At 44.0% G+C, this 288,358-nt stretch overlaps 5 protein-coding genes, 1 long non-coding RNA gene and 1 other non-coding gene across 15 annotated transcripts; 4 read left to right on the top strand and 3 right to left on the bottom strand.

Annotated features, from left to right (window-relative positions):
- Positions 1–18,415: 18,415 nt before the first annotated feature.
- Positions 18,416–19,880, top strand: LOC139986647 (uncharacterized). Of its 2 annotated transcripts, none has more exons than XM_074111695.1 (3): positions 18,416–18,687; positions 18,753–19,005; positions 19,394–19,880. In XM_074111695.1, exons 1-3 carry the CDS (start codon positions 18,602–18,604, stop codon positions 19,493–19,495), a joined length of 441 nt encoding a protein of 146 aa, XP_073967796.1. In that variant the 5' UTR covers positions 18,416–18,601; the 3' UTR covers positions 19,496–19,880. The 2 variants fall into 2 exon arrangements, with proteins under 2 accessions (XP_073967796.1, XP_073967797.1); XM_074111696.1 differs by having other exon boundaries at positions 18,428–18,687; positions 18,771–19,005.
- A 52,099-nt stretch (positions 19,881–71,979) lies between these two features.
- Trnap-cgg (transfer RNA proline (anticodon CGG)) lies at positions 71,980–72,051 on the bottom strand. The gene has a single exon. It is a non-coding gene; the product is annotated as a tRNA-Pro (tRNA).
- Positions 72,052–75,096: 3,045 nt separating this feature from the next.
- LOC139986079 (knirps-related protein) lies at positions 75,097–86,791 on the top strand. 2 transcript variants are annotated; one of them, XM_072001086.1, is made up of 3 exons: positions 75,097–75,614; positions 80,602–80,679; positions 84,363–86,791. In XM_072001086.1, the coding sequence occupies exons 2-3, from the start codon at positions 80,602–80,604 to the stop codon at positions 85,560–85,562; spliced, it is 1,278 nt and encodes a 425-aa protein (XP_071857187.1). In that variant the 5' UTR covers positions 75,097–75,614; the 3' UTR covers positions 85,563–86,791. The 2 variants fall into 2 exon arrangements, with proteins under 2 accessions (XP_071857187.1, XP_071857186.1); XM_072001085.1 differs by having other exon boundaries at positions 75,098–75,884.
- Positions 86,792–89,849: 3,058 nt separating this feature from the next.
- Positions 89,850–101,248, bottom strand: LOC139986078 (BTB/POZ domain-containing protein 9). 5 transcript variants are annotated; one of them, XM_072001082.1, is made up of 10 exons: positions 100,696–101,248; positions 98,390–98,610; positions 93,642–93,762; positions 93,353–93,518; positions 91,418–91,611; positions 90,984–91,201; positions 90,739–90,921; positions 90,586–90,664; positions 90,340–90,518; positions 89,850–90,250 (listed from the first exon to the last, which is right to left on the bottom strand). In XM_072001082.1, exons 2-10 carry the CDS (start codon positions 98,584–98,586, stop codon positions 90,049–90,051), a joined length of 1,539 nt encoding a protein of 512 aa, XP_071857183.1. In that variant the 5' UTR covers positions 98,587–98,610; positions 100,696–101,248; the 3' UTR covers positions 89,850–90,048. The 5 variants fall into 5 exon arrangements, with proteins under 5 accessions (XP_071857183.1, XP_071857181.1, XP_071857182.1 ...); XM_072001080.1 differs by having other exon boundaries at positions 98,390–98,627; positions 100,696–101,244; XM_072001081.1 differs by lacking the exon at positions 100,696–101,248 and adding an exon at positions 100,370–100,611.
- LOC139986080 (probable small nuclear ribonucleoprotein E) lies at positions 91,786–92,650 on the bottom strand. The gene has a single exon (XM_072001087.1). It carries the CDS (start codon positions 92,543–92,545, stop codon positions 92,261–92,263), a length of 285 nt encoding a protein of 94 aa, XP_071857188.1. The 5' UTR covers positions 92,546–92,650; the 3' UTR covers positions 91,786–92,260.
- Positions 101,249–127,586: 26,338 nt separating the features above from the next.
- On the top strand, positions 127,587–260,793 carry Fz2 (frizzled 2). 3 transcript variants are annotated; one of them, XM_072002801.1, is made up of 2 exons: positions 127,587–127,887; positions 254,912–260,793. In XM_072002801.1, exon 2 carries the CDS (start codon positions 254,953–254,955, stop codon positions 257,173–257,175), a length of 2,223 nt encoding a protein of 740 aa, XP_071858902.1. In that variant the 5' UTR covers positions 127,587–127,887; positions 254,912–254,952; the 3' UTR covers positions 257,176–260,793. The 3 variants fall into 3 exon arrangements, with proteins under 3 accessions (XP_071858902.1, XP_071858901.1, XP_071858900.1); XM_072002800.1 differs by lacking the exon at positions 127,587–127,887 and adding an exon at positions 162,788–163,417 and having other exon boundaries at positions 254,905–260,793; XM_072002799.1 differs by lacking the exon at positions 127,587–127,887 and adding an exon at positions 202,940–203,597 and having other exon boundaries at positions 254,905–260,793.
- An 11,949-nt stretch (positions 260,794–272,742) lies between these two features.
- On the top strand, positions 272,743–277,522 carry LOC139986889 (uncharacterized). The gene is made up of 6 exons (XR_011799749.1): positions 272,743–272,881; positions 273,213–273,345; positions 274,048–274,328; positions 274,568–274,635; positions 274,837–274,940; positions 277,465–277,522. It is a non-coding gene; the product is annotated as an uncharacterized lncRNA (long non-coding RNA).
- Positions 277,523–288,358: the final 10,836 nt, after the last annotated feature.

Below are 288,358 nucleotides of genomic sequence, written 5' to 3'. Positions count from 1 at the left end.
CCGAAGATTTTAGTATATCGATTTTAGTATCTCAATTTGTAAAGAGTTATCGGGTTTCATCGATCAACGAATTTGAAGTAGCAAATTTTTAAAATTGCCTACTTACGAAACATTTATGAAAAAATTCCACGCGTATCTATTAGAACAACCACGATGTGTCGCCTAAAAAATACAGGAAGTGGATAAATCATTGTCAAGCGACAAACGTATTCATTGAACCTACAAAATCGATTCCATTTCACCGTGCGTTTATAGGATCGAACGTCTGCCAAATTTTTAATTCCACCTAAGCTAAAGTAAACGGTACTCAGGTACCGAAGCACGCGCTACCGAAAAATCAGATCTCGGTTGGACCACCACCGAACCACGTAAATGTAATAACCCTTTAGCACCGGTGCTTGCTAGGAATGCATATTTCGTCGGTGGTTCGCCCACGCCAGTCAGTCGGTAGGTCCGATTGTTCTCAGGATATATCCTGGGCTGGTTTACTCGGCTGGTTAGTCTAGCTGGTTAGTTCTCTGCCCAACCTTCAGCCTGGATACCCGGCATAGTTCGCCTACAGGTCCTCTCAGCTCTTGGTACTCTCTTCCTCTTTCTCTCTCTCTCTCTCTCTCTTTCTCCGCATTTTCTTCCAATAACGAAGGAAACAGCAACGAAAGTAGAAAGAAGAAGCAAGGAGAAGAAGAGAGAGATATCATCTTCTTTCTTTGTCTGTTCGTTCGTTCCGCTTTATCCTTACTCTCGTCCCGTTTTAACGCTTCATCTTTCGCTCGTTTTCCTCGTCCGATCTGTTGGTCGTCGTGCAGGTCGCACGAGTGCCTGTTTTCTGGCGTGCGATTCGCGTGTGACGCATCGCAGCCACCCTGAGAAACGCGCCCACGCAACGCTCGAGCCCGCTTCGCGATTCCTCGCCTGCAGGCTACACCTGCCGTGCGCTCGTCTACCTGTCCAACGGGTGATTCCGAAATCCGGCTCGACCTCTATCTTAAGCGAGCCGCACCTGGTCGCATCTGCCTCCTCCGCTTTCACCGTGTATTACCCGTCGTAGATCTCTGTCACCCCGGCCCCGGTAAGGTGGATTCGGTGCCGGGTTTTCTTTCCCGAGTGAAAGCGACCGCACCACGCGAGAGACAGCGCTCTACCACTTCACAATTGTAACACCGTGTATAAATCTTCGCGCCGGAGAACTATCGCGATGACTTGCTATTTAAATGACCGCCGCGATCGTAACCGATTTTCGATTTGCTCGCTTCGTCCACGACCACGACCGCGATTACGATCACGATTAGCGAGAATGTAGACAGTCGGAGGTTCCGCAACATTGGGATACCCCAGATAGGGATTCCCCTTAGCTTTCGATTCGCTAAATGTATACTTATATATCTTCGTTCGAGCGTATCGTTGGTAGAAAGGAAGATCAACGACATCAATAGCCTCCGTATGTGTAATGGGATCTTCTTTCTCCCGGAGGAGGTGGAAGAGGTAGCAGGTCGAAAATACGACGATCGTATAGGAACGAGTTCAACGAGCGTTTCGGCGAATGTTCCAGCGACCCGATACCGGATGTAAAGTAAAGCAGACGGCGAGGTAGAGAAAGGGAGAGACAGAACGATCCGCAATACGCGTAATTACAGGTTGCTTCGATGGTTCTTCGCTGACTCCGCAGGCCCTATCGCTGCGTGCGTGCATGCAGAGCAGAATTTCTTCGTAACGGTAGGGAGAGAAGAACGACCCACTTGCCTCGCGAGGGGGCTGAACCCGGTGGTGGACTGATTTATTGAAACGTCTGCACGGTGACCGGCTACTAATTATCGTTTCTATGGAAAAATTCGTACGGTACGAGGTACCGATGCAATATGGCCGCATGTTCGCGCGTCGAAAGCGTGTCACGGATTACCAAATAGGATCGAAGATATCGACACAATGGCTGGAAGAAATATCCCTGACTACTCGTATCGTAAATCTACTCGGCTGAGACATATTTTATTGCGCGCCGCTAACGTATGGATGCTCCACGAGCGCAGCGCGAGCGCGCCAGTGCTCGCACGAGTACACACCATGAGTAAAGGCCGCTGTTACGGAAATATTAATGCAACTTCATCAATCACCCTGCATAAACAGTGGGGCAAGAAAACGATTTACTACTTACGATCTGACCGGCCTACCGACGAATGTATAGCACGCTCCAACGCTACGAGGAGAAACTTCAGGCGAACGCGAGGCTCCAGCGGACGAGCATTCGTCAAAATCTTTCATCGCCCGCTAGTCGCACGAAGCATTTCCACAAACGTTAGACGCGATTGAAATTTCGCGCGATCTTTGCACCGAACCAGGGAAACATTTCCCAAAGGGTTTGTACTTTGGCAGTGACGCGTCTTCGAGCACGTAGCTGAGGATGAACGAAAGATTTTTCAAGCTTGAGTCTTCTTGTTGCGAAATTCTACTTGTACGACGTTATGTAACGCTACGATAACAACGGATTCGCTCTGTTACTAAACGTAATATACTAAACGTAATCGGGCGAAAATATCGCACGAAGAGGAATGTTATACGGAACGGCAACGAGTAACAAGATCCCTGTGTTGGTCGGTAACGAAATCAAGGAAAACGAGCTTCCATCACGTAGGATTACCAATACGATCGAGTAGTAGAACAGCAGAATAACGTAAAAATTCGTTTCTCCGACACGAAACGATGAGTCAGAGCCGCGATTTCGTTCGTTCTCGAGCGTAACGGGGCGGTTAGGTGCGTGAGTTTCACCGAGCCAGTATTCCCATGGGGTCGCACGACGAGATTTCTGGATTACGATCCGTCCTTTTGATAGAAACTTATATGGCAAGAAAACGGATGGCGTATTCGGCATTAAGGAAGTACGTGAGTCTAGAGCGCTCGGTGCTTATGGGTGCGTTTCAGCCGCGGGTCGACGTGCGTCTCCCTCGGGTCCTCGTCTTTCAACGTTTCCTTTTTCTTTCGCGAATTGCCTAACCGACGGTCGTCCTCCTAAAACGGACGACTGAACTTCCTTGAATCTGATGGCCACGCGAAATGTACGCACAAACGATCTTCAACTCGGTTAAACGCTACTTTCATTCACCTGACGGAACCTATGGCAATCCGTTATCATCGTTCCGGGAAGAAAGGAGGATAGGAGAAGAATTTAATAATTCGCGTTTTTCGTGTTTTACAAAGGGACGATGTCAAAATACGATTCGTCTCGCGAATCAATTTTACGTTATCAATCTCTATTTTTATGCTATTCGGCTACTAAGCGGATGATCGGGTAATAGAAATTTAATTAGTACACGGACATTACGCGTCAAGCGAAACAGAGCTATTTCAGCTGTTACAAAGTTTGAGAAACGAAAGATTCGGGCGGATCTAGATTCATAAAGAACGATAGACCGTGTTTCATCAACGATGGTAATAATCTGGCTATAATTTGACTATTCTATCCAGCGTAAAGAAGCGATATTATTTGTCCACCTTAAACGAAATTCCGCTTAGAAAGAACGCTGTACAACAGGACAGTCTGCACAGAATAACCTTGCATTTCTTATTCACGCACGATTGAAATTCGCGATTCCGCGGTAGCCAGTTCGATTCCATCGTATATCATATGATACTGGCGAATAGCAGCCGTTTATTTTGCCCGGTGCCCAATGAAATTCACCGGGTGTTCGTTAGGGAACAAGCCGAGCATCGTTCATCGGACGATTCGTCGAACGTTAACATAAACCGTGTGGCTTATTCGATGGCGATCGTGTACTCGCTCGCGATATTCAACCGAGGTGTAAATCATACGAGTCACTCGCACCACCAACACGGAGGGAAGGTTGCTTCTCTCGGAGCGTGGTCGCTTGTCTTCGCGTTCCCTTTTGCGATCCACGATCGTTCTCTTCTCTTCTTCGTTCCGCGACGCGTCTCAACGCGCGAGATGGAAGCAACTCTCGCGTGCGGGGCCATCTCTGGCCCGCTAGAACGGGCATCAGCTGCCTGACAAGGCGTATAATTAATCCCTAATGACGCTGGCATAAATCCATCTCGGTAGGCCGTTTGGCCGGTCGCCGCTCGCGCGCCGTTGCCTTTACTAGCGAAATCAGCGCTAGCTTTGTCGCTGTCGTCCATTTCCCGCGTTATTTATGCGCCCATCATTGGATCGCGCCGCTTCGAACTCGCCGAGAAATATCGCGGGAACAGGGGTCCTTCGAGGAATTCAACTCGAGGATCGTTCTGAATCGTTATACGCTTCGATGAGACGCGTTTCGTCTTTTGGATTAGAAACTACGCCGACGATAGTCGCGATATTAAGCGTTTCTAATACGATTTCTAGCGAGATTTCTATATAATCCCACGTTACGAGAGTTAATAACGAAATTCTTTTTCGAGACAGATGGAAAAGGAGCATTATCTGTGTTACGCATGGCACGCTGGCAAATGAAAAACCTAGACGAACGGTTGTAAACACGCTAATATTCTTTTTATTCGCCAGCTGATCCGTAGTCCAGCGAGCGTACGTAGAATCCTAACGGTATGATTTAGAATAATCTCGTACGGTTAGTCTTTTCTTCCTTTCATTTTTCCTTTTCACGTTTTACGATGATGTGAATTTCAATCGGCAACGGAGAGCGACGCTGACCGCGAGCGGTGACCTCGTGTCCAACCGCTTAAATTACTCGACCGACAAAACGCGACGGGACAATGGAGCGATAAAGCCGTTGGTTAAAAAGCAACGCCGGCTATAAATCCCGCGGTGATCTAGTTTACAGCGTTCCTATTTCTCCGCTACACGTTCGGCTGACGTCATCTTATTGTAATCTCGACCCACGTCGGTCACGTTATCCGTCGACGGACACGGAAAAATCGAGGGCGGCTTGCGAACCGAATGATTCTCGCGCGCCTTCATTGGTCACGGAAAATGGTCTTGTCGGGTCAGCACTGAATTTCATTCGGAACTAAGGATTCAGGCGCGTAGATTCTTAAGTCAGGGGAGCGTCGAAGGATGCGCAGCATAAGAAAATATCTTTCGTAAAATGCGTAATAATACTTTTCAAACGTTCCTATTCCTAAATCGAACCGTCTTTACCGACTTTCCACTCCAATTCCAATCCAATAAGAAGTTTCTGATTGAGTAATAATCCAGTTAACGGGTTAAAGTATTAGGTCGGTAGACGTACAAGATGGAATTTTTGTAATTCGAAAAGTAAAGCTAACGACGAAGGATAAACGAAAACGAGAAGATATCTATGGAAATTGATTTAATTTATAAGACATAGCATATATCATTCGGTTCAAACAGAATGATTGCAAGCAATGGTTGAAATCAGCTGCGGTAACCTCTGGCAACTCTAGTAACCCTTTCACCAATTAAACCTTCCTATGACTAAACACGTTCTTGCTTAATAGCACGCTGACATAACCTCTCTCCCTTTCTGTACCTTTCCTTTCCTCTAAAAAGTTGCTCGTATATTTTTCTTCATCAAAATCCTATCAATTTCCTTTCTCCTATATTTTCCTCGTCATCAACCAAAAACTCATTTTCCTCGTATCTTTACTCCAGTTGCTCGTTTCTTCTCTTTCTGAGATTTATAATCACATCAATTTTACCTTGCATACTTAAACAAATCCGCAATCTAGTTATTATCTCGTCATCAATCAAAAACACAAGACCTGGCCAATTACGTACTCTTCGAACGAGAATTTATAATCGCATCAAACATACGTATCTTCCAAATCCAAATCTGAACTAAACTACTCATATTTAAATACATCTCATCTTTTTTACAACCTGGTAATTACACGAGCAAAATTCCCTACACCGATACGATACTCGCCGAGAGTTCGTAACGAGAACGAACTAAACTGTTCTTCGAGAAACAAACGAACATCTTGATTATTCGTTTATTTCTCGAAGCAAGAATTCTTAATCGCGTCGAATATAACAGCTCGCAAGTGGAAACAAGACGCAAATTTTTCATATCTAAAGAGCCTATACTCCGTTCGCGATGTTTACACGGTGAAAAATACAGTTATCTCGGTTCCTGTGCCGACAAGCCGCTCTTCGAACGAGAATTCTCTTTCGCGAACGATTCCCTCTCACAACCTTCGCTCGGGTGGTTCACGAAGAAACGGAAGCTGACCCGAAGGAGCGCGTGCATACGTGGGATAAAGTAGCCGCGAGAAGAGTAACGAACGGCCGGCGAAAAGAGAGCGGGGAAAATGAAGCGTTTACCGATTCCCGGATAGCTGATCCTTCCTGGAAAGGATCGCCCTGCTTCTCCTTCTCCAACGAGCCCAGGCACGCCGTTCTTTCGAGCTTCGTACGTCGAGCGAAACCGTCGACGAGGGACGAAGCGGGAGGGAAGCAAAGACAAGAGGGAGTCGAAGAGGAGATCCTCTCGCGGCTGTGAACTCCGCAAAGAGGGAACTGGCGTACCGAATTGATGCACACGAAACGGCATGCCCGGAATGTTATAATCGCGAACCTTTGAACCCAAACAGCCTGGACTCCCACACCACCACCATCCGTCGACGGACCGTGCCGGGCCCCGTTTCCATCGCTGAAATTACTCGTGTTACTCTCCCGCGCCGCTTCGTGCCGGTTCGTCGTTGATACGCTTCCATGAAACCGCTGGTCGGCTTATAACAGCTCGGTCACACGGCTGTCAATTCGATGGACGTTGTGTCATTTATGCAAGTGCAACGAAGAAGCATGCTGCTATTTTCCTGTAAACGATGTTCGAACGTTGCATCCGTGTCAGGAGTACCGTATCTAGACGTAAATGCGTTCCCATCCACATTTCCATCATATTTGAACTTTGTATTTGTACATGACAAATTCTCGCTGAAATTTGACGATATAGAAGCACGGGTTTTGCTTTGAAATATTTGTGTGAAGCATATATATTACGACGAATGCTGAGAAACGACTGGACGTAGCAAATGGAAAAAATTTGTGTGACCAGGTTGTAAATATAGCTGCGCCGTGTTTCACCGATATACGATGGAACGAACGATAGGGAAAATTCAGAGAAGTACGAACGCGAAACGTTGTTCGCAGGATCTAGAAATGGATCTTCGATTAACTGGGCAAGAGAAGAGGATACATGTACGCCGTTAAAGGACACCGATGGAATTTAATCGGCTATTCATATACGTGCCGCTTTTACAAACTTTCCGCGCGATCTTCGATAGCTGCGTCGCTGTGGGCATTGGAAAGCACGTCGCGTCGCCGTAATTAGAAGAAGATATCACGGAACTCGGTGCCGGGAGGTTCGAAAGGTTTGGGTTAATGGGATAGAATGAAGTTCGTTTGAGATTCCTGATAATCGGAGTTAAATATGTTGGCTGAAGCAACTTTCGAAATCGTTCTTTAAATTGAGATCTGGTTCGTATAAATCGTTCTTGTATATACCAGCGCTTAAGTGTTATTTATGAGAGATAACGTAGAATATGTAAATGTAAGTTGTAAGACGAAATGAAAATTGTGAAATTGTATTATATAAATACTAGATATTTAATATTTGTAAGATCAATTTCCCTTCACTTATCAATATAATCCATCAAGCTAAAAACATTTCGTTAATATTTGTACGATTAACTTGCGACTCTTGCTGATTTCCTACAGGTACTAAATTTTTATTAGATCCACGAAAATGCCTATCGCTCTCGATACGCTCGATTTATCGACGAAGAAAGGATAAATTTGAAATAAAAGCTAAGAACTTGAACGATTGGAAAGAGTTGGAAATTTGTTGGCGCCTCACGATTTAGAAACGCAGGCAAGCTCCGTGTGCTCTACTCCCACGAATGCCCTACGGGAGTCCCCGCCGCCTTCGTTCCATTGCACGGACGCGGTGGGCGTTACGGTAATTAATTTTTGCCCGATAATTAAGATATCCTGTGCAGACGCTGAGATATAGCCCGCGGTATCGTCATTTTTCAGGCCGGGATATCGCGTGTTTCTTCGCGCAACCTTGCAATTCCTGGTGTCCCGAACGAGCTGCTATTACGTCCTCGCGAGAACGATCCTGACGCTTGATTCTCAAAACGGCCCGATCCTTCTGGATGCAACCATTTCCAGCCATAAATCCGCTCGCGTGCTTTGGAATAATATCAACGAGCACACGCGTGTTCGTAATAGTAAACGGATAGTTAGGTTAAATAAATTGCACTCTTAGATCCGAAAAGATCGTGGAATTTTTATTTATATCTACGTATATACGTATATATTTGAATAGGTAATTCCTTCGTTATTGAAACGACGAGATTTGAATTAGAATTGAAAGTAGTTTGTAGAAGGAAATTAAAATAGTTTCGATGAAACGTTTGACGAAATCGTCGAAATTTTAGTACACAGAAGAAGGTCAACAATTTTTCCGACGATATCTACATTGGATTATCAGAATCTACTTTTATCGTTGATTCGAGGTTCATTCTGCAGATTCAATAGTAATTTCCTTTTATAAATTTTTAACGAAGAAATCTTTAAAAGGATCTCAAAATTTCAACGAATAATATACCGGAAGATTAATTTCGATAGAAATAGAGATATATGAAGAGATATGGAACATCGAATGCTTAAATACCAGCGAGATATTTTTGTAATAATTGTCTCGAATCGAACGAAGAGAAGAGCGTCATTCGCGCTATCCAGTACAAATGAATTTCACGATTTCCAACTTCGATACCGCTCGAAGTGCTCCGATCTCGCGGTCCGACAAAGTATCTTATTAGCGTCCGACAGTGTGTCTACGTCCTAAAATTTCCAACAATCCGTGGACGTGTAACGCGTAGAATTATACGGTACAGTGAAAGTCCGGATCAGAATGCAGCGCAAAATTTCTCTCATCCACCGTCGTCACGATCGTTCGCGTAGTCGCGATCGCGCTTTCGAATCCGCGTTTTCATATTCGACCGTGTGGTTACACCTTTGTTTAACAAAAGTCGCGGGTTGCAGTGATGGAAACCGGGACAAGCGCGCCGGAAGAGCGAGAGATTACGAACGTGTGTTTACATAGAAGAAAGAGAAGAAAGAAGACTAAGCAGAAGAAGAAGAAGAAGAAGAAGAGAAAGAAAACGAAGAAGCTGGCGAAGGAAACATCTGGCCCACGGTGCTGGCGTTTCGTTGGGATTATTAATTGTTTCATCTCCGCGCTTATCCGCGCCTGGCCGATCGCACGACTAAGCAAATACGAGAGGCGTAACCCACACGGTGATGTACGAGCTTAAAAACCCTCACGATTCACCACGGACCACGTTTCTCTCTTTTCATCTTGCGTTTGTCTCGATGTAACGCGCGTACAGAGAAACGGAGACGGAAGAAGATACAGCCGAGGGGTTATCGTCTGATTTATAATTTGAGGCCCCGGCTGCTCCACCGTGGAATACGACCCGACGTTTTCCGGTTCAACAAACGTAATTGGTTGCCGGTACGATCGTAGATAGCCGCCGGTTCGGATCGCGGATCCTCTCGCTCTGTCCCGAGTTTCGCTTCCTCTCTTTTCTCGCGAGGCTGTTTCGCCTCTCTGACGAGTCCTTATCTCGCGAAATACTTTTTTCCAAATGCTCTCCGAACGTAACTTAAATCAAGAATATCGAACGCGATGGATCGAATTGAATCCGAAGGGCTCGAGCAGCCTCGTGCTTGTGAGAGTACCAGTAGGATTCTCGAACTTGCTAATTCCTATGTTTCAATTTTACCCTCGTTTTAATAAACAAAAGGAACAAAGGAATAACCAGGTTCAAGAGAGAAGAACCTTGCGTATTTCTGAAGGTTCGAAACGTGTAATAGGTTTGTAAACGAAGAGAAGAAGATAACACGGTTGAACCCCTTCGGTGACAGCTTTTCAATCCTTATCTTTTGTAATACAAGTGACGCGACAATAGGGAGTCCAATAAATATAAGCCAATTATCCTCTTCCCAGACAGTCCTCGAACAATATAAAAAAAAATTTACGACAAACCTCAAATTCACGAAAATAAACGGTCGAAACGGTAAAATAGAGCACCAGCACGTGCCGCTATAAACCGTATCGACTCGAGTATCGTTAAACGACGGGTGGAATAAGTGGCACTAAATCATCGAAAGTCCGCAACGTGATCGTCTCCTATTTAAGACGAACCCTCCTGTGTACGGTCCTTTAAAGGCGCGTGCTCAGCGACGATTTGTTAGAAACGCGGCCGCATTTGTACCTTTCTACTTGGTGTTGCGCCCCTTGGAAACGTTCACGGCAACGTCTTCATCCGCGCCACGTCCGGATACACGTCCGCCTCGATGATCGTGGACCAAGCGGGATCGGTCGAGCGCGCGAGCTCCAGCTAGCACGGAGGCAGGCCACGAGCACACACCCGGTGAATTATGGAGTGCAGCAACACCCACTTCCTGGTCCTCGAAACGCCAACTCCCACGCATACTGATGGACCTGCCAGGGGCGGCGTGATGAATCCACGGCGGCGATGCGTCCACCCCTTCGCCCCTCGCACGAAATCTCGACGATATCCAGGCCGCCTGCGAGCCACTTCGCGCTTGCTCTATCATTATTCGCCGAGCGATTCGTTAATCAATCATTCCGCCTAATTGCGCGACTGGCGGCGCGTCACGCGGCTCCGACGTCTCCTTTCGCGCCAGTGAAACCTTGTATTTTGCTGCCGAGGGACGATTTAATTCCAAGGGGGAGATCGGTGGAGCAGAATCTTCGCTGAAGATAGACAAAGAAAGATGCGAGTGATGATATTTTGATACGCGTGCGTAGGCTCGCGGAAGTATCGCAGCACTTGTAGACTCTTCCCGCGAGTATGTATTACACGAAATATTTGGAAATTTCATTAGCGTTGTTACGCCATTCGTTTACCATAATTACGTTAAAGGTAAAGTTTCCAACGAATCTGGAGATGTACGTTGAAGTGACAGAATATTTTTTGCAGTTAAAAATTAGTTACGGTATCAATGGCCGCGTTAAGCGTACAACGAAGCATTAAAAACGGTCTACACGTACCTCCAGATGCGTTTCCAACGTTACTCGTACGATCTTGACGAGTTTAGTTGGCACCGCGTAACATATTTATCGCACAGTGACCGATGTCGAGGGATTAAGTGCCACTTTTCAGAGAGCGATAGACACGTTGAAACAACCTCCGTCTATTTGTATCGCGCAACTGTAATGAAAAATGGAACCACGGCTTGCAGCAGTACGTTGCAAAATGCAAAAAATCCTCGATCTGATTGCGACTTTAATCAATCGATTATGATCGACGCCACCGTGAATTCCTTAAACATGTTGCGACCCTTCCTTCCAACGTCACGTAAGCTCTCATCGCCACCGATCCAGCAATATTTCCATTCGAGGAATCCGCAGAACCGATTTACTTGCGACGCGAGGCCGGTACACCGGGAATCGTAAGAACATACGTGATATCGAAAGGAAATGCCTCGCCGGACGTCGGCCAGGCGCCGGGAGTACGAAAAGAGAGGAGAGAAAGGAAGAGAGAAAGGAAGAGAGAAAGAGGCTCCCCGACGCGGAGAGTTGAATTCTGAGATGGGGCATAAATTGATATGCATCCAGCATTCGACATGTCGGTCGGATGAAAGAGGGAGACCCGAGACAATGCCTGTCGGCCGAGCAACACCCCATCGTGCATCCGGTGCGTTTTCAAGGAAGCTTTCGGAGCACCGTGACACATATCAATTGATTTTCACGGGCGCAGGTCCGACAGCGTTCGACATATCGTGAGTACACTCGTCGTGCGCATTAGTCGATGCCTCCCGTACGTTCGCTCGATGCACGAACAAAAGACGAAAGTTCGATTCGACGATTTCACGTATCCCAGCGAGTAATATAAGATACCTTCTCGACGATGCTAGGTGCATGAAGAGGCAGCGTGCGTACGCCAGAGCGCGCTACGGCGCGGTAGTTACTAATTTAATTACAACGAGACACCGATTGCGCAATTAACATATCGTTAAAATACCGCGGCGCGGTAATTATACGCTTTCTAGGTGCGCAGGTCGCGGCCGATTTGCATATCGTTCGTACGGCCAGAGACAACCACCGGCACGACAACGTTTGACAACAGTCGCTCGTTAGAGCTCGTCGCTTCTGTCGACGTTGTGCAACGCAGATTCTGGGTATAACCAGTGTAACTTCTAATTTACAAGTGATACTCGTAGACTTCGGCCACGGTTGATACTTACGCGTATTCGTCGGAACGATCGAACGTAGTCGGCCGTGTTAGCGTTCGTCTGCATGGCGTACTCTTTCCATGCATCGTAATATTTCGTTTAATGTTTTCTTTCCTAATAACTGCCAATTTTCAACGATGTTATCTTGTTTTATATTCGTGAAATTTTACTCTTGTAAAATTTCTTGCTATTACCGTTAGTCAATTCTCTCGTTTAAATAGCATCAAATTTGACAATAGAATAAGCGAGATGTACAAGACCGACCGTTTCGACGTAAAATTCAAAAATTGTGCTATTACGCTCTACAACCTGCAACTTGTCACTCGCTTAATTCGTTGAAGATATTAATTGATCGATTATAGCGCGAGACCGTGCGAGAATTCGCTCGATCGATCGGTAACCAATACATCGTTGCTATAAACGAAGTTTTCCCTTACTTTCTCCAAGATTCTCCAACGAAATGGTACAAAACAATACTATCGGTTAACGTCGCGTCTGATTTATCTCCTTTTGTTAATTTCCTTCTCCCAGAAACGAGACCCACCACCACGAAACTTTTATCGCCAATGAATCAGAGGAACAATACGCAACGCAGACGCGCGACCACGGAATACAATATTTCATCGAGTCCGAACTCGATCAAGTATGATTCACCTGACTATCAAACGCGTCGATAAACACTCCCCGAAGCGAATCGGACAGCGGCGCCGAAAGGTTGCGTTCACGGATCGTCCTCGACGTGTGTCTTCTATAAATTCCAACGAGAGCTGGAACGTCCGCGTCCCCTGGAAACTACTTTGTTTTACAACTCGACACTCGTGTCTCGTCTCTATGCGTACGCACGAGCGTTTGTGCGATCGCTCGCTTACGCGCGCGCGCGCTCGCGCGCACACGATAGTGCTCTTTGCACACAGAAATCGGCGTGTATCGGCTCGTAACCGCGTCGACGTTCTACACAGAGCACGCGCTGCGTTCAATGTAAAGCGTTAAAACGCTACGTGATCAAATTCGACAAGTGACCGGACACTCGCCACTCCGAGCCACCATTTCGCGCTCGTCGCAGGAATATCAAGCAGAGAGATCGTTAGAAACGTTTTAGAATTAAGCGTGCCTTTTGCCCGGGGCCCCTCGCGCCGGGTATCGATTAGAATGGAACGCGATTCCCGCTCGGTGAAACTTGGTTAATGGAAATTAGCCGGACGACTCGCGCGACCGTCCTTTGCCCGCGATCTTGAATGACAATGTTCAACCTAGAGGAATTTCGGTGAGCCTGTTGTAGTGTCGTAATTGTGTCGCGAAAACACGTTTTCGTTGTTTTCACGGATAGAAGAATCTTTTTTCACGCGAAATTCATATTTTTACAGATGCAATTCGAGAAACGGAACCCAAGTGAAAAGGCGTTTTGCGAATTTCCTGTATCTTTGCATATTACAAGCATATGTGTATGGGAATACGATATTACCAATAACAGTAACCTTCGTCGGATAGGAAAATTTGTTGCGTAAAGAAAACTACCACACGCTCGTGTTCTCTCATGCTTCTAAAGCTAATGTAAAGTTCAATATTCGAATGTCCGATAATAAACAAGACTAAAACGTTAATTTCACAGACTGGATATTATTTGTCTCGCATACAGAACGTTCCTTTAAACATATTCCAAAGATTATTCCCGTAGAACGAAACGAGAACATCGAATCGAGCCGCACTTCGTATCCTTGCTATACCCACGGCAGTTGCAACTTGTTCCTTATTAGCGACAGTCGCGAGTAGTGCCGGAAGCAAGAGAACAAATCGTTCTGCGAGACGGAACGCCTCTCGCATGACCGCGGTTGAGAAATCCCATTCGTTCGGTCCCATCGTCCTCTCTCTCTCTCCTTTACGAAAGTCATCTTCGGAGAATTTACGGAGGTGTGCGATCTTACAAAATCGCGACCTCCCACCCCTGTGCAACAACAATGAACACACGAATACGAACGCGAACGCGAGATGCTCTCGATCGAGCGTCGGCTATTTTGAATAGTTTCCCACAGACGCTCGGCGAAAAATCCGCACCAACGACGGAGATCGAACGTCCACGCGTTTCGCCGTGGCATCTATGATTCACCAGTCGCGCGCAAGGAAGAAGAAGCGCGTGGAAACAGGGGGAAGCGAGACGAAAAGACTCATTATCGTGGAACGAGCATCGAGAGTTAACGTGACTTCGGGAAATAATCTCGACCGCGAGCACGTTAACGCGAAATCAGGCGTTCGGATCGTGAGACGAGGCGAAATCGGAGGCAATCGTCGTCGGTGTGACGCCATTTCGAAGCAAAAGCCCGGTAGGGATCACCTTGATCCCTGAAACGTTAGGTTCAACGTCGTCCTGCGTAAAACTATTCGTCTCGGTTAAAACGAGAAGGCTCGTGGGTCGGCTCGAGCCTCTCGCTACCCGTATCGCGGAATTAGATTACGTATCTCGCGTTTGCCCCGTGATTTATTTATCGCGCCGGCCTCCCCGAGGCGTGCTGCGGTTTCAACACCTTTTGACGCGTGTATTTACGATTATGAGAATTACACAAGGCAATTAGAGCCGGCTGGCCGGTATAAATACGAGTAATTGTGCGCCGCTTCGCATGACCGGTACGCGCGACCGGCTTAAATTACGCGCTCCGCTGCGGAAAATCGAGCGATGCGCACGGTGCGCGCCGCGGGAATCGCTACGATTTCGAATAATTGCGCCATCGTTTTTCACGATCTCGTAGATTCACGACATGCTCTGCCTTTCTTCTAACTTGTTCGCCGGTGTTTGATCGTAGATATCGGAAATACGAATCGACGCTTTTATCGAAATTGCACGATGAAGAACGAGACGATACAGGAAATTGGAGAGGCTTGCTTATATAATAGAATATAATAGAAGTTATTAATTTAAATATTTACGGAAATACATTATGGCATATATAATTATGCTGTGATAACGAGTAAAAGTATAAAGAGATCATAAAGAGTCGATAGAAAAAGTTTTCGACTCGAGCCAACGTTTGTACGGTTGCGAGTAATAAAGTACGTTGTTATACAATACATATACGGATAAAGGTATCACGATCGTTTCTCGTCCGATGCTGCCTAATATCCTAACTCGAGGATCGAAGGATTAATAAGAATCGAATGGAGAATAAGGACGATTAGCGAAACTCCAGCGTGGGAATGCAGAAGTTTCGCAGAAATATCGTCCCTGGCGAACTTCGAAATTCGATTTCGTGATTGCAAGGCGTATCTCGAGCGCGTTCGGTGCCGCCTCAGAGACGGTTATTGCGCTCTAAAGTGCTACAAAATTGCACGCGCGTCGTGATCGCACCGTCTCTAAAGGGGAGAGCGAGGGAGGCCGGCGAGGGAGAACGAAAACACGGGTACGATCGACGGTTACCGTTCGATCCTTCGGATCTCGCTTGCTACAAGGGTTAGGCCTGTTCGACCAAACCACGACGAGGATTCAGCGCGGTCGGATGGCTCATTTTCACCTGGGGTTACCTTTGGCACACAATCATCCGCCATTAAGGCCGTCTGCAAAAATTTCGAAAACACCGGAATATCCCTTTACACGGGGCGAGCGAGAGGCGATCTCGTGGTACGCGCATAACCCGTCCGCGGCTCGGGTATATCACGAATAGCCCCGTGATCTCGCGGCATGATCTTTCAAGATCGAGAGTAACAGTCGAGTGGACGAAGGATGGGGGAATACGAGGGGGCGAAACGATAGAGCGAGACGCAAGCAGAAAATAAGACGGTGTCGAAGCAACGAGAAGGAAAAAGAGAATACGGTGTGACGAGAAAGGAAAAGGGAGAGAGGCAACGAGTGCTAGATCTCGAGCAACGATCGGAGATCATCTTCTCTCTTCGACCGGCTCTTCTTCTCGTCCACGATCCTAGAAGGAGGCGGCGGGGGCGAAAACTACGAAGCGCTACGCTCGGCGTCGCTCCCGCCGCCGCCATTATCAAATTATTCACTCACACCGAGCGCCATCTATCTTCGGGCTCCGCGATCCTAACGTGTTATTATTTGATCCTCACTTTGTTAGCGATCTGACTCTAACAGCCTCGCGATATGTACCTGGTAGATCCTGCTCGCTGATCTGGAGTACTTCTCACGATCTCGCGCCACCAGCTCGCCCGAGACCAGGCCGACGCTTTCGGAACGACGAGCGGCTCTCTCGCGGCCGAGCTCGTGCACGCCAGAAGCTGCTGCTTATTCTACGACGGAGGCGAGGACGATGCAATGGAAACTGGCGCGAGATTCGCTTCGGGATAACGCTCGAGAGATAGCTGGCCTAATAACTTATTAATTTACGGTGACGGGATAGAGCGACGTGGTAAAATTGATCGATATACGTGGTATTTCGTATAACGCGCAAGTATGTTTCAGGGGTGAAACGACGGAATCGATAAAAGTGAAAGGGCACGTGAGAAATTCACGCCTCGGTCGTGGTTGCGCTAGGAAATTTTTAATAATAAAGAGTCGATCGATTTTATAAATTATATCTGCATACGAATTTCCAATATTTTGTCGGTATTTCTATATGTAAACGAAACACCAATGATCGTAAATTCTTACGGTATAACGCGTTTAAATAGAAATTAAGAGTTGGTCGTTATATCTCACACTATGCAAGTATACGATTTCCAACTTCCACGGACCACGTGTAACGTGTAATTCGACCGCAGTAATAGCTGTAACGAGTGATGAAAAATCAGAAAGATCCGAATAACTTCACGTGACCCAAAATATTCGACCACCTTCGAAGGAAAAACGCTAGAGACCGTGAGAGGAGCAAAGGTCTAGGGGTTAGCCAAGATACCGTTCGGCGTGCGTGTATATTCTGCGGGGTACGGAAGGTGAATCAGCCGACGGCGGGTTGCGCCACGACTTCGTTTTTCACGGGAATCGCCACGAGGTGAGACGGGATGGATCGCGAGAAACGTTGCCAGTGCCGGCAACAACAAGGGCAGGCCAAGGGATCAGAAACGGCGAAACTTTAGAGCTAGGGGTGAGGGGACGAAGATGACCGTAGCTCGTGAGGATCAAGCATAGGTAAGTGGCACTTATGTTTAATACTCGAGTGTGGATGAGTGGTCGGTCCTGCACGCGATCCTCGCGTCGGCCAGGTCTTCCCTGACCTCGCGTTCGCTAGAACCAATTTCCGCGGATAATACGAGCGCTCCGTGAATCTCTCTCTCGAGAGAGAGCGTTTCTTTAAATTTTAAATGGAGCACGGAGTTAGATGAATACCTTCTCTTCCACGCATACAATCTTACTCGTATTCTTTGCTTCGTTTTACGTGTCCGAGAATTTTGGACAATTACACGGATTCGGCTTGGTCGATGGATTTCTAAATCGACTAAGATTCAAGCGCTACAGGTGCTTGAGATTAGGATGCGAAAGAACGGTGCGTATCTATCGAAAGTTTCAGGTCGTTAAAACGTTTTGTCTAAAGCGAATGAAAAAATTGTAAAGCAAAGAAAAAAGAGAATACGCGTAGTACGATGTAATGCGTCGGTTTTTTAATAGTATTTCGTTGAACTATGTATATATCGTACAACGATAGTTCGAAGCGAAACCCTGTAGCTTCTACATTGACAAAAATGACTTCTTACAGAGAATACAGTTATTTTCGCTGCTGACTGTATATCTAGTTCTAGTTTTATTTTATATAGCGCTGGAACTGCTCTATACACTTCCCTGTTCACGCTTCAGCAGATGCGACAATTAAAACGTCTACACGTATTATTATCGGAATTAAGGTTAATGTCGTTCATCCTGATGACGAGCAAAAAAAAAGCAGTTAAACTTGCGACTTCTGTTTGAAGCGCGGGAAAGTGAAAGGCGCGAAAAGGCCGCGTCGAGCCGACGTGAAACCAAGTAATCGAACGTTTACGTAGTCATGCGTAATTGCGCCCCACGGTCGAAGCCACGGTAATCTCGAAACTCGTTAAAAATCGCGCTAATCCTCGTTACGTGCCGTTTGTTCCAGCTTGTCATTAGCGCGAATCCTCCGCGAACGATCGTTTTAATATCGATCACGGTTCTTTCGAAACGTCAAACGTTCTTCGCACGCTACGCGAAAGCTGTTCCAGATTGAACGTGTATACATAAACATAGACGCAATCCTGCGTGAAAATAACGAGAAAATCTTGTCGAAGATTTATTTTGTTCGGAAGGTGAAATTAGAGCGAGAAGGCGCTGAACCGTTTTCGAGCGGCAATCGTAATAGCTTAAGAGAAAAAAACGATCGATGGGCGAGTGGCAATCGTTTTTCAAACAAACCAACAGCACGGCAACATTGTGGCCACGCGAAGTCTTTCGCGAAATTCTAAGTAAATTATCAAAATTCTTTGGTCGCGGTAGATTCTACCAGCGAAGTCGAAAATAGTAAGGCGATCTCTATTATGCCTCTTCACTACATCAAGAATCCCATGTACGCACTTTGTCTCTTAGCGGCAGTTTGCGTACGACAACATGTGCAAAATAATAGGTATGGATTACAAGGAAATATTAAACGGGCGAATATTTTTTATTAAAAATATACTTTTTAATAAGATTTCGCCGCATGTATAGAACCGACCAAACATTGACGAAAGGCGTGTCGTTTCAAACTCCGACGACAGTGCACAGGAAACGGAACGAAGCGAATTCGAAGACGTTAACTAACCCGAAGAAAGAGCTTAACTACGTGGAAGTTGATCAAAAGAAACCGGTAAACCTCGAAGCGGCAGATTCGTTGGTTCATTGCGTGCAGAACTTCGCTGAACGGGCTCGGCGAATCGTTAACGATATTCGGACGAGCATACCGGTGAGTCTGACGTTGTATTTAATTTTCCTTTATTAACAACGAAGAAAATTGAGGGGTTGGAGTGGTAAATGAGGTAAAAAGAAAAAAGGATAAGGGCTGGAATAATTTATTTTAATTTTTCTGGCTATTGTAAGATAAAGCATAATAAAACACGAAAGTACGATGTACTTCTTTCCGTTTGAATTGATAAACCTTGCAAATTTGAAATAGCTAAACGATGTAAAAATTGTGTCAAAAATATTAAAAATCTCTAGCTTTCAAAATTAACAGAAATACATCGCTATCGAGATTCCAAGCTTCTCGGGTACACGACGTTTGCCATCTCGACTCCTCGATTAGAAATGCTCGAAATAAAGAGACAAACTCGAAAATTTTATTTCTTCGTCAGGGTTCCAAGTCGACAGAATCCATTGATACGCTAACTTCGTCGAACATTCTAGACTCCTTGCTTTACTTAACGAGCGACGTTGGAATCAAATGGTTAGCCTGATGCACCGATTTGTGATGCACTAAGAATCCATCGAAGAACTGTCGTTTGACCAAGGCCAATGTGGATTAAGGGGGGAATTCGCAAACGATCTTCGTCAATCGACGGTAAAGAAGATAACAAAGTTCGAATGCTTGCTGCTCTGTCGTAGACATCGAGGTTATCGGACACGCTTGAATCGAAGGAGCTGATAAAGCCATAGTTTGCTTCACAGGTGGATCGGTTCGGTGCTGTGCGCTCAAAAGGCGCCAACGAGCGCGCACGCACCGAACACGACGCCGAAGCAGACACGCGAGTGTATTTAAACGCTCGTTCATTTTCCTTTCCATCGAACATTTCGTTATTTAAAGATGTAAACGTTGCAACGATCATAAATCAATAAATCTTCGTGAACAAAATATTTCGAGCGTCTCGTGTTTCGATCGATATGTTTAAGGCATCGCGAATTATTAATTTGTATTTTGCCCGACCCAACATCCCACGTTTTAGATTTTAAAAACAGACACGTGAACTATCTATGTGATCGGTAACGTCGTTAATAACGTAGAAACAAAATTATACCGGGAAATATTTCCGTGACGAATGCAAAGAGGTTAACCATCGAATCCTCTGGCTGATGGACTTCCGTTTCCCACACCATTTCGAAACTCCACCCTGGAATATCAATAACGAAGCCTCCCCACTCCTGCAATCTGACTTTCGCTACGTTTCCACAAGCCAACTGTCCCACGTTCCTCCCCACGAAAAAAACCTGCTTGCTCATCGTGCACGGATATTTATCACTCGGATCTCTTTTCGTGGTCCCGGAGCGTGTCTCGCAATCCATCGGACAGAAGCGGTCGAGCGGATTTCCAAATCTCTCTCGGAGGGTTTCGTAGCGGTTGCGGGCGGACAGAGTTCGAGCATACCGAGGCTCATTTGAATTTTCCCGGACAGGATGTGCACCGCGTGCATTTCAATCCCCGGGGACACCCCGACGAATTATGGTCGAGCGAGATGGCCCCCTCTGGAGGCGCGAGGAACGAACGAAGAGGGAAACGGTATACGCGGATGGTAGTTTAAGAGCGAACGCCCGGTATCCAGGGCACGTCCGGAGCGCCGACAGAACTTATTGTCGTGCGCACGACTCGTCGGGGCATTTTAATATTTCCGCTGAATGCGCCGAGAAAACGGTCGAACGTGGGCAACCGGCGACGAGAAAACGAAAGGAGACGAAAAAAAAAAAACAAAGAAACGAGAAAGAGAAGAAAAATGAGAAAGAGGTGAAAAAGAGAGAAAAAAAGGAAAGAGGAACGCGCAGACCGGAGGCGAGGAATCGTTACGCGACACTGCCACTGGTCTTGCGTTTTCGACTCCGTGACAGGTGGAGTGGCCACGGGGAACCCTTTGTTTTTTCTCCGGAGTGAGAGACTGCTCGCTCGTCGAGACAACACCAGCACCGTTTAGAGAGGCTGGCGCCACGAAGCGCATAACGATACTCGAATTTAAATATTCACTCTCCGGGCCGCGTTGAAAATATATTGCCGACAGTCCCCTTCGCTTCTCGTCGAGACGAACCCCGGCAAAACCATCTTTTCTTTGCCGCGAATTTGTGTAAGGTTTTGTGAGCTGTTGCTGTTTCGAACAATTAGCATGTTGGACGAAGTTTTGGAAGGGAACCGATTGTGTCTTGAGTGTTTTCGCCAAATAGGACGCACCGATGCTGACTTCTTTCTCGTGTTTATTATGTATTCTATTGTGCCAAAAACCTTTCATCCTTTATCGTATCGTTAAGGTTTAACGTAGGAGTGCTACCGACTCGCGTTGCTCCTGAGAATCGAGAAATTTCACCTGCTGCTACGATATATACCATTTCGTCTACGTCAAAGTTTATAGACGCAACAGTTTCAGTTTATTCGATCTTTCTTTAAAGAATTTGAATAACGATTCGATCACACGTATATGATTCCTCGACGATTTCAACAAATAACTTGTTGCCAACAAATTTAACTTGTCTCGCAAATTCCCAAATCTGAATCAAATTAAAAAATATCCGTCAAACCGTACCACGAACCGCACCAGAAGAAAATTCTCTTCGACGATCTTAAGCTTCGATCAAACTGAACCATATCCGTTCTAAACACAGTTACGCTATTAGACGTTTAAAAAATAAAGCAACGTTTCTGAAGGAAATTACGACAAATTTCTGCGGTTTGCCCGAAAGGTCGTCGCGAGGAAATTCACTCCAGGTCCCGTGTGACGGATGCTTCCCAGGATTCGCGAATAATCCGCTGCGTGCCAAGCACACGCTACACCAAGTAGGTATATTTCACCTCGGCCAGGAGATCTATCACTCGAAACCGTGCTCCCCGTCGCGCATCCGCTTGCAACGCGTCCCTCAGCGGCGAGTGATGCACGATGCCCGGTCGCATGGACGCGCGACAACCCCCAGATAAATCGTTGCGGGTCTCAAAGAGTGTCACTGCGTTATCGTGTCCCCTAATGCCGGACCTCGCGGTGCAAATCGTCTTGGTAGCTCGTACGTGGCACCATTTACATCTTATGCGTACACGGTAGCCGTGGTCCTTTCCAGACACCACGAACCGACTGTTAATGTCGATGGGCTCACAGGGCAGACTTTTCGAACTAGCCTTTCGGACCCTTCGACCGGTTATTCTCGCGCGAATAAAATTTGGAAAAGAACAGGTTTTATTGGACGCTTCGAATGACTTATCGGTTATCGAAATATCGTTGTTTGAAAAATCGAGGAGTTTAGGATGGATCGTTAGAAATGATTGCGACGTCGAACAAACGAAAAAGAAAATTTCTTGTATTTTGAAATTGATCGAGATATTCGCATGAAAATGTAAGGAGGAAAGAAGCCACGAGCTTCCTGAAATTTCTAAAAAGTTTGAAATTCTCTCAAATTCCGTATCCAAGATCCTATAAACTGTAAATTTTGTGCAAATTCGAAATTAAACGAAGAGCCGATTCGAGAAGAGAGCGAAGCACGGATCGATCTCGCGTGAGGGGGTGATTCACATCGGTTCGACGTGGAAAGAGATCCGGATGCAGCGGCAGAGTCGATTTCGTTATGTAAGCGACGGAGAAAATACCGTGGTTCTTGCAATTAGGCTCACCAATAGGGGACCACCTCGATCGCGTGCCGCGATACAACGATGCAATTCTTATTGCTACAATATAACAATTGCACCGTCGGGAAACGACTGTAGGACGCGTGTTGCAACCCGTTTGATACGTGCATCCGTTGCTTGAACTTTGATTAGAAAAGTTTAGCAAGGTATTCTTGCAACCGTGTCTCTTCGTTCCCAGGGAATAGCCTTGCCTAATCGATGCTAAACTTTGTTGCAATTTTGCGAGGAAAGTTTGAGGAATTTCCCAGTTTCTTGCTTGAGTAAGAATTTTGAGTAAGAATATTTTAACGTACCTATAATCGCTTTAAGCGATTTAAGGAAAGCTCGCAAGTTGGAAGAAAGCTTGTAACGGGAAGAAAATAATCCAAGCAAATTTTAATAGAGATAAACTTCGCTGCCGATCAAGCATCTTTAATCCTCTCACGGTGGTCGTACTATTACGTATTTGCAATTGGGAAATAGAACGAATTTGATCCATTTTTGGATATCCCAATAGTAGCACGAATCGCTCGATATCCACGATGGATAAAAAGGTTAGTGGGAATTATGATGTTGCAACTATTATCTCGTGAAATTTACAATTGTTTGTGTCAGCAGCGAATAAACGTCGATGAATCATTTGTTTCTACAAAAATTGGATAATCGTGTATCCAGATAACGAAAGCGAAAAACTAGAAAAAATGGATTTGGTTTTCGAGAGGCTCGTATATCAGCTCTGAAACATCTTAATTCCGTATCAGCCACGAATTCCACAAAGAGCGACGGAATTCACGTCACATATAGCTACGAGAACACCGTATTCACTATTACGAAACGTTCGCACACGGCGACCAACGAAACAACCATCGAACGAAGATGAACCTGCAAATGACTTTCACGCTTGCTCGAGACCATGAAACAAGATAAACGAGCTCTACCTTCGCTTTTTACCGCGTCGTATTCCCTCGACGAGTAAGACCGTCGCGGCGAGTCATCGTTCGGATCGAACCGCTCGAATCTGAGGGGAAATCTTTGATCGCACGCGGCGAAAGAAGGCGGAGAGGATCGTATCTTGCGTAGACGTCTCGCATCACCGGATGCGCGTGTGCCTCCCTCGCTTCCGGTCGTAAGGCTGGCCAGGCTCATTGCCATGCTCGTCGCCACGCCCGCCCCCGGAATATGAAAACGAAATCATATTCTTTGTCTACCTCTCACCGATCGGTTCTCTTTTATCTCCACCATTTAACATGTCTCATTGTTCGAACGGATCGAACGAACCAACACGTTGGAATTACGATTTTACGTGTTTTTATTATTATTCGTAGGAAACCGAGCCTCGAACTTCGAAGTCGACAAACGATATTGGTAACTTGAAATGATTGGCAAAATGATCCAACATATACATATAACGTTTTATCGGAGTACGAATCTTGCTTGACATTTTCCACGATGCTGTTACGTTTTAACGATTTTCTGGAAACCTAACCAACAGTACGATGTATGTACGTTTAATAACGAAACGTGTACGTTTTATCACGTCGACTCTGTAAATCTTTGTAAGTTTTCTTAATCAAAATGTTTTATGTAATACGTACGATATCTATGGCAAGTGCCGAAATACTTTCGTAAGTCAGTGTATATTCAAATATACGTACAGATATATCCATTGCATTTGACTATCTAACAATCCTGCATATTCTCTGATAATTCGAATGGTAGGACTTGTGCGGGCGTTTTACGAAACGAGTAGCTGACATTCCACGAATGGAGATAGAGAAATAGGTTGTTGAACGAGCGGAAAATAGCGTGAAGATGATTCGATCGAAGGAAGAAACGGATGATCCCTCTTTCGGTCGGCGTCGTCGACCGGCCCACTAGACTGCTTTCGTCAGGGCAACACACGGTTTCTCAAGATCGCTCGTTAAGCCGGCAAAACCCACAACCACGTAATTGCGGCGATCATACGTTAGTTAGGTTAATAACTTTGCATTATAAATGTATTAAGCTCGAATCCAATTACGTCGGTTGCGGGATCCGTTGCGAGATTGTGCCGCTGTAACGTTGATTTCTCTCAGCGTGGCGATTAATAACTCGAAAACGGGGCTACGGTGAGATGATGTGGCAGGGGAAACGTGCGAAATTTGAACACGGAAATTAGGAATAGCATTCGCATAATTGGAGGAGACTAGCGAAAGCGTTCTATGTTTAATTCTCCAGTTTAAGATTGATGTGAAATTAGAGCAGCAGATCTCGAGAGAAAAATTAAACGACACGACAATCTTTCCTAATAGAATTCCATGTAACAGATCGATAGAAAATTTATATCGTACGATACTTGTAAATGTTTTAAATAATCCGATTATATCCACGTTTGCCTAAGGCTATAAGAAAAATGGAAAAAGCAAAAAGATGGAAAGTATTTGAACGCTTAACGCACGAATATTTTCCGAAAATTTATATGTATTATACGAAACTTTTTTTAAATTTCATTAATACCGTAACGAGGCACGACTTGGTTATACGTATTGGTAAAATTGCAAACCAATCTGAGATTGTATATAGAAATTACAAACATTTATTGCTAAATAACAAAGCTTATTAATATATCGAGTAATTGACTATCGAAAGTCTTTTACAGTGCTACAGGGTATGTACATGTTTTAAGTATAATTTCAATTTTGCAAACATATCTAACGTACATAACACGTAACGGTATTTACAAAATGAAAAATACAAATGAAATGTTTTAGCGAGTCTCTGTATGTATACACCTACAACCAATAAATTTGATACCTAAGCGCAGAAATAATCTAATTCGTAGGTCAGCTGACCAAACACGTCAGTCACTTTTAATCAACTTTGTAAGCGATCATGTTACGGCAGTCTACGTCGATCGAAACACCGAAAGGCAGCAAATACCTCAGAGTTACACTTACAGCTAATTGGCGATTAAGTAAGAACAAGAGTTTCCGCGTGAGTGGTTCGACATCGTGCAAGAAAAATCAGGGAACATCGGCCTGCGACAGCCCCGGATGCTTTCGAATGTTTCCCGCAATTTGCAATCATGAACGCCCAGTGCACGCGATGCGCATCTGGTGCATTCGAACGTCACGCTCTCCAGTGATTTTAACGCCTGTCAGAGCGGCATCGCGCGATCTTTCCGACGCAGCAGAGCGGAACAAAGTTTGTTCGGCTTTTCTTAGATTTTCTAATCGACTTTGTAGCATCGAGACGCCTTCTAAGCATTAGAGATCATCACGTGAAATTCAATCGAAAGGAGAAGACTCGACTTATTACCGGGAAGCGAAAAAGACGTCTAATACTTTCTTATAAATTTCCTTTCGTAGAATCAATTTCTAATGTAATTTTCATTTGCTGAAATTGCACCGTAAGAAGAAGCACCGACGCTGTTGAATATCTCTGTAGATGAGCGTAATCTCGATAGTTTGATTATTTCGTACAATTCGGTATACGTAATTAAAAAATGTCTTAATCCTGCCGCGCAAGTTCTTTGCGTCTCAAGCTCGTTTTAATTCCTACGGATGTTCCTTTTAAGTCCTAGCCCTTTTAACGTTTTAGGGAAACCTTTGATATACGAATGAAACGAAAAATTACGCATATTAATAACGATTCTTTCACGTTTTCACATATGCATCAATGAAATTTTCCAACGAATGAAAAATACGATTTGCTATAAAATGACCTAAAGAATGAAATAAAGTTAAACAAAGGACCATAATTATATTCGATTATTAACCTATTGGTTAAAAGAAGGTTTGTAGTATCTTTTTGTGTGGTAAAATTATTTCAACGATATTTCCTGAGACACGAATGTTTATTAAGCAGCATCTATTTTAATAACCACTTGCGCGTCTTTCTTAGTGCCGATTTACATGAAATAAAACTCCGTGACTGTAATTAAGGAATTTCGAAAAAATTCTCCAGAGACAAGCGAAAGATTCGAAACGGAGGAGGACACAATAGAACAATACGTCTGACCGAGGATACGCCGAACGAGATGACACGCAAATAAGTGTGCGAATGGTGACGATGTAACGCGGTCGCGAATAGAAAAAGCGAATGTCGCCAGTGGCAATTAGCTGTGCCCTGGAAAACTCGGGAAGTTGCGAAAAATGCCAGAAAAAAAGCCGAGGAAAAATATCGATAATTGAGATTTTGCAACGAATGAAATTTTGCAACGAAATTTGCGACTAGTGTTGTAATAAGTTAGTGAAGCAGCACGTTACTTTGGAGGAGGAACGCTAAATGTAAAAAATTAAAAAAACAAATGATATTCATGAGACAAAGATGTAAAGCAGGAAGTGCGTTCTAAGCCGATAGACGAATATGTATATGTATAGCAAATAAAAAATAAACAACCAAATAAAATTCTAATAAACTTTTACAAAATAATTTCATTGCAACAAATAAAAATCTCAAGGATGGTACAATCTCGAAGAATAGAGGAAAGTAAGAAGACGAAAAAGAAGGAGAAAGAGGAAAATGAAGAAAATCTCGAAATTCGAGGAGGTTGAAAGAAAGAAAAATAAAACGAATAGAAGGAATGTGTGCAAGCGTTAAAATGGAATTTTAAAAAGGAAAAAGAGTTAAACAGAGCTTCGATCGAGGTACGTCAGTGGACGTCGACGACCGTCACGGAAGGAGGGCGTTCCATACACGCATGTACAGGATTGTGTCACAGATGTCATAACTTTACGTAATTGGGAGCCATCGTCGGGCATTTGTAAGCTGTACGCATGCGAACTGGCCGACCGGTACGCACGGCAATTTGCTTTGATTCGGTATTGTAAATTGTGTCGCGGGAAAAGTGATGTCCGTAGTTGGGAAAGCGCTAGCCAGAGATAATAGTAACGACATTGGTAAATCTTTGCAACTTTATCAAATACATTGTCGTTAGTTTTCTAAATTACTCGTACAGATGTTGCCTAGAAAATATATAATTTCTAAAACTCGAAACGACACTCGTTTGATTCTCACACCTCGTTGCGTAAATCGACATCTCCCGAAACGATAAAACTTTGTTACCGCGAATCATCGAAAAATACAGTTTCATCCACGCGCAACATAAAAAGAACCATCGATAAAATATCTCACCCCTTATCAATCAGAAGTTTATGTAATTACGGTAACAAACCATCGAATTACTATTTCTAAACGTCTCATACGGACTATCAAAGTCGGATGCAGGTTGAATAATTCATGAAACCGAGATCCGAAAGCCGATGTTTATCCGGTCATTAATCAGCCCGTCTATGTTATAATTAATTTTTGCCAAGAATGGCCTCCGTTTCGCCTCGCGGCTCATGGCTGCCGTCCAATCTAATGGTAACCAGGTCGTTACCAATCGCTTCGGAACGTTTGCTTCCCGCGGCACACGAGGTCGGCCAATTCCTTTCGTAATTCGCCCTGATGATATGCGACGAGCGCACCACCCGCGGCCATTATGAAATAACGATATATATATTCCGCGCGGAACGCTCGAAACCGCGCCACGGTTTATATCGAGCTGTTACGATATACCTGTGCCGATACCTTCTGATCATCGCGTTTCAGCTTTGTTCGCGCCTACATACACCTGTGTACGTACATACGTCTGTGTAACGTACGTACGAGTACTCGATCAATTTCACCGTTCGACAGAGGGGAAAATCGCGCGCGTAGTCGCTCGAGAAACCAACGAATAACGTATTCAGGGTAGCTTAATTCGATCGATAAAACGTGACAAATGGTACGCTAAGTATCTATAGATTGAACAATTACGAGGATCACAGGAAAGGATGATAAGTTTCGATTTTTCGTGATGTTGATTTGTTTACTTTTATATCGTGTTACGGTTAAAAAGGAATATTTCGATACGAGATAGCTAGAAATGGGGAGAATCTATTAAGACCAAACATATAGTTGAAGAAATGTGCTACTGTTGTGGGAAGGTATACCGGCCAAGGTACACGATATTTTATTATTACGGCAAGCGATATTTTTTAAATTACGAAAAAAATTAAGCGACGATTACACGTTTGGCTACGAATCGAGTAATTTAGGAACGTGGAATGATAACGATCGAACGATATAGTGAATTTTAAAATTGCTGCCCTATAAAAATCGGACAATATCGGTTATTCTGGTATGGTGATAGAGTTATAGCGATAAGGGTAGATCGATTAAATTGATAGAACGCAGCAAATAGATCAGCTACTGTAAATATCTGCAAATTGAACGGATATCGTCTCCGATATATTACAGTAATACATAGTTTATTTTACACGTGTCTCGTTCGAATTCATTGAGTGACGATTACGACGATACCATTTTAACTTTACGATTCGCTAATTTGATGGTTTCGATTTGGAGATCGAGGAACGCGGCGCAAACGAAGAAAAACATATATGTGGGCGTGTCAGGTGAGAAGAAGCGGCAATCAATTCCTTCTGATCGGAGATTGTTAATCCCTCGTGTAAAAAGAGAGAAACAGGAGAGAGAAGCGTCGATGAGGTGAAACGAAGAAAGTACGATGAAAGAGGCAACAGAAGGAATGCTGGCAAGTCGTTGGGAGACTGGGAGAGTGAATTCTATCGGCGAAAGGAGGAGCTTGCTGCTCATTACTTAAACCACCCCCAAGAAAAAGCGGTCCCGCGAACCGGTGCCACCCTCTCAAGACGAATTAGCAAATCTAACGTAATAATTAAATTATCGCCGCCGCTTGGCCGGTTCAGGTAGTTAAAGACACGCTGTTCGCTGCGGACCGTGCTAATGAACCGTCCCGCGCAAATGGCAGTGGGAATAAATTTGAATTTCCATTACGTCCACGGTGGCGTGGATGCCTGTCTGCGAGAACACGGATCTCTTTGACGAGCAGCATTTAGAGAATCCGAACGAGTTGAAATAAAAAAAGGTTGTTCTCTAACGCTTCACCGAGAAATCTCTTTCTTTTTTCCGTGAACTACACGCTGCGTAATTAATTTATACAACTTTAATTTTATAAGAAAATTCGATTTTCTATCTTCCTTGCATTTTTTTATTACGTACTTGCCTGTTTAAGTTTTGGAACGATTATTAAAAAAATTATTTAAATAACTAACAGAAATAATCTATGTAATTTTTAAGAAACTACTCATTCTTGATAGAAGAACCGACAATAAAAAAAACAACAGAAATAACCATTTCTGACACGTACCTGGTAACATGAACGAGAAAAGCAAATACGAACGGAGATTTTAACAACGTTTTAATAATCTCGACAGGTCCGAAAGATCGCGAAAAAAATAGATCGATGTCGATAACCCGAATCCGATACATATGTATGCCGCAAAATAATGGTTTCTTTAAATCGGAAATATAACGAACGTGCGGCACGTATGTAACTAGCGTCGTGGCACGGCCATAAACGCGGTACAAATATCTGACATTTACATCGTTGCATATTTATTGGCGTTACTTTGCATAAACGGTCCTGAATATACATGCGCGTCATCGAGTCGCCGCGTGATAGCGAATTTCATTGACTTCAAACTCGGATCGTGGGCAATTATACACGGGCCGGTAGCGTAATGCGACACATCCGTATTTACATTTCATTTTCACCGCGATAGCCACGTCGAATTTCCATGGCCAGTTAATTACACGCTCTCCTGTGTACCATATACGAGTCGATCCATATATTTATATATTATATGTACGTTCGATGCGCGGCACTAACGAGAGAAAAGAGAGAAAAGAAAGAGATAGAAATTTGAAATAGGATAAAGAAGAAGATGAAAAGAAACGACGAAGTAGCGCGCGTCACGCGTTTAGAGGGCACGAGCGAACCGTGGGAGGAAGCCATTTAGAAACCCAATCCACCTGTTAATCCAATCGCCACGAAGCTGCTTGAGAACGACTTTAATTGAGTGCCACCTATGTTCCTCGCTCGACGACCGTCGGTGGCAGTGTGTGTCCTAGGAAAGGCCTGGCACGCTCGGTTCCCTCCGAGTTAAATTCGATGAATCGAACACACCGTTGACGGGGATTAATCAACTTTCGTTGGCCAGGTGAGAAACCTCTGACGTCTTCGTTGCAACATCGGGTCGGTGAAAAAAGAAAAAGTACGAAAGAGGGGAAAAAAAAAAAGGAAAAGAAGCGTCCAGCGAAAGGAATGGATAATAGAACGAAAGAGAGGATCGAAAGAGAGGAAAGAGGGGGGGAATCCGTAGTCAGAACGGTGCGAGAAAGTGCAGCACGACGATCACGAACGTATTATTGCCTTATTTTCATTTCTGCGACCGGCGATCGTGTGTCTTCGCGTAAAAGTTCAAGACGTCGATTACGAAATGCGAATCCGCCGTCTCGAGCCTCGTGCGTGCTGAGGTGCCAGGGTCGACACGTTCGAGATCGAGCTATCAGCTCGGCCGGTCTAACGAAGATCGATACATTCGTTAATTAACGAATAACGTTTCTTTTCTTTTTTCTTTCTTTTTCTTTTGTATTCTATGTACGCGAGTTCTGCTGTATCTTTTTTAACCCCGTATCTATGGTCGTGCAATTAAATCTCTGCGCGAGAGTGACGCATGAGCGCGAGGTCGTCGTTCGAACTAATTAGCACATTCCACACGGACGATGTTACGAAACGTGAGATAGACGCTCTATAATAGGAGCGGTGATACCCACGTTGAAATAATCGATACGCCAGGATTTATTACGACGCCGATACGTTTTCGCGCGGATTCATTTAGGTATTACGACACCGGTCGATCGTGGTTCGAAGCCAATTTCGTCTAGCCGAAAAAATTTACACATTCGACCTAATTAACCATCTGCAGCCTGTCTTTGCCTGGTTAATGGCAGATCCTCCTACGGATATCGCGAGAAGAGGTGGTGAAACTTTAAATTCCTCTTCAGACACCTAATTTATTTCGCTGAAATTGTTTCTCTCTATATTCTCGCATATCCTCTGGTAATCTTCCTTGAAACAGGTCCTACCATATAGGATCGGTAGACTATAAATGGAAATTAGGTATTCAAATTTTGCTATTTACCGCGTTATATACTCTACCATCGCCATTTATTATATTATATACTTGTCAAGTAATAAAATCGTTCCATAGTATTTGACGATTAGAAACATCAATTTTATCATTTCGCGTTGGCCTTTAAAAATCAATTTAATCGTTAATGGCTTATTACGAAAAATAATATCATCGTAGTTTGACCTATCCGTAACTTTACAATGAAATTACATTTCGTCAGAAATTAGCAAGTATCTCGATACATTTGAGTTATAATGTACATCAACCAACACGAATATCTTCTTATCTACCTAATCTTGTATAACGGAAAATCTCTGTTCGTGTACAGTACGAAATGAACGCGTCGATCGACCTAATGTCTTACGTGTAGCCGTAAATGTTCCAAAACGATTGGTACGAGCACGAATCGCGATATCAAGATCGTGTTGGCTTCGACACCTGAACCCACGTTATTGGGCACGTGTGAATTAAATGAATTAAACGAACCACGAGCTGGATAGAGAGAAACCGATGTAATCCTAATTCACTTTTATATTTCGCGTATGCCTATACCGCGAAAGAGAAAGAGAAAGATCGGCCCACGCTCGGCGAGGTTCGCGAGAGGTCTGGCGAGAAGCAGCTGACGCGAATTACGGGAACTCTCCTCTTTACAAAGCAGATTGCCTCGCCAGGGCAAACATACTAGCATTAGGTTAGGCCAGGTCATTCTTCCGGGCACGTTTAATCAACTCTTACCTCGTATCTCGAGATTTTTAACGCCTGACGGATAAATCGATTCGATTAGGCACGTATAAAATGGTGTACGATGAGTGGAATCTAGAAACGTTCGGAGGTAGAGGTAGGTCATCTAATAATTTAACGACGAGCGATCACGGTTCGCTTGCCCGGTATTGTCTCATCGTAATGACGACTCGGCTCGCCGATCGTTGACCGCATTATGTTTCCGGAAAATCGCATGCGAAACGATCACGATGATAACCGATCGCAGTGAAAGTTTTCATTCTTTCGTACACTTGTACGAGTTTGCGTGTATCGAGCTGATTCCAGAATATTAACTAATTTTGCATAGCATAATTCCACCTGTTCTTATTTCGATAAAACGTTATCAACGGTGAAAAATTAAATACTTACAACACTCGGAAACGCGCAATCGCTACTCGGAGGACTTGGATTCTGAAAAGAAAAGTAAAGTCCTTGTTAAAACGGAGCTAAAAATGTTAATTCGATAAAAATTCCGTTCAAATTTTCGAACCTTTCGAGCAAACGAACGCAGAACGAAGACGCGCGATTTTTGCACAGATCGAGCGGAAAAGCGGGTAACCTGTATCAAAAGCATGGAGCAGCGGCGTTCTTATACGTTTCTTTTGCCACATCCCTCTTTTTTTCATGTAGAGTCGTTTCGTATTCCCGTGCGACGTTCGGCCACGACGCCACCGTACATTCTAAGAGACTGACTCATCCGAGTCCAGTGCCTCTTCTTCATCGACACAGGACGCTCTGCGTCTGGTCACGTCCCGTGGCACGGAGAGCTGCATTACGCACCCTTCGTACACGCTTCTATGCGCTCGACTCTTAAACAGGTGCCTACGATGTATTATCTCTGGCGTGCAATGAGACCTGCTAACGCGGAACACGTCCGTTCTCGCATGACAATGAAGATAACCGGCGTCGCCATTAACCAACGGAAAAGGAACACTGTCGGGAGGAAATTCTCGATCATTATGCCCGCGAAACTCTAAAATCGGCGACGAGCGTGTGTCACAATGAGCATATTTTAAGACCGTTGAACAGAGCATTTTGGAGTAGGAAACGAGGGAAACGGCTGTGTTTCGCGTTAAGTGTTGAAAGTTGGAAACAGTTCTGCGGCTATACACTGAATAATACATGAATATATTTTAGCAGTACACGCGAGCAAGTAAAAAGAAAACCTACTTTGTTCGTCTACCTGTGTTCTAACAGAGTGACAATGCGTGTTCTTGCTCGAGAGAACAGAATTATCGGAATAATAAATGAATCTGTCGACCGATGTATGAAAATAGCACGAGTCAGTTGGAAATGTACGTCAAATATTTTGTTCACCGAAGCCTTTGTTCTTTTATATAGACGCGCGATTAAACACAGCTTCGTTAGAATAAACTTTTCATTCGTATTCGTAAAGCTCAATTAAGATTATTAATTTATCGTATAATTTAAGAACCTCAAATTTGTAGTCTTAAGATAGTCCTAAGGCTTCCAACATACAGATACGCTTCTACTTGATACGCAATTTTTCGCTAGGACCCACTTCCACGATAGCTTACGAATTAACGACATCGGTAACGTCAAACAGGTACAAATTCCAGGTTACAAAGATCGATGAAAGGGATCGGATCGTGCTAATAATATATCGGGTAAACTTTGTTTACTTTCTTATCGTACTAATACCATCGTACACGAAATTTATAAACATTCACTAGCTCGTCATTTGTGCCTTGTAAAATTTCGTTGATAATAGCGATTCGATCGTGGAAAATTGTCCCGATGCTCGCAATTAAAAAAGCTAGAGCAGTTATTCATCGATTTGCCTGAAACTAACTGCAACGTCTCTCGAATGTGTTTTTTTACATTTCCCTTTTTTCAGATTCATGGAAAGCAATGCTGGCATCGAAATACGTGTAAACGCGTGCAACGGCGCGTTGCACATTGCCGCTCGAGCGCATACGATTCATGCGAGCACGAGAGGAGTCGTCGATGCGTATCCAGCTATCCACGTGCCAGGCGTTGCGTGCGACACGCCCAGTGCGTGGCTCGTACCACACGCACATACGTGCCGCGCGAACCGAGATTTATGCCATTGGCCGCGAACCACGCCGCTCGTTTATCGGCCGTTCCACGCGCGCGGATCACGGCAACGAACCAGGTACTTAATCGCACCTTGCGCCGTCATCCGCCGTGCTCGACAGACGCTGCCACGAAACACATACCTCATTTTTCGATCATTATCATCTGCTTCGATTAATTCGATTAATCTTCGAATTTATCTCTCGCGATTAGCTTGCGGACGTTTATGCATTCATGGAAAATATAAATTGCCGTAAGTGTACGTAGAAAATAATTAAATACGGCAATTCGCCAATATCGAGGAGTCAGAATAAATATTTCGAATCCTTGAGTTGATAAAGTTGAACGTTGCGTATGCAACGTTTTTCGTTGAAAAACTTGTACGAAGAAGATGTATCTATGACGATTGAAACAATGATGCAAAAACTAGAATCGGTAGTAGTCTGAATTATTTTAACGGTACACTATGTCGATCGAAAACCTCTTGCCCCGATATTTACGTAAAAATAACGGTATCTCTAAAGCTTCGAGTTCGATCAACTCTTATCTCTACTGCCTACGATCAATGAAAATCTCACAGAACAAACAAACGCGCCCTAGCATATTAATGCTCTACCTCGATTCGTCACACCTCATCGTACCTGACGCGTCTCCGCAGCTTAAGCGCATCTTCCTTCCCATCGCTTTAACCAAAAAATCAGATATACTAAAGCACAAAGCGAGCAGGTGTGCCTGTTATCTCGATCGTATCACGATCGACCGATCGGTTCACTTTTTTACCGTTGAACGAGTCGGAAAAATCGGCGAAGCCGAGTACAGCTAGACGTGGGTCAAGCTGTAGACAGGTGCGCCTAGGAAACGATCGTCTGGATGCAAAGCGAGGTGCGCGTCGAACGGAGCGCCGCTCTGCTTCGTGCTTGCCGATTCCCTTGGGCTGCGAATCGGCGGGTGAGTCAACCGAACAAACGTGCTTGTGGGAGGGTGAAGAGAGGCGAGGAAAGAAGAAGGAAAGAATGGGAAAGAAAGAGAAAGGAGAATAGGTGGGGTCTGTTGGTTGGAGTTTCCGAGAGCTGGCCCTCCTCGTCGTCGTCCTGGTACGGAGGCTTGCCGGATACGCGTTCTCTGCATCTGTAACGAGGGATGCGCACCTCCGACACGCCGGTGGCAGTGTCGTTGCGCACGATGCATAAAAGCTTAGTCCGGTCAGTCGACTATCGGCGGTCTCGGAGCGAGTCGAGCCGAGCGTTCTACGCGCTCGGTACTTATCCAGCCCGAAGCATTGAAATGCAATCCCTCGCGCGGATGATTTATACCTCGCCAATGCCCGCCCGCGGGGCAGGATGTCGCACGTCCCTTCTTTATGTCTCTATCGCTCGCCTTCGAAAATATCCCGCAGCGCCGAAGCGCGTTACGCTTGACACGTACGTACCAGCACGATCGGCGCCACCGTTCGATTGCCGATCGAATCCGAACGATCGACCATGCATTCGATCGATAGCACGGTCGGGATATTTGCCTGCTAGTTTTGGGGGTTGTTGAGAGTTCAAAGCTGTTTGGCAGAATTCGAGAAACAAGAGCTTAATCGCAAGAAAGGGATGCTATTTTCTCGTCTTCGGCAAGACGGTAGGTTCGGTCGGTTACCTACGGTAGAAAAGTTTCTCGTTAAGAAATTCATCTTTTCGTTGGAGAAGTTTTTAAGCCGTGATCGAAATTCTATATATATATATATATATAACTAATCCTCAACTACTGCGGAGAAATCGAAGTATATGTAGCGTAATAATCGTGCTTTCGATTAAACAGACTTTCTATTTACGTGTAAAAGTATGCGTTACAGAAGAACATCTTTACGAACACGCTCGGATCACTCCTACTCGCCCATTAAATGGAACAACTGCGAAATATCCTATTGTATAATACGAAACCTTGTGAACCTTACGAATCATCGTCGAACCATTTCGCCCCGAGGATCGTTCAGAAATTCGGCACGCGATCGTGCGAAACGACGATAAACAACGCCATTGCGGCGCACGCGGACCGAATATCGATTTCAAGTTCACCAAGCGGTGTAACGAACCGCGAGCCAGTAACATCCATGCGCAGGAGAAAGTTCTCTTGTAGCTTCGTAACGTGCGGCTCCTTTGTTTTCAATTAAGACTCGGACATAATAATTATCGAATGTATATAGAGAGGAGAGGCTCTCGCGGTCTGTTATTAAACAAAACGATAAGAACCTCGAGAAGGAAGGCGTAGAGGGCAAAGTTGTCGCGCGTATCGTGAAATCAGCTCGGTATCGAACACGATGGAACGTTGCTTACGGTTCGTAAAGCTCGCAGAGCGCTCTACATCCGAACGCATTAGAAACGGTCGAGCGTGTAATAAGCGGGGACCGAAAAATTAGCATCTGCCGGCCGAGAGACAATGCCTGATTTGAATAACAATGTTCGCTACCGTGTGGGCTTCTAACTCTTAACTATGGGTTTCTAGACGCGCGATGCGAGCCTGCATATCGCGCTCGCATACCCGGCGCAGTACTCGCACATGACAATGCGTCTGCCTCCACAATTTCCTCCCGCGGTCGCGTTGCTCCCGTGACTCCGGCTTGGTCGAAAAAAATCGGACACTTTTTCGAGACCGACACTTTTCTACCGTTTTCTAATACCGGTTCCGTGACACAGCGCGGTTGTGAAATCGAATTGAACGGTGGATGCCTTAGTGGATTTCTGTATATTCGTTAGGGATAATGGAGTAGCGGAGTTTGTTACTTGCACATGGTGTTTCGTTGTTAATAAGCTGCGTTCTCTGGAGGATAATCGAAGAGAACGTTTTTAGGTAGGTGTAATAAATTACTAAGATAGGTATTTGGAACACGGTATTTCGCAATACCTCTTATGACACTGTTTTCTCAAGCCCTTGGTTTACAGTATCGAGTCACGCTCGTAGCATTCGCTATTGGCTCAATAAAGGCAAATTGTATGTTCGTAGATCGAAGTTCTTCATACTGGGAATATTAAATACGAATTACGTATAATGTTCGATATTGTGCAGTGAACGACTACTTTAAATTGCTACGACTAGTTTAAAAAAAAAATTACAAATAAAATTAATAAAATGATACATCAGTTTCAGAAATTGGAAAAAAGAAAGAGAGAAAGAAGCGAACATTGTTGTTTAAATCTACCTTGTTCGGGTCATCCTTCCGCGACGAGTAGACGCGTCAAAGTAAATCATTCGTTTCTTGAAACTCGCGTATTAATCGTGTACATACGACGAGTACACGAAACCGATAAAAATCGGAATTGATGAGTTTTGATTCCTCAGAGACTCGTAGAAGAACGACGCGTCGGCTAGATAGAAGCCTCTGAACATTTCCTGCGAGCAATTAATACGAGCAGCCGTGTATTGGAAAAAATCTCACGGACATAATCGAGTGCCAAGAAGCGGTAGCGAAGCCGTGGCTGCCAGTTAAGCGTAACATAAGTATGAGCCGGTGCGAGCGGTATACGAGGTCCTCATATCGATGCGCAGATGTCTGACCCTGAAGTGTCTTCACCCTCGCCGGAGCGGATTCGGTGTGCGTGTATCGCACACGATCGTCCCTGTTACACCATCGCATCGTGCCGACCGCTGGTCGCTCTTTACTCCGTATGCCCCTGTGTGGACGGTGAGACGAATATAGTTTGTGCGTGACCAGGGCGGCAAGTGTCATCTGCTGATGCACGATCGACGCACGCACGAAACAACGCACACGAGCAGAGCACACACACACACTCGCGAAATTCCACCGCGAGTACTACCGTATGATAACCGATTTAACCTACGTGACGACGCTTGCGAGTCGCTGTCGGAATCCAGACGAAATAGAAGTTTAAAGATTCACGAAGCAAATGACGGACATTAGCCTCGAAGCTTCGCGCGTTAACGGAAATTGTAAAATGGCACAATTTTAGAAATAAGTTGGACTAATTGTTGCAATTTCGACGTCTTTTTCTTTTCATAGCATAGAGTCTGGAATATTTCTATTCTGTATGTGGTATAGGAGTTTCATGAACGAATTATGAATTACGAATTATATCAGATACCTTTTATCATTTAGTTTATCATCTGGATGCACGATCAACGAGATCCAAAGGATATCTATTTCGAAGGTTATCGAAGATTGCAAGGCTGAGTAACTTTTCGTTTCAGTGAAGTAAAAGATGCGATATCGAAGGCTGTGTCTTGATTCTATCGTAGTTTATTAAAATTGGATAATGTACGCAACTAAATTGATAATACTAAAGATTGGTAATACGCAAACAGAATCTTGCCGAATGGAAACGTCAATCGCTTACTGTATCTTTTTAAATATTTACGTCAATATATTCGGGCAAGACGCTTTACGATCAATCTGTACCGCATACGAATAATTTAATAATGTCCTGATAATGTTTTTATATTCCATATACCTTGTTTAACTTTCTCGTTTCGGTTTATATAAATTTCAACGTCGTGCTTCTATATTCCACCTTAAAGTTCGAAATGAAGTGCCTTATAATTTATTCAAAACTCAGATACACGCACACGCGTTAGGAGGATGTACGAAGAAATACAGCGCAGAGTCGAGCAGGGTCGTTTCATGTAAAAGGATCGACTCTTCTTTAACAAGATCATACGATCGAGAGGCGTAACACGCGGGAACAGCGTAAAATTTTGGTTTTACGCGGTCATAAATAGCCGGCGTGCACGGTAGCTCGTTACAGTTTATGACGAAGCTCCGGAGACAGTTATGGGTGACGGCAACGATGTCATGTCGAATAACGTGTGGGTGCAAGCCTGGCGGCCATTGTTCGAAGGTGTTGCCTTCGTAATTTCTTACGAAGGCTCGCGTGGAATACACTGTTTCCCATTCGCAGCGTGTGTCTATCGTGCGTTCGACGTTCATATCCGTAAAATCGAACACGGAGGAAGCGTAGCTTCAAATCGTTGTTTGCCAGCAGTAAAATTTGAGCGAATTACCGTAGGGTACACGGTAATTATAAATGACGACCAATAAACCGTGATTAGCGTCGTAGCGCGTACGAATTGCAAGGATGTTGATACCGATAGTGTCGGATGGATCAATACCTCGACCCGACGAACGCGATTAACACGACTAAAAGGAGCAATTCCTTTCCTGTCGGCACCTGTGATCGTCCGAAAATGTATCCTAAGCACACCATTCGAACAGTGGACGATGATCGTCTTTCCCTTGCGTATAAACGTGAAACATTTATGCCGAAACAGGTGGCCGCCATGGAGCCATAAAATCAGAATGTCCCAATGGATAGGAAAAAAAGATTAGGTAGAAACCTAGGGCGGTTTCGTGTTTACCCTGCGAAGGGATCACTTTGAAGTTTCACTTTTATTGCGATCGGCATAAACAACCAGGAAATAGAGTAAAAGGATTGGGACAAAAAGAAAAGGGAAGGAAGAAACGAGATTTTTTGTTCCATTCCTTCAGTCACGTTCGAGTAGGTATTCGAGCGTCTTCTCCACTCTCGTTGCTACGCTCGGGGTTTCTTCTTTTTTCGTGCCAGGCCTGTCTTTCTCTCGTGTCCGTGTACATCGTGCTCTACGATGTTTGACTTAATGTTATCGTTAATCGACGGACACGGTAAATTTACATGGCGGATTCGGCGCTGGCATTTGATTCCAGCAACGTTATAAGGTCTCCGCGGTAAAATTTCTCGTCACTCTCGATCGGATAAGTTTCTGTTACCCCTTCGATACATCTTAGCCACGAAGGTCACGTCGTGTTTCGAGAACCTGCCGGATCGAACTCGCTCACGGGAGCGTATCAGCTTACTTAGTCGTAGATCGTGCCCGCCAGGCCTTGTTGCAAACATTTATTTTCTTCTTATTGGCAATGTACTGTCGATTTCTGGACTACCTAATCGTAAATCACCGGGCCTCGACGGTGCTCAAGTTGTGTATACCTGCATTCTTCGCTCTACACGGCTGTAACACGACGATCGGCGTATAACAGCGGCCATGTGTAAAGCTGCACATCGGCCCCGATTCGATAAGGACGATTAACGCGACGCCGATATCAATAAATACGGGCGGAACGATCGAACCAGATGCATACCGTTAAATCACACGTTATCGCGGCTTCCCGACTAATTTTCTATTCCCTTCGTCTTCATCCGTGCTGCTACTGTCAACAGGTTACGTCTGTTTTACCGTAAAACCATACAAATTTTCGGATTATACTCGGATCGTTTGTAAAGGTAAACCAGGTCTTACCGTATCAACTTTGTTGAATCGTTCGAGTTGAAACGTGCTTCTACTTTTGTAAAAGCTAAAATCGTTCAAAAATCCAACGTCGTTTGCGTAATATCGTTTCTCATTTTACGGTCGAGAAGGCTACGATATACGCACTGTGCCTTCCTTTGTAAAAATTGAGATTACTCACGTTTTTATTTGAGAAACAACTTTATAGTTACTCATAAAAAATTAGTTCACCGTTGTTCTATTGCTACCTAAACCCAGACCTTGTAAAAATCCACGCTCCAATTACCCAGTAAGGACTAAGCACGATATCTGGAAAGATGATCGTCGTGATAAATTTGTTACGAACAAAGCTAACCTCGATTACTCGCTTCAAAGTCAAAACTATATTTCGTAAAAAGGCACGAGACTATTCAAACGGCTAATTAATCGATCGATCCTCTTCGAAACATTTCTGTGGTACTTGTATAAAATACAGGCGTAGAAAATGATCGCGTGGTCGAAAAGCGTGCCCGAGGCCGCGTCTAAAAGGCCGCGCTCCTTTTCCAAGAATGGCGCTGGTTTTCGCTCTAGCGAGCAGCGAGAGAGCGGTGGCAGGTCGATCTCGATGGTTGGAAAATGGTTTCAAGGTCCGCGCGGGATTTCCGCACGCGACGTAACGAGGGCGCGAAGCGCGTCTCCGCGCGCTCGCTTAGCTAGGTCAAAACCCTTGCGCAAGAGCTCGACAACATCCTCAGACTCGATCCGCGATACCAATACGGCGAAAATGCAAGGAAAACGCGCGTTGAACGGACACGATGTTTGAAAAGAAAGGAAAAGGGCAGGGGATCCTATGGAACGAAAGGCGGACAAAGGAAAAGACTTTTGGGGAAGAGAGAAGGATAAAACGAAAGAAGAGAAACGAACAGAGTAGTAAAAACAGGCAAATGCCTCGCGCAAGGGTTTGACGACATCCTCGGACGCGATCTACGACATCGGCATGACAAAGACGCAGCGAAAACACGAGTTGGAATGACACAACGCGCGAAACGAAAGGAAAAGTGTAGGAGACGCCGCGGGACCAAAGACAGACAGGGAAAAGAATCCGAGGAGAAAGCAGGATGGAACGAAGGGGAAAAGAAGGAAAAAATTGCGACGAGATTCGCCTCGTTGGCCGCGTTGCCAGGACCCACGCCCGCATTGTGTTTCGCGTCCAACTTGTCGTTCTCGCCCGTTTCATTGTGCTTCTTCCTCCTCTGTCAGCCCCCTTTCCCTTGACGCGAGTAACCGAGCCAAGCGAGCACCGGATTAGGTGGGCAGACGCGTATGAGTCACGGTGCTCGTGCTGAAGCAAGTGAGATTTTCTTGCATACGGGAGAGTCGACGCCCTAACCCACATAAATCCGTGCCATTAGCTGGCCAGGAAAGGCCTTTTCCTCGCACCTCAACCGGAGAGAGTTCCGGACAAGAGCGGCCAGCAAAGCGGAGAGTCGGCCAGCCTCGGGTGGGAGGTCGGCCGACCCTTTGTTCGCCCGCGACGCCCGCTGGAATCTCGACTGGCGTAATCGAAATTCTTTTATTAAGTCATTCAACGTCGATGATGCACGGCCGAGGAGGCGTTCTATTATAGTTGTAATCGAAGGCGTTACGCTCGCCGTTCGATATCGAGCGGAGATACTAGCTGGCCGCGAGAAAATTGCCACGACCACCCGAGTATTTATGGAAACGATCGAGCAGCCATTAACGAGACAGGCACAATGAGGCCGGAGATCTCTAATCCACTCCGGTGCCGCGATGTGTATTCAATATGCACGTGTATCGGTCGTGGGACACGTATAACCGTGTAGTTCTTCTCCAATGACGAAGAAAGAGTCCTTCACAGGGAACAACCCCCCCCCCCTGGTGAAACACCGGAAAAAAAGATCGGGACGTGGGTGTGTGTATCGAACGTCCATTCTTCTTGAGTCAACGCCAGGAACAACGATCCTCTTCTGTCAAGTGCGGCGGTTCGTTTCAGCCAGCCCGAACGAAATTCGTTACTTTAGTTTGAATAGCTTTTTATGGAGGTTACGGTGCTGATTTACGATAAGCTTTACAGAGTTTTCGCATGATTCTGAAGAAAATGTTTTACGGCCTTTTTACGTATCTCAATCGTCGTTCGAAGTGAAACATTTCACTCGATATTTTCGTTGAAGGTACTTTCTTTACAACATAAATTTTTACGTACATTTCATAAATGTATTATTCGTCTTAGGAAAATAAAAAAAAATTCTCTCGACTCAATTTGTCCCTTCGTAAACTAATTCGTTAAAAATTAAATTGCCAATCTCGATGGAATTAATTGGTTTGGCTTCTGTATTATTCGTATAATTTATTCGTTCTCCTTGTTCGAATTTGAATAGAACAGAGTAACGTTTCGCTGTGCAAACTGCAAAAAAATTCTCGCAAATGGGAAAAAAGATTCACAGACGGGTAGAAGAATCTAGAAAGCATTAGTTAAATGCAGCAGACAACAAGATCGAGGGTAAACGGTAAGATCAGAAGGCGATCGGAGCAAAAGTCCGGATCACGGGCTGAAAGCGAACGGTCGAAGAAACCACGTGGAACAATGGGCACCACTGTCAAAGAGTTGCTCGATGCGGCGCAACTCGGAGATCCGATAAGATAGGTGCAGCCCCTCTCTCTTGGGGCCACCATTCATCGGCGCCGTGGTCGTGGGTACCTCTTTACCCTTTTCACAGTGCGCCGTATTAGAGCCATTGTGTTATCTGTCACGGCCGAGATATCCGAAGGGCCAACATCGACGACGGCTTTTGGTGCCTCGGCAAAGGAACTAGTCGTGTCAGAGGCGTGAAAAGCCCTCGCGTGGGTGGCACGAGGCAGCCCGATATATCCGCCTGTGCCTTTCACGACCCTCCGAAAACCCGATCACCGTTGCTCCTGCTTCCTTTCCAGTACACGCTAAATTACGCGTTTTCTAAGCCTCACGATATATATACTTTTTATATTTCGTTTGTTCGAACGATCGATTCACATTTTTCTTAGCCCTAGCTATACGAAACGGTATTGGTTAACGCTGACGTTCGTAACAGGATTAAATGAAAGAGGCGACTACAAAAAATTGATCGTTGTAACAAAACACGTTTAAATCGACCATACGTAAGCGTATCATTGACAGTATTATGAAAAGTGATTGACCGTGCGCAACAAAGGGTACAAAGTTGCGCGATTAATTACGCATTCGACTGATTACAAAAGATTTCTCTAGTTGACTCTATCTTAAGCCAGGATACAGACGTAACGAGCGTAGCTGCCCGTCGGCGACAAAAAAGAGCACGGCACCGGTTATCGCGCGCCTACTGTCAATCCGTCAGCAACAGCCGCGTGCTGTAATTTTCACGCCGACAACGATCTCGAGCACGAAGCTCGCCCGTAGAGCGCAATTCTCGGAACAAAAGGCAATCGATGCCGATGGAAACTCGGATCGAATAGTTTTCTCGCCCCGGGTTACCGCCCCATTGACAATTGATTTCAAGCTCGGGTCACGAAGTCCGACACACGACACATAACCACGTGTGACTGGGATACCGCGACGATACGACACAGGGAGGAGCGTCTACCTACGTGAAACACCTATCTATCCGTACGTCCATCTATCTACCTACCTACCACCTACCCACTATCTCTATTCCGTCTATCGAACCGTGTTACTTTCGCACACCGAATTGTAAAAGGCCGTGTAACACTTGCAACGAAAACCAACTTGCCAGTCCATGGTTCTCTCCCCGTGGCACGGCGTCTCTCTGTTCTGCCTGTCGAGCAACAATGGCAACGCGCGCTCTGACGTTTCACATGACGATTAATCCGCGGACAATGCACGATTACGCCACGACAATTAGCGACAATGGTTTTAGTCAAGACAGTGCAGAGGTACGACGCCCGTGACGAGAGCGGATAAAGCTAGTTTCACACGGGAATACATCTTTGCGAATAAAATATCCACATGGTAGGGTTCTGGTCATTCGTTTTCTACATTAGTCAAAGAATCGAGAAGGAGACTGTACAAGCGAGAAACGATCGGACAGACATACTGTATGCTGTTGCGCGAGTTAAATATTTCGTTGTTTTCTCGTCCTTATGTAAAAAATGTACAATGCCTGATAAAATCACCGGGCTGCGAATTTAAATTACTGCATATTTACTGCATGTACTACCACGTACACACCGATGATAAAGAGATTGCCGAGTAACACGATAATTCGCTGAGATATGATAATTACGAACGTCGATGTTATTATCGCATAGTTTAAAACATCTTTCAAAGTACCATCGCAAGAAACAACGATGGTCATGAAGAATAAATCTTTGCAATCTGATTTATCCGTGATTTTACGATCGACGTACGTGTTGCTAAAAATAGACAGGTGCGTTGATACTCTTAAACAATAGCGTGTCTCCGTGTGGAATTAGCCTAAGAGAATCGAGCGTAGAGCACACGCACTGCTCACGCACAAGCGAGCACGCAGAGTAATCACCTTCGCTCCCTCGCCTTTTGCGTGCTACGCCGACTGTGCAAGCGCGTGCCTACCGTGCTTTGCGTATGTGGAGCATGGGATCGCCATTGTCTATTGTTGACTGCTTTATTGCTGGCAGGTCATGGTCGCGAGCTGACACTTTGCCAATCCGAATCGCGCTGCCTCCTCGCGAGCCGCGGCCCGTTTATCAAGATAGAAAGGATTACGCGCGTTCGTTTCGTTCCGTGACTGTGGCTGCCGTGGTGTTTCGTATCTCGGTTAAATGCACCCATCCTGCTAGAGACGATCGCCCCGTACCGTCACGGCGAATCTCCACTTTCCTCTCCCGACCGAGCGCGATGATTTATGCAATCCACTTTTCGGTCTGTCACGCAAATGTCGAGCGCCCAACCGACACGAGCCTTCCTTTTCGTTCGTCGTTGTCTTCGATTCTCACGCGAAATACGGACACTTACGGAATACCGCGTATTCTTTTCGATTTCCGTGCTTCTCGTGATTCTAGCGAAAATTTAATTCCTCGTCGAATGAAAAATAATCGTCGACCGATAAGAAGAATCTCAATAGGAACGCTTTCTTATTAGTGAACAAGTTCTTGCATGTGACTTTCGTGTTTACCAATATAATTCTATTCTACGTATTGCACTTTTGCGAAAGATATTCAGGAAACTGTTATTGCTTTTCAAATGTTCAGAAAGAAAAATCTACGAATCAAGCGCACGTGCGTTCAGAAAATATTCGGAAACAGAGCTTCGTATAAAAAATAAAAAAAAAAAAAAAAACGTAGTTTTACACTTTTTACCGTAAATTCGCGTCTTCCTGGGTAGCATGTACCACCAATTCTACGATATCTTGTTCGAGGAACAAACACCTCCGATGAATGGTTGATTCACGATAAAGAGAATAGGAAGAAAGGGTATAGATTGGAAACAAGGGGATACAAAGAGAGTACTCTTCGCGCGACCTGCCTTTTTATAGGTGAACGCTTATGATACTTAGTATGAGAAGAGGGATAAGAGAGCGAGAGCTCACTCCGGGGCAGCGGAATAAAAGAAAGAGTTGAAATGGAAGGGCAAAGGGTTCCCGATCGGTGCTCATTCGAGGGCGAAGGCGTCGGAGCGGTCGCCCGCAGTGCCGCTGACTATTTATCATAAGATCGATCGGTATCTCGAAACGATACCGGTCCGATCGGCGCCGTATCGATTCTTCTAAGGGCTTCAATTAACGTTATTAAAGCACCATTAATCTCCGGGTCGACACGACGGCATGCTCGGCATCCCGTGTCCCTATCTCGAAACTCCCCCTTCCTTCCTTCCTTTCTTCTCCCTTCTCCCCTCTCCCTTCGTCCTCGTCGTTCAAGAGCAAACGAATAATTCGCCGGACCGAGTCCTCTTCTCGTCCCTTCATCCTCGATCACGGCCGGCACGTGCGAAACATACCAACTTATAACTCGCCCGTCCGCTCGGGGAATTACGACGTGTCATGGAACGCTTAAAAAAGTTAATCGAACAATTTGGAAGCGGAATTCCTGCGGACTTCTGAGCGAAAAGAGAAGATACCTCTTTTTATTATGGAAAGGACCACCGATACGGTAAGAATTTTATGAAACTTTCCCCCGATCTCGACGAGATCTTGTGAAATTATCGTTCTGTGTTTATATACTGGGTTGGCAACTAAGTGTTTACGGGTTTTGTCATTAGGTGGTATTGACAAAAGCCACGATCACTTAGTTGCCAGCCCAGTAGAATTATATGTAACCGAGGGACCAATAATAACGATTATTTGGACAAATTTGTACGGAAAATAAAGGAAAGTAAAATTTGCTGTCCCTCCAATCCATCTGATAGCGGTAGAAAGCGCATATTTTATAAAATGACGAGTGGTCAACGTAGAAGTACGTTAACTGGCCTACATGCAAGATGCCTGGATCTCTTTCTTGCGCGATAAAGTTTCAACGAATAAGCTACAGAGATAATCGACGTTCTACCGCGTCAGGATTCCTTGGAAAGTCTCGTAGGATCGTAGAGAACTCGCGATTACCGCGTTTCAAATGAACAGATCTTTTTGTTACATTTACGCAAACGGAACACGCGGCAGGTGCTCCGCGGTTTAATTGCGGTGAAACGCGGTTATGCCGGTCGACCCTAGGTCCCGATGCCTCTGATTTGCCAGCTAACAAGAGTAAAACCGGCGTTGCCTGCCTGCGACCTCTCGTAAACCTTTCGTACTTTGATTTACGTATCGTTTCGCGACGCGGTGTCTCAAACGCTCCCGCGGATTTTATGCTCCACCGCTTCAGAGAAAGCGAAATCGTTTTAGAAAATTTACTGACAGATAATGCACCGTTCGATTGAATAATCGTCGCCCCAAGCTCGAGTTTTGACCAACTCGACCGTTTGATATCCGTGGAAAATGTGTCCCGTTGTGGTGATTATAATTTTCAGAAACACGCGCGAGTCGTTCTGTCACATTTATCGAAAAACTGGATTAGAAAATTTAAATCTAAAATATATTCGACAGTATACACGTAGTGTGACAGAACTGATCGCGTTTCTCTCTGTCGTTTAGGTAATTGATGTAATAGTAATAATGAAATTGTACAAGTTTCTAACTCCGAATCTGAGCACACCATACGCGAATCTAACGCATTCTAATTAACCTTACTAATCACGGTATTAACAAACGACGAAACAACGTCAAAGCATTGGAAGATACGACCAATTCGTGTGTAACAATCTCAAGCAAAGGACAATCAGAGTTGCATCTTGAGATAAAATCGTCGAGACAGAACCCCGAAAAGTCAGACGTAGGTGAATAATTCAATTCATTTTACTAATCCAATGCCAACTCCTTACCTTTCGTCCAGGTAGATCTTTCAACGAACGAAATATTGTTTCAACGAAGCCACGCAGCCGATGTGGAGGTGGTTCGGTCTAGCTCATGTGGTATGTAAAGTCCTGGTAAGCGTATATGCTCGGTTGGTCCGCGCTAATGAAGTAGACCAGACGCTGGAGCAAGAAGCAGGCCCGGTGCTGTACTACTACCGGGGCGTGGCCGCATACATGAATACGAAAAACGTGGTCTCCGAACGAGTGCACGAGTCGTAGCAGGTTTGTCAAAAACACCACCTCCGAACGATAGGTGGAAAGAAAACTTTCGCTCGCCTTAGCTGACAGAAGGAAAGAGGGAACGTCGCTCGCATTTACGACTGTTTCGTCGTTTGTGACGTTTTTAACGAGCACCAGAGTTTTGGATGAATAATTTTAAGACCCGCGTTTATTAGCGAGTCGCTGTGTTTTTGCACGATATTCGATCGTTCCCATAAGATAAGAGTACGATCTTTCCTTTATGTACGAGAGAATAGTTTTAACATTCGGTACACGATCGACGTGTTATCAGGCTGCAGTACGCAAAGCTACGTCGCAATACTTTATCAGTCGGTCTTTTTTACGAGTATTTCCGTTGTTGAACGGTTGCACGCTTATGGAAGGAAGAAATCCGCAGGTATTCGTCAGTAAATCTATCTTTCGCGACCCCGTTTTCCTGCTGCGTTACGAAAATCCGCATTATCCGTATTGTTAGCGGCGCATCGTCACGACAGGTCGCACGAGTGTACTCTCGTGTTCATCGTGCCGCGAAGTTCCGTTTTCCAGCGGCCGGTCGCAGCACGTAAAAGAAACCGCTAGCTTGTGCAGCGAAGGATGCATCTGGCGCGAGGTCCCGACTCGTCCTTGTCGATTCCGTCGCCGGAAACGCAGCCTCTTTATATCCCTCCCTTGGCGTCTCTGCCGTCTTGCTTCCGGTAACCGGGCGACGGAGACGCGCGATTGTTGGTCCAGGTAAGTAAGAGGAACGCGCGCACAATGCCGTGACTATAACCGTATCTAGGACGAAGAACATATACGCGAGCCTCGTAACATCCCTCTCATCGAATATTCAACGCCAGCCGTTTCTTCTGATTCCAATGGATTTACGATTTTACTTGGACACCGTCTTCGTCGGGATTTACACGTGTCGCAGTCACGACTGAATTGCATCCGTACACGACTTCTGTGGTAACGCGTTTAGCAAATGATTTGTTACGGGGCTACGGATGTTTATGCATTTGTGGAAAATTTAAATATGGATATGACAATTTCTCGAAAGACGACGACTGTCGTCGACAGACCACGCGTATAACAATGATATCGTGTCTAGCTGCGATTTACGAAAAGATTCTCTCGTCTGCGAGCCACCTTGTTCGATAGTTTCTACATAATTTCTACAATTTCACGTCAAAGTGTATCTTGAAACGTTAAACTTGTCGTATGACGCAAAGATCGAAGAAACAGGATCAACGGGGAGTAGACTTTTCCACGTCTAGTACCGTAACTTTTCATTGCGTCATACTTAATATATATCGCAACGTTAACATTCAACAAGAATCCTAACGTCGATTAAAAAACAATCGGTGGGGAGAATTCTTCCAAGGGAACAACCCAGAAACCCAGTTACGAAATTCACTTCTGATCGTGCAGCTTGCTGATTAATTACCTAGAGTTGTACGGACCTGCGTCGCCAAGGATTTGAATAGAAGTTTACGGAGAACGACGCAATTCACGACGGGTGGGGGAGCGGAGGAGACCAAAAGGATGTCCAAACGGAATCAGGATCGGCATGGGCACAGAACCGTGCACCAGGCAGCCTCGTCGACATCCTGCCTTTGCCAGAATTGCGACACTGTGGCTCGTGCACGGAGAACACACTGGTGCCCCGACAGCGGAAGGAGATCTTGCGCAATCGGCCGCCCATTGTCTCAGGATCCTCCGCGTTCGGGGTCGGCTTCGACGTCGTCTTCGCCGTTGCACGTAGCTAGGTACGTAATAGTACCGTGGATTTGAAAACCGGGCCAATGCTTGGCGATCTTGACGATCGTCGGGCAGATCGATATCTCGCTCCTTGAGAGCGCAGGATCGGGATATAGCGATGAATCACTAATTGACGCTTCCATTGAAGTCTTTTTTTAATCGAACAATAGTTATCTCTTTCGAAACGGACGTGTATTTCTTTTTATTTCCTTGTCTTTCTTTTTCTCTTTTCTTTCTTTCTTTCTCGTTAGAAATTATTGGTGCTCTGAAGATAAAAGGTTTCCGCTCGGTGTGGGGATTTAACGTTCCAGAACGATGTGAAAAGAGAAAAAGGTGCTGCATACCTGGTCTGTTTACATTGGAATACGCTTTTAGGTCGGAATGGTTTCTCAGGGTTTGTGAGTTACAGAATCTTTCTAGCGTCGATCTTCGATAAATTAATGCAACGAGAGTATGTAGCAATGTCGTGGCAAGTAGGTCTTATCCTCTTTGAAATCGATAGTTCGAAATCGATAGAAACGAAATCAATAATGGCCACGTATACGGTCAATTAAATACATCATAGGACGTCGTAAGAGTTCGAGTTCCAGGAACTTTGGCATTAACCTGTCGAATAGAACGTGAATAGCCGTATTTCGTAGGAAAATCGGTTTATTGCAAAGGCTGGCGCACACGGTAATCCTCGCGAAGGCGCGCGCGAGACGATTGCCACACTCTTTCCTCCGCGCGCAATTTTACATCCGCACGTGGTGGATGCGGATATGTGGGACGGCAGGCAGGAAAGCCTTAGCACGCCTCGAAATCTATGAATCATCGGACTGATACACATGAGGCGATACACACGAGCAACGGGCACATCTCCGTCGGGCTAATTCCCCGCTCGAAACTCGTTTTCCACTCGCCGTGCCGCGCCAGTTCGCCGCGTGGGAGGATTACGTAAAAGGCCGGCTCAAGGAAACACGCGATACAAGTAAATGGGTGCAAACCGGGTCTACGATGATACAAACGATCGAATCGGCCAACTTAACGAACGCAACCCGAATCCGAAATCGACTAATAGCTTTGCCATTTCCCTCGCAAATCCCATCGCCTTTCTAATCCGGATATAGTATCGTAGGGTTGTTTAAGTCGCCCAAGCCTCGTAATGCTCGAATTTACCGTAATTTGTCAAGCATTTTATTGTTAGCGTGATTCAGAAACTAGCTCGTTTACTATTTTGCAACGACACGAAACGATCGGCAATGGAGACGTAGTCACAAATTGAACTACGAATTTTCGCAAAATTACTTCCTATAATTTTCCAAGTGTCGGAATCGTTGGCAAAATAATCCCAATAACGAAGCTGTCCATAGAACAGAATCCGCGATAAAGCGAAATAGCTTGTATTTAAATACAGATACCGACTCGAATAACCTTGTCTTGCTCTAATCTGTCTCGTTGTTTCCTGTCTCGTTGCATCGTAGCTGTGAACTCTTTTTGCGATACTTTCTCCGGTTACAGCAAACGTTGATTAACCAGATGATTTCGGTACGTTTCAAGGAACATTCAACGTCCGGGAGACATTCTTTCCACCTTTCCCGTGTCTCAAAGCCGTCTCTTCGGACGAATCGAACGGCTAATTGCCCACAATCTGACCGCGACTCGAGCTCGTTACGCCACGAACGGGAACGCTAATTGGACCAATTTGGAGACATTTCCTAACGACGTCGTCGCGGTGGTCTCTCTGATGGAAGCTGGATCGATCCGCGTGCTATTCCTAATTGAGACGTGCCCCGTGCGGAATTATTCGAAAGCGGACGATCGAGTCGGTCGCGATCAGCTTGAACTTCTTAATGGCGCTCTTAAATAATAACCGCGACCCCGGGAACCATAAAACGAGCACGATGGAATTGGAGATGGTGAGACGAGACGTTTGCGCTTCTTTCGAACTGTCGGATTATAAGACGTTAGAAACGTTGAATTTATAAAATGGCTAGTGAAACTATATGCATTTATAGGTATTCGGTAGTAAAAATGGCAAACGATAGAACTTTCTCTTATAATTAAAACTCTTCGCACAACTCTGCTACTTGCTCCTCGGTCATTTGCTTTTGCAATTAAATACATACGATACGTACATTCTTGTCAAGCGGAACCAAAATCTGCGCAAGATTCGTCAAATAGAATATATAGAATTCGTTCGATTCTCGTTACTTTGTCATCCACGCAAATTCCAACTCCTACAGAACATCATCCAGTACCCACCAACATTCTGTCCCCCCTGATCCAACCAATAATTCTCTTCCATTGCTGGGACGATCGCGTGCACAAGGAGGCAGAACAGTGAGAATAGCGTGTAATTCGTGAATCGAGCATAAAGTGTCGCGCACTTTAAAATCAATTACTCACCGGCGCGGAGTAAACGCGCTCACGCGCGCACATCTAACGATCTTCGTGCCCATTTTCGCAGACCACCGTACATGTTCCCGCGGCTAGATCGCGTAAAGTATCAATCTAGCGTAAAGGGGTTGGGGGGGGAGGGAGACTTGACCTCTCGCACACGCATTTATATTAACCCTCTTGGGACCTCGCGAGATCGCGCTCACAGGCCAAAGACGATTCTATTTATGCGTGCAACCGACGGACCCAGGGTTAATGCGATGATATTACTCACGGGATATGCTTGCCTACCTAAGTCGATTAGCGGGCAAGAAAGCTCCGGGACCAGTTTTGCGGTCGAAAGCGAGCGCGCCGCGAAACATGAGCGAGGAGGGTGGCCGTGAAACGAAAGGGACAAAGACGGGGACGAAAACTAGTTTCTCCTCTTGCTGTTCCTTTCTCGCGTCTACGCGCAAGGATCTGGACCTTTAACCGGTCATCTAGCAGCGCCAAGATTCCTCGCCACTTGTCCTCATTGCCCGTTATCCCCGTGTTCGCCAATCGAGCACGTTCGATCCATCGATTCGTTCATTTTTCCATTTTATACCGATTACCGTGCGCTATTACAATTTAACGTCCGAGAGACAGAAGGATTTACACGAGTGCGTAAATACGACCAATTTTCCGAGGGAATAAATCGCGAACTAATTACCAGGTTTCTCGCCGTGCACAGCTTGCGTAGCCGAATAGTATCGTTACGGTGCGTACGCGTAGCCTGTTTCGAATAAGGTGGGCCATCTTATTAAAGCGGCGAATCGTAGCGATACTGCGAGTCTGTTTTCCGATCATGGAAAAAACAAAGATTTAAACACGATGCAAAGATGGCAGCGCTTGGATATTTAAAAAAGAAGCCGAATGAACGGAAAACGAGCCGTAAAACTCGAAATATCCGAGGAAATTACTCGCCGAACGCGAGACATCGATATAATCATTACCAACGTCTTTAAAAAGGGTATCATCCCGGACGAGTCAGAAACGAATGAAAATCGTCTTCGTTTCGCTTTGTCGATGTTTCCGGGTCCCTGAAAGGGATACTTTCATCGTCATTAATCTTTGGTTGACCGACCGTCTTAATTATACGCCCGATGCCGCAGCACGCACGTCTGATAATATTCTTTTCATCGAGCAGGGATGTCACGGACTCTCCATAAACGTAGCATCTCCGACAGGCTTGTTCTCTCTCATCGAACATCGAAAAACATATATACTTATATCGTACCTACGTATTACACGCAAACTCTGAAAAAGTCCGTAAGAAAGGAACGAAAGCTCGCGCACGTTTTACCCGTCCTTGCGGGTTCTGGCCGAATACATAGTCGCACCTGTCGGAAAGCGGCACACACGATGGTGACTGTACGGTACTGGCGCGGAGCCGGCAATAAAATATACCTTCGAACGGCGTGATTATACCGACGAGCCCTAAATATTTCTCCTCGTGCCTTCCTTTCGATCTCCTGGAATGCATCGTATCCTTTTCACCAACGAAGATCCATCTATCCTTCCCTCTCTCTATTTCATCTCGCTACCTTTCCTTCAGCCTCTGTCTCGCTTCGTCCAACCAAGACTCTGAACGCATCCTCGCGTTAACGAATTTCGAGACCAGGCCAAGGAGCCAGGGAACCCTTCTAATCCTGACTAACGTCCGCGTCGAGTCAGCCACGGAGAGTGGAGGATGCGAGAATACATCCAACAGAGCTTAAGCTTCGTCGAGGTCCCGAAAAAGGGAGGGTTGCTGCCTGACAACGTCTTTATCGGCCCTCATCTTCGGCCGTTGCCTCAGTGCCGCTTAATAGCGTCCATAAAGTTCCATCGTGCGACTACTATGTCGTTTAAATGTATATCGAGCGCCGCGGCACGCAGCATAGCGTGGCGCACCGAATCGCGTGCGCCTCCAACGATTTATTTTATCGTTCGGCCGCTTTATGCCTTCTTCCGTCCGCCATTTGCATACCGGCAGCCTCTGACGTACTGTACGCGCTGTACGAAATTCGTTTTATTCGCCAGACCGTGTACTGACGTTAATAACGCGTGCTGCTCTTTCGTTCGTGCCGATCTTACCTCGGCCACGACCCACTACTTTGATGCATTAACGAAGACGGGCCACGGGGAATATTCTCGTAAACGTCGCGAGTTTTAACCGCCGCCGGTTATCACGCGCTTATTAATAAGATACGTGCACGTTCGCAAGTTTTTATTGGCGACTCGGTGCGTTGTTCGTTACACCCCCGTTGCTTTGATATATCGTGCTTGTTTCCCTGGTGTAGCCAACAGTGTCGAAACTTGAAAATCTTTTTACGAGTAACTCGCCTTACATATTCCTTGCGTGGCAAGAAGAAAAGGAATGCTATCGTGCGACTAGAACCAGTTTAGCTTCTCCACTTTGTAGCCATAAACGCGACAAACCCTACCAGACTAATCTCACGAGAAGCAGCGTGCGTGTAGCTACTTTCCAATTAGCGAACATGAACCTTCTTGCGAACCCTTTTTCTTCTATACAGTTCAAGCAAATCCTTCATATTTTTGTCAGTATCTAAGACAACAAGGTGTATGAATGGAAATTCATCGGGAGTCCTCTCGTGTGTTCACTGTTTTCGGTGTTCTGCTTTGCATCATCATGCTTGCATCGTTGCAACGATTGTTATGTCGCAACATTCGCACGGTAGCAGCGAGCGACTCCTTTGTGAGGACACTGCATTTTGTGGCAACACAATGGCTCATTCCGACGACCGGATTTCGGGCTTCTTCGCGTTCGTCTGAATGGGCCATTGGAGCAGGACGGACCCCAGCCAACGAGCTACATTAAGGTAATAACTTGCATGGGTGTCAACGTATTAGGCGTGATTTCCGTTACATCGTGGCCCATCCTTTTCCCCGTTCGACCGATCTACCGCTCGCTCAAAGCCAGGATTCTTAATCTCGCGCGCAAAAAGATCGCGCCGCGGATGACGATGCACGAGAGAAAAAACATTAAGAATCATTTCCGGCACCATTGTCGTATCCACGCCTCGAACACGTTGCGAATATGTAGAACGATTTGCGTGTCGATGAGAAATGGCGACGTGGCTATCATTTATTTCTCACGGAAACCGCCTGTTCTCCTACCACGCTGAATCGAACATTTCGCAATTTAATTTGTTCCCTGATAGCGGTTGTCGTCGCTTTTACGATGCTTCGCGTTCAAGTATTTATTTCGATCCTGAATAGATCAATGACTTTCTCAAGATGATGTAAAAGTCTGATGTCTTGCGTGGAGTAATAAACTAGAAGGTTGGTAACGTTGTCGTCGATGTCCATTGTTTGAAACGGATTGCGCCAAACTGAGTATCTTGCATACGATTCTACGTACATTTGTACACTCTTCTTCGTAAATCACGGAATGCTCGCTAATTTTTAGCAAGAGCTTTGATAAAATACGATGTTCCAAACATTGCACTTTGGTTTTCCTTACGCTACACGCGGTTGATAAAAGTAATTCAAGGCTATTCTAAATTTATTATAGACTGCGATATAATACGTATGTCTATGCATCCACCCACTATGAATCGATGTGAAAGGACGAAGGTTAATAACAAGTTATAATACGTGCAAAGAGTGATACGTGAGCGACCAAATAGAAAACGAAATTTGATAAGTAATAGAAGGTTCTCTGTTTTCGTTTAAATTGTTGGAACACGAACCTAACGTGGTATAATTGTTAGAATCGTGGTTGTAAATTTGATTGGAATTAATTAATCGCACAGTTTATTCGTTGCAGAACAATAGACGATTTCTTTTTCTTTCAAACGTGTGTACCGCTGTACGTTATATTTTGCGCAACATGTGTTCGAAAGCAAACCTCAAAATCCGACAGAAACTATTAGTCGTGCAACTTATCTACTCTTATTCAAAATAAACGAGTTTACTCGGTTAATGAACGTAATGCACCTCGTAAGAAGCACGTTAAACAATAAACTATTATCCGATACTCATCTAACGTCGTACAAATTACCTTAATAAAGAATTCCAGCTGCCGATTACTATTATCCTCGCCTACTAATTGCTCTCCGTGTTACGTATCCTCGAAACAATGAACGACATAAACGAACGAACGTAATGAATGTAGACCGCAATCATCGAGTAGCAACGTAAGACTCGTCCTCTAATAACTAACTTGTACGATGATTTCGCGTTCTGTATGAACGTAAAAAACAGCAGAACTAGGTGACCGTCACGGCCGAAGGTATTGTATGAACTCACGGTCTGAAAAGTCACGGATCTACTCGACTTCCTACCAACAACGCCCACGGCGATTAAAAAAGACCAGAGGATGCTACGTAATAATAATTGCATTATACAACTTTGATATCGTTTCGTTTTCGCTCTGAGGAAGCATCGTTCGATGGTTAGTTGTTAGGATAGTTAGTCGAGTGGTCTGCTCGCCAAATGTTATTAACTCCGCGAAACAAAAAGTAGAGGAAATCGATGAAATTATATAATTTTACAAGATGAGAATCGATCAATTATCTTGACGTTGAAACTTGAAAATTTTGAGAAAATGCAATTGTGTTTTATGCGAAATTGTGAACGTTGTCCATGAATCTCTGTATTTAGAACCAACGATACGACTAACCGATCGATTTCGTCGACTAGTTCCATTCCGACTTCCTTGCGCGTTTCGAATTATTTGAAGAATATCTCGGTGATTTAGTAGCTGGCTTACCCAAATTCCTTCAAAGCCCTGGAAACCTTGGCGTTGATTCCGAAAGTTCCGAATACATTAACGAAAGTTATCAGAGCCGAACTATTTCCTCCCGCGGCCTTTACGTACTCTCGAATCCTTGAATTGGAAATAAACGTTAATACATTAGCACCACTGAATAACAGCAGCGCGGTGATAAATGTTATACTATGTCGTCTACACGATGTTGGTGGAGGATGTTTTAATAATTTAAAGACCAGTCACGGACATCGACGTTGCAATAACGATTACGTAACCGGCGTCGTGTCGTTCGGCACTCTGTATTTATTGACGTAGAAGCAATGCCGGAACGGTGATTACGGGCAGGGAACTTGTTAAAGATATAGAAGAGCGATATTTTGCCGATAGTTTAGTCCTGCGGGGGCCACTCGGGGTCTCTCGAGTCGCCGGCAACGCGCGTTTATAGATCCGGCTCTTTCTCTACGATCGCGAACAGCCTCGTCGGATTGTAAATCGCGGGGTCTCGCGTTAAAAGTTTGAGAAATGGCAAATGCATATACTATATCCTAGATACCTAACGAGTTAACGCTCGTGGGTAATCATCTGTTACGACAAATGACGTGTTGAAACGTCCTGACAGAAAAAAAAATCTAATATCGATTAAATTTATTAACTGCGAGATTTACTTCGGAAAAATGGCATGCTTTTGTTTTTAGGTTATAATACGCGTACGACATACGAGTATAACAAAATCGATCGACTTGGTTTCTTATAAACTTATTAATTTTAAATTATTCGCGTATACGATGGTATTCGATATCCGAAAGAAGAGATCTTATCTTCGTAAAGTTATTTATCGCTAGAAGATGGCATAGATAATGGTAATTTTTCTGTCTATTTTAATTCATACAATTGATCAGCACGGTTACCGAGCGACTCGTATTACGATGGTACGATTAACGTTGATCGATGTTAGGGTTAAGCCAGGCGAAGCGCACGATACGATTGAGAAAGGAAAAGTAATCGACCATGTTTACGATGACCATTCGATGCGCACTTCCTATAAGAGAAACTGAAACGATCGAGGAGTATCGAAATAAGTCGAGGAACGTGAAATAGGTATAATAATAACACGGTCGGTCTTGATTTTTCTGGCGGTGGTGGTATTAAAAACTCATAACGCGCTTTAATAAACGATACGTGACTGGTTGCGGGCATGGTAACGATCGTTTCGACCAAATGTAGTCGAAAAAACTGAAACGTCGGAAGGGAATACAGAATGAGAGGAGGTCCGAACGAGAGGAGGAATATCGTAGAGTTCGTAAGGGAGGATCACGTTAAAACGAAAGGGGGAGAAGAGAAGATGAAGAAAAAAGGAAACAGGAGGGAGACGAAGAAGAAGGAGAAAGAGGCGAGGCATAAAGAAGAACAAGAAGCGCGCGTGGTCGCGGTAGCAATCGACAGACCCGTCATTAAAAATCAGTTAACCTGGCAATTACCGTGCAAGTCCGAGCCTATTAAGTGCGCGTAATCGGAAGGGACTTTTTTGGAATAATCGTTTGCAGCAAACACTCGCAGAGAAACGAGCTCGTGGTACTCGCAATCAGATCTGCGACTATTAAGGGGGAAAGGTGCGCTTTGTTTCGCGGTAAAGCGAATGGGAATAATGGGACGATGCTACGGATTCTTTAGGAAAGGGACACTGTGTGAAGAAATACGTGCGATACCTTGTCTCGAATGGGAAATACTCCTCGCGAGCTAAGGACTCTCGGGAACGGGATTGCGTCGGTGTATACGTTTTCAGGAGGAGCAACAATCCTCGTTCCTCTACGAGTAACTTCTACGAGTAACTTCTACGAGTAACATCGTAGAAAATAACGCAGGGAAAGATAAAAATAATTCAGAAACGTTATAGGTACTTGCATTTACAATTTCTCCTTAACAAGAATTAAACTGTCTCCAATTCCCATCGATCAAGTTTCAAATCTCTCCTATTCGTTCGATACGTTCCTAGCGAAAGGGAACACCCGGTATACAGGCAGTACGATTGCAGGATCACGGCAGAAGAGTTAGGATACGAATCATCGGCTTGGATTTTTCGATTTAACAATTGGAAGCTCGAACGGACCGTTAGATGGGGAAGCTTTCATTTACCCTGGCTTAAGTGGCCACTTGCGAGTCTATAACCCTTTCTTTACCTACGTTATTGCTTTGTTAAAGCATCATTTTCCTTTCCCCTGATTTCCACCGTGGCGACTCCGGACCGCTCGATACTCATTCGTAGGCCCATTCCCTCCGAGTTATTCCCAACTCCGTTCCAACTCCGTACTTAACTTCGCCTACCATATAAGACTTCCGGAAGAGCCGTTTGCTCTCGATACGTTGCTCCGCGTTCGGCCTGTAGCCACCAGAAGAGAAGTTCAAGAGAGAGCCGATCCGGTGAAGTAGTTACGGATAAGTTTGTCGGCGCTTAAGTGGCGCCGAATACGGTTCTGTAAGTACAACCTGCTCGTGGCAATTCGTCCGTGTATGCGTGTATACGTGTACGTGTACGTGTGCACGGTTTAAGCGCCGTCGAACGATCATGGAGCGGCAAACTGGCCCGATACCAGCAGAAATCCTGCAAATCCTCTTTAACCAGGCTCCTCCAATTCGGTCGATAATTTAGCCGTGTAATTGGTGCACGCGAGACTCGCCGAAATTCAGAAACTACACGAGCAGAAGATCGCCGATACATCGTCGAAAATCACACGGTAGACGATCGAGAACGACTACGGTGCATCCGTTATACGTTTGGAAATCGGGGAAAGAGAGAGCCTGAAGAAGGCTCGTGCCTTTATTTCTCGAGCATCTTGCTCGAGTATCCTCTTCGCGGTGGAATCTCGGTAGGCTGGAAGGAAGAATTCGAGAACGAAAGGCGAAACAAATAGTTACAAAACTGGCCGGGGACGGAAGACAAAGTATTTCGGTGGACAGCCGAACAACCGCATAGCGGCGTGGCGAGTCGGTGTGGTTCGTTTTAAGCCTCGTTGCCATTATCTCGAGGAGAAGGGACAGTCGGAGAACCGGTCGTACAGAATCTTGGGTTCGCGATAATATTTGCGACACTCCGATCCGTGGAACCAAGTGGACGTATATAAGCTACAGGATAGGCCAGAGGGAGGGTTAAAAAGCGAGTGATTTGGTCCTGGTGAGGCCCTGGCTGATTAATGTGACCGACTATGCGCGCCCGCTATATGGGCCGACCTGGCTCATTTGCATTCGCATCGGCGCGGACCACCGTGTTCTCCGCGAGCGAACTTCTTTCGGGACGAACAAGCGCATGTCCGGAGCTCTCCATTCAACTGCTGCCATTTCAACCGCGCCTTCTAGCTACCTAGCTAAAGCCGTGGGATATCTCGAACCAAGAACGATTGTCCAACTTGGAAATGGGAATCCCCTAATAAACGATACCGAGGCAAATCTAAATGCGCTACTTGTTTTCTCGTACTGCTTTAAATGGCCACGCTATACTAGATCGCTACATGGCAAGGTCGGGAATAGAACGATGATTTGGAAGGCGTCGTCGATCGTTGGCGCGTGCAACCGCGTGGGCGTTTATCGGCGACCTGCTTAACATAGTCGACGGTTAGTGGATTCAATGATCGTGTAATTGCCGACAGGAAACCGAGCAGTTGCTTGCAAAGCGTTTTACTTCGGAGTTGGCTCGTTCGTCTTACGACGCGTGGCCAGAGTTTGGAAACGTTTCGAAAGTTCGACGCGTTTTACTTTTTTTGAATATGTGAAATTTTCCTCGCGTTATGTTAGATATATAAAGATCAGAGTACCTTGTCGTTACATTTATATATTTTTCTAATTTTGAATTTCCTATAAACGCATAAAAATCCGTAACCTAAATTGTTAACTTTCAACTTTATTTCGTAATAAAAAAAAAAAGAAATTCGCTAAGTCTCATTGAAAAATTCTCAACTTGTTAACGTAAGGTACGGTAAGCGTAGATCAGAAACTAAAAATTTCATAAAGCGTTGCTCCTTTAAAACCATCTTGTCCGTATACAATCAGATCATTGTTACGCCATACATTTGAAAAAAATACATATGGAAAATATGTGTATATGGAACCCTTCCTTAGAAAAAGAAAAAAAAGAGAAAGATCGTATGTTCGCGATTTCCTACATCTGTGCCATAAAAACGAAAACTCGATAGAATCGGTGAAAAAATCGACGAATTCTTCCACGAGAGGTGTATCTTTATAGTGAAATCGCGCACACCTACGCAACATAGCGCGCGCTTGTATGCAGGTGCGTAGCGATGGGTTAGCGAGGGTTAATGCGTCGAGTAATAATTAAAACGCCATTTCCCATAGGAGAGAAAGGCGAGATGAGGCGTGCTTATAAAAGCGCTTGCCGCGCCTATCTTGCTAACGGTTTAAGCAAATGGATCTTTTCGCGGACCACGATATTATATCACGACATACCTGTTCCCTCTGGCAGCCACTATGAGGATCACGGATGATACATATAAAATATGCGCGTGAATTTTAATAAATTGCCTGTTAATTCGGATAATTTATGAATCCTCGCTTCGAACTAGTCGCATCAACTACGTACGTGTGTGTACGGTTTCGCAACACGCGCGTTTCGCTTTTCAGGAATATCAAAAAGATTCGATGGTCGTCCGTTCGACGACGAATCCATACGTCATCTTTTTTTTTTTTTATCCTTTCTTTTCCTCCTCCTTCTTCTTCTATTAAACAAGTCAACCATATCCGGTTATATTTTATTTTGCGAATCACGGCCGCTTGAATAATGGCACCTAGACATCGATGGCCTTGTAACGCTTCAAGGATGGTACACGGAGGCTCGTACGAAATTCGTCGAATCGGTATACGAATGTGTTCGCTCGTATCCAAGTGGTAGGATTGCATCTTGGCCACGAGAGCATACATTGTAACGAATTATCGCGCGTCGAGCGGCATCGTAATTAAGAGTTACGCAACAGATAATTGAGAAACCTGACACCTTTTCAAAAGCGCTACCTCGTCGACACGGTGTATCGTATCGAGAAGCTTAATAATAATATGGTTTCCGCGATGATCGAACGCGCGCGAGCTCGACAGATCACGACGCGTAGTAGTCGATAGTCCTCGCGATTCGTTTGCCTTGATCCCCGATAAACTGTCTGACGTAATACCACGTTCGCATGGTTTTCAGTCAAACGGATGAAAAGCGCGAATTTATTAATTATCCTTCGTCGTTCGCATCGACAATTCCATCTTCCCTCCCTCGAGTCTCCCCTCATTGTATCAGGCTGTTTCTAACAACTCGATTCCAGTAATTTGTCTTTCCGAGAAACGTTTAATCGCATCAATCACGTTGGAAAATCGCGCTTACATCGCGCTGTATCGCGATCCATCTCAATTGGAATTACGCGGCCCGTTCGAGCGAGTGAAATATAATGTCAGCCGTAATGAAAACGTAGCCGCAACAAAAAGAGAAGCGCGACGTTAAACGACCGGGATAATCCCCCTGACGGTCGTGGGTGATAAAGATGCCTCGATTCCACGGTCTAATTACCGGCGATTATTCGCGGGCCTAACGGACAACACAGTCGCGATCGCTCGCGCGTATAACCGAGGAAGAGATGGGCGAAGAGAGACGCGTACACGCACGATAAAGAAATAAGCATCGACTGTTAACCGTCGTGGGCAATTATTAATCGCGTCTCAGGCTAATGACGAGCGTACCATACGTACGAAAAGGCCTGCAGAGAGAGCGTATGCTAATGAAGCGGCGAGAGTAGCCAGGGCTCCTTTTATTTTTCACGCGGATAATGTAACTTTGGTTGCCGTGGCGAGCAGTACCGCGCGCTCCAGTGATTAGCATCGGCTCCGACTCGCCGTACGATGAGGTTATTCCTCAAGAAGACCACGGGATAGGTGCAGAGGGGAATATTCCTCAATGTCGCGGTAGCCGATGAAGACCTCACCGGGGGTAGCTGCGAGCCTTGACCGCGTGCTGCACGCTTGATATATATCTCTATCGTGGTCGGAGCCGAGCCAGCCCGACGAGCGGTCAAAGTGCGAAATCCAGCTAATACGATCGTGGAAGCTAGCGAACAGGTAGAATAAGCTGGCTAAGGTGGCGGATGATGACGGTTGGTATACGCTGCTTACAAACTAAAATTTATAACCCGATTGACAACGCTCTGAGGCTTTTCTGGTAATACCCAAATTCAAGCGTAACAATTTTAAAACTATTTGCATAGTAGGTACTATTTGCGTAGAAAGTACACGAGGATAGACAAGAGGTTGACATATAACAGAGAGAGGGATATAAGCGGTCCATTTATGTGGTCCAAATGGTAGCCCGAAATATAATAAGTGGTAGTCGGTAGACGTTCGTAGGTATTCTGCTTCTGTCAAGACTATATTTAAAACCTTATTATACCATCGTAGTTGACTATTTCTAAAGATCTGTCAATGTAATTTATAACATAGTAATTTCAGCGATGGCCGATAATCAGTCAAGTTTCCTTCTTATTTTATCAACGACAGAGTTGTAAAACTGTTTAATCTTAGTGTTCCGGATTAATTAATTAATATCGAAGTAATTCGTTAAATTAACATTAAAGTATTAATCGATAATAAGATAATTTTAGTGTCAACGATAATCATCGAAAAGACTTTAAATGCTAACTTTATCCATGACATTAGTACCAAAATTATCGTTCTAACAGTTTGTTGTAAACGATAAATATTTGACTTTACTCCTATTCCTCTCCTTTGCTATCTTTTAAACAATTTTTCGGCAAAATTAAACGTCACTGCCGTTCTTTACGGTTGCGCTATAATGCATTGTACGGTTGCCACTGTAATACATCACGGTTCACTATACAGTGGATACGCACGGTGTACAAATACGACGGTCGATTAAAGATCGTGACGAATCGCGAACGATGAACCTGTCCACGGATCGACGATCGAGGAATCTATTAACCGAACGAATTCAGACCGATCGGATACCCAAAGCGTTAATTAATCATGCCGGTTAACCGAGTATCGTTTAGCCGGTGGTTTACAAGCCACGAGCTCTCACGGAACGTGCGTGAAATTGATTTAAGATCGACGCGGTTGTAAACAGTTATTTAAACGGAAAGAATATCGGGACTCGTCGGAGGTGCGAACCAACACCTCGTTACGCTCTTGGGGGTTCCCGATGTTAGTGGAAAGTATATGGTTATTGCAAGACAGTTGAAAACGTCCGCCGGCAAAAATGCCATCGCTAATCACGCACCGATCTAATCGTCGAGCCTTTCGGCGTTTCGTCTGTAAAATCGGGTATCGTTTCAACCGCAACGCACCGGCGTTATACCCGTTACAGGCTCCGCACAAGTACCAGTAAAATGTACGAAGTAATTCCGGAGTGTAGATACGTCGGCACGGACGTGTCAGCCGCTATTTTACAGGCGAACCATCGTCTCTTCGGTGTTGAACGCCGCGCCGCTATTTTACAAACCATGAAATACACACGCCGCCAGGGCGGTAACTTAAGCCGTGTCCTCACTGGGCCCGCAACGATGTTGATATTCCATTTTCTTGAGAAAGTTGCTGGTTGTTGCCAGTAACGAGGCTTGCTGCGCAGTCCAAAGACCAAAGAAAAACAGTTATACAGTTTGTCGACTGTTTCACAAGTTCGCCGCTGCATTTGGAAACAACCGGTAGAGACACGATAAACAAGTCGCGTTTTGTCTCGTGCGAAGGCCATAGGAAGAAAAAGAGACAAGTACGTCTTTGTCCTTTTTCTGATTTTAATATCATTTTATGGCTAAAGAATAGCATTTAAATGTAACATAGCTGGGAATAAAAGCGACCATATCGTCATTCCAAAATTGATCAGTGCGGCTTCCGAATGTCTCGTTCTTTGGAACATACAGCGAGGACGCAGCTTAAACAGAGGGGAATAAGGCGCGCCGTGGAAGCGTGTTAAGAAAAAAAGCAGCAGGGAAAAGAGAGATGCGTAATTACGAATAAAAGTTTCAATTAGCTCCCAGGTGAGCTAAACGTGGTGATCGCGGCTGCGTGATTCATAGGCCATATAAACTGTGTGCATAGCCGGGCAGCGTCGCCGTGTAAGATCGCCGAAGGATGATGATGCTACGTAGCACTACCTTTCACTTTGTTTTCCCGCAAAGATGCCTCGGCTAAATATTAACGTCCGTGACAGAGATGCTTTTCCCGTCTGTCGCGTCCCATGACCATTACCGAACGTTATACCGGTGCGGCTGAAAATTCAGGCGGTAACCAAGCTTTCCAAGCCGAATATATATAGCCTCTCCCGTAAACTCTTTAACCCCGTCGTGTATTACATTGTAGCGCTCGCAGTCGCCAACGACGGCAAATTAAACGGAGAGATACCGCTGTTAAACATCCCATCGTCGTTTCTTTTCTCTCTTTTCTCTCCTTATTTCATTTTCTTCCGCTTTCATCGCGTTTCAATCGCGATGCAACGTAGTTAGAAACGAAATTTTTATCACGGCAGGAAGGAGTGCCGCTTGTTCCACGCGTGTTACTCGTAACGTTCGTCGGAGATGAGTGAAAAAGGTGTAAAGACGATCGTGAGCGTTGACGTCTACCAACGATTCTTCGCGGCCTAAGTTACGAGGTGTACGCGGTCCGGCAGCGAAGTTACAGCTGCCGAAGCTGTTATTAACGTTATTCAATCATCGCTCGAGTTTCAGCGGAAGGTTCTACGACCTCGTTCCTCCGACCTCGTTCCTCCGACGACCACCCGTGCTGAAAATTCTTCGCAACGCATACGAGACTCGGAGACGAGAGCGGCGTTCCTCTAGGACACGGTTTCTCGTCGACGATAAAAATTTCCGTCGACCGCGGATGTAGCTAATTGTGACCATCGGACGCTGTTAAACGCCTCTGAATGGCTTTACACCGCGCTAACAGGTAAAAAAAGCAGAAATCGGTGTATCGATTCTGCTTTGTCATTGCTCGGCCACCTACCTAGTTTCAACTTTTCTGACCGCTTTCGTTATACGTATTTAGTATATATATATATCGTTGAGGCGTTACTCTTTTACGTTTCTCTCTCCTTATTTGCTACTCGAAACTTCATCGATATTACCTTCAGAGGAATATTTAAGCTTCGATCCTACAAGAAGATAACGAATGATATGTACATCGGATATACCTAATTATTAAACCTTCAAAGTAGTATTCGTCTTATATACGGTGGAACTCCATTTACATGTATGAGATTTGAGTGTTCGATTGAACAAACTTCTACCGACCGAATTTATTTATATTGTCTGCTATTACGTGAACATGGTATTAGTGGCAAGAATCAGTGATCTTTTACTATATGATGTACTTCTCCTCCGATGGATTCAGTATCGTAAATAAAGACCAATGGGTGATGACGAAACCAGAATTCGCAACAATACGCATTTAGCAGATCCTGTACCTTCGGTACAGGTAAAGGTAAATAAACTTGGTTCTTACGACCTGCGTATCGCATATTTCGTGCCAGCTGAATCTTGCGGTATCCGCTAGATCTCCGTTGCAGTGCAACCCTAACTGAGACTCGGTCACCAAACACCGGAAAACTTCTATTCGCGGGAATACCACGCAATCGATCAAAATATCGTTTTCCAATATCGACGAGCGGAATTCCGCTAAAATAACGTGCATTCGCGCAACAACGGTTGAAACGGTATATACGTCGAAGCTGGAAGAGACGCGACGCGAGTGACGTTAACGAGCGACGCGACCCGTAATGGGATTACTTTGCGTAAATCACAAAGCTGACCGGTCGTCCTGGTCTTCTACACTTATTACGTGTGTGGTTCTACGACTTCTCCCTGGCCCTGTTGAGATACGTTCGACGTTTAACCCCGAGGTCCCCGCCACGCTGGAAACCCCCGATGTATCGATCCTTGACCAACCGCACAGAAGGGACCAACACTGGTGCACACCAACGGACCAACAGGCACGAATATTACCTGGAACTCCGGGAATTCTATCTTCCGCGATGGCTACGTACGAATACACCGAACACAGCGAACGAACGAAAGAACGATCGTCCGGTTTCTCGTCTTCTCTAATCGGGACTTTACGAGCACCCTGTATTCCGGCATGCGTGCCTCGTGCGCGACCTCAGCCGACCTACGCCGACCTCTCCCACATTACCTCGTCCACGCACCTCGCTCGGTAGAGATGCCACGACGGAGAAACTCCATCGCGGAGCATCCAGCATACCGGGATTACCCCCGACGACGTCTCTCACAGTCTCTCAGCCAAATTAGCTCTCGCTCGTGTTTGTTTCCCGTCGATTCCTCTCCTCCAAGATTCGCGTCTTCGCGTTTAACTTGGCGTACCTCTAGCCGGTCGCGTCGGTGATCCTTTGAAAACGGCCCGAGGAGAAATTTTCGCGGCCACCGAGATTACAGCCGAGACTTTATCCGATACCTAGGCTCGAGCTGACTGGTCGAGACGAGTACACGCATAGCGTAGAAACCTCCTCCTCGGGAATTCTTCCTGCTGAACCATCTTTAATTAAACTCCTGACGCGATATAGCTTCGAGGAATTCAGCCTGCGCGAGACACGGGAACGATCCGGGGTGAAAGTAACGCGACGCACGAACAAATGTTATTCGCTGTACCGAGATGAAATAGGACACGTGTATTCTGGCCGACCTGTGAAGGAAAGCTAATCTAAATACGAGACTATTATCCTTCTAGGATAATGGCACGATAGTTTTTTACATTCACGAGTATTTAAAAGTTTTTAGCAACATCTAACGTTGATTCTTCGAAATGAAAAACGGAGAACTTGAAATATTTCAAGGTATCTCGAAGATTGGTAAAATATTAGGATATTTCGACTAGAGAGGCGGCGGTATATTTGATTGCAATTTTCCACCGAATCGAGGATCCGTTACGACGATGAAATTACGACGAAGAAACTCGTATTTTTTTCGCAGCTGCTGCCTTTTCCCACAGTATTTCTTTATCGTCTGTTTGCCAGAAGATTTTCGTACAGACCGTGGAAACTTGGCTCCCTTCACAAGTTCGCTTGACCCGCGCCGCTTCCTGTTTGTCTACTTTTGCCAGCCGAAAAAGCTGGTATCTACGAAAAAATTCGAAACTAGATTGCCGCGTTTGCCCCGGTGATTAGCAGCAGGGACTCACTAAATGGCGAGACAAACGGCGAGGTCGGTTCTTCCTGAAAGCAGCAAAAATTCCTGGCGCGCACAAGGGAAGAATACGCGAAGAGGTGGGGGATTCCTATGGAAATTCCATTGGCTCGGTGTCGTTACTCGCTCGTCTTAACGAAAGCAACCGGTGTTTGACTTGAAAATATTCCACCGGCCGTTTAATTGGCCGATAAAGTTAAGCTGCAAAACATGGCCGCGGCTAACGTGGCCAACGGAGGATTTCGTGTCTGTAAAAAGCCGTTCAACGTCAACGCGTCGATATTTTATCGTTGTATAATCTGCGCGCCAGCTCCGGAGCCTTCAGAGCGCATAAATGACATCGACCTCGGGCTGACCCGGGTAATTGAAAGAGGTGGCCGCGAAGCGACTGTGAGTAACCACAAGCTGCTCGGGCTCGTACGTAGGTGCAGGTGCGCGAGGCTGAGCGCACCTCCGTCAGCGCATATGTAATAACGAGTGTGCGGTGTTGCGTGGATTTTTGCGCCAGAATCGGAGAAACTTAACCGTTCGTTAGACGAAAGTAAACGGTGGCTATCGTTGTTCACGAGGTAATAAATAACGAGCGTCTGTTCGTTGACGGAAAGTCGTTCTCGCCTAATTAGGATGATAGTAAAAAGAAATAAAAGAATGGAATAAAAGAGGAAGAAAGAGAATGACGAGATAGACGGGGGGCATGGGAAAAGGTGGTATTAGAACGTTATTAAGTCCGAATAGAAACGCATTAAATTTTCAATAAAGAGTATCTAACGAGAGCTAATTGGCGTGTTCCGATAGGTACCTACCTAATGATTAGTTTTATAACCGGCGGGCGAAGCATCGAGGAAAATGCTCCGACCTACCCCTACTTTTTCTTCTCCTATCGTATCGATAGGCTAACGATATTAGAAATAAATTTATTACCGAAAATTATCAATGCCTAATCGCCGATCGTTAGTAACATCTTCTGTTGAACCTAAGGCCACGCGGTGATTCGTGTCTCTGTGATGCGATACGGGACAATGCAGGGACGGCGCTGAAAGTATAGGCCACACGTAGAGAAAAATAAATTAACGACTTGGCCCTAATTGCACGTTCAGAATTTTACGGCCGACCCTGTCGTACACGTGATGTAGACAACATTACGGACACACACGGTCGAGTAGCGTACTGCCATAGTCGGGCAAGGGTTGCGCGGAGGGGGAACGGTAATTACTTTGAGCGTGTTCTCGTGCACGATAAAAAATCAGAATGAAATGGTGCCTTTATTAATTACGTATTACTTAATCACCGGCTCGAAAAAAGGCGTAAAGAATGGAAGCGCATCCTGGTTTCTTTGGTCGGACGTGCTCTTTTGGTCGTCGATGAAAGAACTCGGGACGAAGAATCGCGAAACAGCTCGTGCTCGATCGTGGTCAAAACTAAGGCTCGTTTGCCGCGTAACGATGCCATGGCCCCGATTGCTCCTACATTTTTGGCCAAACATTCACTTTTAGAAACAAGGATGGCCCCTTTCGCGTCCTACGTTCGTCCATCGTTGTGTAACTCGCGCGTGGACTTTTTTCTCGCCGGTTTTTTCGTTCGCGCGTCTGGTGTCTGTCAGGTGTCGAAACTTTTGCCCCGAATTAACTACGATTGTATCAGTGGATTCGCGGGTCTCTGTCGCGATGCACAATAGCCACACGGCTCTCCGAGGCTGCTTCATTATGTAAAGAGAGGAAGAGAAAAAATAAAGGAGAAGGAGAAAAAGAGAGGAGCGTAACGCAACGCGGTGTATTCAAATTGTTTACACAGTAAACACCAGTGAACCGCCGTAACCGAACGTTGTGAAACGTATTCGAAGCGTTTATTCGTTAACCACATCGGTTGCTCTCTTATCTCACCGTGAGATATATTTATTGCAAAAACGATAGACTTTTATCCTGTCGTTAATGCTGCCGTCTTTCTATAAAACGTCGATCCGTTGATTTTATATAGTCGTCGATAATCGCCAGTGATCAGTGTCGACTCCACGTCCATAACGAGCTGGCCTTGGTAAAAAAAATCCTTCGAATTCTCGCTGTTGATCAACAGAGTGGCAATAAAACGAGTTTCAGGTACGCGTGTTTTGATACTGTTTATTTCTCTCTCGTGACTTAACGGAGAAAGAATCGTCGCGATAAATTGGTACCGAGCGTTGATTGTCTCGTGGACGCTCGAAACATTCAGAAGCTACGTCGATCAACTGTATAAATCGATATGCGCGGAAAGGTAGTTGCGTTACAAACGCTGCTCTTTAAACGTACGTTAGAATTTATAAAAATAAATCATTCGCTTTTAACGGTTCGAATTATTAATCGTACGCTTATTTAACGAAACTAAGAAATCAATGAAACGTACAGTTGATCAGTTTGACTTATGAGAAACTCGTTTGACGATTCAACCGCGATTTCGATGATTTTAGAACTCGCGTCATCGTTAACGGACCTGCTATCGATCAACTATGATCGTCTTACAGCTTCTACTATGTAAGCTGGTTTATTTCATTCGTTCTGTTCACTCGTTGGCTTATGCCCACTGGCGCGACAGCAATTTTTCTTCTCTTCTTCAAGGATTTTCAACGCGGACACTTTCAACGTGAGTGCTTTTCTACAGCGCTAAGAATATTACTGTTGGATAGTTATGAAATAAAAATGTTGCATATTATTGAATTAGAGTGTGTGAGATACGTGATTACTCGGAAGCTGTGTGAGTTATTAGAATTATTAGATTTATTAGAAAGGGTTACAGTAGAAAGGACAGAAATATACAGGCGCTAATGTTCAGAGAAGAAATTGAGCTGAAAACAGGTTTCAAAAGACATTATCGAATTGCATCGAGGGTGTTGGAAACAAGAAAATGACTTGCGAATTTGATTAAATAAAATTGATGCATTCGCTCATTTACAAGAGTAATTTCGCAACAATCATTGGCGACTCTCGACTTTGATGCATTAATTTCTGAGAAAAATCGATGTAATTGCATTGGAAAGCATTGTCAAGACCAATATATGCTAAGATTAAAATATTACGAAAGTGGGTAAAAGTTATAAAAGGCTTTATAAAAATACTCATATATTATTCCTAAAGAAACACTTATTCAATTTTGCTTTGATACGAAGATTAATCGACGAACCTTCCAAAAAATTCCAACCAATATTCCAAGGGAGTAGACTCGATATCTACGATTTAGATGAATCGAACTCGCGGTAAAATCATTCGATACGTTGTACGAGTCTTGTCTATCTTTGGACAATTATTTCGATAATAAGCGAGCTACGGTACGTGACAGCATTTGAGTTAACAACAAAATAACAAACACGAGTACCAATGCTTTGATCGAGTAAAATCATCGGTAACCTTTATCAGGGATATAGATATAAACAGTCAAATTTAATTGTTACTTATGCAGGGAAAGGACTGACGAAAAAAGACCATCAACGTTAGGGGGAAAAAAACAAACCGTTAGGTCTAACACGCGACATTCGGGGACACGCGACTATAGCGCGCGAGCTACGCACGTTCGATGGAGTTTGAAATCGCGCTGCGTGAAAGTGTTGCGCACACGCGTTCGTAAAAAGTAAAAGTAAAGAAATTTCATCGTGGGCTCGTCCGGGATTTGAACCCGGGACCTCTCGCACCCGAAGCGAAAATCATACCCCTAGACCAACGAGCCAACTTATTAGTCTCTTTGTTAACCATATATAAAAACCATCAATTAACATGTATAATAATTCTTATCGCGATCGACTGATTATAATAATTTACTGCACGCGCACATTCTTCCTGTCCGAGCAACCTGACACGTGTAAAACAAGCGATCGATTACACAGATAAATTTCTTCCATCTTCCAAGAATATAATTATCACGAGACAATTGATCGATTAAGAAATTTAAAGGTGAGAAAAATAATCGTGTGCTAAAACGACAAGAAACAATCGACACACGTTCCTCTGGTTTGTTCCCTTAGTTGATTCGATCTAGACTGATCAACGGTTTGGTTTTTCCCATGACCCGTTCAAAGTTCCACGCTATCCTCGGCAGATCGTCCAGCGGATGAAAGAAAAAACGTTAATTAGCTCGTTCGAACGGGAGCCGGGGATGCGAGATCCTCGGAGTTGGTGCGCGTGGCGCCACCTGTGGTGGAAACGTTGCATTCGTGATTAGCATTGCGTGTTGTCTTCGACCTGGCAATTGCCCTGCCAGCAAGAAGATAATCCTCCGTTTCGATCTATCGCAACAAAGTTGCGGAAAGGTCAGAAAGTGCGTGATTGCTTTTCATCGCTGCAACGTAATTAGGGTCGCGTCAGAGTTGTCGAGCTAGAAACTCGAAGTATTTTTTGCTACGCCAATTATGAACCGCCTGCGTTTAATCCTCGTTGATACGGTCGAGTATTTTACCGAAAGATATCGTCTCCAGGTAACGACGAAAACATTTTTAATAGTTTTATACGGGGGTTATAAAGATGTTCCCGTTTCAATGAACGCAATACTTTGTTCCTCGTGGATAAGTCCATCAGAAGCGACAGAAATTTTCTAGTGCGCAAAAATGACCGGCTAAAAAGGTAGAAACACTTTATGTTTCTAACATTTTTTATTATTGTATTGGCTATTATTTAACGACCGTGAGTTATTTCTTTCGACCCACGGACGGCAGTTTGAACTCATAAAAAGTTATAGAACGACCGTTCTGACAGACCTGTCGTAAAAAAGATGACACAAATGAGAAAAAAATTTCTGTCACAATTTTTACAACAGTGTACCTTTACATTGCCGCGGAATAACACACTTATATTCCGAAGGACATTGGGGTTGATTAAGCGATTCCAAAAAAATACCATCCCTGTACAAAGTATACCCGCGTTTATGGTATAGTTTGAACTCAGATTGAGTTTTGCCTGCGACGTAATGGCCATGGTAACAGTATGACGAACAGCTGAGGAATACGTTTGTTTCTGTAAATCCTACTTATGTACCGTGAAACGAAGGTCGAAGATCCAGCTTAGGGCTAAAAAGCCTCGTTTAGAAAAAAGGTAGTAATAAAAAGGTAGTTGATTAAATATTTATCCAACACAAAAATAGATTTACAAACCATTCAAATACTTGCTCAGATATTTAAGACAGACTCGTTCTGATTATTATCTTCATAAACTTCGTTAACGACGTTGTTGTTCTTTGACGTGCAATGTATGGTTAGTTAGCGCGGTGACGACGCTAACCTACGACAGTCCCGTAGAAAACTATTATTTTCGAAATATGTTTTTTTTTTTTTTCTAGATTACGTCAGCGCGCGTGATTTTGTGGAATTAAAAGTGGAAGAAATGAAAGGCGACGAGGAATGCGCGATACGAGCTTGACACAACTACGGGGAATTTCTTTTAAACTAATTTTAGCGACGACCAGTTACGAACTATGAGTAATTGGAAACCAGTAAGTATCGTAGAGCGTAAATAAAGAGTGAAAAAAGAATGGAGTAAGTAAAGTAAGAGAAGTAAAGAGAGACTTTACCACGCAGACGTACAGGTGCAAAGTCAACATGCATTTAAACACGTTGTAATTAATTAATTCACCACCTCTAAAATGCTACTCTTCGCTTTTTTATTTTTTATTGCTTTACCAGCAATCTTGGTAAATGAATACAAATAATTTGCCAGTGAGTAAAAACCTGTCGAATATGATTTTTACTCTAGCTTGAGATTCTAAATAATTTTATATAATTGATCGTTCAAATGTTCGTCCATATATTGCATAGGATAAAATAAAATTATATTTATTGAAAACTCAATGAAAAATCGAACGTTTGTCGTCGACAGTCGGCAATATTTATCAATATTACCGATGATCATTACGATTAAGAAACTTCTAGATTTTAGACGAGGTAGTTGACCAATTTAATTCTTCAGCGGCTCGTACATAATGTTTATCATCGGTAGTATTCGTCTAGATTGATCAATATTCCAACAAACAAGCTACGATCACATACCTAAGGCAACGAATCAAAGCATCAAAAATTCAGTTCACTGACAATATTTCCACGCTTCCCTCATACACTTATTGGTATTCCTAGCCAGAAACTTTATACCATTTTTATCAGAGACATGAATTTCCGATTCCTTTTGTTAAAACGTGTCGACTCGAAAAAGTCCACGATTAAGTTACTAATCGAGGGTTGCTGCAATATGCTCGTACAGGTTGCTGCTGTAAATTCATAATCGACTAATGTCTATAATAAGGAATTTACGCGCTTTACGCGTACGAGATCTACTACAACTTTTCTTGCTATAACGAAGAGTTTGGCGACGACGCAACGCGTGTCAATAATAAATCAGGTAAGTAAATTTGGTAAATTCGTATTCGGACAAACTGAGTATATCGGAGTGCGTCCTACCAGGCATTCGTGGCACTAAGGGAAGGAAAGGAGCGTGACGAAGAAGGTGTTCGGGAACAGAGGATCGTTATCGGTACCGTCAACTTCGGTGTGCAAACTGGATGCGAAGCAGGTACGCGTCACAAGTCCGGCGGCTCTCCGAGAGGATAGGAGGTCCGAGGAAAGGAGGAGAAAGAGAAGATCGAAGAGAGGGTAGAGCAGCGAAGCCCCTCCCTTGGATCTCCTTCCCGTCGGCCAAGAGAATCCCTCCGATCGACCAGCAGGACCCCCCACCAAAGATACGAGAGGACCCGCGACCCACCTGTGCCTCGGATGGACCCTGCACGCTTCTCCGCTGAACCGACGCACAGTGTGCCCATAAGGCCCATTCGAGGTATACTTACGAGAGCGCACGAGCCTCTATCCAGCGGACGAACGAACGAACGAACGATCGAGCGGCCGACCGATCGAGCGGCCGTCCGATCGAGCGAACGAAGTGGGACCGTAGAAAATAATTGGAGGTGGGGGCTGATTCAAGAATCGACGTGGACACCCTCGCCTTCCAAAGTCATTCACCTAACGGTCATCGCCGCGTCAAGAATCTTCTTCTTGTTCTTCTCCTTCTGCTGTCATGTCTTCCGTTATTCGATTTGATGAAGGGGATGCCTGGACAGCGTAGCGTGTCGTTAAATAATTAGTCGAAAGAAGAGCAAACTTGAAGACGGTGGACCCAGTTTTTGTTTGGAAAATAACTTGAAAGAATCAAAGTGGTGTTTCGAGGTACAATGTGAACTGTTTTCGCGGGCCTTTAAATTCTATTTTTACTTCGCGAATCTATGTGATCGAACTGTTACGGGAAAGATTACAACTGGTAAGTCGTATAGTGAAATTGGCTTTAGTGTCTTCCGTAGGAGGAGAGAGTGAGTTTACAAGTGAACTGGATTTGTCTATCGGATGATTCCCGATAAGTTCGTGGTACCCGACGCTTCAAGTGATTGCGTAGAAATGATCGTCAGTGTCGCGGATCTGTTAAACATCGTGATGACAAAGTGTCATGATGAACGCTATATCGTAATTAAGTAAAGGATCATCCTTCGAAGATGTCGTTGATGAATCTCGCGTAATCGTTTCCGTCTTTAAGGTACGTGATCACGTTGATTTACGAAAGGTGATCGGTTAAAACTGGGAGAAGCGATTCCCGAATCTGACAACTAGCAATTACAGGTTTCCTCATCGCGTTGTCGCTGTCGCTGTAAGTTAATAACAACGATCCTACGTTCGCTTGGTATTTTCTTCCACGTTATTTCGCGATACATTCGTCGCGTTTAGAAACAAATCGCCCGATGTGCCTACACAAGTTGAGAAGAAAAACTGAAGGACGATCTTCATTTCGTAATTCGAGCGCGTGCTGTCGACCGATTCCTTCGTCTTCGATCGTGACACGATACGGAAAGCGCCATTTATCGACTAGATTTTAACGATAGAAAACGTGTCCGGCATGAGAATTCGTTGTCGATAAGGTTAACTCGACTGAAAGCCTTGAAGTATCGTGATTAGGCTAATTATTTGATTCATTAGATACTCTGCGAGAAGATCGTATCGTCGTAAGTTTAATTATTTAACGATACCGAGAAGGAACTATTCTCACCGTGTGTCACTCGAGATAAGATTCCATGTGAAATCCAGTTTTCACATCTATCGTTTGGAAATATACCGTAACGAGATTATATTATATAGTTAGATGAAATCGTAGAGATTTAGATGTGATACACGCGGAAAAGAGACAGAGAGTCGTATTACATGCACCATGTCGCGTTTCTGCTCGAGCATATTCGACCGCCATACAATAGCGCGTGTACAGCGCATTGCGCGATAGTTAGATACGAATCTGTACGAACTGGCCTATCGAAGAGCGATAGAATAATAGCATCGGAAACAAACGGTCCACGTTGCATCGTTCGAAGGCCGATCGCCGGAGCACGCGTTGCGGAACGCCGTTTCATTTCGAAAGACCGGAAGTCGCTCTCTGCAAACTAGATCGCGATGCTTCGCGAGGATGAGGTCGAAAGACGCCGCACGTGTGACGTAAATGAACCTGTGTGACGATCCGTCGATCGTTTCTAGATCTCGAAATTTTGTGTTTACGTAAAGTATTTACAAAAATATACAAAATATCCAAAGTACAGTATCTACGGAAAGTATTTGCACACGATTGTATTTGTTGTAACATTCGTATGTACATTTATTAATTCGCTTCAGGTATATTACATTTCGTATCAAAAGTAACGAAACGGAAACGATTAACTCCACCTTTTGTCAAGTTATCGATTTCGTTATATCGATACACGATTAATAAGCGATTTAAAAGTAAATCATTTACTTACATAAGTCATAAGTAAGTAATATCAAATTTTTAAACGAATTGAAAAAGATAGTATGTTCTATACAAATAACGAATCCCGTTTTAGATAAAAAGAATTTGACCGAAATTTAAAAGAATCGCAGAGTGTGACGACGATTACTTTCGCTTTTTATTATACATCGTCCTCCATAATTATAGCTCCTAGCAATAAAACAATTACCTGCTCGTACCTACCTCAGCGCTCTAATCAACAACCTTTACTCGAGTATTTAGGAAATGGAAGATTAACCGTCTTTCACTAATAAAAAGACTAATAACGGTCCCCGGCATACAGAACATTTCTTTTTCTCTTTTACGATCTGAAAACTTAAAAAGCCACGAACATAAAATCCTCAAACACAGGCTGGTATTCTTAAAGGAAATTTGGCAAGTTAGTTGCTTGTAGGATCGTAAAGCACTGGAGGAGTAATTCGGTACAAAATCGTGTTTGAAAACGGAACTAAACTCATTTCCGTAAGCGTGCGTCGTGGGAAAAAGGAAAATTCTACAGTCGTGCTTAGACGACGTGCCGCGACGAAAGTAACGAGGCGTCGGTCATTTAAAATAGTTCCGCTAAAACAGCCGTGCGCCGACTTTCACGAGCATGTAAATGAAGAAAAAATCCAGCCATTCCGAAGAAACCTCTCCTCGCGATCGATTGGTCAGCACACGGCGTCGTCGTTTAATTAATGCGCGAAGTGGCGTTGATGGTAACTGGTGGCTTTCAACAAAATCTTCTGTCAGCCTCCACGCGTGTTCGTGTGTGTGGGTATATGTTTGTGTGTACCAGACACAAAGCGGAAGAGCGTCGTGGTAAGTGTTTTTATCGAGAAGGTCAGCTCTAGAAAGGAGGACAATCACCGAGCGGCACCGTAGGAACTCCGATTGATCCCTTTAAACGTTTGAACGGTGCCGGTTGCACCTTCTCGTTCCGTCCACTCTCTGTGTCTTTCCGTAGAATCGAACGATGATCGGCGGCACTATCGACGATAGAGTAGATCGCGCTGAAAGCTAGGAACTGCGGCATTCGTTACGATTCTCACGACTTCGATCGACTAGCTGGACGATCGCGGCCGCGAGATCTCGACGACGATCGTTGTTTACCGTTTCTTAGACTTACCGTCGATGGTGATCGGATGAAAACTGAACGTCATGTCTGTTCGTTAATTATCGATCGAATTCCTCTCCGATAGTCTTTTCGTACAAGTTACGCGTTTCAATAACGACCGAGGTAAACTTTCTCTCCCTTTGTAATTCACTTTTTCCTTGGAACAATGGACGGACACTTTCCGTTATCAATCTCTGAGCGATCAAGCGAATCTTCAACGTTTACTTGAAATAATTATCGTTCGAACATGTATATTGTACGACCATTAGCGGCAGAGGGTACGGCAATTTCGTTAAGTAACTTCTAAACAGGATCTATCGACGCAAATGCGAGGCCGGCTTAATTAATCAACAGTTTTATTGTGCCCACGGAGAAACCGTAATTAAAAGTCATTTGTTAGGGGAACGTTAAATCATCTATCATTCTTTTCGCGTCTTGTATTCTATTAAGCTCATAAGAGCGGGTATCTCCGCACGATGTATCCGTTGCGACACGCGAGCGCAACAATATGGCTTAAACTCTTAAACATTGGCAACTCGCATCGAGCGCTCGGGAATGCAGGCACCCCCTGAATGGCTCACCGGATGCACACCTGCAATCAGTGCAGGTTGCGATAGCTCGGGCGCATCGTCGAACGTTGCTCGACTCTTAGGATCGATCGATCTAGTACAGAACATCAATCGGTAAGTAATAGTACAGAAGAAGGATCTTTGAGCCGAGCCCAATATAATCAGAGGAGATACCTCCCTCTCTTAAAATATCAACAAGGCCTTCGGGCTACGTTTAACGAGAATACGACGTCGTTTAAAATCAATTAACCAACCATCCGTTACTCTCTATTTATCTCGTTCTCTATGTTCGACGTTTCGTCGTGGTATTGCCGTGTTCGATCGATTTCGCGAGGGCAATCGTCGAGGTCCAGCAAACAAACCGCGATCATTGCTTCACGTGGATACGCCAGTTTTTCCGCTCGATTCGAAAATGCTCTGTAGCAATACTGTTAGCACTAACCCGTGAAAAGATCGTTCGCTCCTTTCTTTCTTTTTCGCTCTTCTGCATTCTTCGAGTAGAAAACGATCGTTTCGGACGTATTCGCCAGCTATTATAGCCAATTTATACGATAATAGGTGTAGATAGATCCCACCGTTTATGAAAGTTGCGGGCGTCGTGGAAGAGGCGAGAAAGACGACGAAGAACGGGCGAGGAGAGCGAGGGAGAATAGGCGAGGAAGAACAGGGGAGGAAGACGAAGAAGAGCAACAGGCGATGCCTGACGAAGAAAAGGTTGGACGCGCGCGGTTAGTGTCTAAACAGAAAAGAATCGAACGCGGAATTAAAAGTATGCGTAGGCACGTCGAGGCATCGAGCGTCCGCGAATGAGAAGTGTCAACGACTGTGGGGTGTAGGTCAGGAAAGAGAGACTCCGTTGATCAAACAATCGATGTCTCTTCCATTAGCTGGGATTTACTTTCCCATTTAGCGACAGTCTGTCATGTATGAAAGTCGCCGCAGGTGACACCGACTCGAGGTACCCTCGGGCTACGTATGTGGGTCACTACTATTGTCCCATATTCCCTCTTCGTTGTAATTCACGTGGTGCAGAGGCGGCGGCGGCGAGTAAAAAGGACGACAACTACGAGAAGTAAAAAAGGAGGGAAGCGTAAACGCGCTTGTCGACGAGCGACGAAAACTCGATCGGTAGAACGAGTAGAGAATGTGCGTTACCATGGAGAAAATTTTCGAAGCGTGATGTCACTTCAAGCATTATGCAAATGGTTAGACGATCTACGGGCGCAAAGAAGACAAAGTAAGGAATAGAGGCGGCGAGGTGTGAAAACGAGACCGCGGCGATCTGTTTTCTGGACGAGCGACTAAAGAAGGCGAAAGGAACTAGCCAGACTAAAGAGAGACCATCGCGAAAGAATACAAAGAAAAAGGGAGAAAGAGCGAGAGAGAAAAAAAGCAAGTGCAGGAGGGTTTTCCGCTCGTTGAACGTAACACGCACCGCTTTGCACGATCCAGCGATTCGCGCGTACCGCGCAAACCGGCGAATTGCGCAACGAGCTTCTTCTCTTTCCCAATCATGCGATCGGTTGTGGGCACACGATAAGACTTGCATTGTGATTTTGTCGAACGTTTGAAATATACGCGAGTGCATTACGCGACATCGATTTTGTTTTCCCCGTGGTTTCGACATTTACCGTAACGGAAACCTGTAATCGTCGAAAGAATTACGAATTACCCAGAGGGACAAAGTTTCGTTACATCGATAGACGTGAAAACAACGAGCACGTCCTGTTCAAATAAAACGGGGCAACTTCAAAAGAAGGTTATATTCTTTCTGTTGCAGATGAATCAACAGTGCAAGGTGTGCGGAGAACCCGCGGCAGGCTTCCACTTTGGCGCGTTCACCTGCGAGGGCTGCAAGGTGAGTCGGCTATGGATCATTTCAACGATACGATATGGATTTCGTGGAAGTTTGAACGGTCGAGATAGCGATCAAATTGAAACGGCAGAGTGATATTTCGTATCGATTCCGGGATAATTGAAAGGCACTATCGTCTTGTAATTCGGTTGTAATAGGCTCCGTTCTCGATAGTTTCCTCCAACTATTTGGAACGTGTCGATCAGAACGAAATCGTGAGAGAGAGATCGTAAAAGAAAAACGGTGGAACACAGATTCCAGACATTTTCCAGCGGGTTTCTTTTTTCCTCTGCTTCTTTTCTGCACGTTGTTGGCGGCGATCTTTTCCACAATTTCGCAAAACTCAGAAACGTTGATCGCTTTCACGAGCCGCTTCGTGGCCGAGGTTAAACGTTTGACTAGGCATGCGTGTCAACCAAGTCCCCCACCCCCGCCCCAAAAGTAACAGCTACCATGTTTGGCGAACCGCTCAGCGATCGCTCTGTAAGGAGAACCAAAATTTCTAGCTTCAAAGGGACGTTCAAGGAACATCAATCGCCCGTTCGACTGATTTCTCCTGATTAAAATGATCTACGCTATTCTACGCAATTATTTATACGACGATTATACATATTTATACATATTTTAAAATAAATCTACATAAAGATTCGTTCGAATGAACTCTAATAACATGTGGCTATACGCATATATCCTATAACCAATCACGGTTATTTAAAAGTCAATTTAATAGCTTTAAAATAATAATAAGCGAAGGATGGACCGAAAATTACACAATTGTTTCTTACACAGAAAAAGTAAGTCATTCGAATCTCCTTGACATCGTGAGTGTAATATAAATACAAATATATATACGACAATCGATTCTTTGATCTCAAATCAGACCTACGAAATCTCTCGAAGAAAAATGAATAGCCGTACGGTCGAATTCGTAGTATACCGCGAGTCGAGCGTAAAAGCAAACGATGTCGAGTAGAATAGTAGGAAGGTGGAAGAGGGGAGAGCTGACATGCTACGGTGGGCCTGAAAACGAAAATAACGAAACGAAACAATGTCGAGCTGACGTAATCGTGAACTAGGGCGGAAACAATTGTGGCAGACAAGTGCGAAGCGCCGGAAGCACCGCCTCGAAGCCGCTCCGCGATCCGAGCGAATTGACGAAACGCGCGTGCACGTGCTCGCGCGGCCACAATGTCTCTCGTTACCGTAGATTTGTCCCACGATCGGGACGCGTATCGTTCACGGTGAAAACTCGAAGAGCGCGACTTGCCACGGTCCTTGAAATCATATAACGAATCGATGTAGTCCATATAGCGAAACGGCGAGCGATTCGCGGTTCGTCAGACCTTCCAGAAGAAAGAAGTATGGAAGCAGTGAAAACGGTACAACGGTTCGTTATCGTTGTCCATTGAAAACGAATTTCAATCTCTGTCGTTCCTCTCCTTCTTTTTCTTCTTCTTCTCTTTTTCCACGGCGTGAGTCAGAGATACGTTTCTTAGGCCACGAAAGTTCAGCCGTGGCGTAATTAGCCGGTCTATTTATCGGGCGGTTTTCGAAAGGAAACCGTAACACAATCCAACTGTGGAAGGTTTTGACGATGAAAAGGCGCGAGCCGGCACTTTGAAGTTTCAAACTGCTGTCCCGTTTGCATAACACGAGGCGCGCGCCACAAGGGGGGCAGGTAATAACGGTAGCATTTTCTCGATTGTGTCATCGCTTCTGAACTGTCGCGCATAGTTCCCTGATCTCCTTGTTTCCTCATCACGAACGAACTTTGCATCCTTAGAACGGGAAAAATTTGAACGATAACGATGACAATGACGATTACTGGGATGACGCTACAGGTAGACAAACGACGAGGAAGACACACTTACATATAGTTACGTGTAGCACAAGCCACGATATAGGAACATTGTAAAATGAATCCAGCAGAAAATCACAAATGTCACTTGATCTTACTGCGATCCCGAATTTGTATATTTTAATTTTGTTCTTACGGCGACAAACAAAAAGACTATTGCTTTGATTTAAGAAAATGCTTAATATCGTGTCGTACTTTTTTTTTTTTGACGACGTATCCAAGTTTCTTGCCATACCGAGAAGGGATTAAAGGATTAAAGGATTTTGGAGAATAACAAAAGAGCGAAATCAGTCGATGCCGTCAATAATACTATAACTTACGACCTCGTAGCGTAGTTCCTTTTATATTATACCTAGTATGATGTATTATACTATAAAAAATAAACGTCAAAGACAAGTGGAACACGGTGGCGGATCGTGGGTCTCGGCAATGCGCGCATCGGGACCACTGGGACGCAGGAAGAGCTCGTTTTCAGAACAAACGAACCAGAAACGATTAATAATATAGCGTGCGTACGAGCAGAAAAAGCGAAAGTGGATGTCGCGTACACGCTGAGACCTGCGTCTCTTTAAAGACTGATCATTAACTAAGAAGGGCGAAATTTTCTATCAGGTTACACAGGAAATCGTAGGTGTTTCGGGGCGCAATACTTGGGACTGGGCTTCAAATGGATACGTTCGATGTCTGTCATAACGAACGAGGTCTTAAATTGCACGCGTTTCGTAAGACAGAACTTTGCCATTAGCTTTTAGCTATCTGCCGTGGTTACTCGCTCGATGCAGGCGCGTTCGAACTATTAGCTTATTCGTTATCGTATTTATAAGTAGCCAGCTTTATTCTAACATACAAAATCATTATACGTTTTCACAACTGACGTTTCAAGCTTTATTTAAAAAAAAAATATTTTTCAACCTGTCAAGCAGTTTCTGTTTGTTGTCGCATCAAAATTGGCTTTTCTTATTACCGTAAAAATAAAAATGCTGTACAAATAAGAAAAATGGTTTGTACGCCGTGTATGGAGAGAACGTGTTGACTAAACGCCAGTGTCAGAATTGGTTTTCGAAATTCCTTTCCTGTAATTTTGATCTCAAAGTTGCTCCACGTTCTGCAAGGCCAGTTGAGGCTAACGAAGACCAAATAAATGCATTGGTGGACGCAAATCGTCGCATAACAACGCGAGAAATTGCTGGCAGGTTGAATTTACGTAACCGAATAAAACCATTTCTTTCCATAAAAAAAGAATAGAACCCTCTTGCATTTCCATACAAAGAACGAAATTATTTTACGAACAACCATAACTCGCCGTGTAGTGGATTCCATTCGAATCGAAGGTATTTCTCGACTCGATGTAATCGAGTGGAAGTAGAACGCATCGATGTGTCGAAGAGGCGCGCGAGTAGATCGAAAAGAAGCAGGGAGAATATGTGTAAACGAAAGGAGACCGTTTCGTGACGCCGACACGGAAAGGCAACGGTGTCGGAATCGTGGAATTGCACCATTTGGGCAATTAGCACGAGCACAGTAGGCCGCACGCGCCTACACCGGCTGGTTCTCCGCGATACAACATGAATGAGACAACGAGAGCACACTGTTACCATCTAACAATTTTACAGTACTCATTATGAGCGGCACAATGCCGTTGCAGCCATGGCGGATCTCCCAGCGAATCTTTGACCTCTGAATTTGCATTTAAAGAGCATTCTAGATTTTGTCTCCCTTTGTAGTCCTCAGCTGAAGCTTGATTCCTTTTGTCGGCGTAATTAACGCGAATAAAATTATCATGCTGCGTTATTGTCGTATTAGCAACAACGAAATATTTCTGTTTCAGTCATTCTTCGGAAGATCCTACAACAATCTAAGCAGTATTACCGAATGCAAAAACGGCGGAGAATGTGTCATAAATAAGAAGAATCGAACAGCCTGCAAGGCTTGTCGTCTAAGGAAATGTTTACTCGTGGGCATGTCAAAATCTGGTTCGCGATACGGACGCAGATCAAACTGGTTCAAAATTCATTGTCTGCTACAGGAACAGCAGCAACAACAACAACAACAACAGCAACAACAACAGCAACACTATCAACAGAATCTTCCTAACCAACCACTGACGCAACAACGAAAACCTATAAGCCCACCCATTGGAATTCATCCAGCCCAACGAAAGGACGATGTCCTGATGCTAAGTTTAGACGACTATAAGAACTCGACATCCCCCAGTATTAGTTCCCCAGAATCGCACAACAGCGACAGTTCCGTGGAACTATCCGAAAGAAGAGCAGCCTTTTCGGGTCATCCAGGCTTTAGACCGTTGCATTCACATCTGCAACCCTCCGTAGCCGATCTGTCAGCGCTCAGCAAAGAAATGATGAGTTTACCCCTCGGTTTTCACCTCGGTGGAATGTCTCTGATTCCACCCGCGTTTCTACCACCGCCAAGTCTCACCATGTTCTCACCCTATCATTTATACGCAACGTCACACGGAGCTTCTCACCCCTTGGTACCAAATCATTCTTCGAATCTACTACAACATTCACCCATCGTTGAAGACATAACCAGTCCGATCAGTCCCTCTACGACGGCTACCACTACCACGACCATTAGCATCGATAGTAAAGACTCGTGTGCAAATAATAATAACAACAACAATAACAACAACAACAATGATAGATATGCACATAATAACAATGTTCAGACGTCGAGGCAGAGTTGCTCGCCGAACGAAGAAACTGGGGAGACGTATACCAAGAGAGTCTATCTGGATGCAGTGTTGAAGAGTCAACGAACACACGCAGAAGGTTCTCCAATAGTGAAGGAACATTCGGAAAGTGGTTCGCCGCTATGCAGTCCAGGATCGGAAACAGACCCTCCTCCACCTCAAGATAACCCTATAGATCTATCTATGAAAACGATGACCACACGAATTAATGATACGACGGAAGAAGACGAGATAGACATGGAGAGCGTGAGCGATCGAGACAGTCCCCCCTTAAAGAAGAAATCAGCGCCCATAGATCTAACGACGAGAACCTAGAATCGAAATATCGTTCGTTCGCTGAAAGACGGACGGAACAATTCGTCCCGAGCGTGGAAAGAAATTAATCAAAAATCGGTTGCCAAATACGGCATGTGATATCGTAATCAATTACATTCTTCTTCTCGCCCGTAACTGACTATCTGGACGCTTCGACGCATGTTCAATAATGGAGCGAGTTTCCCAGAACCGCACATTATCCTTAATTGCGCTCTCCGACGAAGTAGGAATTATCGGATCGAACTCTGATTGCGGGATACGCACGGAGACAAATCATTCGCACCGAATAGTTAAACGCAATCCAGCATAAATATCCACAGAGACTGAAAGAATGAAGGATTAACGTCTCAATTCCGGGTAATCACGGCGAGGATCGCGAGTCGCCGATCGATGGCTGGTTGTGCAATAACCAATCGACTTTAACGAGAGTCCTCCGCTTTAATTAACGAGCGCGCGCGCTCGTGCGGCAATCACATGGGGTAGACAAAGACGAGAGACAAGGGAGGCAAGATGTAGAAAAGAGAAAGAAGAGAAGAGCCCGAGAACCTGGCACTGACGCATTTGCAGAAGCAGGAGAGCAACGACGGAGTGCAACCGTAGTGCATCGGTTGATAAACACGTCAAACTGCAGGGTGCACGTGTTCGGAACGTGCGTTACAAACCGCCGTACACGTGTAGAACGTTGCCAACCGTTTTATCTTACAAGCGTTCGACGCCTGCCAATGTAAACGCCTCCGTCGCTGCCGCTCTGCCGCCCCTTCTCTGATTTTGTCCCGCACCTATTTACACATCCTTGCGCCTCAACAATCTCCACCGATATGAGAATTGTAATCATGACAGGCCCTGCTCGATTTTGTTCATGGCGATTCCAGAACATTTCGATGAAATTCCTCAGTGCTCTATCACTATCGAAGGATCGGGCTCTCGCTGAAACCGCATGGACGATACTTTTACGGTCTTCGTTGTCCAAGCCTAAGTTGCTCGAACACAGATTTGCTTTTAGTAAGACATTAGATCGTGCATGATTCACGCCACGTCGCGCGAGATGGAGCTCTTTGATTCCTTTGAAACGCTTGTGTTGGGTCGGCCCTCTAGGGAAATTTTCACAGGCCTGACTATGACAATATTTTGAAACAACGAACAATACCGTATATTTGAAGTCAATCCGATATTTCAATGAAAGTAGTAAAATCGTAGATAATCGTATATAAAAGGTATGTAAATATAAATGTAGTAAAAACGGATTCATTCGTATTAAATACACTTCGTTAAGCACGAACGGTGCAACGAAAAGATATTGTCAATGGTTTTCTATCCTTACCGGTAATTATAAAAATAGTCAACAAATGGCCAGTATTTCTTTTAATGGTTAATATTCTTGATCATATTGCGATACTGAACACATGCAATTTTCCGTACTTTACTTAACACTAACCTTACCAGGCCCGGTTTCAAAATTTAATTTAAAATTGTACATTCTTTGTTATTTCTTATTTTTGTTCATCAAACTCTTATATTATCTGATCAATCAGTTTCTGTTGATATAAGAATTTACATAAAATTAGATGAACAAAAGAAATAACAATGAATGTAGAATTTTAAATTAAATTTTGAAACGGGTCTCATTTGTCCGCACCTGTTAAGGTTAGTTTTAATTGATACTTCTGTCGTTATCACAGGCACGCTAGGATTCCATTTGTATCGAAATATTTCAGGTAGTAAACAAACAGAGAACGAAGATGTAAATAATAGTTAGGCAAGATTTGCGTGAGCGGGACCCGGGCCAGTAGGTACTTACTTGTATATAGCTAGTAGATAATAGCGACTAATCGATCGATTACAATGCTCGAAATAATTAGAGAAATATGATCAGAATTACTATGACAATAAAAAATACTATATGCATGTTGCAAATTGCAAAAAGTATTGGTTACCATATTCTAATGACGCTAATTAATTTGAGCAATGTATTTTACGAGTTTAAATAATTATATAAATCATTTTTCGTCGAAAGAAAATGAATGATAAATGTAATACATTACAATGTACTTAATGTAATTATCGATGTATACGTTACTTACAAAGCCACGCTATTTCACAAGTAAAGTACAAATCTATGAATTCCTGGGCCCTCATATTTGTAAATATAAATTACTTTTAAAAACCATAGCAGTGGAGTTCCAATACCTAGGTTAATGTATAAGGCTGTTGGTGAATTAAACAATTTTTATCGGAATATGCTCCCGTTTTTAGCGATATTGTTGAAAGGATACTAACTTAGCGTTGTTGATCAATGAACACTCTTTAAAACGGCTCTACGACGACTTATAATGTAATAATTATTAGATAAATAGTAAAATTATCGATTTATTAGAGTTACAGGCACCATTCACTGCCGCGCTAAACTAGTTAATAGAGCGTTAATTAAGGCGTTAATATAGAGCAAGCTATTTTACAGAATTTTGGTACAAACAAATGCAAATGATAACGTTAACAAAAAAGCTAAAAAATTATTAAAAATACATAGTTAATTTGAAATTAATCGAATGTTATTTTCAATTCACTTACATTACTCGACGACGTCTCCGATTGCTTCTCAGCGTCACTTAATTACATCTCCATGAATTGTTGGTGATTCCTAAAAAATTGCAAATTTGGATAAAAAAAAAAAAAAGGAATAAAATATAGTTAAAATAATTTTTCGAGATATTAATACCCCGAGGTATTAACGTTCGAGATATTTCATTCGTTTCAGGAGAGACACTTTGAAGATAACGATCAAGACAATGCCAAGAATAGACTTGTGGAATATTTAATCGATAGAAAACATGGCCGTGCTAACTTGCAACATTTCGACGTGGCTATTCAACATAATTGTGGCATAAATTTTGGACGTATGAAAATGCAAAAACACCCAACTGACGAGGCTATCGCGAAGAATATTAAAAATTCATGTTCAAATATGAGTTAGTTTCGATAGAATATATTTTTATGAGATATGTCGTGCATCCAACAGGCGCCCGTATAGTTTGCACATAAAAAACAATCGCATGCGCGTGAACCAACCAGAATTTTCGCAATACCTCTGCGAGAACTGCAAATATTACACGAACTGCGTAGAGGAAAGTCAATATTCTATATTATTACGTAACTCACCTACAAAGCGGTATGTATCCACATATAATTGACAAATAATAAGGCAAAGATGCAACAACGAAGTTTCGCGCCATTACACTTTTTCTAACTATCGAAAAAGACGGAACACAGAACCAAGATATGAAAAATGGAACATTCGAAGTGAACGTTTAACCGTCTTAGTCACGCGAAAGTACAAAATATATCAATCTGAAAATAAAGTAATTTTTTCGATTAAAATTCTTAAGTGAAATAATCATTCTTATTATTATATAGAAGTTTTTAATTTTTAAAATTATATTAGTTGTTATTCGTAAATGATTAAAGTATATTGTGGATTCGAAATGACTACGCATTGACTAGCGAAGTGCAGTTTGAATTGCTCAGTTAGTAGCAACCGTTGCATTGTATCTATTTCAACGGAATTAATCTTATCGCGTTATAAACCTTGATGTGAATTTTTAATAATGCGTGTTCGTAGTCGGTTTTGTTACAAACTGTGTCAAGCAAAGCGTAGTTGAATGAAACGACTGTATCTTTCTGTCAACTATCGAGGATGAGGATAAAATTTAGGATAAGTTTTGAAGCAATGGATAAGCACAAAAATGGAGGGAAAAGGTAAGTATTCTAATTAATTATTTAAAGAGAAAGTGGCAATTAATGCTCGTGTGGTGAATAAATTTTCATGTTTTGCGTATTTAATTGGAGTACGTGGTTCGAATTGTCACACAGTTTTGCAGTAAACTGAAATTTAAATTTCAACCAAGGATAAGTAGAATCGGTACGATTTTACTTATCGACCATACATCCGTGTCATCGGTGTCTTTGATACTCTACTCTAATGCATACTCAGTAGTTCGCATTTTTCCGTGGATTTTCACATTTCACGTTTACTTTCGAACGCGCCACTGTAATACAGATTAGATTTCGAAGTCATTTCATGGCAATTTAACGCGATGTTTAACGAGTTCCTTGAGAATCGGGCTATGCACCGGCGTATGCACCGTAGCGTTCGTAGCATATCAAACACTCATTATGCAGGCCACAAAGCATTGTTTGGCATACTTTAATTCTATCGAGAGCTGCAGTCTTTAATTGCAGTGCCAATATTGGTTCTCATTGGCTATTTGTTAACACTGAAAAAACCGAAAGTAAGTTTAATTCATTCTTTATTTTGAATAGCGTAAAAAGTTACATTTTTATTTTCGTAAAATTATACCCTGTTCATATTCAAAATTTACTCATTTATGAATTGAACAACTTACTAACGGTGTTACCTAAATTTACTATTCTTAAAAAAAAAGTATGCAACCATATATGTACAAGCTCATGGAATGAAAAATTTATATTGTTAATGAGTAGATTTGGGAGCTGGGTGGCTGAGGGTGAAGACTTCGTAATCTACTACAAAAAAATGGTAGTCTCCCATAAGTACAGTGTTAGAGGCGTGTTCTCCATCGTAGCTATGGGGAAGATTACTATAGCTTTCCTTGTTCACGTTGCAGTTACTAGAAATTAGTAAATCGGCTCCTGCTCCAAAAATTGGTCCGATGCTATAAAAGTATTTGAGTCAATTTAATCGTTAGAATACATTTCGATGTGTTTAAACATATCTTGTTATACTTAGTTAAATAATATTTACTCCGGATGATAACAAATTGCAAAAGGCTTCTTTACAATGTCGTATTTCGTTGGTGGAACATCTTGATTATTGGTCAGAGTAAATAAGAAAGCTTTTTCTGAAGAGATGTAGTGCCCTTTAGCATTCGTTTTACCCCATGGTGCGTCGCTAAAGCCACCACAAATTTCTCCTCGAGTTCCCTAGAAAATTACATCATTCTTTGTTAGTTATAGATAACTATTTATTTGACACGTGTAAATTACTTACCAACGCAATTACGTATGTTGGACAAATTCCGTCACAATGTCGATGAAACGCTGTTGCGGAGTAATCATGATTGGAGGCACTGAAACGCGTTCGTAGTTAGGATTGTGTTGATCTCGATATGCTTCCAATATATACAGTTTCTTCGACACATACCGATATACCAAACGCCAACTTTGCTTTGGTGATCCATACCACTGATTGAGGAGACGCTGGAAACCCACCTTGTCTCGCGACAGAATTTGCGACCCAGGAAATAGGAATGGACTTACTCTTGGTTGTAACCTCTTATCTGTACAGATTTCCGCGTACTTGTTTGGTAGGGCTGCATACCTATATCTAAAACAAAACGTAAAAATCGAAAGCCTCCAAGAATAAGAAAATTTCCCGGCAAACCATACCTTATGGGTTTTGAGCCACTTGATCGATCGGGATTGAAAAATTCGTACCTCTCCAAGGAAAGCTCTATAGGCACTGCTCCTGTTGGCTCTACTTCCTCCGCAAAGACCTGGCTGTCGATTAGCAGCAGGCGAACGTGATTTATCACTCCTGATAAATGTTGGCAAACCCTCACACGTTCCTCCTCTGTCCAGTGTTGAGTAGGCTGCGTCACCCCTGCCTAGGAGCGTGGTCCGTACGGTTAAGCGTTCCTTAACTCGTAATTCTAAATTCCGATCCAAGAACCTAAGGACCCAAGGACCCGGTAATAATCGTATGCGACACAAGGTCTAAGACCTTGCACGACATACGCATGATCAGAGCGTTAAGTCTTCTTGGAATTTTCAACGGATTCAAAGTACTCGGAAACGGAATAAAATGTTCAAAGAAAAAGAACCTGATATTTTGCCCAGTTCAGTACTGCTCTCCAAACATCTTCTTCCTCCAATCCTAGATAGTCCGAAGAAATAAGTTTCACCAGCGCATCCTTCGGAAGATTACAAAACGCCGTTGTTTTCACTGTGTCTACAGCATTTTCTCCAATGAAAGCGAAACATCTTTCGATGAAGGAGGAACAAGCTCCCTTACCACCTACGATAACGAAAGATCTTTGTTAACAAAGTATCTTAGATCGACAGTGATATTAAAATATGATCTAAATAATAATACTTAACTTCTGTGATTTCTAAATTATATTTTTATCAGTTAGAATAACTATTCGGCTAGGAGTTTGGCAAAAGTATAAACATAAATAAAACACAAACCTAGAATCAAAAATATTTATTAAATATTTATCTAATTCATATCTGTTACAGCAATTATTCAATCGCAAAAAATTTACATCTGAAATTCTTCTTAAAGTTAGAAATGTACTGAGATACAAGATCTGATACGGTTTGATGGCATCTATACAAATGGGACTTATATCGTATAGTTTTTCATTCAGATATTTGAAAAATTATTCTATTACAAAATTACAATAACAAATACGTTTCCCAGTAGAAAACAATACTGTCACTTTAACCTGATAGTACTTTTAGTTACAACTTGTAACTATCGGTTAATCATTGTTCTTCTTAACTATACCGAGAGATGCATCACAATTTGTACAACTTGGAAAATATTAACTCCATCTTTATTAAACCCTTTTAAGTCACTTCCAGTGTGCGTAACTGCACAAGTCATAAGGTAATATGTCTTGTTTGTCCTGGGTCATAACTTGAGGTTATAGTTGAACAATTTAATTTGCCCCCGGATTTGTATTTTGTATTAATGTTATATTGTCGCCTTTCAACATAATTCGCCCAAGTGGTTTTCTGGCCTTCGTCTTCAGATTATATTCCTCAGCATCGTCCAGTACTAAATTCATATATTCGTCGAATCCAACGATGTGACCTTCGATTCGTAGGTTGATGTTTTCGAATAACCATACTTGCACGCGCGAACGATTTTGCAGGTACCGAAATATAAGGTTGATGGGCTGTACCATCACCTTTTGAACTTTTTGTGGTCCTTTATACGACATTTTTGTGTTGTGGTTTCAAAAATTAATAAGCAACGTTTGATAAACGCGTGCTCGGTAGTAGCCAAACGCCGGAGAATGTGGCGTCGTGGTTGTACCAACTGTTTGTTCTCACTTTTCCCTATTTCTTTCGTTTGCTTAAAATGCGTTTTAAGATTTAATCATATCGGTCAAATTTTGGTTCAAGAAATTCTAATTGAATTACGAAATTATAAATCTGGCAGATTTGGAAATCTTAACAAATTGACATTTGCAACGTTTAATACGTTTAGGGAAAATGAAACATAGAGATAAAATAAACTCTATCGTTATAGGCGTTGGTACCACTGAATTCGTAAAATCCCCTATGTAGTGCTGCCTTCGTGGCGAGCACGTCAGTTACACAACGAGAAGCACGGTCGATAACCAGTCATATAATACAATTACCATACAAACTGTAATTTTTAGATTCAAGATATGTACATATTCAGTTCAATTAATTTTCTTTAGAATAATATCATAATTTAAGCCATTTGCACACAAACATACACACGTTCATTATAGTCATCAAATGTCACATAAGAAACAAATATACACACAAACATTCTAATATTACTAATTATATTCTACAGATTCTCAGTTACTAAGAAATTGTTTTATATTTCAATTAGACGTTTTTTTCCACTTTTCCACTTTCAAGAAACACACATTTACCAACCATTGTAAGTTTGAATTACCGTTTCATTTTCCATCAGATGAAACATTCAGCAAACTTGAGAATGCAGATCGATAGGTAGGCAAACTTTTAACAGTATGCCATGAATAACTTACCGGGAACTCGCTCCTGGGCATCCAGAGCGGCAGTCAAAAGAGCACACGCGTTTCCTGGGCTAAGCGTAGCGGAGACGTGTTCTTCGCAACTTCTCCATAGTTCCTCGACTCCTAGTTCTTGAGCAAGTCCCAACATCTCGAAGATGCCACTGTCCTGAAGCATAATCTACGGAACAGTTACGAATGAAACTCAGCCATGACTTTGGGTCAAAGCGAAAGTTTTCTCGGTAGATTCTTTCACGTAACAAACACCATAATAAATTTCGAATCTATTCGAGATATTATTTACCTTGCCTGTGTATATATAGTGAATGAATTGTCGAAAGGTCTCCGGATGAGCATGTAGCATACGCACTGACGTTGGATTTCCAGGTGTTCCGATCCTCTTCGCGGCTGTGAAGTTCTTGCATCTAGAGAAATCGAAGCAGTGGTGTCGGTATCGATTCCCGAACGATAATTGCCATAGCATACGAGTTATAGGGAAGAGAAGCGCAGGAATAGAAGTGCACTGCTTTGAATCGTGCGCGCGTAAATGTGCCGTGGATGCGTGACCCTTCTAACGAACACACCCACCACTTCGTCTTTCGTCACCTTCGCTACTACTTCTGGCAGAGTTTCTTGTTACAAAAGGGCTTAATTGACTTCGTCAGGAAGCTCCGTTGCCACAAGAGTATTCGCTACGTACGCAGCCGGGCTTTAGTTTTCGTTCCTCTACAAATTAATGGCAACCTTCGAAAAGTCACTTCTCGCCCCTTCTTTTCCTACGGCAAGCCCCCCAGGTACGCGAGAAACTCGGAAGAACAAATCTTTCTCTAGCACTTCGTGCTGAAAGCGGAGATTCCCTGTGACCCATTGGGACAACATTCGATCTCGGTTTCTCTAGTGTACATCCTCTCCTACAATGCGCACAATGCGACTAGGTACATAAAAGGGAGGCTTTTAAATATCCACGAGTACAGAAACGAACAGAACTCTTATTTTTACCCCGAAATCATCGATGCATTTCCTATATTCTTCTTTGTACAACATCTAAAGTATATTCTCGAAATTGTTCATCTCTAATAATGATTTCACGATTGTCTACCATCGATTTTCTCACTATTCAGTTTCAGATTTGATATTAGCAAAGAGCTAAGTCAATTAGAAATGTCCACGATACGAAACTATCGCGATTTCGAATTGCAATTAAGCGAAACTACTTCCAAAACACTCCTGACAGTGACTTCACTCTATGGTTTTTTACGGATACCGTAACTATTCGATTTTAATAGTTTAAATTCGATATTAGCAAAGAGCAGAGCGAAATTATTCCAATTTTGATATTGCGATTAACCAAAGAAACGATTAGAAATTGAAACAGAGACGGCAAAGGGGTGGAATGTGAATTAGAAAAGGCTGACGAACCCTTAAACGAGTACTTTGTGGATCCACTGAAGACGCACTGACGTTCAGTCTTCTAATACTACTAAGCAGCGCAAGGTAAAAAGATTTCGCGTGCTAGAAACGAAGAGATCGCGGGTACGAGTTTCGTCAAGGTAAAGGGTAAAGTGTAGATACACCAACAGCGTAGTCCGTATCGAATCAAAAGAAAATCCGTCAAAGAGACCGGGTGCACATGGAAAAGGCATGCACGCTAGGTGCTTTGATATTATAACCGACGCGTTAACAAACGCTCCGCTTCGTCGAAAGTTGGAAAATCGCGGGGCCGAGCCACGAAACATGGTTGCCGAGAGAGTCGACAGAGGAAAACTAGTGCTCAAAAAAATTAAAAACGCCAGCCTCGCGTACAGGAAACCAGAGGTGTGCGCGTAGATGTAGCCCTTACCGTGGGTCGACTTTTAACAGACCGAAAAACTCCACCTTTATGCTTTCGTCTGTAGTTCGGAAGCGATGCGGGCTCGCACAAATATCAAAGCGATAGTTCGCGTATTTATTTCCGCAAATTACGAGCGAAATATTCGAGTATCGAGAATATTGCGCGATTTTCTCGTACGTTTAACAGGCAAGCACACCGTTGCACGCGATATGATTTATCGTTAAATCTGCTTTTCGAATCTCTGTAGAAATTTACGCGGGGAAAGGCGAATTCGATATGTCAGACGCGTTGCAGGGCTTTCTTCCTTGAGAATCTTTAGCTTGTTCTAAGAAACGTGGCCGGCAATTCTGACTAGAGCCGCGGCAATATCGGCGCACAAAAACCGTGCTACCGGCGAAGAAATGAAAAAGTATTAAGAGGAAAAATCAAGGCAGCGGCGGACGATGGTTGGGTTGTGTGATGGATGGTACTCGGTGGAACGAGGCGGAGAAGGAAAGAAAGCGTACAGAAGAAGAAGAAGAAGAAGAAGAAGAAGGGAAGAGAGGAAAGGGGGTGAAAAACACGAGGAACGAAGTCGTTCCCGGAGAGAAGCTTTTCCCTAATCACAGACGAACGCCGCAGTGGAATCAAAGAAAACCAAATATCAGCGAGTGACGCCGAGAAAAGAATAGGGCAACGCGTGCGCGTCTGGTGTGACGATGAGGTGTCACGGGGGTGGTAACCGTAGGTTCACGAGCTCGATGTGGAAAGAGGATGTTAGGGGGTAAGGGACCTAGTAGCGGTGGCGGGAAACGAGGGTCGTGGCTGCTTGGTTTCACGGCGGCAAGGGTTGAATGTCGCCGCGGGCTCCGCTACTAACGACCAAGCGTGCGATTATATAGCGGCTCCGTCGATCTCCGCGCAAAAACCGCCTCCGTTTCCGGTGCACGAGAGTCAAATTCGCGCCACACCCCTCGTTTCCCGTACCGGTAAAACACCACAGTCTCACGCTTCGGTCCATTATCAGATCGTGTGCCTCGATTCGCCACATTCAGATGTATACCATTGTCATCGAATGCATGATTACTGGCGAGAAACGCCGTTAACGAATGCTTCTTTTTCAATCGAACATCCATCTTCTTCGTGGTGAGCGTTGTTCGAAATTCGAAGCTTCTATCCCGGAAAATTGCAATGGAACTCGAGCTGAAATTTAGGTCTCGTCGAGATTACACTTCCATCGGTAGGCACTGTGGGTCTCTCAATGAAACTGTAATTGTTTTCTCCGTTAATTTGATAATCGGAACAATTTGGTTTCTAGCTACCTGTATTCTTATATGTAAATCAATGCTCTTTTTAATAAATCAAGTTCGATGGAACAGATAAGAGTATGCACGGTACTTGATATATTAATAGCGGTCAGTTGCACGCGGGAATCGATAGAAACGATGGGATAACGTTAGAGTGCCATTGAACATCACCGAAGCCTGAGCGTATTTTTCAATTTCTTTTCTCTCGCCGTCAAACATCGTTCTCATCTGCGTCGCATTTCGAAATGACAAGGACTACAAGAGAGGGATGGGCGGTGGGACGGGGGACCACGACTCTTTGTCAGGATTTTCACCGGACTGGAGAGCGCCGCGTAGAGTTTTGAGTGCGGTCGCGTATTGTCCATGCATTTCTCCTACGGACGACGCCTGTCACGAGCATGCGTAACTTAATTTTCCGATCTCGGTGTCTACGAAACGAGGCGCGAGGAGAGCGACAGAGTGGGGGGGGGGGGGGGGATGACAAAAGGACCGACGTTCCCTTCCACGCCGTGATATCAAAGGGGTTCACTGGAATATCGTAATTGACTTTACAATTAGCATCAAGCCTATCCAGTGGAATGTCGTTGCCTCGAAAGCTAAGGCCCCTCCACCTAATATTAAACCGAGCCCTTCTTACAGCAATTAGAAATCCGTCGAGCGAAAATGCGACCCAGAGACTCGTGCTCGTTACGGATGAATCGTCCCTAACAGAAGAAAAGAGTACCTCTCCTCTTATTATCCAACTAATTAGAACGTTCGATCGATTCGTTTCACCGTAACAATCGGAGTCCCTTAATTAAAATTCATCGCTGCCGCGAACTTCGCCATCCTCTTCTTCTCTTCGTTCCGAAGAAAGTTTGATGACTTGGCGATTTTTCTCCCGGGAACCGTTCGTTCGACCAAGAATTTTCATACAATCTCGCCCGATCGAGCGTTTGTTTCGCGACTGGATTGTCCCTCCCGACCGGATATACTTTCTCTCTTCCTCCGGAAGAAACAGCACAAGGGACGATGCAAAGCGTACGGGAGAGATAGGTGAATTATGTATACCTAGGTTACTCCAGCGACTCGAAGAATTTAACGAAGTTATCATTTCCCTTCCGTTGGGTTCGTTTGCAATTCTGCAGGAAACTTAACTTCTAGCTATTCTTTTCGTTTTTCCCTCATTCCACCCCGCTTTGTACCCGCGACTTCAGTTTCAGCGACGAGAGGAAAGTTTGTAACGCAATTACCGCGAAATAAGTTCGTGTCTCGGAGAAGGCGACCAAGGCGAGTCGCGGTGTTTCGAAAATATTTTCGAACGCGAATCCGCTTCGCCATGCTAGACGTCCGTCTCTCCATTTCCATTGTAGAAACTATGCCGAGGATAAGACGGAGCACCACGTTCCTACGTTAATTCTCTATTTTCTGGGATACGACGAGGCCCATTGTCTCGGTCGTCTCCAACTTTCCTTTTTCGCCGGGTGCACTCTGAAAATAGTGGGGCCGCATATTTCCCCGGCTCTGTATCGGGTAAGCGTGTTTGTCTCCGGTGTGATTTATCTCACGCGTGTTTTCGAATCGTTGTCGGGTCTCCGAGGAAATCCGTATCGGCTACGAATCGCTCGACGAGACGCAACCTGTTTTAATAAAAATTACGATTAACAATTAATTCGCTCCCAGGGTGCGTCGTTCGAACGGTTGCCTTCGACTTAATAAAATTTCCGATCTCGCGTGCTCCGTTCGTGGGAATGCATCGAGCTCGTTCGCGTCCCTGGAGACGTTGAAAGATATCGAGAGCACGCGAAAATAATATAAATTGTCTCATTGTGTATATGTCGGGTTTGAAATGTTTTCCCTTATCAACTGGAAGGTATCGACGCGTGCGCCAGTGAGAGTAATTCCACGGTTTTGGAATCGCTTGGTCGGGAAGGACGAAACGATTCGAGTACTGACCTCGCTTGGAGGATAATTCTGTGAGCGTACACCGGTGTCTCGTCCCTTCCTAGCAGAAAGACAATGTCAGCTGTGTCTTTGTCCTCGGAAAGTCGAGCCAGGTCCTCCAGAAGTCTGGGTACGCCGGCTAAGCCTGCCTCGCCAGATACTCCCGCTGCTCCTGGTGCCGCCCCCACAGCGACGGCTCTAGTTCCCATGTTGGTTGAATCGAAAATCAGCAACTGCGTGGCAGACGGCACTAGAAGTTAATTAGTGAGATATTATATGGTATATCTGCACCGTAGTAATTTCTTCGGACGTGCAGTGGCCGCCAAATATAGGGCATAACCATTTATATAGGGAAAGACCTTATACCAAATTCATTGCAATTTAATTAATCTGTAATTATTACTCGAGGTAAAAATTTGAAAGGCGTTCTATATTTATAGCGCGTAGAAAAAAGAAACGGCGAAGATCTCGGAAAGAACGATTCAAACGGCAATTATTTCTTTATTCTCAAGATTTGAGATGATATACAAAAAAATTGTTAAAGGAAATAGATACGAATAATCGAGTTAGAGTTAAATCCTACTGCGCAAAAGTTAAATTCTATATTATAGAAAAAAAAAAAAATAAAAATAAAATTTGTGTTTAATAAAACTGTTTATGTCTACCGCAGGATGATTCGATATTCACTGACACGAAATTCTAATTTCATTTTCTTTCTAACTCGCGTCTTTCATAGAACTTGTAAGTTCTTAAATTTAAAGAGACCGCATAAACTTTTATACGTATAATGGGAAGCTTGCTCCAATATTCTCCTAAACTTTTTCAGACTTGCATCTCTCTTAAATGTTTCACAATTAGTGTACGGTATTTCATACTTGCGGCTAGTTAAAAATCCAACGCGTTGCTTGCGGTACCTAAGTAAGTTCCCTTAAGTACTACGAAACTTTTACTCATTAACCGTCTTTCGAAAACAATCAAGCCAATTAAGACGGGAGCAGCCGAACGAATGCATCTTCCTGCATTAAACCGATCGCGCGGAGTTGCCGCTCTGTGGTGGGGAGGGAAGTGGAGTTCGTACAATTTGCGATAATCCGAAATTAATGACGGGGACCTCGACCAAGAATAAACCTGTGACTGATGACAGGGAGAGGAACATGAATGCCAGAACGTGTGTCATCGTCTCGAACGCTTTCCGGTCGCATCCGCGGTACCGGTTGACGAGCTTCGCCGAGCAATATAACCAAAAAAAAAAAAAAAAAAGAACAAAACCGATTAACAATCGGCGCTAATTGCACGATTAATATTTGATTTGCACCGCGTCGCGACGTGGCGTCACTCTAGCCCTGTCTCTCTTCCTCTCCGCGTGTTCTCTTTGTCCGTGTCGTTCTGTCACGGCCGGTCGATCGACACGGAGAATTTTGTGTCACGACGGCTGGCTGATTCCCTTTTAATTAGTTCGGGTTTTGTAGTTTTCGAGCTCGTGACGCGCGTCGATCGTGCCGCGGTACAGCTCGAGGGCTCCGCGTGATTCCCGGTCATTTGCCCTTCCACGGATTTCCTCGCAACGCGTTCCATCATCCCGCATTCCAACGTCGCCTCTGATTCGATTAAAAAATCATTAGACGAAGGTTTTGTTTATCTCCGGTTAAGCAGATCGCGTCCCAGGAAACTCATTAACGATGCTACGAATCTCGAATTCGAACGTACACGCACTCTGTTAAACATTCACTTTCTATTCAACTTTGTATTTCGAAATGGATGTTATGTTTAAACGGATATTATTAAAACACACCATAGCGAAAGAATTCCCGGAAGCGTTCGAACATGTAAGGAAATCTTTTACGAATATGTTATATGCATTACACGAAACATTTTAAACAGTTCGCGCTATAACGAAGCTGGAATCTAGTTTGAAATAAATATTGTTAAAAATCCGAACGATCTTTAAATCGTAAAGTTTGAAACGAGAGATTAAAATAAATGTATAGTTACGTTTCTAGGCGAGTTTCGAGGAAGAATTTCTGCCGATCGATCTCTGTGTAAGCACAAACCACAACTGTGTTCGTCACTGCGTGTTTATTTTGAATATACCTGTTCGGTTGGCTGTGATCACGTTCAGTATCGTTCCGCGTATAAATAAACACGAGTTTACCAGCATGAATTGCGCGGCACTTAACGATCGTTGTTCAACGCCGTTACTGTCAAATTCGATCGTGTTTAAAGAACACGTTTCGAACGTCTCGAGAAATTAATCATCGCGACGTCCAAAATACGGGAAGATCGCACGAGGAACGCAGTGTCGGTTGTATCGCACTCACCTTCTCGTCGATCTCAGCGAGCGAACGTGCCCAGGAACGTTCGAAAGAGGAATCTAAGCGAGCCGCGGCGGGCAAAATCGTTGTTTCCGTGGCACACGTGGACGAGTATCGTGTTCGCACGCGAAACACTGCATTTTCAGCCGATCCTCGGCATCTCACGCTCCCACGGGGCGAAACATTGTTTCGTCAAAAACTTTCCTCCCGCTTGTCTTTTCTTTTCGTTTCTCCCCTTTTCTCTGCCAGCTTCCCGTTATTCTACAACGCGAACGCAATCCCGCGAGTATCGCACATCAACGAAGAAAGAAGAAAAAAAATGTAAAAAGGAAGAAACGCGACGAAAGTGGAGGAAAACGCGTAGTGTACCGTACTCGACCGGAAGTTTCGACGTTGAACGCGAGGTATTTCTTCTGTGCGAGACGAGTTTCACGAGCGCTGGACCAGGCCTGCTTCGGACCTGCCGCTTTCTTCGGCCCTTCTCCTCTCCTTCGCTCCTCAGGTGAGGTCGTGGTCTTCTTTCCACCAACGTCGATTCCCTCCTTCCTTCTCCTTCTCGTGTGGCCAATGCTCCTGTAAGATCACTCCTCCTCCAGCCGTTGTTGCCAGATCCTCTCTGGAGCACCGATCGCACGTTCAAAAAGGATACACGCGCTGCCTCGTTCCAGCTAGCAACGAACGCTGCTTCGTCTAACCTGGCCCTTCGATCGACACCGATTCCAAACTTTCTCGCCCGCTATCCGCCTCCATTTCTCCCTGTTTACCCAACATTCTACCCTTTGTTCTTCTTAAATCGCGGCGAAGCCAAGATCCACTTGCTCGCAGTACTCTCTTCTTTTCGAGTCTCGCTTTATATCCCTTTCTCCCAGTGGCGTCCCTTGTTTTCGAGACGAGCTTCCACCAGGTTTCGCTCGGTCGCGCGATATTGCCGCAATGCGGTGCTTCCTAGTTTCCTCGACAAAATGAGATTGTCCTTTTATTCGCGTTCCGTGCCTTCAGACGCCCTTTTTCGACTTTACTGTCATTCTTTTGGAGCATAGCGGATCGCCTTTCAGACCCTTGAATTTCGGTTTCAGCTTCCGTTATCGATCGCTTCTAGTCGCTGTTGTTTCTTAACGTTACATTGCTGCTGGTTTAGCGTGGTACTTTTTTCATTTGAGATTTTTGCGTTTAATGGAATTTCAATGTCGAAAGAGTAGAAAATATGGATTCGTGTAATTTCTTCCCCGTGGATTTCATTTTTTAGTTACTGCGTAGATTGCATATGTCTGTATCGTAGAAATAAAATATTATTTATTAACCTGTGCAGGACCTTTGTCTTAAATGGAACTTTTGTCACCGATGGAATACGATTAATATAAGAAATACGAAAAATTGTTATTTCGTAGAAAATTAAATCCGAGAATGGCTAGAAGAAAATTGATTTTTCAAATTGATTTTATAATCAAATTTATTCAGATACGTGCTGCAATTATCAAGCATATTCGTCTTTCATTCGTTAAAAATACAATTACTTTAAGATCTAACTGTAAGTTAATCTTCATAACTTGTAACTTTTCGCTGCTCCAACAAGATGTGCTTTATCTCTAAAAGCTTCTCATTTAACTTCTCGTATCGTTCTCAACGGCACCGCAATAATTACGCAATGGAAATGATAAATCACAGATAGACATCACACCTGTTCTTCGCAAACGTAGTGATCCACGGTAAAGTTTCTCGTGTCTCGAAGTAATCGGTGGATGGTAAAGTAGACGCTATGCTCCACCATTGACTAAGAATAGCTGGATACTCGTTTGTGGCTCCACACAACTCCATTGATGCAATCATATCGATCGTTGGTCTAACGATCGCTATATCGATCGAACGATAAATCCCAGTATCGATATAGAAGGGAATCGATTTTTCTGGCCTGAAAGTTTTCATCGTAGACGTAAGTAAACATGTAAATTTTAAATATCGTCGAAATGCGGAACGAAAAGTCGACGATGTAATTCAATATTTTCATAATTAAGATGTAAAAGGATCGATATTTCGAATATTGCCGTTTTCTTTACTTTTTCTCTACGTTCGCGTTTTTAAAGACATTTTCCTTTTCCTGCAATCCTTTATTCATAAAGCGCGTAATGTAAAAAAAAAGTAGTAAAATTGTATCGAGTATAATCCATTAAATATAACATTCATTTCGCGTAATGCAAATAAGAGGAGAACAGCGAGATCAAATTTTTATTGCAGACGGGAATATTACTAGGTACGCCACGTGTTATTAAAAACAAAGTTAATTCTATTTCACTCTTAATCGGTTTAGTTTCCTTTAAAAAGAAAAAAGGTCCGGAGAAGCTTCTGCTCGCGCGTTAGCGCCATCGGTGTTTACCGAGCAGTTTGTCAACGACGGCTACGAAAATTCGCCCTGGTACACCGGCTGGATCCTACATAATTTTATATAATACGGCACACAATACGGAAGGCTGAAGTGTCTTTTCGTCGGCGATGAGACGCGAATTTCCAACGCTGCAATATCCGAGGCAGTCTTTTTCTCCCAACTGCTGGAAACGGAATATCCCTAGCTGGCAGTAATAATCGGAGAAAGATCACTTAATGGCCCTCTAGGATAAGAGCCACCGCCATTCGCACCTCCGCGAATTTGCTGCTAGCGCCTAACAAAATTGCCGCATTATGTCGTTTAACGCCCTCGGAAATACAGCCGCGCATCGGGAACGAGAGAGAATAAAAGTTAGCTGTTTGGAGGGGGTTGAAGGGGGAGGGTTAGCGAAGAGGGAGGCGCGGCGAGATGGGGACGAACGAAGGCTGAATGAAGCGAGAAAGAGACGGGAAACAGCCGGGGAAGAGAAAATTACACGGGATGTCCGCGCGATAGAACGATGTGACGCGACGCTATAACACGGGGAAAGGTGTCAGGGAGTGCGAGCACAAGCATGGACCGAGGATCGCGATGCATAATAGATGCGTCGGCTGCGTTTTGGTGCAAACAGGGACAAATTCCTCGATGCACTCGTTGCAACAATTGAATCGGTAATCAAGCCGGTCTCGATAATCGAATCAGTCTCTGGTACACGCGTAATTGAAATTTCGCAACCGACCACTGCAAATACCCCCAACCCCGCTACCTTTTGCCTATCTCTTTTCCCTATTCTGGCTCTCGTTGCAAGTCGCGAAATTGCCTCGACGAATTTTCTGCTCGCTTGTGTTCCCGGTGACGAATCGGCAATCTTACAAATTGTCTCTGCCATAGAGAGGAAAAATGGTGCACGCAGCAGAGGTAGGAGGAAAAAGCTAATGGCGATGGATGGATGACCGATGGCAACGACGTCGCGTCGATGCTGCGCACTGTGCCTCACGGTGACAAGTAATTCGACGTGATACGTATACCGCGCGAAATCGTATTTTCAACGCCGGAAAATTGTGGCGATCGAATGATTAAACTCTCAACAATGTCAAGAACTATGCCGCCCCCCGCAGAGAAAGTATAACATCGATCTATTCCGAACGTCACTCCGAAGGAAGAAATTTCGCGGAGAAAAATGGACACAAGACGTTTTTCATTTTTGCTTCTGAAGACATTACGATATTGAATGAATCGTTTAAAGAAGAGCATCGACTACGATAGCTCTTCTCGGAGCTTGAAAAATAAATTCTTCCATATCGTTATCTGCTTTACAACTCGTTGCAAATTTGCGACGAAATCGGAGAAACCGTTAAAGAACAGCCGCATAGAATATTACGTTGCGATCGAAAGGTTTATTACTTTCGACTAGTCGATGTCCGCGTTAAGAAATCCGCCTATTGTTTCCGATTTCATTTTTCTAACGCATACGGCCGGGAATGAAAGGCAGGGTTGGATTAATTATCGAAGGACAGAAAAAAATGGGTACTTAATTAAGGCGGATGACCGGATCAGATGTTCTTAGCCGCGCAACGGTGACACGGTCGAAAGAATTTCCTTCGAGCCGACTTCATTTCGCGGAGCGTGAATAAAAGTGGCCGACGAAAGGAGGCGACACGGACCTCGCCCCTCGCTCTCACGCTGTTTCGCGTAAATTGACCCTGACGAAGAAAGCATTTCTGTAAACTACTTTCATTCCGTTCCTTTTGTGTCGACTCGCCGCGCCGTGGCTTTGGCTGAAAAGACTCGCGATATCTATGGAAAATGCACGGTTGGCGAGTCGCGAGCCATTCGCGCGCGACTCAATATCAATTGTACAGAGTAATTATTAGCAACGCCATTGTCGCTGACTAGAGACCGCCTTAATAATCGGCATGCCGAATGCTGGATCGTTTTGTGCCCTCAGAGAAAAACCACTTCTTTCGCTCGAAGCGATTCCAGGAAATACTGTAGACTGTAGAGACGTTCAGATTGTGGAGCAGCGTTTTTTTAGAACGTGGAAATCGTGTTTAATTAGAGGAAGTTGAAAGCACGGTATGAAAATATGCTATAAGCGATTGAAGCGGTACAAATTATTCTCCGCAGACGTGCAAACATTTTTAACAAATGATATAGAATTAAACGTAAAGAAGGATTCGGTGATGTGATGGAAAATAGATGCGTGTTGGATACACGCGTTGACAAACAAGGAAGTAAAAATACGGGATACTCGCTCGCTAAAATTTGCTCTTTCTAAACACACACCGCTTGCTAATGCTCTCTCAAAATTCTCTTTCTGGATCTTAAACTCTTTTTCACCACTGTCCACCCTTCAAGAAGGGCCAGCTCTCCGTACAAAACAAACACACACTCGCTACCGCCACTTAGTCTCATCGACGCATGTCTCTGCTCTTTAGAATTCTCGGCCTCCAAACACTTGCTACGCTCTTCATTCTCGAAAACTTCCTTTGAAATTTCCGCTGTCGTTTCTCGATAATTGCATCGATCCTGCTTGGAAAAATTACAGAAATTTCCTTGTTCTATTCTTCGTCTATCATCTTAACAATCTCACCGATCGTCTCCCTCTTTCTCTGTCTCTATCTCTCTCTCTGTTTCTCGCACCAATATCTAATTCTTTTTACATTACACGATACCGCAGCATCGCGTGTTTCGCTATCTGGCCTCGATAAAGGGCGGCTCGACGAAGATAAGAATCTCTATTTCGCTCGGTTGAATTGAATCTGTAAGCCTGGCGAAGGTTTTTCAAGCAGTTGGACGACAGTCGAACCGAGAACTCGTGCATCCTATTCACCTTGTGCCAGTGGCGGTGCCGCCGCGCGCCAGGCATCGTTTCCCTAGCAGTTTTTGCGTGATGTAAACACAAAACTTGCATCACGGAAGAGAGACAGGGAAAGCGGACCTTCCGTCGTGTACACACCTATCCGCCTTGCGAACGCAGGCGGAGGGTTTTTCTAAAGACGCGACACAGGGAATGTGTAATACGCGGAACAATGCTCGACACGTTTTCCTACGACTCCCACTTACATTCACGTATCCGTCCGCTCCATTATCTTTTCACGAACGTCCACTTTGTGCCGTTTCTCTCACTCTCTCTCTCTCTTTTTTTTCACCCCATCGTTTCTTTTTTCCTCTCTCCAATTTTTCTCTTCTCCTTCGCAAACCGTGCAACTGCACGGCGCGAGAGAAACAAGCTTAATTTTGTGCCGCGAGATGTACAAATGATGGCGTTAACGTCGAGCCACGAACGTCAACCATGGGAAAATTCGACCAAGTCGTACTACAGGCTCGTGGATTTATCAGCGACGTAAATCAGCCAACGATACCGTGAACGTTTAACGCGCCGTTGGAATTTATGCACAGCCATCCGGGACGGACAATTTATATCGAACCGATCGGATGGCTGGCGAAATAAAGCGATCACGCGTAAATTCGTTATAAACCGGCTGGTTATGAATTTGCCTGTGCCCGGAGTTTCAACCTGCAGTCTACGGAGGAGGGAGAAAAAAATTGGAATTAATTTTATGGAAATACGCGGTGGCGCGAACAGGGGGCTTGATTGTTGAAATCTCGTTAGAATAATGCCCGGTGTGCACGAATATCTTTTATTTTCACTCGAACGATTGTTTATCCGTTTGTAAAAATAATATTTTATTGTTCAAATGTTTTCTCGGTGTAAACTGATTCGTTACGCGCTGCTGCAATTTATTTCGCTGTAACGAAATAACGAAACGTAACCGAATTCTAAAACGACTTTAACTTACTCTACGAACGACTGTGAATACCTGTTTTAAACATTTTGTGCGAAAAACAACGGTACGTCGTTTCGTTCGCCAAATAATTTGGCCGCCGCAAACATTCGTCCACGGCATTTTGTTAATTGTATGCCAAGTAAACAATTCCTACAAACAGTTTGACGTTTGGCAACAAGTAACAAATGTACAAATGGAACATTCCCGTTTAAATTCTTTTAAATCGAAATATTTTGCGACTATATATTATAATTTCATAACTAATGCGATCGTGACAGCTGAATCTCACTATGCGCTAACAAAACGTTTCAAAATATATATTATAACACGATATAAACGCGTTCTAATATTTTCGTAACCAACTCCACATCGAACCCGGAATAGCAAAACTAACGAAAAATACTTCAACCATAAATCTTCCTTCTGAACCGTTCGTTCCGACAGCGTGTACACGAGCAGAGAACGATATAAAGCATTCCCTTGAACTACCAGTCTGGACTCAAACTCATTCGAATACCACCAAACTGCCATATCGATAGACGTAGCAGGTCCGTAGCCTTCGAGGGTTGATAGTTAATAAAGGATTTAACAGAGACGTAAATAGGAAATTCAAACGGAGTGTACGTCAACGCGGGTTTCCGTTTTTGCGCGGACAGGCGTCGCACGGGGTACGCTCGACGACTCTACACAGTCGGTTGTCTCCACAGGATCTATCCCATGGTGTGGCCGTGTGTCGCAAAAGCCCTCCTCTCTCTATTACTGTCACGGTTCCTATACTCACAGAGAGATACGCTCCGCGTATATATGTGTGTGTGTACGTGGTCCCTCCATTCTCCTTCGTAGCCCATTATGCTCCCATGAATGGTGTCCGCGTTCGAGTACGAGATTCGAATCGGCACCCCGACCATCGTCGACACTTCGCCTCTGTTCGAACTGTCAATGGTGAGAGAGCAGAGTCGAGAGAACGACACGAACACGGGAGAAACGAACCGTTTCACGACAATGGAAACTCGCGCTGCACGTAGACCGAGCCGGTGGCTTCGTGTTTTTTCTCCGTTGCCATCGGCCGGTTGTCACTCTCTCGGCTGACACGTACTCCACGGAAAAAGGATATTGATGGCTGCAATGAAATAACCGCCGCAACGGGCGACTTCCGAGCCAAAAGAAGGAGAAGTCTGCCCGCCTGCGTCACCGCGTTTATCGTTTGCCCGTTCACCACCAAACGGCAAGATATTGCTTGTAAGATGGATCTATCGGTCGACGTCGATCGTGCCACGTTAGCAAGGATGGTACGCGAGTCCTTGCTAGAGTGGATTCTCTCGTCAGGTTCAATTTTGATGATTTTGCGTAGCTACGATATAGAAAGTCGTGCAGGAAGTCGGCGTTTTACCGATCGATTTATCCGCTCTAACGGTCTATCGTTTGTTAATTTCACTATTTTCATTAGAAGTTTGTTGCGTTCGTTTTACACGTTACAATAAACTCGTAACTCTGAATCGTAGAAAACACGGTAGTCGGAAATTCTGTTCGATGTTTCTACTCATACAGCGCGAAATCCCATAGCGCGATAAATCTCTACTCGTATCTAATTTGTTCCACGCGTCTCATCCACTCGTCCTAATCAACGGATCCCCAGGGATTATGCTACGAAAATTTGATTTCGTCGCCAATCAAGCAATAGTAGACACTTTCCGCGAAAGTATTTACCGCGCCTTTCCAACCGATCGACAGAATTAGAGCGTCGAAACGAATCGAGCGAGAAATAAGTCATTCGCTGTCGTTCCGACAACGGCACGGCAATTGGATTTTTGTCAAGTCCCCTTTCGACACGCAAGCATCGACAACTTGGAAGCTTCGATTCGTGCAGCCAAAGTGACTCTTATTGCTTTCTTTTAATTTGCGACTGCTCACACGTGCGGCCGAGTTTGTGTTCTCCCCTTCGAATTCGCGCGAATCGTAGCGACTCGAACGGCTCGAGTTTTGTACGGCGTTGAACGATTTCGATTATCGGCTAACGTCATAAGGGGCAAGGGAGGGAAATCGGGGCCGGTGTTCGATCCTGCGAACCGGTGCGGGCCATCGTCCTCCGAAACTCGGTCCTCGAATCGTCGAAACGTATAACGACCATTCCGACCGAGTAACGAAGAGCAAGTTCACCACCCGCGGCGACCAATTACCCGAGGTGAGGGGAGGACGAGGAATTTTCAGGGGTTCTCGCGGGAAGCATTGTGTCTACAAGATCGTTATTTCTTGTCGATTTCCAGAGCTGTAGCACTGTCTGCGACCACGCTGAATACCGGCACAATTAAGATCCCCGACGGAGGTAATGGGGAACGTTTATTCTCTCTTCTTAATACGTCAATATCCTGAACCAGGGGGCTTACGTATTTTTCTCATGATCGTCCCTTCTTGGCTCATTGAGAGCAACTTTATCGTTTGTTATCGATTTTATCCCCCGTCCTTCTCCACTCCCGTATAGCGTGTGATTCTTGACGTCGCCCGTTCTGTATGTTCGTCGTTGCGTTTCTAGTTATTTTGGTCATCGCTTAAAAGTTCTCGTTTGCTACCAACTATTAGAAATCAATACTCGCTAGGTAACGGCTTCCGTGGGCGTTTGTCCTCGTCTTTCCGCTCGAAAATATTCCAACAGATTAATCTGGAATTGGCTGCGGACAATTAGCATTATCGATGTTTTTTTGGGAAGGAATAATTAACGAACAATATTTTACGGACAGGGTACGTTTCAGCCGTAGAAACCTGGCGCGATCTGTCGTCTAACGATCGTCCTAGGAATGTACGTTTCTTTATTTTACACTCTTTAGTTCAGTCGTGTAGGGTATCGAGCGACTTTCGATAGATGGAAACTGAAATTGCGGATGAAAGTATATTTTGTTACATTACGCAACGAAATCTATTTTCGTTGAATTTGATGTATGATCCGCACCGCTGGAATGCCTCGACATTTTCAGGCAAGGGGTAAAACTCTCGTGAGAAATTTCCGACATACACCGTGTATCATCTTCTCACCTACAAATCACAAAACAAAGTTTTCAGAGTATCCATCGAGAAAAGATGGCCTTCGTTGCTCGTTTCTAATCTAGTGAATCGAGCTTGCCAAACGCGTATCCCTTGATGAATAACAGCCCTGGAAAACAATCGTAAATCAAACCTATCGTTCGAGCAAACCTAACCAGTCGCAACGGAAAAATTCCGGTTGATCCAACACCGTGTTTATTCAAGGAAGTACAAACAACGCGTGTTTCCATCAGCTCGAAAACCCGTTGCTCGCGCGCGAAGGTAACTGCGAGCGATTTCCATCGGCGTTTTCCCCTGCAATTCTCATCTCGGTCGAGCCGGTAAAACCGCTAATGCCGCATCCATTATAACGTCACATTCGATTTGGCATATCCACGAAGGTATTCGAAAGCGCGAACAACCCTGCGCCGCGGGCTTCGACCGAGGGGTGCGTTCGAACACGCGCTCGAATTTCACAGGCGCAATTTCAAGAGCACGCGCGCCGCGTCGCTGCTCTCATTCATATTCATCGCGTTCGAAGCTGATCGCGCGTATTTACGCTCCGTTGTCAGATAGAATTGACTTTCAACGATGGGCCCTGCGATCTCCTTCGATCGAACGCGTTAACGTCGAAACCGATAGAGCGAACGTAGAGAAGTTGTTAGAGAAGTTTGGTGAAATCGTAGTTAAACAAATAAGTGGGTAGAAACGTTGATCGTTATCTCGTCTTAGTATTTGCCGTTAACATCGGCAATTTAAAGAGACACTCGTCTGGATCGGGATCTTTGACAGCGATCGGAATGTTAAGAAGATTCTTCACCGTGCAACGAAAATAGTGTAAGAAATTGCTAAAGCCGGTTACTGACTACTGACTGAACTCTCTCTCCATCGAGACGTTCTTTTTTTATACCAGAGTTTTCGGTATTACTACGGCGTACGCGTGTTTTATAGCTATTGACCGAAGATGGTCAAATGTACCTTTTTCAATTACCCAATATCCTAAAGGGCCACGGGTATATGGCCCATCGGGATTTCGCATCCTTCCCGGCCTGTCAGCACCTTTATTGTGTTCTATCTGTAGTTCATCGGTATTTCCCGAGGCTCCCAAACGGAGCAAAACTTTAATTTCTTGCTATAGAACCTTGAACAAAATCGTAACATTACGTTGGAAGTGTATAACAGCGATCGCGTAGAATTTCGCGACGAAAAGCAAATTAACAAAGACTGGAGGTAAATTTTCATCAAACTAACGGAAATTTTACCTCCGGTAGTCGTCGGTCACCGTTGATCTACGCGTTAATAAACTGATTAAAACGCGCTCGATATTCAAGGGTGTAGACGCGTGTCCCGTGCGAAAGTACGCATCAATCCGTGTGTATCGTACGTGCACATTGCACACGCGTGCACGTGTGGCGGGAACCAATGAAACGGTTCACGACTGACGCCTCCTCGATCGAGGGGATCCTCGGGTTGCCCCAAGGCAATGTCCCGATTGGATCCCACATCTACCACTATTCCCGACCGCAGATAGTAATACGAACCGTGTACGTATAGATACACAAGTTCCCGAATACGCTCGACAATGCCAGGTATTTAGCCAACCGACTGTTAATACGAATTCACGTGGCTGACTGGCTGGCTGGATCGGTTCGCTAATTATCCTCCCGGTTAACTTTCTCGCGCTTGCCTCCAGCCGCCGAGGAAGCGATTTTCTACTGCAATCGATAAGATGCTTCGAATAATTATAAAAAAAGATACATTTCCTCGACTTTTTGCCTCTCGTCGGTGATTACCTTGGACATCAACGTCGAAATTACTAACGCGTACAATCATCCAATTATATATACGTATCGGAGATGAAAGGGCATCGGGGCCTTTCTTTTGCAATGTTTGGGAAAGTCCCCGATACTTTACTCCAGACTTTTTATTATAGCTATACTTAAATAATAAAACTGAGAAATAGTTGTTTATGATCTAATCCGAGTATGGGTGCCCGAGATTTATGACAGTGGGCTTGGGCTCGAAGTGACATAACGGGTCGCTGAACGTAGCCACGGTCATAGGAGTGATACTTAACAGAGGTATGGAGTAATTATATAGCTCTCCTTAAAAACAAAAATTTATCCGAGGGATACAGAGAGGTACGGAGAAGAGTATATATAGGAGTATATAGAGTACCGTGGACAAGTACGTTGAGTCACACCCGAATCGTGGATCAGTAAGTTGAGTTAGTAGATTTAGACTGTGGCAGAAATCGCATTCGTCATCCCGTTGACTGTGGATTCGTTATGGAACCTAAATTCATTGTCATCAACATCTCGATTATCTAATCGTAATAATTACATTTGTATCAGTAAAATATCATCTATAGTATATAACAACGATGGCCAATTGACGTGAAGATTCATCATACGCCCCCTAACTCCAATGATAACCCGACATATATATATATATATAGTACGACAATGGGTGAAATTGAAATAATATTAAAAAAGTAAATAGACATATAATTTATGGTAAAAGCAACATTTTGATGAATTTTTAGCAATTCCGTATCGTGCTGAAAACTTTCCGTTACAACGAGTTTATCGGTTTTCAGTTTCAATAACGAAAGCAGCATTTTGACAAACTTTTATACCGAATCAGACGCTATTATTCGGCCGAATTCGTTGTTAAATTAAGCGTAACCATTCCGATTTTAGATAACCAGCGGGAATTAGTCCGATACCAAGACGAATTATCTTCCTTTCAACTTTCTCACCCTTGCCTCGTCCCGACAAAAGGAATTTGATCCAAATTCCCTGGTTCTTTAATCGAACATTCGCCGCAGCATCCTCGGCTTGGTAACAGTTCACGCTTTGTAGGCGCAATTAAACGTTTAATTGCGCGATCGTTTGTACGGGATCTGTGTCCGCCTTTGGCAGCGTCTCGGCCCTTTGATCGAAAGACGCGACCCTCCGTTACAGTCGTATTCATAAAGCCGTTTCCATATTCTCTGGCGATAATATCTCAGTGACCCGGGTTGCTGATTGGACGATTGAACACCAACGGTAATTAACAGGGGTAATTATCAGGGATTGCCGGCGAAAGAATCGATTGTTAGCAAAACGAGTGGATTTCTGCGTAAGAATCGTCGCAGCGGAGACACTTTCCGATATCAAAAACCTTGCAAATGAGATCCACTCGACCGTTCCGGAATTGATTATCATCAATCCTTATCGGAAACGATACCGATCGTAAGATTCTCGGGTTCTCTCGAGCCTTGCACAATACTCGTCGACTCGTTTATTAGCCCCGTCGCGGTATAAACTCTCGAAAGCGGAGATAGAGGAATCGCGTGTTTCTCGATCTGCAATTCCTTTCGCGTCTACCGGTGCGATTAGCAATCGCTTTACGAGCCGCGACGCGATCCTTCCGTTGGCTTCTCAAACGATCCGCCACTCCTTTGGGTTTGATCGTCGATCTTTCGTCGAGTTGCCACAGAAAGCACGAGCTAACGATTCGCGATACGTGTGCGCGCGGTTGTTTCTTCTCGGATCCGATTCGTAGCAACGGTAGCACGTGTATGCTTTGAGATATAGATCTCGTTTCGGTAAAACATTAACGCGCGGAACGAGCAAAGTCGATTCGAAGAGGAGAGTGGAAGGTTCAAAGAGAGGCAAAGGTTGAACCACTCCCGTCGCCGTTATACGCCTTTCGTGTTATACGCAGGGTGGAGCGTAGAGAAATAGACGAGACAGACCAAAAGTTGACGAAAGAGCAAGAGAAATAGAAGTGGAAGGACAGGTTCGTCCGGGGGCAAGGACGAGGGCAAAGAAAAAGGGTATTTGGAAAGCGATGCTCCTGTCGTAAAACGCTGAGAGAAGTGAGAACGAGAACGTCAAAGCCCTAGCACGCATCCTTTAATCCCTTAATCCACCGTTGCCTTGTGAGAATTCTCTCTCTCTCTCTCTCTTTCTCTCTCTCTCTTCGACACCGGAACTGTGAATTTTCAAGATCTGCCTGGTGCAACGGCATCGGTGCGAGAAAGAGACAGAGGTCAGGGGAACGGAAAGGAACGGAGAGATGGCAAGAATCAGAGGAGAAGAAGGAGAGAACGAGAGGTCGGAGAAAAACAGAGAGATGTTTTACGGTTCAGACTTTTCAGGGCTGCGATGCGGGAATTACCGACACGCTGTTTGAAATTAAAGCAAGGGCGCCAGGGCAAAGGGTTGTACGCAGGCGAGGCTTGTGCACGTACACCTACACACCTGACTAAGAGAGAAGAGAAATAGAAGAAGAAAGAGGGAGAGAGGCAGAGAGAGAGAGAGAGAGAGAGAGAGAGAGAGAAATGTGCACGGGCCAGCGCAAAGGTTCTTCAAGATATTTCGCAACGGTGATGTAAATTTTTTCAACCACCACCCCCTTTCATGCGACGCCTTTGCCATCACTGCAAGAATGAAACGAATTTAACCTTATACGTTTTCCTTATTTGTTCGTAACTCGCTTTTGCTTTGAATTTCGCTACCTTTTGCCCCTTCTCTGTGCACGTGGCTCCCCTCCTCTTCTATCGTTTCTCCCTTTCCTCAACTATATTGCACTCGCGGACCCGTGCACGGCCCTGATATGAAAGACGAAATTTCCGAGGGCTTTCCCGACATGCTCTGCAAATAAAGCCACGCGGTATTATGTTACCATGGACGTATGAATCGGTCGCGTGATCGGGGGACCGTGCCAATATAGGTGAACTTGGGTTTCTTCGTGCTTTCAACCCTCCGTATTTTCTATTTCTCACTCGGCTATCGAGCTATAGAAGAGCGGCAGACTGATTTTCAAAGTTGCGTCTCGGTCTGAAAGTTCGAAAGAACACCATTATCCGGCGCTGGAGCAGCCGAGTTCAAAGAAAGCAACCGCGCGACCGTGAAAGCGTCGAAGGAAAATGTCGTACGAGAAAGTCGCTTCCGGTGCTGCGCGCCTCGGTCCAACGACACGCCAACCTTTTTCTCCATAGAATTCCTCCGTGTATTTTCATAATCGATTTCGCGTCGACGGCGAGTACACGCGTAAAAGAAGGGACCGACAATCGGGAGAGAGAGGACGCGGCGCGACACGCGGATCGATGTGCCGGGGCTTTAACGTCCGATTCCGTGGCACAACTTTCCAGCGTCGACGGCGCCATGGAGAAACACGAACTTCTCTTGTTTCGCCTGCGACACTCCATAGATAAACCAGTCGGTTTGAATCAAAACGAACAAGCGAAACAATCGCTGCAGTCGCCCGTTTCACGCCTTGCTCGGGGTTTTGTTTCAGCGAACGTTTCCAGCCTGAAGCGTCTTCGATTCCAGACCGTTTACACGAACGATCGGTTCTCACTAAGAATGGCTTTCCACTCTTTCCACTAGACTGATCTAATATTATTTAATGAAATTTATAATAATTACAGTAATACAAACGGAGCTGTATATTTGTATGTAAGCGCCTCTCGCTCGAAAGCTAAATTCATCAACGTCATCGAGATTAATCTTCTGCGTTTTAAAAAAATTAGGCGCTAATTATCTATCTATTATCTATCTAATTATCTGTATAATTGGTGTCAAAGTTGAGAAATGTTCAGAGAATACTTTTAAATGTTGCTCCTTTCCGTCAAAACAATTATATGTATACATATCGTATAATAGGGCATCTGTATCACGTTCAACAATAAGTAAAAAAATTAAAATCAGCTCAGCAGTCACATCGAATTTCGACAGATCGTTATCGCGATTGTTTCTCACGTTCATCAAGCCGCCAATTCCTGGTGCAAAAATACGCCTGACCAATGGTTATTTCCATGATTCGAGAATTCGAGCGTTGGCTGGCGACGTGATGAATTAGCTGCATCAATTATCATGTTCCGGGGCTACAGTTTCAGCACCGGTTCGGTTATCGCGCGCTCAGACAGCCGGAAACGAACGCGGATACGTGTTCGACAGCGAATCGCAGAAAAAAAGGTCGCTTCTGTGCACGCTCGTATTCGCTTTGCGTCGCGTACGGCTTGTACACGTACATATGTAGAGGCGAGACCACGCGGCACGCGATATATACGAGGGCACGGGATATCCGTGAATGCGGCTACCGACGGAAGAAGACCGTTCAGTGGAGGCATGGTTCTTTTTAGTAATTAAAAATTACGCGCCGCGGCCGGTGTGAGTCAAAGCGCGCGGCTTCGTTAATATATTCAGACTCGTACGTGCCTTTGGCCTTGCAAAAAGACGCGACAAAGTTGGTGCCTATTTCCCTGGTTCTCGGCTCGCCCCCACCCCAACGGGACCGCCAAACCACCCTCTCTCTTCATTCATACATTTTCCTCTTCCTTTTTTTTTTTTCTTTTTTCGTTCTTTCGTTCTTTCGTTCTTTCCTCCAACAGTCAGAGGCCCACCCTCCCCCGACGATAATCTTCCCTGATTTTCCAGTAGGAATTCTAATTTCTTTCTGCCGGCAAAGAACGATAAGAGCTCGTCGATGTGGAAAGCGATCTGGTCGCGCTCGCGATAACGTCCTCGACTCGTCTCTAATTTACCATCGTCCAAGCAGGCTCGCTGATTCCTCTCCTAGCCAATTACGAGTACAATATATTGCTGATTTTTTGCCGAGATAAAAATAATTCACTAGCGAAAAGATCCAATTGCACGATCATTTATCGTCCGATTAAATGCTCTTTTTATCAATGAAATTCCAAATTGTTTTATATAACGCATATGATGTATACATAGAAGTCGAACTAATTGACTGCGTTATTGTTAGTTATTGGTTTGCTTTCTAAAATATGAAATACTAAGCGCCATATTATGTATTCCGCCCCATCACGTATTACAAAATGTATAAAAAAAAATTTGTGTTATAAAATTGTCAGAAAATATATTTGATTCTTCATCGTTCGTATGTGGTCCTCGTTGAAAAGATAATGCAAACGACGAATCTTCGATTTGAGGAAAATATGAGAAGCACCAGGGTGGTTATAAAGATTAATAATTTATACGAAAACAAGCATTTTATATATAATATCTTGTAGTTTTTGCAAAAATGTACCTGTTTCACCTTTTTATTTAAATGTAACACGGTATGTCACACTGATTATTTTACAATAAGATACGCGGATGATACACCAAACATTAATTCACGACTGTACGTACACCCCATTTGAAACTCCACCCCCATTGAAATCAATAGCTTATGGCGTGTCATACCGGATTTTGTTTGTAGACGAACACTCGAAACCGTCGTGTGTACTCCAACCAGACTGCGTATACAAGTTGGTAGCGAGTGGTATCAACCTCGAAAAAATGGAGCTGTGAGAATCGAACATGTGTTTCACGGTTTTCGGTTACTGTCTGTCGTCTAAGGTTTCACGTTAATCGGTGTCGCCTTTTTCCAATGCCATTCTCGATAAATTTTCAAGCATCCTGTCTGTCTGTGGTCTAAAAATCCCAGACTTTCGTCGCTACTCGTATAAAATGGAACACGTGGTTTGTTATCTGTGCAAAATAATTAAATTTCTTAATAGCCGGACGCTTACATCGATAAATAACGAACAATTTGTTTATCCGCCGCGTTATTGATATTTCAATGGAGCTGAAGGAAGCTGAACTCGATTTAAGTGATAATCTACTTTTCGGCGAACATTCTGGTTGCAGTTGCAAACGACGTGCAAATCGTTTTCGATGTAATCTGTAATCTAAAAACGTATTCAGGGATCTCCTTTATTCACAGGTCTGTCACTGAGAGTCGGTTGGAATAATAAACAGCTCGGTGTAGTCGATTCAGGAGAGCGCGGATTATTTTCCAGCGTCGTTATAAACCTGTCAGCAACATCGTCCAGCAATCGTCACCTGCAATCATAAGCGCGTGAATACGATAAGATGTTCTTTATTCCGCTCGCATCAACTTTGCGGAAATGAGCCATAAACATGACGCGTGACACGTGTCTCATACGAAAGTAAAAGGGAGGCACGCGAACAATGTTTTATCGCTTTAATAATTTTTTAATAGCATAGTAGAATCGATCGATACATTAATTATCTTGGTATTTTTTTAACTTCGTAGAAAAGAGGGATGTATATATTATATAGAACGTCTGATTACTTTGATTCTTTACATAGATTATATAGAAAATCTTTTTTTAATTCCACCTGTACTGAATTTTTTCTTACCTTCGTCGTTGGATTTTTGATGAAAGCGCTTTAATAATACACAATTCTGAGTTGTTTTTCTTTTAAATAATCGAATTGCATATCTTATGGAATTTTTGCGTAACAAGCTGCTTAAAATAATGTTGCAAGATCTTCGATGTTCTAATTGCAACAGTCACACATTGCACAATCTAGGTGCATGAATATTCATGAAATTCCAGTCACTTTCCTTCATGAGAGTAACTTATATATCGTTTTATCAACGTATTAAGGTATTATAATTAAATACACGGAGAAAATTTGTTTTAAGCAAAAAAGGCGGACATTTCAGCAGCGGTTCACATCCTGTAATAATCCTGTACCACTACTTTTATATATCGAGCGACATTTTTGTACTAGCAACTGCAGAAGATTTGAAGTTCTCCTAAAGCCAGCACTCTCAGATTTTTACGAAAATCTAGAATCCTGCGAATCCTAGAATATTTTAAGACTTTTTGGGGCTAGTTAGTCTGTCTTTTGTATTTTCACTTGTAGAAACTTTTCCTCCGTTTCCTTCTATCCCCTTTACGACGCTGTTTACGTCTACTGCTGACATTTCTTTCCATACTCTCTTATTATCTTTTGCTCGCATTTTCTTGATTATGTTTTTAGAATTCCTTTGGTAGTACATTTTTGCGCTGCTTTTTTTAAGCAGCGATTATTAATGTTGCAACTTAAGTTATTAATGAAAGAACGACAAAAGTAAATCGATAATATCTCGGAATTCGTACAATGTGAATGAAAGAGAAAAGATTGCAAGAACATTGGGTAGAGACTAGTAGAACTCATCGATGAAAACCAATCTCCTGAAAATTCTTCGAAATATTCTAGACTCGGTGCTTCTTCTTTCAGTATCGAAATAAGAGAAAGATATTTTCCCGGACGTATTGCCAAGAGTAGAAGGAAAATTCATTCGCATTCGTCTGTAAATGAATATTATGCTGTCGAAAAGAAAGTATAAAATTATGTCGTTTGTTTCCTCCGCATTTTCGAATCTTTCGTACCATTCCCAAGATTTAACTCTTTCATCGTCGTTCGTTTAGATCATTCTCTAAAAGCACTCGCTACTTCCATCATTTATTAGAATCAAAATTCAGTAATTCGTTTGGAAAGAAATAAAGGAGTAACAACTGAAACTATCTAAAGCTAAAAACGCGAGATTTTAATCCGACAATAATTTACATAGAGTTGTCACGGTTCACAGGAAACTCTACTAATCGATTGTTACTTTGGTCGTGCGTAACGTTTTTGTTTTCCACAGGCAAAAATGCGAAAAAAAGAGGGAAAAAATAGCGGCGAAAGAGGGAAATTTATCTACCGTTCACGGTCCTCTCTTTTATTCATCCCGTTCGTCACGCGTTTAAAAACTCGCGCGACGATAAATCGCAATTGACGAAATTCATTGCGCATTCTTCTGGCGGATTCAATTGGTGGCACAATTTTATTTGAAATTTACGCATCGCTGAAAAACTGGCAGACCAAAAATACGAGTCACGATGTTTTTGCCGGCTCTTTCAACGACAACGCACGATTCGATAGTGCTTGGTATATGATGCATCGAGCTGAAAAAGACCATGTATTTTTCCTATCGCGATCATTTCCTCTTGTCAAATTTATTCCTCTCTTTCCCACCAATCCCTCCTGTACTCGTTTTTTCAAAAATCATCCGCGATATATCGAATGCACGGCTGCTTGCATGGCGGTGCATCGATTGCTCGATTTGGACAGCATCCTGACTGAGTGTAAAAATCCGATAATTATCGAGCTTTTAACCCAGAAATACCCAAACAGTCTTTATATTTCGTGCGATTTAAACAATTTAATAATGTACAATTTATATAAACGTTGTCGCTCGAGAATGGTAAATGAAGCGTCCCATGAGTGTCGATTTAATCGAGAGGTACCTTTTTGTTCTTTTTGTTGTTGAGAAGAAAATGTGAATTGCGGTAAAAGCGCATATTGGTTCAGATAGAATTCGGTGACGCTATTTCAGATAGAATCGCCACGAAATCTTCCATCTTTCTACGATTAGAGACTAGTACTTCCCATTTATTTGAATTATTTAACAGAAACTTCCTTTCTGATCGCTTCGAGACAACCGTTTTGACGATGTTTCACGATTAAATTGGAAAATTGGTCGTCGCACGTGAGATTACTTGTTCGTGATATATTTAATGTCTTATCGCTAGATTATCGATTTGGCCGCCTTAATATCTAGTTAAAACTAACCTGACACGTATAGCGTAGATTAACGTAGTCAGGCTCTTACCGAAAATTTTCCGGACTAATGAAATTCGTCGCTCGGTTAAGTCACATCATAAGCTTCATATTTATAGTAACCTAAATCTCGTCCGGGAAAGTCTGTATCGCGCAGCTATGCGGCAAACGCGGTGAACGATGCAAAACCAAAGTTAGCATCGCAAAGTTGTGGTTTAAAGTTAGCGTCTTTGAGAGAAACTACCGGCTTGCTGCATAGAAGCGGCGAGATTTTATTTAGCGATAGCTGTTTATGCATGGTTCGTGCACGTGCATGATTTTAATTAACGTATTTATAGCGTTGTGTATTTTTAATATTTGCGTCTTTTATGCGAAGAAGAAACATCTGCATATTCGGTATATGAATATTTAATTTATAGCGTGTAACTTTCATATCGATGATGATGAGAATGTCCATAACGAGGAAAATTTCGTCGTGTATATTTATTACAGGGATAGAATCTTCTCAGCCAGTTGTATCTGATATGTAAAATAGAGTGGAATTACATATTCTACTAGGGGATCGCGTTATTAAACGTCACGAAATATCTGTATATTTTCTCAGAATTTCCTTAAAATCTTAACCATCACTGCGAGTCCTTCCGAATGAACAGTTCCATTTGATAATCCATATTACAAATCGTAGATTTCAATGGATCGTTTAACAAACAATTATTTTTTAGAGATTACAATTTGTTTAGAATGGAAAAGTAAGATATAAGCGGAAAATATCAACTGCAAATATTCTCTACAGAATGTTATAAATAAGTCACAAATTTATGTAAACTTATATTTTTATGAATATAATCGAAGAAATGGAACCGAAGGAGAAATATTTTTTATGCACTGAATACTTTTACCGTACATGTATGCGTATATTCTGTACATTTTTGCACCTTGAAATATCTTCATAAATGCATAAACATGTCTACTCTACTTATTCCTGAACCTTATTCAGAATCACAACTAAAATCTTACGAAATAAATATCATCCTACCGATAAGCGAATCTTTTCCATTTAACAATTCATATCACAAATTGCAGCTTTCGATAGGTTATTCAACGAACAATCGCCCGTTTCGGGATTATAACTGGGTCCTCGAAAGTTACCAACGAGATAAAGCTGTATCGAACACTGCGATAAAATAATCGATTAAAGTAAACAGCGATCGAGAGCGACGAAACGAACGTTACGAAATTTCCCATTAGCGAAACAGCAGCGACACGGTTCCGGTTTTCGCGCGCATCTCGCGATACCGCCCTCTGATTAATTGGCTGTGTCGCGATTTTTAAGCGGTCGCTAATTTCCGCGGACAAGAGTCGCCGAGCCAAGCGCCGCTTGCTCCACCCCTCGACTGCCATCGTTATATAATGTTTCGCCTTAATTGCGGATTCGACCCCCGACGGTCCGCGCGCCGGCTGCCTGGCCTGCAACTCTCGCACGATACACTTTTAATTGCGTCCAGATTTGCAATTCAGATTTCCTCAGCCGCGGCCCGACGCTTGCCTCTTGCATATACCCGAATTTCGAAATTCGCTCGAGTGCTGGAGAAAGACAAAACACCCTCCACGCATCCTGACCACCCTTCGACACGAGGGTGGCTCCTCGTCGATGATCTTCGTCCTTCGACGAAAAATATTCCTCTTCTGATATCATTACGAGCTCGATTCGATGTAACTATCGCACACTGTTCAGTGTTTTCGCACTATGCTCTGTCTTGCTCCGTCTGTACAAAGTATGGATTCTCGTGCATTTTTATACTTTTACGAGCGCAACTAGAGAAACGCAGAAATTTGTTCCATCCACTCTAAATATCATACTAAATACTCTACATTTAGGAGAATGTGTTGGAATACAACGATATTTCACGTATAGGCACAATACCCTTACACAGACACCCACACAGGCATTTGAACAGGACACTTACACAGGTCATACTCGTTACTGTGTAGAGAGCGGGGCTCAAAGTATTTAAGGGATCATGGGTCACTACGTAAGTCTAGTCTGAAAGTAACTGGCCAACGATCAACGATTTTTGCACACGTTGTTAATTACATCACTCGCTTGTATACATCAAGTTCTGTAGTTCTGTTTAATAAACATCACTGAATATTATTTCAACGTAAACATTGTGTCTTCCACAGATTATTAATTTTAACTTTAAAATTAAATTCTAACAGAATGTGTGGAATCGTTGCTTGCAATTGACTATTCTCTGTCCATTGGACTATGTGTCACCCTCGACGAAAACTATGTGGAGAATGACACATACTGGCATTTATAAAATGTTTACCTTAGCAACCAACGAATATACGTGTGCGAATTTTCGCGCACAGTGATAAAACCGAAGGGACTTTGTTAGCGCGACTAGTGTGCGGTCGTGTTTACTCCGCGGCGTTAAAAGTTTTAGAGAAAACAGTCGGGTTCCCAAGTTCTACCCTAAATTTCCAGCCGCGTTGTAACATTTCATCCGAGTCTGGTCGAAGAAATATACCGTCCGAATATCTGGGTTACGATCTCCGTAAGAATACTTTGTTAATGCCTCCGTGAACACGACCCTTCCATGAACAAATTGAAACTTTGTAATAAAATATTTCCTCCCTATGAAAGGCATAAAGTTGAACGATATTCAACGAGTGGAACGAGTTTTGTTTCTTCAGTGATCAAAGTCGGTAATGATTTTTAAATTGAAATTGGACAGTTTACTAATAATGGCAGTTTCATATTTTATAATTTGTTATATCGTTTGTACGTCGTATAGTTACACTCCCGCTGAACAGTCTTCTATTTTTATCTATTTTTATTAGCCTCTATTATTTAACGGAGACATCGAGGTAATGGAAGGTAAGATAGATCGCTACTTGGATATTTCTAGCGCAAAATTAGATTATTTGCAACTTGGAAGATACACCTCGTCCGACGTTTGCGTATATGAACTACTTTCAGTAACTTCACGCTTAGAATTGACTTCTCAAATTGCCTGCGAAAGAAATAATGTACGCGTGTAATCTTTATTGGAATTCAGGATACCGATTTACGCGTATGCTGTACAGTTGAACGTTTCGCGTTTGTTTTTCCTTACTTTCTATTTATTTGTCCACTTTCTAAAGCTACCTAGCTTAGCCACGTATAAAAAAAGGAAGAAACTACAACAACTCCAAACTACCGTAACAATGTAGCATGCTCCACTAAAAATGGCCAGAACATCTCCGATCCGTGAAACTCAAACGCGAGCCAATATCCGTCTGAAATCCCCCGGCAGAGACGTAAATATTTCGACGGAACGTAGTCGTTCGATAAGCAAGCAGAGCTTCCTTAACAGAATATTCCCATTGAGGGAGGAATCAGATTGGCGAGGAATCAAGGTAGAGAAATACGGTTCGCGGGAGGGTGGCTTTTAGAAGGAAATCGTGCGCTCTATGACCGGTATAATTTCTTTCTGTACTCCTTATCGTTTTTCCAATATATGCCCGGCAGATGCTACCGTTCTACCGATAAGATGACCGTGCACGAGTATCGAGGACAGAAAAGGGGGATGAGAGATCGATCGCTCCGATTCTCTCCTTTTGAAGGAGCCGCCGTTAACCTCGTCGTACAGGCTCCTCGAACACCGCGATACGTTCTCGTTCGAACGACAGTGTGTTGGCAGTGCAAAAGGGGGCCAAAGGCGCTCTCTATCGCGGCGGGTGTTGCCATGACACCATGGAACCTCCACCCTGCTTCTAAATCTTTCTCTTCTCTCTCACCTCTCTCGTCCCTCAGCTCGGTGCTCGCTGCTCGGTGTACACACAGCCGTGGGCAACTACAATCTCTTGCTTCAAATTTGCTGGAATCACTCGTAAAACAGACGAACCGCTTCCATTCGCGAGGCCGCGCTACTCGAGCTCCCTATTTATTAGGCCGGCACGCGTTCTCACGTCCATTCTCTCGGTTTCGATTCATGCCCGTTCACCCAGGATTTTTCTACTCCGGCAAGTTCGTTTCGTCATCGTGTACAGGGGATGACGATAGGGTCGACCGTATCGCGATATCTACCCGGTTATTTTAGAGCCTTTAGATACGTTTTCAAAGTGGGTGCAATGGCAGATTGCACGGAATAATCATAGTCATTCGATAAAAGGGGTAATCGTCGTTTTATTAGCCGGATTTTCCAACTTCGTAATGGGAAATTAATATGGAAACGTTATCTGGGTGGGATAAAGCGCTGTTCGAGTCGATGAAAACGTGAAAATTCTTTATTAATGACTCGATATTTTTAGATATTTTTATTAGTGGATTATTCGGAAAGGCAGTCATAGCAAACATCGGTTTTACGCAAGAAAATCGGTAAACACCAAATTTCTAAAATTATTAAAAGTACAATCTCCGTTTCACTTTGTACTACTCGAACACGACACGATAGAAACTGCAGCTGCAAGTGGTACTCGGAATCGTTTATTTCCCGTACTTCGCGGTGCCGCAATCGAGAAGAAATCTTCGATCTTACAACCACCGTCGTATTTATTCGCGAAAGATCTCACGTTCGAAAGTAGCAGCAGAAAAGGAGGCGGGTTTCAACGATGTAACTCGGTCCAGTCTCGTTCGTCTCACGAGGAAAAACGAGCATCGCGCATGAAACGTTATGCGAGCGTTCCCATCGAGAATTTTTACCGACGTACCCGATTCCGCGCCATTACGCTTGCACCGCTTAAAGCCACGATGCAAAATCTCTTTTCTGGCAAGGATCTGCAACGTCCCTATCTATTCGAAAATGCAGCCTGGCTCAGATCCAACAGCGTCCTGCTCTTTCTCCTTTAGTCCTTTCCTCTTTGACGCCGCGTCTTCCGATGTCGTACATCCTGCCTTTCTGCACATTTCGCAGTCACCCCGCTCTGCCCACTCTCGCAAAACTTTTCCGCAGCGTACGGATCTGCTTGTATTTTTTTACTTTGCTGTTCGTGCTCGTGATCAGCCTGCTACAAACTTCAAGTTACAAACGCAACAAAGTCTTGAATGGAAATGCTTTAAATAGCTAGGACTCGCAATTTCGTCGTGACATACGAATATAGCGGAGGGTTAATTAACCGGTGTCCGATTATTAACAGTGATTGGTTATTAAAGTGGATATAACGATAAATGAAAATGATTGGTTGAAAATATTATGTAACTTATACAAGAGTATTATTAAATAAGAGAGATTTTCGTGACTTAAATATCATATTCTTGTAATATACTTTAATTTTGCCAAACTTTATAAAATAACATCGTGAAGTAGCGAATTCTAGAAGGAAGAAGAAATAGCAACGAAATTCTCCGAATTTCTTTCTATTATAATGACAACGTGAATTCAGTTGAATTCGATAATGTGTAAAAAGAAATTAGAAATGAAACGTTACGTTAATACAACCTTGGTACTTGATGGATTAACCGAGGTTTTGGTTCACCCGAGTTTCATTGTCAGTTGTCGTCGGCGTAGAATTCATACGCGATACAATTCTTTTTCCACATAATTCTAAAGTATTCCGAACCGTTATTGTCGGGAATATAATATCGTCTCGGTGTATATAAATCATTCCTCGTTTGTTTTATTTCTGCGACAAGCTTGAAAAACGTAGAACGAACACGAGATATCAACGAATTATATATTATTTCAATTAACATTTGTCGATTTAGCCTAAGGCTCAATTATTCGCTGACTCCAGATTCATCCCAGCTACTTTGTTCGCAACGAAGCCGCTTAATCGAAATATCACCGTATTACGAAATAGCTACGATCGTAATTTAATTTTTCTTCGCAAATAACCTCGATCGATTTCCAATTTACCTCCAGCGGTAATATTGTACGTCGAACTCGGCTCATAACTCTCGTAAACATGGCAAAATGTGCAAAAGCTACGTCAAACTCTTGTTTTTTCCGGATATCACGAGCTTGAAAACCCGTTTCGATTTTCATCCAAGAGCAAGCACGCCGATCACCGCTTGCTAAAACGTTTGCCTACCCCCGATTCATCCGGTGCAGCTGAAAAACAAGATTTCAGCCCCGATCGGTAATAAATTGTCGCGTATATGACCGATACGGCGAAAGGAAGCACTGCGAGAGCTAGCTTTTCTTCCTTATGAAAATTTACCGTTGTGTACGCCTGAATTTATCGGGGGTTGGAATTTACAAGCTGCCGCGCGCGCGGCCACCAGTTAGCCTTTCCAAACGATAAATTTCTTGGACCTTATCCAGCCACGTTCGTTCGTGTTTGTCTTACGTTTAAACTTTGCCCGTTGGAAAGGGGAGGAGGGAGGTTAGTCACCAACCCACGACTCCTCTTCTTCTCACAGAATTCGTCGCGCTTAATTAACCAGGTGTAAGTTTCGAAATTATAATACCGCTTTGATCATCGCCAGCTACGGTCGAAACTCGCGGCGTCGAAAGGTAAACTCTCTTCTAAAGTGTGCAAACGAACACTTCCTCGTCGAGTTTCTGCTAGATTTGCTCTCGCTCCTTCGTTTTCGCGCCCTTTTCCCCTCGTCGATGAAAACAAGGCGTAGCACGACCGAACAGCGTGCGGACAAAATACGAGCTCGTTAGATGTTCTACCCACCAAATTACAGAGGCGAGAAAAAATAGTGGCGTTTTTATGCGAACCGCGGTAAAACGGCCAACTTAATTAAGAGAAGGTAACGCGAGCCAGAGACGTCGAGGGACACTAGACATTTCAAAGAGAAACAGTCTTGTTGGTTTTTCTGTCTATTTGGCGTAACGTTGATAAGCGAGCGTTCGTCGATTCGGACCACTTTGACGATTAGGTAGCAACCGCAGCCATTTTCATCGGTAAGATAAACTCGGCTTCTCCTAGACCTTCTTAGCCTTTGTTAGGCGGTATACGAGGCCGGAAGAAGAGACGAGTCGCAAGGGCGTTCCGAGAGCGGCTAAAGAGCCAGGGGATAGGGTTCCAGTTAGGGGGAAAAATAGGGGATGGAAACACAGAGGTAAGCTTGAAAAAAAAAAGAAGAAAAAAGAAGAAGAAGAAGGATAGAGGGGAGAAAGAAAAAGCAAATGGAAAAGAAATTCCCATTACTTTGGGGGAGAGACGTCTAGTACCCTTCTTCTTCATCTTCCTGCCGGTCTTCGTCTTCCTATGTCTACTCCTTCGTTCTCTCCTTTCCGTTTCCTCCGCTTCCTCCTACCGGTCTGGTACGCGGACTCCGCGAGACGCGGGGACACGATGCACGCATGTGCCGGGGTCATTCTATCGATTTCTCTGGTTCGCGTGGCAGTCACGAGGAGGCGTAGCCGGAGTCGCGCTCCCGCTGCACCAGCACGCCACCCAAAACAGCCTCGCGTATCGTCGCAACCGGGTTGCCTTTTCAAGGTTAACCTACACGTATATGTATACGTACACACAACGAACACCACCGAAAGTGCCGGTTTCCTCGTCTTGAGTGTTCCTCCACCTCCGTGAATACCAACTTTTGCCCGTTTTTCACGCGCGCCTCCGTGATCGGTGAAAACGTTGTCGAACTGGTGATTTCCGACGAATTGGTGAAAAAGTCTTCCTACGCTCTTCCGTCTTTCCAGACTTCGTGACCGAGTGCGTTCCTTTTTTTTTTCTACGGTGAGTAACCAACCTTCTTTCTATTTCCTTTTTATCGTTAAACTTTGTCATCGATTATTTTCATAGTATAAGGATTAGCTGGTAGCTGGTTTCTTTCTTCTTGATGTCTAAACGTTCGATCTTGTGGAAAACGTGCGAGACTTTCGATTGCCCGTTATCAAGCGTCTCCGTGTCGCGACGGACAGTTTGCGAGGCGACGCGACGGTCTCGATTAAAATTCAATGCGTTTCATCCTCTCGAGATTCTACCTTGCGAAATCATCGTTAAGATCGCAACGTTGGCAGAGTAAATCGCCGGTTGCGACGAGCTACAACGAGGATTAAGCGACGGCTAATTAACGCGGTCGCGTTCGCAGACTAGAAGTCGCTCTCTTCGTGTTTCGTGGAATTCTACCGACATTGTTCAGTGACCGTAACTTCGTGTAAATGAACAATCGATCAGGGATACCCGAGCGATATCACGCAAACGTAATAGCTCCCTCAACGCTTTGATACTTGGATATTCTGCAGACACTCCAGAGGGGAATGACCACCGATCCTTGTCCGTGATTTATAATCGTGGAAAGCAAAATGAGAAAATGTTAAAGGGCTTACGTATCATCGGATATACCGTTCATTGTGTATGAAAATTCATTCTAACATTATCGGATCGTTAGGGGCAGCCCAGTGTTTTAAAATAAATCTTGTTCCCGAATGTGTACGCGGAACGCATCAACCAATTTTACACAGCCGATTGATTTTTCTTCTTTCTTCCGTTCAACGAACATCGATTCGATGCGATCATTTATTGAGCGTTCTCTAACTGAACGTCGATGTACTTGGTTATTCTTCTGCTTCCAAACTTGACGTCTTATCGTGATACGTTCTTCGTTCGGAAAATTCGCATTGGAACTATGAAATGGATTCTTCGACAGGAAACGGTAGTTACTAAATTGCGGAAAAATACAGAAAAATACGTGATATTCGACGTACGCGTTATAATATAATTCAGTTATAATGTAATACTATAATTCAGTAGGTGAAACAGACCTCTACTTAGCATCCAGCTCTTCGATTAATACATTCGTGAAAATACGAATTTGCACAAATAGCCATGATTCCGCAAGCATCCGTAATTCGAAATTACCGAAGGAAATGGCGTTGGCGCGTCGATAAGTATCAGCATTGTGTGGCAGATAACTCTCGAGCGCCGTGAAAATCGCGGAGTAGAGAAAAAAGAAAGAGGAGGAAGAGGCACAATGCGAGTTGTCGTCGCGTGGAAACCGTTTGCCTAGAAGAAATCCGGTTAGCCACTCGACGTAGAGGCGCGAGTCGACAATACGCGGCTGTGTGCGCGTTTTCAGAGAGAATTTTTCTCTCCCCCAACGTTCCGACGCGATAAGCGCCGTTATCTTTTGTCGCGCAACGATAATCCAAAGAACCGTCGTTTCAGTTCTTTAGGCAGGTCGAGCTGCAGCAGCCAGCACAGCGATGAACTAAACGCCTGTGGCTATGTAACCAGGAGCGGAACCGAGGCCGAGTAATTCTCGAGCTTGTTACGAGAAGCACACATCGTCGTGGATACAGAAAAAGAGAGAGCTAGGCCGTTTTCCCCTCTGTCTACTTTTTCTCGCTTCCACCCCTTCTCGTGTCGTATACTCTCTCTCTACTTTTTCTTCCTTTTTTTTTTTTTTTTACGTCAGCTCCTCACCCCCTCTCTATTGCACTACGCGTGTGCTCGCTTGTACTCGCGCGTGTTTCTCCTTTTTCCTCCTTTCGCACTCTCTGTCTACGCCTATCGCTTCGGCTCTGTCCCACCGCGTAGCGTTAGGTAATTCGAAAGCAATTTGAATTGACGTGCACCGGCAGAGGAAAGTAATTACGGGGTGAACGCGAGGCACAAGCTCCCAACCACGTCGGATCGTGTGCACCTACCTGGCCGTCGTGCTTCTACTACGCACAGGGAATGCACGCGCAACCTGCTCACACGTGTACACGATACCTCTGTGTAAGTACGTGCGTATACCACGGGTTCGCGGTTAGATTGATTAAAATTTACTATGCAAATTAGATTGCGCCTCGCGGTGCGGTGGAAGGCACGCGCGTACGAGGAACCTCGCCGGCTGAAAAGATGAATCGTTATCATTAGCATTTTCACCATTGACGTTGGCTTCGCAACACCGGTGTTATCGTGTCAACGCTAAGCCATCGAATATCCCTGGTTTCTGGCTGGTTTCTGGCTGATTCCAGGCTGGTTTCAGGCTGGCCGAGTCGATACGCCTGCAAACCGTGTATCCTATCTCCCCTGTACAGTGTGTGCCTCGTAGTTCTCCGCGTCTATCGTGCTATGAATATTCCATTAATATCTCAGGAAAATTTCAATAAAAAGATTGTTAAAGGGACATTTACCTCTCGTCTTTAGTATCCTTCGAGCTTCTTCCTCCCGGTTTTCTTCCTCTTTTCGCAGGGAGTGGCTTTCAAAGACATTCCTCCAGCGATGGCACGTAACCAACGAAGAAATTCGTCTTTCCGCTAGATCGGTCGGAAGCGGCGCGATTCGCGACAGGGCGAAGGGAAAGAGCACGAAGGGTGAGTTTCACCCCCGAGGCATGTACACGCGCGTGGTAGGCGAATTGATCGCGTTGGGGTAGAATCATCCATCACTGAGTGACAGTCCCGAGCTAAACCTCCGCCCTCCCTTCCACCTCCATGGAAAGGTGCCCCTCTTCCTTTCTGACAAGAGGAATGGACAGAGGTGGCAGTGGAGAAGGGGGCGAGAACGGAAAGGGGAGGTGTGCCAGAGAGGGAAAACGGTGGCGCCCTCGAACGACGGGCGACGAACCAAACAACCCCCTCGACAATGCCCAACAGATCCCACGGGACGGTGTATTCTCTCTCTGTGTTTTCTCTTTTTCTTTCTCATCCAACCCTCGCCGTCCTCCCGTCTCGGTTTATTCTCGTTGCCGCTTCCACCGTACGACGCTGCTGACGTTTGCCTCTCGCGAAAATCGAAACGCTTAATTGCATGATCGCCTCGTTTAAAGTGGCCTTTCCACTTGTTCCAACCAGAAACCAACCACGGGAGGGAGATCGTCGAGTGTGTATTTAAACGAGTATTACGATTATATGATTTAGAAGCGCGTTTTATGTAGAAGAATCGAGAAATGCGAAGTAACGATGTTAATAGAAGTTGATACGGCACTCGAATTCGGATTACGTTTGACAGACCCTCGACTACGAATCGAGTCATCCAGGTGCAAAACTGTATTCGAATCGAGAGAGACTTGCCTTTGTTCGGTATCGGGGATCCCAACAAATATTTTGCACCATCATACTACTATATCATATCTCCCTTTGATACATTATATCGTGGTCAACGCACCCCTATTCATCCCCTTACTCGAAAATTCTACCCACTGCTGTATGTTCGTTACTTCGTACTGTCTCTTTCTTACCAAACCGCGTTGCTCTCTAACTTTCACGAAGCTACTGTTTCCGACCAACGTATCGACTATACGTAGAAGATACTTTCAATGAAATATGTTCAGCGAAAATTGTTCTTCCGCGCCTTTCCACTCAAAACCTGTTAATTATACTCGACCGGTTGTGGCCATAGCGGTCTATTCAATTCTCACTGATCTCGAAAAGAGAAAATTCGACGGACTTGAACCGTACCGATCATTAGGTAATGAAAACGAACAACCGGAGGTGAATTCGTTTGCTCGAGACTCGGCGTGCAGTTGCTCTACCGGCGACGGATGGTGCATTACCCGTTCCGGGGTAGATGTACCACCATCCCCTCCTTCGTCGAGCTCGTTTCCCGGCATTGATGTGCTTCCTCGGTAGCGTGACGGCAATTTTCTTGATCACGCGACACAAAGGGCGGAAATCAATAATACGACGCGGGAGGAAATACGTCCTAAATTGGAATACAAGCCGGACTACGTGTCACGTTATTTGTCCTCCGAGGCAATTCTAGTTCGTGCTACTCATTTACCGTTGAACGCTTCGATTTCGATGATTCAACGTTGCAAATGTATTTTCTTGAAACCTCGAACTTTTGCCATTCTTCGAACGATATTCCTAATGATTGAAACACAGCGAAATTTCTTTGCCCGTGATCTTGATATTCGTAGTTCCATGTATCAATGGTTAGTCATCGTACTAAGAAATTAACCATCGCGGATCCACGATCTTCAATATTCTCAACGCTCCAATATACGATGTATGTATTATAACGTTGAAGATCCAAAGATGCGCAGGATACAAGCGTAAATACGCGTTGTAAAAATATATGAAATGAACGCGACGAAAAAAAATTTACAGCAGTTTTACGATATTTTGACAAAGATACAAAGAATTATTAAGGAGATTTCCAATTTTTCTCCTACGGAATTTAAGAAAAAAATTCCTCTGATACGGTATACATATCATATAATATCTTGGGAAGAAAGAAGCGAGTATTTGAAAAATACGAATATTGCCAACAGTAAAGAAGGGTGAGAATAAGAAAAGGAAGTGATACCTTGAAAGGGACCGGATATCTAGCTGTGTATTATTGTAAACGGAGGAAGAGAACTCGCGTTTGTCGCGAAACGCTGGTATCAGGAACTTGTGTGATTTTCACTAGAGAAACAGCGATTCTCTGTCTCTCTCAGGGAGCTAGTGGTCGTTTTGTTGCAAGAAAACGAATACAACGCGAGTAACAGAGGGTTCCGTCCAAGAGAAGTTGAACTGCATGCACAATGTGTTCGCGGGAGAGCATTGTGCGAGGTGCAAGAGCCGATAACAGGACACAAAAGGAAACGTGGCCTAGATCAGAACGAGCGGCATGTACACACAGGTCTACCTTATTCATCCCTGGGCAAACTCTACGGAGCTCGGAACGAGAGTTTAATACACGAGGTGAGGAAGCATTATGATCATGTAATGGGCCAATATTTGGATACGTACGATGGAACATTGCCGCTGTTCACACTCCGCTTCCCTTGCGGCTGTTCCATTGATTCGGTCGTAATTCAAGGGTCCAACCGCTTTGCGTTCATCGTCTTATCAAACTGGTTGAAGAATATTTGCCGCGGCATAGAATTAAGAGATTAAGGGATTTTGTCATTTTTGGATATTTATCCTCGATCAAGGAATTACATCTTCGAATTATATTCAATGGAATAATTCGTAATATTATTTCTACATATCCATTAACTTACGACTTTCTACAGATTTTTATTTTTGCGATAGGACGTTGCACATTTTGTCTTTGATCGATGGTTTAATTATCCGCATCAAATTCAACGAACGTATAAACGTATGAAATACACGGAACACGTTTCTGACTTTATAACATTTTTAAAAGAGAATATATTTTCACTTTCTTACCTTGCTTTTTCTTAAAAAAGCATCGTCGAGAAAAATCAACTTAGTAGGACGAGAATGGAACCTTTTTGCAAAATAACCCCAGGCTATTTTTCTTCGCGAGGTTAGAATATTTCAAATATAGATGCAATTCAAGTTTCACGAATCAAGCAAACGAATGAACGAAATTTCCTAGTTTCTTTATCGTTTGAAAAATTGTACTATTTTAGGGCGAGATGAATGGAATCACTGATATCGGAAGAGGAATGTACTTGATATTTGAGCCGGTTGTTTGAAGAATGGATCAGAATTTCGTGCAGGCGTGGCAACGTTCTGATCTTTTAATGTAGCAGAACCGTTAGAGTGTACACAGAAATGCAGAAGTGCGCAATGCAGAAGGAAAGCAATCTCTGTAACGCTTGCAATATCGCGCGCAACTTCGATGCACTCGCATCAAACTACGAAGCGACGTTAGTTGCAGAATGAGACGATTTCGCGAGCATGCGGAGAATGCTTGCAAGAGTAATCGTATGCAAAGCCAGATATATTCGGAAATAAAATCGATGTTGTCGTGATCGTTAGGACAGTGTCACGTATGCTAGATTCAAGTTAAGCATTTGTTTAAGCTTCCTCAGAGCTTGCTTGCTTCATTTGCTTTGCTAAGTATGTTTGCAGAGACGTCAAATTATTTCTCCCTTATCCAGGCATTCTTCCTTCTAAAAATACGAATATTTTCGAATATTTGACAATTCGATATAAATCACAGAGGAGCGAGCAAAGATTTTTAAACTTTTTCAATTTGTATGTCGTATCTCAAACTAATTAATCAAGCGACAGACACTTAGGATCATTTTCTCTATCATATATGCCTATATCGAATACACCTATAATTATTACATTGACAATCTGTATGAAACATTTCTTTCGTAAAGTTCCGATTTTATGTCCTCGTGCATTTTTATTTTTTTCCTTTTTTCAATTCTTTTGTTCCGACAACTGAAACACAAATACTCCGGTTATCGACAGACTTTACAATTTCGCTGCTCTGTTACGACATCACAATCGCTAACAGTTCATGGTACCATACACTGAAACTATACGTATAATGGATCGAACCATCAATTTGTCGAGGAGAAGCGAAGGAATACCGACGCTTCGTCAGCGTATCGCAGCGAAACGTCATTTGGTTGCGTTCGTAGGCGGCGTGTAGAGTGCTTTAGGTGTCTAGAGTCTAGAGTGTCTTGCAGCACCGATTCACCGGCTGTTCAGTCTCACCCGTTCAAGGATCCATAGAGCGTGTGCTCGCCGGCTGTCGTTACCAAGTCCTCGGCCTGGATGTGTAAAGAGGTCTGTAGCTTCAGTCCTCGCTCGCTCTGTTCAAACGTATCGATGGCACATTCGCCAACAACGTGTCTATCGAGATTCATCGCGTTCAACTTCAAGCGATCCAGCAAAATTCTAACCAAGCAAATAACGCTTGTATTTCGTGCGGTGCTCTTGTATCGCATCTTATCGATTTATAGGGTGTATGAAAGCACCCGTTAGGCAGAATATCTGTTCGTAACGAGAATAGCTTTCACCAGAAGGAAACTGTGGTTTATAAAGGTACGGCGATTGCCGATGACGCGTTCAGCAGACGTCTTTCGAACGTGACAACCACACGGAAAGATTACTTGGACGATCAAGACATTCTTAATTAAGTTATCTACTTTATAATCGTATATAATACATCGTATATCATATAATACAAATATTAAGAGTTTCTATGATATTTCCAGGACATGAACAATTATTATTTTTTCACGTAAATAAATAGAATTAACTATCGTTAAATTATTTTCAATAGACGATAAATTTAGTCGCGATAGTGTCGTACAAAGAATTTATCATATCCTTGGCACCAAAGGGCGAGCAACGGTAGCCAGTTGTACACCACGAAGAATCAAAAAACGAGTCACGGCAAGCCATTCATCGTCATCATTGTCAGCAGCTTTTCTTGGTTTTAGCCTCGCAACATTTGCAACGTGACGAGAAGTCGTGGAGATCTTTACTCGATCGTATCTTCTTCTCTTCGTTTTTATTTCCTTCCGTTTTTATCGGTTCTCTCGAATCTTATAAAGACGTTCGATCTTAACTCGCTGCCAAAAAGTAGACATTACGCGGTTCTTTCGTTGCTATATTAATGTTTCATAGTTTTGATAATCTGTGCAAAGTTGAAAATTGGATATTAGACGATGTTTAGGCGAGTCAAACGAGCTTACCGCGTTACTTATTGTCGTAAACACGGTTCGAGGGGCAGCTTGACCATGACACGACACGGTTCGTAAACGAAAGAAAGCTGTGTGCCTTCTTTTGTCGCTGCTTCTCCGGCTAATCCCTACCTGAAAATGCGAGAAGCTTGCAAGCTATCCTCAAACGCGCCACGGGAATCTCGAAGATGTGCTGTAATCGTCCGCAACAACCCCGGAACCGACGCGACAAGTGGCTGCGGGTGTGAGTTTTACGAGCGTTTAACGGCCGATTTATCGGTCGTTGAAACGAAAAGAGAGACAGGGCCTAGACACGGAACTGTCTATTGTCTGTCGCATGGCGTTCTCGTCCGTTTGCTTTTCCTTCGAATAGGACGAGCCACGTGACACAGACGGTAGCTAGAAACGTTCGATCCACGGGACGATTTATCGCTTCCGATTTTAAAGTGGACACCAGAGCCCGTTATTCATTCGTTACGCGTCTGCTTGTTTCCCCGAAGGTGCACAGTGCACAGTGCACAGTCTCCGCAGGCGACAAGGATATTTTCTTATTGGCGTCTCGTGCGAGTCTCGCAGAAGGGAGGTCAACATCCGCCTCGTACGTTCCCTGGGATTCCTATCGATCTTAGTCATCTTCTACGATAGAGCTCTGTAAAAATATCAGAGAGAGACAAAGAAATCGATAGAGTTTCATCACGTTTCATTTTACAGCGTCGTACGGGTTAGACGAGGCGAAGCTGGGTTCGAGGAATTTGCAATTGTTTTACCACGAGAAATTATTATTTAGTCGACTCGAAATGATATTTCAATTTTTTAAGTCTTCATTGGCGCGCTATTCTGCTTCGAGTCAGGTACTCGAATTTAAAGGCTACCGTTTCACTTCTTTCTTTCAAAACTGTTTATTCCTTTCTTACGTTGTTTTATCCTTTTTAAACAATTTAATTTGTCCAAAAAATTTCTTTCTTCATTACGGACATTTTAACAAGCGTCATCTCGACGCTATTCCAAGTATCCGTTATTCGAATTCAAATAGTCTCAAGTTAATTAACTCCACTTGTACAAATATAAATTTGAAATCAAATAACTAATTCAGTAGTTTGAATAATATTTATCTCGTGATATTATCCGTTCATCGTATGCTTGATTTTGATCAAGTAGGAAGATAAGTTTCTCACGATCTTCCGACTACAGCATATGGAAAATATCTTAGATTACATTTACTGATAGAAAATTCCAGTCTATTCGATCGATTAAAATATACGACACTACTTAAACCTCGCTTATTTTTCGAATCATCCATTAAGAAACATGGTTTATTAAAATTCCAAGATTCCTTCAACCTCTGGCATCCGCGTTTCAAGTTATCTCGACCTCTGTACTTGCTTCGACGTCGCTACAAGAACTTCATTCTCCATTGCTCGTAGTCAGAAATCAAGCAGAACATGGCAAAATCCATCACGTGTACGTCGGTCGGAGGCTGGCGAAATGGATCGGGTAGAATTTGAAATTCCATTTGGTTGAGTCGAGTGCGTCTGTGTAATGCTTGGTACATCGCATGGTACACGGAAATACTTCCCACTGTGTTGACGAATGACGAATTATCGGTAGATCCCTGCGTTAGGATAAATTTTGTTGGGATACACCGAAATAAATACGATGAGAATTGAGATACGATCCATTATGGACGAAGTCACGTACAGTTAGGAGATATTTATCCAATATGTTAAGTCCATAATTAGATTAATTAATACGAATAAAAAACGTGAATTTGTGTGTGTCTGTTCAACGCTGAAATGTTAAAAGGATTAAAATATCTGTTCTTAATGACGCTCCAAAAATTTCTATAGATTTTACGAACTGTCAGCTATTTAACAGAGACAAACGTGAAATTTGAGTGACGCAGGTATATTTCTTGCATCGGTTTAAATCTAGCGCTGCGTTTGATCTCGATCGTAGCAATTAAGAGATAAAGAATTAACGATAATGGAACGTTCCTTAATCGCAACTCCGGCACTGGATTGTTTAATATACAAATAATTAAAAATCGAATAAATTGCAATCAGTAATAGAGAACGTGGTGGATGTGGTGGATTTTCACGAATTCTCCGCGGATAATCGGTGGCTAGGACGACATAATATGTGAATTAAAACGCAATCACCATGGCAGTCGTAAAACAGCGTGTCAAGTGGTAATTTTATAATATTCTAACGGGACGTGGGAGAGCAAACGTGTCGATGTTTACCGTGACGACGAAAGGCGACACTACCGTTAAAAACACGTTGTGCCTCTCCTAATGGTTACTGAAACTCCGACCCCTTTTCGTCGCCACTAGAACGTCCAGCAATTTCTTATAATGACCTCTGCAAATTGAAATCCTGTAAAATCGGATTTTCGCCGTCGACCAAAACGAACGTCGAGAGTTATTAATCTTTTCGTTCTGCCGAGTTCTTATGTGATTATCGACCAGTTATTGTGTAGTTACTCGTTGTATGCTATGGCCAACGTTTCTGGAAAAATAGTCGTTTGAATGGATTTTCAGCAGGACGTTAACGAGACTTTTTTTCGGTACCTTTTATCACTCGCCTTTCGCGTTAGGTGTTTAGAAGTGAATGGGAAATCGTTTAGCAAAGTTCGGCAGATAGTTGGTATCTGCGGTACTTTGTAGATGCCTAGCGTTTGTTGACTTTTGTTATTCTTTTCGAATTACTATAAATGAAAATTACAGGAAAAGACGTGGGTTCGCTTATGTTGATTTTTTATTTTAATGTCACTTTACAACAGAAAAGAGTATGTTAACGTAGAAATAGAAAGAGCCGCTATTGGATATTTTTAATTTATTAAATTACAATATTGCCGATACGCGAAAGTAAAGCTTTCTAATCTATTTTACGATCGCGTCGTAAATCTTGCGTTTTATTTGTATCTTTTGTGGTTCGTTTAATGTGAAAAGATCCCATAGTCAAATGACGCTATAAAGGGATTAATTATTAAATCGTCATTTCACATGCAAACGAATGGTAATTACTTGTGAACAAATACTGCCGGATGCTAATTACAGACGATTGTTTGCCGTATTCCGAAATACGCTGCGAGCCTGGTGATTTCGAGCTTAGTAATGCACATACATTAAAGAAACCGTTTGTGTACCCTCGTGTGGAATTACAATCACTGCTGCATCAGTAATGCGTCCAATTTTTGTTTCAACGTATATACCATCTAATCATGTTCTCCCTTACAAATAATCAATCAAAATTGCGCCTAATAATTTCTGTGTTCGTTATCGTAAAAGATACGTTGTATCGTTCCAAGTGATAAAAACCTATTGTGGCAGAGGATAAACTCAATTGACGACGATTTAATTAATATTACCGTAACATAATTAACTGTAAAACGCTAAAGGGACGATATATTTATTGATCTAAATACGTGGTTTACATCGGTATGACTTTCAGCCCCTCGATTAAAAAGCGACTGTATATTTTTGGCTAGTAGCACGATATTCGTAAACCAAGTGTTTCGCAATAACAGAGAGACTGTGACAAAACGCTAACTCCTTCTCCCCGATTTGCTCGAAAGAAAAATAGAAATTCCTGCCCACTACGAACGACCGGCCCACGCAGAACGTGAAACGATCCACGTGAGTTCAGCATCCGACAAGAATCTCACGGCGCGGCATTGTCAGACGCTCGTAATCGACAATGAGCTTCGAAGGGTCGTAAAATTGCTTCTATGTGTCAGTGGATCAACAGCGCTGAGGCTGGGCCTGCGTTGACAACGGAGGATGACGTAAACGCGCGTTGATATGTCGCGTAATAGCCGATCAGATAATTTTCATCGCTTCCATCGAACTTGTCAAGTCGGTTGTCCAGGCTGCGCGTGGGACAGGCGTGCACGGTGGGTCGGTGGGTCGGCCATTGATATGAAGACGTAATTGGACCGGTTGACAGTTTCCGAGCATTCATTTGACGTGTGACATGATTCAGAAGCGTTCAGCCGTTGTCACTTCTTCAATTGCCTCCTCCGTCGCAGACAATCATCGTCCTGCGCGGCCTCGCGAGAATCGCGTCGCTACCAGGCCTCCTCTCTGTCCCGACCATCGCGATTTCCTTTCTTATCTGTTCGGCATGATGCGTGTAACCGGACTCTGACCAAGCCGCATGCGAATGCACCGGCCTCTCCAAGCGGAAACTCCACAGATAGCCGTTCGTTTTGATGGACAGTCATTAGACAGGGTTGCAATTATGTACACAGGGATGGCTAGCAACGTCTGCTTTGAAATGGGAATTTCTCGAGTTATGTTGCGGCTACCGTGTTTATGGTATCACGTGATAATTTGCATTTTCCAGTTTTATTTAGCTGCGCGATTACGGAAATCCGTATTATTCGTGTTACAGAGTTGCAACTATATTCATGGTACAATTCGAAATTTTATTTAACTTTGTAATTATCGAAGGTGGAATTTTTCAAATCGTACACTGCCAACGTTAATCGCGAAAACCTTTTCTTATCTTCATTTACCCTTGCAACGTTCTTCTAGTTTGACAAATACGCTTCTATTACCACGTAACGTGATAATTTGCAATTTAGGATTTTAGATACCTTTCAATTATCGAAGCGTGAATTTCTTGTACCACGAATTGATAATATACACGTATTCCTCTGCTAGGTATCACTTATTTTCTAACGCTATCCGTCATAAGCGAAGAGCTGCTCGCATAATTTTATATCCAGAAGAAATATGCTTTGCCATTTCGCGATATACCTGATATAGCTGCGCCAGGTAAAGACAAATAAATATAGGAAGCGTTAAGCTAAATTTCCTTGACTATTAAAACTTCATTAGTACAAAGCGATGTATCTCTATTATACTTTGAAAAATGTCAGATATTTCCGCTCGAGCTTCTAGTAACTTTAAATTGATTCACTTTACAGGTCGTTTTACGTTCATCGAAGGCTTACTATTTGGTTTCTTTACGAACGTAAAGGATGTGATCTTATATCAGTAGATAAATCTCGTGCAACGATAATTCCAACGTAACGATTTTATCGCGATAATAACAATATTTGACGATCGGTTTACCATAGCCTGCAATCGGTTTATATCGGATATAAAACTGTAGCATACACTTTACGATCACGTATGCGTCTTTTAAATGCAAATATTTGCCGTTATCACTTTCCGTTCCACTACGACATAGGTAACTAAAAGCGAATTACAAGGCAAGTAAAACATCGTTCTTACATGGAATATTCAAAAACGAGCAATTTCCTGTACAAAGTCGCATTAAAACGTTGAACAAATCACCTGGTCGAGACTTCTAATCAATTAATAATTCTCGGTTCGTCATGGAAACAAGATAGAGCTTAATGTTTGTAACCGGATTGAATCGTTCGCGAAGGAACTGGCCACCGGTAACACGCGATCTACGAAGCAAACCGAAAGAGTATTCTGGCATAATATCCCTCCCTGAAGCAGAACCCTTAATAACATGGTTGCGGTACAAGTCGGATCCAAGGGCAAGATACGAGAAGGTAAAAAGTTAATCGTAGCAAAGAAGAGAATCGAAGCAGCTCGTACAGGAACGAAAACGAGATAGACGGAGAAAGAGAAAGCTTCCGTCGAGACAGTGATTATGTTAATCGTTACGCCAGGTTCCAGGTATTGATAACGGTATATTGCGACGGCAGCTTGAGATCCGTGCACCTTGCAGCAGATTATACCTGGCTAACTCGATGGTAAATAGAAACCTTACGCGATAACGAGCGCCGCGTTTCGTCTCAGAGGCTTCATCAGGTGAATTATCAACGCGGCTTGGTATTCGGTGAGGCCTGGACGTCCGTCCGTCTCGCTTCCACGATGTCGTGGAACCTGTTTATCGAAGCGTTTAGTTGGAAGCGGTAATTCTTGCCGAGTATTAATTGTAATTATACCCCCGGCGCTAATTGCACGTTATTAGATAGCGGAGTGGCTGGCAAACAAACGCCACGTTGGTAGCCTGTTCGTCCTCGTCCCTGTCTGCCGCCTGGTTTGACATGTTAACTCAAGACATCAGGCTCGTTGCATGAACCAGTCCACGTTCGCTCGACTTCGCGCGGTATTTCTTCAACCGTTTAGTAGAGTACCATGGTAATTTAATGTTTGACCAGGCTGGTTACAACATTCCATTAGAGCGAATTAGTTGGCTTGTAAATTATATTTTCCCAAGTGTATGGATTTCTTTTATAAACTGATAATCCTATTTTTAGATAAGAGAGAGAGAGTTTGAAGTACACGAACGAGTTCGACGTTGTCGAATTTTTTCTCTCTCTCTTTTTTTCTTTGTTAAGTAAGAAAAGGATCGAACCGTCCGATCGTGATACACGTTTCTTGATAATTTTTAGGGGACTGACCTCTGTTTCCTTTTCGTTCTTCGTATCTCGGAAAGAGGCGTTAAACACAGTGCAGATGTTCGACAGAGTATTCTACGTTTTCACATACATGCGCTTGCACGCGCGAATGTCATTGTATTCCAATAAATTCGGACGTTACTTCGCGAGTAAAAATACTTTCTTACAAACGAGGAAATAAAATCTTCAAATTTTCTCTACGACCAAAACGATCTTTCACGATACGCGTGTCCCTTGCAGACTTTCTCTACATTTCCGATCAAGGTATTCGATTCCATCGAACAAGTCCGTGCATCTGCAACCAAATCTTTCATCGGTTCGTGGTAACGCCGTTGGGAAGCATCAGAATTTTTATATTTCAAATATATATTCACGAGCAGTGTGTGGACCAATGAAGGGTCGTACCTTATCAGCTCGGACGGGTCATTCGAGCGAGAGAACATCGAAATATTGCGCATCGAGTCGTGCACGAGACCGAACCACGCCATCGGCGTAGAATATAACGAGTCTCCCATCGACCGCCCCGTGGAAATTACATTTTCGTTTTGAAATTCAATGGCGTTTCGAGTTTACCGATATGCTTCTCTCTCGACACGTCAACGATACGTATCGCGTAATTGCGCTCTGCTCGTATCCGTTTTCGCTAAAACCAACTGTTATTGGATTTTTCGATTGATTCCAGGCTGGTTGTCCGCTGGACACCTCGCGGATGACTCGTGTAATTTCGTCGATTCCCGATATCATAATCAACGATCTATCTATCACGCGATTTCACCTTACACAGAATTAAGTTGTTACGCAGAACAGTCATTAATAATAACGTTAAATTATTTTCATATACGTGATTCTTAGCTAAAAAATTAAATAACTAGGACGAGCTACTAGTCGGGAATACGTCGAAGATGGTCTGATTGTTATTTCTACGTTATTCGTTTAACATCGTTTAAATTATTCATATTATTCGAAATACCTTTATCCCATATTCGCAAATTGCAATTTCATTATTTTACGCGGAACATCAATTATCAATTATTAACATATTCTGTCGTTAGCAAATTAACATAGGGGATAATGGGAATATGAAAATATGAAATACGCTACACCGATGAATAACGAAGCAAGGAATCGCGTAGGGGATGAAACGTTAAGGTTATTGATACCAGTCTTCGCGGCGCAAGGAGACGAACACACGATCGAGGAGCAGCTTCAGAAAGGAAGATCACGAGACGTAACTCGATTACAGAACCTCTAGCATCCTTTATATTTCACCGGCGTATTTTCTTTTTCCTCCGCCGAAGTACGCTTGCGACGGGTTAATTTTCTCCCACCCCCTTATAACGTTCATCGCTCGTGTTTCATCCTCCATTCTCGTTCTTTTCACCGTCTCTGCATGGAACATACGATGAAAAATACACGACGCGAATATCGATATCAATACGCTATTGGTAGTTAGACTTGATCAAGGTTTGCTCATTTCCATTGTGAAATAAAGAGATGTTAGAATTTAATCTTAAAGTTGAGATTAATAATCTGTGGAAGACACAATGTTTACGTTGAAATAATATTCAGTGATGTTTATTAAACAGAACTACAGAACCAAATGTATATAAGCGAGTGATATAATTAACAACGTATGGAAATTGTTGATTGTTGGTCAGTTACTCTCGGACTAGACTTAGGTAGTGACCCATGATTCCTTAAATATTTTGAATCCCACTCTCTATACAGTAACGAGTATGACCTGTGTAAGTGTCCTGTTCAAATGCCTGTGTGGGTGTCTGTGTAAGAGTATCGTGCCTATGCGTGTAATATCGTTGTATTCCAACAAGAGAAAATTGAGATCTTTATGAATTCAATCACTAACGTTGGAAATTGTACGTAGAAATGTATATCTTTTATTATTTGAAAAACGGTTAATTACTATAACGATTTGTCGATAGGTATATTCGTGTTTGTTCGACAGATAGTCGACAACTTTACCGTTAACATTTACACCGTTATCTTATCTGTGTTCCCAATGGCGCCAAATTGATCAAACCACGACCAAATTAGCAATTCCGTTGCACCCCGACTAAATCTAGTCATCTAAAATGACATTCACGGCGTAAAGATTCAGATACGTGGAGATAATATTGGCCCAGATGTTAGGTTGCATTTGAGCACCGCTGCAAATCAGCATGACAAAGAATATGGAAGGAACAGTGTAGCAGTGGCCTCGAAGGCTCGGTGTACGCTGCAGCTCTGGGTACGAGCAAAAGGGTGGTGTGTGGCCAGCGAAATCTGTCACCCGGATGTCAATCAATATTTCGAGGGGTTCCAGTAGGCCGCCCCCTAACCCCCTTTTCTGGCTTTCCCTTATTCGAAACCCTCTGCCGTGTGCTGTGTACTCTGGTTTCTCGACGCGTCGTGTGCCGCGTAGATCGACGAACCGAATTCGTCCTGGCGTTCGTATTTCGCAAGCCCCTCCGCGGTGATTAATTTCCACTAGGAAATTAATCAGATGGAAAGAATTTGCCGTGCGTGGACGCGACGTGCAATGATCCGCGCCAACAGATGGGAAGACAACGGGCGAATTAAAGCGCGGCGATGCTCGCCTCCTTAATTTACGACGCTCGCGTCCGTTATTAGGGCCGTTTCATAAATCACGACAGGTCGCCGTTGCTGGAATATCGGGTTAACGCTAGTTCATCCGTTATTTACGATCATCGCTTCTCTGCGTCCAATGTAATTCGGTTTATCTTGTTTCTGGCGTGATCGACCGCGAGAAAGGGGTTGATTCTTCCGTAACGAGAACGCGACTCATCACCGTCCATTCACGTAGCTTGTTATCTTACTCTTCGTACCGTAAACTTCTTCCCCCTGTAGAACGACCAAGAAGAACGTTCCCTATATTCGAGACGAAGAACTCGTACGTCTCCTTCGTCGCCCAATTTGTCTTACTGAAAGAGCGATTTTAGTCGCAACGAGCGATCATCTCCTGGTAAACCAACTACCCTCCGACTGGCCCCTCGAGGAACCTCTTTAAACGATCGACCAGCGTACGAACGAGCGAACGCTGCTCTATCGATCAACCGGTGCGTCGAACGCTCTCGAGGCGAGCGTGCACCGAATAATTACGACACAGATGTTACGGGCGTTTCGAGCAAAGCGGAGAAAGCGACGCTAGAAGAAAGGGGGTTGGGTCTTGAACGCAGTCGGTAATTTTCAAATTATATATATACATACATATACGGAGACTCTAGAGAGAGTGGGACTCTATGCTCCACACTACTGCACCACCCCTCGACGCCATCCCGCCCCCCTCTCTCTCTTTCTCTCTCTCTCTCGCACTACTTCAACATCGTCATAACCGTTAACGTTATCTACAGAGAATATTGCGAGCTAGTAGAAGGGGGCCGGGATGAGCTGTTCCGCCGCCATAGGGAGGAACACGCAGCCCGCGTACATCGTGCATGTCCCTCAAAATAGAGTTACAAACTGTAACTACGTTTCGGTGCATTACTGCCGCGTTGGGTGCACTCGGGGGTTGGACCCGATGCCTCCGTCGGAATTCGCGGGGGCGCTCACCATGCGAATCGATCGCGGTTACCATGCTTTTCACCCGAAAGGGGGGTTGTGGCGTCCGTACGCGCTAAGCTCGAGAGAGAGAGAGAGAGAGAGAGAGAGAGACCTAGGCTTCGGCAGATCGTCGCTTCATGAGCCACTTTAAAATTTAAATGGACCTTTTGCCGCGATTCCTGGCACAACAGTGTGCGTATATTACCTAGCCGTCCCTTTGCCACCGGCGTCACGGCCAAGAAAGACAATATGCGCCGACCCCCGATGAAAGTACAAAGTTACGAATCCGGATCAGCTCCGTTCCTCGTTAGTTTCGAATTTATGCAATATTCATCTTGGATTTCCTCTCCTCCCCGTCCCCGTTTCCTTCGTCAGCTTGCGCGCCGCGTTTAAATTGATCGTATTAATGTCTCTGTTGAATCGCGAGAGCAGAGCGGAGGCACGAATAATTCGCTTCGAGAAAGCGGATCTTATATTCAACCGGAGCTCTCTTGTCGGGGTTAATTTCCTCCGATCTCGTATTTTAGTTCTGCGCGCTGTTATATAGTTCTTTGTATCTTTTTGTTATCTTATTCGAGCTGCGATTTTGTAAAAGTAGGCGAATCAACCGAGTCGTTTTAATTTACTCTTGGCCATTATTGTTTCGAGTCGAATCATCGTTTAAATGCGTGTCAACGCAAACACGTTAAGATCTTTATACAGAAGATATAACGTATTAGTGGAAAGACGAATGAAGTTAAAATATCAAAATTAGTTGCGATTGCAAAGATCGAACTTAGATCTGAGAAACAGACGTAACCCTAAAAACACGCTATGATAAATATAACGAGGAAACGCTGTAACTAAATTCACTCCATTGAACGCGGACATTCTTGACAAATTAAAAGTAAACAGGATTGGGCTGGAAAGACTATTATACGTTATAAGTAGATTCTAGCGGTGTATCTGCCGATCAACGATCTCTCCTTCAGCGGACCTATCTTTCCGCCCCACTTTTCAGGAAGGACCACGCTCGTAGTTTGGGTTACCATTCTCTCGTGTAAGAGGATTAAGATATTACTCGAGCGTGGCGGCGTGCAAGCGTCATGAAAACACGGGCTTTAACACGCTTTATTCGCTTCGTGAAAATTCACGTCTGAAAGTGCAACCCCCATCGTGGCTCCCTCTCGTGTCTGAGGGTTTACGCCGCGCGGAAAAGAGGGTTGGCGAGCATAAAATCGCTCGTGTACACGCGCGTGCATACACCTACTTGCGTCCGCGCTCTTCTTTCAATCCCTGACTTCTCGAAACGGATTTCCTACTCTCTCACGCGCCACCGTGCATTTATTGAAAATGTTTCTAACGATTTTAGCCAGATTTCCGAGATTCCAGGACGAACCAGGGGAAAACGCTTTCGCGAGACGAGGATTAAAATTTCCTCTCTATCTTATAGAGATTTTACGTCTATATATGTCAATACGGTTAGTGTATTTAGTAGCTTTTTCATCGTTGTTGTAAATGAAGAAACATCTCTGATACTTGAAAGATTTTACCGAAGGTACTCGTTTGAAATATTTTAGCCGCAATTCATAGAATTAAATTACCATTGAAATGGTACAACGAAAATAAATTAGGAGGTCGTACTTGGATCTCGATAAAAATTAACGCTAATTTTATCAAAAATATTTACAAAAAATGTGTCTCTGTAATTTCAAAAGGAAGAAGATGGAGGCCTATCGCGTAATTGGATGTTGATATGAATTCACCGAAAGGATCAAACGTCCTACGAACAAGCCAATTACCATCACGCTGGACAAAGTGTAAATTGCAAGTCCTAAAATTCGATTTACTCTCATCGCTCGTAAGATCTGAAAAAAACGATCTCTTAAATATAATTCCTTATAAACAACCAAAAACACGATATCTTAGATACACGAGAATGGAATGTTGCATCGAAAGTGGAAACGAGCGAGTCGCGTTGCGTTTCGTTTATCTATCGTCGCTCTTCCTGCGAATGCATTAAATTCTCACACTGATACGCGTCTCGGTGGAAGCAAAGCCATTACAGGATGCGTACGACGGTTACGACGCAAGAACAACGATGTCAACGACTACGACTACGACTATGACGACGACTACGACGACGACGACGACGACGACGACGACGACGACGACGACGACGACGACGACGACGACGACGACGACGACGACGACGATGGCGGCAGTGCTTTGAGGGCGCGGAGTGCCGCTCTCGACGTGTCATACGGCGCTCTCTAACACTGGCGTAGTGTCGTCTCGAATTATTTGGACCGTTCTTTGTCTCACTCGTCGATCCCCCGAGAATTTTTTACTGCCAGGCTCAATGTTCGTGTTTACCCCTCGAGACGTATTGACGCGTCCCAGCGACGAATCACCGAGATTCGTTGCGCCTGCATTCCACCGCGAAACTTGCGAAAAATCTTCGCCCGTAACGTTCCATTACACGAGACACGTACTATCGAGGAGGAAGTAGAAAAGCAAGTACGTAGAAGAAACAAGGATGAAAATAAAAGATAGAAGAAGAGAAAAAGGAAGAAAAAGAGGAAAAAGTCGTTGGAAGCTACGCCAATGGCACGCTAGCCGGCAATAGCGCGTGGCGGCGTCGACGACGGGGGTGAACTCCCCTCTTCTCGTCCAGCCCCTTCTCTTCTTCTTTCCTTAGCACTGCCACCCTTGGCTGCTGCCCCCGCCGAGTCCGGCACAGGGCACAGTCGTACTACTTTGATCGGCACTCAAACATTTTTACTACCCACCCCCTCGCTGGCTGCTAGCTTCTGCCGCTACAGGGCCTCCTCTAACGGGGAACTGGCGCTCGCCGCGCGTTCCTTGCCACCAACTAATTACAGGGTGGATCAAAGAATTCATCGACGCGACTTTCTTTCGTCCGTGTATATATTCGTGTGGTTCGTACCGATGTGCGTACATGCGTGCACGCGTGCCTGGTCTAGCATCCGTTCATGCGCCGATGCTGCGAGCAAAGAATGGCGCAAGAAGGGCGCGAAAGGGCGAGACCACGGCGAACCCTTGCATCCACACGGTGCGCGCACCCTGTCGCCCTGCGTGCTACCTGCACGCTTCTCGTCTGAGTACTCCTGGACATTTTTACCTGTGTGTAATCCAGATTTATTCAAAAACGAACATACTTTACGCAATAGAAACAAGTTTGCATTTGTAGTTTGCAACTTGTACCGTTAGTTGTCACACTATTGTATACGGAAGCCTTGGAAATAAGGCTCGAAATTACTTCTAGAAAGACATTCTTATTCTCTAACTCTATACAGTAGCATCTATAAATTAATTTTTGTTAGATTTTTATTACACAAATGTCGCTCGATTAACATGATAGTTTTGAAAAACCCGGAACAAACTTAACGAAATCACGGAACAACGTTAGAATTTCAGAGAAAAGCAACAGATGAATAATTAGATACGGCGAATTCAAAGCTGGAAGTTTCTCTCGGTTAGGAAAACGGGAATGGCGATGTCGGTAAACATCAGATTAGGTCAGTGCAAAGTGGAACGGCCACGCTGAAGGACCTCGTAACTCGGAGAATAAAGCCTGGACATTCCAGCGCTCGCGCGCCAAACGTTTTTCCCTTCTACCGTGTGTTACACATTCATCCCGTGGGACATTGACGAGCAATTAACAATGGCAGCGAATAAATCCGTCACGCGATTCGTCCGCGGATGCACGCCAGTGATAAATAATCCGGCCCGTGATAAAGACACCGAAACTGTTTCTGCGGCAATGGTTGCTTTTGAGCCGTCTGGTTGAAAAACACGGTTTGAAATTGCCAGAGAGTAGCGAAAGGCTGGTTTTCAAGAACCACCACCACAGGCGTACGCTACCGTGTTTCATTAATTCTAGAATAAAACGGGACACGGCCAGAGGAGCGGGGTGATGCGGGGATCGGGAGTGGCTTTGAATTTACCCTTTAACCGGGGCGACTTTTTCAACAGGATCACGTCCGGATCGCAGAGATTCGTTTGGCAGTTTCGGCGGGTCGGCAAATCAGGCGGTGGCAAACGAATACTCGATCGCGAGAATGATTTATTCAGAAACGTCGATGTCCGTTGGTCGGACGCGTGCCATAGAGAAAAAGTGGAAAATAGAGCGTCCGTTCCGCGAGATCGATGCCTCGGAATCAATTTGAGTAACCAAACACGAAACGCATTATTTTTGCGCTCTTGCTGCTACGTGACGTTTTTCTTTTTTTCATCCTGATGGCTTGTCAGCGAGCTTGTCGAACAGAGTCTGTTTAATGAACGTCGACGCACGCCTCTGAATGATAATCAGAGTTTTAGATTACGTACATGTTAGGAATGTATCGTGCCACTCGAGGTATATGTACATACGATTGTTTCGAGAGTAGACTGGTGAAAACGTTGGTTAGTTTCTGCTGTGTAGGTTCGCGAGCTCATTCGCCAACGACCGAGCGAGTCAGAGACCGATGCTTCAGATGCTGCTTCAGCAATTTTCACCGTTCGTCCGCTATTCCACAGGCGACGCAATCTGGAAGTTACGCTTGCGTATTGGTGGTAAGCGAAATATATGTGGCGGCATCGAGAAATGCTCAGATTTCTTGTGGTATTATCTATCATTCTTAAGAACAATTAAAACTAGAATTACCGATGATTATAGGGAAAATTGATAAACGAATTGAAAGAAGAAAACAAGCTTTTAACATCTGTACTAAATTCCTTAAAAAAACGGTTCGCTACTAATCTATAAAATTTCTATGAAAGATCGTGAATTGGTCATTCCGACTACACCGAGAGCCTGTCGTGGAAATAAAAGTATAGAACGATTTATCGTCCCATTGCGATGCGATGGTTGCCTGTTTCTTACGTTTAATGGAAAGTTTGGGTCAGTGGAAGTTTAGAGTTTTACAAAGTTGAAGCTTTCCGTTTAAACTTTCCGCGCTTTTCAAACGTAAAAAGTTACAATCGTAGATCATTTATCTCTCGTAAGTTTAAACAGAAAATATGGTTTAAACCACAGAACGAAAATCGGAATTAGCTTTTATATCTCTTTGTCGTTTAAACGATATTTCTTAGTCGAGCTCGACAGACGAGTAACGTTTAGTTAACGAAGATTCATAAATCGTCCTTAAATTTCTGTTTCGATCGACAGATGATATTTCGTTCCCACGGTTTCCTCGTGGCGTTGTCAAACGCGTACAGCAACGTTCTGAAGACAAATGTTGCAAATCAAACCGCACATCGTAACGCATCGCTGTCTGTACACAATTGGCGTCCATAAATGAAACGAATCGCTCGTATCTCCATCACAGTTAATCTGCAAACGTTAACCAAACGAACGTTCCATATTTCAACGAACTCTTCTATTCTTTTGTTGCAAACTAACTCGGTGGTTACCATCATCGATCCGTCCCGCGTTGACGACAATTTCAAGATCTTTGTTTCGCGAGCGTTTCACGCGTTTCTTAATCTTAGCGATCTCATAGGTGACAATACGAAATGTAGGAAAATCGATCGATTCCAGAAGCTGCGAATCGTATAATTCCATTAAACAGGAAGTTGAAAGAGAAAAAGTAGGTCGGCAATAGTCGTCCAAGGTTTAAGACATTGTAATTTCTTTATGATTGGTTTGCGTATTATATTCCTGAAGCACAAGCTAATGGGAACTTTTTGCCGGTTAACGCACGAGGAAGATCGCTCGTCCCTATCGAATAATCGTTCGATGAACCATTTCGCGAGCTCACGAATCACTTGGAAATTTCTTCACACGGTTCTTCTCACGAACGTCCAAAGAGACGTCGCTTTGAGACGGGGGTGGCTCGTGAGATTCGTCGAAAAAGAAACGCAAAAAAGGGGCGACGTCGGTGACAGGCGGCGGACAAGGGGGAACACAAGGAGAATACGCTTTTTTCTCGGTTCCGTCAGTTTCTTACACACGACGAAGCGACCGTCTTCGGTCCCGATTCGCTTCGATCCTTGACTCGAAGTTTTTTCCGGTCGCGTTTCCGTTTCCAATGCCTGTTTCATCGCAACTCTACCACGTCGGCGATTCGATCTCTGATGGGAGAGGCGAACAGGGCGGACGAAAGGAGAACAAAAGCGCGGCCCTCGGGAAATTTTCGAATCGCAACGATTCGAGGCGAGCGTGCTTTTTCTCGTGGAAATTTATGTTACGTTATCATAGACGCGATATCTTTGAAACCTACGCGCCTCGTGGTCAATTCGATCCCGCTGTAACGAAGGGCTACTTTTAAATCGTTTCGGCGAAGTTACCAAGGTTGACGGCGGAAAATTAGGTTTCTCATAATTATCGATAACAATCGAATTTCTACTACGCGATAAAAGTAACGTTATTTCTATATCGTAGACTCATTACAAATATTCACGAAACATTCGTGCCCGTGTCAGCATACTGTTCGTTGTATGCTTCAAAACTACCGCGCCAATCTATGGGGAATTTTCAATTAATTGCGTTACTTAGAAGCTACTATCTCTTCTAACTCAGCACATTTTTACCGTTTCTCTCCTTATGTTATCACCAAACGATAAGCATAGCTCCCATTTCGCTCAGGTATATAAACTACCATTGCCACTCGTTGATGACATTCTAGAACGAATATCATTTTCAAGATCCAATTATCGAATATCACAAACTATCGATCGTATCTTTCCTCGAACGCGTCTACTCATCGAGAAAACTCCACGAAATCTACCTCTCTGTATTCGACGCATGAAAAAAGCTAGCTCGAACTCCAACAAATCTCAAGTGTGAAAATTTCAAAGAGTTTCACACGCCACGAGACTCTCCACTGAAAAGGCAGGCCAATTTTTCGACGTTCCTAATAATGGCTCGATATCATTCGCAGGTTTTATCACGCGCAACATGCTCGTTGACTCGTACGTGGTCACGAAAAGATATAGCTGTGGCTGTAAAGCCTCGTCGAGAATGTTTGCGATTCGCCGATGCTCCAGGGTGTTGCACACTCGCGATGTAGCGGCATACTCGACGATCTTTCGTCGACAAAGAGGCTTCGGTCAGCCTCGCGCACCGGCTGGTCCTTCTGGCCACTCGAGTCGCTCTCTATCGCGCTGTGGAACAGTTCGAAAGGAGAGGAAGCGACGCGTGCACAAAGAGAACCATCGAGGAACGAAAGAGAGAGAGTAAAACAAGCACGAGGAAGACGGAGAAATTAGAGAGTTTCATCGTAGGCACGCGGAACGTCCACCGCGTCCGATGCAGGAATAGAAGAGAGAGAAAGAGAGAGAGAGAGAGCAGGGAGACCGAAATCGTAATTGGATTCGAAGAGGAGCACGCCAGGAGGAAGCGAGGCAACGAGGCGTAGACGAAGAGAGTGCACGAGCGGAAGGGAGGATCCTCTTCGGCTTCATTGGCCGACCCCGGCGATGTCACAAAGTATAATACGAACTAATTACCCCGTCGTCGGCAAAGCTGTACTCGACTGCCACTCCGGGACAATGAGTGGCCACTTCCGCGATGTTTTCTGCATACGCGGCATCGGAAGCAAAGGCTTCTCGCGGTACGGCCGCGAAAGAAACGCGGCTACGAGTAGGAGGAGCACACCTCCGCCCCTTCTGAAAGCTTCTTCTCCATACAGAACGACAGAGAGAGAGAGAGAATGCGAGTGAAAGAGACAGACAAACAGACAGAGAGGGAAAGAGAGAGAGTGAGAGAGTGAGAGGGTGATGGAAAAAGCAAAGATGGAAAAGATGAAGACGGAGACGCGAGAGAATGACAAGGGACGACGAACGAAAACACAAGGCCAGGTACGCTGACAGAGCGACAAAGACGAAAAGAGGAAGAAGAGCTTCTTTTTGGTTGATTAGCCCCCGCGACGTGAAACACAGCGAGCCGGGACGGAGTACACCTATCGTGACGCGTCGTCACAAAGCCCAACCGCGTACCGTCTCTCTCTCGTAAAGATACCGCGGAGGGATAAATCAAAGCAGGTACCATCCAACGTGCACGATGACCATCGTGCGAATCTCCGAGGGAAAAATAGCGGTAATTAGCCCCTTAAGCACCCGTGCCACCCATCGTGCGTATATCCCGTGGCTGACTTCTACCGCCATCGTATATATCGCCATCACCATCGGCACATCACCATCGTCGCGTACCGTAACCGACCCTCCTCCCACCGATGGGCCGGAGTCCCTCTTTGTAAAACAGAATGTACGTACCACCAGTTCGACGACATTATCGTTGTATACTTGCCGCTGTGCTACTACGTGGGTGGAGAGTCGGGACCTATTTCCCTCCCCGCGGGCTGGCTCGGTGCACACCGTGTCACATCCATGCCCGACGTCATACGCGCGCGTTTGGTCCCCTACGAAGCGAGTGGGTACGTGGCTGATGGAACGTCGAGGCTAAGGGGGATCGACGGGGGCGTGTAGCCGAGGAAACTTCAAAGCTCCCGAAACGATTGTTCGGCAACGCTGCCGCGTGTTCCTCGTGTACCTCGAGAGCACCAGAGCGTTTCGAGGAGGGGGTAAAGTACCCACGAATATACACCTACCCCTTTGATTACCTCGGCGGTGTACTCTCCTTGGTCTTCTTTTTTTTCTTCTTCGAGCTTCGACAAAAAAAGTAAAAAAGAAAGAGTCGAGTGAGAGAGAGAAAGGAGAGGGGAGAATAGAGAGAGGTGGGAGAGAAAACGCGAAGGAGAGAGCATAAAGTTGCCGGTTTCATACGGATGGAAAGGGCGAGCCTCTCGTGCCGCGGGAGCGCTAAAGAAAGAGGAAAAAGGGGATGGAGGGTGGACGAGGACCGTCACCGAGATGAAGAACAAGATGCTCCACACGATGCATCTAGCCAGAAGGGCCGTTCACGCTTGTGTACCGCCGTTCATACGCTACGTGTGGCCCCGCGAGAAAAAGCTTCCCAGTGGAAGAAGATCTGCTGATTTTTACGAGCTCTCTTCACCGTTTGACCTGTGTATCGTAGTACAGGTACAAAGTAAGAGGCCGCTAGGCTAGGCGGGTCTCGTAATAATTAATCCGACCCCTCGAACCCTTTAAGGTCCATCGATGCCACGACGAGACGAACGTGCAACTATTGCTGGACGGTATCGATTTCTATATCTCTAGAACTGTTCCTTATTTACGCGTATATAGTCTAGAAGAACTTGTCATCGTCGTAGCGAAACAGTTCTTAGCGATTTTTAGTAGACGCGTCGTTGTAACTTTTACTTTCCGATTGAAGATTTGCCGCGATAGTAATCGTTCCTTTGTCTCTTTCAAACGCCTCTGCAATCGTACCAAGCTCAATTTGATCCATCGATGTAATAGATCTTTGGCCGATAAATATGCCAGAGGACGCAACGAAGAAAAAAATGCAACTTCTAAAAATTGACCGGTTCTCCAATGAAGTAGCAACCAATATTAATCTTGGCGAATCTACCGTAATACAAAGTGTACCAGCCATACAAGATACATCGATGCATTATTCATAAGACTATTTCGATTCCACGGATAATCGCCAGCCACTATTTCACCCAGGCAGTAACAAGCTTTCAATGCAACCATACCCTCCCTAGAGCTTATTAATTTCGCGTGCGGATTTTTATGACAATGGGTGTCCGTCGCGCGAGAACCAAGTCAATGCAAACTACGCGGCCACTGTTCCAGTACACAATGGTCACGTACGACTTCAATGCCGATTCACGAGCTATTCATCAGGACGCATCGCGCGCGAGTATGGCTTATCTCGTTTCCTCGTCTTCCATAGTCTAGCCGCGTTGCAACGACTTCCCATTGTACGCTCGCTCACGCGACCAAGCCGAAACGCTCGCGATACCGCACGCGAGAGAACCAAACTGACGGCCGAAGAAGCATTTACAGGCATTTAATCGTATCGCTAAACGAGAATGGCCGAGAAGCATAAATAAGCGTTAGGGTCCCTTCGTCACCCCTTACAGATATATCTTTCTTTTCTTTTTACTCTTTATGGCTGCCGGCCATTTAGCCCTCTAACGCGGTGTGCTTCTAAAGCTAAATTGGCGGACGAAAGAAAGCTCGATATAAATAAAAATGAGCAACCATGGTCTATTACGTTACGATAAGAAGCTATAAATAGAATTTCTTTTTTTTTTTTTAATAAACGGATTATATTCTACGCAGTCTAAATATAAATGTATCCACTTATCCGTAACGACGGAGTATCGACACTTCTGTGCATCGACTCGATAGCAGCGAAATTCCCGGTACGAATGTTTTGCCGAGACGATGATCGCATGCCACTTAAAGGTGGCAACGAGGTGATTATTCGTAATAAATTGCAATTTTAACTTCCACGTGGCAGATAATGAAAAATTAATTCGTTCGTTCGTTCGTGAATATCCATCTTTATAACACGATATCGTTTCTTTTTAATCGTCGATTTCCACCACTTTTATTTTCAGCCAGCAATAATTAAACCGTAGATACTTATGCATGTTCAGGTTTGTGCGATTGTAATTAAAGAAAGATTTGTTTCAACCTACAAATATTGTAACGGATATATCGACGAATATCTTGTATATTCTTCCATGTCATATAGAATTTTGCAATTAAAATTTTCCACGAACGGATAAATATCCACGATCGAATCCTCATACGCTGATAGCCGCTCCTTCGACGCTAAATTTCCACACACTCGCTTTTATGGAACGTGTACGTCGATTGCTGATGCATTAGTGGTATCGTATCGACGTCGATAGGTGCGGCAAACGGCAGTAACGTACGCGCTATTCTTATACCTTTGAAATCAATACATTAATAATCGCCGACGAATATTACGTTTGTTCATCATCGGATAGGTCGATCGTCAACGAGCTCGAGGAGAGGAAAATTTCCTTTATTTATTCGAACGAATAATAACAGGTAATACGAACTGTTCGTACTTTTTCACGCGTCTTGGCCCGCCTATATAACGTTTGATCTTCTCTTCTAACGAGTACGTAACGAACGGTAAAATAATTTTATACATTTTGTTCTAAATAAAGGACAAATGACATTTAATATAACGCGAAAGGAAAAATTCAGGAATATTTAGGTTAATTGCGGAAACTTGTAATTCCCTGCTTCATGATTCCCATAAAATACCTATCACGAGCGTGTCGAGGCTTAGCATTTAAACGAATCGGGTCCTTTATCCTCGTCTGTTTCCTTTGGATACTTTTCTCGCGTGATTCCGCTCGAGTTTGCTCCGCGCACAGAGATACCTCATGCATCGTGCGGCTAAGTAGCCGGTTCGACGGTATAACTCATTTGGTATCGGGCCTCGGACACGTTTCCCTTCGACCCATGCCCTTGCCACTATCGCCGAGAATTACGAGCGTCATTACCATTAGTCGCGGTAATATAGTAGACGCTCTCGCGTCTCTAAACAGATACGAGGCACCGAGTTCCAAGGGGGTTCTCCTCTCTCTCGGCGTTGTTGGCAGGTCGACGTCTGCCGACGTTGAAAGGAATGCCACCACGAGCGCGGCTGTTTATCGCGTTAAATGGAAGTCGGGCGTGCCGCGTCGAAATATTACGCGCGCCCGCTGAAAAATTGGCTCGATTCGTTAATGCTCCTCGGATTGGGTGGTTTCCTTGTATCTTTATGGGCTGAGAGCACCACTGACTCCATGGAATTGTACATTTTCTTCGTCGAACGAGATTGTTCGTTTTTCGTAGGTTAAGACAGAAGAGAGTCTATGGTGAATTTTATCACGCATCTGCAGACTTGGATCAACCGAATGGAATCGTGGATTTTCTTCCTGCGAACTGATTCTTCTTCTTTGATGAATTAAGAAGAAAGGCAGCTTTCTGGATTTACGTATTATTCGCCGAGTAAACTGCGCGATATCTCCAATTACATTAAATATGCGAATGCCGACAGTTTTAATTAATATAAAAATAGCCACACGCGCGATAGACGAAATAGCGGCAAAGTACTGAAATATTCAAACTAACAGAACCCGTGGAAATCCAAATGGCTCAACCCTACGGTGGTTAAGCTCCATGCATCACCTCCCTCGTAAACTCAAAAACTATACGTACCACACAATGCCCCCTTATCCGGCAAATTATCACGTGCTTAATTACAGTAGCGTATGACCTGTCGGCGCGAATGAAACGATGGCGCGGCCTAAAAGACTGCCGACGGCGAAGCAGGCCGCGATGTACGCGAACAAACGTATCCCCCCGACACAAATGTTTGCGATTGCTCGATTAAAAGGCCGCGAAGAGTCGTTCGTGAGATAATCCGGCGAAGAAAAAGGAAAAGATGCCGCGTACTTGGTCGCGATTAGAACGTTTATCCGTGTTCAGCGAGTTCGCTAATTTGCAGCGAGTTTACACTCGCTTGTTTACGCACGTGTCATTTTTCTTGTTCACCCCTGTATTTTTTCTCGTCGCGAGTTTAAAACCACGTACTGGCCAACGATAGTTCTCTCGCCTTTTATCCTTCTCTCTTCGTATACGGGAAAATTTACGATTCATTTCGCGAGCAATAATCGGCGGCCACGTGACGCCGCAACGCCGCTGCGAATTATCCCTTAACCCTTGATGAATTGATATTGGCCCAGGCGCGTTTTGCCGCGCTTTTTTCCAGCCGCTGGTGCCGTTGAATATGCAATTGATTACACGACCGATCGGGGAGGCTCGCGATGCCTGCGATTAATTCCGATTCCACGGAACCACCGTTGCAGGCCGCGTGTTCGATTTAACATATTTGATCGATACCCCGTGTGTTCGCTACGCCCGATTATTCCCCCGTATACACACATGCACCCACACCTCCACACACACACACACACACACATAACCGATCGCGAATTATCATCCCGTTACTGCCAGCGAAATTTTCGATGTCGACGAGCTTGCATCTTGTTTTCGGAATTAAAAATCGCTGCTTCGAGCTATTTGCGTTGCTTCTGCAAAAAAAAGAGGTCGTCGATAAGTTTGCATCGCGTGGGAGTCGAGCAAAGTTCGCGGAAAGTATCGGAGTTAGAGGAAGTAGGTAGTTGATGGGTGTTTATTAGATATCCAAGTGTCAAAATCATCTACGTTATCCAATTTGATTCTTAAATTAGAAATACACGTTTAACACGGCGCACGTGCACAGATTTAACGTAGCGTGTAACAACTACTCTTTATCGATGAGCTTTATAGCGTCTGTTTAAAAATACTCTTAAAAAGATATTAAAAATATCCGACAGCGTAGTTAACCAATATTTGCAACAGTTATTTGGTCTAACTAGTTATAATGTAGAATATTGCGATAGTTAGAAGAGTGTACGGTAAGTGGAATCCACCTGCGCTGTACGAGCGAGGATTGGCATCGTCACACACGCTAAGAGAAATTCTGTCCACAATCGATGTTATGACCATCGCGAATTTCAATATTTTAGTTAACAATAATTCACTGTATCGACGCTTAAATATTTATACAAACGTTTGAATATTATTAAATTGGTGGGAAAGTAGCGTCAGTTTAGTTGATGTTGCTACTTTCTTTAATTATGCGTTTAATGTCTATTGTCTTCTACGATTCCACTCCATTGTTCTGAAAACTTTGCAATTTCGTTGAGAACAACATTTTTGTAGGAATTTTGATCGAAGATCGTAATCCTTTGAAGGCGTTGCGAGAATTTTGCACGGATTTTACGACGTTTTATCGAGAATATCGACGCGTGAGTTATCTAAAATCGTGCATCTTAATATTCTTAAGGATGGAAATTACTTTCCCTCCAAATCAATATTTCTGCTCCACCAAATCTAACAGATACTTTGGCATTCGCTCAAATTTGCACGACGCATAGATAGCTTTCATTAGTAACGAATCTCTTAAGCTACCGGATTACGAGAGAACAGCTGGGTGTTCTCAATATTGAGAAGGCTAGTTGCTCGATACACGATGTTAATCACACGCCGTACGTCAGAAGCACGCGAGGTCGTATCGACGATCGGACGCCGGACGTCGTAGGCTTTAATCCCGCGAAATCTCGTCCTGTCTTGTAATACCGATCGACCAGACGTCCTCGCAAAAACGAGTCGGATGTAATTAAGATATTAATAACTCGTTGGAAGAGAGAAGCGTTCGCGATGATGGTCGAACGCGAGGAATCTGCATCGAACGGCCTTGGATCGAGTGGAAAAGATTTTCGTGCGAATCGAATCACCAGAGAGCTCGCGTGTCATCGAGAGCCACTCTCCGAACGACATTAATCGAATAATCGACACTCTTCCAAGAATCGCTTGCGAAAAATGAATCGATTACTTCGTGTAAGGTAGAGTTTGTGGATGTATAGATTTTGTAATTTTATTTTTTAAAAATTACGAAGAAATTGGTGTGTTTTTTAGCCAAATGGAAGGTACAAGCGGAATACAAGAATAGAATTCTTTTAATTCTGTCGCAGAATTAAATGGATATGCAAGTCTCTGGTTAAATAATGATCCAGTTACGAGTTAATATAATTTTAGGCAATCTTTCAGAGTGTTCAATTTTTCATTCAACGTTCTATCCAGAGAAATTGCAAGAAATGCAGATATCGATATCCGTTCGTTCCTCCGAAACGTTGCTTTAACGTTACTTCCATTAAAAAGGAAACACTGCCTGTTCTCGACGAGTTTTAAAAATCAAGTCTTCATATCCCAGTCGCTTTAATCGAATTGTACGTACCACGTAATTTCGAAATTTTAAAAGAGCATTAAAAATTCTCGATTTTCACAGAATATAAAAATTAATACTCTTTCGTTTCGCAAATCAGTTTGCAATTGCCGTAAAAATATTACAGCGATATATGTATTTGTTTATTTTATTTTGTATTCGGAGCAGCAACGAAATTCGTTGACGAATAGAAGAATAACGCCGGAAACCTTATTTCTCCGGAACTATAAATCTTTCAAAACCCATTCCATACGTTTTCATATCTTCAAGAACGAATTTCTTCACACCAAGAACAGCTAAGCACGTTCGTTCGTAGATACACATAGTTGGCGCATATTTCCAGGCTTTACGCTGCCATTTTTCTTACCGGTGAAGTTTATGAAGCTATAAAGTACGCGGGGAGTCCTCGCAAGACATTACCCTTTTAATTTTACAACGTGCACATTATATGCAATTATTCACGGGCATTACACGGTTACAAGTCTCTGGCAAATCCCTTCACGAACACGTAACATGCGTGACACATGTTTAAATTTCAGTATTCCCTTGCTAACGAGCCACGATGTACGCTCGACATTTTATTTTAATTAGCCTAAATTGCGTCGGAGGTGAACGACACGCTTAAATTTTGTTTAACATTTCGGCTAAAATTTCATCTCTAATCGCGGTGCAACCGCACAGTAACGTTATCAACGAATTTCCGTCGAAACGCTCGTCAACTTTCCGTTTACATAGTATCATTCTGCTGCTATTAAAACATTCAACGCGAGTAATATCATTTCACCGATAGGTTCGCCATCAGAACGTTGGGTATTCTCATCGTCGATTAATACCATTAATAAATTTTACAACTCGCAAGATGCGACTTGTTGGTATATTAATAAATCTATTGGCGTAAATTTTTGAAAACAGATTATACAAGCTACGAGTCAGCTGATTATCCTATTTCACGCGTATATGTATTATCTTCTACTCGGATAATTGAATTGTTAGAAAATTCTGAAATATCGAAAGAACAAAAGTCCTCTAAGAATCAAACGCTGTTAATATTTAAAAATTAGAACTAAAACCTCGTGTAATTTGGTCGACTCGTCGTTTTGTCTCGATCGTACAAGTGGACCCTGCTATTTAAAATTACACGAGATTCGTTCCGTGCCGCTTGTATTACGAATGCTATACCGATTTCGTTCCAAGCGAATCTGGTAGCCGTTTCTTTTCTCGTATTCATCGCGCGAACGACGTTGAATCATTATCCTGTCCTGTTTAGCCAATCCGTCGATGTAAATACGAAACTTATCGCGTTTCGCCGTCCGAATACGAACTATGGAAATTTAAACGAACGTATAGCGTACGCCATAGCCTTTCGACAAAACACAGAATTAAGAAAAAGGAGTATTCATCGAAATTTGTATCTATTTGACGTATATGAGAATTTTGAGCGAAAGACAAACGAACTAGGCTGTCGTTTCTTAATCATTCTACTCGTCGGATGCAAGTACACACTTCTAACTGTTTGCGTTGAAATTCACTTTGACGATACAAAGAAGCGACACTACAAAGAGACAAAAGGAAATTCGTCTGGGGCTCGAAGGCGATACCGGGACAAACGCTCCAACATTGAGAGAAATGTATTAGTGATGAAAAGCCATCACCTTTACGTTCATTGTGATTAACGTCGAAGAAAACACGTTCCGCATTTGCAATGCAAATTCAAGAAGTATTCGTGGCCCTTAATTGTTGGATGTTTCACGTTCCATAACCGCGTGTCGTAGAAAACGGAAAATTATTGGAAGGTAGTCGAACGAGATGATGTGAATTTTACCAAAAGTTCCTCGGATTACCATTTTCTGTTTTCGCATTCCTCCGTATTTAAACTAAATATTATTATCACAAACTTTCGACAGAAAAGGCACGTATTTCTTTTCGATTATCTTTTTTGATCGTAGGGTTTTCTCCGAGTATTTTTGAAATATGTTTATCTGTATAGAAAACATTGATTGCTCGATTCTCTTGGAAAAAGTAATAATTCCAAAATTATTGATTATTATATTTTAGATACTAAACGTATCATTAGTATCGTCGCAAACACCTATCGTCATCACTTATTTCTCTTTCAACTATGTTCTTTCAAATTAAATTCTTTTAACCAGATGATATCGAATATAGTATTCCTATAGTCTAACACCAATGTCAAAATAAAATCACCGTAAAGAAGTATCAAAATGAGTAAAACTGCCTACGGTACTTTCCGGAGATACGTCAATAATCGAATAATCGAAAAGTTCGGTGGAACTCGATCGGCGAGACAATCGAAAAGCTGGGCCGTTTCATCGACGAGGACGAGGGTACGGAACGGAGCGGTTTCTCGACTTGAGAAAGGTCGGAAGTCGCGGCAGATCGATGGCGCGAGGCGGTGAAAGAAACGCATCCGCGCGAAAGGGGCAGTCGCGTACAGGCGATGCGACGCGTCTTTATCGGCGGTCGCGTTTCGTCGCCGTGTGGCCGGATTGCGCGAGCGTCGAGTACACGTTCCTGGCACGCACACACCGGGGAACGCGCGTGAAAGTATCGCGGAGGAGGAACGCGGGTTCTGTCGGTTGTAACGGGAGAGAAGCTAAAGATAGAGAGAGCAAGATGGAGAGAGAGAAAGTGCACGCTTGCGCGCGTTCGCGCGCGCAGTTCTCGCGAGCGTCGATAAAAGCGAGCGCCGCCGGGCGGAGCGGGCATTTCTCGCGCGCCTTCCAGACCGGCAACCCGGCCAACGCGACGCATCCATTCCTTCGACGTTGAATCGAGTCTTATCGAAACTGTTGCTCAGATCGCGTGCATTGGCAATCGAAGAATAAAGGGGAAGAAATATATCGTGAAAATTTGTCGCTTCGTTTGTTGGTTAAGAGGCGGCTTGTTCGAAATGGACCATTAGTTTTTGTCGTTTGTGCGAGACAAAGGCGTCGAGACACAAAGGACTGGCGCTTTCGAGCGAGATTTCAGGAAACAAACGACCTCGTATGGACCTTCTAGTGGAAACTGTTCAGCCACTGTGATCGTTGTTCCGAAGTGGAAGTGCAGAGGGGAAAAGGAAGACGAGTTGCGGACGAAATGAAGTTCAATGGAAGAGAGTAGAGTCGACCGGGACTGAATTATTGGTTTCGGGAGTTTGGCAGATCAAAGTGGTTGATGGATCGATAGATCGAACGTTATAGTGGCGAAGTTTCCGCGTATCGTCCGGTGAATCTCTTTTATTGGTCCCATAAATCGCAACTATGACCGGAATCTCTCGTTGTTGACACAGCACGTAAGGAGGGACGCTGCTCGGCAGACGATTTAGCGCTATCTGATCGGACACCGGCTAACAGGTAAGAAGTACAATAAGACGAATCCGCGGTAGGTAGATAAGAAACTGCGATCGAAATGGTAGGCCAGCTTCTTCTGGCATGTCTAGAGAGAAGATTGATGTAACACGATGATTGGTTTTCAGAGCGTAGAAAAGTTGAGATTTGTTTTGGAGATCGCAGTGATTGAAATTATTCTTTGATGAAAGAACCTTTATGGGCGTAACTTTGTGATATTTTAGATATGGCTGCGTAGACTGTAGCGATTGAAATTCGTACATTGCTTGTATCCGAATAAGAAGATGTCAGACTCGATTAGAGGTGTCGTCCCTGGTTATACAAATAGAAGGTTTATTCAGAAAATACGTTTGATAAATTTGCACATTCGATAATCTATGCAGTTTCTACGACGGACCACCTTTCTCGATCGAGGGAATGTAGAAAACGCTGCTTAGAATTCATAGAACGCTAACCTCCGAACTTGTATATAAACGGAATTCCGGACTCTCGAACCAGAAATCTATCAATTTGGGTAATCTATCATTTTTGTCTTTTAACGTCTCTCGTAGAATATTACGTCTTCTTCGCAGAATCATCCGAAACAAGGAAAATATGTTTCTATCGCTAACGATTAGTAAAAGGAGCAATTTTCGTCTACGTTAAACAGCAATTCGACCCTGATAATTCATAGTCTGCCGGTCGACGTATCTCGAAAATGCTCTCGAAGCAATAAATTCCTTTATCCGACTCATTTAACCAAAACCAAATATAGCGATTACGCGTTTGGTTCGACAAAATTGCCAAATTGCCCCAACAGTAGGATCCTCGATGGATGGTTACGGACAGCAAAACGTCGGTAATCCATCCGAGGAACGAGCACATCGATTCGACGCGCACAGTTTCTCGCGTTTGGTTTCGTAAACGCGACACGTCCGAACGGAAAAAGCATCTTATCGAGAAGGGTATACGCGTTCCGTGCATCGAGAGAGGGTGACGTCCCTCTTTGTCCACAGGGAGGGAAGAGCAGAGCGTGCCCCCGTTACGGATCGCCCCCTCGTAACGAGCGCTTTGAATCGGACACACTGTCACATCGTGGAAACACGGCGTCTCTAAGTGGCGGTCCCGCTTCATTAAATTCTGTTATCCGTCGGAGAGCATTGTCCCGCGGCGTGGTCCCGGGGACACCTGGCAGCCCAGAGTTCAACCGACAATGGAACGGTACGCGCCACCCGCGCATTATCTCGCAATTATGCGCGTAGCCGAAGCGTGTTCGAGCGATCATTTGGGCGTGGCGGAAGAAGAGCCACACACGAGCAATCCACTCGTTACCGGGGCATTGAAAGCCCGAAAAACGCATATGCGAGCGCGTCGTTCGCTCGCTATCCGGTGACCGGAGGGCGGATGCGATGTAAGCACCGTGCAGTTCCGCGAAAACATGCTGTTGCGCGTTATACAGACGCAGAGGGTGAGAACGTGGATCGTGGATACGTTGACACAGGAAGAACGTTGGAAGTAACGCGACTGGGAAGATCGTTGAACGAGAAGACGAGTCATTTGCGTTGCTAATTTCTTCGATATCGTGATATTTTCATTCAGAGAGTCGTTGCTCTTTCTCGCGATCCTGTGATCTTTCGCAAAGAAAAATTATCGACTTAATTAAAATTGTCTTTGCGAAAATATATGTTCGCTGGAAGGTTAAGAGGTGATCGTAGATCGCAGATTGGCGTGGCGAAGCAGGAATAATTAAAAAAGGATCGTTTCTTGATTAATTTGCTCGTGGGTTTACGTTCTTCCGACGATTAACGCGAGGATTTATCTCTTTGCCATTGAAATTTCCTCCCATCTGTCGCTGAAACAATCGTATTCCACCTTTGATACGTATTACCATTAACCACGACCCAATACCCTGCACAAAGTAAAACGGACCGTCAAACATGTACATTTTCTTGCGGTCAATACATACGATCTCGACTGCCGTGTCTTTATACCCGTAGAATGCTGACCACCAAACGCATTCCGCTCTTCCGAGACCGCTGTAGAAGACATCGATCGAAATTCGACGCCAACGTCGCGGCGATCGAAGCAATAAGGCAGCTTGCAATCGACTCGAAGAGGAGGGGTGGTTCGATAGGGGTTGGAGGGATGGCTTTGATAAAAGGACACCGGGGCCAGGGCGCGGTTTACAAAGGGCGAAAGGAGGCACAGGTGTAGAGAGAGGAGCGGCACGAGGTATCTAGCGGCGCAATTACCTGCCGCCGGAATTACCCACGCGCCTGTGCATCACAATTAATTCGTAATTAAATCCTTTGGCTAGGAGGCGTGGTCCTTTTCAGCGACGTATAGAGAGAAGCGTGGTCGGTCGGTCGGCGGGCACCCACGTCCGACCGCTTCGGACCGAACGAACGACGTCGAGCGTATCGTCGGCCCGTCGGGGTGACAGCCGGAAATAAAGGGCCGGCCATGCATTAGCGTCGACGGTCAAAGGGTCGCTCGAATATCGACCGAGACGGTCGACAGCGTTAAATTGCCATTTGTCGGCCGGGGAATGCCTCTGATTAGCACGGCCAGGCTATCACCCAATATGTCGCTCCACGGTTACTAGCCTCCGCGTTGAAAATTCGCCGGATCCGCGTAATAAAAATCGAGAGTACAGCAGGATGGAGTGGAAAGCGAGGGAAGAAGAGAAGCGATTGTTAAAATTCATAGTTATTTAAGGTTCCTTAGAATCGTAGTCTCGATTCGAATTCTACGCGGTACACGTCCAAAATGGAGACAGTAATTCTATCAAATCGAGTAGTACGTTCTTCGTATTTGTACTCGCGTACATCATCGCGGATCATGTACGTAAAATGATTAGTAGAATTTCGATATATCGGCATTTGCGTCCTTCTTTACAAATCACCTTAAATTATGGATCGTATCGACAGTTTACTATCGCTTACGCTGTAATTCATTTGCTCAACAAATACAATATAAACCACGTAACTGCGCGTTATATTCGATTAATCGTCGATTCCGCCAAATCGGACTCGCGCTCGTTTTGACTTCCGTCTCCGATAGAACGCGCTTATCCGATAGATACGACGAGAAATAGTTTGCTCGCTATCTCGATAGGTAAATTCGTATTTCTATGCTCGCCATCTTCTCGGTAAACGAAAAGATCCCTCTTGCATCGAGCCTGAATACGACCATGGAAACTCTTAGCTCTCGATTCGAATAGGACCCGTTCGACCGACTTCTGTCCGGCACAAAGGCGACGCAAATATCGAGCCTAGATTGGCAATTTCGATCAAAGCTAACTGTTCGCCGCGTTTCCTAGGGCGGGTCGCGAGCAGAGAAGAGACAGATATAATGGGGCCGAGAGGAACGTAGCGGAATAAATTTCACGGTCGACACCCGGTACAGTTTGATTTTCCTTATCGGGGATCAGCCCGCGGCACGAGACGCGTCTCTCGATCGTCCGAAAATTACTTTCGTCATCTTGATCGCGTTTCCGATCGAGTTGGCCGGACGGTACGGAAAACTCGATACGAATTACCGCCCGAGGCCGTAATATCGGCCATTCGAGCCGTCCACAACCCCCTTTGCCAACGGAATATTCCTTTCCCCTGACGCTCTCCTCTCCACGTCTATCTTCATCTATTCGTCTTCCGCTTCCTCTATCATCCAACCTTTTCCTTTATTCCTAGCCTCTATAAAGAGACCGGGTATTATTATTAAGAGTCGAGAGGAACAGCCGAAGTGGAAAACGACAGGCTACAGGCGTAGGCGTCTGAAAATTCCAGTGGACTGCGTGGCACAGGCTAATCGATGTCTGCTCTTCACGGTCCTCTCCAACGTCCGAGGCAAACGATCAAGAATGTCTCTCGCGTACTCCATTGAATTACCGTGCTCGTGCACGCGACACGTCCACTCTGCCGTGCCTCTCTTACGGAATAAAAGAGAGAAAGAGACAGCACACGGAGAACTAATTCCTCTTGCCGTGGTCTCCGATCCGTCGCGACGTTTATTTCAATCGGGGCCGGTTTTTTGCTCCGCATGAAAGTATCCTTTCGATGTCGCGACCAACTTAGGTTCGTACGTACGCGTTTAATACTCGCGTGTTAACGCGAAGACAAACGTTAGTCGGTAGACGAGTCGGTTCTTCGCGTCTGATTACCAGCTTGTCCTTACCAGCGGTCGAGGATCAGCAGCTGCAAGATCTATGGACGGATCGTTATACGAATGGAAACGACGGTACGTATGATAAATACGCGGACCAAGGGATAGGGAGAAATAAAGCTGTCTGTACTTTTGTACGCAGTCGCCGCATCAGTCTTGCCTACGAACGAACGTATATTACTCTTGCCTGGCATCCACTCACCCCCAGTATGCGCACGCTCCTATATTGGAAACGGCTGCTTCCATCGTCTCTTCCGTTCCTCGTTCACCCCTTTATCCATCCATCTAACGTGCGATCGTTTTTCCTTGAATCGAACGACTTTCTCTGTCTCCCTCTCGCCTTTTCTCTTCCCCACTTTTACCTTGTCTTTATCGTTCGTTTCGAATCCAGGGAAATGAGGACCGAGGAAGACGAGTCGCGCCGATCCTAAAGAAAGCAAAGTTACGTTAACCGAATATCGTTTGCAGTCAGTCGAGTAGAAGATTGTAGTTTGCTGCAGTCGCTACGTATATACTTATTTATATCGCGAGCACGTTCAATCGTCGTGGAACCCAGTCTTCTCGAGTTCGGGTATCTGCTAGGTCGGAAATGTGGAAATCAAAAGCCATTGGAAAATTCCCCATTGAAATTCGCGTCATGCACACGTTCGAGTTAGGTTGGGTAAAAGAACGATGACGAAAATCGAGGGAAATATGGCTGATTCGCAACGGAAAGATAGATTTTGATCCGTTAACAAATTCGACGTGGTAACGTGTTTCTTTCAATTACGATTTATATTTGGAGAAGCTTGTGTAGATAGTCGTTAGGCGGAAAACGACGCAAGAGAGGCGAGAGTAGTTAGAAGTTGTTTGTAACTGCTAATACAGAAGACAAAATGTCTTCATAGATCGATCTCGATAGATCGGGAATGCTGTCGGAAGCTGGATATGGCTCGGCTAGGCTTAGGTGTTGGAACACGTTTCCTTCTATCGCGATATATTTGGAGATACGGGTGAAAGTTTTTTGTAAACACGAGTTTTAAGTTTTATCGAGACGCTCGAACGAGGAATTCCGGAATTTAACGTGTAACGATCACGTTGAAGCAGGAAAGGTGATTCTATGAAGTTTTATTTCATTCGTTCCGTGACGTCTGATACGTCAGATAAGACACGATTTTAGTTTTAGTCGACCGTTTGAAAGCGTTGGCTGAAGTCTCGGACAAATTTAATCCGACGTAACGAATTTACAATGACATGTGTATAAGCCAGGAATTCTTCCTCCGTTTATCTACCGAGACCTAAAATTTATCGTTTTTCTCACGTTCCATTTCCTCCAATGTATATTTCCATTCCGAAGTATTTAACACCTTGTATCTTGAATATATTGCTCGTAAAGTAACGGTCTACAAAGTATACAAATTAGGAAAAAAATATAAGATATGAAGGAAACGATAACAAAGTTGCGATTGCTGTGAGACAAGAATAAGTGTATGGTTAACGTAGTCGTTAAATATCGATAACCCATTTCAAAACGTTTGCTGTTCCTGTCGATAGAAGAGTGACAGCGGTAACAGATTGAATTTGTTATATTTGGCAGGAAGTATATTTTCAATTCGCTCGATTCTTCGTATCAAGTTCGTTCGATATACAGTTAATTCTCGTAATAATTTTCCCACGTAGAAAGACTATTTTTATTGAAACAAAGCAAATACGATAACACGTTTATTTCGTAACGTATAAAGCAATAATAAAACAGCCAAATCTAGAATTCCTGCAATTATATATGCTACAGCGATCTTCAAGTATTCAACATCGAGATTCACGTAACGGTAAAAATGAACAATGGCGTATCTGGAACACGAGGGAACGGAATAAGGACAGATAATCGATATTGGTGTTTCTAGTTACTCCGTGAAATTCCGACGATTCTCGCCGAAGCTTAGCGCATTCAACGCATTTAGAGATTGAAATACTATCCGCAACTCAATTACGCGATGTTTATAAACGCGTGTAGCGTAGAGGATCAGTCCCAAAGGAATCCACCGGCTTCTGTTACTAAACTTCCACAACTATGCCCCTTCTTTGATGTCTCTGAGAGTCTCCGCTTTGTCTTGCGTGTTTCCACCCTTTACTTTGTCTTTGGCGAAGATGCCCGCGTGTCCCAACGAGTCTCTACTTATCGCTTTAAACACACACGCGCGCGCGCATATCCAAGAAAATACTACAGAAACATCTACTTTCGAAAATTACATATTACTCGGGTGGCTGAAGATAATTAGATCGCAGAACAACTTCAAAGAGCGTAATGTGAAAGTACAGGCGAAGCCGCGTTGCGTTTCATTTCCACATCTGCGTTTTGCGTCCGGTAAAATCACACTGGGCCCTGTGATGGGTCCATCGCCGGTCCATTTTAAAATTGACTTGCCTGGCTTATCAACCCATTACCAGTAGCCGGTCCATCGCGTGTACAATGGACGGTCATCCAGCGACCTCGTTTTCCCTTTGCGTATCCACGAAAAGTATCCACGGCAATGTTTCTTCCAACACCCACCGCCCGTTCCCATACAATTCCACTCTCCTTTCCTCTCTTCGAGCGGAAAGAGCCGCGTATGATACTTCCAAACGACTGTGTCCATGAGCAGAACCCTTTATGACCCTTCATCCCTTCTACGAACTATGGTTAGATATTACGGCGAAATTACAGATACTCGCCGAGGATGGAGATCAAAGGGATTATCCTTGAGTTTATTATGGTTATCTTGAAGAAACTTGGAGAGCAAGTTGAGAAGACAATTTTCTTACGAGGGAAAATTGTGTAGCATATTTAGCGGAATTAAGTAGCTCGTTAAAGCCCTGTTACTCAAAGAGTAATCGTTCTCGGTATCCATCGGGTCGTTAGGAAATTTCGTAGAATTAATAGCTCGTACAGTATTTTCATTAAACATCGTTTATATAACATTTTACCGATATAACGTTTTACAAAATACCCATCGTTTCTTCTAGCAACTCTCTGCTATTTATTGGGTCGCTTCGCTGTAACTTTTCCGCAAAAGTTTCCCTTTTCCACAGCGATAAATTCTCTCGAGAAGCTTTTAAGGCTGCAGGCTTTTAGAATAGGCGTTTAATTAGTTTACATTAAAATAAAGCACTCCGGAGTAGACGATAACGAAGTTACGTTACGTTTCCTGAATAGAACCGATAAGCGTTTAATATTCTACCCGAGATGTTGCATCTTTCACTTTCCGTCAAAGCGGAGAATACGTTCGTCTTGATCGACGAAACGAAACATCGTATTTTTCATTCTCTCTGATCGCTGCATTCCTATCCATTCGAGGACGGCACATTGTCACCAGTAAACCGCCAATGTTTATGAAAATTTATAGATAATTAGATTTATAGATAATAAAATAGAGGTTAGATGGGAAGATCGTGTTCGTCGCTTCGCGTATTTTACACGCCAACATATAGTTATCGTAGGACTATAAATTTCCATTCCGTTGGTTATCTTCTTGACGATCGATCGTTTCGTTCGGCGTATACCAGCGAGCATTGCGATACTTACGAACAGCTTTGTATATATACCGCGTTTCGACATTTCTATCCGTTGTACGCTGCTCTCCAATTTCCCGAGAACTTTAACGCGCACTTTCCTGCACCGCGTCTTAACTCAACTCCTCGACATTATGATAACGAAGCGAAATTGCGGAAAGCTCTCGAAACGGGAAACTTGTCCGCGCATTAAACGGCGCTAATTCCCACGAAAATCGTTTCAGCGGTCTTAGGGTATATCAGGTTGGTGGAGAAACGGAGAGGAACGGGGCGCGATCGAAAATACACTCGGGAAGGGCAGAGGAGAAGTAATATCACCGGTAGCGCCATTACCGGTGTACGGCCACACACGGCAAAAGCGGTGAGCTCTCTGCCGTAGTACACACGCGCGCTTACATAAAACGAACCCGCGAGCCTCAACACGCGCGCTCCTGGTCCGTGCTGCTCGTTAAAAAACTCTCCCGCCTTATATACATATCGGAACGGCAGAACGGTTCACAGAAAAGCTCCTACGCCGCCTTTGTAGACCCGCAGTCGCGGCTCGCGTGAAACGCTCTGTATGTACAAGCTCCGCTTCCCGCAGCGCCCGGTGCTACTGAACTCCGCTAAGGGAAACGCTCTTCGAAACTTTCTGTATTTTCATGCAAATTCTCTCCCGTTCGCCCACGTTTTTTTTCCTCTCTCTCTCTCTCTCTCTCTCTTCCTCCTCCTCCTTTCTCTGCCCCTCTTCCTTTTACACGTCTCTCTTCGATGTACGCGAAACCCAACGTTGTTCCTTGTCCTTTCCACCCCTTCGCCTCGATACCATCCTCGTTTTCTCTATCCTTTTATCTTTATATTATACATACATACGTTCCTGTTATTTATAATATACAGAGTGTCTGAAACAGTCGAGGTCAATCTTTAGGAGCGTGTAAAACTCTCTTCGCTATGTGCGAGACCCAATGTCGTTTCATTCCACCTCCTCTCACCTCATCCCTACTTCACGATACCATTCTCGTTTCTCGTTTCTATTCCTGTTTCTCTTTTTATCGCTGTATTATACATACAGTGTTGCTGACAACTCGACGTTTCCTTGTTCATACCTTCCACGATTTCATGGAAATCTGTCTCTTTGGAGAGAGGCAACGGAGTCGGTTTTATTTCGGTTTGCATGGTTGAATAATTAGTAGTCACCGTACGTATTCCGGGCCCCTTTTTCGTATGCTGCACGACCAGTTCGGAACCACGAAACCTCCGGTGCACGGAATGTATTTTCTACGATTTTCCCCGTTTTTCGATAGCCGTCGTTTAACCACGCCGTGTTCGGACGACACGAATGTCGTCACTGGCTGCGATCTCGTGCGCTGTCCTCTGCTCGATGCTGCCTGAATGCGAATTACCGTTTAGTATACATCGGCGAGTAGCGAGCTTGGAGACCTGAGCAGCTTCCGTGATCTTGATTGGACGAGCGGATTGAATGTGTATCTTGATCGAACGAAGGGAGGAATTCAATTGTTTCGTAGAATTTAGTTCAGTTACGAGGAATTTAAGTTTATTTTTATATCCGTGCGTTAATTTCGGAGAATTGCGAGATTTTCACATCTATACAGCGAGAAGATTAACGCTGGTTGATTAAATTTCGATACCGGAGTTAATCTTGTTGGAAATTGGGAAATTTGACGACTGAAACGAAAAGGTTGATCAAATTTTCATACTGTCGAGCATACGCGTAAATCAGACACGATGGTTTGCTAAAAATTTGCTAAAAAGCATAAACTGCTCGCTGTCTGCGCTTCGAAAGAAACGAACAGCGAGAATAAAATCGCTGAAAACGTAGAATCGCGGAAAGCGCAACGCTCGATAAATATTTAGTATTTACTTTGCTTATAGGAGAAAGTTGTGGAGAAAAGGGAAAGGGAGATTCGGATTTTGATGCGCAAAGGCGAATCAGCTCTCGTCTTTACCTGTAAACACTTGGAAAGTCTGGCACGTCGAAACGCGGTCGTGAATAACACGTTTCTTCCTCCGAAAGAGGATTACGGGTTTTCCTAGCTCGTAAAGATTTCGGGCCTCGACTGGCACAGCCTGTCACTTGGCGTGTTCCCCGAGAGAATCGTAGAACCGACGATTTAAAGGGAACGTTCTCGCTCTGGATTAGGAACGACCAGGTTACCGCCTTCGAGAATAGCGTTGTGTGTCTTCAGCCCCCGAAGAAGAGAAAGGAAAAAGAATTAATCGGACAAAGTGTTTGAATAGACGAGGCTTAAATCCCTACGAGAACGAGTAAGTCCCTGTCAAAACACGATTGAAATCGTGAAAGGCTGTCACCGCAGGATTTTCGACGCGTTGATGGTTTTCTCGCCTATTTTCGGTGCCTTCTTATACTTGCAAATCGGGACACGACAGCTCCTCCAAGTCCAACCTAACCGAGGTAATCGTTAAAAAGAAAGAAGGACTATCGAATTCTCAACATCTTTAAAGTTGGATACATTAACATCGGGAAAGGATAATTGCTCCTTATCTTTCTCGTCAGAGCGATGGATTTGAGTTTTCACTCTAATCGTTTCGGCTAGTGTATTTGTATCTCACTGTATATGTCGTATGCTTAGAGAGATATATATGTTTGTATGTGTATAATTGTATAAAATAAAATATAAATTCTGTCAGTACGTCGATAATTTGCTGAAAAATAGCTACCTATTCGAAACGAAAATTTGATTATGTCTCAATATCAGCCTCCTCCTTCAGCGTTGTCTTATCGACGCGATAAATCTGACGTTCGAAAATACCTCGAACCACTCTGAAATGAAAAAAAATAAACGAGGCATCGGCTACGTAGATGCTACAAGTTATATTTAGTATAATCGCACGATGCGATGGTACACACGCGATAAAGTTTAAACCGGTGATCCTTGAATGATTTCAATCGACCGTGTACGCTACAAACGATACCGTGTCGAAGCCAAAACAAGCACCTACCGCGATTACGATTCTCGGCATACCTTGTCACACCCAGCCGCAAAACATGGTACTCCGGCCTCGCAAATAATATTCCCTCTCGCGATAGCCATCCGAGCAAATTGTTACACGATAAAATCACCAACTAAAATAAAACTGTAAAATCACCTAGGAGCAAATATGTAAATACGAAAGAGAAGAATCGATGAAAGTTTTCGGAATATTTTATATAATACGTACAATATGAACGTTGAAATTGTCCACGATATGGCATAGACGTTGGAATGCTTTCGCGAGCCAGTGTAAATGTCGAGGCACTCTCTGATCGTATTAATGGATCGAATCGTGGCTAGGGAAGAGCAAAAGGAACGGAGAACAGAAAGACACGATGTGCGTTGGGAATATCGGTGGACGACGTTCATTTTATCCTATATACCGGATCCAGCATCGGATCCAGAGGATTGTTCCGTGGACCGATCGTGTCCTGTCCGATGTCGGTACCCCGCCGTGCCTTGGTGGCTGCCACGCAAGCGATAGGTATCTCGTAACCGAGGATAAATTGGCATTATTTATATGCCCGTCACGCGCTTCATTGTCTCGTAGCTGGCTCGAGTAGCTCGTTCGCGATGCCGCAATAAAATAATAAAACCGTCCGTCTCTCTGCTTTCATCTTCTTGCTTCGTTTCTCTTTCCTCTAAAATTCGCAGTAAAGAGCGTAAAGAGCGCAGCACGAGCAGCTTCGCCTGCAAATACGTGACTATTTTAATTTCATCAACGTACACGCGCGCATACGTATACACGTCGATCGTCGAATTTTTGTTTCGTCTGCTTGCGAAACAGACAAACTACGATCCTCTAGGCAACGTTCGAATAGAATTCTGACAGTGGCTCGGTTCCAACGAGACTGCCACACTGGCAGACGAGAGAATTTCATTTTCAAGTTGATACAAAGGTAACAAGGCGTCGTTAGCAGCTTTGAGCTCGTTACCGTGGCGGTGTATCACAGAAGAAATTTCAGTAACGTGTATAACGTTCTTTGCACGAATTGGCTGCTGCCGGTCTGGATCCGTGAAACCACGGGGGTGGCTCTCTCGCGACGTGCTCTTTCCTTATACTCGTAATATCCTCGCGGGCCGCCGTAAATGAGAGCGCACGATTTATGGCGAGGGCTTTTTAAGTCGTACGCCCGGAACCCGGCTGTATTTCCCTCTTTTTTCTCTCCTTCTTTTTCTCCCCGACCGAATGATAAATTAATTCTACCCCTAGCCGCGAGCGTAGCCCGGCCAAAAAGATTCCTCTCGCTCGACGAGCCCTCCTTCGAAGATTTATCGCGCGCGACCGAGCCCCTGCCGAGGAAAAATTATAATTCCGACGAGACGTCCAGCCAGGAACAAAGTGTCGCGAAACGCGCTGGAGGTGGACCAAGTTTTCGAACGTTCTTAACTCCTTCGTGTTTATGAGATCTCCCGCGACGAAAGTCGTTTATGGCAAGCTTCGCGTGACATATTTCGCGTGTTTTCTTCAACAAGACGCAACCGTCTTTTTGTCAGCTTCTGCAGCTACGTTTCTCTCTCGTGGTACTAAATTATTCTAGTCGCATTAGGAAAATAATCGAGGCTGACGCGAAAGCTTAAAGCTGGTCGAGATAGTCGAAAACTGTTGGCGGAGGGTTCCTCGATTCTATCGCAGAGCGAATTTCGACAGGTGCGGCTGTGTTTTATGGTCTGCGTCTAAAAGGTCCTGACTTATTTAGCCTTATGGTCCTCGTTTGTTGGAGCAGCTGGACAAGGTATTTCAAAAATTAATTGTTAGAATTTAATCTTAAAGTTAAGATCAATAATCTGTGGAAGACACGATGTTTGTGTTAAAATAATATTCGGTGATATTTATTAAACAGAACTACAGAACCTGATGTATATAAGCGAGTGATATAATTAACAACGTATGGAAATTGTTGATTGTTGGCCAGTTACTCTCAGACTAGACGTAGGTAGCGACCCATGATCCCTTAAATATTTTGACACTCCACTCTCTATACAGTAACGAGTATGACCTGCGTAGGTATCCTGTTCAAATGCCTGTGTAAGGGTATTGTGCCTATACGTGTAATATCGTTGTATTCCAACATTGATTATTTTATTCTTTTCTCTTACACGGAACAACGTTAAACTCGTCGTCTCTCGTATTCTTCTCCCACCCTGATCTCAAGTATTTGATCTTTCCACGTCTAAAACGTTCGAAAGACGATCAATCCCATCGAGCATTCGCTTCGAACTGCCATTCCAATAATACTGCAACTTAAACACACGAGACGTCTCCAAACGATCCATGAACTTGAGATTACATCCAGAGATATCTCATTCGCCGATATGGATGGGTTAAGACGTATATATGTATACGTATAATCGTTGCGAGAAAACGGGAGCACGGAAAGCAGGAAGTCGTGGAATGGGAGAAAAAGGAGGAAGAGGGAGCGAGAGGTAGCGACAGGGAGGACCCGTAGCTAACGCGGCGTAAAATCCAGCGGGCACGCGCCATTTCACTTGGCCCACGGCGGCTCCTTTTCCATCGGTGCCGAGCTGCTTCCAGCGTCCGCTACGCTTCTTCTTCCTCTTCGAGCTCTCTAACCTCTGTTCTTCGCTGTGTCCCGTCGCGTCGCCCGAGGTCATCGATTCTCCGGCAGCCGACCCGGTTGCTTTACGCTCGTCACGAGAAATTCGCCACACGATCGGCCCAGCTTTTCGCCCGAATGCTCCGTGAAAAATCGCGTTGCTCGCTTTTTATCAGCTTCCTTTGCTCGATCGACACGATGGCAATTGTGGCTGTGTTCCGGTGTTTCTTGGCGCTTTCCATTGCTTCGACTTGTTCGCACCGATGATCGGTTCGATCGTTGCTTAGGGTACGTTGTTTGGATCTGTTTGTAGATCCGTGGTCGAGATATTTTTGGCTTTTGCAAACATGGTTTTGCGAACGGATCTTTGTGGTCGTTCGATAGAGAAATAACCGGCGGTGCAAATACGTCTGGATTTTTATGTTGCGAATCAAACGAGCGACGTTAAATCGAGACGGTGTTTCCGACGATCGAGTATCGTTAAGTTTATGCTTCGTGTAGAATTCGTGTAAATTCACTCAAACGTTTCGAAATAAGTGAGCACGTTTGTCTCAAGATGGGTAAAATTGGAAGAATTTCATCTTTATCTACTTGTTACGTCTATTGTAACCGTCAGAGATTTATTTTAGCGTTACCATTAAACAGACTGAATAAACGTTAATTCCTCCGAAAATATGCGGAGGAATATATCTTTCCGGCAAAGAGATATTCTCCGCGAAAATACGATATTTAATCGAATTTACTCGAACACGACCGCGAATACAGTGCAAATAATTATCATAATCATCGCAGCCCTTGGAAAACTTACGACATCCGTGCTCGTTGTTTTCTCGAATTACGGCGTCTGCGCGCGTGCCGGATATTCCATTGTTTCGCGAGGGTTCAACGAAGGTGTCTCGATAAATTTTATAAACTTGCACCTCGTCTACATCCCTCCGCCATAACACTCTTGCATTATAGCCTCTCCAACTCAGGCTCGATAACAAACTTTAAAACACCAGCTTCGGCAATTACAACAGATTATCCAACAGACCACGAACAAACCGATTAACCGGCGAATAAAGATAAAAAAAAAAAAAAACAAATATTGTACAAAAATGGAAGAAAATACAGACGAGAGGAGTTGCAAACTTCCAAGACGCGAGTAGCTGTCGATTATGCCTAAAAGTGTACCGTGAATGAAAATCGAGCCGAAGGGTTACGAAAATCGCTGGAAATAAGTACGTGCAGGGTCTCCGCCCTTTGCTAATACAACGGGGGAGCAACGAACTTCTCCGACTACGGAGCTCCGGTACACGGCTAAACGCGTCAATCGATGCTCAGTTTCGAAGCCGGTGTAACGAAATCGTTCGCGCATAAGCGCTTGGTCTCGTTATAGAAACAATACGCGCGCGTACGATGTCGTTTGAATTTTCGAGATCGCGAGTGTCTGTATCGCGTGCTATACCCATGGCATTGTACCGGGATAAATTCGTTCCCCGTTTGTCCTCGTTCCTTTCAAATCTTCGTTCCCCTCCCCATCTCTCTCTCTCTTTGGGACGCGTTCTAAAGAGCTCGGGGCGACGGTGATTCGTTCGACCAGCTCGTGACGCGGGAATAAAACAGGGTACGCCCGTAAAATCCTTTATATGCCACCGAAATCGTTAATAGACTCGCTGCTGCTTGTAACAATGAGCGTGTAACCGGTCGAGTTCCGCGGACTTGTCACGGCCTACGCCAGTGGGCGCGATAAATTCTCCTTCTTTTCACTCTCTCTCTCTCTCTCTCTCTCTCGCTTCTTCCTCGTCGTTCTCCTCCGTCCTTTTTTCCATCGTTCTTCTTTCACTGCTTTCTTTCTCTTTAGGTTCCTCAACCCTCTCTCTTCTGTTCTACGTCGACGTTGTTCGTACCTTCGAGAGTTCTCTCGCCACACGGTTACCGGAGAGAGGAGGGTCGAGGTGTGAACGAAGAACCACAAGTGCCCTGGAAAGTGCCAGCCCTCCGCTACCCCCTGGTAACCCAATCCCCCTCCAGGACTTGGCCGGTTACGGACGAGTTTTACACGGTTACGCATTTTCCTCCCACGTCGTTAGCGATGGACGCGAACGTGCTCTGGGTTTAGACCCTGCACGGACGTGGAATGCCACGTTCAGATTTCCTAGCGACGATGTTGGTTGCATTTCGCTGCTTGGCATTGATAATGACACAATTTAAAAAATGTAAATTTACAGGAGTGGCTTTCGAAGATTTGCAAAGAGATGTTCTTTTAACGCAGGACACGCCACTGTTCGCGAGAGCCGTGCAACTTTTCCGCTTGCAACCGAAAATGAGACAGTGTTATCGTAAAACCGAGGCCAGGTTGATGGTAGCATAAGTAATAATCCAGTACATTAGCCCTGTACGCGCGTAATAGAATCGAGGAATTTATTAAAAGCCGAGTCGATCGGTCTTACGTCGTTGTAACTTTTTGTTATTCGTCGTCGCAAATGAACGAGAACTTTAATCAGCATCCAAGTATAGATCGAAATATGGTAAATACCCGTTGCTCTCCTAGACGTAACTTCGATTACCGATTACCGATTACCGATCAGTTCGAGTACGGATCGGATAAACTATTTCCCTTCTGGGAACAAACGCCTACGTTCATTCTCATTACAAACCTAATACATACAAAGAGGTAGGAGGAGCACGAGTCTAAGAGATTTAAGAGACTCTCGGTCTGTGGTAGCAGTGCACCTACCGATTACGAAATCACCAAGACCCGTTCGATGATGTATGATAAGTGTTTCTATTAGAAAACGCACAACTCTCTCGGCCGCCTTTTAAAAAGGCGTGCCACGAAAAAGGGTGGTCGAATCGCGTGGAACGAAAGATATGGGAAAGGCGTAGGAATACGATAAAGTACGACTATTTCGATCGATCAGTAACAAGGTAATTTACCAGAATATAGTATACACGCGCTACTGAATTACGATAATTACAACTGAGAATATTAAAGCTACTTGGACAAACGTCTTTCGTCGAGTACAAGTTACGTCGTTGTAGAAAGCTATAACCATCGAGTCGTCAATGTACACCGTAGTACGTTTCGCTGCTTATCACGACGCCAATAACGAACTGGATAGCCTATTTTCCGACGTGGATCGCTTCGTAATCGAATTTGGTGAATTACACGGCAAATTACTTAACTCGACTCAAATAATTCTACCTTAGCAGTGGCGCGATGGAAACCGATGCGTTGGAAAATAAATCGCGCGATAGACGAACGTACACGAATAGTCCCGGGGTGATTTACTAGCGATAATTCCGGGGAAACGGACGGATTAACGCCGCCGATTTGGTGGATTTATCGGTCGACCGATGAAATTTATTAGCCACGTCGGTGGGATCCTTTTCTAGGAGAGAGGATCCGCGATACACGTAGATACCGTTAATTAAAGAAGATTATATCCGCGCTTTCGATCATCCCGATGAACAAGGCTAAGAGAAATAATCTGAGGAGAGATGAGAGAGAGAGAGAGAGAGAGAAAGCTGGTTGTACGTCGAATACGCTGTGCAAACCTAACAGACACGCCCTCGAACGATCGAAACGCTCGTTCGTCGGCCATCATCGCGGCCCTGGTCGAAAGGTTCAGCGATTTATGCGCGCGTATACACACTGATCTACTCGCCGTGGTAATACACGTGTGTTATAAACGCGCGTGTACGCGTTCCAACCTCGTCTATCTATTGATTCCGCGACCAAGAGCGGCTTTATACAGCTATCCTTCGTACGACTTAATTGGGCAACGGTGAACAGCGATCGAGGCTGAGTCACGAGACGCGGCTAGTCGCGATTAATGATGCGCTTTGAAACACTTTGAATAGATTCGAATATATGAAAGTATAATGCTGTTCATAAGTATCCGGACTTGTATTTTTCTATTCTTGTTATACTTTCGAAATTCTAATGGAGAAATACCTCTTTACTGTTTCTACCTACCGAGATCAAACACTCTTCTAGGAATATCTCTATGTTGTCCCAGCTTAGTGACTCTGGGCACTTAGACCTTTGGATATCTTAGTGAACGAAGGATTTACGTTCTTAATTTTGGCCACCTAGAGAGCGCCGAGAGAGATCTCGAAGATCTTGGAAATCTGACAAATCCTGACGAAATCTTTACAAGTATTCGATATCTTAGATCTTCGACGTCTTACGTTATAAAAACATAAAAATTGAAGATCCAAGATACGAAAGATGCTTCGTACAAGATATCGAACGTTCGTCGAGCTTTCGAGACCTTGCGGACTTTCGAGATTCGTCAAACGTTTGAAGACACCTAATCGAGCCTCGAGGTTCGGAAGCAAAATGATCTTCCACGATATGAAACGAACGTTCACGGTATCGGAAACCTGCAACCTGATTCAAAATTAAGATTCGAACACTGTTCGCGATCAACGGAGTCGTTCGTTTTCTGCAACTCGGCGTGCGCAAGGGGGCAGCGTCCGCTTTCTCGGTAATATTTTGCATTCCTAAGGGTCAGCGGAGGTGGAGAAGCTTGCGTGGCTCGGTGGCCCCATACGATATTCGAGGTTCGATTTACTACGCTATGAAACTCGAGACACGCCTTTCGAACGGGTGTTCATTAGTCATCCGCGTCAGAAGGATCGGAGGATCTCGAGTTTGCAAGTATAATAAACGCGAACAACGTCGCTCGGCGATAAAGTACGATAATTACGGAGCCAGTTGGCGAAGCCCTTCGAAAATTTTCACGGACCTCGTCGTTCCGCCTCGTTCGGCTCGTTTGGTTTGTCATCGGTTGTTCCGTCGTTGATTCGAAACTTTCCATCGATCCATCTTCGTCTTCCTTTGCTTCCTCTTCTCTTGCGTCCTGTTCGTTCCTTTTTTCCTGGTCGTCTTATCGTCGTCAACCTTTCGTCAACTTAATCTACCCGGACCGAAAGCTCGTAGTACTCGATCGCGAACGCGACAAACCTAATCTCGTCCAGAGATCGTTCTCCATCCTGGGATGAGGCACCGTAAGTACACGGTGTTCGGAAACGAGTGGGCGTTAGATAAACATCGACAACCGGACTTCCAGATTTCCCGCGATCGTTGCAGCAGGTAAAGGTTCTGGAATGTCGACTGCTCGTGTCCCCGGATACAAACCGAACAGCGTTTTCAATCCGTCACGGATTTTAGAACTTTCCATAGATTCTCGTACGCGTAAATTCGTCGTCTCTTAATTGGTCGGCGTAACCACGCATAAACTACGAGACTAGTTTACTTTGAACGTGTTATTCGCAGAGAATATAGATGAGACGGAAAATTTGATCGCACGGATTGAAAATAAGTAATTAATAATTAGTCAAGAAAATTACCTCTAAACGAGAAATGCTTATTCTAGAAAAATAAATAAGTGTATTTATTAACGTTTATAAAACGATAGAACCTCGATCAATTTCTGTATTACAACTATTCCGAACGAACTTCTCTGACCTTATTTTGCCCAGGAGATTAGTCAAAGAATTGCAAGATAAGGAAACTCTAACACGAACCAAAGAACGTTTTGAATTCTCAAACCAGCCTAACCTACATTTCCCAACGAAATGCTTAATCCAGCTAATCGATCTCGTCTGGTTCAAACGAATTCACGAGTCACCGTGGCTCTTTGATCCCATAGAGATCGGCTTCGCCTCGCCAGCAGCACTCGAACGAACCGATTGATCGCTTAGAAAGCGTCGTTAGTCGATCAAAAGTACGGCGAATAGGTGCGACGGGAAGCGAAGAAACGTCCGTCGTTTCAACTCGAATTCAACCCGCGTGGTAAAGCGCGCCTCTCGTTGTTGGATTTCGTGGACGTTGCAGAAGAACTCGTTTGCGATATAACACAGCGAATCGAATCGTGTCGTAATGCCGCGAATTGCAGCATGTAGTTAGGGCGGGTGAACGTTCGGCTTGGTTATCGAGCGTAATTGGAAAATGACTAATACCGATACCGGCGCGCAAACAATTTGCGCAACCGGCATACAAAAAACAACTTCGGTCAATTTCCATTCCTTTTTTGGCTATCAACTGGTCTGGTTCGCGAGGCTCACTCGCCTATAATCTCGTTCTATGGCGTTTCACCTGGTGTTCGCGAAACGTCCGACGGAATTGGCCGCCCCGCAGCTCTTAATTAGCCTCGTCGTCATCGTCCACTGACTCCTTGATCGACTCGCCCCTTCAAATTGTCGTTTGTACGTTGGAAGATAATTAGACGAACGAGTATTCAAATTATACACCGTGTTACTCAATATTCTTGGTTTTAATCAAGCGCTCCCTGTCAGTTCTTTTTCCTAGTTGTTTATACGAAATGTTGAACTCGTTGCAAATGTCGCGGAATATCGATCTGTCCAGGTACTTTGTAATTCCAGAGTTGTTTGATCAACTAAGCGTTTAAAATTCTGAAAAACTGGACGAACGTTATTGCTTCTGAGACACGAGTCATTTATGAAACACGAAGATTGTAACTTGTTGGCAGAAAAATCGATTATTTTGCATTTCCAGTACCATTCCGTCATTATCGTATTAACAAGCAGCTTGTAAAGTCGTTTACCGTTACAATCGCTATGGAGGTTTATGTAAATCCATATTTTTCCGAAGACAGTCGTAGAAATACAATCCAGATATCAATTTTTTTCATTCTCTGGTTACTGTAACGAGCATTTGGCTTCCAATGTTTTCGCTGATTTCGCTTTCAGATATGGATTTTCAGATATCGCATTCGAATTTTCAGTATGCCTTTCGAACATAAAACGTATACGTTTCTGCCATCTGTAAATAATTCGTACGATGTTCTTCGAATATTAGTAAAGTTAGTAATAAGTGGCAGTAAAAGGAGAAGAAATTTATTATTTAATTAAATAGTTCGTGTCCCGCGATCGAACGAGTACCATATAAACGAAAGTGCGTATCGACTCGTATCCATTTCGTACGCTGTCTTGTTAATACCGAAACTTCTCTGCAACATTCGACTCGAAGAACACGACTCCTGCTCGACTCCCAACATCCTCTTCGTCCTTCCATCTTTAAATACGAGAAAGAGGAGGGGGCCGGTCGATTGGAGTCCGCGCTGCATAAAAATCGCCAGGCCAGAGATTGGTTTCAGGGAAGCGAGCCACCACGACAGCCCCGGTATTTGCTTAACAACCGGTTTACGTTCTGGTCCCGGTTAGATCGTCGCGCGATGAGCAGCAAGGGGTCACGATGAGAACCGCTGGCGTATCGGTCGTCATAAGTCACTCAGCGTGTGGCATACAAGGTACACGGGCCCGTAAGTTAGTACGTAGGACCCACGGGCCTACTCTCTTCTTTCTTTCTTTCTTTCTCTCTCTCTCTCTCTCTCTCTCTCTCTCTCTCTCTTTCTCCAGCCTCTCCCCACGGTTTCCTCTTTTTTAGCCCTTTTCCATTTCTCTACCCATCTCCGTCGTTCCATCTAAACGCCTCGCTTCCTCTACAACGTCGAACGTTCGCCTTCACGGCCACCTCGATCCGGGCAAACGCTCTCTCCAGACACTCCCAGGCTGTCCAGGACATCGCGTCGTATCCCGCTGGGTCTCGCGTCACATCTAAGTGGTTCCTCTCGTACGTTCTCTGACTGATCCCCGTGTACCCTTGATCCAAGCTACGGGCATCGAATTCGCCTCCGCTGCCTGCACGGAGATGGAAAACGCCGATAATTGATTCCAGGCCTGCTCGTGTGTACAGGCTAGCATCGAACAGAACCAACGAGCTGGTTCTGCCTAGAGAAACGTAGACAGAGGCTGAGAGAGCGTATAAAGCCACGTCCTAGCTGAACGATCGGGAATTTTTGTCCATGTTTTATGTTTCTTCGAAAAGTTGCTGGTTGTCGTTGAATGTTTCTTCTTTTATATTTTTTTCGCGTTTTCGCTACCAGTAACGAAAATTGCCTGTTTTCGTCGCATAGTTGTACCGTTCGACTGTCACTGATCGTTTTACATCGCATTTACGGCCGAACAACTTGTTCGGAGGAGGAGGAAACGTCTTTACTGGCCGATGTTCGTTGGATACCGTTTATAACATGTTGCAACAAACGGGCAACAAAACGTACGTGGACGTTGCTTCGGCGAAAATGCTGCTTCTCTCCGAATACGTCGGTTGTTACAGCGTGGGCAAAACATCGCTACAAGATAATGTCTGTTGGATATTTTTTGAAACATGTAGCAACAGCGCGCAGCAACGAGGATCTTCGGTGAGAACACGGCTTAAGGTAGAACGAGGCGAGTCGTTGGTCGAACGAACGCAGTGGAGAAGACGCGAGATGGGGCGTGAGCTGGTTATGTATCCAATTCAGATGTCCGACTCGAAGAGAAGCTGGTTACGTCGAATACGCATAAATAATAGTCGGTTAATTGGTAGCCATCTCGTGTACTTTTTAGTTATCACGAGTGTCAGAAACGACTGTTCGCTGTCTGATTTCGAAACGACATTTGCCCGGTCATTGTCTGTTCAATTAATGCGCGGTCGGTTAATCGGTCGACGCGGTCGTCGAAGTACCGGGATAACGTCGATAATTGATTCCCGGAGAGTCTATATCGAGCGTGAAACGGGTGGAAGGAGACCGATACCGGCCGACTCCGTTAATCCAACAAATAGAATTCGAGCCACTCCGTGTCCGACGCAGTTAAGCCGACCGTATCCCCTGGCCGCCGTTTCTCTGTAGATACAATAGATCCAGCGAAAGGTTCTTTTCGATTATTTTTTCCTGCCGGCTGTAATCCCCCGTGCACCGTTTACTTTGCATTTAGCGGGAGGAAGTTGGTATTAAACGTGCGGTTAACTTTGGCTTCCCCCGGTTAGACTGTAATACATTGTCGAACGTGTTCGTTCCTTTTTCTTCTTTTCTTCTTCTTCTCTTCTCGTATGCCCATTTAGTGCACTTGACGAAAATGATCGGAATACAGTTTAATATTGCGCGCTACGAATTATTTGGTATCTTTATATTTAAAGATGTATAGTCGACGAATTTTCGAAGCTATAACTACGAAGAAAAACGATATTTTAATATCTTTCGATTTATCAATATTCTGACAAGAGCAATATCTTTAAATTCATGGAGAAACTCTCTTCGGTAATAATGTACGTTGTAATAAGCAGACTGTAGCTGTATCTGGAGAGAATGTTTCATAATATGTATAGTATAAGAGCGTGGGCGACAATTCGATCAAGTTGATCGATGAGATCATCCGGGATCTTACGCCACTCTAGTTGCAACCAGCTGAATAATTGATCTCCTCGAGCGAGTAGGTTACACTCCATAGTACGACTTAGGTTATAAATGATCATTGAGATTCCGTGATCAAATGATAATTGATCAAACGAGACAGATAGCTCGCATTTATTACTCTCCTTAGAGGTAACAATACGTCGGCCAGTCGCACTCTACGGTTCGAATTATCGCGCCTTTGCCGTATCCAATCTATTAAAATTCGTTCGTTCGTTTCAGTACTCCCACTGTACTTTTAAACTGTCGTATTTCATAAATATTAATATTAAACAGAAGCAGTATCGTTCGCACAAAGATACAACAATATCGTACAGCCTGTATTCTCATTTTCCAATCTTCCTTGTGAGCAATCACCCCCAATTTTTCATTAATCCACGTTCCGATAATAATCGACTCGCTGATTTAAATATACTCCGCAAAAATTAAAAAATTACCTTCCACACGATCCTCGTTCGACGCTTCCACATTTCCAACGCCGCGTCTTTCGCTCCATCGTCGTCCTCGCAATAAGACAAACGAAGATGCTCCGACGATTCACCCACCTGGATCCCCTGCACCATATCGCTCCGTAATCGTCGATCATTCCTCGTATCGCGTGAAAATCTTGACTCGATGTCGTAACTCGAGTATCGTCGGTCGCGGCTCGTACAACGGATCGAATTAACCGCGTGGCCGTCATTCGATTACGTCGAGTCCGAGACACATCCCCCGTTGGTGGTGGCGCGTTTTATGTATCGCGGGTCCCCGGCATAAAAATCATTTATTCGCTCGTTAAAGATTGAACGGGCATCGTCCAGGGCGTTCCTCCGTACGGACGACGGTCAGCGGACACCGTTGAAAGATTTAAGGGCCTCGTAAAGCGCAAAAAGAGGATTTCTGCGCGGAGGCGCCACGGTCGCGTTGGACCCTCTCGTGTTTCCGCTTTTCGAGCCTCGCTTTTTTCGTTCCCGAGGCGTTCGCCGCTACTTAGGTAGACGCGCTTGAAGAACGTTCTATACCTGCGCCACCACCGGTGTCGTGTAACACTTTATTTCGTGTCTCGTGTTTCCCGGGCAATATTTAATCGATACCACTGCGATAGAAAATGCAACCTCGAAGAATTCCGACCGTATACGCGAAGATTTTTAATTCTTCGCGAAACGTATATCGAGAATTTATAGTTCGGACATATTTCATACGATATGGTAGCTTTAACGTTGGGAAATTCGTATTTCGAAATGAAACCAGATCTTTCGAGCAACGAGGCGAATCGTAGTTACAGTTTCTTGCGTGGAAAATGAGACTTTTATGCGTAACCCTATCTAGACGAATATAATTTTCCTCATCGTGCGGTAAAATTTATAGTGGAAATTGAAGTTGGATATTTATCTTCGTTTGAAAATGTTTCAAATATTTGACTCGACAAACAATCACATAACATAATAGTATCGGTATAGCGGTATTTCCACATTCCATAACTTCCAATTCGTTTAGCCTGTCAACGATCCACTTTACGAAACAACCTACGAAAGCTTAACGCTTATTGACGTCTCTACCGCATCGTACAATCTTCGTTCAAAAATAACTTTGAAAATTAACAAATTTTTTACTATAAATAAAATTTCTTTCCGACGAAATTCGACTGTACGAATTCTGTTATGAATTCCGCTTGGAATATTTCTTTGCTCGATAATTATTTCGTTCAAAAGTTTCCAACGCGAAGCTATTAATTTACTGACAGAGAAGTTAATGGATATGCTCCGGACGGAGATGTTGAACGGTGTAGCAGATTTTGTGGAAGAAATGGCACGAGTCACGACGTTTTCGTCTCCGAAAATAGAATCCGCAGCAGCGGATCTGGCATTCGGCCCCGGACCATCTGTGGGATCGATTCCACGAGACAGCCAGCAAGAGAATGAGCCGATCCGCCGTTCTTGTATCTCTTTTACCCGCTTCCGGTCTTAATGACACTCCGCCACTGAAATATCGAACTGGGTCGTTCTTATCTAGCTGTCCTCTCTATCACATGTAGCCGTAAATTCCACAAATCGCACGCATAAATAAAATGCCATAGAACCTTCCGACACGCGTGGTCGTGCCTCCTACTCTCGAACGAGTCTAGAGAAACGCAATTGAAAAGTATCTAATCCCTTCCGCCACGAAGACATATTGCCTCGTTTGAGAAATCATCAATTTTTAAATATCCGCAAACGTTATTTCTAAACCTAAGCTATTTAGTAGGATGTATATCGTAGTTTGATCGCAGATACTTATGCAAATTTGTACTTTTACGAACGCAACGAGAAAGATGGGAGGAAAACAGAGGTTCCTTTTACCTGTTAGATAACGTAGATGATATGTTTGCTTTACTTTGGAACGACGTCTCTATGGAACGCGTAACGATGGCACGCTTTTAACCAGCGGTATATACAAACATTTGACTATTGAAGCAGAAAGAATTGGTTTAGTAATCGATAATCTATTACTTCGATTTCCTCGAAAATTTCCTTTCCTCGGCTATCTCGCTCTTCTACCAAACTAGCAATATCGTTGCTCGCTAAGTACGTACTACCAAGCCACCCACGTAAACTTCACACGCAAAAATACCTTGGACAAGTAGTGAACTAAAAAAACAGAGTAGATTCTATTAGGATTTACAAGCAGACGCATCGAACGGACACCACTCGAGCGATCCATCGTTAAACGAACCGCTAGGTACACACTCGAACCGATCGGTCAGCTCGTTACAGCAGGATCCATCATTCGCCGTGCTCGATCGCATCGTCGAGCTGTAATGTTTTACGATGCTGTTTGACTATCCCATTCACGAGTAGCAGAACGTTCTCTTTGACACGATTGTTTTGACTGGTCGTGAATACGGAACGCTCGACGAACCTCCGCCCACGCCTTTTCCACTCTTCGCCGTTTTCTCTGCCTTTTCGGCCCTCCGCAACCCCCTTGCAACCGCGTCCTCCGTGACGGTCGGTCCGAGTTCTCCCTTTTTCCACGACGAGAGAGACGGCAGAGGTTGGCTTCCGCTTGCCGCTCGAGTCGTGTCTGTCCGATGCTACGGAGGAAGCACGGACGTCTATTCATCGAACGATCGACGACGATAGACGTTGCATTGCGCCGTGGCGCCCATTGGAATATGAAAATACTCCCACGAATTAAAATAACACTGGCGCGCACGGTACGCCCTACGATCTTAAATAATTCATGGGATTTTTTCACGCGCCAAGGCTCGAGGAACGCCCCGCGTGTTCGGTCGCGATCGAGCCGAGACTGTCTTCGGCTTGGTATGCACATACATAAGCGCATGCTGTATGCGATAAGTTCTCGGTACTTTTCCGCGCGATAATTTGCCAACTAGTAACATTAACGAATTGACAAGTTACGACAACTGATAATTTACCAACTAATAATATCAATGAATCGACAAGTTAAGAATGGGATAATCGAGTGACTCGTAGTTTATACGATTTGTTTTGGAAAATTTTATTTCCTACATTATCGATTTTATTGCTGCTAGACAAGTAAATTTACGACTCCCGACTCTCGTAGATTTTTATTAAGGAAATTAATTCAATTGTACAACACGGTTGTATCCTATAAATAATGTCACGAAAGATGTCGATGAAGTATCGACACTCCCGTTAAACCGTTATGTTGGAAGAAATGGCTCGCTATGGGAAAAGTTTCTTTTAAGGATATCGGGTATAAGGCGTGCTGGAATGTTCATAGATCATACGTTGACATTCCACTTAAATCAAACAAGTATATTATATCAGACAGGCTAATCTGTGGAAAACTCCATCTTGCTGGTAACCCTGCTATGACAGGACGGTTCCGCTCTAATGCGTTTAGTAAATTGAAAGAAAATTAAATTGATATCTGTATAATTTGCGAGACTTTAAATTAGTATGATTTTTAACGAAAACTCAATTTCTCATAGTGAAAAAAACGAACTAGTAAATTAGCTGGCATTTTTGTTTGTACCGTCGAATTTTATACACTTCTCTCCAATGATTCTTTCATGCAACGAGTAATTTTAACAGATTTGCACGCTTTGGTACTAATTTTAACGTTCCATATGCAGATATGTTTAACGCTTCATAGATAAATTGCTTCGTTCGTATATAAATCTAGTTTTCAACGAATCTGAAAAATGCCCCTAATGTATGTATTTCTAATGGTAACTAGATATTATTATTACCGATAGTAATTTAGTAATAGTAAACTGTAAGGCAAAACGTAAAGAACTGTGTTTATAACGTCGCTTTTCCTTATTTTCCAGTTTATTTGATAAATCGATAAACGAATCGATAAATGTATTATATCTTACAAATGGTCGGTGTATGCCCTCGTCGCGAAAAGTCTTAATAGACCATAACGCATTAATTGACGAACCATCGATAACAGCTACTCTGCGCATACCTTCCCCTTTATCATCCCGCAGACAAGAATTGGCTGGCGCGCGATTAATCAGATCGCGGTATCGGAAGCAGAAAGTGAAACTGCACGGGTCCGGCCGATTATTAACGAAGCCTATCGATAACCGTATCGCGGGCCATTTGTCAGCTGGTGGCCAAAAAAGCCTGGCTGCCCCGTCGTGAGCGGTTCTCACACGCGATGCAGGTCGCTAAATAATTCCGAACCGTTAATTAAACCGCGAGTTTCACGCCGGTAACGGCGCGAACGACGCTCGCCTGTATCGTAAATTAGGGTACACGCGAACGATTCTTTAATCCGCGTGGAAACGGGTACGCCATCGACGCGGATAACGAGCGATCCACGTCGAAACGCGGATCAACAAGCTGGATTCCGGTCGCGTAACACGCGCGTATCTAATTGGAGGACGGTTTACACGGAAATTCTCGTGGCTGATCGTCCGACGCCAATAAATAACGGGGCAGACGCGCGTTTCACGGGTGCGAGAACAGGCGTCGTACACGCGATGGAAATCGAAGAGGGACAAGTACGCTGGAAAGGACGAAGAAGAAAGAAAGAAGAAGAAGAAAGAGAAGAAGGTTTCTTTTTCCATCGTACAAACAGAAATTCAAAGTCGAAGATCTTAGGAGGATTTATGAGTGGGCGCCGGTTGCGCGGTAGTCGCTCGGCTATCTCCAACCTAATCTCGATCCGCGTAAATCATCGATACCGCGTTTCGAGTCATGGCGCTCTTCCTCTCCCTTTTTACTTCGTTTCTCTTCGCGGCCCAACGCGGTTCGTGTAAATCATACGAAACGTAGCCGCTCATTAAACTCCGCTGTACAACTGTACATTATCGCAGCTCGAGTAGTACTTTCTCCGCGGTGGCTCTCATCTTATCTTTATTTATCTCGTCTCTGACTCGCAACTGCGTATGTACATAGTTTGTACCTGTAAATACACGCTTCGTGTAATATGCTATGCAATAACGATTTTCAATCTTGGCGCGATGAACTCGCGGCATTAACCGGCTGTTACTGGACCGAACGTTTGAAATAATCGTTATCACTGATCGAACCAAGTCGTTATCGAGTGATCGTTCTTAATGATCTTTCGGGTTTACTCGAGTTTCCGTGAGCGAATCACCCGGAAACTGTACCGAGCAACGCTATAACTTACATTGCATAGAAGAATGACCGAACGAAAGAACTGCAAACATTATTTTCCTCAAACTTTTCTTGGCATTCGCGATTGTTTATACCATCTTCTTGCGATAAATAAATTTACAAAAATAAGATATATTTTTGCGACGCTGTATATCGTATGCAGCAACTCGGACGATTATGGAACGCGTCAATGATCTTTTCGCTGGTCGGTTGTTTTCGTTTCGACAAAAATGCGACAGCTTAAAGCAGAAACCGGTTAAAACGAGACCGGATAACGGAAGTCTAGCGTGAATCAAGTCGAGCGGAAACTATGTCGTTTGGGGCTACCCGTGTTAGATTTTGCGTTAAAATCTGTCCATGGATAAGAAGGTTATCCCTTGTTCGATCGAGCGATCTCTTGACCAGGGACCATCCGCTTCTTGAATCAATTGTTCCGGATTCTTCACGGGACCACAATCCGACCACCGGCGTGAAACGTCGTACGCCCACGCCGACGATCATTTTCCAGCACGCGGAGAAGTCGAGCGAGCCCTGATCCGTTGCGGGGATATGCACCAAGGCAAATCGGCTTGTAACTTATAATTCCTAACGGCTCGCGAGGACCGACCAGATGCGTTTCGCTCGATAGCCGCCTCGCTGTCTATTCCCGAAGACCATCCCACGGAGGACCGTAGAAACGTGCTTCGAGAATAGATGCTCCAACTCGATAACCAGTCGTCTGCTGGTTGGTTCTAGATACCACACGTTTCTCTCGGGTTTTGCGTTAATCGATCGCAGTATATCGGGTTTTCTTCAAATACGATGGTCTTGTATCATATAAATATTACGTTGCAATGCAACATACAGAAACATGGGAAACATGGAATAATTTTTCGTTGCGAATATCAAATTGGTTATGCTGCTTGTATAGTTTGCGATGTAATTTACTTGCATTTAGTTCCTTGTAACATTCCTTTGAATATCTTGGATACATGTTGAGAACGCTGACTATTCGATAGTAATTTTAATTCTGGAAAAAAGAACAGAATTGCCTGCGTGAAATTAGAAAAATCGTAATAACGAAACTATTAGAAAGATTTACTTTATTTATATATCGTGAAAGACGGGATAATTTTTCGTACCAGCTGATACTATCCACCATTAGCTGTCAGAGTTGCAATTCACTTTTCTTATATCACCGTATCGCAGAAACGCGTAAATTCGATGATATATCCACCTAACGACCGCTATTTACCAAATTGCGTTTATACAAGCCAAACAAGAGCGCACACAACCCGTGAAATGGATAGTTTCTCCGAGCGAGTCCGATCGTTCGCAGACAGAAAACAGCAATGAATTATCTTAATCCGCCGATACGTCGCTTGTAAATGAAATCAGGATATCTGTTCCCAGGGAAATCCCTGCGGCACAGTGGTCGTCTCGGCTAGATATCGTGTACGATAACCCAGTCGCCAACAGTTTCGTTTCGTTCCAGCGAACGCGAGCGAATGCATATTAGAAAGCTAAGTGCCCGGTATTTCCTGTTCCTTAAACGTCGAATCTCGAGAAGAATGAAAAACCGAGAAAAAAATTGAAGAAAAATGAGCGATCGACGAAGACGAAAAAGTCGTAGGACCCCCCATGGAAACAGATACCTCGCTAGAGACAGAGACAGAGAGAGACGTCGTACGTAATACGAGAGTATCGACGCGTTTCTCTTATATATACGCGACGATATACCGCGTGAAACGAGCGTGGAACCAGGGTGCTCAGTTACGAAGAGATCTGACACGTCGGTAAATTTCCCGCTGATCACCGGCCGCGACTTTACGGCAAACGAAACAGGCCCCCACGTCCCCCGGTGTACCGTAATATTCTGTCGAATTTACGGGGAGAAGTACGTTACGACTTTATTATGGACACGGGCCTGGTAACCCGTGCCACACCAACAGCGCCCACCGTCTTTCCCGTCACCTTTATTTTTTACTCTCCTCTTACTACTCTAATCGTTGTTCTCCGATGTATCTTCGTGAATCTCGGATTTTTATTCACGCTCGAAAGCCGAGGGAACCGAGCGCAGCTATCATGGGAAAAGAATTTGTGACCGTCGGTAGTTGGAGCGTGCCAGTAGGCGGATGTTTTGGGGATGATGAGGAACATTTAAGCTGTTGACGTTGGATCTCGTTTGTGAGTTAACGCTGCGACGATTGCCTAATTACGAAAATAATTTTCACTTTCGTATCGTTAGGAATTAACAAAATACGATTTAGAAAGCTTTAACTTTTGGAAGAATAGGGTTTGTAAAAGTAATTCGGAGAACGATGATTATTGGAAACGTCTAGATGTCGACAGAGCAAGTAAATAGTTTATCGCTCTTTCGTAGGAACTGGAAGTATCAAAGATCTTTGCAAATAAACGAACAGTGTCAATTACGTATCGTTCTATCTACCCTGAGTCACAGAGGTATTCATAACCTTCTATCGTCAACTATACGATAGTTCTGTAAATATACACCGCTCTCGGAACATCCTATTATACTTATCCTGAGAAAGAAAACATCGATCGCATAAAGACAATACGTTCGTGACTCACCGAGAATCGAGTCTCTAAAGATCTCGCGTAATTCTTAAACTTGCGTATTGCGAAACACGAAAGTTTTTCGTTGCTAGATAGTCGATCATAATCGACAAATTTTTATTATAAAGACTACCGATCAACTTTCGAACTAACGCAATTTTGTCGATGGTGAAATAGTCGAGTAATCGACGACACGCGTCAGACTTTCCACGATAAATCTAAAATTCGCTTTCTTTGCTCGTATCGTTCTTCTGGCAAACTAACGACACGTAGGAATCGAAAGAGTTACGTTGGTACAAATCGTGACTAGAAGTACCGTTTATTTTTCGAGCAACTAGTTACAACGGTTGATAGCTAATATCACTGAGAACGCGTTTACCGGCACGACCATAGGAAACAACATTTTCAACGTCTAACAAACGATCAGCGATAAGGATCGTTATTAGTGGCGATACAATTGCCATTTGGCTGGTGGATCGAACGCAAAAATTCGACTCACCGTTGACCAGAATTTTACAAGCAGCCACATTTCAGCCAATATATTGCTCGGCGACGGTGTTTACGGTTTCCACGCTGAATACTTTCTGTTACAAAATAACGCGTTTCGTCGAAACACCGTGGCCCATTTGACGTCAAACGAGCTCTACTTCATTGGTATGCGAGAACACGCTATTCCCGCGAATATCCTCAGAATATTTCGCGTTTTTTCGGATGTCTCTCGGAACCAAGTCGACGCGATCGCGTTTAATCCGCCTGCTGCTACTTTTGATAGCCGTAGCCTCGCTTTTTATCGTTTCGATATAAACGACAAAATAAAATTCCGACGATGCAACTCTCGCGTCGCGTTTCTCAACTATTCGGTTACTTTAGATATTTGTCCATTGAGAAGAATTCTAAAAGAAACGAACGATATAAAACGTAGCTGTATACGGTTCTTACAACTACTAGCTATTCAGGAAGAGTCTAAACGGTTCGAGGGTGAAAAGCCGGCGTTTCCATTGCGTAGTAAAAAAGTGAGAAGACAGGGCGAAATTAAATTGGCTGCTTCCCAACGGCGACGGGCAGCCGCGCGATCAGCTTCTTTGCATAAAAATGGCCGCGAATTAAAGCTCCTTTGAAACTCGAACTTTCGCTAGAGCGTGAATAGCCGCATTGAGCGACAGCTTGGTTCCACGGGTCTGACAAGCGAGAGGGTGGTCGTGGCCGATTCGAATAATTTCACCCGACATTTGTACCGTGTGCACGTCCACGCGTTGAAGTCTCCGAATACGAAATTTTCGTGGCCGTGTTCGACGCGGGCACCGTCAGCCACCGCTGCAACGCCACGCAACGCAACGTATCGCGCCGATCCGATTCCATTCGATTCGATTCGAATTTCATTGTGTGGCCGAACGAATCGCGAAACGAGTGGACACACACGAGGTGTCCGCTTCGCGTACGGTGCGCGTATATCGAACGAAACGGATGCGCTGGTTAAGAAGACACGAGAGGAGAGCGCGAAACAGCAGAGAGCTATCCAAGTCTCGAGGAAATCTGACTCCTCGTAGGCGGCTTTGCGGTGCTAAGACGTCGCCTACCTGTGGCCTGTGGCATTTATTAAATCTTATTCTGGCATCTCCTCCCTTTCTTCCTCGTCTCGGGTTACCCCGAGGGATGTATCCACGCGACATTCCCAAGAACGTTCCCTACTAGGTCCACGAGTCGTTCGATTTCACTGTCCTTTGTTGGGCGATTTATTAGAGACCTCCCCTTTTCCTTCTGCGACTGCATTTTTTATTTCCTACCCCTGTCTATCTTTCCCTCGAATATCGAGCTCGCGACCCAGCCACCTGTTCCTTCGACGTCGGTCGATGTTTCGATTAAAAGACGCGGCTCGATTCAGCCAATGGCGAGCACACGGAAATCTGCGAGATCGTCCGGAGGGAGGAAGTCTTTCTTCGAAACGAGAGGCGGAAGACGATTCAGGGGCGAGGAACTTTATTAAGTTCCCTGTGAAAAGTCTCCCTTCTGCGCCGTTGAAAGAGAATTCGTGGGAGAGAGCAATATCTCGGTGTAATTCGTCGACATAATTTCGTGACAGCAATCGTACAATCCGCTAAATAAAATCTAACAGATCCCGTGTATTAAAAGACGTTAAAACGCGAAATTTTCGTCGCGACTGTTAAAGAAGATGACTGTGTACAACATTTGGAAATACATTAGGTAACGCGTACGGTATAGGCGCAAAAATGTTCAACGATAGTTATTCAAATTATTATTTCGTGAGTCGATCTGCACGTATCGCATAATCCACAAACACGCATATATTCGAACAAGATGGAAGAGGACGTCTCTTCTCGTTCCTGATAGATAGGCCATCTTCTTTATTTTCATAATTTATTCCACGTCCGTGTAGCTGTCAATGCAGCGACGAGCAGACAGATCTCACGGATAAAATAACCGTGGCCACGTTTGAAACACAGAGTGGTTGCGGTGGTTGGTCGAGAGGACGATCCTCGTTCATCATCCTCGTGTGCGACAGAGCTCGCCGTTCGCTCGTGCGTGCTCGGAAGATCGCCTACAGTGTTTGCAAACTTTTGTAAAACGTCCTGGGTGGAGGAACGTCGCGTACGTTCCCTCACGTGGCGAACAATAGAGAGGAAGCTCCGTTTCAGGTGCGGGCAAGAAAGGAACAAGTCCATTTCGAGTGAAATACGCGCGTAACTGCGTCTTTTTTCGGGGAGGCTGCAGCGTGAAATGGTGTCCAGAAACTGGTTGGGCCTGAACGGAACCCCGCAGCGTCCGTCTATCGGTCATTTAAGCCTCCCTTTCTGTCTCTACCATCTTCCTCTGGCTTCCTTTTTCCTTCTTCCTTTTTAGAACCTTCGGACTCCGAAGCCTGTAGTCTCGAGTGGGAAGCAAGGATGACTCGACGTGGCCGCTACTTGCACGAGTCCGCGTTTCGAAACGAAACGTAGAGTGGCTTAGCCCGTAACTTAATCGCTGTATCTGAAGAATTCTTGTCACCGTTGTATGTAACTGTTGGCTCGAGGCTCGTTGTCGAAGCTTTTTTTCTCACCGAACTCTCGCCGCTATAATAGAGAAAGAAACGACGGGCGCTTTCGTAACCCGCGGTATCGCTAACCATAAGCAGATAACGAACGACACCGTTGGAACGCTCGAGCGTTAAACCGTTACAATAGAAAGCTTAAAAACAGAGAAAGAGAAAGACTGTTACAAGAGAGACTGAAATGAGAACGGATGGAAAAAGAGAGGGAAAAACAGACAGCGTATCTCGCGTGTATGCAGTATGCACCTGGATCGCGTTCCTCGTTGCACCGATATGGTCGCGTTATCTGTCGGTCCCGACCACCCGGCCGCGTCGTCGTCGTCGTCGTCGTCGGTCAGCGCGTGTACGCGTGCAATAAGCGAAACAAGCGTATACACGCGTGAACGCGTGTACACCGTGTAAGATAGGTCGCAGGAAGTGGTAATCTCACGATGGAGTATAGCGCAGTCGCTTAGACGCGATTCTTTCTCCGCGATGCGGCTGGACGCCTGGATTACTCGCTCGTTAGTCCGGAACGTGGAATCGTCATTCGCACGGCGAAACAATAACATGGCAGGAAGCTGCTAGGTAACGCGTGGGAGCGATTAAGAATCAGGACTGGAGGGATAAAGGGGAAGAGGACAGGGAAGAGAAGGAGGACGATCCTGATTCAGAGAGGATCCTGTAGCTGCTTCTCCCCGTTTTTGGACGAGGAGCGAGCGAGTAATTCGCGACGATCGATCCGGCGAGTCGGTAAGCTAATTTCACGTCGAATAAAAGCGTCTAATGCCAGCCAAGGGAAAATCCGTTTAGCTTAGCCCAGGCTTCTCAAGATAAATTGGTTTCGGGGGATTTCTAAAGCGGCTCCTACGGCGCAGGAAGTTCGAGGGTGTAGAAGCGAGAGATCCTTTGTGACTTGGGAGGCCTCTCTCCCCGGAGATTCCTCCCGGTGACGAGGAGGATACCGATGGAACGCCTGGACGCCGTGAATGTCAACCGTGACCCAACAATGGTCTGTGCTTAGGGTTTCGAGCTACGGGGGGGCGGGGGGGAAGAAGAAGAGTCGTAACTTCTCCATACCTCGACAAAAACCTGTATTTCCGACCTGCCGTGCCGCTTCTGAAGACTTCATCCCGATAGATCTCGCTCTGTCACGCGTTGAAAAACACGGGAAAACAGAATTTCCTTCCCTCCGCTGCCTCTCCATTGGTCAGCTCTATTGGTTTCTCTATTTGGTTGTAAAGGCACAGTGGTCGACGAGGCTTCATCGAGAGCGTTACATGTATAGGGAAACTTGATGTTACTCATGGGAAAGGAAGGTGGTCATACGTGATTCAGTGTTATAGGAATTCTCTTTTTTATTCCGTTTTTAAAGATAACGTAAAATTAAACGAACAACGAGTGTTTTTTTAGCACGAATGCACCCTGCCGGAAGTATTCAGGGACTCTCTATTTTTTCGCTCGCTTCTGCGTCCAAATAGAAGAAGCGACTTTAGAACTTCTGTTGGTAATGAAGAGCTCTGTTTCAGCGAGTCTATAGTCGTTCTCGAAGACTTGGTAGAAACCATTCTGGTTGAAACAGAGACGAGAAAACAGCGAATTTCCTTGCTCTTTCGATCAACTATTCCGTCGTGATGTAAGCGTTGAGCGAGAAGACTAGTGTAACGTCGACGTATGTACGATATACGTCTCCTTAATAGGTATGGCGACACGCAAAAAAAAAATTAAACGAATTAAAATTTCATTTTCGAAAGTTTGGCAGTGGCAAGAGCTCGTAAATATGCTCCGACGTTACGGTAATAACTTCGTCGGTTACGTATAATTGAGTTTCTTTCTGATATTCGTAGTACCGAACGCGTACTTTGGCGTCCGCATTTGGGAGCGAAACTGAACGCTTGCCTGGGCAGGTGACTTTTGCAAATCCAACGGAAAGAAGGAGGAAGGTTGAGTGCGATTGAGATACCGATACCTGGCACATGCGAACACGAACTCGTGCGTATCGATATCTGCCCGAACAATCCATAAAGATCCGTTTCAAGTTTCGTTCGGCGTTTTATCTCATTCGGCACGCTTGAAGTTCACTGCAAGCCCCATTTCCAAGAATTGGTGGGCGCTACTTGTAACATATATCGTGATCCATAAACGAAGTTTGATTCTTTTGTCTCGTCGTGACTTGCCTCGGTGACCCCGCAAAAATCACGTTCGTTTGCGCAAGTTCCTGGCTTTCTGTCGGCGACGAGGACGCACAAGTATCGACGGTAAAGGCGTTATTATGGAAACTTTCGCTTTGACGCTCACCCTCGGTCCGGTTACCCCCGCTTTCGACGACGAGAAAGAATGAAATTGAATCCTCGGAAAGGAGCGCGTCGCCACAATAAAGTCGCCGAGGAAAATTCGTCGTAGACGTCGATCGCCGTTCGGGAAATCGATGGATAGAGGCGAACAAACGATGAAAAGAAAATAAAAAATAAAAAGGAAAGAAGGAAGAAGTTGCGGGAAAACTTTTCCACCGGGTCTCTCGCCGTCTCTCTTCGTTTTCTTCCGTTCGAGTCGCCATCTTCTTCTCTCTTAAATTATTCGTCGCGCGGAAAGTAAGGGTTTTCTGCGGCGGACTGCTCGCGGTCCATTCGAGCGGCGGAAAAAACGCTTTTTAGCGGAGGTCGGCAAGTCTATTCGTGCCAGTGACTCTTAAAATTTAAGTTCGACGGCGAATTCTAGCCGGGGCATTGTTGCCGCCGGAACAATTCTTCGTTTCTCTCTCCCCTCACCAGCCAGAGACTTTTCAGCTAGACGTTGGAAAAACTTGTGCCTATTGTCCGCGGGAATCTTTCCCGCGTCGGTTCGTTAATTAATATCCTTCCTTTCTTCGATAAATCGTATCGGGCTGAGCGAACGAATCGCCGTGCTCCGCTTCTCGAAAATCCACGGGTCGACTGACTCTCGCTCGAATTGCTGAACCTTGCTGGATTTAATAAGGAGCGTAAGGCGAACCGTTGGCAGTTTTCTTTCGGTCGAGTCCTTGGCAAGGAGCCATGATCGACACGCGGAGAGACTCGCTCAATTACTATATTACAGCCTGCTATGAAAGTACTCGGATAATCTGAGATACCTTGTCGCGATAGCGCGTCGTGATCGAGATGCGTGCAACATACTACAATCGTCTACGTTTTTATTCGCCGCGAATATAAATTGATAGAACGTAATTTTAGCTGCGAAGGTTACACCTATCTCGCCTGCTGTATCTGATTCCGTTTTACATGCACGTGATCGTGGCTTTCTTGTATCATAATTTGTCATTTAACGATATTACAGACTCGACGAGTTACAAGTTGTGCAATTTTATGCCCAATAAAGAACGATCGATTGACGACTTGTCATTCGCGAAGCTTCGTTTATTTTACCGCTAAGCTTAGTGTTTGGCGAGGGAATTTTTTAGTACCGCGCAAGAGGATTTAAACTAGCTTCTTTATTAACTTGTACGTATTATATTCCTATATTACGCAATTTAAGAAACAACGTTCGCAAAAATCTTATTTTCTCCTACTTTTCGATTTACGAAGTCGAACAATCTGCTTTCTAGACAGCTCATACATACAGTCTCGATACACGCTAAATGTTTGGTTTTCCGAAACTTTTCGAAACCAGCTCGTTGGAACGATTCCTCTCGCACCCACAGATGGAAGGTCATAACGAACTACCTTGCTCGTACTCGGAATTGCGGTCGTCGTTATTGTCGCGCTTCTTACATTGGGGTGGCGCGAGATCGTAATCAGAACCAATCCTCTGTCGTTCGACGTTCCTATGCACCCGTGCTCGTTGCCTTGCGGGAAAAAAAAGCTACCCTCAGTTTCTGCAGCTATTCCGGGAGCGCCGGGGAAAGTATCCGTGGCCCGAGGGCTCCAACTTCCCTTTCGTGCCACAAAGACGCCGAGGACACGACGCGTTTTCAACAGGGGACACCGTACATTCTCTAGAACTCTGCTGGTCGAATAGGCCGCGAACCTTCACGGTACTTTGCGGACAACTTAACGCGAAACTAATTGATTTTCTAATATTTCTCTTACGTCCTATATAATTAACGATGGTAATTGATACAGAATGTCATTGATAATTGCCTAAGAATATGTAGGTTAGGTGGGCTGAGAGGATTAGTTACGCTAGAGGCGGATGTCGAGATCGTAGGCAGTTAAGTATTTAGATATTCAAATGAACTTCAGAGAATGTATTACATTCATCGTAGAAAAAAGTTCATCGTAACAGATACGTTCAATTATCTCAGTCACGCTACAATTCAAAGAACTCATTGTTGGGGAACGAGCCATTCCTGTACGACGTATACAGGGTGTCCGGTAAATGATCGACGAGGAAGTAATTCATTTTAAATAGGTAAATGGAAAACGCGGCGATTTATCCGCGAAGAAACGTGGCAAGTGTTTGATTTTCATGAAAAAAAAAAAAAAAAAAAAAAATGAATTTGAATATTAAAATGCTGTCATTTCGAGTTTAACAGATCGAACGTATTTGTGTATAGGATATCTATTAGAACAAATTATGTTACGCGATGTTATCAGCTAACGGTAATTTTATAGCGTGCAAATCAGTAAACACGTAGTACGATAATGCACGATAATACACGATAATGCACGCGATATGAATAATAATAGATAACCAGCGTGTATAACCAGCCCGTTGCCGGGGTCGCGCTAGAAGGCAAGGCAGAGGGCGCGACGTAACGAGGAAGGGCGATTAGCATTTTATTGGTGTCGCGTCTTGCAATAGCTTTGGGCAGAGAAATAAACGAGGGAGGGACGTTAAACTTCATCGTCCGTCGGACACGCCTTGTCGCTGCAGGTGTGCTCCGCTAGGTCGTTATTTATTGCACGGGCCCTCGCAGCCACCTACAACAGGGCTGTTTCGTTATTTATACGTTGGACGCGATGCTCATTTTTGCATTCGCACGGTCCACGCTCGCGGAATTTCGTCCGCGGATCTCTCGTTGGGAACACACCGCACAGTCGTCCATCTGTAGGTTCGCAGCGTAGCTGGAGGGATCGCGTGTGGACCAGGACGACGTGTCTTACACACCGCGTGAAACCCTAGATGGGAATTGTTCGGCTGCCCCTTGGCGTGTCCTCCGAGTCGCTAGTCGAAGATACTCGATCTTGATAGGAGGTAGGTCCCGAGGAACCGGTCGTGACTGTACCTACACGAGACATCATTAATGCCACCGTGGAACGAGCGCTCCGAAACGAAAATCGTCGGCCGTGGCCGGGAAGGGTGACTGCCGGGTGCCTCCTCGGGCCGCACGATTTCTCCGTCTGCCGGGCAGCAGGCCGGGAACGGAGGAAAAAGGAGCAAACCGGTCGCGGAACGAGGCGAAACCTCTAGGACGATAATTAGCGATCGAGGGTCCCGGGGAAGACTCGGGCCATCTCGTTATCCACGCCACGGCGCCCAGCGTGACGTCATCGCGCGTGTGGTGAGTAGCGACTGCCGCAAGAGGGTATAAGGTGGTACGCGTCGCGTGCACACACGTATACGCGTAAACAGGTGTGCATGTACTCGAAGCTAGCGTTCGCGCGAACTACGGCAGAAAGCAGCGAGATAGTTGGTGGGAGAAAGTAAAAAGGAGAAAGGAGAGAGTTGAAATAAGATAGAGGAAGAAAGAGAGAAGAGCAGAGTCCAAATACACGTCCGAACTGACTCTTCTTATATAGCGTATATGGCGCGAGCGTATATACACAGAGAACGAGAGAATTCTACGCTTGTGTAAAGTATCCAGCGGTGGAGCGCGGAGCCAGAGGGGACGCGAGGCTCGCCGAAGCGTTCCGAACTCGACCGAAAGGTATCCCCCACTCTGGACTCCGACACGGTCGGAGCTTCGCTTTCGTGTTTCCTCGGTTGCATTCACGTCAGTGCGTTCTCGACCGATGTTAGGGGTGGTTCGTGCTCGGTACGGTGACTCGCACGTGTATCTATACAGCATCGCGTTTGTGCCTCGTAGTGGCTGTCGAACGAACGAACGAACGAACGAACGTGTACGTACTTATCTCGCACAGCCAGTCCGAGAGCGTGCGCACGAAGAAAAATATTTGGAGATACGTGGGTCCCGGTGTCTTTGTGCGTGGATGGGAACGCGGACGTAGGGACGTAGCGCGCGTTGTGTGATCCGCTGCCGTGTATAAGCATTCGATTGCTAGCCGTGACACACGTTACCCGTGCAGCATACGTTTACAGAGCTGATTTAGAGTGGCGGGCAGCACTGTGTGTATATAGTGTGTAGACGCGATTCCGACGGACGGAGGTTAGTCGTTTGGTGGCGACGAAAAAAGAGTAGAGCACACGAGCAGCGAGGGAGTCCGGAAGGAGCGTCGTGGTCTCTCGTACGGAGTATAGAGTAGCTGAGTGGTGTTTTCCGAACTTTGCACTGGCAGAGCTATTCCGTTTTCGTTCGCCTGATAATGGATTAATTTTCGCCGGGGCAGTTCACCCCGGCGGCAGCGTAGTCTGGAGCAAAAGCACGCAGTATCGCGGCAGCAGCACTCAGCGATAAATCAAGGTGAGATCCGGCTTTGTTTTCGAGAAGGGTGTTCCGATAGCCGGCCTGCCATTGACCAGCCTCCTCGGCGAACCGTTTCACGTTCTCCTTTTCTTCCGTTTCGCTCTATCCGTAGCCGGTATACCCGCGATTATCTCCGTCCCTCCACGGCCACGCTGCAAACGAGCATCCACGAGCATGCAGCATATATTTTGCGGCCTCTCGCTTCCGTCTCTCTCCTTCTATCTTCAGCCTTTTCGATCCTCTCTTCTCCTTTTCCTCTCTTCTCCTTTTCCTCTCTTGGTCGGCTCGCGCCGGTCTCCACGGACTCTTCTTCTCTTCTCGTGCATAGGGACGAACGAGAAACACATGCACGCAAACTGCCGAGCCACCCTACGCTCTCTCTCTTTCTCTTCTTTTCTCGCTCGTTTCTGCATTCTGAATACCGAACGACACAGACCTTGCTTCCAATTCCCCTTCTATTTCATTCTTCCGATGCTTATATACCCGAATCTCTTTCCCAAAACCCTTCTCTCCCTGACTCTCTTTCGCTGTTCTTTTAACGTAAACGCCCGCCGATCCTCCTCTTTTCTCGTGTCCCTCTTCGCGAAATCATCCATGCAAATCGCGACCGATGGTTTTGGTATACACCGAGGGGATACGGAGCTCCTCGGTAAACCAGGCAGTCCCTGCCTTTTTCGAAATACACCAGCAGACACTACTGCTGTCGTAACCACGCTTACGGTCATGCCGATTTCTGCTTCTATCTACCATTGTCTCCTACCGTATACGTATTTACGCAGAGTCGACTATTTCCGAGTACAAATCGATTTGATTACAAATTGAGACGAACAGCTTCACGTAAAAGGTAGAAATATGGTTTTTAATTCGATGGAGCGTGAAATAATCTGGACAGTTCTAGAGAGGAGGAGTCGAGGTTAGCTTATAGTTACTCTTATTATATCACGTTTGTTATACCGTATTCCTTTTTTTAATACGTATATATTTATAGTTAAAAGAAAGATGCTTCTTTACGAGAAGAATGAAAATTCGCATATTTACGTACGCACACAATCCGGTTTAAAGCGATACTTCCGATCATTACAAAATATCTTATCTTTACGATTGCGCGATAGAAATTTTTATTTAAGAAGGAGACGCGATCGTTTGGTTTCCCGCTCAATTCCATCGATTCCGATCGTTTGAATCGTAGCAACTTTGTATAGGATACGACATCTTGTAGAATAATTCTTGGCAACGTTGATATTCAAAAGATTAGTTTGGTATTCCAATGTGAACGAGTCGAAAACAGAAAAAGATGACATTGTGAAAGGAAACAATCGTAAGCTGTTGAAAAGAAGTGAAAGTGCCCGGTGTTTCTGTCAGGATTCGAAGGCAAAAGAAAATCGCCGTGGAACGTGTTCGATCTTCGCGCTGTGTGGCCACGTGACTCGGTGATTTTTGTTTCGGTAACAAGCGCGTCGAATACATTCCATCTGTCCATTGTTTCGAACAGTCGATGTTTTACTCTGAATTGCTCCGTTTGCAACACTTGCCCAGCGTGGAAATTTCCCGAGTTACTATTTTTTAGTCGCACGGTTTCCTGTATGCAAATAATAAGGCTGTATGTAAAATATTTATGAAAATTTCTACGTGCACAACGAGCGTGTAACGGCGCTATCGCGATTCCGCTTATCTGTAAGGTCTCGCTTTCTAAAATCGGAATTGGGTTTGTGATGAGTCATTTTTAAATTAATAGATAAGTGAATTCTTGTGATTTATGGCCATTATCTTATTTATCGTGTTTTTGCTCGCGGATAAGATTTTTATGCAGCTGTCTGTTTCTTACGTTAACGTCGATAGGATTAAAGATCGTAATATAATAATAATAATATAAGAATGTTAAATTCCGTGTAGACGTTGTTTCTGATTCTTTTGGAATTTTAAAAAGAATCCAACGTAGAAAATTATTATAGTTGATATGATCGTTAACGATATCGTCGACCAGATGTTTTATACGAAAATTAAAACCGTAGAATTCTTTCCATATAATTCGGAGTTTTTTCTTTTAGAAATATTTACGTATTTTAGAAAATTTCGTTCAAACTTTGATCAATTCGCCGATACCGAAAGGTCAAAGAGTATCTAACACATCGAACAACGATGTAATAATAACTTAGTCAATTTCGTATTTTAATGTATTTTAATAATTGCGCAAGTTGATGCATATACAAGTACGCGAGTATACTCGTGGCCGTTCGACAACATTGTGCCGTGCGTGAAAATACGAGTGTGCTCGCGACGGGTCAACAATGTGTTAACACACGGCGAACCAGAGGTCTTGTCGCTAGTTGATTTCAGATGCCAGGTATTCTCGCGGCGCTTCGTATATTTAAATTACTTGTTACATAAATTTGAGGGGAATTTTGTTAACGTCCTTTAGAACTACACAAGAATCTATTACGAAATATGCAATTTATGATCTTAACTCCTACTCGTTTAATTCGACTTACAACCGTAAAAATAATTATTACCTTAGCTTCAAAATATTAGACAACCGTTATTTCTTTGTCATTTTCCTGTTTATTACGCGACGGATGAGCAATCCGTGCGATCATTTTGACATTTAGAATCGTGTAAGTTATTAATTGGACGATTAGCTTTCGACGAAGGTAATATTTTATAATTCTAGTCATGGAAGCATACGACCATCGCGAGGACTAGAGAGTTAAGTTATAGCACGAGAACTCGAACATCTTCCTCTGTCGTAAAACTGTTTAATTAGAAACGTTTAGTATTCAAAACTATTCGATAAATAGAAATACTCTTAGAAATATTCAAACTTCATTGTAATTTATTAACAGTACGTATATCTTCTTTTACGGTACAAATTTACGGTAGAAGAAAAAGAATAGAAAAAACGAAAGAAAATGTTCCATAGCCAGAGACATTGGAATGTCTCTACGTTTAGAAATCTATTCATCCCAACGGCGAAAATAAATTTGCAAGTCTTCGAGTAATCAGCTAAACGAAAATGACAAGGCAACACGCATCTCGTGCATTTACAACCCCATCGAGGACGTCTAATTCCTACGTTTCAATTAAACCCTCGTCAAGATACCACGCAAGAACGTAACAGCCCGTAGCAATCAATCGTCGAGCGAGAAAGAATCGCGTTTCTCGCGGTCGAGTTGGTTACGTGACGCGAAGTCTGGCTGCTGTTATTTGCATAAACGTAGGTTCGACGTGCATAGACGTACATACACGCGTCCTTGATAGAAGTCCTTATTCGAGTCGTAGTCTCATCGCGTATGAATAGCAGGTACGCAATTACGAGAGCGCACAGATGTCATCGGCAAACAAAGTTGACGAGGCTGGTCGTCTCGTCCAGGGCACCGATCGTTAAAGAGGAGGGGGAAAATCAACGCTAGAACTCCGGATGCAGTCATTTTGAACGTTCTTCTCTTCTTTTTCTCTTCTTGTTATCTCGATATTCTTATTCCTAGAACTTTCACACTTGCGACGAGTTCTTGTATCTTTGTTGAAATACTGCACGTACAAAATTTCCTACTTTTCTTCTTTCTTCTCCCAATCTTTTCTTTTCTCTTCTTTTCTTTTTTAGAATTCGAATCGTAACGCGAATTTCAGCATGATCTTTAGTTTGCGCGAGATGTGGTAAAATGTAATATGCGGTGAAGAAACATTTCGTTCGCTTATTTCATTACAATCAATCGTCTTTGTAATTTGAAGTTATTTATTTGTTTGAGTGCTAATCTATCGTCGATCTCTTTCGTTTTCTCCAATTTATCGTATTTTTGTTATCACCACAGGCATGATGTAGTTTCCCAGAAAGTGCATTCTATCTTTTGCACGTATTTTTATTCTCGATTAATTACGAACCTAGTCAAAGGTATTATCGAATATGATTCGACGAGAGAGTAATATTAAAGATACGGTAGAAACTGCGAAAACAGATCATACGTGGTAAAAATGACCGCAAATGGAGTTGTACGATGAAACTGTGAGGTTCTAGCGTCAACGATGCGAAAACGGTTCCTCCGTGTGTCGCAAGCGGCGACTAATACACTAACGCTTTGTACCCTAACAGCGTACCTGCTAGTATTTTTGTATCGTCGATCGTGAAACGAACCGTGAAAACGACAACCGAGAAAAATGGGGAAAGTCGTTAGACCGAAAGACACCGTGAAAGCAAGGCGCCCACAAAAGAAAGTCTTCTTTTTTACTTTTTTCCCCGGCTGATTTGGCCGTGCTAATTGAAGCCGGATTATCGATGAACCAGTATTATAAATAAACGCTCTTCTGATATCCCCTTTGATGGGAAATGGTCGCAAGTCGATTGTCGAGCCTTGGAGTATCAAATGCACGTGTGCTTGATGAGTTATTAAATAGATTCTCTTTAAATAGCAACCATATAAATAGACTTTCTTCGGTCTCTTTGATTCGACGTCTTAGATGCGGTGTCTACCGTTGCCGTGCGTATATTTATTCGAAACCGAGTTTCCGATATTTTCTGATATTTGCCACAGGAAAGTATTCAAACTTGTTGTATATCGAGTATTACTTACGTATTAATCAAACGTTTATTTCCAACTTTTATCGATTTCTCGATCAAGATACGCAAACCAATTTTCCTTGACTCTTGTTAATCCTCTTTGCACGATTTCCATATTCCATATAATTATACTTCAAGGAATTCTACAAAAATACAGTTGTATGTTTTCAGATTGGCCTTAAATTTCAGAATTTCACGTAGACGTGACAGTCGCGCCTCGTACTAAACTACCGATGTTTATATTTGTACGAAAGTTAATTTAAAAAATTTAATTTACAAACTTTTTCGCGTATATTCTGAAAATACGGTACCTTGAAATTTCCCATAAACGCGTGAAAATTCGCAGTGTACTCGTTACAAAGTTAATAAAATTCCATTCAACACACACGATATACACGTACGAGTTTCCTATCGCGACTGTTCGAATACTTCTGCGAGCCACTGTATCATTTGGCGGATACCTCTCAGCACCCACGTAAAAAGAACGATCGTTTCAACCACCTTTCTGGATGCCGTATGGTGACAGCAACGTGCACGCTCGTTTTTCGAGTTGACACCAGTTGGAGAGTGGTTGGCGGGTGCGTAAAAGGCGTGCGAATCGCGCGAGAAATACCGAGAGACCTATGGTCGCGTCGACGCGTGAGAAATGACGGGCGGGAAAGCGTGCAAAGGTAAACTAGACGGCACCGAACCGGGACAGCAATAATTAGTCATGTTGCTCGAGTCGACGGTGCCAGTTGCCAAGCCAATAAGAAGTCGATCCTCGCTCGTTTCTCGTGATATATCGCCACCCAGGTGGGTGATGTCGCGTCGTCGACGTCCTTTTGGATCGTTTCAGGAAGCGAGGGACAACGGGATGAATACGTTCTTCGTAACTACCTCGTTCCGCCCGTTAAACGCAGCCACGTTTCTGGTTAAAATATAGGCTTCTCGGAGCGCAGTTCACCGAGGAGTCGAATCGACGATGTTTCGAGGTTACACAGAAAGTGCAGGGTTGCTTTCAATGGAATTTCTCGACGAATCGTTGCCAGATACGAATTAACGTTGTCGAGATAGAACGCGGTTTGATACATTGAATATTGACATTTTCTACGATAAATTAATAGCATGGTAAATGTTTCGTTCAAAATATAATAGTTCGTTAAGCGCGTCTAACATTCTGGTCGATTATTGTACAAATTTTCTATACTTGTTTTCTATACGGTTTCATCTTTTCTCAAATTTCTGTGGAAACGAATTTATCAAAGGCCGTGAAAGATAACTATGTTTATTTAGTTCTGTAGTTTTATTTAGAATATACGACGTACGATCGTGTACGGGTTCTCCTTACACTTTTCTAAGCTTCTGTGGTATCGTTAACGAAAACAGCAAAATCGCTATTAAATTTTATTAACGAAATATCGCGCGTTATCTTGTCGAATAAACGAAAGCTTCCTTAAAAGATTGCGATAGACAACTTCAATAGCTGAAAACAATTGTCAGCTAGTTTCATATTAAATTTCACTTTTATATCAAGAAACTCTGAAACCAGAATAATTCAATATGACCAGATATGTCTGGTTTCACGTCGGAGGCAAACGTCGACATCCGCCAGCGGCGTAGTCGTTTTCCATCCGAGAAAGTAACGTAATGCCGGGCGACGATAATTAACGCCTGCACACGCCGGTTTGCGTGGCTCGACGAGGCTCGTAATCTGAAGCTTGTAAGTACGCGGGCGCGTTATCGCGACAGGGAAGAGGAGGATGCCCGGGTATCTGATAGAGAGGCGATATTCGAGTTCCGCGACGGGAAGAGAAACGCGACTTTACGCGGGTTTATCGTGCCGCGTTTCCGTTCGAACGACACGCAGGAATAAATATCGGGCGAGATTCGGTGGCGAGACGCGCGCGTGCGCCAGGCGAAGAAAAAATATACGACCGCAAATATCTACGTCGCCTGGTGCAAATTTAACGAGAGCGCGGAGACTCGCTGGAAGGCAGGAAGGAAGCTTTTTTTTTTTTTTTTTTTTTTTTTTTTTTTTTTTATCGTGGGGAAATCCTCATGGACACTCGGCGTTGCGTAGCAACGACCGTGTAGTGTCGGACTCCTACCGACTAAAACCCCACGGTGGTCATCCCGACGTTCGGAGGTGCACCCGGGGTCTCTTGCGAATCACTACCGAGTGCAGCCTCGTCGTCTATCTCCCTGCCGTTGTAGTTGTCTAGGGAGGCATCCCGGTTTGAGTTGGGAAGCTAGGGGGAACCACTCCTCCTAGCGCCACGTCCCCTAATCTGTCGCACCCGGGGCAGCGACGGCGGCGCCGCGCCCCTGCGTCGTACGGAGCCCCTGCGACGTTGATGCGATGATCTACTGGGATCGGCTCTTCTCTTCCGGTCCCTCTCTGCCCGCTCCTTTCTCTGCATAACCTCCTCGCAGTAGGCGCGGACAGCGTTAAACTCCCGGGGCCCTCGGAGCATGGCCTCAACGACCGCTTCCGGAGCCAACCTCTCGCCGATGTCGAGCTGCAGGACGCGCCGCGGTTCCGCCCACGCTGGACAGAACTCCAGCGTGTGCTGTGCCGTGTCCTCCTCTTCCCCGCAGTGGTGACAGGTGGACGTCACCTCCCGCCCGATCTTCAGCAGGTACTCACCGAAGACCCCGTGTCCGGCGAGCATCTGTGTCGTCCTGAAGGTGAGCGGAACCCCGCCTTGATCTCTCCAAGCCTCCCAATTGGGAAGCACGGCGCGGACGGCTCGGTGTGGTCGCCTGGCGTCCTCCTCCATCAGCTGGGAGCGCCACCGCTCCCAGATCTCCAGCTTTGCCTCTTCCCGGACGTTCGAGGCCGAGAGGCCGCCCAGCGACAGCGCCACCGTCGAAGGCGGTGCCCTCAGGTGTTCATGCACCCGACAGAGCTCGAGGGCCCGCAGCTCGAACGGGGGGGACGCCGCCAGCACTGTCGCCGACTCGTAGGATATTGTTCGATATCCTCTGGCTATTCGGATAGCGATCGTCCTTTGCAGTCTCCTCACCAGGGTACGACTGCGACGGTTGGCCATCAGGTCTTGGGCCCACACCGGTGCCCCATAGAGGACCCGGGACCGGATCACTCCCTCGTAGAGTCGGCGGACTCCCGACCCTGCTCCGCCTATATTCGGAAGAAGGCCGCACAAGGCGTTGGCTGCAGCCGTCACCCTCGGGACCAGGAGCTCGAAATGTGGTCCGAACGTCCACCGGCTGTCGATGGTGAGGCCCAGGTACCTCATACGACACTTCACCGGCACCGCTTCGCCATTTATGGCCACGGACAAACCATCGGGAGGGGATCCCCTGCGGCGGCGGTCGAAGAACCATAGGGCCTCCGACTTGGCCGGCGACACGTTCAATCCCAGTCGCTGAATAGCGTGCACCGCGCATGCCACAGCGTCTTCCGCGAGAATCACGGTCTCACTCCACCACCGTCCCCCGGCTAGTACCAAGGTATCGTCGGCGTAACAGACCAAGCCCGTGCCCGGGGGCATCGGGCATCGAAGGACGGAGTCGTAGGCCGTGATCCACAAGATTGGTCCCAACACCGAACCCTGCGGGACGCCGCGCTCCACGCGCCTTCTCTCTTCCCCGTTCTTCCCAGTGAAGGTGATCCACCTATCGTTTAGGTAGGCTCCGATGACCTCAACCAGGTACGCCGGCACCTCGAAATGTCGCAGAGCCTCCATTATCCTCGCCCAGGGGATAGAGTTGAAGGCATTGCTGACGTCCAGGGAGACCGCTACCGCCGTTCCGTAGCGGGAAACCATGTCCTCCGCCATGCTCCTCACCCGCTTCACAGCATCCACCGTGGAGCGACCCCGGCGAAAGCCGTACTGACTGTCGTGCCATCCGGGAACCCGCCCCGAGATATGGGCCTCCAGACGGGCGGCGATCACCCTCTCGAGGAGCTTCCCGATCTCGTCCAGCAGGCATATCGGCCTGTACGCTGACGGCGACTCCGGCGGACGACCCTCCTTTCGCAGCAGGACCAATCTCGCCATCCGCCATATCCGCGGGTAGATGCCCTCCCTCAGGCATCGGGTAAACAGATGCCGCACGCGAGGGGCCACCACCTCCATCGTCTCCGCCCAGACTCGGCCCGGAACTCCGTCCGGACCCGGTGCCACATCCCGGGACGCCATCTTCTTAGTCGCCGCGAGAAGCTCCTCCTGAGTGACCTGCAGCTCCTCGCTCCGCTCCGTCGACGTCGTCGCCACCGCTGCTGTTGACGACGTCTCGCCCCCGCCGGAGGAGAGGGACGATCCCGACCGCCCCGCGTCGCTGTCCTGCCGCGGAAACAGCGTCCCGATGACCCTGGCCAGCAGTACCGGATCCATGTTGGCGGTCAGCGAGGGGGCCGCGGGTCGCAACTTCTTCGTTACCACCTTGTACGGCCGCCCCCACGGGTCTGACTCAACCGCCTCGATCAGCTCCTTCCAAGACCGAGCCTTCGCGATCTTGATCTCCCGCTGCAGAGTTCGTCTCGCCTCTCTGTAGACCCCGTAGCAGCGGGAGATCTCCTCCTCGTCGCGCGTCCTTCTACGGCGACGGGCCCTCAGGAATCTTCTGCGTGCCCGTACGCAGCTCGCCCGCAGTTCCGCTATCTCCGGCGTCCACCAGTGAACGCTGCGGTTGCGTCCACCGCCCGGGACGGAGCGCGGCATCGAGGCGTCGCACGCCGCGTTCATGTATTCTTGGAGGATCTCCGCCTCTTCGTCGACGCTTCCCAGACTGGTCGTCCCTTGGGCGTCCCAGCTCCACGCCGAGACGATGGCTGCCGCCCGCAACATCTCCCTGTCCCGCTCCTTCAGGCGCCATCTGGGTGGTTGCGGGCCGGAGCGGCTCGCACCACCTCGGGCGACTTGGTTGTTATTTTCGTCCACGTCCTCCGAGACCACCTCCATAAGTATGTAGAGGTGATCGGACAAGGTCTCGACTCCCTCGGCCACTCTCCAGTCACGGATCCTCGGGTACAGCTTCGAGGTGGCCCACGTGATGTCGACCACGGAGGACCCCCTCCACGCCACGCAGGTGCTCGCCGTACCCTTGTTTACCAGCAGGAGTCCGAGTCCCGCAGCCCAGTCTGTCAGCCATCTTCCTCTGGCGTTCGTCGCGGAGTTCCCCCACTGCGTCGAGTGAGCGTTGAAGTCCCCGAGGACCAGCACCTGACGGGGAAAGCACCTTTTGACGCATTCCCCGACATCGTCCAGAAAGTCCCCGAACGCGGCCAGGCCGCTGTTGGGGGAGACGTAGACCGCCACCACCGCTATTCCTGCCCATTCGACCGCGACGTAGCCGCTGCCACGGTCAAGCAGGGCGCCAAAGGCGCCCAGGGTCGGCGTCCAAGTTATGGCCGTCAGTCCGTCCAAATCCCCGATCCAGTTGGGAGCGTCAGGGACGCGATACGGCTCGGCCACTGTCGCGAGGGCGACCTCTCCCTCCCGGATAGTCTGGAGGAGCAGGTCATGCGCCCTTCTCGATCTGCCCAGGTTGCATTGGAGGAGACGGTTAAAATCCCTCAATCACCTCCATGGCCTCCTCCCGGCCATCTGCCGCTGAATGTTCGACGGTGCTCCCCTCTTGCGTTACCTCCGCGGTCGGTTCACGGATCGGTGGCTTCCTCTTAGTTCTCGGCGGAGCACATGCCGCCCCGCACATCCTGTGGTTGGCTGGCGCCCCCAGCGACTCGCATAACGGGCACTTGGGCGCGGAGGCGGGACACCCCCTGGCACGATGCCCGCTACCGCCACACCTGTAGCACAGATGCCCGCGATCCACGTTGGACGTGCAGGTTGCCCGCATGTGCCCCAGCTCCAGGCATTTAAAGCACTGCAAGGGTCTCTTCGGGATAGCCGTGACCTTCGCCGTGGACCATCCCAGAGCTACTTTCCCGTCCCGGGCTAATTTCCGGGCTCCAGCCACTGGGCACCTTACCCATGCAGTCCCAAGGCCGTATCTGGTGGTGCGGATCTCTCCGACCCGCACTTCCGCACTGCCGCATCCCGCCGCTGAGGCCAGCGCCTGCCGCAGCTCCTCCTTAGCGATCGAGATGTCTATCCCGGCCACCCTCAGCTCCGCCGTCCTGTTCGGGGCCGCTACTCTCACCGCGGCCGGATCCAGCACCTCGGCCAGACGCGTCGCCAATCGCGACGCCTTTCCTCTGTCTCTGTCGCCTGGGAGCCGGATAATTATACCCCCGGTCATCGACTTCCTCATTCCGAGGGATTCGACGCCGATCTCCGCAAGCGGGACCTTCTGTCGCGCCGTCGCGAGAACATCGGCGTATGAAGTCTTAACCCCCTCGTTGATAGTCAACGTCACCGCGGACGTACGCGGTGCGCGGGGGAGCCCGGCCGTTTTTGTCGCCTGCGCCGTTCCTTTTTTAGCCACCAGTGCGACGCCCGTCTTCCGTACGCCCGTTACTCGCGACGAAGGAGCAGCGGGCATTCTCTCTTTTTCCTCCTCCTTCCTTGCGGCCCTTTTCTTCCGCTGCCGTCTTTCCACCACCCTCCATTCGCCACCCTCCTGCTCCCTCGGGAGCATTGTGGCTTGGGTGACGCGTGGGACAGCGGGTTGGTCCGCCTTGCGCCGAGGTTCGGGGCTGCGCGGTCTTCGGCCCCCGAACCGTTCCTCGATGGCCCTCATGATGGAGGGACCGAGTTCGCCCATCTTTTTCTCTAGGGCGTCCAGACGCGCGCCTTCTTGCTTCCCCTCCCGCGGAGGGTGGCCGGGCTCAATAGCCCGACCGTTGCACCGCGGGCACTCGTGGGTGCGAGCGGCCAGCCTCGTTTTCTCTTTACGCAAGGCCGCGTTTTCCTCCTCCAACGCGGTCAGCCTTGCTTCCGCGAGCTTGGCGGCCGTGGAGCTACCGCTGTGGACCACCTCAGCCTTCTGTAGGTTAAGCTCCCTCCATGCGGCGGCGACGTAGGCCGCCGCGTTTTTTAGGTCCTTGACACTTGTTCCCTTCAGGTTCGGCGCTGTCGTCGCCACCCGCAAGATCTTAGACACCTGCCTGGTGAACTCGGCGCTCATATCGGCCGCCGAGCTCATCCGTATGTCCAGCGCCAAATCCACAGAAATCTCCGGGGTCAGCGTCGTCATGCGCCTTCTCTTCCCCCCGGAGACGATCGATCCCAGGGATGACCGGGACGCGGAAGAGGCGACCGAATCCCCGTCATCGGACCTCGTCCGCGCTCTTAGCTCCCTTACCGGCGCGAGGCCCGTTACCGCGGCCGGTGCGAGGAAGACGCCGTCCGCCCCGCCCGTGGTTCTCCGCGATGCTCTTGTTATTCTTCTCGGAGGTTCCTTATGAATCTCCGTACTATTGCCTCCCGCCTCACCAGACGTGAAAACACATCCGGGGGCCTGGCGGTCCACCCCCGAACAGCCGTGGTCGTGAGATGACGACGCAGGTGAGCCCACTTGACTACCCACCGCTGCGCCGGTACTGGGGTATCCCTCCCCTGCACCGTAAACCATTTTCGCTTTTTGGTCGCAATCCATGTTTATCATTGTTGTCGCCGCGGTCATCAACAAAGTCCGTCCTGGTGCCACTCACTCTTTCGCACCCTGTCCCGGTCAAAGCCGGTGCAGGGTGTCGGGGGGCCCCACAGGAAGGTGAGGTGAGTGGTCTTGACAGGCATGGGCCCACCAACTTCTCCGAAACTCTCCGCATCGGATCGGCAAAATTGACGGGCGCCAGAGGCACCGACCAGCTGCCACCCGACTGTAAGAGAGCATCAGATCTATCGGGGTTTCCCGGGACGTGATCCTACGGCCCGAAAACCCATGCCCGCCTCATGCCCCCCAGGCAGGAAGGAAGCTGCCGCTGCCACGATAGTCGTAAAAAGCCGGAGAGATAAACGACGCCAAATCTTCTTTCCCATCCTCCGCGTGTTTTCTCTTTTCTCCTTTCTTTTCTTTTCGTTTCTTTTTCGGTGGGGAGATTTGATCGAACGAAGTCCAAGACAGCTCCGTTTTTAGCCTCGATTACGCGCGAGCTGTCGAGGTCGTTGTTGGAATAATTGCTGCTCTGTAGATTGTTCGAACGATGCTTTTTTAGAGCGAGCAATGGTCGATCGATTTGTACGTCTGCGCGCACACTATGGACGAGATAGACACGCTTGTCAACCGGTGTCCCATTGGCAAAGCTGTCCTTCTCTTCTTCATTCGTTGCCATCCTCTTCAATATCTTTAAGATATTAAGATCGTCGTACTATTATACGTCCTACTCGTACTTTAAGCTTTATTTTCCGAGATATATTTCCAAGGTTTATTATATCTTTGAATCTAACAGGTTGTTCTTATTTTAGCTAAGTCGTATTAAAATATCTTAATTCTTGGATATCGAGTAAATCTTTTTCCCGAACGACCTTCGATCTTTCCCTTCCGATAACTCGAAGAATTTGCTCGAAGCAAAGTCGAAAAGCCGACGCGCGTGACTTTGCCTTTAGTTCAGTTTGCTTTGACTATTCCGCTTAATTACATTTCTGAAGATATATTTCGACCAAAGTTTTCAAGATTTACTCCGAGAAACTTAAGAGTTACGCTATTGCCTCGCGACAAAGATCAAGCGTCGTATTGATTTAGACAATTGGAGAAAACCTGTTAGAAGATATAAATATATAGGCATACTAGAACGTGAGAGTGCGCTCTCGTTTAAAGAAACAACTGTTCCTTCTTGCGTGTATTCGTTATCCCTATATGTACATACATATGGAACCACGCGATTACACACGAGTGTTTTTCACCGGAGCGTAGAAAGCTACAACAACGCCTATGCTCCCATAACCTGTTACTCTTCGTTCCAACTTTCTAGCTTCCATTTGTCATTTTCTTCGACGTCTCTTTTTCCCCTCTCCGGTTCGACCGGGTGGTGTTCCCGCGTTTTTTCGCCGGGAATGGACCGATCGAATCGAACGGGCGCCGCGTGTGTCCCGTCATCGTCCGTGGACGGAGAGGACGAAGAAAAGAAGCCAGGGCACGAGTCGCTTCTCGGGATAGTAGAGGTGAGAGCGAACGAGAAAACGAACGAAAAGGAGAGGAGGACGGCCAACGGTCATTATCGGCGACGACGTTTCGCGCGTCGTCCCACTTGGACCCGGGCAAAAAGCCGCGTTCCACGCTTTAGTATCCGGTAAACCTACATCTGGAGGTGTCTGGCATTATGCGAACGGGTTCCCCGAGAATCCATGGCCTTTTTTGGTCCACCCTCTTCGGCTCCCCTGGCCCGTGAAACCCCATGAAAGGCGAAGGTGAACGGTCTGTCGGCGAAGGCGGTGTGAAAAGGCCGCTTAATGAAAGAAAAGAAAATGTTTGGAAAGGGCGAAAAGCGGGCTGCGAGTCTCTTTGTGGGTGACACGCTTTCAACCGACGGACAATGGTTACATTGGATTGTTCTGAAAAAAAGAGAGAAAAGAAAAAAAGAAAAATTAGACCGTGCTCGCGGATCGGTCGGTGCGTCGAGGAAAAAAAAAAAAGGAAAAGAGAAGAAAAATGGAAGGGAAAAAAAGAAAGGACGACGATGGTGGTGCGTGGTGGCGGGAGGATCGCGAGGGGAAGGTTATTATCATCTGAATCGCGGGGATCGTTTCCATTCACCGGCGACTTGCCCGTCCTATCGACCGTCGACTCCAGCTTATAAATTTATTCAGGCTGGATGACGCTTTAATTGACGACCATTCGGCGAACACTTTTTATAATTCAACCGTTTCGCTCGCAAGCGTCTTCTCTCGGCCGCGCGTCGAACGCTCCACCACTCTTCCGTACTTTTCTGGTTCCTGATTTTATCGGTTTTCCATCGGCAGAGACTGTTTCGCAGTACGGACAGATATCGCGTTGTCTTGTTACTTTATATTTACATGATACGTATACTTGCAGGATCGTAGTACGTAAGTACGAACCGAGGTTACTTCGTAGAATTTTGTTATTTTATACCTAACTGAATTCGTGTTTTATTGCCTGTTAGGATGTTAGAAGATCGTTAAATATTAAAACGTTCTTGAGTGTTTTAATTACGGGGGAAACGAGCGTGTTGTTGGAACAAATTAGTTATTTCGCGCTTCTGCGGAAAGTATTCGTTTATTATCTAGTGCCTTTTTACGTATCTCTTTTTGTAGCAGGTAAGTGATAAGTAATCTGAACAATTTAAACTAAATATGTACTGCGTTACGGTCGGTGACTTTCAAGCACTGCCATTAATGGACTGGCGGATATAAAATCTGATAAAGTCGTATTATCAAACGCTGACCGATGTTATCGCATTGCCGTGCTGATCCAAAGAACGCGGTTCCATTTTAAAAGAGCGTGACCTACGGGCAGCTTTTTTTTTCTAAAGTTCCTTTTCAAACGTGCTGCTACGACTTCCTATCCTAACGAATATCCGTACGAATGTACGTAAAAATGAAGCAAACGTGGACTTGACAGAAAAATTTAACGAGTAAACCAATCGCGCGATATTATCAAATAACTATAACTTTCGCTGAACTTACCGATTAAACGTTTAAAGACATAAACGTGCACAAACATGAAACCAAAAAAAAAAAAAAAAAAAGGAAAAAGAAGAAAACCAATGGACAAATTGCACGAACGAATGAAACCTTGCCAGGCGCGATAAAGCAACTTATTAACCAACCCAACGATACGTACCTTCTACGCAAGTATTCGTTCACCGACTACGACAAATCCAACGATATCCGTCGCACTTTGAACAAAACTCACACATTGCCAAAGAGGAGACAAAGTCGAGAGATAAAAAGGACCTCCGGATCGCAACAAATTCTGTTCGTCTGCCGTTTTCGCGATCGTGGGACACGATACTTATTTATTGCGTTAATTACAGCGGACCTGCCCTCCCTTGTTATACACGCCGCCTACTATCGTCGCCTCGTTATTGTAAGCAGCCGAGTATAGTAGACGAAAGGGGATGGGTTCTCGGTCGCTGGTACGACAAAGAGAGAGAGACAGACGCGTACACGGTGAGCTCACCAATCCACGCAGCGCGTTGTATCGACGACGGTGTTGGTGTAGGCTCGTGCAACTTGCTTTTTTTCGCACATCGTCGAAGCATTGTGGTTAAATGAATTATTTTTTAACGAGGCGGCATTATACCCGCGTCGCCGTTGTTCCTCCCCGTTGTTTTGCGGAAAAACTTGCCAGAACGGCGTGTCTCGCTCTCTGCCACGGGACTTTTTCTCTTCTCCTTGCCACACCGCCGCCCCCTCTCACCGAGCGAGCGCTTTTCACGTCGCGTCAAGCTAGCGGCAGTCGCCGTGCCTCCCTTCCCGCCACCCTTCCACAGACTTTTCCCTTTCTGCGTGCTCCACCTCGCCGCTCTGCGAACTCGTACACACAGAGGGAAGCGAGAAGAAGCGTACGCGACACCGTCTCTTTGACTCTTCTCCGTTGTACCGTCTCTTTCCCTCCGATAGCCAGGTGAAACCGTAATCGACGTACGCGAGAGGCACAACCAACCTTCTCTTCTCTTCTCTTCTCTTCTCGTTCTCTGTATGCAGCTCTGTTTCCCCCGTTTCTCGCAATATGGAAGCCCGCACACATTGGATTAACCTTTCCACGGTGCAACGCATCTCGCTTAATGAAATCGCGCGTTAAATGCCGAATAGAACGGCAGGAATTAAGTATTTGCCTGGACGTTGCTGGCAAAGTATCGAGACAAGTGTGTGCGTGCCTGTGTATACGCATATTGGGGTGGTCCGTCTGTTGATCGACCTGCCGCAAAGGGGTGAATAGAGAAGGGCGAAGGTTTGGATTCAGCGTGCAAGTTTTAATAAAACCAACGGTTAAACGGCGAACACAGAACGCTGGTATTAAAATTGTATATCGTACGCGCGTTGGTACATTGTTCGATGGAATCTCGTAGACCCTGATGGCCTTTCGCGCGATTAAGCATTCGCGAATTTTAATAAAACGCTATCGTTTCGGAGATAAATCGGGCAACGTAAATTGTCGAGAAGCGAAATTGTTTCCGAGCGGTTTACGGGTTTTTTTGTTTGTCGTTCGGAGACAGGTTCCTTATCGTGGAGAATTATAGTCCAGGAAATGGGATTTCGTGGATGTTTGGTTAGGTCAATGGAGCTAAGTCATCGGTTGTTAAAGTCAGCTTAAAAGTCAGGATTTATCAGAGTTTAAATTTATTTTACAGCCTTGCACATTGTTCTCTCTTCGTTATTGAGTGCCTTTTAGATAATAAGACCTCCAAATTGGTAAATCTTTATTTCTGTTTGCACGAATTTGTGGTAAACCCGTGATCGCGTTTCTACGAACTTATTTTTAGCTGGTTTCGAGCGTCGCGATGAAATTGAAAGTTAAAGGAGAGCACGTTATGAAAGCCGTGTGCCGCTGCAGGTTCGTTATAGCGTTAAGCAAACTAGTCATATTCAGCTACAAGTGGTTGTTTTAATTAATTCAAATCGCTTGACAAATGGTTTGGATTTGTTACAGCGTTTAGGATTAATATAGAGATTATTGCGTGCATTTATCTTCGTTCACGGACCAACAAGACCATCGATATTTCCACGCGTGACAGTTTAATTACCTTCTTCGTATCGCTTTTACCGTAACATTTTCCGGTAAACATTTTGTTTCGATTCTCTTACTTTCGTATTTCCAGTTTCACCGTATCGATCTACATTCCGGTTCGTAAGTTGCAAGTCGTCCGCTTTATACGTTCTTTGTCGATTCGTGAATCTATTGACCCGTTAAGAGGAGAATAGCGAAATAATAAGTATACATTGCGTAAACACATCGACCATGGAAAAACATAAATAAATCTAATTTACATATGGATTCGTTGAGATGCAAAACGCGTGTTGGAATAATGCATACTTCACAGAAGCTCTTTACAGTCAGAGACGCAAAAAGAATTTCCAACATATGGACTAATCGTCGTGAATCTGTAGGTGGAAGAAGAATTAACGACGGAGAAGCGTGGAACGATTCCTCGGATTTCTCTTTCGTAATCGTAATTCGTTAACGCGAATCGACTGAAAAAGATCACAAAGGAAATTTCATGTTTGTAGGACGTTGATCAACCCTTGATCGATAACTCGCGTGAAAATTCAACCGATTCAACATTCGAATCGAAGATTATATCTGAAAATTAACGATCAACTTTGCGATAAATTTATAACTTTAAATAAATTTGTAATTATATAACGTGAATTTTCAATTTATACTCGGCCTTTATATTATTGCCTTTTAATGTCGTGATACCATGGATGTGCGCGACGTTAAACGATCGTAGCGGTCGAAGCTGGATGAAATTAATAAAGAGAAAACGCATACTCGCATCTCACTCGCTGTAGCAACGTTTCAACAAACCCAGCATCAGTTAAGAAATACACTTTTCGCTGTCTATCAAAACCTACTCGATCAGCCAATTACTCCTCGCAAACGTAACAAACACTTCGCGTACCCACTTGCCGCTTAATACACGAGTTCCATCCACGCACGTGTACTCGCACACGTGTCCACACCATACACACGTACTTTCGCTCTCATACCTACACGCTAAGAAACAAGAACGAGATTCGCGAGTAGATAGCTCGATCGAAACGAAACGAGCGAAATTTTCCTCCGACTTTCGCGACATTCGTCCGGATCTCGCTCCCACGCGACTTTCCTACGCGCCAGGCCCACTTTTCGTGTACTTGGGCTTACACAATTCCGCATAATTCGCGCGCTCGTGCCCCCTCGACTCGTCCGTGTGGGCAGCAACCCAGCAGCCAAGCCACGATTCGAGGAACACACCGGCGAGAGCCACGTATCTGCATAACGGGTGCGCGCCGCAAAAGGGTCGAAAAAAAATGGCCGGCCAACGTGCTGCTCGTGGTCGTTGGTCGTTGTCTTCTTCGTGGTCTCCTCTCCTCGAGCCATGCGAGTTAACACCAGTTGCGAGACGACTACCTCTCCCTCTTCCCTGCAGCGAGAGAGCCTGGTTTGCCGGCCGTTTGCTCGGTTAGCTTGTTCCTTCGTTCAGCCTCTGCCTTTCGCGTGTATTTCTTTCTTTTCTTACCTCTTCTTCTGCTCCTTCTCCTCTTCCTCCTTCTTCTTCCTCCTTCTCGTTGAATCTCGTTCGTCTCTCCTCTCCATTTGACCGTGGAGCGTCGTAGTATAAGTCTGGGACCATGGCCTGTGGAATCTGCATCGAGACGCCAAGAGGTCCCCTTCGAGAGGTCAGGAGTGCTCCGTGGATCCTGGCCGGATCGTCGATCGTAACTCTTTCCGTTCGAGGAGGGTGGAATCCGTGCCGGTCGCCCCGTCTCCTTCCACGAATGACCGATAGATAAATAAAGGAGATAGCACCGCGGTATAGGGGAAAGAATTGTTCCTTTGTTGTCTCCGTGGCTCCTGTGTGGTGCTACGATGGAGCAGAGGGCGAGGCAAGGGGCGCCCCATGGAAATCGAAGGAGCAAATAAAGAGTCGATTCAATGGTTGAACGTGATCGCGGTAGAGGCGAGTGATAAGAGGGGTGTCGATACCAGCTGGTTTCCGGGAAAGAATTTCTAAGGGTTACGCGTTGAGGTTGCACGTTTGCTATTAGGAATCGATTATTATAACTTATTCCTTGTGGCAATAAATTAATAACCGAGTCCTTGTCTCTTTTCTAAATTTTGTCTCGACGGTTTTACGCGATTACAAAGTACTTTCTACTAAAAATCGACAACGTGTCGTATCCGTTTTAAATAAAATACAAATATAATAACGTAATAATAGCTACGTATCTCGATAGAGATGAAAAATAGATAGAGTGGAAAAATTGCCAGTTAAAAGCAAAACCGCAAACTGTTTTGAACCTTCTCGCTAGAGTCTTTGAAAGAACCACACCTGAATATCCCTTATTATCGAGCATCTCGGAGATCCTGCCTGATTCAACGCGAACGATTCTTCTATTGTTCGCAAAATTTCTCTACGGTAAAACGGCAATGGTGTTACCTTTCCTGGCGAATTCTGGATATTCGTGGTATATTTGTTTAGGCGGTGGTCGATAGCGCGCCGCGGGCTCTTTTGAATCGCAGAGGTAACTCGAAACTGCTAAACGTTACGGAGCTTTTTAAGGCCGGCGCGCGATTCCGTGCGGATGGGGCATGCGTTCGATAAGGATCAAAGCTACTTTGTCGGGTCCATGTTCATGCGGCGAGTGAAACTCGTGATATTTTTCCTACCGGTGTCACGTTACCCCGCGGAATCCTTGGAAAAAGGAGAATTCGCCGATTATACGCTTATCTCGCCGCTTTCTTCCTTTTTTTTCCACTTTGCCCTCCATCCTGGTCCGTTTGCGCGAATAACGCTGCAAGATGAGTAGCTTTTGCTCTTCGATCGATCTTCGGAGTCGACATTTTTATTCCTTGCGTCTTTTTACGGAAATGTTTAAATGAATTTTGCGTATCATTGAGAATTTTATAAACGAAGAAATCTTCCAAGATACATTAAAAAAAAGAGAGAGAAAAGAAACCATCGAGTATAATTTTGCGTTATAATTTTTCTGACGTTACCGAGATATCCTACTCGGAAATTAATTGCCGATCGTTGAGAATTTTTCAAAGGAACCAAGTTTTTACAGAATGTGTCTCAAGATGTTTCAAAGTAGCATCTATTGGGCATTTGAATATCGTTTGATACCTAAAGATCAACGATTATAAATATATATAGACATATTATTATTATTTTTAAGGTTATTTGATGTATGTGGAATCAAAGAAACGCGTGAATAAATTGTAAGTATATATATATATTGTGAATATTAAAGTAGAAAGTGTGGAATACAACGGAAGCTGGTCCAGATCCGCACGCTAGCAATGTTACCCTGAGACTAAAAGAACTCCGAAGTCAACGTCGCACATGTCCTGCTTATGGTCTGTCTTCGACGCATTCTTTTGTCTATGCGCTGTCGATGGCTTCGGTGCTTGAGAAAACTGAAGAGCAGATGCAGAGTTTTCTTAAAAGTGGCGATCGCTTCAACAATTATTATTATATATAAAACGTAAGAACGTGGTAAAAAATAAAACAAGGCACAGGCAGTTACATAAATAATTCGTAAATTACAGGACGTATACGTAGTATAGGGTTGAATTCACTTGTGGAATTTTTAATAGAATTTTCGAAGACGAGGTCTGTCTACACCTTGTTCCCTCGTTTTGTAATATACGCCTCCTGCACACCTGCCTGGCTTCTGTTCTTCCTCTCCTTTTCTATTTCTTGCCATTGCACGCTTCTTGTGTTCCTCTAATCCAACCAATTCTTGCAGCTTTCTCCGAGCCCTAGATCGTTGCCTGGTTCATTCATGCTGACGAAAAAATTGGAGCTAACTGCACGAAGGTTTCGAACGAGAAACCTGTCCTTTTATGGAAGCTAGTCACTGTCTAGAAATCTCCTATACTTCTTGTAAACGTGATTTATAATCGCTCTTTAAAATGCAACTATATTTTTATCGCGTAACGACGCACTTGCAATTTGGAAAGCGATTCGAGTTTATTTTCTATCGATATCCAGTTCCTGGATACTAACAAGGGTGGCGTACGTACGAATCAGTTTGAAATCATGATTTTTTAATCGTAATAAATTTCTAACGACAGATGCAAACTTTTATTTGAAAGTATCTCGTAATTGTATGAAGAAGATTCGACTTCTTAAGACAGCCTCGATAAATTTCAGGAAAACGTATCGAAATATATGTAACATATTTTCCTGTCTTATTAGTTTCGCTATACAGGTAGCTGTTTAAAAAATCGTATAAATTACTGCTTTTGAAAAAGGTTCCTGTTTCTATATTTACGATAGGATAAAAGAACATAATAACCAAGTTGTCTAATATACGTAGAACGAAGGTGTACAAAGAAAAGAAAACGCGTTTCTTTCCACTTCGGTAGCCAAACTAATAGCCCACCTAAATTATCACGTGTCTCGCGATAGAGTTCATTGAGAACCTACATGAATTCTTATAATACGAAAACGTCGTGTCGCGCTATTAACCGATAACATTCAGCAGATTATAAATATTAATGCCGCGCGTAGGTAGGTTGGGCGAGAAAGAATTTTCACTCTTCGCATACAATCTGATCTTTATTGCAGTTTATTGCTACCCGCTCTAATATTCGCTCTCACGCACACCGCCTATATTTTGCACCTGTTTCTCTTCCTGGCTCCCTCCATTGGTCGCTCATTCACTTGCACGCTCGTTCCGCCAATCACCAGCTCACTCCTCTGCTAATCATTAAGATCTCGTCTCCCTCGTACTCTTTTCTCTTTTTCCATTCACCGTTCAATTTGAAATTTCGCCACGTTAGTGTCTTCTTAGCTTCGCCAGATCGTAATCGTACAACAATTACATTCAACAGGTATATAATTCTTCGTTCGTCGAGCGAATCTTTGTATCTAATTGCGATTAATAGATACGTGCAATTTATACGCGGATAGATGGACTGGAATTTTCCATTTGATTTATTCGTGTATTCTTATCGAAAGATATAACACGACCGTAGAAAATTGTGATTGATTTAATCGGTTTATGGAATTGCTTGTCAATCGGTAATTATAATAAATATTAATCACCGATCGCTAATGAGTGGTTGGTAATTATAGGTTGTTGATTTTCAATCGAAATGTAATTAAAGTCTTGTTTGATTTACGCAAACGCGTGTATTTTACTGATTAAAATCCATACCAAACGATTGATACCAGATTTTGACAATAGTTCATTTTCAGAGTTAATTAATCGTCACATCGATGATTGATCTTTACACGAGCGTCCGAAATATTTTCAATTATTTTTTAAAAACACGCTTTACGTAAATTTCTACGCGGTATCTTCGGAGGATGAAGATTCAAAGAGGTTTTGTGAGATCTTCATTGGAAGATAAATAATCGACGAAGAAGATAGAGGACTATGGTTAATCTTTAATCGACACCTGCGATCGCACACCTATTGAATAATTGGATACTTCGTCATAATCATTAACCGCGTTAAATCGCAAGATAATGTCTTTAGAAAGATTCCAATTATAAAACGTACGCTATTAAGAGCGAGAACTTTAACGTAGCATTATCCTATTGTAACTTTTTGCAGCAACTAAAAGTAACGCGACGTTAATTGCGATTAATCTTTAGCTATAACTGCGATACTTACGATTGTCTTTGAACGACGTATCACGGTCGGAATTTTAATATAGAGCGATCCCATATCATTTTTTTCAAGACTCAGAATTTTAATAGTCACCGAAGGCTGCCGTGGCAGTAAACGCGATACAAGAAAATAGAGTCCCGTAAAATGTCCCACTTCCCTCCTTTTAGCATATTCTTCGAGACGTTCGCCGGAGTCATCCATCACTCCTTCCAACATTCCTCTCTGCTGGAATGACTGTAATTCCCTCGAATAATGTTCCCTTTTACGCCATCAAGCTTGATGTATCGTCTCTAGAAAAAACACGACCCATTCGATGCATCTTTCTCCATCTTTCCGATGTGGATTAATATTAACAAATATATTGTAATTTTTCTTTTATTTATATTACCGATCTATTCGATGGGAATTTTATAACGTAAATTTTATGGCGTAACGATGGTCTTTGCTCTAAAGAATAGCGATATATTTGTCGCGGTTAAAAATGTTTTAAATATTAATTTAAATACTACAGTACAACAATATACGCTAATATTTATTTATTACGCGTTATTTTACATTGTTTCTTACACGTTTCACCGCAAATTTTCCCATCTTCGCTTCTTTAAACTTCCTCCTTTAATCCCAGCGTCCACGATCAAATACGCGTTTCTACGTTTCTTTCGGCGATTTACCATGGCCGTCAGAATTTACCTTTATCTCTCATTTTTCCCATTTCGATCGTTTCGCCTAGTTCTCGAGCACGATAGAACGGGTAGGTTTATTTTTAGTACGATTATGGTTGGCAGAGCTGGTCGGAATTTTACGTATAGTCGTCACGGGAAACTGTTGGGTCGATAGTACCAGCACGGTCGGAAAGCTTCTCCAAGGGGAGGGCCGATGGTGGGTGGAATGACGGTGGTTGCGACGCTGGCTGGTGGAGTGGCGGCCCTATCGACCGTGTGCCAACGAGGAACGTCGTCACCGCACCATAAGATTTCCCCTTACGGTCTTCCCGTCGCGATGGTGTGTCTGCAAGGATACCGCATATTTCCTACCGGCAGTTGAAATTTTTTTTTTTCCGGATCAATACCACCACCACCACCACCACCATCGCCAACCTCCACGGGTACCATCAAGGAGTATTCAATTGTATTTTCGTGCGGAATAGACGTTCATCTTCACGGGGGGCGGGATGCAATTCCCTACAATTGCCAGGAAATATATAAGTTTTCCTTCGAGTTATGTAATGTGTTTTTTACCTGCAAGTAGGAGGAAGATGGGATTGGCGAAGGATGGGTTGGTTGAAAGAGTCAAGCGGTTTGTTACGGACGACTTTTTCTCGTGTTTATCGCGTAGATTGTTTCGAAATGAGCCTCTCAGAAGCTGCAGAGGTTAGACCAGTCGACTTTGCCTTTCGTTAATCTCGTTACGTAGATTTCGCTACATTAGGTACAAAATGTTCAATTCTTCGAAAGCACGATATAAAATGCTAAATTCTAACATCTATCTCTGAAAATTGTAGTCTTTACGAGGACAAAAATGTCACCTACTCCCACGTAAATTCTAAATTCAATATTATCGATTCTCGTGCTTTCCTAAATTGCACTCTAAATTCTATATTTTACACGAACAACCCTTGTGTCCAAAAATACCAGACACCTACGTGGTTCTCGCAACTCTGTAACTAGGGCATCGACTCATATACACTGATACCTCGTACGTCACCGGCTAATAATTTGAAACCACTTTATAATATTATAATAAACCTACTGCCATGTTCTCGTCTTATTAATTGGAAATTCATTTTCTCCTTTCGATAGATAATCGTCTCTCCGAATTTTTTTTCAAAGGAATTCTCAAGTTTGACGAAGTACGTAGCTAATTCCACGGTTCCAAATTTTCGTTAAACTTAGCTACTCGAGGAACATCTTCGAGCCCATTCTCGAATCAATCAGCCATCTTCAATGACGTTCTTAAAAAAAAACTCCATCCACGTGGAAGAAATCGAAGGAAACGGTTCGACGATGATTCCTCGAAGGCAAAGTCAAAGCGTAAGAGGGTAAGCGGTCGATTCGTCGGGGCAGAGACGTCGAGTTGCGCCACGTTCGTGATAACTCTCTCTCTCTCTCTCAGTCCGTAGAAATGGAGAGAAACGGGGAGAGTCTTAATTAGCGTTTTCCCCGGGCGCAAGAAAGAAGTCCGCCCGAAGAAACGACCTCGCAAGTCCTGTATTGGTCAGGCCGGGTCGACGAAGGGTTGGCTTTGTTGCGCGGATCAATTAAACCGCGTGCGTTCGGCTCTCGGTTCGGTGGAAACTAACCGCGACTGACCGTCGAGAGGTGGAACAGAACCGGGGGAGAATGAGATTTCTCGGCGTGTCATGTCGTAGGAAATTCCGCTCGCGTCCCGCGTCGTGCGTACGTCCGGAGAAACCGTGCACGACGAACAGGTTCCTTTTTCCGCTGTCCACCGGCTTTCGAAAAACCCACCGTTTCCTTAAACGAGTCGCAAAATAATGACGTACTTGCTAGCCTCGTTCGTCCAGCTGTTTTTAGCGCGCTTGTCAGTACACGGGTTAAACGATCGCTGTTCGAACAGTTTCAGCCTTCGACGTTGATAAGACAGAGGGACTGCTGTCGGAGGGAAGAGTGGCTGTTCTAATCTGACCGAGATTGCAGTTGGAGGGGCAGATAAAGAGTTTAGAAAAATTGTTAAAAGTGAATGGATTAAAAACGGTGGAAAGATGGTTCTGTTCGTTGGTTCTGCCTGATTCGTCGGTAATAATACGTCCAGGTTCTGTGTTTTAATTTTTAATCACCGTGTATATTTTCACGAGAGCGCGTCGGTTCTTTAGATCGAGATATTCGTCGGAAAAATATATTTGTAGTTCGTACGCATAAACGATTTATCGCTTTCGAGTAAACGCGATCTTCTTTTCTAACTCGTTCCGCGTCTTTGATTTTTTTGACGTCGCTGAAGCTGACTTCTTCAAACTCTCGTCGATTTGAAAGATCGAACGATTGCGAAATTGCCGATGATCCGACGATGCCGATCGTTCTTGCACGAAACGAACGCACGTTTGTTTCCTCCGGTCGCCGTAAATTCGTCTGGGAGCTGCATATTTTCTAACATTTTTCATGAAACCTCGCTATCCGCTACAATTAATTTCACGTTCGATCGATCAGCTGCATTTCCAATTCCAGCATTTCCATCCGCGTACAAACGTTTCGAAAGCAACCGGATGGGAAAGGATTAACCGTTTTCCCCGATGAATATAATATTGCCTCTCTGCATTCATGGTCGGCGCGTGATTAAAGAGAACCGCGGCAGATTTCGAGGAAGCTATCGTTCGGTTCGATCCATCGACAGGTCGCGCGGATGAGCCTTCTTTTCGCGGAAATATGGAACAAACGTGCGCCTTGTGCGATTCTGCCATCCGGCGTTATCCCGTCTAATAAAGCTCGCAATCCAGTTGCACGCGTTCAGACGTCCCTTCATCAGCTTTTCATCATCGTCGTTTTGCGTTTTGCGTTTTGCAGTCGCGATGAATGAGGTTCCTTTTTAGACGACAGAGACCGGCACTCCGGCCACACAGACACTCGTGTTACCTGTAAATTCGCATTTACGCGAAGGCGTCGAGGCGAAATAATCGCGGAAAAGATCCTCGGCGCACGGTGTCTGTCACGGAAAATCGATAGGTATCTCGTCGAGGGTGAACGTTCGTCCACGCAGGGAACGATTAAAAATCGTGTACGTATTTGAAATGTCAAACGACCGATAGATAAGCTTAGACGAGTACAGATAAGCGCTGTCAGGAAAGTTTTCGGAGATAATTTTATGTGGATGACGGTTGTACGTCGTTAAACAGGAAAATAGAAGGTTAACAACATCTTTCCTCTAACAGTGTCACGTACGTGTGCGATGCTTTGAAATTAGTTTGGGTTTCGTCTTTAACTTTTACATATTTTTTTAAAAGAAATTTCAGACAGATACTCTTCGCAGTACCGAGTATTCTTAGATACACAAATATGATCTATGGTGGATAAACGTAATAAAATACGATGGAAGTTTTACTCGATCGAGTTTCGCCATTTTATCTCGTTTATCTGCGGTGGACGTAGTTTCTCTATGGAAAGAGGTTATTCGTTCCTTGACATCTTTTGTACGCGTATGAAAAGAACAATTAGAAAGTTGCACCGATAATCGTTCGTAAGGAAATCGGTGTCTCGTAAATTCAACGAAAGCGTAACATAAACTTGATCCTTTGAAACGCATCCGACTTTTCTTCTCGGTTCTACAAAATTTCGTTTCTCGTTATTTTTTTTTATCAAAAAATTAATTAACAAATCTGTAACAGCGATATATTTTACCGGAAACGTAACAGTGTCCTTGTTAGCGTACCGTATCTGTATCGTGATACGTATCAGTCGTTAAAGGTTAACAAGAGCGAAAATTTATTTTCCGATATTTTCTGTATTACACAGCGAGTTATCTAGAGAATTTGGTGGATGAGCGTAGAAAAATGGGGAAGAGATTAAAAAAAATCTCTAAGAAAACACGAGAAGAACATGGTTAATCGCGGTTCAAACCAGTGCTTATCTTCAGCGATTTTGTCGAATCTGATCAAACGCTACCTTGATCATGTCAAATAGTAAACACGACTTGAATAAACAGATAAGATAAACATCATATACTAGACACTCTTTTTATCGACTTACAAACCGGTTACTATTTTTTTCCCCCCTTGCTGTTTCCTATCTGCTTGTCCCTTTTTGAACAACGCACCGTCAGACCACTATTTATACAAGATTTTTCTTTCCGCTTCTCGTCGGACACGCTACCCGTCGTTTGTTTAACAGATTTTCAAACAAGCTGCCCATACAGACTGTTTCAAAACAGGTAGCCACGCGTTCGAATCCTCGGATCGAACCATCCACGATACCCCAATCGCGATGTCGATTAAAAAACACCTATCCTTTGCTCGTTTTACTCTTTTCCGCTTAAAAGCAGTTTCTTTTATCTCTGCAAAGTCTACCAACTACGCTATAAAATTGCTGCTTTTCAATGTACGCCTCGGTTGTTATCGTTGGATCATAGATAACTTGCGACGGATTGGATTAACTTATTGACGTTTCGAGTAGTTCGTTTCAGTTTCTGTTTTTCATATAACGCGATAAATACGTTAAAATCAGCCTACCGTCGTTTCGTTTCTCCCTCTCTCTCTCTATAAAACTGTCCTTCTTTTTCGTTTCTGTAATTTCTCCAAGTTGCATGTATTCGTGGAAAATTCGAAAACGTAAAAATGCGCAGAGCGACGCGTAATATCGAAAGTATACGCAAGCTTCGTTTTTATAGCTACGTCGGTAAAAAGTATAAATTTGCATAAGTATCTACGGTGTATTAATCACAGCAGTTCGGAGTTAAAACCAAAGGAATTTCTCGTTTGCAACACCAAAGTCCCTGACATTCGTCTAGCAACAAATCAGATACCACACGAGCCGAGCGAGGTTCAGCTCGGTTGAAACGATTCGAATCTCGATTTTCAGCGGACGTGACCATTGTCTCGCCGTTTACAGCGGCGTAAATTTTATTTTGCGGTCGCGGTCGCGCGCACGATGCACACGCGTGCATATCGGTCGTGCACAGCCACTCCGCTCTGTCCTTTTCTCTGCCTCTGTCGCTCTCTGTTTACCCGGCGGGGGCCGGTTCGAGCGGACGAGCGGGAAAGTTTATCGCGAAGCAACGAACGGTTGACAGCTCGGTGATGCATCGGTAGCGATTTGCATTGGCGTCGGCCGCGTGGAAACCAGCCTGCCTCTCTCCTGGCCCTCCGCTCGGATACTTCACCTCCTCAGGGCCCGGCAAAAACAAGCCGTGAAGGTCGAGAATTAACCGCTTTACCGTTACCGGCCGCATAACTGGAGACACCTCTTGGCGATCGGTCGCGAGCTTCCACTGAAAATTCAGGCTTTCGAGCAACGTCGAACGATCTTTCTCTATACACCGTACCCGTAATAGTTTGTCCAAGTGTTCGATATCAACCACTTTTATCTGCTACATCTTTTATGAATATACGTACCGTGTCTGTTGTATGAAACAGAGATTTTGAGATTTCATTAGCACCGTTCGAAGACCCTTTTACAAGTGTTTGACAAAACTTTGACTTTCGGTGGGATCATACGTAACACCCGTTATATGCTTAAAGTTGCTATTCGTATCGTATATATCAATTTCTTGTTAAACACACGGCAAACGTCTTGTAACTTCTCTGAAATTTTTCTGGAAAACGAATCCCACGTACAACTGGAGTCATATCGTCTCGGGATCAACCATCGATATACGTCGAAACTCAAATTACTCCAACCAGAATTTTGTTAGTTGGCGATTAAACGAAACTGCTCTTATCCGAACATCCTGAACTGGTCCGAAGAACCGTTTCGCGACTGGTTCGGCTAAATTCTACCGTATTTTTATTCTATGCTGCTCAGCCTACCGCACCCCATATACACCAGGATGTAAAAGCAATCTCCGCAAGGTCCATCTAAAGGGAACCAGTTCCGTTTGGAAAGACAGGCTCCACGATCCTCGAGGCGTTCACATGTGCCCTTAATTAGGAAGCATAGTCCGATTTATGGCGAGGATACGGAGAGCGCAGGACTGCCTTAATGAGGGGATGCTAGCTTGTGCTTGGATAAGCTGGCTGCCGTGTTTCGTGTTTACAAACTCTTTAAACGGTTCGTTGTCACTTAATTATGAGAGAGAAGAAGGTGGAACGCGATCGAGTCAGCACGACGACGCGACGGTTCGCTCGTGATAAACGAGCGTGACGCCGCGAAATATTCAAACGCCGGGGACCAGCGATAGCCTCGATGGAAACAATGCGACGTACGGGAAGACTGATATCTCGAGCGGACTTTCTCGACGATATAAATTGCGCGGCATCGAGAGAGAATGAGAGAGACAGAGAGAAACTCGCCGCTGCTCCGACTAAACGACTCCCGAAGCGCGTAGGAAGAGTGGCTCGCGAGACAAATTGGAGAAGTTACCGAACGGAATCCGTGGAATCCGCGGCCGCCGCGAAATTCGTCCTTCCTGATATTACACCGATCCGGCAAATTTATTTGCCCTCGTGTCCGCCCTATAGAACTTGGTCCTAGGATCCTCTCGAGGGTCTGAGAGGTCTGGGAAAAGGAGTCAGGTTGGATTAGGTTGAGTTATCTTAGGGGTTCCATTTCGCGAGGATCGATCGGGACGGTTGCTCGAGCAGAGAGCTTCGATCGTATACTGGGTGTCCTGGATTTCCACAGATTTTCTCATTATTTTCGCTTGAAAGTTCACGCAAGCTCGTTGCTTTCTTTCCGTTATTTTCTCGAATCGCAATTTTTTAACGTCGAGAAATATCTCGAGTTCGAGCAAAATACGAAGAAGGTTTCTTATCGGTGTGATCGAACATCTGTCGTTTAAATTTTACGTTAAGGATTTTTTTCAAATATTAAACGTCTCTTTTGTAAATACACGAAGAACAAAATTCTTTGAGAACCATCGTTAATCGACGGTTCGATGGCAGTCGAGTTTGGAAAAGCTAGAACCAGGTCTTTCGAAAACGTTGTTATCCCTCTATTTAGAGCGAGTAAGTACGTTAATTAAATTTCTATGTTGCTAGGTTTCGAAAAAGCGACTATTCGTGCCAGAGGCTATCGAGTATTATGGAGGGTATTGCAAAAATCACACGATATAATGAAATTGCCTCGTAATCATCCTGTTGGAAGGATGATAGGCAGATCTAGATTAATCCCTTGCCTTGCAACATCGAGTCATGCTTGTGACGTGGATTATAGTTGAGATTCGATAAAGACAGGTTGTACTGGTAACGAGATTAGTTTGAACTCTAACTTTAGCCTCGATCTCTCAGACAGAGGATTATCTGTAATATTTCAAGATTATGTAAGTCAGAAACAAAAGACGAATCGAATTAATATCTGGCTTTTCTCGCCTAATAATTCACTCGACGGTTGTAGATTATAGACCTGGATAATTATATTAAAAAAAAAATTTTTCAAATAGAATAATCCCGCAGAAATTTCATACCTTTTATTACCAAATTTGTTATTATCGCGTCAGAGAATATATTCACGGTAAGTGTTTAATTCGTAACTTGCAAACCTTCGTTCGTTAACGCTCGTTCGCTGGTACATGATTCTTTCTATCGGTATTCATACGATATAACAGTTTGACAAAATAATTAGGTTACGTATCAGGTAGATACGCAAGAAAGTTTCAAGCTACGCTTCCACTACGAACGAAACAACTCCGTTCTTCGAGAATACATGCAAAACCATGCTTACTTGGCTACAGCGCCTATCCTATTACGTTACACGTACGTGACCCCGTCCGATTCACGAACAAGGAACAGATACCTCGTAGAAGAGGCATCGAGTACGCGATGTCCAGGCTAGCCTGGTACAGACCAGAAGAAGAGTGTGGCCATCGTTGGGTCTCGTTGGGCGATGCGCACCCCGGGTTCAAGGCCAGCCGTGGGTAGGAGACAGATCGTCGCGGATAAGAGCAGCAAGAGAGGTATAACGAGCGCGCAACCAGAGGTCCCGTCCGTCTTTCGTCCCTCTCTTTCTCTCACCAACTTCTACCCCCCTATATCTGTCCATCCTTCTCGCATCGTTCTCCGTTTCGCCTCGCCTCGTTCGCTTCTGTTTCTTTTTCTCCCCTTTTTCCCCTGTTCTTCGTTTCCTCCCTTTTCCATCAGATGCGTCATCTTCGAGGCACAAGGCACAAGATCCTCGCCAGAGCCCGGGGAGAGAGTGGGACGATGATTTACGGTCTCGAGCCTCTTTCCATCTCCTCTCTATCCGCGCGGCCGAGGTCGAGAGAGTCCAGGACCTTCCCTTCGCCGCCCTACCTGGCCGATCTTTCGAGCTGGTTTCGCCAGAGTATATACGAGCCAAGAGGACGACCGGTGCACGCCTTGCCTCTGCTCTTCTGCTTGTTCGTTCGCTCGCTCGCTCGCTCGCTCGCTCTCGTTCCGCCGCTTGCTTACTTGCTCGCGCTTGCTCGCTGGTTGTTCGTGAAAAGTAAACAGCCAGCCGTGGCAACGACTTGCCGGTGTTCCAGCGCGTCATCGTTGCACCGCCTCCCCTGGCCGCTGGCTAAACGATAGAGATAGGAGAGTAGAGAACGAACAGCCAGGTAAAACGACTACACTCTGCAAGCTTTCTATCGAGCTCCGACCAGGGACGCGCCGAGCCGACCACCTCCTTCTTCGTGTCTTCCTGGAATTAGACTCCTCGTTTGCCGAAGAATCTTCCGATCTTCTTTGTGCGTGGGCGGTAAGAATTAGGGGATGGGGACCTTTTATTAGGGTTTATAGGAGTCGTTACTGACAAAGGTGTAGGCACTGTTTTTGTCCTTCGAATCGGTTTCTGCTCTGCGAACAGTTGCAGTACTTTGACAACAGCGTCTTACAGGGACGAGCGAAACTTCCACAAGGAAAAGACACGAACAGCAGACGTATTCTTTACAGAGGAGCGACTCTATTTCTACCTGCTGGTATCTCTGTACTTTATCGTCCGATAGGTTTTCCAGCCAGTCGTTAAAAGATTTAGCTTATAACGACCGAACTGCGAGTATCTACGTCGAACGAAGCTCGCTGGCGCTCAAAAATATACGGACGAATAAACGCTCTCGACTTATCGATAGACGAAAACCATTTTCGATATAACTTCTCCCTTAGACTCTTGTCGAAATTCGAACAAAGTATGGCGATCTTGCTGCTCGTAAAGCGACTTTGCGTTTAACTTTCTACTTTCGAGAACGTTTTTCAATTGCGAGTTTATCGATATAGAAAAGTGTACGGCGCTTTGAAAGGGCTTCTTCCCTTTCGACTTTCTCTTCGTGAAGACGTCTTAAGAGAGTTTCAATATATTCGTTTGTCGGAGATGATTTCGCAAATTTACTGTTCCGCACGAACGATGACTACGAGATAATCGAAATAAAGGCAGGGGCTGTTAAAAAAATACGCGAAAGTTGAATCGAAATAGTGAGTCGGCATACGAAATGATTTCACGGAGAGGAAAGGTGAATAGAAGAGGGGCGAAGAAAAACTAATAAAAGCGTCCCTTCCTTCGACGCTATGAAATAATATTCTTCTTTCAGCAGCCACATACCTCTTGCAATATTATTCATTCCTATTCTCACCCTGTACTTCACAATTTAAATTTACAAACTCAGCGTTTACTATTCATATTCAAACTCTGTTAAGGGAGAGATCGTAAATTCTAGAAAATTTTGCAGCTTACGTGGAATTATTTTCGTTGAAAAAGCCTGTGCTCCACGTACGAGGTATTTGCCCGAAGAATATTAAGCTATCCGTATATAACGAGGCAGCGTTTCAACGAATTTTAAGTTAGGATTATAAGGGTCGACACGATTATTAATTCGCAATTTTCCTCCAATTTTCCCTCAAACAGAAACTTTTAACCGATTAATCGTTACCCTGATAATTTAAAATTTTTTAAATATTCTAGACCATCGTCGACAACCTGCGTCGATTATCACACTTCCTACAATAATTTTCTACAACGTCGTAAATACTTAGATAGCGAAATATTCGTAGAAACTTATGTCTACGTAAAAGCGTATTATTTATCGAATGACCAAGTACAATTTTCTGTTTGCACGTACTCGTGTACATTTCTCCAGAAAATTTCCGAAAACCATAAAATTCGCTCGAACGAGCTTGGCTGAAACGATGCAGCAAAAGCATTCCCGAACACGAATCCTCCTCGACCGCAATTTCACCGTGGTACTCTAACCAGCGGAGGGAGAGAAGGAGAGAGATGGAGCGAGAGATTCCCCCGGCCGATTGGTCGGTGGTTGCGGCCCTGTCAGACACCAGCACGGCAAAACGGCGCTCGATAACGTCGATAGCGCACGAGTTACGAGCGTATACACACACCGGGTCGTTTGGTGCATCCGCCCCGAAGGAAGGAGTCACGGCCCCGATCGTGGCGGTTGCCACGGCGAGGAGGAAGCGCTCGCGGAACATAAGCGGACACGCCATCGGGCGTCGTTTCCGCGGGAGGAGCGACGGGTCCAATTAACGGGCCCAGCGAATCCATAATTCACTGCTAATTAATTAGCGTACACGTGGTGGATCGGTGGAAGATATAGAGAACGGAACGAGAGGAAACGTGGTAAAGGAGGGGTGGTTGGTCGGATACGAGGCAGGAGAAATCGAGTTTGCGCGCGCATGCGATCCTAGGGATGCGTTAAACGTACTCGCCATCGAGTTAATAAAATACGGTTAAATTTTACTTACTTTTAAAATATGTTTCACTTTGCTTTAATTTCAGTCGTTCGGAGCAGAAGCGCCAGCGGAAATTAAACGCCGAATTTACTTTTCGTTATTAGTGGCAGTAATGAGTAAATTGATCCACGAAGACGTAAACAGCTACGATGCAATTTTATTCTACGTTTTCTATTTATTTTTTTTTTTGCCTAGAATAATCTCCCGTCGATTCTCTATTTTTGTCTCTAGTCGGGAATTAGAAATAAATTCACGCATGCCTGACAAGCTTGCAAATTCGATTTTCTTACAGACGTTAAATAAAATAAAATAAAATTTGGCAAAATTGTCCACTAAACGCGAAGAAGCTACGACATGGAACGTAACTGGGGAAAAATGGAAAAGGGCTGGCGGCGTGACTGTGCCTGTTTAATCCTTTCCTGGCCGCGTTTAGTCATGCCCAACGACGAGACGAGCGAGCTGTAAACTCGCCAGCTAGGACAAAAGCGACTGCGAACCGCTTCTGTCCTCGTGGCACACCGCGCTGCCATTAACCCCTGGATTATTGTTCCGCGGTGGAAATGCCAGTAGTTGTGCGCTTGCTCGCTCGGCCACCGACGCGTTTCACGGGGTAGAATGTCACGGCGATAGTCAGCCACGCGATTGCCCGAGAAAATGTTGCCGAGGTTTGTGCTCGTGGTCGGGGATTTGAAAGCCGTTTGGTAGAGAAGGGTGAACGCGTTGCTGAGCTAAATTTGATGGCGATGCAGCGGTAGATACGTTTGGCGATGGTTTTTCGCGTTAGGTTCGAGTAGTGGAAAGAAGAAACTCGTGAGAGGCAAAGCGCGAGAGTTACGGTTTATGGTTGTTTCGGTAAGTGCGTACATTTGTTTGTCGAGCCTTCTTTTACTTTTATAGGATGTAATCGATAGTTTGTCATCGTTGCAGACTAACTTAACGACCTTTTTCTACAATTTCCGATGATTTACTAAACGCTTCGATACACGAAAGTTCCCAATTTTTTTCTCGAAATATCTTACTCGCGATTCTTTTGTTATTTAACGGATGTTCGATCAGAGACACGTACCTTGGCTCCATTGTACAAATCGTCGAAACGGCGATACCGAAAGCCGCTTCGCGAGAAACAAGAAAAACGCAGGTTCGTTCTTCTTTGTTGTAACGTGGTTGGACGCGGCTCTGGACGAAGGTTCTCCGGTGTCTCCGCCACGCTCTTTCACGCCCGCCGTCCATGCAGCACGCATTTATCCCCGGGGTAGTGTTTCGCGAGGGAGAGACAAGAAAAGACGAAGAGAAAGGAAAGGAGGTGGTGTCGCGTGATCAGGATGCAGACGGCCATCGTAATCGCACACCGAAACACGCAACCGGTATTTCGGCAACGGCCTAACCGCGTGCCCGCTCTTCCTCTCTCCACCCCAACCCTTAACGAGCAAACGCGAAACGAGAAAACGGGCCAACGCGCGAGGTGTCAACTTTAAAGTGGATCCCAATACCCGACCACTTCCTTCGCGACGCAGCGGACTCTCGGGTTTCACCTTTTCTCGGCTACGTACCCGTTCGCTTGGACAGAGACCGCAAGAAGGGGAGGGTTTCTCGTTCAAAGTTGAAAAGAAATTCACCGCGCGTTGCTCGCAACCGTAAGCTCGTCTTCTCTCTGTCTCTTCCTCCCCGCGGTCCTTCCAGTCTTCCGCTAATACGTGTTTGTTTTCTCGCGACGTTGAATACGCGCATCGGCCGTGTGTCGTATCCTATCGCCGAGTCGAAGGTATCTGAATTTTGACAGTGGAAATAGGCGTCGGAAACGAGGTGCGGAAGGCTAGTCGCTCGGTGTGCGAGTTAAATTCGGATTGGAAAGTTATTTCCTGCCTGTCTTCGTCGAGTTTCGTGGCCAATGATACGTCGGAGTATCGCGTTGGGGTTGGAGTCTTAATTTTCCGTGCGGTATTTCTCTTTGTCCTTCAACGCGAGTAAAACGTTGCAGCAGAGTCGAGGATTTAAGTTGGATGTTACTTTTTACGAAGAAAACGTTACGTTGTTCGTGCATGAAATAAAAACAAATGTTACGAGTAAGATTACGTTTTAGGAAAGAAAAATTAATAAGTCGCGATTTCTGAGGAAGAAATTGTAAAAATGGCAACGAGAAACATTGTAAAGATATACAGATATCGGTAATAGTTTATTTATTGCGGAGGAATTCTAATGGTTTTAAGTTGTTTGTAGAACGTAGTACGATACGTGTATCGGAGAGATACTATCTCTGCGTTTATCGTTGCGTCTTACTTGATGAACATACCGGCACATATGACCGATCCATTATTCATACGCGCCTAAGCTCAATGATTCGTTCTAAATGTCTTGCCAGCCGACTTAAGGTTAGGTTCCCATACGCTTCGAAACAAGCGATCAAGCGATAGCGATAAAGCTTCGTACACTTTGTTTTCTGCGTTGCGAGATTCGCGTGAAATCAACTCCATTTTACAACCTTTGATGGAAGAAAAATTTCATATCTTTGGTTTTAATCATCCAATTACCAGTACTTTCGGTGCAACTAATCAATTTGCTTTTTCCGTCAGCCTAAAAGCTGTTTCTAACGTCGACGCGAACGTAACGATGCGAATGTTCGTGCAAATTCACATTTTTCTGAACGCAATGAAATATTCTAACGATTACCACAAGCGCGCAAAAATCCACGGTCTAATGTTAAAAGAACGGTGAGATCTTTTATCACTTTCTAAACGCACCCGTAATAAACTAAACTGTCGATCCCTCGTAACCAAACGGTGGGTTTTTACGCGTTTACGAGACGTTTCGAGGTGGAAAAATGCGAAGAGTTGCAGGATGGCGTCTATAGAAAATACCCAAAGTAATATTTCCTAGCACTAAAACGAGTATAAAAACGTGGATTGGCGTGAATATTCGCGGTCTACGCGTAACGTACGTATCAATTTTCTACCCTCGAACGAAACAGAAACGTACGCGTTAGGAAAGCCGTCGACGTGGCTTAATTCCACGGTGGCAACTGCTCGGCGCGTCCAAGAGCTCGTATATTAGCGGGCTGACGTGGGCGACTATCGGGAATACCTGTGCACGGTTTTTACCCGTCGATCGTGGTCGCGTCTCGCGCGATTACGCGCGTGTCAGGCGTTCGAAAAAGGAAGTGGAGCGTCCGCCACCGTTGCCTGCTGTCTCGGACTAAAGATATATAGAGTTATTAGACTCGAGCATGGGTCGCGAGGCCGCATGGAAACGCGTATAAAGCGTGCTTTATAATCTCATAAAGGCAAAGCGTGGCTCGGTTGCTCGCGAGCGCGTATCGCCCCCGAGGCTCTAATAAATAGTTCCGGTTATCGGTCCTTTCGCGACTCGCCCTCCCGTTTCTCTCCACCTCTCGCGCGTTTTTCTCGTCGCGTTTCTCTGTTTCTTCGCCTCACCGTGGGTGTTTCCTCGTCGTGCTGGAGGATGGCTTTAATAAACTCGTCCGGGGAACGAGCACCGAGCGAAATCGAGTTTTGTTCTCGTATCCGTTTGGCTCTCGGGGTTTCTCTCCATCGGCCAATCTTAGAAACGCTCGCGAAACCGCCCATCTTTTTTCGCGATAACGCCGAGCAACGAGTATACAAACGCCGGGAGGGCTTCCCTTCCTCCACTCCGTGGGTAATATCGTCGGCAACCTGGTTCCGGTTGCGGCGAGTAATATGGAAAAATGGTGACCGAGCATCGTAAAAGTTCACCGTCGCTACTCAAAAGTTTGATGGTGTTCGTTCCTCGAGAAAATGGAAGCGGTTGCGCGACTCGCAGCGAAGAACGTTGGTATTATATTAATTTAACTTGGATACGAGATCGTAGACAAGGCGAGATATAGCGATCATCTATGGACCCTGTAGCGGTGTTTTTCTCGGAGTGCGCTGAGCTTGATGAAATGTCTGTGTAGGCAATGGTGTAGAGTCTATGCCGTAGGCAATAATGTCGTTGCTCGAAGATCACGGGAAAGAAACGCGCGCGACAAGTACATTTTTGCCGACGGAGAAGAATAAATCGATCGACTCGCGCGGAATAAAATATAATTTTGCAAAAAATTATCTTTTCGAAGAATAAACCGTGTACCGTATCTGTTAATAGAAGAAACAAACAGGTATATTTAATCGTATTTCTGTCTGGCTAAAAACGAATGTCTAATCTTTCCGAGAAGAGCATATGCATGTTGATCGTAAAATCAAAATATTCGATATATAGTCTTGAACGGTTGTGTCATCGAAATATCACCTTATCGGTATTCTTCAAAAAATTTACCACCGAAGATTACATCGATATATCCACATCACCACCGTGCGCAGTTTTAATCAGCCAGAATTAGCGTCCGTATCGAATACATAACGCTCAAATTTCTAGCTAGATACGTATCCGTAGATCTCGAGACAAGAAAAATTACCAACTCGCGATACCCATTAGCAATGGCTGGCAGCGATCGGTAGGATACAACGCAAAAAAAAAAAAAAAAAAAAAAAGAAAATTTTACAGGCTCGTAAGCCGCGCATAGAGCACATTTTCGTTGGCTTTGAAGAGCGCGTACCTTCAAATTTCCTGATGCGATCGGCCGGTGCTCGCGTTTCGATTGCCATTTTAATCGCGATCCGCCTCGTCGATAAATGGACGATGCCGCGTACAATTCATGGAACAGACAGCTCGACCGGAAACGCGTTGCCAGCCGGTTCATCGATCTCGTCGATGCGGCTCGTTCGATCGCGTATCGCGCCTCGATCGCTTCGATTTCGATTCGGTTCGCTTCTTTTTAGCGAAAACCGTACGCAACGCGCGCGAAAATTACGCGAACAACGTATCGATGGAAACCGTGGCCCGTTAATCGTGGTTTTCCATTGGACGGAAGGGAAATTAACGGGCGGTCCATTGGTAAGAATCTGCGGCGCCATTCGTTACGATCCGATATTTAATTTGGGATTTGGGCTTCGTACATGCCGATCGCGCGTTGCGCACGAGTTTAATTCGAATTTACGGGGCACTTTCCCGTCGCGCTGTGTCACGGCTGCCAGCGGCGTTAATTAATGCCGGGACATCCGGTTATTAACGCGGATCGTGATTTGTGTTTACACGAATCGCGTTAATGACCGCTTAAATAGCGGCCGTGTGTCGCGCGACTCGCGACGCGCTTTCACGGGACGTTTTATGGGGACAACGTAGCGAGTTTATCCGTTCTGTTTGCTTACCGTATATTTTGTAGACAAAGTTCAACTTCTCTTTTGAAGTTGGACGTGCAACAAGTTGGAAAAATACGAATTACTTTTATTTCTATCTATTGAAGAAAAATTTGGTGCAACTGGAGCGTAAACTATATGAAATTTAAGCGCATCTTTGAATTTTTAAATAGAACGTGGAATAGAATATTCCCTTCGTGAAGAAATAATCGCAGAATTTGCGCAATGTAGAGTCGGACAAGAGAATTTGATGTAATTTAGTAGATAATACTAATTGGACGACCCTTGTTTGTTTATTTATTGGATAACAAAAATTGCGAACAAGTATTCTTTTAATCGAAAATAAAGGCGATTTAATAATTGCGCGTTAATATAAAAGAAAATGTCAAATTAAATAAAATCCAGGCGAAACGTGGCACTTAATTTTCGTTGCACAACGCGGTACCAGAAGTAACCTACCGATAAATCACTATTCGCTGTAATCGCGTCATTCCGAAGAGTCGAAGGGAATCGGCGATGAGATCGACTTCCGTGGAGATTGGACGTCTTGGAAGAATCGACCGACGCGACGAAGAAACGCCGTGACGATTTTTCATCGAGTGCGCACACATATAAAATTCTGGTTTCTTTAGCCAGTTCTCTCTCGTAACGTTGTACATATTCAGTCGTTCGACGTATATCTTCGTCCCGTGCAAAATGTTTCGAGCGACAGCAGATATATTTTACCTGCCGTTTGTCCGCATCGACTCGTCAGTGCTTCTCATCCGATCGATCGCTACGAAACAAGCGGGCATAATTTTAATTAATTGCTGCCATTAATCGTGTGATTAGCCTTGCAAGAACTTTCTACATTTTCTTTCCTTTTTGGTTAAGGCCTCGGGTCATTTGACCGGTGAAGTATGGCGATGGTCGTCTCGTTGCTGATTTTCGCAAGACTATATTTTATATTTATCGTTACAAGAATAAGCGCAAAACGAAACCGATATTTGATTAACCGTGGAATTAAACGAACGATAGTTTGAAGTTTAGGAAAATATGAATAAATTATATTTTTAATATTCTGATTCTGCTCTGTTCGTCCTAGAAACAGACGTTGTATAAACGTTACCTTTAATCGTTGTTACGACCAATGAATTTCTTTCTTTTGCCGCAAATAGTATTTTGGATCGACGATTATTAATCGGACGACGAAGACGAAAAATTGAGAATCGACGAATAGTTGTGAAAAAATGCCAAAGAGTCGTGTAAAGTATAAAGATTAAAATTCATATATCGAAAATTAGGAACAAAGGTGGAGGTGGCAGAATCGCGCATTGTTCGAATGAATTTTTCTTCGTTGGTCTGCCGATTAATGACACCGATGTGGATCAAGTACTACATACGTATCGATGTCCAGAATAATATACGCGAATTTATTGGAATATTATTTCGAGACATCTTTCCGAACGTCGTTACTCACACGCCTTCTACAATGTGAGACGACAATTTATTAATGTCGTTATTTTTAATATGGAAAGCGTGAAACCTAACCGCGAAACGTGATATCGAGGTGGAGGTGTAGAGTTTCAAAGTAGAGACCTGTCTGTTAACTTCCTTTGCTCTCCGCTATATTTTTAACGCTTCGTCATTTAAATCCGTACAAGATGACTTTCTGTACCTGTGGATGTTGCGAGTAATTTGAATTGATTTATAGAGATATATACCTACGCAAAGTTTGGTACATCTTCGTGATACCATCTCGCCATCCCCGGACTTCTCCGGATATTCCAGAAACTCTTAATCAACTCCAAGGTCTTATCCTAATTTATGTAAATTACGTACAATAAAATACTAGCGCAAACCAACGTTTACTTGGAAGAGTGGAGATGTAATTTTGAAGTTATAGCACCTTTATACCGTTTATAGCTCATATAGAGTGGGTCAAAAGAAGGAACTCGAGAAACATGTTTTCCAGGAAGTTCTTCAATCTTCTTTTAGGTTATGCGAGTTGAAAACGACGCTGTATTTTAAAGAATCACTTCAATTTGTGTATAGCTATGATAATATACTTTGAGCACGAAAAGGTATCGTAATCTTTCGCGTTCTTCTCCGCTATACGTTCGCAACTGTACAAACTTTCGTAAATTAATGCTATTTCGTGTCTTTTAAGCAAAAAATATCGTAGTTAAATTTTGCATTTTGCACAAGTTCGTAAGAACTTTTAATGGTATACGCGGAAGAACGTACGTCTCGATACGAACCATTTCGCGTTCGAAAAACGCGCCAACGATTTGCCCTCTCGCGGCGGCGGGAATACCATTGAATTTCAAGAAGGGACGTATCCCGCCCCAGGAAACAACCTTCAAATTCTTATCGTAACTCGGATTTTTACGATCTTTTCTCCACGCTCTTGGCGCGAAAAAAATATCTCCGCTCGTATATTTTCGCGAGAGATTGTCAAGGTCTCCCCGCGTCTACTTGGAATCGAAACGACTCCATAAGAAAACGAAATATCAAAGGACAAGAATCGGAGAACGAAAAAAAAAAAAAACTAAAAAGTAAAGCGAGGAAGAAGAAAAAAGTAAAAAAGAGGAGAGAGAGAGAGAGAGGGAGAGAGTCAAAATAGCAGGAAAGAAAGGGGAGACGCAAAAGAGAGACGAGCCGGGTAAGCGCGAAATAAAACGAGCGTCACTTTGTCGCCGGATACGCTTCCCCACGCTCGCAAATATTTTCCCTATCGAGAAAGGAGCAACCTCGCGACAGACCTCCCGTGGTAACAGGATAATTTATGCAAAAACGTCGACGTGTATAGAAAAAGGAAAGAGAGAGGGGTAAGGGGGACGAAGAAGAGTGGTCGCGGGGCGCGAATAGAATTTATTCGACAGAATTTATTCTTCTTTCGTGACTTCCACGAAACCCGTAGGTCACTCGTGTTTCACGATTTCTCTCCTCTTTCCTCTTTCTCGAGACGTCGTTCCTCGTCACTTTCGTTGCTGTTATAACTCGTGGCGGTTTCCTTTGGCGATTTTTATTCTCCGCTTGTCGATCCATCATGCAACGACGCGTCGCGCGACGGGACGCCGATTTGAAATTCCGCCTCGAGGTTTCCTCTTGACCAATCGGAACGGAGATCTCGCCGTCCAGAGAGAACGGATCGAACGTTGAGCGCATGTTTCGTCTATAATTAACACCGCTGCCCCCGATCGAGCTTCTCGGAAGGAATTAATTTCACCGTTTATGGGAGACCCTGTATTTCGCCTCTCGTTGTTTATTCGCGATGAATTATACGATTCTCGCGACGACGTACCCTTTTTGCTCCATAAATCGAACTCGAGCCACGCGAAGTTCCGAGCAAACGGGATATAGTCGAAGTTCATTTGTTGGAACGTTTCAGTTGGTGTTTGATCAGGCGAATTTCGGTTAATTGAGTCCCCATTTATATATCTGCACGCGTACTCCTATTATCTGTTTGAATTTCAATGGAGAAAATTAGCGAATTATGTAGGAACGTAGAAACTATTTGTTCGTCGAAATGAATTCTGTTGTATCGCGACGATTCGTTTATGCTTCTCGTTTAAACGATAGAGATATCAGTTCAGGTAAGCGAATTCCACGTTATACTTTTCAAATTTTACATACTCCTTCTGGTCGCGTTCTATGCAATCCTTTGTCTAAAAATTAATTTTTCCATTTACTTTTCGTACATTACGATGAAATTATCTCGAATCGATCGATCATCGAGTCTTGTTTTTACAGTTCGCATAAATGGAATTCCACTGGTATCAAAATAGGACAAAGTCGGCGGATTCGCGAATGGTTCGTTAGAGACTGCTGTAAACGAATGGCAGAGGATTTTTGTTTTCTGGAGCAGCTTGGACGGCGGAGTGGCGACTGTTCGTCGCGAGGGCGGATTTTTACCCGGGAAAAGTGGCTCATTTTCCGGTTAGAGTCGCAACAGGTGTCTAGAGTTTTGCTCTTTTTGCCGAATATTGTTCGAAATAGAAAGAGTTTCGTCGGCGTTCCACCGTGCTGCCGTTCGGATAGCTTGGCTGCTTATTAACCGAGTGAATTAACGTCGTTAGAATAGAAATTGTGCTCCGCGGTACGAAAAAGTTTTACGAAGAATTTTTCTGCCTCCGTTGTCTCTACTGGTTTCAATAGTTCTAGCTTCGCGTATAGAGCTTTTGCCTTGTGAAATTTTAACGTTAAGCTTTTATCTCGTTGACACACGTACAGCGTACGTTTTTCAAGAACGCCGACCAATTTAACGTTAATTTCACGCATTGTTCGATATGGCTGCTCGAACGTGGTAAACAAGAATTTTACAACACAGAATGGATAGTAATTTTTTATCGAGCAATTTTTTATTTTCCAAGTGCAGGATATCTACTACCGAATTTACAATGACGCGAAGCGTAGGATTTATAATTTGTATCACGAGTATACGCTATTGGACGTTGTAAAGCCGATGTCATAATTCTATCGTGAATGGAACAAGATTATGTAGAATGAAACCATTGAACTATCGATGCAGGAAATTAACGCAAAGAATAATCTAGGCAGATTGCGCTAACGCGATAACAACGAGAAATACGAGTCATTCGATAAATTTGTCATAGTTTCGGTTGATCGAGTAGAATTTGATTGTTGCGTTTCCTTCGAAACCATTCTTATCTTCCGTTAAACAGACATCGCGCAAAGTGTCAGAGAATTTTGTCAGGGCGTTCTTTCAGAGATTGCAAAATCTCGAGAAATCTCCAGGCATCATCCAACCCTGTAATGCGAGCTTCTTATAAATCTTAGAAAAAAAATCTACCGACACGTAGAATTTCAATTAAACGAGAAACCCAGGAATCATAAAGAAGAGGAGAAATCTCGGCTCGATGAACACTTCTCCAACAATTTCGTCACGAGTCTCCGGTCAAAGGTAACAGTCATACATCAAAGATACGCAATGCCAGAAACGCGTTTCTTTGTTCGTGAAACGAGAACCAGAAGACTCGGGGGGAGCCACACAGGCCGAAAGAAGAAATCCTATGGCCCCGAAAGATGCATAAATCTCCGCGCGATCGCTTTGATTTATGGCGAGGTATGGATAAGGTGCTCGCGCGACGCGCTCGTTAGTTGGTAAAACTGACGGCGCGCGGTGTCAGGTTTTATATCAAATCGCGCGTCACACGCATTAATCATGAATTCAAGCCGGAGAGAACGGTTCGGGGAGGGCAGCAACTGGGACACACGAACAACGAAATCGCTCGCGGTCCGTGGTAGCGTCTCTCTTCTGTTCGTTCGTCTTATTGCGGGGTTAGACGCGAGCCAGCGAACGAGTAAACGCGAGCTGCGCCGCGGGACAGGCTGAATACGCGCGCTTGGAACGGGTTCGACGCGGAATGTTAATAATTGAAGCCCGTGCATGGGAGCTGCTACATGGAGAGAGAAGGCTGTATATCGGCGCGCTAAATGTCTGCGCGGTGAAACAAACTTGTTAATCCTTTCGCGCGCGCCGCTGTCTGCCTCGAGCCCCCTTTGAAATCGTAATGGAGTTTCGACGCGTTATTATTCCGCCTGCTGTATTTAACGGCCCGTAGAAAGCGGACTCTATCGCCCTTGTAAGTGGCGAATCGAGGAAATTGAAAAGCTCGGTATACGCGACTTCCATGTTCCTTATCGCGAGGTTGACACAACCTTACGTTTTCTTGAATTGAACTATATAATACGCTTGCCTCTAAATGGAAGACTAGTTTATACGTTTAATTTATGCTTGTGCGATAATTGTTGCAAACGACGCAGATATAATATATTTCGCATATTTCGCCATCGGAAAAGAAAACGCGACCACGAACGATCGTGAGAGTCAATTTATTTTCTATCGCAATTTCGTTCTAGAAATTAGGAATTAAACTAAACTAAATTAAATTAGTTCAGCCTAGTACCTTCAAATTCGCTTGGACTCTTACTCAGAATTCTTCTCTCAAATAGAATCCCATTCGTTCCGACAAAGATTTTCCATCGTTTAGAATTTTTTTCTAGAGCCTGTGGATGGTTCGGTGTACCTTCGACTCCGCTCTTATCGTCTTATTCTCGATTCTTCTCTCGAATAAAAGACGCGTTCTTGTTTCCAAAGACCTTTGTTTTATTTTCTAAGTTAGCGCGCAACAAAACGAAAAGTTTCTCAACGACCACGCGTTGTAGAGACCAAAGACCACGGAGGCGAGTGAACTCGAGCCTTGGAGCCTTTTCACGCGATTTCCTGCCGCGTCCTCGTCGAGCGCAGGCTCGTTCGCCGTGAGTTATGATCACCTGGCGTCGACAAATTGGCCGCTTCTCGCGCGCCGATCAGAGAAACCCCTCCGCGAGACGACCATCGAGAGAAAACGCGATGCCCCCGAGACGAATCGACCAGCTCCGTGTCCCGGGATGATTTCTCATTTAGCTTTGATGCCTCCTTGATTCGCTCGAGCGAACACGCGCGCTCCACCAAGGATCTCTTGATGGCGTTCGACGCACGTCGCCTGTACCTTGTGTGCAATGGAATTTAGTTTCAATTACGGTTTGTTATCCCGAGTGACGGTATTTTGACAAGATGGAGGGAAGGACCCCCTTTTTGCTGCGTCATGCTTTCAACTGAAAGTGTTCGTTGTGCGACGAACGCAGTTGTTACGGCGTGGTTGACGTTCAGTTCAGATATCCGCTTTCGCGTCTTCGGTGTAGCAAATTATCCAGGTTTAAAAAAGTGTAAAAATATATAGTTTTATTCGTCGTTTCTAAATATTTTCCAGGTTTTTCGCATCTCAACCATGTCTCGTTAATCCGCTCAGTGATTGTTCCTTAATGGTAAATCAACGCAATTTTCTTTGCGACTTGAATTGCATTTTATACAGTGAGAAAAATATCTTTTGCTCGTTATAGCTGTTTAACGAAATGCAAGAAAACGGAAAAGAAGGGAATTTAAAAATTGTTGAAGAAAGAGAATAAGTAAGTAAGTAGTAGAAGAACGAACGTTTGTTATGCATTCTGAAACAACGTTACTCACATTATTCCGGAATAATGTAAGATGTAACTTGTCTTTTTATATTTATTGCAACCTGTCAGATTGTCACGCAGAGAACCAACGAGGGTTAAAAGCAGACACGTATTTATCGATGTTTGCAAAGTTCTCTCACGGCGACTATAATGACATACTTTTCGTTCGTTTGAAGTTGCAATCTCCGATTTTTTTATCACGATGAATCGAATTACGAAAGGCACGATATCTCTTTAATCAGCGTAACATAGGTATAATACGCTGTCTCCGATGGAGGAAGATAACGTCATTCGGAAATTCCGATAATATTCAATTTCTGTATTCCAGTCCTAATATAGATGGAAATCCAGTAGAAATTAGACATTGATGAAGTACCGATGATAATGATAATTACCCGTCCCCCACTGTTGCACGCGAATCTAAAACTATTCATCAATCAACTCATTATTCCTGGAATAATAGCTGGTATCCGAACGTTTACCACGATTACCATACAAAATTATTACTGTGGTTCTCATTGTTTCGCTGGGAATAACAGCGAATACGCGTATAACAGTGGCAAAACTTAACGGAGTATAACGTTTCTCATAATCATAAAGCGAATTTTTAATACCATTGTCGTAGACGAGTATTTCTAATTGGTAATAGAAAGGTTGATCTTAAATTTCATGCGTTTTTTATTGATTTTTAAATCTTAATTTCGTACGTGAGCAAGGACGCCCGCATTTATCAGGCCGTTATGAGCGTGTGACTCACGGGGAAAGGATCTGTTGACAGGCTGGACAGCTTAATTGGTTAAAGCAGTCAGGCACGGGTGAAAGAAAAATTCGAGTTCGAATCCCTGCTCAGAAATCCAATTGGTCGGGCCCTCTTCTTTTTACGTAACGTTCTGCCGACGTTTGTTTTCGTACGTGATCTATCAACAGCTTTAAAAAATCGCTCGTGGCTTGGAATTTATACCAACGCCTTTATCATTTTTATATTCATAACGTAATGAAGGTACTTGAACCATTTACATTGAAATGCAACTGTCAATCAAATATACTTGATATCTCGATGCTTGAATATGTGGTTCAACATGAATATATATTTAAATAAGAAGCCAGTAAATAAATCGAAACGAAGTATGAATAATACATGTATAGATATACTAAACATTTGGTGCTATTAAAATGTCACTTCTGCTGGACTTGCATTATCAGAAATGTCTTTACTTTGGGTGATAATATTTGTTCCAAACGCTGTTCGTTAGCCTGTTGACTGAAATACATAAAAACTGAAATTCATCGATTGCGTCAACAGAATTTAGATGGTGATTTACTTGAAAGCAATAATTGCTTTACTTAATAATTACTATCAGCGTCTGAATTGAAGAAGCTTATCGTTTGATAAAGCAAGTCCGCAAAAAAATTAAAATGAAACGAGCATTCGCCGAACGGACCACAACCCCTTAAATAAAGAACGCCCCTTCGCAATCACAAGACGTCGGAAGAAAAATTTCCTGGCGAGTATTCTCGTTTCGCCCACATCTCCAGAAAGAAACGGGAGGACGTGACGGAGGATTTGCATGCGAGAGGAGTAAATCATAAGCCAAACAACGCCGGCAGCGGGGCCGAGCCGTATTCCTGGCAAGGGCGAGGCCTTTAAAACTGATTCATTACCCGACACGATCCACCATCCTCTCCCCTTCTGGAACGTCCAAAGTATCCCGCGAAAATGTACCTTAATGGGAAATTATAGCGCGAATGGGCGAGGGAAAGCATCATCTTCATCACGAACACGCCGTATTCCATAAGACAAGATGGTGAATGGCGGTGTACGATGGTCACGTAGAGGGAAGGAGCGCGAAGGTGAGCTCGGAATAATAAGCGATAGCTCGTTCCCGCGGCGATGAAGCACGGAGTATCGCGTTTTCGAACGCGATAATTTCCCGGTCGTGGGCCAGGCCTCTCTTACGCGTCAATAAGCGCCGCACGTTGTTCTTCGACGATTAACGATCGATCGGTCGAATCGCGCGTGACCGTGTTCCGCTATAAGGTGCTCGCGCGAGCGAACGAGTGGGATTCGTTTGGCTGGATGAATTACGACGACGAGGCCACGTGGATTAATAATCGAAAAGGCGTGCACGTTCTCTTCCTGTCCGCTGTTTTACTTTAGACTCTGAAGGATGTATCGGAGGCAGGTTCGTTGATTTTAATTGCTTCGTGAGACGCGATGAGTGGGAGGACTGAATGATACGAGAGCGATTAATCGATCCGCTTGTCGCTCTTTGGAAATGCTCGATGACCCTTTCGATTCGATATCGGTTCAGACTGGAAGAAGGTTGCAGGTGTCGCGGTAATTTATTACTCCTGTCTTTTCTCTTAATATTTTAGATATTTCGAGTTTGAGAATTGTGAAAAAGGATTTTCATTGAGAATACACGGGTACAACTGGTCTCAAGCGTTAAAGTCATATCGAACTAGTCGTCATCGTTCTTCTAAACTTACGTAGTAAAAAAGGGTCGACACGAAAGGAAGATTGTAGCTCCGTTATCCGCCGCGTGTCGATTAATCCAAAGGTGCACGTTCACATGCTCCCCCTTAAATTCAAGGGGTGTCTTTAGCGGGCGTGGGTTCCACTAGCATGAGTCACGTGCTTTCAAATATCAGAGAGGCACGACATAGGGTGGCTGAAACGAAAAAAGGTACTGTCGAACGCGAAGACATCGCAAGAGAACGATCGAAGTCGGCCATTCAGACGTTACGAACCTGCATAGTGAATGCCATGAATATCGAATTCACATGCCAGCCAAGTTGACCTTTCTCGTGTTTGAGTACAGAGCTTCTGCGAGATAGAGACGCTTTTTATACGTTCCTTCTTTGTTAAAACCAGAGCTTGATGCACGAGTTTCGCGAGTATTCGACTCCGAGACGACGACGACAACGACGACGACGACGATCGACGAGGTTGGCTACTTGCATATTTGCAACTTTTACAGACTGGAGCTCTTTAAGGATCCTCGATCCTCCCGGTTCGTTCCGGTCTCTCGACGCAGCATTTCGTTTGAATACCATTGTTCATGACGAATGAACGGCTTAATACCGCAAAACGTCGAATACAGGCTCTCTGGATGGCTTAGACCTGGCTCTGAACCGGAAGCCAGGCAAGAGAGGAAAATACACATCCGTCTCGACTAGACAGCCACACGATTTGACTCACCGTAACGCTTTCTTAGGCTAATTTCACACGAACGTACGAATAAGCGTCCAACGGCAGAAGAACGTTAGGACAGTAGGAACGCGAGCCTCTCGAAAGTTAAATCGATCGACTCGATTTTTTATTCAGTTTCTTAATTTCTACTTGCATCGTTGAATCGATTCTTATAAGCTTAATAAGATTCTTATACTGTATATTTCTGTGTGAAGTCAGCTTAACTCCGTTCTCTCTCAATCCTTCCATCTGCCGATGCAGCGAGTCTACGTCGCTCAGGATCGTTTCCCTGATCCTTTCCTTGCACGCGTCAATCTCCGTTCCGGCACGAGCCACACACGTAGCCTCGTAGGAGACGAGGAGAGAGGGGCAGAAGTTAGTCGTTCTCGCGAAGATGCAACACAGTGGCGGGTTTTAGATCGTATAAATAGCTCGAGGAACGCGTGCGTCTCGGGGTGCTAGCAGTTAACAAACGGTAAAACTAACACCGCCTCCTACAATAACATTTCGCTCCGGTCACGTGTTTTCCGCGGCTCGACTATTATAAGATCCACCGACTGTCGTCGTCCCGTGGCTGATGCTCCCTCCATTGCACGTTAACCTTTCTGCTCTCGTCGTATTCGCTCGTCACGTCGTGCCTGCTCCGCTTCCACGCGTTCCTTTGCCCTATTCCACCTTCCAATTCCACCTTCTTCTTCATCGTGTTTCTTTTTCTGTTTCCTCGGCGAGAGATATCCAGAGAGACGCGCATGGCGTGCCAATCGAGAGTTCCGTTCCTTTCTCACATAGCGTATAGACGCTTGTGTGAGCGTGTATACCCTTTGCCTTGGAATCTCTAGCGAAGGATCTAGCCTCGTCGGACGTTGATTTATGCGGCAGCCACCTGAACCCCGCGCCCTTCGTGTTCGTTAGGGTCGCAGACGGTCGCGTCTTTCGGCTGCCTCTTAACGAACGAATCGAGATTCGGCGGGTGGTTATGCAAATACGAGCACCGGCCGGTTGATCGCCTCCAACCGTTCGCGTTATATAATCTTATACTAGCTACAACTCTGGCCGATGTCTTTTTTTCCATTGGCGAGAACCATTTCGTTCCCGGGTTTAATTAGGACCACCGTAAGGGCCTCCGAGATTGAACACGTTTTTGTTGCGTCCTGTTCGAACGAAAACGTATGGAGAATGGAATACATTTAGGGAACGGCTGATTACGGAGCGACACGAATGACGAGATTTTATTTAATTAAAGATCGATTAAAATTTATTTATTTCACTATACATTTATTAGATACGGTATATAGTCATCAGATGGGATGATATTATTTAAATATTGTATTTGTTTCTTCCGAAGTCTTTCGCGCATGCCGGAAAATTGATCGTCGTTATGCTAGTTTGATCGTTCTAATTTGACTAAATTGAATAAATTTCTGTCTTCTTTGTTAAAATCCACTGGCTAAATAACTTTATATTATTTTGAAGTACACCGGGTAGTTTATCAGTACGCTCCAGTTGCGATCATGAATTGGGCAACAAAAGCAGTATTCGACGGAACACGATTGCAGCGAAATTGAAAGATACCAGAGCGTTAACGTCCATCCATTAACCTAATTGATACGCATACATTGTACGCGCCAGCTGAAACACTTTGTGTTTGGCCAGCACCAGTGACACACGCATTAACGAGAAACGTGCTAAAACGCGAGGAAACATGAAAAATTGCACGAATTATTCCGGAATGGTCTCGGCGTTCTTTTATGGCGTATATTAACCGAACGAACCCCATGCTTTACTCGTTAATGACCAAGCAGTCAAAAGATATATTTTACGTAAATGAATTCAGAATAGCTGGATACGACTTGGACTGCACGATATTCAATGAACGTTTAAAGAACATTATAATATTTTGTGTTTCAGGCCGGAGTGATGCGATCCACTCAGGAGTAAAGCAAGCGACGTTGGAAAATGGGACTCGTTCGACGGACGAAGTTGCTTCCAAGCCGAACGATGGCGTCCCTGTTACCATTGCTGCTGCTGGCAGTATTACCAAACGTGCGATTAGAATCAGCAATCAGTCCAGTGAGCAACGTGGGCTCGGTATCGAGCGGTTCTTCGTCCTCCTCTTCTTCTGCCTCGTCGTCGTCGATGGTGGGCGTCGTGCCTGGCAGTGGCTCGGCTTCCGGTAGCATGGTTGGTTCTGGTAACAGCGTGGTTGGAGGTGGAAGTAGCGGCGTTGGACACTCGTCTTTAGGCGGTGGAGCTGTTAACGGAAACGGTCGATGCGAAGAGATCACGATTCCAATGTGTCGTGGAATCGGTTACAATCTAACGGCCATGCCGAACGAATTGAATCACGACAACCAAGAGGAGGCTGGATTAGAGGTGCACCAATTCTGGCCATTGGTCGAAATCAAATGTTCGCCAGATTTGAAATTCTTCCTCTGTTCGATGTATACCCCGATATGCTTGCCCGAGTACACTAAACCTCTCCCAGCTTGTAGAAGCGTTTGTGAAAGAGCACGGGCTGGTTGCGCACCGTTGATGCAACAGTATGGATTTTCCTGGCCAGAGAGAATGGCTTGTGAAAGATTGCCAGCCCACGGTGACCCGGAGAACTTGTGTATGGAACAAGACAATCGCACTAGCAGCACCGGATATGGATCCGGAAACGGAGGAGCCGCGAGTAGCGCCCCTTTACCAGCAGCAGCGCCACCACGCCCAACCAGGCCGTCGAAGACGACCCAGCCACCGCGGTGCAAGCCAGGCAAAAACCAAAAAAACTGCCAGCATCCCCCGGGGGAAAGGGCGAGGGACTGCGTGTGCCGGTGCAGGGCACCCCTCGTACCCCTGGGGGCGGGGGGCACGGTCATTCCGGGACCGATAAGCGGCAGCAGCACCGGCAACATCGGCAACGGGGCTGGACTGGCAGGCATGGCCGTAAGTGGAGTCATACCGGCGCCACCGATAAGCATCGGCAGGAACATCATTCAGGACATTGCCGGAGTACCGAACTGCGCTCTCCCGTGCCACGGGGCGTTTCTCACCCCCGAAGAGCGAGGGTTCGCGGCCGTGTGGCTGGCTCTGTGGAGCGGCCTGTGCGCCGCAAGCACGCTCGTGACCGTCACCACGTTTCTGATCGACACCCAGCGCTTCAAGTATCCTGAGAGACCGATAGTGTTCCTGTCAGCCTGCTACTTCGCCGTATCGATAGGCTATCTATCGAGAAGCGTGTTCGGCCACGAGGAGATAGCCTGCGACGGGCCAGCGTTGAAGTCGAGGGCACAGGGTCCGGAAGCTTGCGTAGCCGTCTTCCTGATGATCTACTTCTTCGGCATGGCGTCCTCGGTCTGGTGGGTGATCCTCGCGTTCACTTGGTTCCTCGCGGCAGGACTGAAATGGGGCAACGAAGCTATAGCCTCGTACTCCCAGTACTTCCATCTAGCAGCTTGGCTGGCACCCGCGATTCAAACTTTCTCGGCGTATCTAGCGGGGGGAGTAGCAGGGGATCCAGTAGCCGGAGTCTGCACGGTAGCTCCGGATGGAATAAAATCCTTCATTCTGATACCGTTATTCGTGTATCTTCTACTGGGGACCAGCTTCCTTCTTTCGGGTTTCGTAAGCTTGTTCAGAATTCGATCGGTGATAAAGCGACAACCAGGAGCGAAAGCGGACAAACTGGAGAAACTGATGATACGAATCGGCGTGTTCAGCGTTCTATACACGCTACCAGCCGGAGTAGTGTTGGCCTGTCACATGTACGAAGCGTCGTTAAGAAACGAGTGGCTCGATTCGTTGGCTTGCCCGTGTCGACCAAGGGCAAGACCTCTCTACTCCGTCCTGATGCTCAAGTACTTTATGGCGCTCGCGGTAGGCATCACGTCAGGCGTGTGGATTTGGAGCGGCAAAACCGTCGACTCGTGGAAACGTCTGTGGAGGCGCTTGTTCAGCGGCGGAAGCGGCGGAGGCGGTCACGGAGGCGGTGGCGCCGGTATGGTAGCAGGCGTGACTGGCGTCAGCGGAGGAATCGGCAGCACCAGCATCAAGGGCGTCGTAGGACGTGTCGGAGTGCCGTATCCACCGGCACCTGGCCCTGGAAGCGCTCTACTTCCACCTGGCAGCGTGGCAAGCGCTTCCCAACACCATCTCCATCATCACGTCCTCAAACAACCTCCTCTGTCGCACGTATGACGTCACCAGTCGGCGGGGGGCGACATGAACACCGCGGGCTGCGACCAGCAGCAACAACAGCAGCAATCGGTGCAACAGGAGAGGCCTTCCGCCCTTAGTAACTACGGGCCCATTTAGCCCTTCGCCTCGGCCTCGCGCAGGCATACGCCGCACACGGCGCCACACACGGCGCCACACACGCCACACTCGGCGGCTACTATATATTCGAGGAGGTCGTTGGCGTCAACCACGGGCCCCCTCACGCCGGCACACGGGCTCGCACCCTCGTATACTCAGGCCACCGAAGTATGAATCGATTTCCGATAGCAAGTTGGTCGTCGTCGTCGTCGTCTTCGTCGTTTCAACGCTGAGACGAGGCTCGAAAGAAAGGAAGAAAAGAGGGTCGAAGGTGTGCGCGTTTCTCGGTACCGCCGGCGTGTGGCATTTTGCGACGCGCGTCGAACAGCGTCGACGACTCGCGACGGTGCTTCTCGATTACCGAATATACGTATTAGCCCGTACGTGTCTTTCCCGCGGGTCTCGAGTCGCTTTCATTTTTTCTACTCCTTTCTACTTCTTTCTACGTCATTTTTAATCCCGTGTTACATGTGTAGCTTAACGATTAACTCTGTAACCATTTTGGAGAATTTAGCGGTGAAATTCTGATAATTAGCGAAGAAACAGGTATCGCGAACGCTATTCGAATCGAAGCGCGGCAACCATGGTACGGATCCTTGAAGCGATCGTTCCAGAGGGCGACACTTTAAAAATGGCGCTCGAGACCGGCCGGTGTAGTGAGATTGTGATGACAGTGCGTGGATCGGATGTAGAGTAACGTATGAGTGAGATATCGCGCGAATGGGATAGTATGACAGAGAATTGTCTCTTATTCGTATCTATCTGTAATCTTTCTTACTTATATACCGTAGCGGAACTCGTACAGTCCGCATGTCCGTCTAACGTGTATCGTCTCGTCTATTTATCTAACCTAGCCATAACAGAAGTATAGGTGTACAACACAAACTTTCTATAGATGTCGTTACTTAAGGGTTACGGCGGTGGTCCGGCATTCCAAAGCGCGTGTTTTTATAATTTCATACAATTTTAATCGCTAGTCGAAACAATCGAAGCGAACGTATAAGACAGGGAAGGATCGATTTGATCATCCTCGACCAATGAAAGTACTCGTAGCCACGAATACAGGCTCACCGTCGTCGATCGTATCAAGTACGACGAGCAAGTGTATAGCGGAGACGTATAAAGAGAGGAGAAGAATGCGAAGAACGAAGGTAACTGTAAATATTATTCTTAGGTGTTAGATAAAACGCTGTAAATATATAAAAGAGAAATGGAAAGGAAACGATCATCAAAAAATGATTTATCGGTCGACACGAGATATACGAATGTACAGGCGCGAGCATGCGCAGTCGCGATGATTACGCGTTCCTTTTTACGCATCTGTGTAACCGTGTAGTCCGTGGAGCTATGAAATCCATTTCCAATCTTTCGAAGGTGAATCGATCGTTGACACGGCGTAAGAAAGGAAAGAAAAAGAACTCGTGTCAAATTCTTGGTGCAATGAGTAATCGATATCGAATAACAGTGGGTATACCATAAAAAGAAGCTTCGAAAGAGCCGCTAGTCTTGCCGCGGGCAAAGGAACGCGTCAATCGCATCGTGAATGCGTCGAGGAAGAAAATAAAAACGTGTGCTTACGGTATGTACACATACGTTAAAACATAATTTCGGGTGTCAAACGTGTCTTTTTTTTTTCCGCCGAACGAAGCCCCCCTTAACCTTTACCGTTTTATATATATATATATATGTATGTATGTATGTATATGATATATATACATACACACGCGTCTTGAACGTAGATTGCAAGGAAAAAGATGGCAGAGGTAACACTATTCCGAATGACACTTGTTTTTTATACCTCGCATGGCTTTCTGTCTCTGATAGTTAGAGATTTAGGGAGTTGTGCACATACGCACATATACCCATACCACTGATACTACACACACATACACTACACTATCGTACATACTCGCACGTAGAAAAGAGGACAAGAACAACTTCTGTATATCCCGAGACTAAATCGTAGGTAAAATGGAAAAAAAATGACAATTCATATACACGTTTACGTGTCTCTTCTGTGTCCGCAATAGACAAGTAGCTGTTGACAGAGTGCGAAATCGGATAAACGAATAAATGGTTAAGTACGTAAATATATATATTATAGATACATTATAAATATATATATATGTATATGTATGTATACATATAAATATATATATATATACATATAGATATATGATCGTAAAAGTATGTGCAGAACCTTGACACGAGGACGCGTGTGCTTCTGCGACGCGATGTCGACATCTCACAATTTTTCTAATCGCTGGAGGAGGAAGGGGGAGGACTAGAAGGAAAAGTACGATTCTTGAAAGTGTATTTTTTATCGTTGCCCCTTTCGCAAGATATTTCGGAAGCCGAATCGCGTGCAATCGTGAGATTAGAAATTCCTTTAACCGTCACCGAAAACAAGGAGAACGAGAAAACATCGAGAAGGAGGAAAACCTTGGTTATGTAGTTTTTCCATTGTCACTGGCCGCTGCTGGTGTTTCTGGTCTGTGAAAATTTCGCGATCGACCCGCGAGAGATGTCTTGCGAGTGGAGCAGGTGGGAATGCACACGGGAAGGAAACGGGGGAAAGGTATAAGAAACGACGAGCGAAAGGGAAAGAAATAAACGGACTGAAAAACGATAACTGCCTCAAGCAACTTAAAAAGTAAAAGAACAAAAAAGATAACACGACCCGTATCGCATCCCGGACGGGGACCCCTGCCAAACGAAAACGTACACGTGTAATGTTGTAAAGTAGTGAGAGTAAAGAACCTTTAGTGTCACATATCACGCCAAGCTGTTACGAGCGAAAACGGACAATGTCGCGTTCGTGGACGACCAGTGACGGGGGGAAAGAGTGAGAAAGAGCATGACGATACGAGATGGAACGATGGTAGTGGTGATGGCGGAGAGGAAAAAAGGCGGGTGAACGAGACAGGGGGAAAAGAAAGAGTGCGCTGCTATCGCGATGGCAGAACGATTGATGCGACGAAACGAACGAACGCGACGTTAGAAAAAAAACGAGAGGGAGGAGTTTATAACGAGTATTTGTAAGCCACTTTTTGTCACGATGATTGTCAATAAAATGGAAAATACTGTGTGTAACGAATGTGTCCCGGAATTTCATCCATCGAGTTGGTTCATTAGATACGATCTTTCTCTATTTTCTCATTCTTCTTTTTTTCTTCGTTTTTTTCTTTTCTCTATATGTGTATAAAAATATCTGTGACAGGGAAAGTATATGTATATATGGAATTTCAAAATAATCATGTCTCCCTCTATTTTTCTTTAGTACGTTTTCCTCGTTCAGCTTTTATGTTCTTTTTCCTGAAAATACTGTGGATCCACTGTTTGATCCGATTTTACGCTCGACCGCCATCTTTATACAAGTTTTTACGTTGCCATAGTACATAGTTAACGAGTAACCGACGACCGATGACCATATCGTTATACATATACATATATCGAAATCAAAATTGTATACGATTTTTAATATACTTTATTATTATTTAAGTTCTTTGCGTTCATTGTTTGTACAACCTGAGAGTCTTCCTCGATCCTCTCGATCGTTATCGTTTCTCCTACTCTTCTAGTGATTTTCCTGATAAATAAGGATTTATACTTACGACGCGAAAGGCAGGTAAGTTGATCGATCGATCGATTCATATTTGCCACAGAATTCGTATCGTTTCGTAAAATAATAGGCACGTCAATCTATAAATATATTAAAACAGAGAACTCGAAGTATAGGAAATAGGATTGAGTTCACTTGGTAGCGAACAGACAACGAAAATAATTCTCTCATCTTTGGACATCTCAAGATGGATACTTATTCAAAGCAAACAAACTCTGTTTCTTCAGCATACTGTTTTTTAAAAGTAAAATTTTAGAAGATACTTATATTTCGATCCAAAGGATACTCGAGTCATAATTATTTGACGTAAAATCTTGTTGAGTAAATATTTCGTCCTTTAAATCATGCTTGAATATAAACAGGGGTTCCGGAGACGCGCACTTCAGTTTGTATAAAACAAAAAAGGCCCCTCCTGTTTAAGAGGTTCGAACAAGTGGCTACATTCTTCTGTCTGGCAGTGGAACAAAGTAACCCGACCAGAGGATGACGCCATAGAAAGAATTCAAACGCAAATGATAGTTTTACGTACTTATTTATATTTGCGACGTCGATGTTTATTCAAGTTGCTTGAATTTTTCATTTGACTCTAGGATTGCATTTCTACATATTCAAGTACTTATTCTATTTTATACGATATAAGAGTCTTTGTATTTGAATGAAAATGAGGGAAATGGAGTTTCTCATTGATATTGATGAGGATGCTATTGACAATCGTGAGTTTTACTTGCTACAAGTTATACTTGTTTACGTCTTTATTATTATACGTCTTTAAGCGTTGATTTAACACGTTACTATTATAAGTATCGTTATTGGTTTTCGAGTGACTATACCTTAACGTGTTCGGAATTACGTAGAATAATTACTAACGATCATCCATATATTGATTAATACTATTCAAGTAGATAACAATAATAAAATAGCCTCGCGAATTTTATTCCAACGGAACGAAATCACAAGTTCAATTCGTAAATCGGAAACTCGTATTCTCAAAGGAACTTATCCATTCACGTGGATAAGTCGCGAATCCTTCGAAACCTACGAGGATATGTCTGGAGACAAAAGTTCCGGCGGAGACGTCACGTTGTTTATAACACCCTCAAATCCCAGTCGGGCTGCTGGAAATTAATGTAAACGCAGACGGTCCGCTTCGTCCGTCCTCGAGAGACAGAGTACGTCCGACTATTTACACGTCGTTACGAATCGGCTCAGTGAAAATCAGCGTTTAACTCGGAACCTAAGTAAAGCCACCCTTATTCCATGAGTCATTGCCTACGTCAGTCAGCACCGGGTGCAAACACAACCCCCGGCGTCGTCGAATTTATGGTGGTGCTGTCGAGTATCGCCTCCATAAACAAACCGTATTAACCAAGCTCTCGGACGTTTACCGCCCTCGTTGCCTGCTCCGGAAGATAAGGATCTCCGTTAGTCATTCACTCGTTAAGTTAACTGACCACGCGTTGCGTTGATTTCCCTAATTGCAGCTCACGATGCGCCTTCCACGGCGAGGATTGTCGCACGACCGTCGCCATCTTGTCGGTAATTCGCGTGTCGTCCGAACGTTCAACCGCCGCGCTATCCTTTGCCTAATTAGCCGAGCGTCGCGTTTGTCGCGTCCAGTTGCAGATCAGGGTAATTTAGTTAAGCTGTTTGCTTTCTGTTGATGGCCTTCGCGCAATTTATGTGCGGCATCTTGGGCCGAGCTGTTGACTTGCTCGCAATATTCGAGTAATTGGTGCTTGTTTTTAGGTAATTGATATTACTCCGCGTTGATACTTTGAGATCCTTTAATCTCCAAGTTCATTTTTCTGACTGATATCGCGAAAAGTTACAATATTCGATGCTATAAAAGAATTATAAGAGCGAACAGAATCTTTCGATTATATGCTTGCAGAGCTATTTAGAATTAACGATCGCATTCACACGCTAACAATGATTCTTTGATGAGAAAATGAACACGAGACTCGTATACTTACTAGCTTGATTTATCTGAATTTATCTTCTAATATAAATGTTTAAGCTTTCGGAATCTGAGAAGACTTTCTACGTTTTAGAATGGATCGTAAATGTCCTGACTCTATATATAGCGCGTAATTCTCATTTATCTCAGTTATCTTTTTCCATTTCAAATAAATATCTCAGGACCATTGAGATTAATTTCTTGACGTACGAGATACGAAGTCAAAGCACGTCGAAATCACAACATACATTTTCTGAGAAAAAGATGTTTGTCGTAAATTTCTGAAATTTATCCATCGTCTGACAATAACTCTTAATTTGAAAGTTTCGTGTAGTCACGTGCATGAAACAGTTATTCTTAAAGTTCCGAAGGAACATAGGAGAGACATGCCCTTGTAGCTTTGACGATCTAACGAAATCGACATAACGTCGACGAAAACTACCACCGACGAAAATAGACGTTCGTGCTCCATTATTTACCGGAGGAACGAGGCCTGAGAACGATTTACGAGCAGATTTGCCGAAAGGTTTCTCTGATCGGTAGCGAACGCTTGTCTCAGTGATCGACGACGACTAATTGCGCCTAAGAAAACTAATTTACGGGGGTAGAAATGGTATTCGACGACGCTCTTTCTGTTTGTCGAGAACGAACGTTTTCCATGCGGCTTGGAAGGGACCTCGAACTCTACGTTCCAAACTGTCTAACATTAGATCGTATCGAGGCATGCACGCGTTTCCAGTTTCCCGTTTTCCCGTTTTCCCCCGAATATACGCGCTCATTGACGTCTATATTCTCCAAATCTAGATTAGCATGATAATTTCAGTTTCTCTAAGCTTGCGCTGATGTAATGATTTCACGTGGTTAGATCACTACGATTGAAATAATAGAAACTCTATTCGTGTCTTTGATTTAATTTTTGTAATTTAAAATCGTAACCCTTCTTAGACGAACTACATTCGAGAAAATTTAAAATACCTGAGAAAATAATTTCCAGGTAAACGTTAAAGCCCTTAACAGGAAATAGATGCTCAGTTTAGTCCGCGTCAAGAGTCGATTAAAGGAACGTCTGGTCGTTTGTGGAAGACGATGGCACGTGTACGGAATTTGATGAGAAGAAAATTCAATTTACACACTTGTATCTTAATACGTAAAGTTGGTAATTTATACAGCAGTAGATTATGGTCGCGGTAACGATTAATCTCCCTTGAAATGAACGTGAGAGGCAAACCCAACGCTGGGACGACCCTTGACACCGCGATAAGGGATGGTCGTGTGGTAACGTTCATACGCATAAATTGCCTACACGCGCAAATCTAACGAGCCTTGCGATAACGTGTAATCGGAGTTCGAGCTGTTGCATTCACGTCTCTATCTTGTTTTCGAGAAAATTGTGCTCTGTGGTGAACGGCATTACGATCGAAAAATAACGTGTATCGTGTAACAAGTGGCTATAAATGTTTAATAATTAATATCTCTCTTCGGATATTTTATCAGAATTCATGACGTTATTCAATTCGTTCGATATTAATGACATTAATTAATTTTCATTCCTTTTCCCCACTATAATACGATTTATTTCAATTATAGTGGAAACTTTTTAAAAGCTTCTGGTAAAATTAGCATAGAACAACCTTGTACGAACAGAGCTCTAGCGATAATTTTTGATGGCTCTATGGCTAGCGTTTCAGACCTACGATATCCAGAAAAAGTCAGAAAGAGGGAGGGAAGGAATAAAAAAGGAGGAAACGAGTAACCGAAATGAAAAGCAAATAAATCAAAAACTGAACAAAAATCTTTCTTTCATTTTTCGTATCTTTAAAAGTCGGGTCTTTCGCTTAATCTACCAATAAAAGCACATAAAAGAAATCGAGAATTCCTACTTTGTGGTTGGTCGTGATGCAAAGCACGTTCCTTTAAACTGGAAGTCAAAACGGAAACCGTTTATCGGCCAATAAAACGGGTCGTTCCGGTGACCATAAACGGCCGCGACGCTAGCTCTAATTCATTCTAAAATCATTCCTGGACGAATTTACTCGCGTATACGAGGAGGGTTCGCCGATGGTCGTCGACTACGCTCGCACTTGAGAGCGCATCGCTTCGAAAAGGCGCGTATTAATGCGTACGACCGCGGAGGAAGGGCTTTTCGAAGGCCCTCGACTCCATTCAAATTCGATTCCCTTGTACAGTTAATCCTCTTTTGCCATGCCAACAGCTGCGTGTACGACGGGACATGCAGCTGATCATTAATTATTTGTGGCCACGGATCAACGGGCCAAGCGAGCGCGACTCGATTAACCTCGTCTCTGTTACTCTTCTCGCGATTCGTCCACGCTTCTGGGAAATGAGTCGAGCAGAGAGAATGTTCGGTAAATGCGAAGGGGTTTCCGAGCTCTCGGGGTGTGAGGATAATGTCGAGCAAGCGAGGACTTTAGGCAGGACAAACGATTGGTTTGATAGTTCCTGGAGCGATGGATAAAGGACATTTTGTGATTTAAGCAGTGCAGTGGTTGGAACGTCAATTGTCGTTGTTCGAGTGGAATAACATACTTATCGATGAACTAGTTTAAATGGCAATCTCTTGTAACAATAACGCGAGTACGTGGCGGTAAAATATCGAATTAATTCTAGAACATAACATTCGTAATTTTTACGTCCCATAAAATCTGAATTTGTTACAAATTATCATCGATTCTTGATCAAATGGTATGCAATAGATAGATTTAAGATAAAGCGTGCTATATAAATGTCGATATTTTTGGAGAAAGTTGTAAATACGAATATATCGAACAACGTTCGTTCGTTTTATGTTTGTAAGAGCAAAAACATGTATAGTAATAGAAAGACGTAGCATGTCCCAAAAATGTAGGACATATTTATATGTCTACCTATCAGAGGGTACACAGATATGTGTTTCGAGTTGATAGTACTAAAAGCGGTTAATGCATAATGCTTGTCAGTTTTTCACGTTTCAAAATTTTGTATAGCAATAATACAAAATAAGGAAGTTTCATAGAAAATATTTAGAGAAGTATTATTTATATATCGTCGAGATATAGAAATATAATCGATAAAAATATTACGGAATTGCTTCTCTTTCTTACTCCTGGTCTTTAATTTATAATATCGCTACTCAATTATGTACGACATGAAATATTTCTCAAGTAATTATTTCAATTCATTCACTCTGTTTTTGGAAAATTTCCCGACCGTCTTCTATATTTGATCGATACCCGGGAAGACCGACTGTCTTCTTAACTTCCTGCCAGATTGTAATCGTCAGGTACTTGTAATCGTACAATTTATTAATCGTATCGTTTAAAACACTTTCTTTGCCCCTTCACACGCCGAGCAACATTTTGCTTGCTATAAAACAAATATCGATAAGCATCGCATCGGTGTAAATTTCATACGCTCGAACGCCTCACGGCTCAGCAAACAAACCCCCTACGCTGAACGTCCGCGTAACATATTTTCCTCGTTTCGTGCTCCAGATTCAGCCCCTGTAACGGGGATATCGACGCTCAATTAAAGATCACCCCACGCTCGTGGCAACGCGCGTGTATCGCGTCAGGGCGACGAAACGAGGCGGCTTCGGGATAATAGCGGCCTCGTAAAGCCTCGTGGACGCTGTTGAAATAATATTTTCACTAGGGCGGCTGTCCGTGGTACGTCGTAAGCTCGCGATATCGCTGTTTTTCGACGAGGCTGATCCGTCGTGAATCGTCAGCCCCATGACACAGTCTGTGAACCATTGACGTTGTAGTTGACGCGATGATATTTTATGAAATTCCAAACTTTAACCCCCTTCGATGTTATGTAATATGACGTTAATTAGTATGTACCGTTGTTTTAATATTAATTATTAATAGTTGGTATTAATATTATATAGTTCTTTTCTCATCGGTGAAAAAAGTTCTTCCGAGTGGCTCGTGTTTCATCGAATACGAGAATTTACAAAAGATGTTAGTTTGGAATGCTATTACTTAAAAAAGCTCGTTCATGAAATATCTATCGAAATAAGAACGATCGTTATTGATATTTGTAGAATTAATTTCGAACTAATAACATAAATTAGCAGAAGATCTGGCATAGATACAACTGAGAAAGTGGTTCTAAACTTCCACGTAACAAGGTCTTCCAACAGATCGAATCACGGAAATTACACTGCATGCCTGGACATCGTCGTTAGATCTTACTGTCATGTTAAATATAGATTCGACAGAAGACGATAGAGGTCTGTATGTCCAGGACCTGTCTGCCACGATGTCGCGGCCGGAAGTCTCGACCGAAGACGGTTTCCGTCACGGTCGATCGATCGAGGCATTAGGAAGCTGATTTTTTCTTCGATAGTGGTTACTCAAGGCTATCGAATCGTCGAATGTAGTCGGAATAACGATTGCAAAAAACCTCTGGCGAGTGGAGTAGATTTCCTGTGAATGCACTAACACGTAGAACCTGATAATAAAGTATTATAGTCGATTTTAAAGATTAAATATCGATAGTATAGACAGGCTAAAGATCATTTAAATACCTGAGTTAAAATTATAGTTTTGATAATATTATAGATTATAGGATAAAGAACACCATTTTTACTTGAATTAGATTTGTTCACTGAGCATGCCCAAGCTTTCTTGCTATTTTTAAATCTAAAGCAAATTTTTCCTCGAAATCTCAAATTTATACTTAACTGCTAACAGCACGTATTGAAAAAAAAGATTCAAGAAAGTCTAAAAACTTCTTCCATCTGTCATTCCAATCTCTCTCAAATCTCAAACTATTAATTCCAATGCAAATCTCGACCACGCCTGGATCTTTTAATCCCCAAGGTCATCCATTACTCAGTCTCCTTATTTCAATATTCCTTGGCAAAAAATTCATCTGTTCCACCGCGATACTTCTGCCATTTGTCCCGTTTCTCTCTGACTTCTTTACCCCTCTATGAAACCGACTTTTTCTCGTAGCCAGAACCAGAACGATCTCTCGTACGAGGATGTCGACGGCTAAACGACCAGAGCACTTTGCTCGCGATGCTTTTCGCGGATCGTTTCGCTAGCTCGTGGCTTGTGGTGGTTTTTACATGGTTCTGGTTCGCGAGGCTGGAGGCCACGCGAGTTTGTGTGGGCCGTCGTAGCCACGGGGTTCCAAGGACGAGATCCGTGGATCGTTTGACTGTCAGCACGAGGAAACATGCGTGTCGCATGAGGCGTCGTGACGCCGCACCGGCCCGCAGAACGGAAGACGTTTCCCTGAATTGTGTTCCCACAAGTGTGTACACAGCTTTTCCCCCCGGGAGCGCGTTGTCTACGTGTTATCGCCGAAACAAGATGCTGCTTATCGTCGCGTCCGCTCTTCTCTCTGAAGCACACCTTCCGTCCTCGTGGCGCGAGATAACCGAAAGGGACGACGAGTTAAGGGCCCGCGTAAATCTCACCCGTGCCGGCAGGCTTTTAGTTTTTCGCTCCCTCCGCCGTTCTTAGTCGAATCGCGCCACGTTTGCCGGAATTTTAACTAAAAAATATCCTGTGCCCTCTCTTATTCATGGAAATCGATGGAATTTTAAATGAGGATGTTAGAGATATTAACGCGGTTGGTTTGTGAATGATTTCATTGTGTTCGATGTATTTTTGATACTGTGATTTTTATAAAACGAACTTTGATATTTCCTTGATGAGTAGTAATGGAAATGAGACCTACTTTTTCTAAATATTCCAACGAATCCGACATTTTGGACATTTCAGATATTTTTGCGTATATAATTAAAGTTTTAAACGTTTAATGAAAAAGAGTATTGGAATAGTACACATAATTTGCTTTTAATAATTCTAAATCGTGTTACGATTCAATCTGATTTTATGGAATTCGAACTATAATCCGTACCATAAGGGTAGCTCAGTACCACAATCAAAAAATGTCGTACGATCTTCATACAGACGTTAATATCACTTAAAAAGTTTGAGGACAAAAGTGCGATCTCTTTCGCGTAACACCATTTCGCTTCTTCTTAACTTTAGCTCTTTAATTTCTCCAGTTTCTATATTTCCTTTCTCAATTTACCGAAGACAAGCTACCGATCGATTACAAACTATCCTGATAAATCAGGCGAATCACGAAAAATCAAGATCGTTTACGAGACGCGCATTGTCGCATGCAGAATTTACACGGTGGCGAGAGACGTTAAATGGAAACATAAATTGCCGCGTGTTTACGACGCCCACACACGGCGCTCCAATCTTAGCAATATCCTCGCTGCTTCTTTTCCTCTCTATTCGCCCCTCCAATGAATCCGCACACTCATTCCCGAATTATTCTCGTTTAACGCTGTTCCTTTGATTTTCGAGAGCAAGTAGTGGCGAATAACGTGGCTGAAGCAACATTTACGTGGTTAGACTACAGTTCACCTCATGACGGGATCGATCGACCGGCAACCCCTTGCTCGAGGGTCCATTAGGACACACGAGTGATAAGTGGAGTGTATGGGGTACTGATGTCTTCCTGTTCTTTGTGCAACTCCGCTTGGACCAGGTGATTCACGAGAATAGGGTGGAAAAGAGACGTGGACAGCGGAGGATGACATTTGGTCGTTACCATTAGTGTATGTGTATTGTGGATGATGTGGGTTCTCTATCCTGTGAACGATGGTAGTAGAGGTAGACAGACTCTTGGATGATTGTGTTGGTCTTTTGGTAACGTTTCCACGCTTTTGCATTATCTTTGACTCGTGCGTTCGGAGTAATTTCACTTTTGAGGAAATTTATTAGTATTTTTATTTATTTTCACGGGAGACTTTAGATTGTGAAATATCCCTAGAAATGTCGGGCTACTTCCTCGTGTTCGTGTCCATAAAGTACGTAAGCGTCGTATATTATACTTTTATCTATGAGCGCGAGTAGTTCTTCGAAACCATAAAATTATCCGACTAGTCTTGGAAAGTATAACGAACTCAGGTTGTCCAATCTAAATTCCAGCCGATACACTAGCTGTCTGTAAGCTATAAGGAGTAAAAATATGTTTTATTAACGTGGTGCGAGATCGTGCAAAGAACTTTACGAAGTTGTTTTCACTTGCATCATTCAAACGTAAAAGATAGATCGATTTAATCCAAAACAAGATCTAATAAAATGGTATTGACGTAGCGATGGTAAATGACTTGAGTAACGTAATTGCTTCTTTCTTTATGACCACGCTTAAGTCGGAGATTACTCTAATTAACGATTTTATATCCAGGCTTGGTTGAAATGGCAGAAATGCTGAAAGATTTCTACAAGCGTTGGGAATCTAAAGACTTTCGAGCCTTCCCAGATATCCAAGCTCTTTAGCCCAATTAAATCTATTAAGATTCTTCAAGAATTACAAGGCTCTTAACGTCTTTCAAATATTTAATATAACAAATTTGCACGAACAAAGAATCGAGCTTCGGTATAAATGTATGTTAATGGAACAGTTTATTATAGCACTCGAACGTTAAATAGGGTATTATTTATCTATATAGAATATATATCGTATAAACAATAATCCAAGAGGAAAGAGCAAAGCTACAACAATTCACGAAATAGTTATACTTAAAAAAAATTGTCTCTAAAATTATTTTCTATGCCTAGAAGTACAAAGTATCAATATTATTTATATAGCTCATGTGTACGTGCGTATATGTGCCTAATAATAAAAATAGTAATAAAAATGACGATGTTACGTGTATCATTATTAATAAATATCGGTGTAAATTATCATTTGAGTTTCGCTGTTATATTGCTCTCTAACGAGCTCAAGTCGAAGAATTTAAATTATGACCGACGAGAACTCAGAAGGAACAACAGTTTAAAACTTATATGAAAAGATGCATGTACGAAGTGCAGTAACGAGACGGAAAATGAGAATGATCGCCTATAGCTGGTAGATATGGAAAGAAAACCGTATTTCTTGTGGGATGTCGTAATACCTTCGCGAACAAGGATATACATATTATATGCAGGGTGAAGCACTTAAATGGATAATAAATCTTTATTATTTATGGATGGACGAAGAAAACATGTGGAAAAAATTGCACCGTTTAAGAATGTAGCGAAATTATTTTTAAATGAGCGCAAGTTGTAATAAAAAATGAAGTATGGGAAACTGTTCGTTAGAATTTAAAAAGTAATTTTAAAAGTAGTCCTTCGATATAGATTATTTTTTATATCATACTTCAAGAGGAACGTATGTTTATAACATAAGTAACTTTTTGATCTTTTTATAAAGATCGCGATAAAAATGGAACAGCCTGATTATTATGTAGCAGATGTAGACTGGAAGAAAAACCAATCTACTCTTGCGTAATAACAGGTTATTCATCGGAATTACCTGAACAAATTACACGTATGGATAAGAACAAGATTGTGACAACTTTTATCAACGAATCTTTTTACGTATGCGCGTTAATAAGTGCGTGTCGTTAATAAACGATGCAGAGAATAATTACGATCTGTACTACTATAATAGTCTACTATGTCGTAAAAAGATCTTAAATTTTTTAGTCGCAGAAGTAATTATACACTTCCTTAAAGACACATAGTTTCATAAACCATAGCAATTGAATTCTTTCTTATTCATATCATACATGTATTCATAGGTCAAGAGAATGGATTTTGGGTAATGTATTATATATATATATATAGGTGATATAGGAAAACAGGCAATTTAGAGATTCAGAAGAATTTATAAAGCAAATGCGTAATTTTTTTCTCGAATTCTTTTCGCCGATAGACTTTAGAAGTAATGGTTGAAATATTTTTGCGAGGAATTTTCAAATGCAAAAGCTAAAGCTTGAATCGTGCGCTTGGAAGCTCAGGTCAAGGGTATGGTTCCCATAAAGCTGTCACTTCTTTCCTGGCACTTAGTTACGCCGGTTCCTTGGGATTCTTTTTTTTAGAAACATCACAGTGGGAAAACCTCGAGTCACAAATCATACAATTTTTTTCCTCTGGTGCCATGCTAGGGTAGAGAAAAATGAATTCAACGATGCTTGACGATTTACTGTTGCGGTCACCCGCTTTCAATATATTTCAATAACGTGACCTGGAAACATTTTTTGTCTATTTTAAAAAGGTTTATCTATAATTCTTGTTTAATCAAAAAATGCAGCGTGTCTCAATCTGATCTATTTCCAGAGCTATTCGGTATTTAAGAAGGGTGTTTGAAATACTAGGTCCTCTCTACTACTATTCATTAATAACAATTAATAATGATTTCATTACAAAATATATATGGATGGCTTTAGTGCGCCAAATTACTCTTTTAAATATAAGTTTGAAGAACAACTTATTATAGACTAGACATTCATTTCAATCTTCTTTTTTTAATTACGATTTTAATTAAAACAATGTTCTCTATGCCATTATCCATTCAGAACGCATAATATACGAATAGTAATAAGTAATTAAATTAAAATAATGTTACTCGTACAACATAAAACTAAAACTCTCCATCAAAAATATATCTTTATTTCATACTAAAAAAAAAACCATTACTTTTGATTACACATTCTCTGCATATTCATTAGGAATAATATATATTTTTTTTTATTTTTTTTTTATTGATTGTTTGTTAAATTTTTACAATTTGTCCAGAAGAACATTTGGTAAAATATTATAGCTTAGAGAATAAAAGAATAAAAAAATAAAAAATAAAAAATAAAAAAATAAATAAAAAAATAAATATATATGAATATATAGGAATAATATATATGAATTTTATTCGATACGTTAAAGAGCACGAATAATATTTCTACTGTAACACAGTCCTGTTTCAAATTCGTATGGGTATGTAATATAACACCGCTTTGTCCCTCGCTGTTGTAAACATTTCCTATAGCTCATAGTTTTTTCTAGAAATTCGTCGGCTCGAATGCGATTAACTTGCAACCGGGCTAAACATCCCCACCACTTTACATAATTCGCTCGGGGAGACAAACAGCGGCGCGGTGTGGCATTCGTAGGTCGAAGATCGCATCGTTAAGACGTATCAACTCGCGGCAGGTACACAATCCTTTAATTGCGTAGAATTTCCGTCGTTGCCGTCTTTGTATTACTACCGTCGTTCTGTTGTTTTTACACTCTACTATTAGGTTTGCTTAATTAATACCCATTATTTTATTTATTAATCAATTAAAATAACGAAGTTGAATAGCCTCTCTGCATTTTTCGATTGTTCTTTTTTCTTCGATCGTGTATTTGGTCATTAAAGTTATCAATAGCTTGTATTCTTGCTTTTGACACAGATTTCGATTTGATTATTGTTTGATTTTAATATAATATCCTCTTTTAATTTTGAATATTTGCTCCAAATTGTTGATTCTCTTTTTTGCAGGTTATTGGCGTCAGTTAAGAAGACATATTGGCGCCAAGAAACAGGGATTCCAATATGGACGCCATGACTGTCAATGCTTAATTTAATGCTTTTTCGTGGAGATGGATAAGTTTATATTGCCCTTTTATTGAAGGTAGTTGTTGGTATACAATTATTTATTTTATGATACATATTTCGTACCTGATCTTATGATTCGTTGTTCATTTGTAATATAATAGAACAATGAATAACTTTGTGTTTTTTCGAGAATAACGACATGAAATTAGAAAAGACTAGAAATTACTTTGTTACGTCGAATATTACGAATGATTTATTTATTTGAGATAAATTAAAGGAATATTATTTCGTTATTTCAATGCCAATACTAAATAGACTTTGAAATAGTTGAACAAAGCGAATTATTAGACAAGTTTTCAAATTTAAAGTAAATTTGTCAAATTTTGTTATATTCAAGGAAGAAATTGTACTAGTCTTGCATTTTGTTTATAATAACGTATATTTCAAGAGTATAATTTTTTAAATCGATTATATTATATTAATATACATTTATTTATAGCATTTCTAAATGTTTAAAAATATTGCATATTCTCAAGTAATATTTTATACTTATTCGTATGTTATAAATACATATTTCATTTGCGTAATATTCGTTATGATACTTTGAGAAATGAATGGCAACAACGTAACTTGTCTTCGATAGCTTTATAAAAACAGCAGTACTTTTCAAAACAAATGCTCGATAGACAACAACAAAAGAAGAAACACATGAAAGCAAAACATATCTTACTTATTTCCCTACTCCCCTCCGCCTCTACTAATGTAGATTTGTTTTCAGAGAATGTTCGTGACCAAGTGCAATGCGGTTGATAGAGTCAGTGTTTGCAACGCAATAGTTTTTTTTTTTATATTCTTTAGAGTACAATAGCTCTTATTAAATTTAATTGCAATAGTCATACGCGAAATTAGATTCAGTGTTTGTTCGGCGTTTTATTTAAACGAGCGCGTTAATAATACTTTATTTTTCTTTTTTTATTTATACTCTTTTCCAAGTATTATTCATTTTCGGCATTAGAATCAATGCTCAAGAGGATAAAGCCTTTCCAGGAGTTTAAGAGTGTAAGTACTATTTTTTTGTAGTTTGATCGAATTACCAATTTTTATTGAAATAAAGTTCTAAAGTTTTAATATTGAATTAGAAGATAAACGTGTAACATGGTTCAGAAATTATTAGATTTCCAATTCCTAGATCTTGAACTGTTGAGTTAGAGTTGCAATTCTTATAGTAGTCAAGAATTATTAGAAGAGAAATTTTTCTGTTCAATAAATTATAATGTTCCATAATTTGTTATACACAGATCTGTCCCACTGTCTACCACTTACCTGTTCTTTGAAAGGATCTAATGATGCTTCAAAAGCCAAGTATGTAAGTATCTTTTGTAACTATATTTTGCTTTAATTACTAGTCTTTAATTAGAATATGATTAGAGCAAATTTAAAAACTATTAGATTTACAATTTTTTAATACAAAGCTTTTATAATTTTGTTTAATCAATTTTATGTTTAAAAAATAATCTCAAATAATAATGTTTAATAGTAACTTACAACAATCCACGTTTTGTAACAGATTTTTCACACCCTTCCGCTTCTCCCATGGGCTTTGATGGTTCTTCCTTGATGATGTCTTCTAGACTATTGCAGCAGTGCTGACAACGTCCTACGCATCTAATTGTAAGTTGCATGCATTTTTGTTCCTCCGGTCACTCAATCATGTCGTAGGATGAAAGGTCCGAATCGGCACGGGTGACTGGTTGTATTACGTAGAATCTTTTTGCCAGCATAGTGACCACGGGTATTTGTTATACCCGTGAGTAGTGACATTTTTGTTTTCTGTGTTTTATTTACTAGTTAGGATAGATCTTCTTGCACATCGCGTTTTATTATATTTACTACATTACATACGATACTACATTGACGAGTTACACTTTATATTAATGATATTAGTATAATGTGAATAATTAATATTAAGCACATATTATTAATAATTTGTTTATCTTTCTGTGATTGAAAGTTATTGTTCACCAAGATATATGCAGAAATTAAATAATAATATTATCCAATAATATTATTATAAATAATATTGAAAATACTAATGTACGAATTCTTTGATTTTCATATTATGAACGTGAATAAAGTTTAAAACACAAAGACACTAGAGTTCAACTCTTTGCGCATAAAAATGTATGAAATTTCATGTGCAAGAAGAAACTTCGCGACAGGCAGATTTTGAAATCAAAGCAACGAGTTTACAACACTGCTTACATGTTTCCAAAAATGTGCTTTGATGAAGGAATCGCCTGAAGTTATTTGCATCGATATTATTAAACGAATTTCTTGCTTGTTAGTTTTTTTCTTTTAATGTGATAATTTCGATAATTAAATTAGTAAAGTACAGTATAAAGTCAATATTATTACATTATTTTGATTCAATTTTAGTCCGGTAGACGTAAAATAGATGCACTAATCAGTTTTTAGCTCAGGATTTTCAGGTTTAACCCTTGCCGTATTTTTTGCCAGAACCTCACTCACGTGCCCAGGTGCTACTTGAGCGAAGAAAAGGCATTGAGTACGATGACCATAGTTCATAAGCTTATAAATATTTCTTAGCGACTGACGATGCGTTAGTGTATCGTGCACGACGTATTTTCCACATTATGTGTATGTGTGGTTAGGCTGTGGAATTGCGTCGTTTCAATTATTACTTTATTCGCTGTAACTTTAAATAATAAAAAAACAATTCACAAATATTCGTCCAATCAGAAGTTATAACGATAGCTAGATTCGCTATTGGATACAATGAATTACAAATATTAATGATATTGATCTTACGATCGAATTATGATAATAATACTAAATTTGTCTAATCTATAATCATTTATAATAACAACGTCTGTATAAAAGATGTACTTAATCTTTTTGTTATTAATTTTCATAATTAAAATTGAAATTTACGTTTACTTTCGTTACGTTTTACGCAATGGTAACTAGCCTTCGTCAGTCGATTTCAGGAAAATGGTACGTAAATTAGAGCGTGCAAGTAGCGTGCTGAACTCGGGTGTCGGAGGCGTCCCGGGACGTCCTCTCTAGTGTAGGCCCTTGCACCCGGGTGGTATGTGAGAGAATCGTGGAGCGAGTGTGTTGGTGTGCTTGTTTTGCCATTTTTAAATATAGGGCTAGGCAGGATAGGTAGCCTACTTTCTGGTGTGTCTGTTAATTATAAGTAGGTAGGGCCGGGCAGGTTGGCACAGTCTGTGGTCGGGTAGGCGCGTTTTCGCGTGACCAACCTGTTTCAGGAAATCTAATTTGAAAAATCGTCAGTAAAACTGGAACTAGTGGAGAATGCCACTCGTTTAAGGTTTTACCTATCGGTTTTTTGAATTCCGCGGGCGAGGTCGCGAGTGGGTCTCGATACGCACGTTTATGTATCGCTCGAGCACGCACATGCGTTGGGTCAGTCCATGTGCACTTGAATCAGCTTCCGCGATTTATATTTTTATTTTACCTCTATAAGTTTTTCTTTTTTTTTTGCGATTAGAAAGACTCGAGCTTAGATTTAAGTTTCAGCGGGCATTGCGCCCTAAGAAAGAAGAGGCTATAAGCCGAAGAGGCCCGGCAAACAGCCATAGAAGAGGGCAACTACTAATGACTCCTCATCCTCTGGATTATCCAGAGCATGGGAAGTCATTCTTGTTACTACTTTGTCACTATGCTCGCTTTTAATACGTGTAGTATGCAGTAGTAGTAGTATTTTTTTCCCGACGTATATGTCGGCTCACCGTCATATAGTCCCAATCGCGTTTTTCTGTTAGCGTTGCGAATGATTAATATCGGTTTGAATTAGAGTTGCGAAGTATGTAGTACAAATTTCGCGCTTTCAAATAGAGTTGCGAAGAAATGTTAAATTCGATTTGAATTAGAGTTGCGAAAATGTGTTGATTTCGGTTTGGATTAGTGTTGCGGTAAAATGACGATCGTGTTTGCTTTAGCGTTGCGAATAAAATATCGCGATAACTGTTAGTCTTTTTTTACCAACGTTAAAGGTTCTAGAATGGAACACTGCGAATTAAGAGATGCAATTAAAGGAAGAAAGAAGAATGATAGTACCACAAAAATGTTTGAGCCTCGCTTATTGAGAAATCTCATTGAGACCCATGAAGTTTTTATCTGATCTTTTTATAATTTGAATTTGTTTCAGAAACCAATCATGGAACCAACGGAAGAAGACTTGGATCTCCTATATTCCTTTCTCTCTTCCTATATACGTATATGTATAGAGTCTGAATAAAACTTTTAGACTTGTAATACGTAGCGACTCTGCGAAATCTCTAGTTGATTAGTGATAGGATTAGTAAGGCGAGAAACATTCAATACTTTGAAAGATACGTTGCTGATTTATAATTAGGAGTAAAATGTTCCTATTTTAATTACGTAATCAGGTGAAGTGATCGTGAATTGAGTTAGATTTAAATAGGTTATTGTTTAGAAAAAATCTTAGTACTAAGTATGGGTATTTAATTTTGTTTATTGGTAATTAGTCGCATGGATGCTTGGTTTATGTAATTGGTGTAGTAGAAAAGGTAGTTCGCGTCCAATTTTATTTTTGTCTTATTTCTTGATGTTCTTTTTAACTCTCGGTTATTTTACACCTTTTTTTACAATGAAAGTAAGGTATGAAAGTAAAACTTTTGATATATTATAAACCAGCGTCGCACACAGTGTTATGTCATTAGTTTAAAATTTCATTTAATTTTCTATTTTTATGATTAATTTCCAACTTTTACCTTCAGGATTAGTCTTTCGCGTCGGTCTTCCTTAAAGCTCCTTTTGCTCCTTTTTCCTCTGTAAAACGATGAAACAGATGGGACACTTTGCAAATTTATACCGAAAGGAGAAAATCGTCTATAAATCGATGCGTTAAATAAATTTTTGTTCGTAAAAGGAGGGTGGATAGGACGTGGTTAGGGTGGGCCTCCACTCGCAATAACCTCCACGCGGTGAGACCTGGGCAATATTATTTGATATAAAATTACTAACTGTATCATTACATGATACAATTATTATTTATATAGGAAATAATACGAACTAATTGGCTGCGTTCGTGATTATATTTTTATAGAACTTAGAAGATTTATCTGGCTTGTTAGCTCTCATTAATTCCCAAGTAGACCTAGTGAAATCTTGGTGCATTTTTTGCTCGTCTGTAATAAAGTTAATGCTTCTTTTTCATTAAATGGTTTTATTCTTCAAAATAATTCACAAATAAACCACCGGTTGTTAAATCTTCCCTACAACCTCTACATTACAACTTCCTTTTCACTCTCGTAGCAATCGTCGCTATTAAATTTGCCATCATTAAGACCGTGTTAAATCTGATCGAGCAAGACCTCGAGATTAATGTAAATAGATCCCGACATAACAGAGAAAAGTATTCGTCGATGTTAAAATTAAGTACGAACTAGCTCGTTTGACAAAAGCGAATAAAACGACAAGAAGTAAAAAAAAAAAAAAGAATCTCTTGGCGCGCCACAATCTCGTCTTTTAATCGAAGGAAACGAGCCGTGAATAATCGATCGGGTTCACGTGATCTGGAGAAAAGCGGCGCAAGTAATTTTCACCGGTAGCCTAGAGTGTCGTTTCTCGAGGGGCCGTCGAGCGACGATAAGTTTATAATAAGATTGTAATTACATGTTTTAATAAAGCCAGACGACAAACTGGTTCTTGTGAACGAGAGAGAAGTTCTCTTTCTTTCTCTCTCTCTCTCTCTCTTTCTCTCTTTCTATCCTGCTGTCAGGGGATATCGATCCGATTCCCGACGAAACGAGCACCGCAACTTCTTATAATAGCTCCGGCCATTTCAATTAATTCGATTCAACGCCAGGGTTTCGAGTTTCGCGGCCGTCCGACCGGCTGAAGTTTCCGTGCACAGTGCACAGGCCTGGAGAAAAGGAGGGGTTCCGTTTTACGAGCCAACGCCATCCAGGCTTGAATTCCGTCGTTAACGTCAACCCCCTTGATCGCCGAGACGAAACAATGATCGATGTCGATTTATCGACGAGCCACGTTTCACCGGGGTTGGGAGGGGAGCTTAATGTTTGCCGTAAATCTGACGCGTTTCGTCTTTATTTTCTTGTTTTTATCGAGATCGGTGCGGATGTTGATCGATCATCGGTGAAGGATAAGGCTGGGGTAAAGTAATTTTTATTTTAAAACGAGCACTTGTCTCTTCTTTAAGAGATTAAGATTTAATTCCACACGGCTAGTCTGGTTGCTTTGGAATTAATGTACTTGATTGAGAAATTAAAACGCCGACCCGAATATTCGAAGCCAGGTTAATAAAGATACAAAAGCATAGTGTTGCTAATTTTACGGAAACGTTAATTAAATAGCGAAGTTGGAAGCTGTTTTATGGACCGTGCAAGAGTAATGTAATATTTCAGTTCAATTTTAACAGTTCACGTTTCCAGAGTGAAATTAATTTATATACTGGTGTTTCTTGTAGAGAAATATTTGAACTTTCCTAATAATTAACTCTTTATATAGAAAATAAAATAAATTAATCCACATGTCGCAATATCGAGTCTCGTGAAATGTGTCAACCGAAAACAATAAAAAGTTTGAGCGAAGGAAACTTCAGTATCGAATATACAACGTTCCATTATCGCGTAAGTTGTTTCTAAAATACGATCGTTGCGCGATACAATTTTCGCAAGCAATTGGTTCGATACTTGGCTATGGCGTCGAAGCAACTCCCTTCAGACCCATAATTTCTCACATCGTCGTATTTATTCGTAGTTTGTAGTAGCGAGTTCGAGGAAACGTCGGAAGGAAGAAGAAAATTAAGATCCGGTAATTTGTTATATCTCGACCGGCGATCGTGAGCCATAATTAAGGGAAGATCGAGCGTGATTGTATAATCGGTCTCGACGTGTAAGTGAAAGTCTTGTTCGCGCGTCGTTATAGTTTTCGCACGATCCATCTTGGCCGCCAAGGATCGCTTTGCGTTTAATATCTATCCTCACGATCGACATACAACGCGAATCTTTGCACGCATCGGATATTCAGCTTCGATTAAAAATGATACGAAACACGCTCGTAATTCGTATACTTCATGAACATCATAAAGATCAATGTTTTATGGGTTCGCTTAAGATTTACCTTGATCATGTTGCTTATTTTCCTTGGCTATATTTATACCCTACAGATTGCAAGCTACCGTGCAATTATACTCTCATATTATATTTGATAAAGATCAATTTTTTTTAGTTTTATAGTCCGAGTAGAGTTATCTTATTTTGCATCGATTGATATTGTTGTCTCTTAAGAGTGATCGTGATAAAAAAATTAATTCTAAATTCTGTATCATTTTTTATTACACTTTGAGAAGGTTAATTTTAACTTGTATTGCAAAATAAAAAATATCAATTAGAGAAGAATGTTTGAAAATTAGGTAGCTAAAGATTAGATAGCCATGGTCTAATAATAATAATCTAGGGTTAATATTTTAAAGAGTATGATTTTTAGGAGAAACCGAGAGTTCAATTCCGACAATTTAACATTCCTGATTTTTCCTAAGAGTTCATCTTCCTCATAAAGAAAGGAAAAGAATCGCTATCTAAATTTTATAAATCACTGATTTAAAAACAGAAAGTAAAGAAGACTCTGGGCAACCGAAAAATACACAGAGCGACGAGCAGTAAATATTCACGGCGGACCATCGAATTAATTCAACGGGAACACTTTGCGAGAATCGAGTTTCGAATTTCGCGCTATACGAAACGACGCGACGTCTCGTAAACTGGTCCCGCAGGATCCTCGAGACATAACATGGCGAGTTAATCGCGCTTAAGCGTCGCTCGGTCTAACCAAGTCTAACCAGATTTTGTATCCTTCCTCAAATGACCATTGTTCGTTTTTTCTCTTTGCTCGCTGCAGGAAATTGGGGTTAAAGAGATTTTATCAAGCGGATTTGAAACGATCGAGCGAAAATGTTCCTCGGTGATCGGCACCGGTTGGGAGTTTTATTGACTGGAAGATCCAGTGATTATGGAACGCTTTATGGGCTTCATAATCGTACGATCGAAGGAAATTTTATTGATTCTGGCTCGATCGATTAATTATGCCGCGCAACACGGTTTCCATGTAATGAGCAGACTGGTTTATTTCGCTCTCAAGACTCGATCATATCGATCTTGTTTAAGAGGCCTTTAATTACCCAACGACGCTGTAATTGTAATTATAAATGACGTTTGATACTTTAACGGAGAAGTAAAAATTTAACAGGAAGGTTAAGGTATTTGCTTGTTGTACGAACACGTCGATGAATATGAGACTGGAGGAGGGTATAATGATCGATGATTTCAGGATTCAGTCCTCGATCATGTTTCTGATACCGAGTTATTATGTTTATACGTTAGTCGTTTATTGATATTCTTCGTGTAATGTGCCATTTATATGCATTGACTGCATTGATCTCTTAAACTTTCCTACGCTTGAAAATCATCGACATATCTTTGGTACGGTAAAACCGAAAAGAATATTAAGCATACTATTATATGGTAACAAGAACTTGAGCGATTCAAAGAATAAAATATTCAAAAATTCCAATCACTGTGATAGCATTCCTCTACGTAGATCTTTGTAGAAAAATAGCAACTGAACAAGCGTTAACCAATTACACGAATATTAAAATTAGGCAAATATAGAGGTAAAAAATGGGTAAGTGGCTTAAGGAGACATTCGATAAAACATTCAACGATAATTTATCTACGCTAAATTTCACATCGAAGATCGTTTTTCGATATTAATTCTCATTCTGCCAAGATAGGTCTAAGTCGTTTTTCAAAATCCCTTTTCCTTGTGATGCAATAAAACCAACGATCGAAACTTTATAAATAGGAAATAGGATTATTAACCATTGTGTAGCTCGCTTTATTTCGCCAACCCCCTGCATCACAGGTACAGAGGCCAGCGTACGCGAAAGTTACAGAGCTTATAGCGCCATAGCGAAAGCGTGTACACACCCTCGCAAACGTTTCGACGTGCACCGGTCAAAGAACCTTGCACACGAGGCCGATCGAGGTGCACGAGCGACTCTTAACGTCGGAAGCGGCCTGGATTTATGGCCCGTGTACGATGCTAAATTCGGAGTTATTTTTGCTGCATTTTATGATCCGCGATTCTGGTCACCTTTGTTACCAGCTGGCTGTTTCGTGCCCGAGATCGGAACTCAGATTGGGGCCGGTTGGTATACGTTTTGTTTGTCCGTAAATGCGATCGAGCGCCACTCGATTTTTTCGTGGCTGTTCGATGGTGACGTCGCGTCGTTCGTATTGTATGCTACTGTTTAAACGGAGCGAAGAGGGTTTTTCGGCTCTTTCTGCGATCGTTTCCATCTATGGTAGCCATTGAAGATAGCGTTTTGGAAGTTAGTGTAAGGTCTAGTACCGGAATTAGTAGATAGGTAAAGATAGTTGATATTTTCACAATAGAGTAATACTCGTTTCTTGATTTTGCGATTGTTGAGACATTTTTATCGCTTCCTAGCTTCTAAAATATTTCTCCCTTCTTTCTGACTTTTTCTTTGGTATCGTTACATGCCAGATATTCGTGCACGCTGATTAATTTCATACCAATACCAATTTCATTATTAATGTAACGAAGGAAATGTACTATTCCAATAATAAAGTGTTTCGATGGTAGAACAGTCGAATGGTAGAACGTTTAAATAATAGAGAAACATATCGGATGATGAAAGTTGTAAATTCCAATAACGTTGTATCGTTGGAACTCGTATTTTGTTAAAGTTTTACAAATATTTCGAATTTCTTACCGAATAAGTGTTTTCTCGTCGGTAGAGCGTCAAAGAAAAGAATTAATAAGAACGTTGGTTAATTTAGTACGACAAAGGTAATTGAGATACTTTTCACAGCGACGAAGGATTAGAAAAATCTGAATGCGATACTTTTTATCGGGAAAGCTATTGTCAGCAGAGCTAACATTCGAATTCAGCGATTTCACGTAAATCTATGGGAACATCGTCCAATATTCTTCCTCTCTATCGCATTCCTCGGAAATGTACCTCTTCTTCTCTTCCGTGGAAACTCATTTCGCCTCGTACACGTGACAGAATCGCACTGCTGGGACGAGCAATTTCCTGGATTAGGGAAACACCAAGGTAACGTTGTCCAGGTATTGCCCGAGCCCGCAACTACCTCTCGCAATTCTTACTTTGAACAACAAGCAATATGAACGGTGATTGCGAGTTACGCTCGTGTTTTTACCTCGACTTCCCTCCGGAAACGGTCCGGTTTGCAACAAAAAACGTTCTTTGGTGTAACAGGAGAATTTAATTTTACGCGTTCGACTTTCTTTATCGTATGCGTTCCAAGATAATTTACGATCTCTAGAGCGTTCAAATAATTAAATCTTTTAGTCGATTATTTCGTTGGATTGAAATGGTCGCGAATATCGTTGCATTCTTTGTATGAAATCCAAAAGCAGAAGGTACATTTTATATACACGGCATTTTAAGCAAATGCAGACTTTCTCTAACGTATTTACTGCATTATATTCGACCTACTCAATTTTCTTCTTTTTGTAATAACGCCACGATAGTACAATGTAATAATGTGATGAGACGAAGCGAGCAGAATTACGTGGGCGTTACGATACGATGTTAGGCTATTATTGATCTTGTGACAATACGTCACGGCATCGTAAATGTCTCATTGGAAATGTAGATTTAATAGCGCAATTTTCAAATTTTATTTCTTACTTTAATTTCTTACATTCGATTCTCTTATATTTTCTTTCACAATTTTCTATATTCTTGTTAAAATATCAGAGCCTTTACGACGATCAAAGTTTTCAAAATATGTGTATATAAACATATAATAAGTTGAAAACTCTAATATCTTGCATTTCTTGAAATTCTTGCTCGAAAACTACAAGTAAACACAAAGGTCTGCAAACATGGAGACGTAGAACAGTTCCGTGGTATTTTCATAAGAATATACAAAATTGTTCGAGTAACATAGAAACGGTATAACCATGTAAAAGTATACCATAAGTGGTAATTTTTTGAAAGCATAGTCAATCGCGTTTATCTAAAACGAGTGATGCAGTGATTAAGACGAGGAATACGAGGAGTTTCATTGTTCGTCGTCAAGGATTCACACGCGTATTCAATTTAACGATAATACTATCGTTCGAAGGTTCCTGATCACCCTTGATTCTCATTAAAGAATCGAGAAACCATCGGGAGATAGCTAACAGCCGATTTCCATTAGACGTACGATCGTTTTCGCACCCCTATGCTGGAGGTGAACGCGTCTGAGGATCGATCGCGCGCAATTACAAAGCACGCGAGCTCCACGCACCCGGCCAATGACATTTTCTCCCATTTTCCTTCGAACATAGCGAACGCCAGGGGCAAAGCGTCGTCATCATCATCGCCTTGGCGAGAAGAAATCGCGAACAATGCGAACACTAGCAGAGTGATCACGATTTCGCGTTTTTCTTCCCGCGTGCAATTGCGTACGTGAGCCCTCCCTCCCCCCTCTTCTCATCGCTATGTATCACCTCGCTTTACCGTTTTCCACGCCGGAGAATTCACGATAAATCGTTGGATATTCTGCCTTTTTAATCGGAAATTTCTACGCCCTTTTTCGCAGAGGAGAAACTCCTTCCGATCCACCCTGCATTTTGCCTGGTGTATGATCTTTCTTCAGGACTTTCGAATTTTTTAAAACGAAAAAAGAAGATATTTTCGAAATGATCGGAGGATAAACGAATGTCGATGACGAAAATACGACAAGTCGTATTTCTCGTTTTTTAATAGGAAAATGATTTTAAAATTTAGCATAAAGGGATTGTTCGTTGAAGAGACTCTCAAAAATGATACTATAAAGCGATACAAGGTAGAGAAAAAGCGCTATAAGCTTTTTTCCCCAAGGGATAGCTGTAAAGCGGCCGGTATCACTCATCGACCGTGCCTCCTCTCCTCGTCTTCCCGTTGACTTCCTGTCGAGCATTAACCGGGTGTCGGATTACCGCGTTCCATTCCTAAGCTGGCATAGAAACAGACAGCTTAATCCAGTCCGATTTACCTAAGCGAATAGTCGATCAAATCCGATCAGAGACAATGGCCCAGAAAAAATACGGATAAATTCTTTATTTACTTCGACGATACAGCTATTTGTACAGCTATTTTCAAATCTCGCTTTTGATGCCGAATGCTATGCATACTATGCGTTTGGTACAGCTAAATCGAATAAAGTATTGTTGTAAATGTAGAAAAGAAGTCGGACATATCATCGGTCAAAAATTTGCTAGCGTAAGAGTTGCGTAGCTATGTGTTTATTCTTTTTTCATTTTATCTGACTTGTCTCGTTTATAATTAAATTAAATTTTGATTATAGTAATAAGTATGTTTTTTTTTTTTTTTTTTTTAATAGAATTCGCTTACCTCGAATTCCACTTTTTGTACTACCGAAATTACTAATTTTCATCAGCAGAATAGCGTTTTCGCAATCCCCTGTAACCCAATCGATAACGTGTACTCACTCCATTTCTCTGTTCCAAAGCACCGTGCAGTTAGGTCCATTGCTTTCGAAACATCACGTTGCACATAGTGTACGTCCGTATATTTCAAGAAATATTTCCAAACAATACGTACGCGTGAGCAGAAATTATTGCTCGTTCACGAGGCAGTTTGAGTTTTTCGCGCAAGTCACCGACGAGGATGTTCTCTCGGTGGTAGCGAAAGCTCGCTAGAAAATACTATCGCTCGTTAATGTCAGGACGACTGGTGTCGAGTATGATGTAATACGTTGTAACGTGTTCAGCATCGCGATAAAAGCTTTCGGAAGCGTGAACGAGCCACGCTGCGCGATGATAGACGAGCCAGAAACGCGTTTAACGATGTCCCATCATCGGTTACATTGATCGTTCGATGATACGCTGTCAATAGCGTTTCGAGGGTAGTTTTTACGAGACTCTTCCTCCCCAAGAGAGAATCATGCTCGCCAAAACGTGCACCAGCTTTTTTTAATGAGATCGGGAGTCATTTCTAAACCTATTAAGCGGGATCATTGTGTTAATGCTATCTAAGGGTCGTTTATCGTTTCTATAGCGCAGTTGTTCGATGAATAGAGAGAAAATCGTAGCAACGCAGCGAGGAAAAATTATGGGACGATTTTTCCTCCGCTTCGTTGCTTTTTATTAATTCTTTGTTGTTTGATTCTTTTTTCTGATCTATCTGTACGATTCGAATACTGTTTGTTCCATGTAATGCTGCTTGTTATTCGAAGATATAGAAAATTCATTAAGGGAACGACTTTCTTTCTTGTAATCGTAATTAATAATAAACCTTTGGCATACCTCATAATAATAAACCTTTGGCATCACATAATTATAATAATAAATTTCTTATGATTTTCGATAAAACCTTCGATTCGTATGGAAATATTGAAAGAACGAGCAAATCATTCTCACTCGTGTAAATACGTTGACACGAACAGTAACGTGTATCGGTTAATAATTTCCGGGAGAAAGAAATTCAGCCCTAATCGTCCGAGAGAATTTATAAGTGATATTTATCGAGCTGCATTACGGCTACCGTGCCAGGTAGGAAAACAAACGGACAAATGAAAACGAAACGAGGCGTGGCTTCGATTGTTTCTCGCTGGATCGGAATTCCTCCGTATTTTCGAAGACAAATACACGAAGCGGCGGAGGTAAAATCAATTTAACTGGCGCGATGCACGAACATGGAAGAGCAAACAAAGGGAAGAAACGGGCAAGTAAGGAAACGGTGTTTTACGCGCGCAGCTTTTCGTGTCCAAACAATTATGTATACAGAGGGGTATGTGAGCGCGCGTGCATCCGTGGTAACCCACTTATTATTAGGGCTCCACCACACGAGCGTTTTTTCAATGAACGTTACGTTGTACGTATTCTTTTAAACCTGATCGCGTAAAGTTGACATTCATTTTGCACGAATCTGAAGGCTTTTGTTATCAAAGACGAGTAGAATTATCCATAACAATTTCGTATTTAAGGAAACCCACGTTAGAACCGAATGTTATTCATACATAATTATTGCCAAATCTCGTGATCTATTTTCTCCTAATTCACCGAAGCAGTTTCAATTAAATTTTGACCAAATACTCGCTAATGACGCTGAACAAACGAATACAAGATACTGTCGTAAATCTCTTACAAAAACCAAACTTATTGAAACTTGTGAAAACAAATTTTCTGCTGCGCGTAAACCCCTTATTATTTTTAATTTGCTTCCTTCCATTTTTTTTCTTTTTTTTTTTTTTTTTTTTTGATATTTCTGTAATTTTCAAAGTAGAGTGAAATTTGTAATTTTTCTTTGAACGAACAATGAGATCCTATTTTCCTTACATACGTATATGCAAGTATCTTGAAACGAAGAATCTCGACGTGAAGATTCTATAGCAAAAAGTAAAAAAAATGGTATGTTGTAAATTACTTCCAATTTTTGTTACTCCCCTATGCTTTCTCGTACAAAATTCTGCTAAACAATCACATTTCATTATTTGTGAGAGCGTTTAGATGCATTGAAAGCAAGAAAATAATTTTGGTACCTCTCTTGATCAAACGTGTACTCCACCGTAGGTTTGTAATAAAAAGGCTCGTGCGACCGGGCACTTACTGTCCGCTAAAAAGCGAAACGCCACTCTCCGCGAATACGACTACCATATTAATGGCCTGTCGCTAATGTGCGAACATTCCATTACACGGCTTAAGATATTTACCAACCTCTCGTTGACTTGAATTTTCATATCGTTGCACGGTGGAGAAATCCCTGTTTGTAGAGCGTACGAAAGCTGAATGTGGAAGAGCGGACGGGATCTTTACGGTTGCTGCATTCTTAAGCAAAGCAAAAGAGCGAGCAAATTGAAATATACATATATCTTATTCCGTACATCTTTCTTGAGCAGATGCTGGAACCTTTTATGTATGGCTCGGTTTGTGGTTCGTGGAACGGAACGGACGTCTTGAAGTTCTGGTTGAAGTCAAGGAGAACGGTGGTTTGGATGGGAAAACGGTTACGATTC

Source organism: Bombus fervidus, chromosome 4 (genome assembly GCF_041682495.2).
Source record: "Bombus fervidus isolate BK054 chromosome 4, iyBomFerv1, whole genome shotgun sequence".
NCBI classification, from domain to species: Eukaryota; Metazoa; Arthropoda; class Insecta; order Hymenoptera; family Apidae; genus Bombus; species Bombus fervidus.
This window is presented reverse-complemented; position numbering and strand designations above follow the sequence as displayed.

Excerpts from the sequence above, each read along its gene's own strand:
- LOC139986080 (XM_072001087.1), bottom strand. The coding sequence starts at position 92,545 with ATGTCGTATAAAGGACCACAAAAAGTTCAAAAGGTGATGGTACAGCCC.
- LOC139986078 (XM_072001082.1), bottom strand. The coding sequence starts at position 98,586 with ATGGGAACTAGAGCCGTCGCTGTGGGGGCGGCACCAGGAGCAGCGGGA. Across the intron at positions 91,612-93,352 it reads TGCCCAGGAGCGAGTTCCCG|GTGGTAAGGGAGCTTGTTCC; the intron begins GTAAGTTATTCA and ends TCGTTATCGTAG. Across the intron at positions 90,922-90,983 it reads AGTGGCTCAAAACCCATAAG|ATATAGGTATGCAGCCCTAC; the intron begins GTATGGTTTGCC and ends GTTTTGTTTTAG.
- Fz2 (XM_072002801.1), top strand. The coding sequence starts at position 254,953 with ATGGGACTCGTTCGACGGACGAAGTTGCTTCCAAGCCGAACGATGGCG.
- LOC139986079 (XM_072001086.1), top strand. The coding sequence starts at position 80,602 with ATGAATCAACAGTGCAAGGTGTGCGGAGAACCCGCGGCAGGCTTCCAC. Across the intron at positions 80,680-84,362 it reads TCACCTGCGAGGGCTGCAAG|TCATTCTTCGGAAGATCCTA; the intron begins GTGAGTCGGCTA and ends TTTCTGTTTCAG.
- LOC139986647 (XM_074111695.1), top strand. The coding sequence starts at position 18,602 with ATGCCTCTTCACTACATCAAGAATCCCATGTACGCACTTTGTCTCTTA. Across the intron at positions 18,688-18,752 it reads CAACATGTGCAAAATAATAG|ATTTCGCCGCATGTATAGAA; the intron begins GTATGGATTACA and ends CTTTTTAATAAG. Across the intron at positions 19,006-19,393 it reads ATATTCGGACGAGCATACCG|GGTTCCAAGTCGACAGAATC; the intron begins GTGAGTCTGACG and ends TTTCTTCGTCAG.